The sequence below is a fragment of the Malus sylvestris genome, chromosome 11 (assembly GCF_916048215.2).
Source record: "Malus sylvestris chromosome 11, drMalSylv7.2, whole genome shotgun sequence".
Taxonomy (NCBI): Eukaryota; Viridiplantae; Streptophyta; class Magnoliopsida; order Rosales; family Rosaceae; genus Malus; species Malus sylvestris.
In genome coordinates, this window is record NC_062270.1 from 16,259,830 (window position 1) to 16,548,187 (window position 288,358).

The 288,358-nt window shown below is 37.5% G+C and overlaps 3 long non-coding RNA genes and 2 pseudogenes across 8 annotated transcripts; 3 read left to right on the forward strand and 2 right to left on the reverse strand.

Annotated features, from left to right (window-relative positions):
- Positions 1-14,961: 14,961 nt before the first annotated feature.
- Positions 14,962-16,718, forward strand: LOC126588284 (uncharacterized; annotated as a pseudogene).
- Positions 16,719-42,794: 26,076 nt separating this feature from the next.
- Positions 42,795-131,944, forward strand: LOC126588289 (uncharacterized). 6 transcript variants are annotated; one of them, XR_007611397.1, is made up of 6 exons: positions 42,795-43,490; positions 44,489-44,568; positions 49,620-49,738; positions 49,832-50,452; positions 50,715-50,941; positions 131,560-131,944. It is a non-coding gene; the product is annotated as an uncharacterized LOC126588289 (long non-coding RNA). The 6 variants fall into 6 exon arrangements; XR_007611395.1 differs by lacking the exon at positions 50,715-50,941 and having other exon boundaries at positions 42,795-43,243; positions 43,386-43,490; positions 131,333-131,944; XR_007611393.1 differs by lacking the exon at positions 50,715-50,941 and having other exon boundaries at positions 131,173-131,944.
- On the reverse strand, positions 50,012-219,843 carry LOC126588291 (uncharacterized). The gene is made up of 3 exons (XR_007611399.1): positions 219,675-219,843; positions 130,781-130,918; positions 50,012-50,154 (listed from the first exon to the last, which is right to left on the reverse strand). It is a non-coding gene; the product is annotated as an uncharacterized LOC126588291 (long non-coding RNA).
- A 3-nt stretch (positions 219,844-219,846) lies between these two features.
- LOC126588295 (uncharacterized) lies at positions 219,847-220,828 on the forward strand. Its single transcript, XR_007611402.1, has 2 exons — positions 219,847-219,926; positions 220,217-220,828. It is a non-coding gene; the product is annotated as an uncharacterized LOC126588295 (long non-coding RNA).
- A 59,210-nt stretch (positions 220,829-280,038) lies between these two features.
- LOC126588288 (zinc finger protein GAI-ASSOCIATED FACTOR 1-like) lies at positions 280,039-280,535 on the reverse strand (annotated as a pseudogene).
- Positions 280,536-288,358: the final 7,823 nt, after the last annotated feature.

A 288,358-nucleotide genomic window follows, 5' to 3' on the forward strand; every position in this document is an offset into this window, starting at 1 on the left:
TTTGCACCATGATAGAGATTTTTACCACCTGCAAAAGTAGGGATAAAAACACTTAAAAATACTTGCAAGAGTACAAGGTTATCGTAGTATAGCAGCTCAAGCAAGGTTGTTTTCCGCATGTATTGAATGAATAATTTATTTTAAAACCAAATCTTAATTAATTATTTGAAAACAAAGTTTAGAAAAAAATGATTTTATGACCTAAAATATTAAAAACGAATTTAATTAAAAAAAATTAAATAAATTGGCAAAGTAATAAAAAACAAAAGAAAATAGTTTTGAAAATAAATTTGAGCACTAGAGTTCCGCTGTCACCTTAACAATCCTACGTAATTCTTCTAATTACTTATGAATTACACATGCATATTTTGAAGGTTAGGTTTTCCTAATGTATGCCCTATTTGGAACCTCCAACATAGAACGTATATGTAAAATGCAACCCGTCCGTGGTGTCCAAATCGAATGTGAACATGCAAGACTCAATAAGTTTTGTGAAATCCTTTTGAAAAACCATATAACCCTTAAAATGTGTTGTCCATCCTAAGAAGTTACACATATTAACCACAAGAAGCCTTAGTCAATTCCAAGGACAGCGCTCCGCCAAAATTACATCAAATTACTTTTCTACATACCCTAATGGTGGCCAATCATCAAGACAATTAGATAGTTTAAAGCACAGTGATTAATAATTCAAAACTTGCATGCATAATATCATAAGCAAATTGAAAAGAAACTACATATTCTTGCTAAGGCTCGTGGCCTTACCCTAACAAACGAAACTAGTTACGAATAATCATAAAACAAAATATTATTAAAAACATGGATAGAAATCATCTTGAAAAATAAACTTGAATCGTCAAAAGCTCTTTAAAAACAAAATGCTTGCGTTCTTCCCCCCTCTTTCCCTAATGGCTAAAAAGCCTTATTTATACTACTACAAAATAAAATCCTTACTAGAAAAGGTCTTAGAATAATACTAGGAAACATAAAAAAATAATAAAACAAAAAATAAAAGGTTTCCTATTTAAACTAAAATTCGGACTTCTCAGAAAATTAGTCTTTTGACTGACCAAATCAACTCAGATTTGGTCCCAAAAGGTCTCTTTTGAAATCTGGAGACGTCCCCTACAAATCATCAGAAGGAATGTTCCTCAAAATATGCCATCTTGGCCTTCAAAATATACAAAACGTCCAAAAACATCAATTTGGGAAAGCTGCGGGCCGGACCTTTATTTCTTCACCACGGTCAAACGACTAAGTAGAAAAATCTGAAACTTTGATACAATCATCTTGAAAAACTCATGAACATCCTCCAATTAGAATTACTCCCACTAGTACAAAAACATGTTTGCGCCATGGAAACTTGCGCGACGCAACAAATTTCGTCGCGTAAAATATGTTTGCACGACACTAACACACAAGACGTCGCGCAAGTGGCCTTTGCGCGATGAAGGAGTATGTCATGCAAAACTGTTTTGCATGATGTAGTTGTACCTTCGTCGTGCAAAACTGTTTTGCGCGACGCACTCCTTCGTCGCGCAAAGTACCGTCACGCAAAGACCACTTGCGTGACGTCCTATGCATCGCGCAAGAGTTTGGCGCCAAACCAAGCTTGTTTTATTGCTTTTTTTTTCATCTTTACGCGATGCAGGTTCATTACGTCGCGCAAAACTGTTTTGCACGACGCCTAGCTTCGTCGCACAAAGTCAACACGAAAATATACTTTTTAGTCTTTCTTTTCAGTTTTCAGTGTTCTAACACAAGTCAAAAACTCCATAGCTGCCTTCCCCAATTCCTCACCTACAAACCTCCATAGTCGCCTGATCACACTCAGGTGATTTAAAAACCTCTATGTTATTCATCCATTTTTTTTTATATATATGATTGTATTGAAATTTTGGTTAATATTACCCAATATATTGAAAAATTTGATCTTTTTTGTTCTTATCATGCATATATGATTGAGGGTAAATACTCAGTTTGGTAAATACCAAATATATTGAAAATTTTGATCTCCTATTGATGATGGCAGTGTAGCACAAAGGGACTCCTTCTCTAATGTAAGGGTAAATACTCAGTTTAGTAATCCCCCTGTTGTTGCACATGCACTAGAAACTCTAACGTATTATCTGAAGGCCAAATTAATGACTCTATCCTGAGAATTGAAAGGAAGCACAAGGTATACTTGTTCAGTTAACTTTAGTATTATAGTATATTTTCTCAACCAATGACTTAACCAGTTGCACCTTGTAGAGTGAAGAAGCGAGAATCGTTAAAGAAGTTGAAGTTCATGAGTTGCGGATCCACAAGAAGCTGGAGAAACAAGAAATTCTGAGGAGAAAGGTTCTATTTTTAAGTCCTAAAACAATTGTTTCTGAAGCATAGCAATTAATATGCTGATATTTTGATTTTTCTGTTTATAGAATGAGGAAGGAAATGAAAAAACAAGAGTGAGAGACGAAAAGAAAAGAGAGGTTGATGCGTGAGAGGCAACGCAAGGAAGAGAGATTAAAACGTGAGCAAAAACATGAAATTGAACGAAGGGACAACTTTTCATTTTATAGCCTAATACAATCATACATGTCTTTTGCGAATCTACCAACAATGGAAATTAAAATGACGTTTACTTCAAATCATCATAAATTAAATTGACTTGAAAAAGTCTTGAAAATTAACGTGATTGCAAATAATGGACTCTTTTGAGTTTGCGTAACTCAATTAAACAAAAAACAATAGCATGACATACTTAAGGCCCTACAACACATAATGCACGGAAACAAATAAAACTAAGCAGCCACTAAACAGCTAAAAGCTTATTCACAAAAGGCACAAATAATAATGGATATAAATCTACCCAGTCATAGCCTATGCGGGATTTAAGGGTATCAAAGTTTCTCGTCCTTTAGGCCTTCACATTTTCACCAACAAGAAAATCACACATATGACACATATTAGGGTCCCTCAAGAAAATCTACCTGTCGAATACCATTACATGAACAAACAATCTGAATCAAATGAAATGATCACTGGACTACTGAAAAATCAAAACTGACATTATAAAATAGCTGTCTAGTTCGATATATGAAACAAGAAGGGTCGACAAATAGGACACTCTTTGGAAATTTATGAACAATCCTTTTATCTTTACAATTTATAACATATCATATCATACCCTCTATGAAGATTTACTGAATCTATTAATGGTGCAAAGGAGCTTTTAATCCTCATGGATAGGAAATTTTTAAAATTACCATAAAAAAATAAAAGCAAAAGCAATATTTTAAGGAAGATTGTAAAGATCTAAAATTTCGGTCAAGAGTTTGGTTTTCATTTTAACCTATTTTCTATAGCTATATTATTTCCCCTGATCACATATGAACACTAATTTTTGAGCAACTTCAGATTCCTTATACTTGTTATTGTGTACCTTTGCCTGCATGCTATGCCATTTTTTGGTCATGTTGGAGTTTTTTGGGATTGAATTTGTAATTGATCTTTATTAATTTTATCTATTTTATTTAGCTTTAGTAATTATTGTGATTTAATTTATTTGTATGCACAAATTTTTGTACATCACGTACAAAATTGTTTTGTGTTGTACGAAATTAATACTACTTAACTTTGTACACTCTTTTCAAGAAAAACTTAGTTTCCTGTTTGAGAATTAGTTGGATTTCGTGTATGGATGCGAAAGCATGACTGCGGTCAAATTAATTCTTGAATTGTCCCATTTTATGGACAGTTTGGGAATGCATAGTTATGTGTTGTAGTTTGCAGTTCACAGATTAGGTTTCGATAGTGGAAATTTTGGTAACATTTCCTATCTTCAAGTACACGGTGGATATTATGTATCTACAGCGTGCACTTGAAGAATTGTAAGGAGATGCTGCCGAAATTAGCCCATGTCGAAATTTAATCCATTGGAATCGTAAATTATGACACATAACTGTGCATTCCTGAATGGGATAGGGCCCTTACAGGAGGAATAAGGTGACAATACAGTAGTTGAAGTTGTTGTAACTCTTGTACTTTTATTGGGATTGCAGACAAAATGGACAGACAGTGGATACATAATCATAATAGATGTGATGTTGAGTCCTTGGATGGAATAGATAAGTTCACTGAATTCGCAACTAGACACAACCCATGTTCAACTCATATCCGATGTCGATGTAGAAGGTGTAACAACTCAATGTGGGAGACATTCGAAAATGTTCGATTTCATTTAGTGAGAAATGGGATGATGGAGACCTATACTACTTGGTATCATCATGGAGAACGATTAGACCAAACTTCGTCTTCATACGTGACACAAGTGGAGACTATTGAATCTAATGTGGATCCTAGTGAACAAGTTATGAATATCGTAAATGACGTTTATCCATACGCCTCGAGCAACACCAATCAGGAAGGGGGAGATGACGGTCATCTAACCATAGATAGTGAGGAATTTAAAAACTATGAAAAACTATTGAAAAATGCCAAGCAAGAATTATATCCGGGTTGCGAGAACTTTTCGGTGCTCTCAGCAATTGTGGAGTTTATGCATGGCAAGATCAAGTTTCGTTTGTCAAACAAGTGTTTTGATTACTTTTTGGGAGTTATCAAGAGGATGCTTCCAAAGGAGAATTGTTTACCTGAAGATCAAAAAGGTGCCCAAAAAGTGTTGAAGGGTCTCAGATTGGGATATGAAAAAATTCATGCATGTGTAAATAATTGTATATCAAACAGTTGGATAAATGCTCTATCTGCAATGAGCTGAGGTTTAAAATGACATCACAGAATAAAAAGACTTCCACAAAAAGTAATGCGTTATCTTCCATTGAAACCTAGGTTGCAATGATTGTACATGTCGATGCATACGGCAACCGACATGAGATGGCATAAAGAAGGACGGGTAAATGACGATGTTATGAGGCATCCTGCAGATGGAGAGGCATGGAAAGAATTTGATCAGATGTACCCTGATTTTGCAGCTGACCCACGCAACGTCAGATTGAGACTTGCCACCGACTGATTTAATCCGTTTGGGGTTTTAAACCAAAACCATAGCACTTGGCCGGTCGTCGTGTTTCCTTATAATATGCCGCCTTGGAAGTGCATGAAAAAAGAATACATGATGTTGACTCTATTAATGAGCGAAGATCTAGGAAAGTCCATTGATGTTTATTTGCGGCCGTTGGTTGATGAGCTAAAAGATTTATGGGAAAAAGATGTTCGTACATACGATAAGTATACTGGGTAGATGTTTACCATGCGAGCGACAGTGATGTGGATAGTAAACGATTTTCCCGTGTATGCAATGGTTTTTGGGTGGATGACTAAGGGTTATTTGGCATGTCCAATATGCAAGGAGAACGTAACATCATCTTGGCATGCGAGAAAAGTTTGTTATCTTGGTCATCGTAGATGGTTTCCTTGGGACAACGAGTGGCGTCAGAATGATAAAGCCTTCCACAGAACAAAAGAGACTCGACTAAGACCAAGAGAATGGTCCGGAGATGAGATTTTGGATCAGTTAAATCGTTTGGAATTTGGTCATTTCGGCAAAGGGGTTAGTATGCCCAGACCAACTACACATCTGAACTGGACGCACAAGAGTATGTTATTTGAGCTCCCGTACTGGTCAAAGTTAAAATTGAGGCATAACCTAGATGTTATGCATATTGAGAAAAATGTGTTTGATACTTTGGTCAGGACAATTCTAGACATTGAAGGAAAAACGAAGGACACGATTGAAGCTTGCCTCAATTTGGAACGAATGGGCATTAGGTCATCCTTGTGGATGCAAAGAGTCGGTGGTACATTGAAGAAAGGCCATCATTTTTCTACAGTTAAGCTGAATGGAAAGAAAGAGTTTTTCAACTTTATTTCTTCTGTAAAGTTTCCAGATGGGTATGCTTCCAATATCTAATGTTGCGTGAACGTGAAGGGGTGTAAATTTTCAAACATGAAGAGTCATGATTGTCATGTCATACTTCAACGCCTTCTTTCGGTTGGTATTCGACACTTATTGCCACTTGATATGGTGAAACCAATCGTGTTGTTGTCGATATTTTTTTGCAGTTGATTGCAAGGTGTTTGCGAAAGTCGGATGTTAAACAATTGCAAGACAACATTGTGAACGTCTTATGCAAATTCGAACAGATATTTCCCCTAGCTTTCTTTACAAGTATGATTCACGTGATGATTCACTTGCCAGATGAGGCATTGCTTGTCGGACCAATGAACTGTTGATGGATGTATCCAATATAAAGGTACTTAATTAAGCGTGTGTATATATATATATATATATATATAAAATAGATTCATGATCAATGAACGCTTTGAATAATTTGTAGCATACCTTTTATTTGTGCAAATATCGTGGTGAGTTGAAAAAATGTGTTCGAAACAGGGCAAAGCCTGAAGGATCACTGGTGGAGGCATGGGTCACATATGAGTCACTAACTTTTTGTGCAATGTATCTTGAAGATGTTGAGATAGCTTTCAATCATCCTCAACGCAATAATGACGGTGGTGTCAGAAAAGAGAAACTGTTTGTTTTTGCCCAAATTGCGCGACCATTTGGCGATCCTGTAAAAGGCGAATCGTTTACCAAAAATGACATGGATGTAGCGCATTGTTTCATACTCAACAATTGTGAGGAGGCTTTGCCATACCTTGAAGAGCATGAACAGTTGATAAAGCGGGAACATCCTTCACATTTATATGCCAAGAAGCATCGTGACTTGTTTCCTTCGTGGTTTCACGCACATGTAAGTTGTATGTGGTTTGAATTGAGCATATTTTCCAACTTGTTCATGCCTTTCTTTAAACTTCGTTACACTAACATGTTAACTTTTTGTATATGTCATATTAGATGAACAAATTGAAGGAATTGAATTCACCCTCTTACGATGAAGAATTATATAACTTGGCGAGAGGACCGCTTCACATTGAATTGTTCTCGGGTTGTCATGTAAATGGGATCAAGTTCTTAGGGGCAACAAGTGATGATAAGTTGTCTACTCAAAATAGTGGTGTTCATGTCCCAGGTGCAGGCAACAGTGAAGACATAATTTTTATGGCAAACTAACTAGTGTAGTACAATTGCTTTACAAAGATAGGTGTCAAGTGATACTATTTAAGTGCCTTTGGTTTGATACAAATCCACATAACCGAACGAGTGTTAAGCAAGATCATGGTTTACTATCAGTAAACAGTTCGAGACATTGGTACGATGAAGACCCATACATTTTGGCAACTATGGCGAAACAAATATTCTATCTAGATGACCCTAAAGCCGGCAATGGTTGGAAAGTTGTTCAGAAGATTGAGCGAAGATGGCTATATGATATTCCGGAACTAGATCATGATGACAACGACGACGTCGCTGACCAACAGTTATCATCTTCGATAGAAATTGGTGAAGAAACACTCCGAGATACTAATATTGTGCAAAAACCATTTGACATAGCTGGAGTACCCGAATTCGAAATATCAATTGACCTTGGTGATTTGCCTCAATACAATGCACCAAAAGAGGCAAACGAAGATGAGGACGAATGGGAATTCGGAAATGATAGTAGTGAGGATAGCAAGAGTTATTATTGTAGTTCGGATGAGGATTAATATAAACTTGTAAAGGCAAAAGCAGGAGGCTGAGGGTTTAACACCGCTTCTCATCTACCCACACTAATATTCCCAACAAATCGTCTGATCGTCTCCATTCTATAAAGATAAAGATATCATGTAAGTTTTATGTTTTATGTTATTCTCATGGAAGGTTATGATGTCTTTTCATTTGAATTGTTTTTATTATATCTTTGATTACCTACTACCAAAGGTCCGTTTACCTTTCTGTTGGAATTATTGAAATTTATGGATGACCTCTTTGCAGGTTGTGGCCCAAACTATCCGGTCATGCTTTGAAGGTATGTGTTTTCTGTTGTCATTGTTAAGTGTTAACATAATTTGTTATTTTCTTTTTTTTTTGTCCGACTACCAACATTTGTGCTGAGATCCTGTGAGTTTTATGTGCATTCGTCTTTGACTCAGCCTCAAATGATGGTGGTCTCAGATCTGGATGATGTATTTGTTCCATTGCCAGATGATTTTCTTGTTAATCTATCTGAATCAAGAAGCGTAGTGGAGTCTATTTTTCAAGACAACGTGAATGTGGAGTCTGCTTTTGGTCCAGCTTTTAAAGCCTCGCTTATGCTTATGGAGTGTGAGCTTCTTCACAAATAGCAATTTTAATTTTACCTTTGGATAAAATTTATCACCAATTATAAAAGCAGTGTGTTAAGTTATGTATTCCTTGAGTAATTGACTATTAAGTACTTCATTATGCAGTTCCAAGAGTCTGGTTGTGCATTTACTTTGCATTAACTTATGTCTACGTGTGTGCTTTTGCAGACCAACCTTGGGGGAAAATTGTTAATTTTTCAAAATACACTGCCATCTCTTGGTGTTGGTCGCTTAAAGTTGCGTGGAGATGATCTTCGTGTCTATGGCTCTGATAAAGAGCATCTACTAAGACTACCAGGGGATCCTTTCTACAAGCAGATAGCTGCGGAATTTACCAAGGTCCAGATAGGGGTGGATGTGTATGCATTCAGTGACAAGTACACGGATATAGCTTCATTAGGTACATGTTTAAAGTTTAATCATATTCTGTTTCACTTTCATAGAACCAAATATCAAGATGATGTTGACAGATAGTAGGATCTTCTGATGATACTTCTCTACATTAATATGTTGAGAACTCTTATATTATCCACCAATTTTGTAGTTGTTGCCCTTCTGGGGAAATATGCTTTAACCATGGTTTTCTCCAATTTATTGCATTAACTGTTCTCCTAGAATATTGTAGTGTTTCTTCCTTGTAGTGAACATTTTTGAAGAAAGAATCTGAATTTACATATTTGAAACTTTTACGGTCTTGTTTGTAGTACTTGTTTGAATTTACATATGTTTGTCAACTGATATATGGTGATGATCGATTGCTTGTTGTGCAGTCTGAAGATACTGATGAAGAATATTTTCCCTTTCTTTTTCCTTTAAATAACTAGATTGAAACGACGCCGTAGTGACGGAATTTAAAACAGTGAGTCGAAGATTTAACATTTCTGGAACTCGCAGAGGTGTGTGACGCTGTCTTCTGTCGGATAATCAGTTGTTGAGAGAAGCCATGACTGTAGGTTGCAGCATCAGAGCCATTTGGATCCTCAACAGTCTCGACGCCGTCGTTTTCTCCAGGTCATCTCCGAACACATTCTCACGCTACCCTCTCTCCATATCTATAATGGTCTGATGGAAAAATTGGGGGAACATGTTACATAATTTGTAAAATTTGGGAATTATTATTTTTCTATTGTGATTGAAGGTTTCACTTATTGGTTTGTGTGAAATTGGTTTTCTGTTTCCAATTTGAAAGTGGGGGTTCTTCAATTTATGTTTTTTTCCTTGTTGTTTATCTTCCTTACTGTGTCTTTGAGATTTTTGGATGATTGATGTATCGAAATCAGGGATGGGAGGCTTTTCAAGATAGCTAGCTTATTGCTCTTGTGATATTTGCTGGAGTAATGTCAAAATTTAAACTTTTATGTTGATTATGTGTTTGTGAAATTTCTGCTCCAATTAAAGTTGCCTACTTTTGTCATTGCTTTCACTATACGAGAACGTTTTGGTGTGAATTTCATCTGTACTTGCAAACTTATTGATAAGATGTTTGTTATGAAGCATGTGCAATAAAGAGTGCGGTGCCTTGCTTTTCCAAATCTTGTGGGGTTTAAGTAATTCGTTATGTGCACTTGAAGAATAAAAAACTGGTAGCTAGAGTAGAGAGCCGGAGTAGAAAGAGAGAAGGGTGTGAGATATGGAACCAGTGTGGATTATTTTTTTAGTTGTTTTATTATGTACTGTTGGATATCATCTTGGTCAAAGCTCGCTAATTTATCGAAAACCATTGCTGGCTAAACCAATGGTGATGGATGTCTATCAAGAATATATACTTGTCACATATCGCCCATTTGATGTACACATATTCCATGTCAAGTTATTTGGTGAATTCACTACTCCAAATTTACAGGTAATGGAATGTTTGCTAGATTTTTTTGTAATGATTCTAATTTTATAGAATATGGTACTATTTAGAGATAGTTGAGCACTTGTGATTTCATTTGCACGCTAAATGAGAATAATTTAGTGAAATTTATTCTTCATACGTTTTAAGTGATAAAATGACAAACAACTTTCTACAGTTCGAGAACTCTCAATTATGACTGCAAAGAGCCATCCTGCAGCAATGCGTTTTGTAACTGATCAGCTTCCAAGAGAAGGCATTTCAAACAATCACATTTCTTATTTGTTAGTGTGTAATGAATTTACATATTTTTTAATTATATGAGTCGAGCTTGAGCGAGCTTAAAATGTACAAGCTTGGTACATAACTTGAGTTGTTTTGAGTATACAATAAATAGCTTAAGTTAACTTGGTAGATAACTTGAGCTATTTTGCATTACACCCGTGTACCTACGTCGCACAAGTTTTTTTTTTTTCTTTCATTACCTTTTTATTTTTTAAGTAAGATGTGTTAGGCTCGACTCTTGTAGATGACCAATTGGAACTTTTTCACGTCATCGAAATGTTACTCTTTCAAGTAGCATCATCTCAAATCTTAGCCTCTCCTCTATTTCCTCCCTCAAGAGGTTCTTATTCCATACCTTTGTTTGACCGGCCTTCACAAACCTCCTGATATTCCACTCCAATCACCAAGCAGTATTACTATAATAACGAAAACTTGAATCGGATACACTACTAATTAAGGCAATCTCCAACGATGGAGGGCTACATAGGTCTCAAAAATATAATTTTTTAAGGAATAATAACAAACTATTTTTTTAAATTTTCAAACACAAACTATATTCAACATAAAGTATATAACACAAAATCTTCAAAAACAAAATAAAGAATTGATTTTGTACTCATTAAAAAAAAAAAAAAACTTGCACGAAGTCTATACCTACGTCGCGCAAGTTGTTTTTTTTATGAGTACAAAATAAATACTTTATTTTGTTTTTGAAATTTTTTGTTATATAATTTATGTTGAATATATTATGGTATATGAAATCTGCTTGCAAAGATTTGTTTTAAGTAAGATGTGTTAAGCTCGACTCTTGTAGATGACCAATTGGAATTTTTTCACGTCATCAAAATGTTACTCTTTGAATTAGCATCATCTCAAATCTCTTAGCCTCTCCTCTATTTCCTCCTTCAAGAGGTTCTTATTCCATGCCTTTGTTTGACTGGCCTTCACAAACCTCCTGACATTCCACTCCAAGCACTCCAAGCACTAAACAGTATTACTAATAACGAAAACTTGAATTGGATACACTACTAATTAAAGCAATCTCCAACGATGGAGGGCTACATAGGCCTCAAAAATATAATTTTTTAAGGAATAATAACAAACTATTTTTTTAAATTTTCAAACACAAAATATATTCAACATAAAGTACATAACACAAAATCTTTAAATTTTCCGTCTTCAATCTTATTGGCTAAATCTTACTCTCTCTATATTTTTATTACGTACTTTTTAGTATGCCCAAGTACCTTTTCACCATGTCAATAACTAACAAGCTAAAAAAGAAATGCCTAACTGCTTGGGGTTGGCACTTTTTAGGCCTTCTAGGGGCTGATTCGAGCCCCGAATACGCCCATTTGTAAATGCTCTTTGGTTGGAGATTATCTTGTTCAATTTCAAGGTTAATATTGACCAAACTCCCTTTGATCGGAGATGGTCTAATTAACATCCCAAACACACAATATCACTACAAGTATAGCACAGACGTCTTTGGTATCCACTTGTGTAAATTTTTTAAATTGACGATCGAATTAATTCATTGTATTCATATAGGGTTAAAAAGTGTAGTTGTAAAAAAAACATCAAAATCGGAGTTACAATAACCGTTAAATTGTGATTTTTTCGATTATTGCCATCGAAAAGGTTTGTCCCGTTACTTGATATCTGAATGTTTATTTTTGTGATTTTTGGCGTACACGATCTCGAAGCATATACAAACAACTTTGACGGTTGGATCGTTGAAACTAGTTTTGTACAATGCATATCACATCAAAACATTAGATTAACTAACATTTGGAGTTTATTTATACTTTCATTAAGTATAAAATAAGATTTTGTGGTATCCACTTGTGTAAATATTTTAAATTGACGATCGAATTAGTTTATTGTATTCATATAGAATAAAGGAGTATAGCTGTAAAAAATCATCAAAATCGGAGTTAAAATAACCGTTAAATCGTGCTTTTTCGTTTATAATCGTCGAAATGTTTTGTTTCGTTACTTGATCTCTGCATATTTGTTTTTACGATTTTTTCCTGATGCAATCTCGAAGCATATACAAACAAGTTTGACGGTTTGATCTTTGAAACTAGTTAATTTCATACGATGCTTTTCCCATGAAGTTCAACGGTATATATATTTACTAAGTAGATTTTAATTTATTTATTTCGTACTTATAATACTTAAGAAATTGACTGATATATATGAAAAAAAAAATTATTATGGGTTTTTGTTAGAAAAATATATTATTGTGGGGGATCTTAAAAAAATTTGAATTTGAAAGGAGGAAAGTCACATTTTCGGTAATTTTTATAATAATTTTTTTTCCAAATAAATACTTAGCGTGACGCCTTAGTATGATCGTCGTGCAAAAACCACTTTGCGCGACGTCGAATTATACACCTACGTCGCGCAAGGTGTGATAATTTTGGCGGTATAATAGTGAAAAATAGGCATTTTTTTTCAATTTTTCCAATTTTTTTCACTTTGCCCTCTTTATACCCAAACGACAGCCCTCTCTTGAACACAGAACCCTCCTCCTTCTATTCGAACCTAACTCAACCGTCCCTCTTTATCTCCCTCTCTCCTCTTCACAAATCTTGAACCCCTAATCTTTCCTCTTCACAATCTCGAACCCAGACCTATCTTTCCTCTTAACAAATCTTGAATCCAAACGACAGACCTTCACGCAAATCTCGAAGCCGACGCTAATCAAGTCCCAAAATCAAGGTAAGGGTTTCTAATTTTCGATGGGATTTTGTTATTTAGGGTTTAGGCTTAAATTGCATGTTGATTTCTGAGAATTTTGTTGATGTATGTGTGTTTTGTGTATGAACATGAATTTGGTTTAGTTTGGTTTTTATTAATTTGATTTTAATTAAGGATGCATATGCCTTGTTAATTAAGGACCTTTTTAACAGTCCGGCGGCGCAGAGTTGGAATTCAACTATTGCAGACCAAGCTTCGGATTGTTTTTGTGCCACATTATGAATTGTTTGTAAATTGCAGCATAGTAGGAACTACAGAGGTAATACATCCAACTTGAGCCAGATTCTCATAGCTTTCAAAGTTTTTGCACTTAACTACCACAACTTTTGCATGCTGCTTACTTCACTATGATTTTTTGACTTTGTGGTTGGTTGTCCCAAAAAAATATGATGCTATCGAACTTGAGTACTGTGTATATTTGCTCCTCAGCCCCCTTCACTTCACTGGTCGGACACAAACAGTTCTCACACGGAATCTATATTGAGGTTGAGAGTCTTCATCATCATCGTCATCATCATCCTCTTTACTAGAGTCATCTTCCACTCTATCCCACCATGCATAGTCCAGAGAAGAGTGTCCCTTTGGTTTTGGAATTGCTTGCCATCTGTTTTCTTTTTCTTTTTCAGACGATACCTTGACTGCACAAGCGGTAACAACTTCACTGGTATTTTTCCTTGATGGTTTTTACCTTATTAAGTGTTTTGTGTCTGTGGTATAGAACTCTCACTGTTTTCGATCTGGGTTTTGCTTACTTTCTTGCTTTTTATCTTCATGATTTCAGAAAAAAAGACTAATTATTTGGAAAAATTAGAGGCAGTCACCTCATATAGAATTTTGATTCCTTTAATGATTTATTTGGAAAATTTTCAGAACTAAAATGTATAAACTTTTGGTTCAGGGTTGAAAAGTTTCCAACAATGTTCTAAAATCCAACTAAGTCCAGCCATGTGATACCCTGGCTTTTCCTATATAAATGGAGTATCCACCTAGATGCACATGGTGACCTAATTTATTAAGTTTTGGTCAGTTATATAAAGTCAATAACATTTATAAGGAAATATGGCTAATAACGTAGCGATATCATAATAAGCCTCATGGTCAAAATTTTCTCCAGTGTTTTGTAATGATATATATATATATATATATATATCTAGTTGTTTTGTATTTATGTAGTTGTGACAAGATTGTGGTTTGTTGATAGTGTTATGTGTTATGTAAGTTGGTTAACCCATGTTGCGTAGAAGTAAAAGCTTGAAACTTTTAAAATGTCGAACTGTCATGTGTACTGTTTTATCTTCATAACCGTTTGTACATTTAAACTGAAATCATTGATGTGCATAGTTGTATATTGTGTTCATCGAAACTAAAGGTGCTTTCTACCTTCATTTGGGGAAATAAGGCTAGTTTAGTTGATTAAACGCCATTGAGATTGAAAGTAATGGTGGTTTCTACTTTCATTTGGGGAAAATAAGGTAATTTATATTAATTTGAACATTATTGAGAATAAATTGTTTGAAAAAGTTTAGTGGAATTAGGATGGGTTTTTTTTTCTTTTGGAGGGGGGGGGGGGAACACATGTTTTTCCATTCCCTATCTAGTGGGGAGGTGTAAGGAGGGCATGATTAAGTATGAAGAGAGTTGAATAATTTCATTCATAAGTTCTAGATTAAACACCATTTAGATGACCTCATGTAGCTCTCGTACTTGAACTTCAAAGTGATGAAGTCCAACATGTGTTTCTATACATTTGGTTTTCCTGTGTCTTTACTTCATGGCACAAGAATATATTCACTTTTATTAGTCCAAGTGGTGATTAGTTTCAAATGCAAGAAAGGATTATTTTCTAATGTTATATTTTTATGGTTCAAAAAGTGTATAGATGTCGCAGTTGATCACTCGTTGTTGGAGTGTGACCAATGTATCTCCCGCATTATCAACATCTACTGCTCCACCCGTGAGTGCTCCATTGATTCAAGAGCCTACACCCCTTGCTGAGGCTACTTCTACGGCGTCTCAGGTGCCCGTCTCATCGACATCATCAGTGTCGGTTCAGCCGCTCAGTGCACGGCGGCCTCACTGGCGCCGCCGCGAGCCGGAGCTTTCTGATCACACTTCCTTGGCATCCAGATTCGAGGGTGAGGCCTCCTAGCCAGGTACATTTCTTTTCTAATTCTCACTACATTGTATTTTTTTTTCATTTTAAAACTATTATTTTTATGATGGTAAAAATATGCTGGATTGTGAAAATGTGTTGCAAGTTGTGAATTACTGTTATTTTATTGTTTTAAGGTTTTGGGAAATGCTATACTATTATGGGAGGTTGTGTTGAATTTTTGTACAAATTTAAGCTTAGGGTTTTCACCATTTAAGTATTTTTGGCCAGCTAAAAAAAACACCAGGGGCCTAGTCGAATGCTGAAGCAGAAACATAACGAACGTCAGATAGGCTCCAAGATCAAGATTGTGTATGACCCGCGACATCGTGGAGCGTTTACCTCACAGCAGCACGTTAGTAGCTGTGGTGTTGTTATTCGAGACAATTGTCCTTTTTAGTGGCAGTCTTGGGCAGAAATTCTTGAGGACAAGAAGGAACTGGTGCGACATGAGTTGTCGGTTAGTATATTAATTTTTAGCCTTTATCATTTTTTTAATTTTGTTTACAAATATTAAAAACCAAAATATATTATCTTTAATATTATTAAATTTCTTACTATTATTTTATTATTTTTCATATTCGTAGTTCATTTATGATCTTGATGATGCATCCCCCGAGGTCATGGCCTACTTAGAGGGGATCTTAGCAATCCGGTACAAACATTGGAAGAACAATTTTCACAATCATTTTAAGAAATGTGATAATCTAGAGATTGCTCACTTACAAGTTCCAAGCGAGTTGAATGACCGGCCAGAGGATTGGGAGTGGATCTGCAAGCATTTTACGGACCCAAACTTTGTGGTATGTACATAATATCTTAATAATAATTTATTATTGTTTTAGTTATTTTTAAAGCTTTTTTTATTAATTTATTTCAAATAGTCACACTAACATGTATATTGTGTGTTTAACAGAAGAAATCTGTTGCTGGCCAGATAGCTCGGGAGTCAAAGACACTTCTCCACCATTCTAGTTCGAAGCCCTTTTCGTATAGGCTTGAGGAACGACGTCAGGTAAAACTATATTAACTTTGAAATTTTATACAATTTATTTATTATTATTAATAAAATTTTCTTAATGTTTTTTTTTTCTTCAGGAGGGTTCTAAGTTCCCAGAGATCGACATGTTCAAGGACGTTTACGTTCGACCTAGTAATGAAATCTCTGAGCAGTTTTATGTAAGTATATGTAATTATTATTATTCTTATATGTATGAATCGTTCAAATATTGTTTATATTTTGTTATTAAACATTATATGTTTTTTCTTTATTATTACAAGATACTATGGTGGAAAAGAGCACTGCTATTCTCCAAGAAGCAGCCTTGCAGCTTCCCCTGGAGACTTCGATTGAGGACGTCATGGTACCAGAGGATGTAGGTTTCAGATCATGATGGAAGTCCTGGATCAGAACCTTGGTCGTTGTCATGGCCAGGTTGTTTGGGGTATGGGGAAATCACGGGTGCCTCTTCTTCCAGATCGAACACATCATTGATGGATGAAGTGACAACCTTAAGGGGTAAGCTTCCGATCCAGGAAGAGCAGATGAGGGTCCAGGGCGAGCAGATGAAAGAGCAGATGAGGGCCCAGGGCGGCAGATGAAGGAGCAGATGAGGGAGCAGACCAATCAGATGAAAGCGCAGCTGAGGACTCAAAGCAAGGAGGTGAGGACCTATGCTGAGATGGTGAAAGACCTTGTACGAGCTATACAGATGGCCGGCCTACAAGTCTCGCTACCAACACCTCATCTTGATCCACCTTCGACCTTAGAGCCACCTCACCCTCCCGATACTCAGTAGCTTGATGTTTTAAACCTAGTTCACTTGTAGGTCGCGTCACGCAAGGCAACTTTGCACGACGTATGCCCTGAGTTGCGCAAAGACCCTTTGCTCGAAGTAGGTCGCGTCGCGCAAGGCCACTTACACGACGTAGGTCCTACGTCGAGCAAAGTGGCCTTGCGTCACTGCTTTGGCGTGACGGGTTTTGTGCGACGAAGGTTACTCGCGCAAACCCTTGGGCAACGATTTTGGACTTTGCACGACGAAGGTACCTACGTCGCGCAAAGTGTTTTTTCTACTAGTGTCCAAAATTCATTCGTTTGATGACTTTTTGCTCCAGAGCAAGTCGAATGTCCTACATTGAAAATATATAACAAAGTATCAAAAATCTACCAAAATAACCAATAAATTAATACTAAGATTAGGGTAAAATATATGGTATAATGTGTACTCATCAAATACCCCCAAACTTAGTTTTTTGCTTGTCCTCAAGCAAAACAAAAATAAACAACAAAGATAAAAACTAGCAAACTTAAAAACTTTATTAAAATTCAACTGACACACCTCGACCCGGAACGTCCACACTAGGACTCCGAATCGAGCTGTGCTGGCCGACGCCTGGAAGGTGACGAAGCCATAAAGTGTGATGATGTGGCAAAATATGAACAAATTTAAACCTAAGAGTGCCTAAATACCAGAGTGCACTAGTGAGCGGGAATGAACCCACTTCACACGTGACGTTAGAGCATAAGTAAGTACAATAGAGTGGATAAGGATTGTACCCTCAGAAGTAGCTGATGCGAAAATTAACTTAACACACAAATTTAACCCTCTTTTGACAATTGTAGTATAAGTATAAGTAGGGATCGTTCTGGACCGGGGATTAGGAGGGCTTGCTAATAACCTCTAAACTGAGTTAAAAACATAAAACTAAATTTAAAAGCACTTAACAAGACTCAAAGCAAACTTAAAATACTCAAAACAGTTTAAAACAACCAAATAAACTTAAACTAGACACTAGGAATGACTTTGGACGAAAATTGACTTTTACTTGAATCAAAACATTTTAAAACACAAATTAAAACAGATTCTAACTAATTAGACACACTAAAGTAAAGGGGGAGTGAGTTTTGGACGAAGTTGAAACAAACAAACAAGTATGAAAAACTAGACAGATTATAAAATAAAATTTGAGAAATAAGATGATGGATGGGATAGCTAGAGGCTTTTTCTCCACACATGATATGTATGCAAACAACTCGATTTCCAGTTACTACTTCATTGAATTATGAATGACAATGCGCCAAATTAATCGTGACATCACTAGTTAACTCTCAGATTTTCCTTATTTTATTGGATTGGATGACATCATTCGACAACCCAAAACATTCTTCAAAAGTTCCCTACATGACATCATAATAGAGATACTATCAAAAATCATTACGTTTAATGAAAATCATAAGCATTAACAAAGCACTTGCAACTATGACATCATGTCACTCATGCTAGGAATTGAACTTAACGCGATCGTCTATAAGCGACCTTCACTACATGTGAATATAAGTTTGTAACGATTATGTGAAACTTCCTTATATTCTAGCAACAGATTTATGCATGCCAATTAAGTGTCGACCCTTAATTAACAAATACAAATAAGTTATCAATCAAATAGTTAAGCCAATTGCATTCACGATTCAAGAGTTCATAACTGGAATTTATCAAATTATATTACACACGTAATCATGGCTTTGAAATCACCCCTAGCCAAGAGGGGTTTAGCCACTCATATTTACAACAAAACGATAGGAAATGAATTTAAACATTAGAAACAAAAGAAAGAAAACACCTAAACGCTCCAACGATCCAAGTTGGACAGCAAGCACGTCCAAGCACTTTCCTTCCCTTCCTTTGCTACGGCACAAGGTGTTGGTGAGTGTTTGAAGGTTTGTTTGTATGGAGGAATAGATGTGAAGATGAATGGATGTGTTTGGATGAAGGTTGTGTTGAAGATGTGAGTGAATGATCTAACAAAGTATGAACTCCATTTATGTTACACACACTTCCTTTTATAGAGGAAGTGCAAGGTAAAGCATGGGTAAAATGGAGTGGTGTTGAAATGATTCAAAGGTGAAAGTGGAGTGAAAGTGAAGTAATGATGCAAAGCATGGGTAAAATGGAGTGGTGTTGAAATGATTCAAAGGTGAAAGTGAAGTAATGATGCAAAGCATGGGTAAAATGGAGTGGTGTTGAAATGATTCAAAGGTGAAAGTGAAGTAATGATGCAACGCATGGGTAAAATGAAGTGGTGTTGAAATGATTCAAAGGTGAAAGTGAAGTAATGATGCAAAGCATGGGTAAAATGGAGTGGTGTTGAAATGATTCAAAGGTGAAAGTGAATTGATGATTGATGCAAGAATTAAACATGGATGGAGTGTATGGCAAAGGTTTGTTATGGTACAAGGAACCCTTAATTTGTGTCCTAAAATGCATGTGAAACCTTCAATGTTGCTGGAACTTAGGGACATTTAGGAAAGATCAAACCAAAATAGGAAACCTTGGCTTAACTTTCCTACTTCAAGTAGGAATCCTCATCTTTAGGTCTTCAATTTCGTCCATTCCTTTAGTTCCAAGCATGTGATATTTATTCCAAGCCCAAAATTGCTCCAAAAGGCTCCAAAATGCATATTTTTGCATACTTTGTCCTTAAAACCTGAAATTGCACAAAAATGACTTTAAGCACTAAAACAACTAAGGAATAACAACATAAATGCATGAGAACAAGCTACCTCAGTCGCATAAATATGCTCCTATCAAATTCCCCCACAATTAGCTTTTGCTAGTCCTCGAGCAAAACAAAAGAAACAAACATAACAAAACAAACAGAACACAACTTAACCTTCCAACATTTGCCTCAGGGATTTCCAATGCACATGACATGTTAAAAATCATCATTCCCACAGCTTTTAGTCATCTTCACCCTTAAGCACATACTTAATTACAGTCACCACTTACTATTTCGCAATTAACCAATTAAAACGATATTTTGAATGTAGTAACATGCCTTAGAGAAATTGGTCAATTCCTTACAAGATACTCTTTATTTCACACACATTTTCTGACTACACACCCTACACTAGTTGAATGTGAGCAGAATGATGTAAACATGGAAGACTAGTACTCACATATGTTATAACAAAGAAAGCAATTTCTGGAGTTAATAAGCATGTTTAGATATGATCTCATGAATGGAATGCTACTACTTAGATGCGAGAACCAGTGACACCATATGCTCATTCCAATTTCAAACTCCACGAATTGAAACACACAACACTCAAGATTGAAGTCAAGGGTTGTAACGGGGCTTGGGGGTAATGGCTAATAAAGAAAGGATAGCAATAACAAACGTTCTTAAAGCGATTGCAAGCAAAGCAATGAAATAGACACTTGGAATTCACTTTAGAATGCAGAATCAACTTTTAAATACAAAGGGAAGATTCATGCAACACTTAGGGCCGAATTCAATGTTTTGGACCCTTTTTTAACAAACTTTTTTCTTTTCACTCTTTTTTTTTCTTTTCTACCCGTGCCTTTTTAAGGACTTTGGTACACACACACACACACACAAGAATCACTTCCCCCACACTTTCTTTCTGCAATACATTGATAAAAAAAAAAGAGTTCATTTTAAGATATGCTTTACTATGCTTCAAGAACAAGGGTATGGATGGTCTTAAAACTAGGCTACGTAAGGATAGTGTGGATTAACAAAGCACATAGGTTTAACAGGGCTTAACGGGGTTAAACTTAAACACATAATGAAATAGGGGCACGACAATTTGGCTTTGGTGGTCACTACACAACTTCATCTTGAATATGTGTTATGCAAATCAATAGCATGCTTTGAATGAAATAGGCATGAGTTCTAGCATTTGGAACTAAATGATGAAACGCCTTCTAAGTAACAACCAAGCAAAGAATAATGAGATCATGCAACGACTTAGGAAAACAATGATGCACAGATTATTAACTCTCCAAATAAACGTTTAGGCTCAAGTCTCACAAGGTTGTAGCATTCATTTGAGTTCCTTCCTTCAAGCATGTTACAAAACTGATTTTTCCTTTATGATTGCATGCGAATTCATAAATTATAACCACAACCAAGCATACACCAAAGAGTAAATCAAATTTTCATCCATGTTTATAACTCTCTTTAACGGTCATATAATTAAGAACCAAATCCTCATCATTGTGTTGGAAGGTACCCTAAGACACAAATAAACACACAAAAATAACTCTTTCTGGGTTTTTCAAAACAATTTTTCAAATTTTTATGAGATTTTTGGATTTTTATGTCAAAACACACTAAAACACTCCAAAACAGCTTAAAAACACTTAAAAACAGCAAGAAACAACACTAGAAGTAATGGGTGATAAACTCCTACGAATTTCATGCAAATCAATTTGGTTAACCCCCCACACTTAAATCAAACATTGTCCTCAATGTTTCAAGCATAAACTCACAAAAAAACAAGCAAACAAACAAACAACGAATAAACATGACAAGTATAGCAAAGTAAAAACCAGACAGAGTAGAGTTTAAGAACGCAAATCTGGTTTTGGAGATAGGTGATCTTGTTGACTTTCCACAGCTTTGATCTTGAACTAGTTTGGAATTCTGAGTGAGGAATTTAGAGTTCCTTGGTTGTGTAGTCTGCATTCTTCTCTGCTTGTTTCTTCTGCACGGCAGGCAGGCACGAGGTAGAGGTGATGGTCTGTTTCTTTCTTCAATCTTTCCAAGTGCCCACCATTTGCTTTCTTTCTCCTTGTCCCTAGCTAAGGATCAATTAGCACATTGTCTCCACATGCTTCGAGGTATCATTTTCACTTCCCTTATCTGTTCCCCAGGCAGATGTGGTAGACGAAGAGGAAGCATAAGATGTTGAAGATGAGTACTCGATAGCAAGGCTATGTAAGCAATCAGGAAATGGTTCCAGGCAGTCGGTTCCAGATCGGAAGATTGATACCAAGTGCTGGCTGATGGCTCTCTTTCTCCTTGTCCCGCAGATAAAAACAACGACAAAGAGAAGGATAGGGAGAAAGCATGATATGGGATACTCTTGCTTTCAACCTTCATGATATGAAATACTTTTTCTTTGGATGAGTTGTTTGCAGAGGTACCCCGGGGAATAAGGAACACTGAGTGACTCGAGAGGCTTTGTTGGGAAGGCATTCTCGAAGATGAAGAAGGGTTATGTATATCTGCCTTGCAATGGTGGATGAAGGTCGACATTTATATGAATTAATAACCGGTACTATTCTTTCACTTTCTCGGTAACCGTTGGATGATTGAATAGTAATCTTCACGTGCTTTCTACGTCACTAGAAATCTTCAACAGATTGCCCGTAATTTCTGCAAGGCTGAGTGTGCATGTGATAGATGCTGACACGTCTGGAAAAGCAAATGCCTCTTCGATTTCTGAATTGGCCTCTTCGATTTCTGAGCTCGCCTCTTCGATTTCTAAGCTCGCCTCTTTGATCTCTGAAATCCCATCAAGTGCTGATTTTTATAGAGGTGTGTAATTCGTTTCAAGGCACACTTGAATTTTCGCCTGTAGAAACTCCCTTCATTGCACTTCTAAGATCTCGATTTGTCCGACCTCTTCTTTCTTCAACACCTTTGAAAATGTCTGGCCCCTTTGACCGTAGTTTTGACTTGAACCTTGGTGAAGAGGCATACATGCCTTCTCTAGACAACATATGGCGCCCATCCTTCATATCCCCTACTGGTCCTCTTACCGTTGGGGATTCGGTGATGAAAAATGATATGACCGCTGCGGTGGTGGCTCGGAACCTTGTCACTCCCAAAGATAATAGACTACTTTCCAAATGGTCTGATGAGTTAGCTGTTAAGGATTCTCTGGCTCTCATTGTGTAGTGTGCGGGTTCTGTGTCTAATATGGCCCAACGTCTATTTGCTCGAACCCGTCAAGTTGAATCATTGACGGCTGAATTGATGAGTCTCAAACAGGAGATTAGGGGGCTCAAGCATGAGAATAAACAGTTGCACAAGCTTGCACATAACTATGCTACAAACATGAAGAGGAAGATTGACCAGATGCAGGAATCTAATGGTCAAATTTTACTTGATCATCAGAGGTTTGTGGGTTTGTTCCAACAGCATTTGCCTTCGTCTTCTAGGGCTGTACCGCGTAGTGAAGCTCCAAATGATCAACCTCCGATACCTCTTCCTTCTGTGGCTCCGCTGACTACTAATGTTCCGCTGACTACTGAGACTTCTCCTAAGCAGCCTTTGTGAAGGCTCCCTCTTGTATTTTTCTGCCTCCTGTTCATTTTCAACGAATTTTAATTAAAATACCTTGCATATCTGTCAAAGTTTCAAAAATAAACCCACAACAAAAACAATTAAACAAGCAATAAATAAAATGACAATCATGGCAAAATAAAATTGCAGAAAAGGGAAGGTTTTAGGAACGCAAAACATGGGTTGCCTCCCAAGAAGCGCTTGCTTTAACGTCTTGCAGCCGGACGAAACTTCCTTTTAAGCTTGGATAGGGCCCACAACACTGAGTGGGATTTCTTCCACAATCTGCCCCACATCGCTCTCATAGTATAGCTTCAGGCGATGCCCGTTCACTTTGAATTCGTTGTCATTCCTTAAGCTTTTAACTTGGACTGCACCATGGGGAAAAACATTAGTGACAACAAATAGCCCAATCCACTTAGACCGTAACTTACCAGGGAACAATCGTAGACGAGAATTGAATAGTAGCACTTTTTGTCCAATTGAGAATGTTTTTCCCCGAATCATTTTGTCATGAAACGCCTTTGTTTTCTCTTTATAAATTCGTGCATTCTTATAGGCTTCATTCCGTATCTCCTCAAGTTCATTCAGTTGGAGCTTCCTATTCATTCCAGCAGCATCTAAGTCCAAATTGAATGTTTTCACAGCCCAGTGCGCTTTGTGCTCCAGTTCCACAGGTAGGTGACACGGTTTGCCGTAGATTAGTCGAAATGGAGACATCCCTAGAGGTGTTTTGTAGGCAGTGCGATATGCCCACAGTGCATCATCTAAACACAAGCTCCAATCCTTCCGGTTTGGCCCAACAATCTTCTCAAAGATTTGCTTGATTTCTCTATTCAAGACTTCGGCTTGGCCACTTGTTTGAGGGTGGTACGGCGTGGAAACCCGATGCTTCACATTGTACTTTTTAAACAGCGCCTCAATGGTGCGATTGCAAAAGTGGGAGCCTCCATCGCTTATGAACACCCTCGGCATGCCAAATCTGGAAAAGATGTTAGCCTTGATAAAATCTGCCACCACTCTAGAATCGTTAATATGGGTGGCTTTGGCTTCCACCCATTTCGACACATAATCAACGGCTAGCAAAATATAAGTAAAACCATATGAGGGCGGAAAGGGTCCCATGAAATCCATACCCCATACATCAAAGATCTCCACATTGAAGATGGGCGTTTGTGGCATTTGGTCTTTGGCACCGATTGTACCTGTTCTTTGGCATCTATCACAAGTTATACAAAATGTTCTAGCATCCTTAAACAACGTAGGCCAATAGAAACCACTCTCTAAAACCTTAAGGGCTGTCCTTTGGGTGCCAAAATGACCCCCACATGCATAACTATGGCAATATGCAAGAATTGAATTAAACTCAGAATTGTGCACACATCTACGAATAATCTAGTCAAGACAATACTTCCACAAATATGGATCATCCCACACATAAAATCGTGCATTATTTCTAAGTTTATCACACTTGTATTTATCTAGAGTGCTAGGAACTTGTATTGTGACCAAATAATTGACCAAATCAGCATACCAGGGCTCACTTACCTCTAGGGACAGCAATTGCTCATCAGGGAAGGTCTCTAGAATGGGTAAAGAGTCATCCTCGTGCACCAAACGGCTGAGGTGGTTAGCCACCACATTTTCACTCCTCTTTTTGTCTCTTATTTCAATGTTGAACTTTTAAAGTAGGAGCATCCAACGAATCAGCCTTGGTTTGGCCTCCTTCTTGGTGAGGAGGTACTTCAATGCTGCATGGTCAGAATATACAATCACTTTAATGCCAAGTAAGTATGAACGAAATTTATCTAAAGCAAATACAACTGCAAGAAGTTCTTTCTTAGTGGTAGAATAATTCAATTGAGCATCATTTAGTGTCCAGGAAGCGTAATGGATGACGTGGGGCTGTTTGTTCCTCCTTTGGCCTAAAATAGCACCAATGGCATAATTAGATGCATCACACATTAGCTCAAATGGAAGGCTCCAATCTGGTGGCATGATGATGGGGGCCGACATCAACATGTCCTTGAGGGTTTTGAAAGCGGTCTCACACTCCTTGTTGAACTCGAAGGCTACTTCCTTTTAGAGTACACGGCAAAGGGGTCGGGCAATTTTTGAGAAATTCTTTATGAATCTCCTATAAAATCCTGCATGGCCAAGAAAAGAACGAACCTCCCTCACCGAAGTGGGAGAGGGTAAGTGACGTATAAGATCTATTTTAGATTTATTAACCTCAATCCCTTTTTCTGATATGATATGCCCCAAAACTATACCTTGTTTTACCATAAAATGACACTTTTCCCAATTCAAGACAAGATTAGTTTCGATGCATCGTTGTAAGATCAGAGTAAGATTATTCAAGCGTGCATCAAATGAGTCACCAAAGACACTAAAGTCATCCATAAACACTTCAATGATCTTTTCCATAAATTCTGAGAAAATACTTACCATACACCTTTGGAATGTGGCTGGTGTGTTGCATAACCCAAATGGCATGCGTTGATAAGCAAAGGTACCAAAAGGACATGTGAAGGTAGTCTTTTCTTGGTCATCGGGAGCTATCACAATCTGATTATAACCCGAATAGCCATCAAGAAAACAATAAAATGAATGATCGGCTAACCTTTCCAGCATTTGATCAATAAAGGGCAGCGAGAAATGATCTTTTCTTGTCGTAGCGTTGAGCTTCCGATAGTCAATACAAACTCTCCATCCGGTTTGGATTCGAGTGGGCACAAGCTCATTATCTTCATTTTTTACCACAGTGACTCCGGACTTCTTAGGAACAACTTGGACCGGCAAGACCCAATGGCTATCAGAAATTGGGTAAATCAATCCACAATCTAGTAGCTTGATGATTCCTTCTTCACAACGTCCATCATGGGTGGATTGAGCCGGCGTTGTGTTTCTCTAGATGGTTTGGCTCATTCTTCCAAGAGTATTCGATGCATACAAGTGGTAGGGCTAATTCTCTTGATATCGGCCAATGTCCACCCAATGGCAGTTCTGTATTCCCGAAGCACCCTCACCAACTTGTCCTCCTCTTATGCAGTGAGTGAAGAAGAGATGATGACGGGCAGCGTCTTTTGCTCTCCCAAAAACACATATTTCAAATGGCTAGGCAATGGTTTAAGCTCTAGGGAAGGGGGCTGGATTACAGAAGGAAGCAACTTGTTAGTCGAAATGGGAATTGAAATTAGGTTAGGAAGCTTACCAATATGCCTTGGATTTGACTCTAGGGCAGCAACCATCTCCACCAATTCTTCTTGAATAGGCACGGCAAGATGTTCGTTGTTGTTGCCGTGTGTATGCCTAAGTGCTAACCCTTCGTTTTTAAGTCCAATGCTTTGCGTGAGAGTCTTTTCAAGTGCATCCTCATTCAAATCATCAAGGAATTCCTGCGCCCAAGAGTCAATAACATCAATAGAGAGACAAGAGTGACCATCATGAGGATATCTCATAGCATCAGAAATATTGAAATCAATAACTTCCCCCATCAAATTCCATGGTCAATGTTTCCTTGAATACATCTATCTTTGTACGGGAAGTCTGCATGAATGGTCGACCAAGTAATATTGGCAATTGAGAGGAATGGTTCGAGTCTTCCATTTCAAGCACGTAGAAGTCCGCCGGAAAGACTAGGTGATTCACCTGCACTAAAACATCCTCCAAAACACCTTTTGGATACGCATTAGATCTATCGGCTAGTTGAATGATCACTCCATCATTTTTTAATTCTCCCAAGTTCATAGATGCATATATTGAATAAGGCATGACATTTATTGATGCACCTAGATCTAACATGGCAAATTCAAAGCGAGTATTTCCTATAACACAAGGAATTGTAAAACTGCTTGGATCTTTGCACTTAGGAGGTAGTTTTCGTTGCAACACAGCTGAGACATTCTCACTTACCCTTACCACCTCTTTGTTTGAAGCTCTCTTCCTTGTAGTGTACAGCTCATTCAGGAACTTAGCCTACTTGGGGACTTGTTTAATTGCATCTAGAAGTGGAATGTTGACTTGCACCTTTCTAAATGTGTCAAGGATGTCTTTGTCACTCTCATCCCTCTTTGATTGCATAAACCTGCGAGGAAAAGGTGCATTGGTTGGAATGGAATTAGAAGTCATGGAATTTGAACCCAACTTACCTTTGGTGGTCGAATTAGGGTGTGTAGGTGGCTGCGGCAACGATTGCTCAATCCTTGCCGAAGGCAGACCTTGTTCTTTCTCCTCATATTGCATCTTTTCATCCTCCTTTTGATTGGATTTAGATGGGTTGGGATCATATCCAACTTCTTGTCCACTTCGCAATGTGATGGCTTTGGCAGATTCGAAGCCTCCCTTTGGATTCACATTCGTCGAACTAGGTAACTTACCTGGCTCTCTACTAAATTGCCCCATGAACTCAGCCATTTGTCCCATTTGTCTTTTCAATTCAGTCACCTCTCGAGCTTGATTTTGCATTTCCTTGGCGTAATTGTGCATATCTTTGGCTTGATTTTCCTGACCCTTCGCCAACGTAGTTAGTAACTGAATAACTTGAGCATTATCAAAAGACGAACCTGAGTTATTTTGGGCAGGTTGTGTTTGGGGTTGTGAGGGTGCATACGGCATTTGATAGAATCCCGGAGGTTGTTGTCTGAATGCATTTTGTTGTTGGGTTTGTTGGGGCTCCCTCCATTTGAAATTTGGATGATCTCTCCAACCTGGATTGTATGTATTCGAGAACGGATCATTCCTTGGTTGGTTTTGACTCCCAAAACCCACGGCGTTGGCAGATTCCCACCCTCCGTTCTCGATCAATTGAGGGCACTTATCAGTGAGATGTCTATTCATTGAGCACACGCCATAAGTAGCTATACTTTGTTCTTTTGGTTTTTCAACCACCTGTGAAAGAAGAGTAGTAAGATTAGCGATTTGATTTTGAAGTTCGGAAATAGCACTTACCTCATTAACTTGTTGCTGCCGTGGGTTGTCTTTTTGACCAACGCCTTCATATTGTTGAGCATTCAATGCTCGATTAGCAATTAAGGTCTGGGCAGCCATGGGTGTTTTGTCCACCAAAGCTCCTCCCGCTGAGGCGTCTAACATTTGGCATTCAATTGGTAGAAGCCCTTCGTAGAAATATTGAAGAAGAAGCTCCTCCTTCATCTGGTGCTGTGGACATGAAGCAACAAGGGTTTTAAAACGCTCATAGTAAGTGGGAAATGATTCACCTTGGTTTTGCTGAATGCCACTAATCCTTTTGCGTAGTAGAATGACTCGAGAAGTTGGGAAAAACTTCTCCAAAAATGCCCGTTTCATACTTTCCCATGATGTGACAGTTCCGAGGGCTAGCTCATACAACCAATCTTTAGCCTTTTCCAAGAGAGAAAAGGGAAAAGCCTTCATTTTCAAAATGCTCCCATCAACATTCACAGGGGTCATGCTCGAACAAACAACCTCGAACTCCTTCAAATGTTTATTAGGATCTTCCATGGACAATGCATGGAACTTAGGAATATGATGCAATAAACTGGACTTTAATTCGAACTCGTCGGTCTTGTTTTGGGCCGCCCTTGGATATTGAATGCATAAAGGCAGAGCATTGTCCAATCTCGAAGTGGAAAGCTCCTTGATTGTTCGATTGTCTACTGCCATATCTTGGACTTCTTCAAAAGTCCTTGTCATGGCCCCCTCTTGCTTTTCTACTTTGTCTTCTTCAAGATCTGGTGTAGGTTGAGATGGTGGGGGATCTTGTTGATTCCTTGCTCATCTCAAAGTTCGTTCAAAATCGTCGTTAAATTCAAAGATGTGCTTATGAACAGGTTGAGAACTTCGAGTCATTGATGCGAAATATATAAGCACACAAATTAAACCCTCTTTTTATCAATTGTAGTAAAGTATGTAAGTAGGGATCGTTCTAGGCCGGGGATTAGGAGGGATTGCTAAATCACTTGGAAACTGACTTGAAAACGTAAAAACAAAGTTTAAAACACTAACTAGACTCAAAGAATGCAAAACTATACTTTAAAACACTAAAACAAACCAAAAGACTCAAAACAACCCCTAAACACTCAAAACTACCTTAAACACACAATCTGGGCAGTTTTGGGACTCTAACACAAACTTGGACGAATTTTGGTTTTCTAATGAACTAAAACACTTAAAAACATAATCTAAGACAAGTTCTAATTATATGACTCAAAGAAATAAGATGGGGTTGATTTTGGACGAAAATAATTAAATTAAGACAAGAACAAAGTAAACAAATTCTTAGACAAATTTAAGTGAATCAAAACAGATTGTAAAATGAATTTGAATGAAACTTATGGATGGAAGGCTAGCTAGGAGGTTCTTCTCCACACATGTCACACTTGCATACAAAACGATTTCCAGTTGCTTTTCGATAAGCTATGAATACTCAACGCCCCAAATTAACCGTGAATTGCACTAATTAACCCTAAGTTTTTCCACAAGTTATTGGGTTGGATGATTGCATGCGACAACCCAAAACATTCCCTACAAGTTCCCTACATGAATTGCATAATAGAGATACAAGCAAGAATCATTAAGTTCTATGAAAAACATAAGCATTGACGAGGCACTCGTTACTATGATTTGCATGAAACTTATGCCAAGAATTTACTTAACGTGATTGTGACTAGCAACCTTCACTACTTGTGAATATAAGTTCATAACGATTAGGTGAAACTCCCTTATATTCTAGCGTTAAATTCATGCATGAAAATTAAGCGTGCACTCTCAACCAACATACACAAATCATTTCTTATACGATCGGATAAGTAAATTGAATTCACAACTTATGAATCACAACTGGATGTAATCAAATCATATTGCAAGTATGAACATGGTTTCGAATCACCCCCTAACTAAGAGGGATTTAGTTCCTCATACTCACAAAGCAAAGATACATAAAATTAGACATTAAAATCAAAGGAAAGAAACACCTAAAATGCTCCAACTTGGGTAGCAAGTGCATCCAAGAATTCTCCTTTGCTTGCTTGCGGCAGATTGCTTTGTGGACGGATTTTTGGGTAGTTTTATGATGTAGAATGGATGGGGAATGGTATGGAAAGGTTTAGGGTAAGTGTGGAGGAGTGTTTGAGGGTTGGAGGGTGGTGGAGAACTAGGCAAAGAGGGTGGAAGAAGGTGGAGTGGCTGTTATGTTTTCTAGGCACTAGAATGGTGTTTTTGGGGTGTTTTGCTACCTAGAGGTTGTATGGACGAATTTTCTGTGATGAATGATGAATATGAGAGTGTGAACCCTTTGCCAAGGGGTGTAAACATGTATATATAGGCCCCAAAAACCTTAGAGAATCAGGTTAGGCTAGGGAGAATGCACGGCAAAGAGTGTATGTGGTGTGCAATGGTCCAAGGGTGAAAATGAAGTGATGATGCAAAGTGTGAAGGGTAAAATGGAGTGGTCTTGTAGCTAGGGGGCATGAATGATTGTGTACATTGCATAGAGATGGAAAGGGAGGTGAAAATGTGTCAATAAATGGGTCAAAGGTGCAGTAACATGTGGTACACAAGGCATGGGATTCCAAATGTGAATGATGGAGCATCAATTGGTGCATGTTATGGTTGTGAAAGTTGTATAAAATTTTGTGGGTGAAGGGAACAAGAGGTATCAAGCAATTAAGTGTAATAATTAAATGAATTGAAGCATGAAATCAGAAATTATGTAGGGGACAAGAGTGATCAAGCATGGCATGGGAATCCAAAGGGAATTCTATGTTGTTTTGCATGGCAATGAAGGCAAGTTGGGGTGACAAATTTTTGGGCTGAGTTCTTCATCTTTTGGACCATAATTCTTCACATTCTTGGCCTCTTTAGTTCTCAAATTCGTCCATCCACTTTGGCCCAAATATGTGACATGCATTCCAAGCTCCATTTTGCTCCAAAATGCATCTTCTTGCCTACTTTGTCCATAAAATCTGAAAACACACGAAAATGACTTTAAACATTAAAATAACTAAGGAAACACGACATAAATGCACAAGAACAAGCCAACTAAGTCGCATAAATATGCTCCTATCAGTCATAAACCACCTAAAACAAGAAAACAAGTAAAATCAACAACTAGGAACAAAAATACATGAAAATAAACAAAAAGAAATAATAAGGGATTAGCAAAGTTGCTAATCCCCGGCAACGGCGCCAAAAACTTGATGCGAAAATTAACTTAACACACAAATTTAACCCTCTTTTGACAATTGTAGTATAAGTATAAGTAGGGATCGTTCTGGACCAGGGATTAGGAGGGCTTGCTAATAACCTCTAAACTGAGTTAAAAACATAAAACTAAATTTAAAAGCACTTAACAAGACTCACAAGACTCAAAGCAAACTTAAAATACTCAAAACAGCTTAAAACAACCAAATAAACTTAAACTAGACACTAGGAATGACTTTGGACGAAAATTGACTTTTACTTGAATCAAAAAATTTTAAAACACAAATTAAAACAGATTCTAACTAATTAGACACACTAAAGTAAAGGGGGATTGAGTTTTGGACGAAGTTGAAACAAACAAACAAGTATGAAAAACTAGACAGATTGTAAAATAAAATTTGAGAAATAAGATGATGGATGGGATAGCTAGAGGCTTTTTCTCCACACATGATATGTATGCAAACAACTCGATTTCCAGTTACTACTTCATTGAATTATGAATGACAATGCCCCAAATTAATCGTGACATCACTAGTTAACTCTCAGATTTTCCTTATTTTATTGGATTGGATGACATCATTCGACAACCCAAAACATTCTTCAAAAGTTCCCTACATGACATCATAATAGAGATACTATCAAAAATCATTACGTTTAATGAAAATCATAAGCATGGACAAAGCACTTGCAACTATGACATCATGTCACTCATGCTAGGAATTGAACTTAACGCGATCATTTATAAGCGACCTTCACTACATGTGAATATAAGTTTGTAACGATTATGTGAAACTTCCTTATATTCTAGCAACAGATTTATGCATGCCAATTAAGTGTCGACCCTTAATTAACAAATACAAATAAGTTATCAATCAAATAGTTAAACCAATTGCATTCACGATTCAAGAGTTCATAACTGGAATTTATCAAATTATATTGCACACATAATCATGGCTTTGAAATCACCCCTAGCCAAGAGGGGTTTAGTCACTCATATTTACAACAAAACAAAAGGAAATGAATTTAAACATTAGAAACAAAAGAAAGCAAACACCTAAACGTTCCAACGATCCAAGTTGGACAGCAAGCACGTCCAAGCACTTTCCTTCCCTTCCTTTGCTACGGCACAAGGTGTTGGTGAGTGTTTGAAGGTTTGTTTGTATGGACGAATAGATGTGAAGATGAATGGATGTGTTTGGATGAAGGTTGTGTTGAATGTGGGAGTGAATGATCTAACAAAGTATGAACTCCATTTATGTTACACACACTTCCTTTTATAGAGGAAGTGCAAGGCAAAGCATGGGTAAAATGGAGTGGTGTTGAAATGATTGAAAGGTGAAACTGAAGTAATGATGCAAAGCATGGGTAAAATGGAGTGGTGTTGAAATGATTCAAAGGTGAAAGTGGAGTGAAAGTGAAGTAATGATGCAAAGCATGGGTAAAATGGAGTGGTGTTGAAATGATTCAAAGGTGAAAGTGAAGTAATGATGAAAAGCATGGGTAAAATGAAGTGGTGTTGAAATGATTCAAAGGTAAAAGTGAAGTAATGATGCAAAGCATGGGTAAAATGGAGTGGTGTTGAAATGATTCAAAGGTGAAAGTGAATTGATGATTGAAAAGCATGGGTAAAATGGAGTGGTGTTGAAATGATTCAAAGGTGAAAGTGAATTGATGATTGATGCAAGAATTAAACATGGATGGAGTGCATGGTAAAGGTTTGTTATGGTACAAGGAACCCTTAATTTATGTCCTAAAATGCATGTGAAACCTTCAATGTTGCTGGAACTTAAGAACATTTAGGATTTAGGAAAGATCAAACCAAAATAGGAAACCTTGGCTTAACTTTCCTACTTCAAGTAGGAATCCTCATCTTTAGGTCTTCAATTTCGTCCATTCCTTTAATTCCAAGCATGTGATATGTATTCCAAGCCCAAAATTGCTCCAAAAGGCTCCAAAATGCATATTTTTGCATACTTTGTCCTTAAAACCTTAAATTGCACAAAAATGACTTTAAACACTAAAACAACTAAGGAATAACAACATAAATGCATGAGAAAAAGCTAACTCAGTCGCATAAATATGCTCCTATCAGTAGCCACCTATCCTAAGATTTGCCAAGAATCCTCATCTATAAGAACTTTCAGCAATTAAAACCTGGAGGGGCGCAAAACAGAAAGTGAGAGTGGGCAAAAACAAAGCTTTTCAAAAACCATTTCAATTATCAAAGGTAGTAACCCCTCACCGTAAAACCTGTATAATTTCCCAGAAAATAGAATATATACATAAATCGAAACCATACTTGAAATAACAAAATCCACATATATGCCATGTCAAATATCTCAACATCAATAATGAGCAAACCAGGTGAAGTAAATCAATGAAAGTAATATGTCAGTCGGATCCACCTATTGTGGCCTGTACGGCTGAACCTCTATCTCATCAAGTATGCCTGCACATGAGTCAGAACCACTTATAATGGTTTGTACGACAGGATTGGGTGTAAATAAGTACGCTCAAGTGCTACGATCACGTGAAGACTGTGCGAATAATCGCAGGTCACCTACGAGTCAGAACCACCTATAGTGGTATGTATGATCGGACTGTGCACCAAACTTGGATCAAAGGTGAGCGTGCGGTGCGGGTGGTGAACATCACGTGAAGGACTGTGCCCTGGCTATGGGCGGGAGCACTAACACCGGGGTGCAGGTTTATGAGCTCTAAATGCTTCTAAGTATAACCATCATAGTGCAACTCATAATCATAAATACCTATACTCACCTAGAACTTACCTGTGCGTCCGCAGTGTCGACAATATCATACACAACTACTAGAAGCATATTTTAAGATATAAAGCATTTGACATGGCATTTAAATCATAAAATCATTTAAATCAACCTTTCTGGGAAAAACGTAAAGAATATATATATATTGAAAACCAAAAACCCACTCACCTGGAGTTCATGCTACAACTCCCTAGCACACACATAGAGGTGTCACGAACGATCGGTGCCTAGAACAATTATCAAATCACATCTCAGAATTCTTATTGATAGAATATGTAACTTACATAAAACACATCCCTACGTAGTTTGATCCGGAAGATCCGCATCATGGATTTCGTATCCCTTACTTCCAAAGAACCGCATTATACTTCTAGAACAACATCCTAAAGTGCCATTACAATCCAACAGTTAGATCTCCGTCAATTGTCAAAACCAAGTGGCGGTTAACATTTTATTTTTTGAACTTACAAGTCCAATTCAGGAAGATCCGTACATCGGATTCCCGATCTGTAAGTTCCTATGATCCTCAGATATTATGTACTATAACGTATTAAAGTTTGGTGACGATCCAACGGTCGGATCGTCGATTCATATAATGACCTATTAACGTATCATAGAGAATTTAGGTTCCAACAATCAACCTATGTCATACAATTACCCAAAATGGAACTCAAGGCATCTAATTTAGCCTAAGAATAACATCGACGACCCCTTGGCCACATGCCGCCGTGGGTGGCGGTCGCCTGCCCCGACTCACCGGAAAATCCAATTATTTCCAAAAATTACCAAAATTTATAGGAATGAAGATCTCAATGAGTAGAGTAACTTTCATACCTGTGACCAAGGCCAATTCGGCCAGTAAGAGCTTCAATTTCATTAAAACCCGTCGGAAACCTTATACTTGGGCTTTGTTCCTGGGTTCTAGGGAAGTGTTCTAGTGGTGGTAATTGGAGAAAAGCATTTCACAAATAGTAGATCACGAGTAAAGGGTTCCCACAACACCCACGGTGCGGGTTTCCCAATTTCAAGGCCAAATTCTCTCCAATTTGAGGTGGAATAGGTCGAGGGAAGAATTCTAGGATGATTCCAAGTGATGAGAGGTCCTAATTTGCTGGAGAATTGCCGGAAAATGCAACGAAATCAATGGTGTCGTCGGGTCGGCCCGAAATGGAAAACCAGGTAGAGGGATCCGGTGTATCCCTCTGCCTCCTTTCCCCTCCTGTTTCCCTCTTCTGGTTGGTTACTCACCTTCCTCTCTCCACTCCCCATTTGGCCACTTTCTCTTTCCCGATTCCTGGGAGTACTCTCTTCCTCTCCCCTCCTTCGCTGCTATCAGGTAGCCTTCCTTTTTTTCTTTTCTTCTCCAACTTTAAAATAACTAAAAGAAATATATATATATATATATATATATATATATATATATATATATATAGTAACCAATACAAAAGTACTTCTTAGGTTTACAGTTCCGTACAACTATAACTGTAACTCCAAATCTTCTTCTGCTTGCGCCTATAAGTCCGTATTGTCGAGTACTTCAAGAATACGCTAAATGAATACTTCATATATCTCACTATACGTTGATCAACGAAAGTCAATATCCTCGCCTCTAAGGGCATTTTCGTAAAATCACGCTTTTAACGTTTGTAAAAACATAAAATTAGGGACGGGTCGTCACATCAACTAAGATAAAATTTCACCTTCAAAATGCCATCCATAGAAAACGTTAAAAATTAGAACATCTTTCCAAAAGTTTCAACTAATCCCACCACAGAGTCTAAGCCATTTAGGATCAATTAGAAAAGAATTCATGAACTACCTTTAGTGTAAAGGTGAACCAACATAGTGAAGGAGACTCGACTAAAACTCTTACCTTTCGCCCTTTTATTTCACACATGCTAACTTCACATATAACTATTTTTTTTTTCATTTTCCTTTCTTCTTTTCAATTTTTTTCTCAATTTTTTTTTTAGTAACAGTAGTGATCATGCAATGCCAGTTCCCTTAAGCTTTCGATCCAACCCATATAGCGAGTTTTAGGTCAATGACTCCCAAACCACAAAGGCTTTAGGGCACTAGGTGTAAAACACTCCTAAGGACTTATTAACTCGAGCTGAAAAGGCTACGAAACCAACTAACCACCCTGCCCCATGCCAAGACTCTATTGTTTGATGCGAGAATCACTGCTGATCAAGCAAGATTGGCCCAGTTACTAGGCAAAGCCTTGGGTGGAACAATTATTACTTTATTCATAACAATAACTAACTTTACTTAAAACAAAAATTAAAATCAAACTTAGACTAAAAGTAAGTGTTTCAATCTCACTCCCCACAAACCATGTTGATGTGAATGTGCAAATTTTCAAGGTAAGTGTAATTGAAATAAAAGCAAGAAACTTAAATAAACGAAAATAAAAAGAAAAGAGGTAGAAAATTGGGTTGCCTCCTAATTAGCGTTTTAGTTAATGTCTACAGCTAGACGGATTGGAATGAAATTGGTGATCACGTGATTTGTTCTTTTATAGTCAACCACTCTTTGACAGCATCAAGGGCTAACAGTAGGTACTGAGTGACTAGATGGTGAACAACTGTGCATCTGAATTCACTGGTTGAGGCCTTGATGTCCACCCTTCTGTGTGAATGAATTTTTGTAAGCAAATAAGGTTCCTTCATGCTATGTTTTGGTCTCCGTTGAATTGACTTTAATTTTGTATTTAATACCCATAATATTTGCATTGGCTAAATTTATCTATGAGGAATTTGGCTGCCACAAAACGTCTTCTTCTCCTTGTATGTCTTAGCCTTCTCAATGGGCCTGCCCTCAATTTTTGCAATTATGATTGGCCTGTTACAACAGCAAAAATTGTTTTATCTTGAGTTGTTTGCCCTGTATCTAAATCCGACAGATGTGTCAAGTGCTGATCGTTTGTTGGATCAGCTTCTAAATTTATATGAATAACCCCTTCGAACATGTCGGTTCTAATGCATTCATGCATCTTTGTTGGTTGCCTTGCAGCCTTGGGATATTGTATGTGTGGCATATAGGTCTGGGTATGACTGAGTTATGGGGATATATTAGGATCAGCAGGTTCTTGTGGAATTACAAGATTAGCAGTTTCCTCCATTAGGCTATAGTCCTCGCTTGGGGGCTTTTCAATTCTGGTGTCTTCCAGCATGTAGTCATTACTCTCTACACATTGGGGTGTTTGAATTACACACCATTCCTCTGAATCTTAAGGGACATCAATTTGTTGACAAGGAATTAATCCCATTGATGCATAAGCTACCCAAATTGTTGCACCAGATTATCTAATGAAGTCTGGGTATCTTGAATCATACTATGGGTATCCTGAATCTCACGGAGGTTGCTTTCAGAGGATTTAGCCATGTTTTCGACTGCAATCTCCCAATCAGCTTTTGTTGGCACAATAAGTTGTCCACAAAGCTGAAGACTAGGTTCCCACATAGGATTTTGATGCTCCTGTCATGATGGATTATAAAAATTTGAGTAGGGATTGCACCTAGGCCTTTGAAGATTGTTCCTCATATTAATATGGTGTTGCACAAACTCTGGAAAATACTGCCTTTGAGGACAATACATAATATCATGGGTATTCAAATTGCAAAGAGCACAAACTGTAGGTGCACCTTGTGAGGAACAAAACCAATCCATTGTTGCAATGCTCTTAAAATCAACAAATTGTTACCTGAAAAAGAAAATTAAAATCAAGTAAATAAAAAAAATATATACGAAAATAAATAACTAAGAGTTGATAATCACAAATTATTTGAAACAATGCCCGGCAAAGGCGCCAATTTCTTGATAGAGATTTTTAGCACTTGCAAAAGTAGGGATAAAAACACTTAAAAATACTTGCAAGAGTACAAGGTTATCGTAGTATAGCAGCTCAAGTAAGGTCGTTTTCTGCAGGGATTGAACGGAAAATTTATGTTAAAACCAAATCTTAATTAATTATTTGAAGAAAAAGATGATTTTATGACCTAAAATATTAAAAACGAATTTAATTGAAAACAATTAAATAAATTGGCAAAGTAATAAAAAACAAAAGAAAGTAGTTTTGAAAATAAATTTGAGCACTAGGGTTCCGTTGTCACCTTAACAATCCTACGTAATTCTTCCAATTACTTATGAATTACACATGCATATTTTGAAGGTTAGGTTTTCCTAAAGTATGCCGTACTTGGAACCTCCAACATAGAACGTATATCTAACATGCAACCCGTCCGTTGTGTTCAGATCGAATGTGAACATGTAAGACTCATTAAGTTTTATGAAATCCTTTTTAAAAACCATATAACCCTTAAGACGTGTCATCCATCCTAATAAGCTACACATATTAACCATAAGAAGCCTTAGTCAATTCCAGGGATAGCCCTCCGCCAAAATTGCATCAAATTACTTTTCTAAATACCCTAATGGTGGCAAATCATAAAGACAATTAGATAGTTTAAAGCACAATGATTAATAATTCAAAACTTGCATGCATAATATCATAAGCAAATTGAAAAGAAACTACATATTCTTTCTAAGGCTCGTGGCCTTGCCCTAGCAAACGAAACTAGTTACGAATAATCATAAAAGTTACGAATAATCATAAAACAAAATATTATTAAAAACATTGATAGAAAACACCTTGAAAAATAAACTTGAATCGTCAAAAGCTCTCTAAAGCCAAAATGCTTGTGTTATCCACTCCCTCTTTCCCTAATGGCTAAAAAGCCTTATTTATACTACTACAAAATAAAATCCTTACTAGAAAAGGTCTTAGAATAATACTAGGAAACATAATAAAGTAAGAAAACAGAAAATAAAAGGTTTCCTATTTAAACTAAAATTCGGACTTTTCAGAAAATTAGTCTTTTGACCGACCAAATCAATTCAGATTTGGTTCCAAAAGGTCTCTTTGGAAAGCTGGGGACGTCCCCTACAAATCCTCAGAAGGAATCTTCCTCAAAATATGCCATCTTGACCTTCAAAATACCCAAAACGTCCAGAAACATCAATCTAGAAAAGCTGCGCGCTGGGCCTTTATTTCTTCACCACGATCAAACGGCTAAGTAGAAAAATCCGAAACTTTGATAAAATCATCTTGAAAAACTCACAAACATCCACCAATTGGAATTACTCCAAAATTCATCATTTTGATCACTTTTTGCTCCAGAGAAAGTCGAATGTCCTACATTGAAAATATATAACAAAGTATAAAAAATCTACCAAAATAACCAATAAATTTATACTAAAATTAGGGTAAAATATATGGTATAATATGGCCTCATCACACCACTCGACGTTTTTTCTATTCTTATTGGTTGAAGAAGTTTTCTTCTCGTACGATTCGTAAAAATTCTAAATTATGTGGGAATTGAGTTGCTTTGTGTGTGCTTGATTTCGACTAATGACCGAAATTATGGCAATTTGGAAGATGAGACTTCTCGGGATCCATGAGTTTGGTTCCGATCATAGGAGCTGATGGTGCAAAATGGGTTAGAGTTGTGTTTGTGGTGGTCTTTTTGGTTTTTTTGGGTGGCTGTTTTCTTCACCATATTTGGGTATGAACAAATCCTTGACTAGTTGGGTTGTAACGTCTCATTTGTACTTTCCTCATTTTTGAAGTGGCTGTATGATGCATGATGTATGAGGAGCTTTCCAAAGGTGACGCCAAATGTACACTTCAATGGGTTCATCATAAGGTTGTAGTGCCGTAGTTTGTCGAACATTAGTTGTAATCTTTCAAGCGATCAGATCTTCTTGGTCTTGACAACTACGTCGTCTACATAACATTCTACGTTTTTATGTAGCATGTCGTTAAAGATCTTTTGCATTACACGTTGATATGTAGCCCTAACGTTCTTCAAGCCAAATGGCATTACCTTGTAGCAGTAGATACATTTTAGAATACGGAATGATGTTAATATCTTATCTTTGGGAGCTATGCAGACTTGATTGTACCCAGAAGGAGCAGTCCATGAATGATAGCACCTCGTGACCAGTGGTCGCGTCCACCATGATTTCGATGATTGGCAAAGGAAGGTTATCCTTTAGGCAAGCATCATTGAGGTCTTAGAAGTCTACGCAAACATGTATATTTCCAGATTTCTTAAGGACAATGACGATGTTAGAGATCGACTTAGGATATTGCACATTTCGAATGAAGCCTGCTTCGATTAGCTTTCAATCTTGCCCTCAATTTATGGGATAAGCTCAAATCGATAGTGTCTTTGAGTTTGCTTAATTGGTCGTGTTCTAGGCTTGAGTAGAAGACTATGCACGATAATGGTAGGGTCAAGGCCGGGCATTTCGTTATAAGTCCAAACAAAGACGTCTTTGTACTCCAATAGTAGTTGGTAGTACTCCTTGATTTTGTCTGCACTTAGCAGTGCACTTACGAAGATAGGCTTCGACCTCTCATTTGTACCTAAGTTAAGCTCATTGAGATCATCAATTGTGGCTTGCCCTCCATCCTCAAGCTATGGTGGCACAACAGTGACGTCTTCCTCAGGGATTTCGTCTTTTTTATCTTCTTGGATCGTGATGTGGAAGACGTCTTGGACCTCTTCTTCAGTGTCATCCTTTTGGGCTTGTTGGCGTGAAGATTGGCCAGTGTGGACAATGGTGCGCCTTCTTACCTTCAGTGGTCCTTTTGTGTCAACCTCCAAGGTTGTTTGGCGCTTCATCCTTAAAGGAATCGATCTTCGAAAGTCGTATTTTTGTGTTAAACCGTCAAGCTTTTCTTCTTTTGGCGTTGTTTTCCTTTTTCTAGAAGGCTTCTTGGTTTCTTCAAGTCTTTCCAAAGCCAACCGTCGTGGATGAGAGCTAGCTGTATTACGTTGTTTCTTAGTTTTTGACAACCTTTCGAAAACAGAGCTTTGGGGTGTTGGCATGTTAAGCCGTTTAAAGACAGAAGTTCGATCTTGTTGATGCGAAAATTAACTTAACACATAAATTTAACCCTCTTTTGACAACTGTAGTATAAGTATAAGTAGGGATCGTTTTGGACCGGGGATTAGGAGGGCTTGCTAATAACCTCTAAACTGACTCAAAAACATAAAACTAAACTTAAAAATACTTAACAAGACTCACAAGACTCAAAGCAAACTTAAAATACTCAAAACAACTTAAAACAACTAAATAAACTTAAACTAGACACTAGGAATGACTTTGGACGAAAATTGACTTTTACTTGAATCAAAATATTTAAAAACACAAATTATAATAGATTCTAACTAATTAGACACACTAAAGTAAAGAGGGATTGAGTTTTGGACGAAGTTGAAACAAACAAACAAGTATGAAAAACTAGACAGATTGTAAAACAAATTTGAGAAATAAGATGATGGATGGGATAGCTAGAGACTTTTTCTCCACACATGATATGTATGCAAACAACTCGATTTCCAGTTACTACTTCATTAAATTATGAACGACAATGCCCCAAATTAACCATGACATCACTAGTTAACCCTTAGATTTTCCTTGTTTTATTGGAATGGATGACATCATTCGACAACCCAAAACATTCTTCTAAAGTTCCCTACATGACATCATAATAGAGATACAATCAAATATCATTACGTTTAATGAAAATCACAAGCATTGACAAAGCACTTGCAACTATGACATCATGTTACTCATGCTAGGAATTGAACTTAACGTGATCGTTTATAAGCGACCTCCACTACTTATGAATATAAGTTTGTAACAATTATGTGAAACTTTCTTATATTCTAGCGTCGGATTTATGCATGCCAATTAAGTGTCGACCCTTAATTAACAAATACAAATAAGTTATCAATCAAATAGTTAAGCCAATTGCATTCACGATTCAAGAGTTCATAACTGGAATTTACCAAATTATATTGCACACATAATCATGCCTTTAAAATCACCCCTAGCCAAGAGGGGTTTAGCCACTCATATTTACAACAAAACGAAAGGAAATGAATTTAAACATTAGAAAGAAAAGAAAGAAAACACCTAAACGTTCCAATGATCCAAGTTGGACAGCAAGCACGTCCAAGCACTTTCTTTCCCTTCCTTTGCTACGACACAAGGTGTTGGTGAGTGTTTAAAGGTTTGTTTGTATGGAGGAATGGAATGGATGTGTTTGGATGAAGGTTGTATTGAAATGCGGATGAATGATCAAGCAAGTATCAACTCAATTTATGTTACACACACTTCCTTTTATAGAGGAAGTGCATGGCAATGGAGGGGAACATGGAGTGGTGTAGCAATTGAATGCAATGATGCATGAAATCTGAAATAATGGAGGGAACAAGGAATGGTGTAGCAATTGAGTGCAATGATTCGATGTAATGATGCATGAATCTGAAATGATGGAGGGAACAAGGAATGGTGTAGCAATTGAGTGCAATGAGTGGTGTTTGAAATGATTCAAAGGTGAAAGTGAAGTGATGATGCAAAGCATGGGGTTAATACGCAAAACAAATTATGAAAAGCAAAGTAACCAAACAGGCAAAAAATAAAAATAAAATTCTAAAATGTTCTCAAATTTGATTTTAAAGCCAGCGTCTCCTCCATATGCAGCTAACCCATTTAGGAAAAACAATAAAGAAGGCCATTGGGACTCAAAAGTTGTTTTCAGTTTAGCATGATTATCACTTATATAAACATATAAGGAAAGCAAATCTCAAAGAGTCAGGTTTTTGCTCCAATGTTAACAATGTTTGTTTCATTTGTAGTTTTTTGTAGTCTTTATAAGCATTTTTTAGTTTTGATGTAAAAATAATATTTTTTACTCTCTCCTCTCTCTCTTTCTCTTTCATGTTTTTGTGGACTTTGGGTTTTGAGTGTTTTGAATTTTTCTTCTGACAAAGTATTGGTTTTGCAGTAAAAGCGGCAATCCTCTTCTCCCAGCTTCACTTCCATGTTCTCACTATTCATACCCATCTTGCCCATTTCTTTCTAAATTTCTCCTTGCACCCACTGGAAAAAAACAGAGTTTTGTTTCCTCAAAATATAGATTAGACAACAATATTCTGAATGCTTTGCTTATCTATGTTCTTTGCAGGAAGCTCAAAGGATGATAAACAAGAAACGGAAATCACAAATTGCAAATTAGATGGACAAAAAAGGCAATAGAAATTCATAGGGTCCCAAATCCGTGACATAAAAGGTATGAAATTGTTAATTGATAAAAGGTCGTACCCAGTGCACAAGGCTCCTACTTTACGTAGGGTCTAGAAGAGGTGAATGTCGGCTAGCCTTACCCCTATTTATGGTTACTTTTGTATCACATTCTTAATTAAGATGGTTATGCAGTCTTTTTGTAATTTTGTGTATCTATTAGCTCTGTAATGACTTACAAGTTACACACACCTCAAAATTTTCATTTTCTTTCAAACAATCTTGATCCGCAATATCTGCAGGATTGCAATGAAATAATTGTGAGCAACATGTATAATGGGAAGGATTTACAGAGGTTTCAACTATTGAACTTGCTTATGCTCTTATTTGAGCGACTGTAAAAAAGATTTAGTAGGACAAACTGGAATTGGCTTCAATCAATTTATCATTGATAATTTGATTCTGTTATTCGTAGACCATTCTTCCGAATCTCTAAGTTCGAAGCAGATCAATTTTTTCATTTTTATGTTTAATTTTAGGAAGAAATGAAAATGAGTTTTGCTTTTTTTGAGTGTTTTGTTAGTACTAGCTTGCTGCATATGCTATTCTCTGGGTGTAAATATAATTATCTAAGTAAGCGCACTTATTTTTGAACTCTTTAACTGATTAGTGGTTGCAATAGGATTTTTTTTCGGATTTTTCCCAGTCTTTTTAACAGTATTAGGTTTCTGTCCTGCATGTCACCAGGCTTATTCTTTTTTCAATTCACATTAATCACGGTTGGTTCAATTTCATTTTGGCTGCTGTAAATGGGTTTTCATCAGCATGTCTGACATGATAAAATCATGTCTTTTGGATTAATTCAAACAATGTAAACATTTCATTTGTATTCTTGATCTTTGTTAATATTATAGTTACATGTCTAACGAAAAAGGATTTCTTTTAATGAATAATGTGTCATTACCTAAAATGAGTTATCTTTGCTCAGAGTTTGCTGTTTAACATGTTATGTTCCTAGATAACATGCATCTAAAACTCTTTGTGCAGAAGAAGATATCTCATTACAACCACCTCAATCTAACAAAACTTTTAGCACTCTTAAAACATGATCTGAATTCTCAGCTCAAGTAAGTCCTCAGTTTCCATATACTTTTTATTTCTTAACATCTACGTGGTTTTCTTAGTTTTTAACCATTAAATCACGTAACTTTATATTTACAATTATATTCTTTGTAATTGTTTGTATAGATTTCTTTTTTGCTCCCTACAAGATAATGTCATGGCGTGATTTAGTGGTGTTGAATATAATTGAAGAAACTGATTCTTTAATCTACTCATGCTGTAGGATTTCAAAGTTGAAGCCCATTTACTTACAATCTTTTCGAACAAATTCACTTTGTAAATTAACAAAACAATGATATTCCTAAAGGAAATAAAATTGTTTGCTTTGCTGAGGTGCTTCTGTTTAGATTAATCAATGCCATAGTGCATTTTGAAACCTAAGTTATGGATCTATTAGTTTCAATTTAAACACATCTAGAAGCTTAGATATACATTTATTAGCTCACATTTATATACTTTGGTAGTTTTTCAAACATAATTACCCATACAATTTCTAATCCCACAGCAACGCGCGGGCTTCACTTTCTAGTGCTTATCTAACACTGCTTTTGCTGCACAAGAATAGGTTCACATGGTGTTTCCGCGTTTCTTTGTATAAAGGCCCAGATGCCCATAAAGCCAAATGATTGAAAATAGCTTTTTCATCATGTCGGAGTATGTATCTTATTTTTCACCGACCAAAGAAATCCTAGCACGATTTTACTTTCTTTGTTAAGTTATCACGCAGATACGCATATTTTTAATTATTTAGCTATTTATACAAACAAAACTGAAACCATATGTTACAAATTGTCTAATATACACTAGCCTCATAGTTTCCAATTTTCTTGCCCCCAAGCGAATTTCTTTATGAGGTTTTTATTTTTATTTTCTTTTAATTTTTCAATTGATATTAGATTGGGAGTTAATGAGGAGCTTTTTTTAGCATGGGAAATATCAAAGCATTAGTTTTGATAATTAGATTGTTACAAACACTTCTATGTGAAAAAAGTTGAAAACTTTTCCTTTAAAATTTCAAAACATAAACTAGAAGGAAGAGAAACATCCATGCTTGTATCTCATTTCTCACACAATAATCTAAGAACTCACAGAAGCTGATAGAACAAAATACCTTAGCTCAGACCCCCTTGGAAGACTAGAAAACTAGAGACATGGAGGGCAACCCAGTTTTTCATTGTGATTTGGGGAAAAAAGTGTTATATGACATGAAGAGGAAAGGTGGGAAAAGGTGAATTTGATAGTTTGAGATGATGGATTAAGAGCCGTAGAGTGGACTCCATATAGCACTTTACGATTGCGCTCTCATCTAACTATACTCTAATGCACATTTATCTTTGTACATATATGAAATTTTTATACTTTCATGATTTTCAGGATTGAAGGTGCTCAAGTTCAAGATTACTTAAGTACAAGTTTCAAGTTAGTATGTTGTCTTTAATGCTTGCAATTTACAATGACATATTATTAATGCTCCCTGTAGCCAAATAATCATTGCATTTGAATAGTAATGATGAATATGAAGTATTATGCATGTATATGCTGAAAGCATGGTGGTTTCTAAGTTAGATTCGCTATTTTCTAGTACGTTTGTTTTAGCATCTAGTCGTTGTTGAGTTGGGATATGTGAATTTTTTAATTGAGCTTTTTGACGTTTTTGGTTGTTATATTATGTCTATCATGACAATTTTACATATATATTCATATATATATATATATATATATATATATATATATTTTCTATTATGGTAACCTACTGAAATATGTCAGGGTGTGCAGCTCAATACTAGGATTCAAGTGATTTGATTTCACAAATCGACAATGTATTCGTAGTCGGGATCGCCTTAGTTCCAAATATAGAAAAGGGATCAAGTCATTTATTGACATTGCTTGTCACCATATGAACGAGAATAATCAAATACCATATCCTTGTAGAGTTTTCCATAACACATTTTTTCACTTAGTTGAAGATGTTCATCTCCATTTGTTGAATTCCTGTATGGATATGAATTATGATAGATGGATATATCATGAAGAGCATATCCAACAAGTGCAAGGAGAATCTTCGGTATCTACGAACAATGAGCCAATCAGTAACTTTAATGTCAACATGTTTAATATGATTGAGGATGTCTTTGAAGGAATAGATGATGATGATGATCAAGATACAATGGGGAACCAAGATACCATGTGGGGTGGTGATATGACCAATGCGTGGACAGATGTTGATACTTATGAGATGCTGCTTGGTGAAGCTCAAAATGAACTATACCTTGGATGTAAGCAATATAAAGTTTTGACATACATCATGGAGTTGATTCACACCAAAGTTGACAACCACACGACAAACAAGGCAATTGATAAGATGTTAGCAATGATAAAGAAGATGTGTCCCCAACCTAACAATGTTCTAGACTCATTTTGTGAGTGCAAGAAGATTTGAAAAGTCTTGGATTGGGGTGTGAAAATGTACATGCTTGCTACTATGATTGTGCACTATTTTATAAAGAACACGAAAAGAAAGATAGAAGTCCAATATGTAATGAGCCAAGGTATAAGGATGGTCATTATGAGTAGAGGAAGAAAATTCCAAGAAAAGTGTTGCGATACTTTCCATTTAAGCCAAGGCTACATAGGTTGTTCATATTGAGACATACGAGCGAAAACATGAGGTGAGACAAGGATAAAAGAATCAATGATGAGAACACAAGGAGGCATCCAGCAGACTCGAGTTCTTGGACAGAATTTGACCAAATGTACCATAATTTTGCTCGAGACCCACGAAATGTCCGATTAGGCCTTATGAGTGGCAGGTTTACTCCTTATTCAGATATAAGTAAGCCGTATAGTATATGGTCAGTTGTTGTATTTCCATATAATTTGCCCCTCATGGAGATGCATGAAAAAACCTTTTTCTTTTCTAACCTTATTAATTCTTGGACCAAAAGCACCTGGAAATAAGATTGACGTTTATTTGCGTCCATTGGTTGATGAGCTTAAGGAACTGTGGGAAAATGGTGTTCAAACCCATGATATGATTACTGAGAGTACATTTAATTTGAGTGCAACTGTTATATGGACCATTAACAACTTCCCTGCTTAAGGAAATTTATTAGGTTGGAGCACTCATGACAAGTTGACATGTCCAGTGTGCAATGAGGATGGATCTTAAATTAAGTTAAGAGACAAGTATTGTCATATTGGGCACCGTCGTTACTTACCTATGAATCAATCATGGCGCAAAAATACTGAACTCTTTAATGGTCACCGAGATATGAGACATCGTCCCAAAAAATTCTCAGGTGATGACATACTTGATCAACTTGATTCCCGTTTACCTCGTACACTTGGTAAGCATCGTACTAATAAAGATAAGAAGAGGAAGCAGAATGTCGAAAAATTAAATTGAACAAGGAAGAGTATTTTTTTCGAGTTGGAATACTGGTCCAAATTGAAGATTCAGCATAATCTTGATGTTATGCATATTAAGAATATATTTGACTGTTTAATTGGGACATTGCTGAATACTGGAAAGTCGAAGGATACCTTTAAGGCACAGATGAATTTACAAGACATGAATATTAGAGAGAGTTTGCATTTGAAACTAAATGCACGTAACATATTGGATAAGCCATTGGCTCAATATGTATTTAAGCCATATGAGTGTAAAGATTTCTTGCATTGGTTGAAATCAATTAAATTTCTAGATGGTTATGTAGCAAATGTATCACATAAAGTGAATATGGATGAAGAAAGTATTGTTGGTTTGAAAAGCCATGATTGTCATGTGTTGATGCAATATGTGCGTCCTGTGGGCATTTGACAATATTTGAAAAAGCATATATATGGTCCAATTGTTGAGTTTTCTAGTTTTTTTTAACAAATATGTGCAAAGACTCTGACTGTTACTGATCTTGATAAGTTGGAAGAAGACATTGCCCTCATATTGTGCAAACTAAGAAAAGTTTTCCCACCTGCATTCTTCATTCCCATGGTTCACTTAGCAGTGCACTTATCACGCGAAGCAAAATTGGCAGGACCAGTCGGATATCAATGGATGTATTCTCTAAAGAGGTAAATGGCCATAATGTTTCTGTTAGTTGCATAATTTTTTTATTTCTACGTACTAACAATTGTTCATTTATCTAGATTGTTAGGTTTGTACACAAAATATGTTCGTAACAAAGCTCATCATGAAGGCTCTATTGTGGAAGCACACTTGGCATACAAGTCTTCAACTTTTTGCTCAATGTATTTATGTGACGTTGAGATGGAATTCACTCGACCAAAAAGAAACTATGATGGTATTAATCTCAATGCGTTCATTTTAGTGTTTGCTCAAAAAGCACATCGATTTGGTGCTCATGTAATGGTTCAACTTTCAAGGGAAAATATAGATGTGGCTTATTGGTATATCTTAGATAATTGCGACGAAATAGAAAACTTCAGAAAGTATGTGATAGTAATATTTGAACATTTATTTAAATAATGATAATTCCACAACTTTCACTTATATTTTATTTATTTATGCAGTGAGCATATCGAGATTTTAGAAAAAGATAGTCATACTAATGTACAACAAAGGCATAAATAGTTATTTTCGAAATGGTTTAGGCAGCGGGTCATCTCATTGTATTATTAAGAGCCTAGATTGGTAAGTGAACATATTTTTTTCATTAGCCCAAGGTCCAGATCAACGTATTGTCCAATACACAGGTTGTATTGTGAACGACATTCGATATTTGGTCAGACATGTTGATCAAAACCGTACAACACAAAATAGTGGGGTTATGACGCCGAGGTCGCACAATGGTGAAACATGTAACTTTTATGGCATCTTAGTTAATGTTATTAAAATACAATTTACTAGAGGTTTTAAGGTGATTCTTTTCAAATGTCATTGGTACAATACAAATAGAAGAGGTAAAAGAGTTATACGGGATTATCATCTTACATCATTTAATGTAAATAATCGTTGGTACAATGGTGATCCGTATGTGTTAGCTAAACAAGCACATCAATTATTTTATATTGATAACTTAAAATTGGGTCATCCAAGATACAACATAGACACATTTTGGATGTTCCTGAGAAAGATGATGATGATGAGGAGGAGGAGGACAATGCCACTGATGAAGACGATGATGAGTATGTAGATGAAACTAAAAATTCTACAAGGTGGGTCCATAATGACAATGAAGTTGATATATCATTATGTAGAGATGATGTTGATCCTAAATCTTTTGATATTAATAATGAGAAGGTTCGAAGAATGCTAGGGCTACAGAGGGATGAGGAGGAGGAGGAAGAAAAAGATGAGGAAGAGGAGGAGGAAGAGGATGATGAGGAGGAGAATGTTGCAACCAGCGATACTAATGATGATTACAATTGATGACTATGATGAGATCTATGCATTATAAATTATGTTTATTATCCTACAATAGTAAATATATTTGCTTGTCATTTTACATTATGCTTATAATGGTTTGTGTTTGTATATATTAACATTTTGGTTGTGTTATTTACTTTTATGTTTCATATTTAGATGACAACTTCTACACAACGAGGAAAGTGGGTAAAGGATCCCTTACCTCCTCCAAATGATACATTTGCACCGCCACCACCACCTTCTCCGCCACCTCCTCCACCACTAACTCCACCTCCGCGAGGAAAGAGGGTGAAATGGGTGAGGGATCCCTTACCTCATCCTCCAAATGATGTACTTGCACCTCATCCGCCACCTCTTCCACCAACACCTCTTGCATCACCGTCCGCCACCTCCTCCACCAACTAAAAAAAGTGAAGGCAAACTCAATCAATCGGTTGAAGAAGAAACTTCTTCACTGCTCCGGCTTACTACGCTTCTTTTATAGGTTGGAGGAACGACGTAAGGTAACCATATATTTATTTTAAGTTTTCATTATTTTTACTCTATATTACACAATTGGTTATCTATGTGATAATATATATATATATATATTTTTTTTTTTTCAAGGGGGGTCAATGTTTCCTAAGATTAACATGTTCAAGGAGGTGTACGTTCGGCCCAAGGATGAGCTGACGGAGCAAGTTATTCCAATTTTTTTATTTTCAATTAGTATTAATATTAATCACATGTATATTAAAACTAATTTTTTTTATTTCATTTTTCTAGTCCACCATAGTGGAGAAAGGCCAGATCGTTCTCGAGGAGGTGGCTTCCCAGCTTCCCCTAGAGACACCGATCGAGGAGGTGTCTCCCCTTGAGGATGCCGGTTTTCATATCATGACGGACACACTCGATCAGACCCTCAGTCGTAGGCATGAGAATGTTCATTGGGGCTTGGGAAAGCCCGTCTTGGGGACCCATCTGCCTCATCCTCAAGGCAGATAACAGAAGACGTCGAATCGTTGACATCTGAAGTGGCTGACGTAAAGGAGCAGATTACCGCCCAGCAATCTTAGCTTACAGTCTAAAGCATTTTGATGAACCAAATTCGTCTCGCTCTTCAAATCTTTGGCATTCGGTTCCCCGACGTTGAACCACCTCCAACAACGACCTCACAACCCTTCATCACAATAGCTATGACCTCCCAGGCCCTCGTCGCAGCAACTACAACCTCCCAGCCCCCCAACATAATAGCAACGCCACCACCAGGCGATTGTGACGTAGACGACTACATGTTCTAGTTTTTTTTTAAATTGTTTTCAAATTTTTACATATTTATTTCCATTGTATGTACATTTTCAATAATTTTTTAATTCAATATTCTTTTTTTGTTTTAATTTCATTAAATTAATTTATACATAAAACAAATATTATCAACATTTAAAAGAAAAAATTATTTAAAAAAATAATTTTAAAATCTGCCTGTGACGGCCTCATGCCCGTCGCGCAAGGGTCTAGGGGTCAAACCCAAGTTTTGTTGTTCGGAGCATCACACACAACGAAAAATCATTCGTCACTTTTAGTTTTGTGCAACAACCACCTAATCCGTGACAAAATCATTCGTTGCTCTTAGTTTTGTGCAACAACCACTTGATCCGTTGCGCAACATTCATTTTGCACGACGACAAACTTTCCTCCATCACGCAATGTCTGATGTCACGAGCTTTGTGTGACAGAATTAGCACGACGTTTTCTTTGCCACCCAATGTTTCCGGTGATCATATTCGCCTTTGCGCAATGGATGTCCCTTTGTCACCAAAGCAGTTATGCTTAGTAGTGTTGTGTAATGTTTAGAAAGCAGTAATGTAATTCCTGAATGTCTTAATATCAAAACGTGTTGACCATATATATATATATATATATATATATATATAGGGAATTGTTATTCGCACTCCAAAATCTCATTCTACACTCGAAACTTTCTATATTTGGAAAGAAAAATACACTTGTGAGTAGTGTAGAAAGAGATTTTTGAATTGCCAATAACACTTCCCTATATATATATATGTGTGTGTGTGTGTGTACAAAACATGGTTGTACTAGCCGTCCGTTTTCATTTCCCACTGTTGCAGCTTGGAAACTATTGGATTTCGTGTGCCATTAACATGCATGCATGGCTCCTTCGGTAAAAATTCTTTAGTTTATATCTGATTGTTTCTGCTTCACTCGGCACCACCTCCCTTTCGATCACGAACACATATTTCTGATTTTGTTAATGGTCCGTCGGTCTTACTTACCAATCAATCCCTTCTTTGTGTTTCAGAGAAAATATGAGAAATTGTGCAGCAATAAAGGCCTTTGACGATTTCTTTCTTTCTTTCTTAGAAAAGAAACTGATACGGATGAATACACACACATATGCATGCATGGAGAGCCTGTAGTTAAGATTTGAGCCCTTCATTCATTGGCATAAAGAGGGACACGTAGGGCTTCGTACGCGGATTATCCCATGTAATTTGGAGGAAATGGTTAAATTATTTGTTACATATAATGTTTTTTTTTAATTTTCTTGTCAATTAGAGATTTAACCTGAAAGTCCAAACAAGCATATACAGGCTGACAAGGGTACAAATGAGATGTCACAAAGGATTTGCTCGTACTCGAAACAATATATTAGATCAAGTGGACATCAACTCAAATGATATAGAGGCCCACAAATAAAAGCCCAAGATTGGCCACAACCAAAGACCTAAGAGAAGTACTAGAAAGGTCACCCACCGCCACTACCACAAATGGTGAAGAAGACTAGCCACCGGAAAAACAAAAAAGACCACTACAAGCACAACCATAGGCATAGTACTATGACTATCTTGTGCACTTGCAAGTTTACACCAAATTTTTGGCATTGTTGATAAATAATTTGCCCTTTCTTTTACATAGTTGATATTTCCTTGTGGAATAGTCGAGGCTCAAAACTAAAATGTGGTATAAACATTATCAAAGAGAATACACATGAATTACTAGATTTTAAATATAATCAATTTAGAAACAACCAAATGTGGAACAAAATGAAAGAATACATTAATTTATTTATTTTGTTACATCCTAGTGGGATTTGTTCTTAGCCAAACTCACCCATTTTCACAATAAAATAATGCTAGCTGAACTTAAGAAATAATGTGCTTATATTTATCTTGAAGTAATTTTTGTAGCCATTACCTGGTGCAAAGATCTTTCAAGTTTGTAAATATATATAAATATGCAACTGTGCCCATTTATCTACTAATGTATTATGTATACGTACCCCATAGTTGCCCAACAAATTAATCAATAATTTGATAAGAGTATTATACAACCCACAACAGCAGCCATGCATATATGATTTTTCGCTAGTTTTTCCCAGATTTCTTCTTGTCCTTTCCTATAGTACTCTGAACATTTGGCGGATTCGGGCCTCCACCACTCTGAGAATGGGAGGATGAACCGCGTCTCGTGCCAGGATAAATGACTGTTGCTGCATCGAATTTCTTACCAGAAGACATAGTTGCTAATGATCAACTTAATTAAACTTGTACACAGAAGGTATAAAAATGTACACAATTGTGGCTTGTGCATTAAATGTTGGAAATATTTATAGACATACGGTTCGTATCTAGCAGTTTGGTTTCCACAGAACTACCAAGAAATTAGAGTAACCTAACTGCATAAGTAAACACAATTTATTTGTTTAATTTAAACCCCTTATTTTTTTCATATATATCCCGAATGCCGATCGAGTTGTCTGATGAGCAGAGAAGCGCTGGGGGTTTTAAAAAAAAAAAAATCTTTGACGGTTGATCGCATTCATACCTGTGATTGCTTGGAGCATTTGTCTTCGTGAAAAACATACACACATTCCTCGAAAAGGAAAACAAATTTCTGACGAGGCCGACTTTGTTACAATAAGATAATATATATGTGGAGGTTTAAATTGTATGGGGAATATCTGTTAATATTTTCCCTCCGTTCTTATCTTCTGATGTTTATCTGTGATATATTGAAATTTCCGTTTCGGTAACATATATTGACTTTCGAGCCATCTGAGAAAATGAACAGAAAAGCTTGCACATGTGCAAAATTAATAGCATTAATAGATCGAATGAATTATAATAGTGTAATAATTATGTGTGCATTATATATGTCTGAGATTCCATATAATATTACACAACAGATGTTCAAGGCCATCCATGCAGAAAACACAACGCGGTTTAACGAATGCTTGAAGTGGCGTGTAGTCTAATCTTTATATGTTGAATGTAAAATAACAAAGACTTTGGAATGTGAAAATAAGTGTGGTGAAATAACAGAATTACCACAAGGTGGAAAAAAATCATGAAGATAGTTGATGCGTGAAGTTTCGCCAGGCTTGCATTTGGAACTGTTGGGACCCATATATAACCAAGTTTTCAAATTATTAAAAAAAATAAAATACAAACTGCTTGAATTCAAATAGTGTATGGTAAAGAGTCATCTGCAGCAATCATGTTTTAAAATTTGAATAAAAATGAGTAGAAAGCAATCAATTTTAGTAGCTTCCTAAAACATTTCTACTCCAACCATACCATCTAATTTAGGGAGTCAAAGAAACTATGAACCAATAGAAATAGAGTTTTTATTAAAAAATTTACTAAAAATATGGCTTTAACCCTTCAAATTCAATATTTTTTCCATATAAAACCCAAAAAGTTTTTTACTCAAAAAAAACCCATTGACTAGGATCCACCTAAGTGAATTCATTAATTACATATTACTTTACACATTTTACATTTTTAGATGCCTAAAATACCCCTATTGCATATTTGATGTGCATAATTAATTCATTGCAGATTGTAAAGAGAGAGTTAATGATTTTGCAAAAAGAAAAATAAGACATTAATGTTAAAAAATTCATTGCATATTAATATCAAATATGAGAATTGTTGGCTTAATTCTATGTATCTAGCATTATGAGTTCATATATATATTTTTACAACCAAAACAAAAACCTAATATATGTAATAATACATAAAAAACAAATAATTTACCTACCATGTACAAAAATGTTATTTGATTCAAAATGTCTATATATATATGTAAATATGTGTGTGTGTGTGTGTGTGTTTATATAATTAGACCATATTAATTTACCTACCTACTATTTGAAATGTTCATTTCCAATGATGCAAAATATTGTATACCAACAACAAAATATTGCATAAACTTAGGAATTGGATCATGCTTTTGATTTTATCTTTTACCTACAAACAATCATATACATATTACTTTAGATATTTTTACCAAAAAATGACACGCCCTAACCTAGATCGTGGCACGTTGGCCGTCACGTGGGGGTGACGTAGTCATGTGTGTAGTGCTAAAGTGACAAGGATATATAAAAAAAATGTGAGCAAATAAAAAACCAAGCTAACTAATTTACACTAAGGAAATAAAAGTGCAAGCATGGTGTTTAGGTGTAGCTACACATAATCAGAGCATAAGTAGTCTAAGTGTAATCCAGTAGAATGAATACTAATTATATAATACCAAAGGTCATCCTACATTAGTGATAATCTGTCAGAACCGCCGTTAAATCCTCGCAAGCCACCAACAAGCACTCTTACCTAAAACCTAGCGGGGCACAAAACAGAAACTGTGAGTGGACAAAAACAAAGCTTTTCAAAAACCGTTCATTATTAAAAGTAATAACCCTTCGCTGTAAGGCCTGTATAGTTCCCAGAAAATAGTATGCATGTTTATATCTCAAAACCATATTCGAAATAACAATTCCACAAATATACCATGTCAAATCTCAGTAAGAAATAAGTAAGTCAGGTGAAATAAACCAATATGAATTAGTGCGCCAGCCGAAGTCACCTAAAGTGACTTGTACGGCTGGGTCTACCACTCATTTGCTAGTTCTCTACACACAAGTCGGAATCACCTAAAGTGGTCTGTACGGCAGGCTGGGTGTCAATAAATACGCTCAAGTGCTACGATCACGTGAAGGCTGTGCAAAGTATCACAAGTCATCTGTAAGTCGAAACCACCTAATGTGGTCTGTACGACAGGTTGGTACCTACCTTGGATTCAAGGTGAGTGTGTGGTGTGGGAGGTAAACGATCACATGAAGGCTAGGCTCTGTCTTCGGGTAGAGCACTAACACTGGGGTTCAGGATAACAATCTCTCAATGCATCTCAACACAATTACTCACTACCATCACTACCATTAATATACTCACCTAAAGCTTACCTGAGCGCCAACAGCGCCAAGCAACAATATATATAACCATACTAATGCATAATCAAACATAGAGAGCATTTGCCATGGCATTTCAACATATAAAACCATTTAATTAAAGTTTCTGGGAAAAATACCAAGTGTGTGTGTGTATATATATATATACTGAAAACCAAAAGCCCACTCACTGATATGTGGAAGGGTCGTAGCCCCCGAGTCTCGCTTGACTGCGCTTTTCCTCTGGATATGTCTCACCTATATGCGAAACAACTATTTAAACATTATTTTAAGCACATAACCAAAACTAGGTAATAACTTCTCATACGTTGCTCAATTGGGGTATTTGAATATACCATTGTGACTGACTCAATCCCATAAACATCCCCATATTTTTATAAAAAATTCCTAGGTCCCCACGCGCCCTCACACGCCGGCAATGACAGGGCCAGACGCGTCCCCACACGCAGTTCAGTGCCGTCAGCTAGCCTGACGCCATCATGAATATTCCATTAAATACTAACAAAAGCTTACGGCGTTATCTTACGCCGTCAGGAACATTACTTTAATTTTGACAAAATATTTCGTCACCTTCTCCGGCGAGCCTGGCCGTCGCCACTGTCTATAACTCATTTTCAGCCGAATTTCTGGATAATTTTCAAACTTCAATATCTCACTCATTTCTACACCAAATTTCACAAATTTTATATCAAAATGAAGCCCTTAACAAGTAGAACATGATCGGACCTTTCAAAGGTCCTAAAATCAACGGAAACTTACTGAAAAAATTTCGTAAAAATCGACCAAACCTGCAACTCGATAAACCTGAGTGTTCTAACGTGAAAATTACTCTAAAAATGGTTCCCATGTACAAGAGAAGTTAGAAAAATACCCTTTCAGGTCCCTAAACTGGTTAAAATCTTTGTGATCATGTTGGAGCTACAGGGCACTTTGCCGGAGCTCACGAGTTTCTAGGGTTTTCGAGGTCCAACCTCTGAACTAAGGGTCTAGCTCTGCTCCTAAGTTTGCAAGGGACTTGAAAATGGCTTCCATGATGTCGATCTATGCAAGATGAGGCTAGATGTGGAGATGTCCGTACAGATTGTACGGACGAGGGAAAGATCGAGAGGGAGAAAGAGAAAAGGGTTGCACGTGTGGGTGTGTGTGTGTGTGTCCGAATTGGGCACCCATATAAAGCCTTAAGTCCTAATTGGGTCCAAATAGTTAGGATGAAGATTAATTGGCCCAATTCCTTAGCCCACTAACACCAATCACAACCTAACGCTTAAGGGCAAAATCATCATTCCACGCAATCGAAGACAAAATAGATTATTTTTTGGGATGGGCTATCACAACCTACCACTCTTAAGAAAATTTCGTCCCCGAAATTTCATACAATAATACAAACCACTAATAATCATAAAATAAGCGTGGATACATTTCCTTCATGCGATCCTCCGTCTCCCAGGTGGCTTCCTCCACTAAGTGATTCCTTCACAAAACTTTCACTAAGCGCACGATCTTATTCCTCATAACCTTATCTTTACAATCCAAAATCGTCACTGGCTTCTCATTATAAGTCAAACCTGGATTAATTTCCAATGGTTGATGAGGTATCACATGTGATGGATCTGAAACATAATGACGAAGCCAGGGAAACATAAAAAACGTCGTGCACTTTAGATAACTCAGAAGGCAACTCAAGCTTGTTAGCAACTTCACCGACTCGCTCGGTGATCTGATACAGTCCGATGTACCTAGGACTTAGCTTACCCTTCTTTCCAAACCGTACCACACCTCTCCATGGTGATAACTTCAAAAATACCCAATCACCAACTTTATACACTCAGTAAGTGGCATGTTTGTCTGCTAGACTCTTTTGTTGATCCTGAGCCGTTTTCAGGTTATATTTAATTACCTGAATATTCTAAATAGTCTCATTTACAATCTTAGGACCCACTAAAATTCTTTCACCAACCTCTGACCAACATAATGGCGTACGACAAGACTTTCCATAAAGTGCCTCGAAAGGTGCCATACCAATACTCGAACGATAGTTGTTGTTGTAGGCGAACTCCATCAAATCTAAACGATTATGCCAAGCATCGCCAAACTGCAATACCGAAGATCTTAGCATGTCCTCCAACGTCTGAATAGTCCTCTCAGATTGTCCATCTATATGGGGATGATATTCCATACTATAGAGTAATCTCGAACCCGGAGCCTTCTGAAACGCCATCTAGAACTTAGAAGTGAACCTAGGATCCCGATCCGAGATAATACTAACTGGAACCCCATGATACTTAACAATCTTTTATATGAATAATTCAGCTAATCGGTTTAAAGAATATTTCTCCCTCATTGGAATAAACTGTGCAGATTTAGTAAGCCGATCAACTATCACCCAAATGCCATTATAACCATTTCGTGTACGAGGAAGTTTATACACGAAATCCATGGTAATATTTTCCCATTTCCACTGTGGAACGGGAAGTGGTTGCATCAATTCAAATGGTTTTTTCCTTTCAACTTTGACCTGCTGACAAATGGCACACCTACTCACATACTCGACAATTTCTCTCTTCATACCCGGCCAATAATAAAATGGTCGAATGGTATGATACATTTTAGTACCCTCAAGACGCATTGCATAAGCTGATACATGAGCTTCATCAAGAATTTCTTTCTTCAATTCTGCATTATTCGGCACATACATTCTTCCCTCCTGCATAAGCATGCCATCGGATTCTCTAATCCTTAGATCTTTCTTTTTCCCCTCGTTTCTTGCTTGAATTATCTCTTCAGTTTCCTCATCATTCATCTGAGCCTGTAGCACTCGATCAATTAAAATTGGTCTGACCTGAAAATTAGCAAGTAAAGCTTCCTCTCGTTCTTCCACCCCTAACTTCACTCCAGTGGATCTCAGGTCTGCAAGAAGAGGAATACGACTAGCATATAAAGCATTAATTCTACCTTGAGACTTCTTACTAAGTGTATCTGCTACCACATTTGCACGACCATGGTGATACTCAATCGTGCAATCATAGTCACTAAGCAATTCAATCCATCTTCGTTGTCAAAGATTAAGATCCTTCTAAGTGAAAAGATATTGAAGACTTTTGTCATCCGTAAAAATCTTACATTTTTCACCATAAAGATAATGTCTCCAAATCTTTAAAGCAAAAATGATGGCTGCTAATTCAAGATCATGAGTAGGATAATTCATTTCATGAGGCTTCAACTGTTACGAAGCATAAGCAATCACCCTACCATGCTACATTAACACACAACCTAGACCATTTAAGGAAGCATCATTGTATATCTCAAAATTACCACTATCATCTGGAAGTGCCAAAACAGGTGCATGAGTGAGACAATACTTCAACTGCTGGAAACTCTGCTCATAATTATCATCCCACTAAAACTTAACATTCTTCCTGGTCAATCTCGTCAGTGGTAATGCAATAACTGAAAAATCTTTAAAAAACCGTCTATAATAACTAGCTAGGCCAAGAAAATCTATACCTCAGTGACAGTTCGTGGTTGCTCCTAATTCTCAAGAGCTACTACCTCCTGAGGATCCACCAGAATACCTTGAGCTGATATAACACATCCTAAAAATGCCACTTGATCAAGCCAAAATTAGCATTTGTGAAACTTAGCATACAATTGGTGTTCCCTCAATTTCTTTAACACCAAAGTAAGATGTCGAACATGCCCTGATTTAGACTTAGAGTACACAAAAATATCGTCAATAAAGACAATGATAAACCTGTCTAAATATTGCTGGAACACTCGATTCATCAAATCCATAAAATCTGCTGGTGCATTAGTTAACCCGAATGATATCACAAGAAACTCATAATGACCATAACGAGTCCTAAAAGCTATCTTAGGGACATCCTCACTTCTGATGTTCAATTGATAATAACTAGACCTCAAATCAATCTTAAAAAACACACAGGCACCCTGAAGCTGATCAAATAAATCATTTATACGCGGCAACGGATAACGGTTTTTAATTGTTACCCGATTCAATTGCCTAAAATCAATACATAGCATCAAAGTCCCGTCTTTCTTCCGTACAAATCAAACTGGAGCTCCCCAGGGTGAAATACTAGGCTGAATAAAACCTTTATCAACTAATTCCTGTAACTAGATTTTCAATTCTCCTAATTCGGCAGGAGCCATTCAATAAGGAGTTAAAGATATAGCATCTGTACCTGGAAGTAAATCAATGGTGAACTCCACGTGTCGGTCTAGCGGTAATCCAGGCAAATCATCAGGGAATACATCAGGAAAATGCCTGACTACTCGTACATCCTCCACACTGTTAGGAACATTATCATTCAACACCACATAAGCCAAATATCCTTGACAACCTTTCATTAACAACCTTTTAGCCCTTATGGCAGAAATAGCACCATGCCTCACCCCCACTACACTCGCCTACAAATGTAACCTCAGGTAATCCAGGACGATGAAAAGCGACTGACTTCCCATATCAATCGATATTGGCACGATTGTAATGTAACCAATTTGTGCCCAAAATCACATCAAAATCAACAATATATAATGGAATAAAGTTAGCTGGCATAACAACATCCTCTACTAACACGGGACATCCTGGATATACACAACTAACATAACATCTCTCCCCTCTAAGCATCACAAACTCTAAATCATGCCCAAGAGGTGTAGGATGAGGTTGTGTCATCTGAGCGAACGTATGAGAAATAACAGAATGTGTAGCACCATAATCAATTAATACTATAGCAAAATGACCAAGAATATTCAACATACCCATGATCAAATTAGGATTATTCTGAGCATCCTGCAACGTCATGTGATGAATACATCCTTGAGCCTAATGTCGTCCTTCACGACCTTTGCTAGCTTGATTACCTCTTCCCTGCACACTACGCCCCTAACTTGGCTGGCTAGGCTGCCTTGATGATCCTACACTGCTAGAAGCAACCTCCACGTGCTGAGACTATCCTCCAGTATACCATTGAGATCCACCTGCTGAATTGGGAAGATACGACGTATAACCTCCAAGATACTGAGGATAACAACTTTGATAATATGGATCCTGTGGATACACATACTGCCCTGCAGAATAAGGAGTTACATCACCTTGGTAATGATAAGAACCTCCACAACCCGTCTGGGCATAAGCATTAAGTCCTAGAACTTGCTGGATCGACAATGGTGGTGGCAAAGAAGGCTGCTGAGGCTTATGCTGATTATAAGGACAATGCATAGCCCGATGCCCCAATTAACCATAGGTAAAACATCCTCTACTACCCTACCTGCACTCCCCAAAATATTGGCTATTACATCTAGGACAAAACGGACGACCAGAATCACCAGAGTCTCTCTGCCTCTTAAAACGAAGGCCTCTAGAAAATCTACCACCTTTCCTCTGCCTAGTGGAACTCATACCCCTACTAGAAGAACTGGAACTGGCATCACTTCTCTTAAAGTGTTGAGTCTTACAAGGTCCCTGAGACGATTGACTCTTATCTTTATTATCTCTCTTTTGGTAACTATCTTTTTCTCCTTCTTCCTCTTGACTATCACTGTGCATGTTCTCTGAATCCTCAATTCGTAACAAAATCTCATAAAACTCCTGGTAAGTAGCACAGGGAGTCGTGGTCACCATAGAACACCACTTCTTTCGAGTACCCAACCTAAAATGACGAAGCATCTCAACCGGATTAGCAACAACCTCCTGGTAATAGCGAGATAAATTAGTAAACCTCCTATAGTACTCATTAGCTGTCATCTTTCCTTGTTTTAGGTGCGTAAATTCTTGCTTCTTGCGATCTATATACTCTGGAAGAATGAATCTCTTCTGAAATAACCGCTAAAAAACTTCCCAATCAGCGGCTTCCTCTGGTGATAACTGATAAGACTCCTGTCTTCACCAGGATGCAGGCTACTCACCTAAAAACCAGGTAGTCGTCTCAACCCGCATATCCTTCAGAAGATTCTCCTGTCTATGCATCAAACGGAAAGTCTTCTCAAGATGATTAAGCCATTTCCCTGCTCCCTCATGTCCTTCATTACCCATGAAATTACTCAACTTCAAATTATGCACAGTCTCTAGGGGAGTCCTTTGAGAAGGACGAAATGAAGATTGAATAGCATTAGCTTTAGCTTCCCCTAACTGAGCAATATCAGGAAAATTAGGCTCAGCTGACGAACGTGGCTCTTTACGAGGCAGCATAGTTCTGACAGAAGACACCAAAATCATTAGAATATTCATCAGATATGTAGGATTGCCAAACCTAGGCTCTGATACCAAACTGACACACCCCGACCTAGATCAAGGCATGTTGGCCGTCATGTGGGGGTGACGTAGCCATGTGCGCAGTGCGGATAAGGGTATATAAAAAAAATGTGAGCAAATAAAAAACCAAGCTAACTAATTTACACTAAGGAAATAAAAGTGCAAGCATGGTGTTTAAGTGTAGCTAAATATGCTAAATGTAGTCCAGCAGGACGAATACTAATTATATAATACCAAAGGTTGTCCTACATTAGTGATAATCTGTCAGAACCGCCGTGAAATCCTCCCAAGCCACCAACATGCATTCCTACCTAAAACCTGGAGGGGCGTAAAACAGAAAGTGTGAGTGGGCAAAAACAAAGCTTTTCAAAAACCGTTCATTATTAAAAGTAATAACCCCTCGCCGTAAAGCCTATATAGTTCCCAAAAAATAGCATGCATGTTTATGTCTCAAAACCATATTCGAAATAACAATTCCACAAATATACCATGTTAAATCTACGTAAGAAATAAGTAAGACAGGTGAAATAAACCAATATGAATTAGTTCGCTAGCCGGAGTCACCTAAAGTGACCTGTACGGCTGGGTCTACCACTTATCTGCTAGTTCTCTACACACAAGTCGAAACCACCTAAAGTGGTATGTACGACATGCTAGGTGTAAATAAATACACTCAAGTGCTACGATCACATGAAGGCTGTGCGAAGTATCGCAAGTCACCTATAAGTCGGAACCACATAATGTGGTTTGTACGACAGGCTGGCACCTGCCTTAGATCCAAGGTGAGTGTGTGGTGCAGGAGGTGAACAATCACATGAAGGCTAGGATGTGTTCTTGATATGTGGAAGGGTCGTAGCCCCCGAGTCTCGCTTGACTGCGCTCTTCCTCTGGATATGTCTTACCTATATGCGAAACAACTATTTAAACATTATTTTAAGCACATAACCAAAACTAGGTAATAACTTCTCATACGTTGCTCAATTGGGGTATTTGAATATACCATCATGACCTACTCAATGCCACGAACATCCCCATATTTTATAAAAAATATTCTAGGTCCCCACGCGCCCTCACTTGCCGGCAATGGCACGGCTAAACGCGTCCCCACGCACAAACCAGTGTCAGGAATATTCCGTTAATTTTGACGGAATATTCTGTCACCTTCTCCGGGGAGCCTCGCCATCGCCACAGTCTGCAACTTGATTTCTGCTGGATTTCTGGATAATTTTCAAACTTCAATATCTCACTCATTTCTACACCAAATTTCACAAATTTTATACCAAAATGAAGCCCTCAACAAGTAAAACATGATCGTACCTTTCAAAGGTCCTAAAATCAATGGAAACTCATTGGAAAAATTCCGTGAAAATCGGCTAAACCTGCAACTCGATAAACCCGAGTGTTCTAACGTTAAAATTACTCCAAAATGGTTCCCAGGTACAAGAGAAGTTAGAAAAATACCTTTTCAGGTCCCGAAACTGGTTAAAATCTTCGTGATCACGTCGGAGCTGCAAGGCACTTCGCTGGAGCTCACTAGTTTCTAGGGTTTTCGAGGTCCAACCTCCAAACTAAGGGTATGGCTCTACTCCTAAGTTTGCAAGGGACTTGAAAATGGCCTCCATTATGTCGATCTGTGCAAGATGAGGCTAGATGTAGAGATGTCCGTACGGATTGTACGAATGAGGGAAAGATCGAGAGAGAGAGAGAGAGAAAGGGGTTGCACATGTGGGTGTGTGTGTGTGTGTAGATTGGGCACCCATTTAAAGCCTTAAGTCCTAATTGGGTCCAAATAGTTAGGAAGGAGATTAATTGGTCCAATTCCTTAGCCCACTAACACCAATCACAACCCAACGCTCGAGGGCAAAATCGTCATTCCACGCAATCAAAGACAAAATAGATTATTTTTCGGGACGGGCTGTCACAAAAATTGTCCCTAATAGTCTAATATATGTAATAATACATGAAAAATAATTTACCTACCATGTATACAAAAATGTTATTTGATTCAAATCTAGGTGTAGTATATATATTTTTTATATAATTAGAACAAATTAATTTACCTACCTACAAATTAATTTCCAATAATATAACTACAAAAAATTATACCCCGTGTGTAATATAATATCTTTTTTTTCACTAATACATGGAGAATAATTTACCCATAACAAGAAGAAATGTCATTTGATGAATTATATTGAAAAATATTGTGTCATACCTATATTTATATAACAGTAAAACATGCCTAATATATGTAACAATACATGAAAAATAATTTACCTACAAATTAGAGAAGTGTTATTTGATTCAAAATATATAACAAGGATTTAGTATAATGTTTTTTTGATAATTGGAACAAATTAATGCAAAATATATATATCACAAAAAGGTAAATTTTTGGTATGATATGGATACAATTAATGCAATACAATAGTTCATATATTTTATTTCACTTTTTCTACAGCTTTAATTTGGAATAAATTTAGGGATTTGGGAAAGTGGTATGGGTGTAAATAAATTGTATCAGTAGGTCAATAATGTTCCGATGTGACTGCATATTTTAATTTGGTCTTTTATTGGATGTTTATATGTAGATGGGTTTTTATCTAGGAATCATGAATTGTAAGGGCCAAAATCTAAAGCACCCAAAATTTATTTAGGAAATAGTAATTAAAACTAAGAGCCTTTAAGAGCTCATCTCTTCTCCTTATGAAAAATTATTGTGTGAATTCGATACATAATGTTGACCATGTCACATTCCACTCAAAATTCCCCACATAACTTTTAAAAAATACGAAAACAATACAACTGAATTAAACTCCATTCACATCCTAAAAACATAAGGATTAAATGTCAAAATGGTTCAGATGTTATAGTCATTTGGTCAATTAGTCCCCTCTTGTTTTCAATTTAGTCAATTTAATCCTTATGTTTAATCCAACTTTGTTAAAAAATTCATAAAGTTATGATACCCTTCTATAGAAAAATATTTGGGTGACTTTGAATGCGGTCCCTATTTATCAACGTTCTTGGATTGAAATCTTGTTGGTTTTCGATTTTTTATTGAAGTCCTTGAATTAATGCAATAATGCATTTCTATGTAGGTTATTATAATTTCTAAATTAAAATTTGATATTTATAGTTATTTATATTAATGAGATTTTAAATAAAATCCATAATTTGTTGAAAATATTAAAAAAAATTATACTTAAATAAAACCCATGATTTGTCATTACATGTATTAATGACATTTTACATACAAAAAGTTGGTACATTTTATACAAAATAAAGGTGATACGTTTTATATAATGGGTACATTTCATATAAAAAAATAATAATGGGTACATTTTACACAAAAGAGATGGTACTTACAAAAAAAAATGGTTACATTTTACATATAACAAAGTGGTACATTTTTAAAGACAAATGGGTACATTATTAATAAATTATGGGTACAAAAAAAGGTTAAAAAAAATATGAGTACAAATAAAATTTTGAAAAATATGGACATAAAAAGAAATTAATGTATGGGTACAAACTAAAATTGAATAGAAAATTGAGGGTTGCAAATTAAAATGGGTACAAACTAAAAATAAAAATATATGATACAAAATTTAGTCATAAATATAAATATATGAAATGTAATGTTTCTAACACTAAATTAATTTAAATAAAATTTAATTATCTTGATATGTAAAATATTTTATTATTGAAATAATTAATGATGTTTATTAAAACCTAGGGACCTTGATTAAAAATTGAATATGAATAAGGCTTCAATCAATGGAGTTGAAAAAAGAGGGATGAGAACCTAATTTCTCCAAAATATTTTTTAAATTAAAATACAACCACTCATCTGCCTTGTTCTTGACCCAAATGACAACCTTAGCCACACAAGCAAGCAACTCGACGAACGCATCTCTTGATCCACCTCAACCCCACTTGTCACCGCACGAGTTCCATCATCGTAGTCCCAAGAAAATAAACCTCAACCAGCTCGCATTTGATTATGTTATTGAAAATCTGACCGCAATTAAGAGAGCCATATACTACCCTTTCTCTTCAATTTATTATTTACATCATAGAAAATATATGTGCTATGTTTGGATGAGGGTTTTCCAAGTTCTAAGGGATTAAAGTCAAACTATGAAGGAATGAACAACAAAATATAACATACAGGCAATTAGAAAGTCCTCCATGAGCATTATAAAGACATGTCAGAGGGATTTTTAAAACCCTACTTGGGGGGTGTCATCTACAAAATATTCTCACATATTTGTGAGTTGGGATAAGCCCATCAGCTCAAGGCTGTTGGAATTGGGCCAAAAACAAGCGTAGGGAAGCAAGCCTAGCTTACGCTGGCTTAGGTTAGGGCGCAACGAAGCCCAACCAAAGGTTGGCTTCGGTTTTGGGCCATGACATGGCGAGCCCAACAACAAAAGGAGCTGCCACAGGTGGGTTGAGGCGCAAGGGCAAGCCCAGTAAGCATCAAACTTGCTAGTTGGGTTAGGGGCGCGAGGACAGAACCTAGCATGCGACTGCAGGCCATGTTGGAGGTAGGCTGGGGCTACAGGCTTAACTACAAAACCTACCCAGGCCTAAAGCCTGGTCATTCTCTCATGCAACAAACCAAAAAGGCTGTTGCTTTGGTCCGAAAGTCAAACGACGTCGTCTTAGAGCAAGTCCACCGGAGTGGACTTTGCCCAGGACCCAGCACAAAAACAAGGCCAGCACCCTGTCAACCAAGTCCACCCCCTCAACTTGACTGGTACCCAGCCCGAGCTGGGCTCTGGACCAACCCAAAAGAGACTAAGCAAGAAGCCGGGCTGTTGGCCTGGTGCGTGCACGACAAGCGCGCCTGGGCGCAAGTAGCCAACAGGGCTGTCAGCCCACTTGTGCTCTGGATCCGATCAGCGACGTGGCATGCTTATATCCGTTGGATTTCCAACGACTAGTTTTTCTAGACCGTTGGATTTACAACGGTTAAAAAAATTTAAATTTTACTTTTAAAACAGACCGTCCGATCACAGATCAACGGTCCACGTTAATTAACTAAATTAAAATTTATTAAAAAATACAGAAAAAATATTAAAAAATATAGAAAATTTAAAAAAAAATTATTTATTTTTTCTATAAATACCTAACTCTCATCTTCCACCTTACACCACATTTCAATATTTTCTACACTTTCTACCAAAGCTTTCATATACTTTTTGTGTGAAAAAAAAATACCAAAAAGCTTGTGGTTGAAGAATAAAGTGTATTTGATGAGTTTATGTAATTTCATTTTAGTGTGTTTTTTTTTATAGTTTATTTGATGAGTATGTAATTTTATTTTAGTGTGTATTTTTTTTAAAGTTTTTTGAAATTTTATCTGAAATTGGTTAAAAATCTTATCCGAAATAAACTTAAAAAAAAAACACACCAAATAAATGCGCTGGGTGCCAGCGCATTTTTTTAGGGGTGGAGATGCCTTAGCCTATTACTGTTCACTCCAGTCTATTACTGTTCACTTGAGTGGATAAATGTGTTGGGTGCTGGTGCAAAGTCCTTCGGGGTGGACTTGCTCTTAGTGGTTGCTCAACATGACTGGGCTTTAGGCTAGCCAACGTGTCTTGGCTAGGCATAGGGTCGCGACTCATGTCACAAAAAAAAAATCCCAATTTTTTATTTCTTTCGACACTAAGGTTTGAAAAGCCCTAATTGCTTCTAATTTATTTCGATGTTTTGACTCACAAATTTCACATAGCAAAAATTACGTAATGCATGAAACATATATATATTGACAAATATATAAAACATATACAATATATATATCGGAAGGTAAATGTAAATGTAAGGGGTTCATGCATCATGGGGAATGTTTTCATGTTTCATGGTCGTTTCAAATATCTTACTTTATTTTAAAAGAACCTGATTGGCAGAAAACAATTGAGCTTTTGAATTTGTAGAAGATCCTTCTCGGAAAGTAGGAATTGCATCTCCAATGCGTTGAATCAAGTTCAACAACAAAAAAATTGAATCAGTAGCATGTAGATTAATTCAATAAAATAATAAATTAATCATAAAAGGATTACAACTCTAATAGGATAATATCTAGTCTAAGAGATATGGTAGAATCCCATAAGGATATCCTAGATATATTAGGATTTATACAATCACATTCCTAATCTAATAGGACTGCAATAGAAGGAAATTAGTTTTTTAGTTTTTTTTTTTTGTCAAGAAATAGATTTGTTAGATTCAATGTTAGATTAGAGAGCTGACGGGGTTCGAACACACGCCATGGTGCAAAGGCAACACTCATCTCCACCAATGTGGTAGAGAACTGAAACACCAATTTAATTTTTATAAAATTATGATATTTCAAGCGGCTTTAATTTTTATTTCACACAAAACTGACACACTGGTTTAATTGGTCTAATCTTCCACTTTTATATATATACAAAACACTAACTTGGTAGAGAATAAATTGGTTGTCAACTCGTTATTTCCAAGATTCAAATCCAAAACATCTCATCTACGATTAAAGAGGAATCCCACTATACTATAATGCTACGTAATTTCAAAACTCAAAGTAGCTGCCTAATTTAAATTCCAAAACTGCTACTTTGAATTCTAGATCCTTGGCCCTTTTTCATTTTGAATAAGGCCCTGCATTTTCACTCGCTTCATGCAAAAACTAGAAGTTCGTCTAATGTTTAGAAAGCAAATCTAGTAGAGAGGAGACGGGCAGGGGTTTCTAGGTGTAACGGTCTTTTTTTCTTTGGGAGAGGGTTGGTACCTCGCACACGACTGTTGACGAAGAGTTAATCTCGCCTAATCTGTCTCTACAAAATTTAAAAAATAACAAATAAAATAAAAATAATGTTTAGAAAGCAGTAATGTAATTGCTGAATGTCTTGATGTCAAAACGTGTTGACCATATATATAAATATATAAACAAAAATGTGGTTGTACTAGCCGTACGTTTTCATTTGCCACTGTTGCATCTAGGAGACTATTGGATTTCGTGTGCCATTAACAAAAATCCTTCAGTTTATATCTTATTTCTTCTTCTTCTTCTTCTTCACTCGGCTGGAACCTTCCTTCCGATCATGAACACGTATTTCTGATTTTGTTAATGGTCCGTCGGTCTTACCTACCGATCAATCCCTTTGTGTTTCTGGGAAAAATATGAGCGATTGCGCAACAACTTACTGTATGCAAGGCTTTGACGATTTCTTTCTTTCTTAAAAAAAGGAAACTGATACGGATGGATATACACACATATTTCGACAAAAAAAAGATACACACACGTATGCATGCATGGAGATCAGTTGATTAAGATCTAAGCCCTTCACCCATTGGTATACAAAGGGACACATAGGGCTTCATACGCGGGTTATCACATGTAATTTGGATCGGAAAGGGTTAAATTATTTGTTGACCTATGCTATAAAAGTCCTAAATTGTTTTGCTTCATTGTTAAGCTCTGTGGCATTGAAATGGACCAATCGAAGATTAAGGCCATTCAAAGCATACATGAGCCAAGGAATCTACACGAGCTAAAAAGTCTACAAGGACGACTGTCCTTCATTAGGTGCTACAGCTCTAACCTTGCTGGACACTGTCAACCCTTTAGTCGACTCATGAAAAATGAAGATATGCCTTACCTTAGTCTTTGCCGTCCCAAAGCTTAGACACTACATGCATGCTTACATTATCCACTTGGTTGCTAAAGCCGACCTGGTCAAGTACATTATGTCCAAGCTGGTTCTGACAGGGCGACTAGCTAAATGGGCATTGCTTCTTAACCAACAATAGATCATCTACATCTCGGCTAAAGTCATCAAGGGACAAGCGCTAGCAGACATCCTTGCCGATCATCCAATCTCAACCGATTGGAAAATCTCAAACGACTTGGCTGACGATAAGGTGTTCTACGTTGACATCTTCCCGACATGGACAACGTTCTTTGATGGATCTACACGAGCAGACGGAGAAGGGGCAGGAGTAATGTCCATGTTGCCATAAAGAAAAGTACTACCCTATTATTTCCGACTAAGCGAGCTATGCTCCAACAATGTCACTAAGTACCAACTGATTATTGGACTCAAAATGGCAGTCAACATGGAAATCACAATGCTAGAACTGTATAGCGACTCCAAGCTTATAATCAATTAACTCTTGATTGAATATGAAGTGAGGAAAGATGATCTTGTCCCATACTTCCAGCTAGCAACTCAACTGCTACAAAAGATCGAGGCTGTGACGCTAGAACATATGCTAGAAAAGAAAATCAAATGGCAGACACTCTCGTTAACTTAGCCTCAAGTATGGCACTAAGAGAAGCCGAAGCTGCGGACGTGCCAGTTTGCCAAAGATGGGTGATCCCGCTCTTCACTGAAATACTACTGGATGATACAAACATCATCTCAATACTTTCAGTCGACACTGAAGAGTGGTGATAGCCACTGATCGACTACTTGAATCATGGAAAACTTCCAGACGATCCTAAACACAGCTCTAAAATACGTCGACGAGCACCTCGCTTCCTCTACTACAAAGAAACACTCTACCAATGCTCTTTTCAAGGAGTACTTCTAAGATGTTTTGGTGAAGAAGAAGCCAATCAAGCCATGGAAGAAGCACACTTAGGCGTATGTGGAGCGCATCAGTCTGGATCAAAGCTACACTTCCAGCTCAAAAGAATGGGCTACTACTGGCCAAGCATGATGAAGGATTGCCTGGAATGCGCCACAAAGTGCCAAGCTTGTCAATTCCACGCCAACTTCATACATTAACTGCCTGAACCATTACACCTTATAGTTGCTGCATGGTCGTTTGATGCATGGAGATTGGACGTCGTGGGACCAATCACACTAAAATCATATGTAGGATAAGCCTACATCCAAGTTACAATGGACTACTTCTCCAAGTGGGCTGAAGTCATACCCCTAAGGGAAGTCAAAAGGAAACTGTTGTCCTTTTCATCAAAGAGCATATCATCCCTCGATATGGTGTGCCTCACTACATCATCATTGACAATAGAAATCATTTCTCCAATCGACTCATGGACGAACTCTGCGAGAAGTACAAGTTCAAGCAGCACAAGTCTGCCATGTACCATGCTCTAGCTAACGGTCTTGTGGAAACATTCAACAAAATGCTATGCAACCTCTTGAAGAAGGTAATCAGCCGAACAAAAAGAGACTGGCACGAAAGAATAAGTGAAGAACTTTGGGTATATAGGACGACGCATAAGACTCTTACCCAAGCTACGCCTTATTCTCTAGTATATGGCGTGGAAACTGTTCTGCCACTTGAAAGTCAAATCCCCTCACTAAGGATAGCAATACAAGAAGGCTTGACTAAAGAGGAAAATGCAAAGCTATGACTTCAAGAGTTGGAAGCACTCGACGGAAGAAGGCTCGAAGCTCAACAACACTTGGAATGCTACTAAGAACGGCTATCCAAGGCATTCAATAAGAAGGTCCGCCCAAGGTCTTTCCAAACTGGAGATCTTGTCTTGGCATTACGAAGTCCTATCATCATAACTCACAAGACAAAAAGAAAGTTCACATCAAAGTGGGATGGACCTTACGTAATACAAAAGGTCCACACCATCGATGCCTACTGATAGAAGCATATTTATGCGACTTCGTTAGCTTGTTTTCTTGCATTTACATAGCTAGTTTCTACTTCTTAGAGTGTTTTAAGCTATTTTTGTGTATTTTCAAGTTCAAATGACAAAGTTGGCAAGAAAGTGCAATATGGAACAGTTTTGGGCCAAGAATGGATAGTTATTAATATGTGATTTCTTGTTTTCTAAAGTCATTGCATGATCACATTATTTCTTTGCTTGGTTGCTACTTAGAATGCGTTTTCATCATTATAGTTCCAAATACTAGAACTCATGCCCGTTTCATTCAAAGCTTAAAATTGAGTGCATAACATATAACAAGATGAAGTTGTTTAGTAGTTCCCACCAGAGCCAAAAAGCCTTAATCCCTTGCATATGGTTTTTAGGTTTAACCCCTTTGATCCTTATTTAGCCTATTTTCTTTGTTAGCCACATTATCCCTACCTAGCCTAGTATAGTGGAGTGTGACTTAGAGGGAATTCCTTTTGAGTGACATTATTGCATAAAAACAAGTGTGGGGGAGGACCCGGAAAGGAAGGACCCAGAAAGAAAGAAAAAGAATTGAGAAATAAGTGAGAATGAACTCACAAGTATTGGTTGTCGAAGAAAGGGTCCAAAAGTTTGAATCTAGCCCTAAGTGTTTTGTGAATCTCCCATGGGTGTTTAAAGTTGGTTGCTGCATTCAAAAGTGAATTCTAAGTGTTGATTTCATTATTTTTGCTTACTATTGCTTTAAGAACCTTTGCTTATCCTTACCATTCTTTGTCAACCGATACTTTAGCCAAATTACAACCCTTTGGCCTGTATCTTGGTTGTTATGTGTTTCAATATGTGGAGTTTGAAATTGGTATGAGCATATGAAATTTTGGTTCTTGCTTATAAGTAGTGGCATTTCGTTCATGAGATCATATACATGTTATATTGATAATTCCAGAAAGGGCCTACTTTGATTATAACATATGTGAGTGCTAGTCTATATGTTTATATCAATCTTCTCACATATACCTAGTATAGGGAGTGTAGTCAGAAAATCTGTTTGAAAATAGAGAGTATATCCGGTGAGGAATTGAGGGAATTCTCTAAGGCATGTTACTACATTCAAAACATTTTTTTTATTTATTAAATGCGAGCTAGTGAGTGGTGACTACGATTAAGTATGGGCTCGAGGATAAGGATAGCTAAAATCTATGTGAGTAGTGATTTTTAATGTGTCATGTTTCATTGGAAATCCCTGAGGCAAACATTGGAAGGTCTAGGTTATGTTTTGTTTGTTTTGTTTTGCTCGAGGACTAGCAAAAGCTAAGTGTGGGGGAATTTGATAGGAGTGTATTTATGCAACTTAGTTAGCTTTTTTCTTGCATTTACATAGCTAGTTTCTACTTATTAGAGTGTTTTAAGCTATTTTCGTGTGTTTTCAGGTTCAAATGACAAAGTTGGCAAGAAAGTGCAATTTGGAGCATTTTGGAGTAGTTTTGGGCCAAGAATGGATAGCACATGCATGGAGCAAGGTGGATGGACGTTTTTGAAGTTCAAAAGGCTAGGAATATGCTAAGGAGATGAAGAAAATAAAGTCAAGACAAAGAAGATAAAGAATCAGCTAAAAGGAAGGGACATTATCCAAAACATTATCCAACCTTATCTTATCCAAACTAACCTTATCTTATCTTATCCTATCCTAATCATATCCTACCTTAATTCTAGCTGAAAAGGAGACTCATTATCACATTAGAATACCTAATATTTGATTGTAGAAGCCCTGAAACAATGCAAATAACCTGATCTCTTTCTCCCTTAGAAATCTGACGAATTTAATCCCTTCTTTTCTAGAAGCTTTGTGCCAAATTCCCTAGTCCTTTTCATCCTAGGATTGTGCAATCCTTTTCCCTTCAGAAATTGTGCAAACCCGAGGCCTATAAATACATATTTATCACCACAATATCGTGCACCACACGTACAAGAGCCAAAACATCAGAAAAATACAATTGTGTCGCAACTTTGCAAGGAAGGAATGAGAGGAGACCCTTGGAGCTGTGCCTGCCATTCAAGGCTTTGGATTGCTGGAACATTCCTAGGTGTATTCTATCCTTAGTTTTAGTTCAATGTTTAAATTAAATTGTTTTTGTTTAATTGCAACCATGTGGAACTAAATTCAGTTTAGTTAGAGGTGAATTCGAAGCCATGAACATATGTGTGATATGAATTGATTATATCCTGTTATGATTTCATGAATCATGAATGCAATTCACTTATCTGTTTGATTGATAACTTGTTCTTGTGTGTTGATTAAGGATGCATACTTAGTTTACATGCATGAATTTGATGCTAAAATATAAGGGAATTTCACCTAATCGTTATGAACTTATATTCACAAGTAGTAAAAGTTACTAGTCATGATTGTGTTAAGTGAATTCTTGGCAGGAGTATCATGCAGTTCATAGTTACGAATGCCTTGTCAATGCTTATGATTTTCATAGAACTTAATGATCTTTGATATGCATCTCTATTATGCTGTTCGTGTAGGGAACTTGACAAGAATAATTTGGTTGCGACACTGAGTTCAATTCAATGAATTTAGGAAAATCTGAAAGTTAATTTGTGCTTCTCATGATTAATTTGGGGCATTGTCATTCATGGTTTATCGAAAGAATAACTGGAAATCGATTTGTATGCATGTGTGCCATGTGTGGAGAATGACCATCCAGCTAGCCATTCACCCTTTTAAATCATCAATTTTGGAGTCTTTAAATTTGTTTAGTTCTAGTCTTAAATTCGTCAAAAACAAACCCCTTTTTCTATTTAGTGTTTTTAGGTCAGAATCTGTCCAAACTAGGTTCTCTTGAGTGTTTTGAGTCAATATAAGTTAGAATTAGTCCATAAACATTGTCTTGAGTCAAGTTAAGTTCAATTTTCGTCCAAATTACACTATAGTTCTTGTTTTGAGTTAATTTAACTTAGTTTGTGTGTTTTAAGTCAGTATAGCATTGTTTTGAGTTGTTTGAGTTTAGTTTTTTGTTTTAGAGTCTAGTTTTCAGTTTTTAGGTTTAATTTGTGTTGATTAGCATCCCTAACTAATCCCCGACCTAGAACCATCCCTACTTACGCGGACTGCAACTATCTTAATAAGGTTTAATTTATGTGTGAGTTTTTACCACATCACCTACTTAATCATGGCTAAAGATGGCTTAAAGATCGGCCAAATCAATGGTAGATTCTTGAAACGTTACTACCCCTAAACCAAACACCCAATGCTCCTCGCCTGCATGAGCCTAAACTACACACGACATAAAGCTCCTAGCATGTGCGAGCCTAAACTGCACATGACAACAATGCACCTGGTTCTCATGAGCTTAAAATGTGACACCCAATACCCCTCGCTTGCATGAGCCTAAACTGCACACAGCACAAAGCTCCTCGCCTGCATGAGCCTAAACTACATACAGCATAATGCTCTTTGTTCGCATGAGCTTAAAAGGCAACATTCGAGACTCCTTGTTGGCATGAGTTTAAAAGGCGACACCCAATGCTCCTTGCCTACATGAGCTTAAACTGCACACAACACACAGTTTCTCCCCTACATGAGCCTAAACTACATACGGCATAATGCTCTTTGTTCGCATGAGCTTAAAAGGTAACATGCAATGCTCCTTGTTCGCATGAGACTAAAAGGTGACACCTAATGCTTCTTGTTCGCACGAGCTTAAAAAACGACACTCAAATGCTCCTGGCCCACAAGAGCATAAACTGTGTACGGAAAAAATCAAAATCACCATCAAAACCATAAAAAAAGCAATCCATCATTCCTTTGAACTACATCATAACTTGATCCCTTCCTAACTGAGGGTACGTAGGCAACTTGAAACTTCAAAACTTCAGGTACAATCACATCATCAACAAAAACACAAACACTTTGAAGAATAAAGAGCAAATTCAAGAATGTGAATACTTTATTTCTTTAAAGAAAGAATTCAGCTACAAAGCTGTATTACAAAATGATCAAAAAACAAAGATGGCTTCTCCAGCTTTCGACAAGGTGTTCTTCCAAGTCATAACTCTGCTACGGAAGCGATCACCAATAAGCTCAAATGAAGCCGGCAAATTGTCACGAACATGGTGCAAAGGATTCAAGATAAGAATCCTCGACGTACACACCTTCTTCTTTGTATTTGGTTGACCAAAATTTGTCTCCTCCTAAGATACTTTAGAAGAAAAACGACTTGATATGCATCCAGTTGTCTTTTGCAAGAAGAATAAACACCTTAGGGCTAGTCAATGACACAAAGACATAAGCATAAAGTGGGACGACAAAGAAAAAAAAATTGCTTCACTAAAGCAAGAGACATGCGAGACAAACCTCGTAAGCGTTGAAGGATGACGATGACAAAGTCACAACGATGAAAAGAAATTAGCCACAAAGCTTGGGCAACACAGCAAAGAAGGTAACTACAAAATGATCCTTCAAAGCACGCTACAATAGCAAAGAAAACCAAAATGCTACGCAATCGCACTACGCAACCCCACATCGATTAGGCAAGCAGTTTCTTGCACTGCAACAAGCACCAAATAGCAAAAGGCACGGCAGAAACAGCTGCAGGGCACGACACAAGCAACAAGCACATAAACAGTGCACGGCAAGGGTGTTTTGTGACAAAAACACACACCCAATTGTCCTATAAATAGGGGTCAATTGCTTCCTAATGCTATAGGGAGAATACATACCAAATATCAAAAGGAAAATTAAAAAAAAAGGAAGTACATTCCAACCGCTAGAAGGAAGCAAATTCCAAGCAAAAAAGGGCAAGGTAAAATCGGCAACAAGGAGAGAAACATGCTGTTTTTTTGCAACATTTGCAACAAAAATCAGCAACGAAAAAAAAAGGAAACAAAGAAATAAGGAACGGGCTTAAAAAATTCCAAAACATCAAAGGAAATTGCCCCCTTGCCGAACCAAGAGAGAACACACCCCCTTGGCCGAAAAAAGAAAAAAGGAAAGAAAAAAAAATGCAAATCCTACTTACCCAAGGACAAGCATTAAATCTTTCCAAAACCTTGAAGGAAATCACTAAAACTTTCCAACACTTTTAAGGAATTCACTCTCATTACGAAAATTGAAGGAGACTCCTACCTAAGGAAGGAAAAGCTTTTTTTTTTCTTTTTTTTCTTTTACCACAACCACAAGGAAAAAAAATCAAGCCTCAAAATAAATCAAATTTTTTTTTCCAAAACTTATGGAAAATCAATATACACAATAAGTATGTGCCGATTTATCAATTTCCAAAATTTCTTGTAGTGAGGGTTTTCGAATTGAGATGATATTTGGACCTTCCTTTCTCTTGGAAATGGAATGGAACTCTTGCTCTCGATAGGGTGAGCATTCACATTATGAGAACCTTGTAACTTACCTGAGAAAAGGGATCAAAACCGGACTTATTTCTTCACTCATGGACATTACTGGTTTTAGTACATGATAAGCTCATATTTATACATATTCTACATCAAATTCACTTGTCTTTTCTTAGTTAGTTCCTTATATTTTTGAGCTATTTACTTTGTTTTTGTGTTTTGCAAGATTTGTCAAGCAAAGAAAAGAAAAATAGCACAAGTGGGATTTTAAGTAACAAATTTGTCAAAACTACATGTGCAGATCATGTGACTTTGGAAGCAAGTTCAAACAGCTCAAAATGAATTAGAGAATGAGCCTTATATACTGGGAAGCTACAGATGTCTATTTTCTGGAGCATTTCGCGAATTGTTAATATCATTTTTCTAGAAGTTATGGCCATTTTAACACTGAAAGGTTCACAAGAGACTGAGCAGTTTGTAATTGCAATGAAAGCAATAAACCCAATAAATCTGGCAGCCAAAACTGATGCAGCCAAGAACAAGTTAGCTGACACCTATTCAAATATCAGAGGAAATGGAATTAAAGATGAGGACTAAGTGAGAGTAATTGGCATAAAGGCACCCAAAGACTTACAATTGTTTTACCATTTTCTCTCACTTATTGTCATCACTAAATTGCTATTAGTGGGGGGAGTTATGGAGAAGAAAATGATGCAGCAAGAATTGGTTTAAAGGAACGTTGGGGGGAGGGAATAAAGGGGAGTTTTACATAAACAATTTTGGAAAAACAAAAAAACAAGAAGGCTACAGGTTGTAGCAGAAGGGAAGAAAAAAGTCAGCAACACCATTGGGAAGGAAGGAAGGGAGAAGAGACCTCACTCGATTCTTTTGGTTCTATCTTCTTAAACCCATATTTATCTTTTGGTTTAATTTACAAAATTATGTAAAACTAAATTTTTAGTAGTGATGGGCTGTTTTTAAGCCCCAAATATGATTGCAAGTTTGTTATGACATTTCGTTTCAATTTCTTTTATGAATGGATGAAAATTGGTTCACTACTTATGTCAGTGATGAATTCTTTATATGTTTTCTACGGATGCATACTTAGTAAACATTTCTAGGATTATAATGCTATGAATATGTGTGTGCTTGCCCTTGTCGAATGAGGACCTACATATGTTATAGAGTAGTACTTATTAATTGTGATTAACATGTTAACCAATTTCTAGGATAAGTAAGACAACGCTAGTACTTACGATACCTTATGATAGCTCAAACTCTTTTCATTCTTAATGATTTCTACTTGTTAAATCTATGAACACACCATTTTAGATTGCATGCTAGGAACTAAGTTAAGTTGAAAATGTCATTCTCTTAACATACTACATAAGAAAGAGTAATAGGTTGAGTTCTAACATTGAGCTAACTTGAGTATCTTCATCCGGAAATAAAAGAAATTTTAATGAAACATAACATGTTTGCATGATTATTTGGTGGTGGATAGAAATTCCCCTAACTCGTTTTTCTTAATTTGTGAACTACTTAAAATTTGTTTGTCTTGTTTTTGTTCGATTTAATTTAAATAGAAAATCAACTCCAAAAATCCCAAAAATTTGTGTGAGTGTAGCTCTGTGTGTCTAGTATCTACGTATAAAATTTCGTAGGCTTTAGATAAGTGTAAGTCGGTCTAATTTTTCGATGGCTAATCAGTAGGGACAGTAACCTAGTTATTGTGACATTTTAAGTAATTAGATAAAACAATCTTCTGTGGGAAAGACCCATATTTTCATATGCTACAATTGACAAATCTTAGTGTTAATAAGAAAAATCAATAGGACATTTATGTGTTACTTTGTGGTGTGCTTTTAATCCTATTAGTACGAAGGTTAAAACCTGACTTATTTCTTCACTCATGGAGAACACAGCAACATTTCCCTAGCCGTTTCGATTCAAGTATCGAAGTCATATATCATTCAATTTTTTGTTAATTTGGTGAGATATATCATTCAAACTTTTAAATGGCATTCATGTCATTCCCCTTATTTAGAATAAATAGAGAGTAATCGAAGTATCATTATGAATTAAAATTTATCAATTTCCGCTCTTAATATAGACATCAGTATGGTCAGTTATCTGCTATTTTAGATGGTAGTGTCCTCTCAAACAAATGACTTGGTATAATTTACATCATAAAATGGCAGGACATAAAGGCTAGTATATAATTTTAGATAGAGATTTGTTTGGCTTCCAAAATTGTTTAGTCTCTACTTATTTCCGGAGTTGCGTTTGTGAGGTTTCAAACGTGTCACAAGTGTCCAAACTCTGTAATCTAGTAAACTTAACAAAGTGAATTATAAGGATACAAAATTGGCCCAATAGGTTCCTGTTAAAAGCTATTTCACGATGAAAAAGTTGAGAATACGTTAGTGCAGTAAAGAAAAATGCATAATAGTCACCGTGGAAAGTTAGAGGTTCATCTTAAAACTTGCCTCCTCTGATAGGTTTCAGCTAGTTCTACGAACTCTGAATCTTTTTGGTTTCCTTGTGATAATTTGATGACCTCGTAAGTTCAGGTAAAAAGATAATTGCAGTGTTCTTAAAACAGTACTAGGCCGAGCTTTCAGCTCCCATCTGTTCGATTCTAAGCAGTGTCTTGTTAATTTGGTTGAACTTAAACTTACCTCTCCCATTGGTGGTGCTAATTTTGGCTTGTACAGGAACCTATGAACCAACTTACTCTATGGTTCTAAAGAGATTCAAGTGGTAATAAGAAACAAAACAAATAAATGTTATAACACTACTGGAAAATGTGTTTTAGCAAACGTGTGAATCATTTGTGGTTCGTTTTTTTCCCAGGATCTCGGAGATCATACACAGTAAGGGGAGATATATCTCAGCAATATTTCCCTACCCCTTTCCCAGTGTCTTGTTAATTTGGTGAGATACCATTCAAGTTTTTGTTGTCTTGGAAATGTAAGATCAATGGATGCACCTATATCACACATTCTAGCCTCCTTCACATTTGCATTACACATGTTAGAAATGCAACTGCTCCACCTATCATGGTACCAGTTGTTGTCAGTTTGTTCAAGTTTTGTAACTGTCTCCCTTTCATAATTTGTACAAGTTTTGTAACTTAGGAATGTACTTGGAACTTTGTTTACGATTGTATTTAATTATTTTCTATTTGATCGTTAAGAACTTCTAAGGTTTGATTTTGTATTATGTACATATAAATACACTTCCGTGGTGTTGGAATTGTTACCTTTGGATTTTTTATTTATTTTTCATTACAAACGTGAGTTTTCTCTCAATTATTTTTAGTGGATTCTAGGGTTTGCTAATGGATTCTACCTTGAGGTTATCATTCGATTTCCCCTCAATATATTTGTTGCATCATATATGTCATTGTAGATGGGTCAATTTGTTTGTTTGTTTTTATGAATAAACTTGTTCCTTGCAATACTCTTTTTTATTCCTATCTCATGTTTTCATTCACCTTATATATGTGAAATGAAATACATATAATAAGATGATATCTAAACAAATTCATGATTATTTTTTTCTTTTTCGAACTTTGTCTACAACTACTGAACAAAACTTTATTCATATGTGGAGATGTGGGATGTCCGCCTCTCCCTTTTTCCAAGTCATGAATATGATACATAAGTACACACACACACACACACACACACACACACACACACACACACACACACATATTCATCCTTACCTTCAGCCAGAATAAGCACATGCTTGCCCTCTTCCATCATTCATCGATTCCTTGCAAGTTGCATTGTTTTGCAAACTGTTTTGCCCTTTCAACTTTTCTTTTTCATGTTTATCATATAGGTTTGCATAAGGCATGTAAATAGGTTATACATATAGGCATGTGGGATACTATAGATGTTCCTATTGTGCATGAATATATATTTTGCGCTCGTATGGGTAATTTGAGAATTCAATTACTTCTTTAATGGTATTAATGAAATTAAAGATATATATTATTTTGCTTCAAGGTTAGGATATTTTTTAGTATATCCAAACCAGATTAAAGTAATGGAATGTAACTTTTTTATTTATTGTTTTTGTAGATGCTGAACTTAATTTCAAACCGCCAAGCAGGTACTAGTAAGGTCAGTCAGTCAAACACCTTTTCCAGCAGGTAGTGTTGCTGCCACCTCCCCACCTGATATGGGCATGACTAGTGTCTCTCTGGTCACGCCTTTGGGGTCAACGGTGTTTACAGCTCACGCGTCATCAACTTTTTTGGTGATGCATCTTGTACTAAGTGCCAGGCGGACTCATCGACGGTCCTGGAGTTCTGAGGAGGCTAAGCAGTTTGCTGAGGCTTCCTCTGTCCATAGAGAGGGGTCTCAAACAAGTAATGCATATTTCTCATAGTATAATCGAAATTTTGAACTTTTTTGGGTTGTTGTGAAAATTGAACTTTTAGATTATTTGGTTTTTTGGGTAGGTTCATAAAAAGTCATTAGTTACAACATACTGTCAGGGAGGATACTGAAATATATTGATGGATGAAAAAAGGAGATCCCCAATCTTCTTTAGGAATAGTTGGTTGATAAATTCTTTGGTTACACTCTTAAAAAGCTATCTTTCTTAGTCTTTTATTTTCTCATTAGTGAAAATCTTTAGTACATTTTTCAAGTTACAAATATGGTGTGTTAAAATTTCAAAGAAACGAGACTACTCACATCAATATTGTTCTCAACTTATATAATTACATGTGTAATCCAAATGTGTGTAGTTTCTTCATGGATTCACAGCCAATGATGCTATTCGAAGTGAAATCACTTGATACAAGTTGTAAATTTTTTCTTAGAGTCCCCAATTGGTATAAGTTGTTTGAATTGTTGGGTGGATGTGTTGTTTTTGTTGTTATATTGTTTGCTGGTTTTAGGAAATGTTATAGTTTTAGGGGAGGTTCTACCGAAGTTTCGATAGAAAATAGAATTTTTATAATCTTTACTTTGTTTATTTGGTAGTTCAACAAAAAAAACCAGGGGCCCATGCAAACTTATTAAGACGTCACAAACCACTCACACCACGACCGAGAAGATCACCATTATGTGGGATCCTCCACATCGTGCGGTTGCAACAAATGAGCAACACAGTGCGTTGGCCAGCGACATTGGCTAAGTTATCAGGAATCATTGCCCCTTCCTGTGGGAGTCCTGGAAAGCTGTCCCACGTGAAGTCAAGGAAGCTGTTCTTCATGAATTATCGTTAAGTATTTTCAACCTCAAATACTAAATTTTTATTAAAGTATACAAATTATAATAAATTTTAACTACTATTTATTTGTTGAGTATTGCAACATCACTATGAGCTCACGAACCTCGATGCCAATCAAAACCAGTATGTCAAAGACCTTTGTGCCGGTAGGTTCACTCAATGGAAGAACGACCTTCACAAGAATTACGAGAAGTATGACGGTCCGGAGGTCGCTCTAGCAGTTGGGTGCGCTATAGAGTTGGTGGACCACCGGGATGAATGGGAGTGGCTCTGCGGCCATTTTCAAGATGAAAAATACCTCGTAAGTACAATATATATTTCAATAATATTTAATCCAAATTTTTATACTTTTAAATAATATGTTAATTTTTTCATTAATTTGTTATAAATAAGGTTGAACCTCAAACCAGCAGCTTCATTACCTTCATTCCTTACCCTTGTCCTATTACTACCAATCTGCACTGATACCTTAGTCTCTTCAGCAGTTTCAAGAAAAAACCTCATCCTCCACATCAACAGTCTCAATCACCTTTTTTTTCCTTTGTCCTTAATAGTTGTAGGACTTCCTTGGTTAGTAGTAGTCATGACCTCAACATCTTTGTCACCAGCAGGCCTCCATCTAGGTACAAGGTCAGCCTTAGACACCCAAGTCTTGTTTTCTTTCACAACATTATCATAAGTCCTTCCATCTCTCCTAACGCCACCTATGTTCCTGCTAGCACTCATGTTCTTTCTAAAGACAATTGTAGATCAACCCTCAATTTCATCCATATCATGATCTTGAGAATGATCCCTGTTTGTACCATACTTGACCAATCCCGAAACTACTGAGCACTGGTCAATGTTATATCGTCAAGGACCCCGAAGAGTTTCCCTCCAACCAAGAGGCCAATCACAGCGCGACATGTGTCGACATCAGAAGCCAATCATAGCACGACATGTGTCAACATCAGAAGCCAATCACAACACGACACATGTCAATATTAGAATGAAACTAGAAACTCTCTTCTATAAATAGAGATCATTCTCTCATAATATTTCCTAATGTCATTTGTACTAAATCATTCACTAGTACACACTAAAGGAGGGTTTGAACCTATGTACTTGTGTAAACCCTTCACAATTAATGAGAACTCCTCTACTCCGTGGACGTAGCCAATCTGGGTGAACCACGTACATCTTGTGTTTGCTTCCCTGTCCCTATCCATTTACATACTTATCCACACTAGTGACCGGAGCAATCTAGCGAAGGTTACAAACTTAACACTTTCTGTTGTACCAAAGTCCTCACTAATTCTGTGCATCTTCGTCGGTGTGCATCCGATATGCCATGGTGGATTCAAAGAGGTTAAGGTGTTTAATTGGGTCCTCCCTGCCAGTGTATAGTTGTAAACTAAGCTTTTGTTTTGTCTTCGCTTGAAGGGGGTGTCGAGGATCCTCCTTGTGAGAAGGCTAGGCCTGGGTTGGTTCTAGTCAGGTATCTCGGCCTGACGTTCAGCCTTCAACTTGTTTACTTTCTCAAGGAGTTGTAGGACAATGGAGTCTTGAGTGAAGTCATATACCACTGGGATTTTCTTTCGTAAGTCTCCATCGCCTCTTGGAAGTAGGAAAGTTTGAGCAAGGGCATGTGATTTTTCCTTGGATTCGCCGTACTGACTTCTAGGGCGAGTCTGTCGGAATACCTCAGAGTCTCATGTACCTTCATGTTCCTCTAAGACATGTCGTTCCTTCCCTAGATTGGCAGCTGGCTTGGGTCATGGAAGGGGTCCGAGTCTTTTAGAAACCCTTGGGTCATTGATCTTCAAGCATATATGGAGGGGATTCTCTCGACGTTGCTTTAGGAAGTCTCGACAATCACGATAAACGACTTTCGATCCTTCCAACCCTTTTGCAAGGAAGTGTCATCCTCCACTTCTCCTACTTCGGGTCGAAGCAGCTGGGTTGAGAGAAGTCTCATGTTGATCAATGTTTTGATGATTAGCTCGCTTCTCATCAGGGATACCCATGTCGAAGGAATGTGACCCTCTGTGTTGGGGGGCACCTAGATGATGGTTGATGTCCACAGGGGCAACAAGCTCGCGTGTTTGAGTACGCATAGTTTCATGGAGCGTCTCAAAGAGCTTATTATACTGCTGCTAGAGGACCTCATTTTTCATTGCTATCTTGTTGTTTTGAGCTTCTAGCTCATCGACTTTAGCTTGAAGAGCAATCCTCTTTCCTTCATTCTTTCGTTGCTTCGCACTAGGTGCAAGAGGGGTGTCATTCTGTGTGATGTGGCTTCCTTCGCTCCCCATGTTAGAGAGGGATGCCTGGTCAAAAGAGAGTGTATGAACAGTGGAAACTAGCTTGACAAAGCTGAAGAGAGTGGGAATAAGTGTCGTTCCCATAGACGACGCCAAATGTTGGTACACAAAATCAGTGAGAACTTTGGTATAACAGAAAGTGTTAAGTTTGTAACCTTTACTAGATTGCTCCGGTCACTAGTGTGAATAAGTATGTAAATGGATAGGGACAGGGAAGCAAGCACAAGATGTACGTGGTTCACCCAGATTGGCTACGTCCACGGAGTAGAGGAGTTATCATTAATTGTGAAGGGTTTACACAAGGTTCAAGCTCTCCTTTAGTGAGTACTAGTGAATGATTTAGTACATATGACATTAGGAAATATTGTGAGAGAATGATCTCTATTTATAGAAGAAAGTTTCTAGTTTCATTCTGACATTGACAAGTATCATTTACCCTCACAACGACCCACGGATCGTGGAAGCTCACATAGCCAACTTTGAAGTACAACGAACCTTGGTAGACACGGGGGCTTTGATCAATATCATGTTTGCTGAAGCTTTCAGGGCACTTAATGTAGCTGAACACTTGCTCGACCACTCGATTTCCCCTCTGATAAGCTTCTCCGGTGATATCGTGCAACCTTTGGGGAGCATGCACTTACCTTTCACCATTGGTATTGGCCCTTACACAGCTACCATTACTACTAACTTCCTGGTGGTTGATTCCCACAGACGGCGCCAAATGTTGATGCATAAAATCAGTGAGGATTTTGGTACAACAAAAAGTGTTAAATTTGTAACCTTCGGTAGATTGCTCCGATCACTATTGTGGATAAGTATGTAAATGGATAGAGACAGGGAAGCAAACATAAGATAAAGCTTGTCTGCAATTTTCACACGCAACATCAGCTTTCCAGATACCACAGACCACTTTTTCAAAGCGCTCTGACAAAGTTAAAACATGTGAAGCATACAGCTCCCACAACATTGCTATAACCAAGAAGGATAAAGGAATAGCATTATTACTAGCTCAAAAATCGAAGAGGCACCGCCCTCCGAATCTCGAGAGCCAGACTCCTAACAGGATTACTTTCTCAAAAATCAAAGAGGAATTGCTCTATGAATCTCAAGAGTCAGACTCCCAACAGGATTGCTTTCTCAAAAATTGAAGAGGCACCGTTCTCTGAATCTCGAGAGCCAGATCCCCGACAGGATTGCTTGTTTGAAAATCGAAGAGGCACCGCTCTCAGAACTTCGATAGTAAGATTTCCTTGGATAAAGCTTGTCTGCAATCTTCACACTCAACATCAGTTTTCCAGATACCACATAGCACTTTTTCAAAGTGCTCTAACAAAGTTAAAACATGTGAAGCTTCCAACTCCCACCACATTGCTATGACCAAGAAGGGTAAAGGAATAGCATTATTACTTGCTCAAAAATCGAAGAGGCACCGCCCTCCGAATCTCGAGAGCCAAACTCCCAACAGGATTACTTTCTCAAAAAATCGAAGAGACACCTCTCTCCGAATCTCAAAAGCCAGACTCCCAACAGGATTGCTTTCTCAAAAATCGAAGAGGCACCGTTCTCTGAATCTCGAGAGCCAGATCCCCGACAAGATTGCTTGTTCGAAAATCGAAGAGGCATCGCTCTCTGAACTTCGAGAGCCAGATTTCCTTGGATAAAGCTTGTCTGCAATCTTCACACGCAACATCAGCTTTCCAGATACCACATACCACTTTTTCAAAGTGCTCTTACAAAGTTAAAACATGTGAAGCTTGCAGCTCCCACTACATTGCTACCACCAAGAAGGGTAAAGGAATAACATTACTACTTGTTGTTAGGGAGACTCTTATATATGTCGACCTCCATCCTCAACGGACAGGCAGACCTGCAAAAATGCTCAATCCTTCCTCATATCTGAGAGGGCACTCCCAACGAAGCCACTTGAAATACTCAGCTTTCTTCCCCCCCCAATACTACCTATGCAAACCAGCCACACCAGAGTAAGAGTATCTCATATCATAAGGGTCAAAAGCAAGAGTATCCTATATCATACTTTTTCCCTGTATTTTCCTTTGCCCTTGTTCTTACCTGCAAGACAAGGAGAAATAGCGCAATCAATCAGCACTTGGAATCAAGCTTCCAGTCAGAAACTGACTGCCTAGAACCCCTTGCCTGATTACTTACCTGACATTGCTCTCGAGTACTCATCTTCAACATCTTATGCTTCCAGAAAAGATACCACATCTGTCTGAGGAACAGATAGGGCAAGTGAGAAGGATACAAGGAAGCATGTGGAGATAAGCGCAACAGAACATATGCTGATTCATCTATTACTTTGTCAACAACAAAAGTATCCTATATCATCAAGGTCGAACGCACTCTTGATTTAATGGACTTGTTTTTTACCTTCAAATTCTTGAGTCGGCCTTATACTCTGGAGGAAACCAGAAAACCACCCAGCCCAGTTCAAGAATAAGCCTGTGGAAAGTTACTTCTTCAAAAGCAAAAGTATCTCATATCATCTATTTTCCATTTGATTCTCCTTATCCTTGTTGCTGTTTACGACACAAGGAGAAGGAGAACAATCAATCGGAAGCCGAAGTCGAACCTCCGATCCAGGTTGCTTGCTTGGAAGTCTGATTGCTTACCTTGTCTGTTACCTCTTTCGGCAAATCTCCTAGCTCGGGGACTTGGGGGACTCCTACTATAAGGTTTTGTATTGTACTTGACCAAGCCCGAAACTACAAGTAAGCTTCAAGTGAAATTGATACATTACCTTGTGCATCTTCATTAGTTAAAGATACCACCCTTGGATGGAGGAAAAGTACTTCCAGAGAAGATGCCACATCTACGTATGAGACAAATAAGGCAAGTGAAAATGATACCACACTTCGCTACTTAAAAGTTTCGTGATTACTCAATGGCTTGGATCTTGCAAATCCCCAACAGAGGAGATTCCCTCACTCGGGAAGTTAGGGGAACACTGTTTGTACCATACTTAACCAATCCCGAAACTACTAAGCACCGATCAATGTTATACCGTCAAGGACCCAAAAGAGTTTCCTTCCAACTAAGAGGCCAATCACAACGTGACACGTGTCGACATCAGAAGCCAATCATAGCACGACACGTGTCAACATCAGAAGCCAATCACAACACGACACGTGTCAATGTCAGAATGAAACTAGAAACTCTCTTCTATAAAGAGAGATCATTCTCTCATAATATTTCCTAATGTCATTTGTACTAAATCATTCACTAGTACTTACTAAAGGAGAGCTTGAACCTATGCACTTGTGTAAACCCTTCACAATTAATGAGAACTTCTCTAATCCGTGGACGTAGCCAATCTAGGTGAACCACGTACATCTTGTGTTTGCTTCCCTGTCCCTATCAATTTACATACTTATACACACTAGTAACTGAAGCAATCTAGTGAAGGTTACAAACTTAAAACTTTCTGTTGTACCAAAGTCCTCACTGATTTTGTGCATCAACAATCCCTAAGTTCCGGGTTGTCACCCTCCCCAAATACAACCCCATCAACTAAAACCGGCTACGGAAAGAACCATCATCACACCCTTGTGCAACTCATTCCTAGTTTCTAAACTAATAGGGACTTCAGTAGGGCAAATGGAGGCTCATCTTAAAAAAATCTATCAAATGGCAGGCAACCGTCGTTTTCCTCATCTGCCGGGTAAAAGTGATCATTAACTCTTCTCCTTTCACAGTAAAAACAAACTTCAATAAGCTTCTCGTAGCTAAGAAGCACCAGGGAATTATCATCATCATTAATTACCATGATATGCTTATGGGGAAGCCTAAGATCCACTTCTAGAAGCAAACGGACAAAGAGCTTGTTAAGGCCGGTGAAGGTGGTAGGGTCAACCCTAATGAACTTCTTAACAGGTTGAGTAATCACTTGTAGAATTTCCTGATCTCTATATTGGACTGGCAGCCTAGGAATTCTAACCCACACTTGTAGATTGGACATCCACATCCCTATGAAGGCTCTAACTCTCTAAATGGAAGATTTGGCCCCTAATGTACCAAGGCCTATTGTCTAAAACAAACTTGAGCTCTTATTGATCAGTAAACTCTACAGCATACCACCAATGCCCAAAGTGATCTAGGTAGAAGGGGTTCTTAACTCTAAACCCTAGGTTAAGCCTAATGTCCACTTAATGGTTCTAGCATCAAGTTGTTTCCCAACCAGCTTGCCCATAAGCACCTGTTTTCCATGTATTGGACATTAAGATTAGAGTACAGGTTAGTGGTGACCCTGGTAACCCCATTTTTTAGAATGTAGGTACCCCTACCATCCTCCACAACAACAGGAGGCTGACCAGGTTGGGGGGAAGTAAAGCAGGTAACATAGGAGGGGAGCCTAGGGCTAGAGGGGATTCTAGGCTGCCTAGAAGAGGAAACATTAAGTTGGGAAAGCACAATCATGATAGGAAGGCATACAAATACAAGAGGATAAAGGACTAGAAGGCTGAATGTGGAAAGCAAAGTAACAGGGTATCTATTAATAATAAACTAAAAAGGTAGGAAGAAACCTGGGAGAAACAAAAAAGGAAAAATGAGCAGTTGAAACGAAGAGCAACAACACATAAAGAAACTAGGAAAGAGCGAGCAGTTATCAGTAGATAGCTTAAACAAGTAACACAGGCCACACATGGTATTAGGAATAACAAAAAACTGAGTGATTAAAACCCACCAATTAAAATTAGCCGCTAAAAGATAATGATTACAGATCCAATTGCATTGAGAGATGTAAGCATACCGAAAGTTGCATTTATCGGGGAAAAGATTCATACCTTGCAAATTAGCATGCCTAATTCTTGCACTAGCCTGATGTAATATCCACCACTGGGTGGTTAGCCATCGCCGATTAACAATTGTGGAGGACTTACCCCAGACGCAATCATTCATCTAGAAGAAGAGGATGTGGAAATCCTCCATCATTACAAAAAGGGTCGATTGCAATTCCCAGTGAAGCGTGAACAAAAACCCAAATTTGCTAGGGCAATTTACTCTGAAACCAAAAATTTGCGATAAACCAATTAGCCAACTAGTTAACTAACTAACTATCACAGAGATTTTGTAAAGAATTTGATTCACAATGTCATGGAGGAACCCTAACCATAACCCCTAGAATTGGCCCTCTTTTCCCTCTGTCGACCCTCTTCGTCCTTGCTTTTTCTTCGGCTGTTTATTGTAAAGCATATATTAATAAAAAAAAAATTAACTAATTTAAGGCTTATTATATGAAACAAAAAAATAATAATTAATTTAATTATTACTTATAATAGAGTCAAAATGTACCTACAAGTAATAAAAAAAGTTATAACATCCTAATCACTGGCAGATCCATTAAGAGGAAAAGGGGGGTCAGTTGAACCATCGAACTCCCGTGCATCTCCATAGATGAGTTAGGTGTTGCCCCTTTGAAGGTTGGAGTTGTCTTTTGTACATGTCCTCCAGCTGCTTGATAAAATGTCTGAAAGAGGAGTTGTCGTTCTTATTATTTAAAAAAAAAACAACAACTTGGAACTTATATTTTTGATATGCGATCAATTAGTTAATTTTCTCAATTGAAGGAATTGGTAGTCTTGCAAAACAAATGGTGGAGATGGGGAGTAATAGAGTAATGTTTTTTCCGTCACTGATAATGAAGTTATAATACATCGTTTTCAAAATATGAAAATGTGTCGTGGACAATTGTAATATGTCTTGTTATTTGTTGTATAAATCAAAGTATACATGTCGATTCAAGTTAAAGAAGAAATAGGACTCTTGTTCAAAAGGGTTTGAAATAGGGATTGGTCTGTCTCACAGATGAATAAAATGTCCTAAGTGTTGAATGATGGAATTATGGTTTAATTTTCTAGGCCCATGATACGTGAAAAGAAAGACCGAAATGCCGAAAGCCCAAGGAGCGTAGTCAGGTAGGATAGGCATAGGCCTATTAAAGATATTACTTGTCTCCCAAGTAAAGGAAACTAGTTAAAGTCAAATTATAATATCTTAAGGATTAGGCAATATAATCAAGATTCTAAGAAGATTCAGTATCTTATCCTAGATTTTATTCTAGATAGTCTCCATATTTCATTAAGATTACTTTCCTTACAAGAACTCTTAGGATCCTTACAAATACACAAGCCTGGGTATTTATCAGGGAGGATATCTATGTCTCTCTTGATCTCTTAACATATATACATATATTCTCTCTATGCCTAACATAGGCCCTTATACCGCCTTCCATGCGTGGGCACGTCCATGGAGAACTCATCTCCCAACGCTCCGCCATAGGCTATTTGTCAAGGATGGTTCACACCATTTTTCCTTAGAACTACACTCGTGGTTTTGATTCTCCTTTAGGTCCTCAACTTTTGCAATCAATGTGGCGACTTGTTCAAGCTCCCTCTAGTAGAAGATAAGGCTCTAGTATTATGGTGTCGCGCTCTCTGTCCCTCAAAAAACCCATACTAGGCCTATGAATGAGAGTTTGTACAAGGTCTCAGTCATGATCTGAAGACCTGCATCCTCGGTCGGAGTCACGTTCTCAATTTTGGTGTCAGGGAGGACTTGCAGTGCCACCTCTTAAAGAAGAGCATTGCTTATCTTCACCATAGTAGCCTATCAAAAGAAAATACCTATTAATATTTAATTAATATTTACAACATTTCTAAATGAAAGAAAAGTAACATGTAGATAAACTTACATTGAGCTACTGTGATATCCCGTCCCCAAAATTAGTATTTTATTTCATTTTTGACGTATTACGAAGATTTATTTGAAGTTAGTTCGTTAATTCTCCGATTTTGAAAAAAGTGAAGTGAGGGGTACTTTAGTCATTTTCCATTTTCTTGACCTTTTCGGTCAATTCTTGAGTTGTTTAGGTAGTGCTTAATTCGACGACCGTGTAGGAGCAAATATATCTTAATTCCAAGTTAGAACGGAGAAGTTACGAGTCTCAGAAGTAGTGAGACCTTTTAAACATGTGGACTTACTAGTAGTAAGTTTCCAAAGCCTAATCTACCTAAATTAGCAGGTTTCCATTTCGAGAAACTTGATCCATAACCCAGAAAGCCCACCCAATTGACCCCTGTGACCCATGAACTTCTGACGCCGATTTCGATCACCTCCGGTGGTATTTGTCGGCGCCACCACCATTATCTTGAAGCTCTCACTTCCCTTTACAAAACCCACCCAATAGTGCTTCAGCCACCCTTTTCATTTTTCCAGTGAATCGGCAAAGCAATGGCTGATTCCACCATTTGGAACTTGTAGCCCATCATCCCAGGAGTAAATCTCGACAAAACTTAACCCCGTTGGACCACTGTAGGTGGCGAATCGACGCCGGAAAGCTTTAGGCACCGGCCGGCTTTATTGGCAAAATTGACCTCTTTCGTTCACTTTTGGACTTTGTTGGTAGGTATAAAACATGTTCCTCTTATTGAGATCTATCTTCCTATAAATTTTGGTAGAATTTGGAGTTAGTAAAAAATGTGGGTTTCCGATCGCCGGAAACCACCACGTGCAGTGGTGCGTGGGAAATAGTCAAAATTTATGTGTGTTGGACAGTGAGATGTTCTCGATGTCCTGAGCCTATATCCAAAGTTTGTTCATTGAAATTCGATATGATGGTTCAATTATTCAATTTTTCAGATAATTGTACTACCATATGATTTTTGTAATTGATGACAATCCGACTGTTGGATCATCGTGCAACTTTGTGAGCACCCTAGATAATAGTTGTTGGACCTTTGAGAACTTATGGATCTAGAATCCAATGAGAAGATCTTCCGAATTGAATAACCTAGGTTTGTTGACCTTAGGGGACCTTTGATCGACGTTTTGCTTTTTAGTCAATGTACCCTATTTTAGTGTGTCGTTATTTTTAGAATGTTGTTAAGGCTTGATTGACTTGCGTCTCGATTTACATGAAAGTGGCACTTGGCCTTGTTTTACATGTCAGTTTTATTAAGTTTCCTAAGTGGGGTTTTGAATGTTGTATTAGGTTTCTGGAGGCGGAGTTGGTGAATCTAGAAGTGCAAATAACCCAGGTGAGTGACAGTAATATTATGTGATATGGTTATTACCCATGAAATTCCTTGTTATATACTTTGTGGAAATAACATGGATTTACATATGAGTTTATGGAAATGTGTGCTACTATGCTATCAAAAAAATACGCTATGGGGGTCACTACCTACATGATGTTCTCAGGATTTGTTCTGCTTGGTTAATTCGTAATAGGGGACCACATCCTAATCGGTTGCCTAATGTAGGCTTCGGTCGAACTGTATCCCTCTATAGCCTAGACTATTATTTGTTACATATATGAAAGTTGAGATTGAAGGCTTATGTGGGTCAATCTAGAAAGTGAAGATTGAACCAATTAGTTTACATGATGGTGTTGCTTAAAAGATAACGAATTCAGATGTGACTCATTCCTACTGGTAACGAAAAGATGCAATGAGGAAAAAATACCACTCTCATTCCTACACGTAAATGTATTTATGATGGTGTGTCATTCCTACACAACTTCGGGATGTGTAATGACTGAATGTTATCTCGATAGACGTGTGGTGAGATTCAGAATTGAATAACCATTCCTGTATGTAATAATGAGGGGTATGGTGATTAAATTATAAAATATGTGGCAATTGGACCGTTGTGATTATTCGAAAAAATGATGAAATGCGAGTGGTGAGTCACAATATGAAGAGAAAGACAGAATAATATTGACGGTGATGATATTGACGATTGATACGGTATACAAAAGAAATGTCCTGTGTGCACGTAGCACTACCTTGACATTTAATCATTTGATACTATTGATTTTCACATATGTTGTATTATTGGCACTCACACGAGCTTTGTAACTTATTCGGGTTTTGCTTTGCCCAGTGTGTCATTCCTACGGCGTAGGATTATTTTGTATAGTAACTAGTAGCGGTTAGAAAAGAAAATTTCAAGTGGTGTAGCTATGAGGGCAGTGCACTTGAGAGTAGGTATTGCCATCCCTTGTTGTAAGTTATTCCGTTGATGCTCTGATGTATATTATATGTATGAGTCTTAGCGACTTTATGTGTTTTATATTGTACCACTACTATCCTTACATCACGTGTCGATTTCGGGCGTATCTTGGGATCGAGGGCGTGATAGCTATTCAGCCCTGTCCTCGTCGGGTTGAACAAAAAACTCCTGGACCATGTTGATTTCCAAAAACTTAGAATCCTCTGGAAAAAAATTGTTAAGAAATTCATTATTAATCTTAATTAAAAATAATATATATATATATATATATATTAAAATTTAAAAGTAATATACTTTTACATGTCATCGCTTCTCCAACATATAGGAGAAAGGCCTCGAACCAAATTGGTGGAGAGGTTTCTTTTTTCGACCTATTGATCATTTGTCGTAGATACCTTCTGTTAAACCAAAAATGTACGTATTGGTGTGTATATAAAGAACTAATTAATGAAAAATTATTATACTTTGGAGAAATTAGGTTCTCATCCTTCCTTTTGCTACTCCATTGATTAAAATCCTTTTTTTTTTTCAATTTTTGATCAAAGTCCTTGGTTATTAATAACATCATTAATTATTTCAATAATAAAATATTTTTTTTTCTAAATATATTCATTTAATGTTAAAAATGTTACAATTAGTATATTTATATTTATGACTAAATTTTTTATCATTTATTTTTAGTTTTAGTTTGTACCCATTTTTAATTTGTAATTCTTTTTTAATTTGTACCAATTTTCTTTTCAGTTTTAATTTGTACCCATATATTAATTTCTTTTTGTGCCCATATTTTTTAAAGTTTATTTGTATTTGTACCCATATATTTTTTTATTTGTACTTTTTGTTTTGCTAAATGTACCCATGCTAACTATATGTACCCTTTCATGTAAAACCTTTTAATCTTAAAATGTACTCATTCTTAAATATACCAATTTGTTATATGTAAAATGTAACATTTTTTTTTATATAAAATCTATTCAATTTTTTTCTAATCTATTTTTAAACTTATATGGGTACATTCTTTTTTCTTTGATTTAAAAATGTATCCATATCAAGTTTAATCGAAGAAATTTACTAATGTTATTAAGCCTAATATCTTCTTTTTGTTGTTGTTATTTTGAAGAATGTACCCATGTTTTGATACAATAAAGTTTTTGGTTAATTTTGATGAATGTACCCATGTTTATATATACACACACACGCAATAATATATTTATATTTTAATATTTTATAATCCCACAAATTATGGTTTTTTTATTTAAAATCTCATTTATATAAACAACTAAAATTTCTAATTTTTAATTTAAAAAATATAGTAACATACATAGAAATAAATTATCATGTTAATTTCAGGGACCTCGATCAAAAATTAAAAACTAATAAGGTTTCAGTCAAAGAATATTCATAACTAAGGACCGCATCCATGTGTATTCTCTTTGATAATGTTTATACCGCATTTTAATTTTGAGGATCAAGTGAAGCTAGGAATGTGCACAAATTGCTACCGGATTTGCAAGATTAACCGAAAGCTATAGCTCTCAGGAGGAAGAAGCGGCCCAAATGCGTTTGGCCATTACGCACGAAGGAGATAGGGAGCAAGAAAGGTTCGAATGTAATTTCATGATAGAGGACCTCAACAAATACACTCCAGTGAGAAAGAAGTGCTTACGTGATAAGTAAAAGGACATTTTGCAAAGGCATTGCCATAAGGAGTATATTTCAAGATGATGATTCATCTCAAGGCTATATATCCCAAGTCCACCACCATGTCAAGATGGTGGATATCATTATTAAGTTTATGTAGTTTATGAATGATCAATTGTATTAAGTTTATGCAGTTTATTAATTGTTGTTTGTATTAAGTTTCATGTATCGATTTAGTGATTTTTCAATATTTATCGGAATTTAAATATTTTTAGGTTAAAATGTTCATAAAATTAATTTAGGATTGTATATATATATATATATATATATATATATATATATATATTATTTTTTAAGTTAATTTTTTTTTAAAAAAAAATAGCTTAAATTCATTCTTTAATAATATGGGGCTAAATTTTAGGCTATAAGAGTTAGAGCAGAAAAACTGTTTCTGGGTTAAAACCCAAATTTTCTGGACTAAAAATTTTAGGTTTTAGACCAAGGGTTGGAGATAGTCTAAGGTAATTTATTAGGGTTTTCAATTTGATTGTAATATGTCCTTTTGAGAAATGCCTTGCGATTTGTTTCTGTTATTTTGGGTTTTGTGTAATCTTGGAATCTTACTTTTGCATCAGTGAGATTTGGGTTTTTCGGTTTTGTTTACGGTTTTTGAATGTCCATGAATTTTGAATGGTGGGTTTCTATGGATTTTGTTATTTGAAGAGGAAAATATGGATTGGTTTGTTACTTGGTATATACGTTTATAAGCATCAAATTATATACATTCGCTCATACTCAAATGTTCAAATGTATTCATTTATGTATGTTTGCGCATTCACTTTTGTATACATGTGTTAATTGCCTTTTAGATTTGGTCAAGTGAATATTGTAGGTATATGAACCGGCCATTTCACACATATACAGCTTGATAGTTAAAGTGATAGTTAGATTGAATCGAAATTTCTTGAATCGGTCATACACATTACGTGATTTCTATGCAGGAATGCTAGTGAATGATTTATTTAATTTCCAAGAAATTGAAGATGAGAATACGGTATATTCCCTTTGCTATGGAAATACAATTGTGGATTCTGTGATGCAGTAAATAAGAGGCCTAATAAAAGTTTATTTTTCCTTGTTTCTTATATTCATCTGTTTTCAATATCGGATTGGATTTGCATTTTAGGGTTTAATTTTAGGTGTTTGTTCTGCTTTAGTTCACTTAATATTCATACCTGTTAATGTTTTTACTTTTTAATCGTATGTTTTTAAGTTTTTTTTTTTTTTTTTTGTCTGTGTAAGAATGTGTCCAACATAGAGGTCGCACTTGGTGCGATGGCAAGTGCCTTCGCTCATGAGCGGTACGTCTCGGGTTCGAGACCTCTCCATAAATGGGGGTAAGGCTAGCCGACATTCACCTCTCCCAGACCCTGCGTAAAGCGGGAGCCTTGTGCACTGGGTACGACCTTTTAAGAATGTGTCCAACATGGTTTCTTTTTCGCACATCATTTCAATAATTTAGATTTACTTCACCCCAAATCCATTGACAGTTACTTTGTATACGTTAGGGATGGGTCTTCTTCTTCAGTTTAGTGGGCACCGTGCCTTTAGCAGAGCGTCTAGGTAATGCAACTGAGTAAGTGCTAGTTTTTTTTATTTTTAGCATTAAGTTCTCTTAACTTTACCTAAGGCTAATTCTTAAGTTTTTCATTGTTGTTGTGCAGGAAACTTGCTTTCTACACAGAACCAACAGGTATAATTTTTACCCTGCCAAGTGATGGAGGCCTGAATTTATGTATCCTATCCATAAGTTTTGGTAGAGATATTCATATACGAAATTTTATTTCAACCCATCTACAATGCATGGACACTGACATGAAAATACGACATGATACGATATGGGGATACGTCAAATTTCTAAAAACGAAGACACGATACGGCAATTTATATAATAAATATATATTTTAAATAACTATAAAAAAATTAATTTCTCAAATTTAATTTAAAAATATATATTTTAATAACAATAAAAAATTAATTACTGAAATTTAATTTCTATTATTCAAACTCTTAAAAAGAAAGGATGTTAATGGTGAAAATTTGGTGAGCTATGTAGTTTTGGACTTTAGTCTCATTTAAACCCTAAAAATTAAAAAAATGGAATGTGGTGTCATTTTTCTCTACAGAAACAAAGAAATTGCGTGTCGACCTATAGCAGTCATCTACTTCGTGAAGCCTCCTCCACCAGATCGGGTCGTCTCCATGCGAGGCCTTCCTTCACCAAATCGCATCATCTTCTTCGTGAGGCTTCCTTCCACCAGATTGCGTCATCTCCGTCATGAGGTTTTCTTCCACCAAATCGTGTCAAAGGCCATGGTGCAGATATCCGCATCCAGATAGTCGGATACCCATATCTAAACCGTTGAATACCCGTATCCATCTGTCAAACGCCGTATTCGTTTATCCAGATACATATCTAATGCGTCTTCAACTGTATCAAAGGCATGGTGTCCATCTGCGTATCCAACATGCGATACGTGATCGATGTGCCATATATGTGCATCGTTGGAATCCATATAACCTATTTCTATACCTAGCTCACTCTCGTCACTCAACTTACTATTCACACTCGTTTTATTTTCAATTAAACTGTCAATGTGTTTTTAAACCAAAATTTATTACCTAAACTATTCTCACAAACCCAATCTATATGTAAATTTATCTTTACACTCATTTAGAAAATAAAAAAAGCCAATTGCGCGAACAGACTTGAGAATCGATGGCTTGGTGAGCCTCCACTCCCACCCCAGGCATTCGAATAGTTCTTTTTGAGCAAAGGAATTGTGCTTGCTGGGTTTATTGACACCCAAAACCAGCCATTCCAAAAGGTTCTTACAGCAGGAGATGTGTTTGTTTTCCCAAAGGGTTGGCTTCATTGTTATCAGAATGCTGGGTACGATTTCATCACTGTTTTCTCATATTTCAATATCTAGAATCCAGATTTGTGGTGCCATGTTTCAGTCTGCTTTGGATATGGTTGACAGGCTGACAAGGGGGTTTCTCACTCATGACATTGGAAATCTCACTCTTAACAAGAAGCAATTCAGAAAGTTAGATCCTATTATTTGAAGATACTTAAATGGCCTGAGTGTATGATCTAGTAGTTAAATGCATTGGAGTGTCTGAAGTGTGGCATTAATCTCATGAGTTTGTGGTTTGAGATTAAAAATTATCATATTCTAAGCTATTCTAATTATGGGGAGGGGTTCGAACTTGAGTACAAGGAGACGGACACTGTCTTGACCAACATTCCTAATTCCTCTCCTCCTCCATAAAGCCTATTAAAGAACATAGGATATATAACAATTGTGTGATCAGGGTTTGGTGGTAGGATAAAGATTGCGTGATGGTAAGGTTTGATTATTGGGTGTGGATTTATTGATAAATTTTAGTTTTATTGTATGAGTTCAAAAAAAATTTCCCTATTCATATTGCTAACTGGATTAGGATTGAAGCTGTTTTTGTAGTAATATTCATATTGTGGTGCAGGCAACTTGGGCTAAAGCTGTTTTTAATTTGGTTTCACAATCTTAACAGGATTTGAATGAATGTTGTTCTGTGCTATCATTCCTGATGAGTTGTATGCTTCTGGGAGCTCTATATTTAGGGCAAATCCTTAAGTTTTTCATTGTTCTCTTCACTTTATATTTTTTATTTTTGTAAATATCATTTAGTAATTACTATAATTTGATTGCTTTATCATTTGATACTCAATAATTTCTCCGGGGCATCGGATGTTCAACTTGACATCACAAGTAAATTTCGTTGGTTCTTTCCATTGAATTTGAACTTTAGCCTTGCTCAACTGAAGTCCTTCCCTATAGACTTGGATAGGTCTGGTAAACGGGTCGTGTCTGTCGTGTTCGTGTCGTTTTCGTGTAACACCTGTTGTCTTAACGGATTATGTCGTGTCACACCCGTTATCTTAACGGGTCCTTAACAGGTCGGATCACTTTAAGTGACCCGACCCGTTATGACCTGTTAAGAAAAATATATTTTTTTCCTTAAATTTGCACATACCAGACATTGCCACATAAATATTACTTCAAAACATTAAAACACATTTGTCGTTTAAGTACTACATCTACACTCGAAAATAAGAGCCTGATAAAGAAACATCCATACACTACAAAATATTAAATGTGCAAGGATATGCAAAATGAAAGAGTTTTTGTTTTCAAGGTTGTGAAGCCTTTCTCAAAAGTTTAAACATTGCCGATGGAACTCAAGGCTTGCATGTTATTCCTTTTACAAAATCCTTAATTTTCATCGATCATCATGACATAAAATTCACTAGTGTAAATATTTTAAATTGAAGATGGAATTCATTAATTGTATTTATATAGGGTCAAGGAGTGTAGCTGTAAAAAATCATCAAAATCGGAGTTAAAATAACCGTTAAATTGTGATTTTTCGTTGATAACCGTCGAAAAGTTTTGTCTCGTTACTTGACCTCTGAATGTTTGTTTTTCTGCGATTTTTTGTGTATGCGATCTTGAAGCATATACAAACAAGTTTGACGGTTTGATCGTTGAAATTAGTTTCGTAGAATTCATATCCCATCAAAACGATAGATTCACCAACACTTAGAGTTTATTCATACTTTCATTAAGTATAACATAAGATTTTGCACTAGTGTAAATATTTTAAATTGAAGATCAAATTCATTCATTGTATTCATATAGGGTCAATCAGTGTAGCTGTAAAAAAATCATCAAAATCGGAGTTAAAATAACCATTAAATCGTGATTTTTTGTTGATAACCTTCAAAAAATTTTGTCCCGTTACTTGATCTTTGATGGCTTTTTTTTCAATTTTTGGCATATGCGATCTCGAAATATATACAAAGATGTTTGACGGTTGGATAATTAAAACTAGTTTCGTAGAATGTGTATTCCAACAAAACAACAAATTCACTAACACTTAAAGAGTTTATTCATACTTTCATTAAGTATAACATAAGATTTTGTGGTATCCACTAGTGTAAATATTTTAAATTGAAGATTGAGTTCATTCAATGTATTCATATAGGGTTAAGGAGTGTACTTGTAAAAAAATCATCAAAATTTGAGTTAAAATAACCATTACATCACGATTTTTCGTTGATAACCATCGAAATTTTTTATCCCGTTACTTGATATCTGAATGTTTGTTTTTTGCGATTTTTAGCGTATAGGATCTCGAAGCATATACAAACAAGTTTGACGGTTAGATCGTTGAAATTAGTTTCGTAGAATGCGTATCCCATCAAAGGGATAGATTCACTAACACTTAAGAGTTTATTCATACTTTCATTAAGTAGAACATAATATTTTGTGGTATACACTAGTGTAAATATTTTAAATTGAAGATTGAGTTCATTCATTGTATTCATATAGGGTCAAGGAGTGTAGCTGTAAAAAATCATCAAAATCGGAGTTAAAATAACCGTTAAATCGTGATTTTTCATTGATAACCGTCGAAAAGTTTTGTCCCATTATTGATCTCTGAATGTTTGTTTGTTGTAATTTTTGGCTTATGCGATCTTTAAGTATATACAAACTGTTTGATGGTTGGATTGTTAAAACTAGTTTCGTAGAATACGTATCCTATCAAAACGGTAGATTCACTAAGTTTATTCATACTTTCATTAAGTATAACATAAGATTTTGTGGTATCCACTAGTGTAAATATTTTAAATTGAAGATCAATTTCATTAAGTATAACATAAGATTTTGTGGTACCGACTACTGAGACTTCTCCTAAGCAGCCTTTGTGAAGGCTCCCTCTTGTATTTTTCTGCCTCCTGTTCATTTTCAACGAATTTTAATGTAAAATACCTTGCATATCTGTCAAAGTTTCAAAAATAAACCCAAAACAAAAACAATTAAACAAGCAATAAATAAAAATGACAATCATGGCAAAATAAAATTGCAGAAAATGGAAGGTTTTTAGGAACGCAAAATATGGGTTGCCTCCCAAGAAGCGCTTGCTTTAATGTCTTGCAGCCGGACGAAACTTCCTTCTAAGCTTGGATAGGGCCCACAACAATGAGTGGGATTTCTTCCACAATCTGCCCCACATCGCCCTCATAGTATAGCTTCAGGCAATGCCCGTTCACTTTGAATTCGTCGTCATTCCTTAAGCTTTTAACTTGGACTGCACCATGGGGAAAAACATTAGTGACAACAAATGGCCCAATCCACTTAGACCGTAACTTACCAGGGAACAATCGTAGACGGGAATTGAATAGTAGCACTTTCTGTCCAATTGAGAATGTTTTTTCCCGAATCATTTTGTCATGAAACGCCTTTGTTTTCTCCTTGTAATTTCGTGCATTCTCATAGGCTTCGTTCCTTATCTTCTCAAGTTCATTCAGTTGGAGCTTCCTATTCATTCCAGCAGCATCTAAGTCCAAATTGAATGTTTTCACAGCCCAGTGCGCTTTGTGCTCCAGTTCGCTCACAGTGCATCATCTAAACACAAGCTCCAATCCTTCCGGTTTGGCCCAACAGTCTTCTCCAAGATTTGCATGATTCCTCTATTCGAGACTTCGGCTTGGCCACTTGTTTGAGGGTGGTATGGCGTGGAAACCCGATGCTTCACATTGTACTTTTTAAATAGCGCCTCAATGGTGCGATTGCAAAAGTGGGAGCCTTCATCGCTTATGAACATCCTCGGCATGCCAAATCTGGAAAAAATGTTAGCCTTGATAAAATCTGCCACCACTCTAGAATCGTTAGTATGGGTGGCTTTGGCTTCCACCCATTTCGACACATAATCAACGGCTAGCAAAATATAAGTAAAACTATATGTGGGCGGAAAGGGTCCCATGAAATCCATACCCCATACATCAAAGATCTCCACATTGAAGATAGGTTTGTGGCATTTGGTCTTTGGCACCGATTGTACCTGTTCTTTGGCATCTATCACAAGTTATACAAAATGTTCTAGCATCCTTAAACAATGTAGGCCAATAGAAACCACTCTCTAAAACCTTAAGGGATGTCCTTTGGGTGCCAAAATGACCTTCACATGCATAACTATGGCAAAATGCAAGAATTGAATTAAACTCATAATTGTGCATACATCTACGAATAATCTGGTCAGGACAATACTTCCACAAATACGGATCATCCCACACATAAAATCGTGCATCATTTCTAAGTTTATCACGCTTGTATTTATCTAAAGTGTTAGGAACTTGTTTTGTGACCAAATAATTGACCAAATCAGCATACCAGGGCTCACTTACCTCTAGGGACAACAATTGCTCGTCAGGGAAGGTCTCTAGAATGGGTAAAGAGTCATCCTCGTGCACCAAATGGCTGAGGTGGTCAGCCACCATATATTCACTCCCCTTTTTGTCTCTTATTTCAATGTTGAACTCTTGAAGTAGGAGCATCCAACGAATCAGCCTTGGTTTGGCCTCCTTCTTGGTGAGGAGGTACTTCAACACTGCATGGTCAGAATATACAATCACTTTAGTGCCAAGTAAGTATGAACGAAATTTATCTAAAGCAAATACAACTGCAAGAAGTTCTTTCTCAGTGGTAGAATAATTCAATTGAGCATCATTTAGTGTTCGGGAAGCGTAGTGGATGACGTATGGCTGTTTGTTCCTCATTTGGCCTAAAACAGCACCAATGGCATAATCAGATGCATCACACATTAGCTCAAATGGAATGCTCCAATCTGGTGGCATGATGATGGGGGCCGACGTCAACATGTCCTTGAGGGTTTTGAAAGCGGTCTCACACTCGTTGTTAAACTCGAAGGCTACTTCCTTTTGCAGTAAACGGCAAAGGGGTTGGGCAAGTTTTGAGAAATCCTTTATGAATCTCCTATAAAATCCTGCATGGCCAAGAAAAGAACGAACCTCCCTCACCGAAGTAGGAGAGGGTAAGTGACGTACAAGATCTATTTTAGATTTATTAACCTCAATCCCTTTTTCTGATATGATATGCCCCAAAACTATACCTTGTTTTACCATAAAATGGCACTTTTCCCAATTCAAGACAAGATTAGTTTCGATGCATCGTTGTAAGATCAGAGTAAGATTATTCAAGCGTGCATCAAATGAGTCACCAAAGACACTAAAGTCATCCATAAACACTTCAATGATCTTTTCCACAAATTCTGAGAAAATACTTACCATACACCTTTGGAATGTGGCTGGTGCGTTGCATAACCCAAATGGCATGCGTCGATAAGCAAAGGTACCAAAAGGACATGTGAAGGTAGTCTTTTCTTGGTCATCGGGAGCTATCACAATCTAATTATAACCCGAATAGCCATCAAGAAAACAATAAAATGAATGACCGGCTAACCTTTCCAGCATTTGATTAATAAAGGGCAACGAGAAATGATCTTTTCTTGTCGTAGCGTTGAGATTCCGATAGTCAATACAAACTTTCCATCCGGCTTGGATTTGGGTGGGCACAAGCTCATTATCTTCATTTTTTACCACAGTGACTCCTGACTTCTTAAGAACAACTTGGACCGGCGAGACCCAATGGCTATCAGAAATTGGGTAAATCACTCCACAATCTAGTAGCTTGATGATTTCCTTCTTCACAACGTCCATCATGGGTGGATTGAGCCGGCGTTGTGCTTCTCTAGATGGTTTGGCTCCTTCTTCCAAGAGTATTCGATGCATACAAGTGGTAGGGTTAATTCCCTTGATATCGGCCAATGTCCACCCAATGGCAGTTCTGTATTCCCGAAGCACCCTCACCAACTTGTCCTCCTCTTGTGCAGTGAGTGAAGAAGAGATGATGACGGGCAGCGTCTTTTGCTCTCCCAAAAACACATATTTCAAATGGCTAGGCAATGGTTTAAGCTCTAGGGAAGGGGGTTGGATTACAGAAGGAAGCAACTTGTTAGTCGAAATGGGAATTGAAATTAGGTTAGGAGACTTACCAGTATGCCTTGGATTTGACTCTAGGGCAGCAACCATCTCCACCAATTCTTCTTGAATAGGCACGGCAAGATGTTCCTTGTTGTTGCCGTGTGTATGCCTCAGTGCTAACCCTTCGTTTTTTAGTCCAATGCTTTGCGTGAGAGTCTTTTCAAGTGCATCCTCATTCAAATCATCAAGGAATTCATGCGCCCAAGAGTCAATCACATCAATAGAGAAACAAGAGTGACCATCATGAGGATATCTCATAGCATCAGAAATATTGAAATCAATAACTTCCCCATCAAATTCCATGGTCAATGTTCCCTTGAATACATCTATCTTTGTACGGGCAGTCTTCATGAATGGTCGACCAAGTAATATTGGTAATTGAGAGGAATGGTTTGAGTCTTCCATTTCAAGCATGTAGAAGTCCGCCGAAAAAACTAGGTGATTCACCTGCACTAAAACATCCTCCAAAACACCTTTTGGATACGCATTAGATCTATTGGCCAGTTGAATGATCACTCCATCATTTTTTAATTCTCCCAAGTTCATAGATGCATATATTGAATAAGGCATGACATTTATTGATGCACCTAGATCTAACATGGCAAATTCAAAGCGAGTATTTCCTATAACACAAGGAGTTATAAAACTGCTTGGATCTTTGCACTTAGGAGGTAGTTTTCGTTGCAACACAGCTGAGCCATTCTTACTTACCCTTACCACCTCTTTGTTTGAAGCTCTCTTCCTTGTAGTGCACAACTTATTCAGGAACTTAGCCTACTTGGGGACTTGTTTAATTGCATCTAGAAGTGGAATGTTAATTTGCACCTTTCTAAATGTGTCAAGGATGTCTTTGTCACTCTCATCCCTCTTTGATTGCATAAACCTGCGAGGAAATGGTGCATTGGTTGGAATGGAATTAGAAGTCATGGAATTTAAACCCAACTTACCTTTGGTGGTCGAATTAGGGTGTGTAGGTGGCTGCGGTAACGATTGCTCAATCTTTGCCGAGGGTAGGCCTTGTTCTTTCTCCTTAGATTGCATCTTTTTGTCCTCCTTTTGATTGGATTTAGATGGGCTGGGATCAGATCCAACTTCTTGTCCACTTCGCAATGTAATGGCTTTGGCAGATTCGAAGCCTCCCTTTGGATTCACATCCGTCGAACTAGGTAACTTACCTGGCTCTTTACTAAATTGCCCCATGAACTCAGCCATTTGTCCCATTTGTCTTTTCAATTTAGTCACCTCTCGAGCTTGATTTTGCACTTCCTTGGCGTAATTATGCATATCTTTGGCTTGATTTTCCTGACCCTTCACCAACGTAGTTAGTAACTGAATAACTTGAGCATTATCAAAAGACGAACCTGAGTTATTTTGGGCAGGTTGTGTTTGGGGTTGTGAGGGTGCATACGGCCTTTGATAGAATCCCGGAGGTTGTTGTCTGAATGCATTTTGTTGTTGGGTTTGTTGGGGCTCCCTCCATTTGAAATTTGGATGATCTCTCCAATCTGGATTGTATGTATTCGAGAACGGATCATTCCTTGGTTAGTTTTGACTCCCAAAACCCACGGCGTTGGCAGATTCCCACCCTCCGTTCTCGATCAATTGAGGGCACTTATCAGTGAGATGTCCATTCATTGAGCACACGCCACAAGCAGCTATACTTTGTTCTTTTGGTTTTTCAACCACCTGTGAAAGAAGAGTAGTAAGATTAGCCATTTGATTTTGAAGTTTGGAAATAGCACTTACCTCATTAACTTGTTGCTGCCGTGGGTTGTCTCTTTGACCAACACCTTCATATTGTTGAGCATTCAATGCTCGATTAGCAATTAAGGCCTTGCCAGCCATGGGTGTTTTGTCCACCAAAGCTCCTCCCGCTGAGGTGTCTAACATTTGGCGTTCAATTGGTAAAAGCCCTTTGTAGAAATATTGAAGAAGAAGCTCCTTCTTCATCTGGTGATGTGGACATGAAGCAACAAGGGTTTTAAAACGCTCATAGTAAGTGGGAAAGGATTCACCTTGGTTTTGCTGAATGCCACTAATCCTTTTGCGTAGTAGAATGACTCGAGAAGTTGGGAAAAACTTCTCCAAAAATGTCTGTTTCATACTCTCCCATGATGTGACAGTTCCGGGGGCTAGCTCATACAACCAATCTTTAGCCTTTTCCAAGAGAGAAAAGGGAAAAGCCTTCATTTTCAGAATGCTCCCATCAACATTCACAGGGGTCATGCTCGAACAAACAACCTCGAACTCCTTCAAATTTTTATTAGGATCTTTCATGGACAACGCATGGAACTTAGGAATATGATGCAATAAACTGGACTTTAATTCGAACTTGTCGGTCTTGTTTTGGGCCGCCCTTGGATATTGTATGCATAAAGGCAGAGCATTGTCCAATCTCGAAGCGGAAAGCTCTTTGATTGTTCGATTGTCTACTGCCATATCTTGGACTTCTTCAGAAGTCCTTGTCGTGGCCCCCTCTTGCTTTTCTACTTTGTCTTCTTCAAGATCTAGTGTAGGTTGAGATGGTGGGGGATCTTGTTGATTCCTTGCTCGTCTCAAAGTTCGTTCAAAATCGTCTTCAAATTCAAAGATGTGCTTATGAACAGGTTGAGAACTTCAAGTCATAAACCACCTAAAACAAGAAAACAAGTAAAATCAGCAACTAGGAACAAAAATACATGAAAATAAACAAAAAGAAATAATAAGGGATTAGCAAAGTTGATAATCCCCGGCAACGGAGCCAAAAACTTGATGCGAAAATTAACTTAACACATAAATTGAACCCTCTTTTGACAATTGTAGTATAAGTATAAGTGGGGATCGTTCTGGACCAGGGATTAGGAGGGCTTGCTAATAACCTCTAAACTGAGTTAAAAACATAAAACTAAATTTAAAAGCACTTAACAAGACTCACAAAACTCAAAACAAACTTAAAATACTCAAAACAGCTTAAAACAACCAAATAAACTTAAACTAGACACTAGGAATGACTTTGGACGAAAATTGACTTTTACTTGAATCAAAACATTTAAAAACACAAATTAAAACAGATTCTAACTAATTAGACACACTAAAGTAAAGGGGGAGTGAGTTTTGGACGAAGTTGAAACAAACAAACAAGTATGAAAAACTAGACAGATTGTAAAATAAAATTTGAGAAATAAGATGATGGATGGGATAGCTAGAGGCTTTTTCTCCACAGATGATATGTATGCAAACAACTCGATTTCCAGTTGCTACTTCATTGAATTATGAATGACAATGCCCCAAATTAATCGTGACATCACTAGTTAACTCTCAGATTTTCCTTATTTTATTGGATTGGATGACATCATTCGACAACCCAAAACATTCTTCAAAAGTTCCCTACATGACATCATAATAGAGATACAATCAAAGATCATTACGTTTAATGAAAATCATAAGCATTGACAAAGCACTTGCAACTATGACATCATGTCACTCATAATAGGAATTGAACTTAACGTGATCGTTTATAAGCGACCTTCACTACATGTGAATATAAGTTTGTAACGATTATGTGAAACTTCCTTATATTCTAGCAACAGATTTATGCATGCCAATTAAGTGTCGACCTTAATTAACAAATACAAATAAGTTATCAATCAAATAGTTAAGCAAATTGCATTCACGATTCAAGAGTTCATAACTGGAATTTATCAAATTATATTGCACACATAATCATGGCTTTGAAATCACCCCTAGCCAAGAAGGGTTTAGTCACTCATATTTACAACAAAACAAAAGGAAATGAATTTAAACATTAGAAACAAAAGAAAGAAAACACCTAAACGTTCCAACGATCCAAGTTGGACAACAAGCACGTCCAAGCACTTTCCTTCCCTTCCTTTGCTACGACACAAGGTGTTGGTGAGTGTTTGAAGGTTTGTTTGTATGGAGGAATAGATGTGAAGATGAATGGGTGTGTTTAGATGAAGGTTGTGTTGAAGATGGGAGTGAATGATCTAACAAAGTATGAACTCCATTTATGTTACACACACTTCCTTTTATAGAGGAAGTGCAAGGCAAAGCATGGGTAAAATGGAGTGGTGTTGAAATGATTGAAAGGTGAAACTGAAGTAATGATGCAAAACATGGGTAAAATGGAGTGGTGTTGAAATGATTCAATGGTGAAAGTGGAGTGAAAGTGAAGTAATGATGCAAAGCATGGGTAAAATGGAGTGGTGTTGAAATGATTCAAAGGTGAAGGTGAAGTAATGATGCAAAGCATGGGTAAAATGAAGTGGTGTTGAAATGATTCAAAGGTGAAAGTGAAGTAATGATGCAAAGCATGGGTAAAATGGAGTGGTGTTGAAATGATTCAAAGGTGAAAGTGAATTGATGATTGAAAAGCATGGGTAAAATGGAGTGGTGTTGAAATGATTCAAAGGTGAAAGTGAATTGATGATTGATGCAAGAATTAAACATGGATGGAGTGCATGGTAAAGGTTTGTTATGGTACAAGGAACCCTTAATTTGTGTCCTAAAATGCATCTGAAACCTTCAATGTTGCTGGAACTTAGGGACATTTAGGATTTAGGAAAGATCAAACCAAAATAGGAAATCTTGGCTTAACTTTCCTACTTCAAGTAGGAATCCTCATCTTTAGGTCTTCAATTTCATCCATTCCTTTAGTTCCAAGCATGTGATATTTATTCTAAGCCCAAAATTGCTTCAAAAGGCTCAAAAATGCATATTTTTGCATACTTTGTCCTTAAAACCTGAAATTGCACAAAAATGAATTTAAACACTAAAACAACTAAGGAATAACAACATAAATGCATGAGAACAAGCTAACTCAGTCGCATAAATATGCTCCTATTAGTAGCCACCTATCCTGAGATTTGCCAAGAATCCTCATCGATATGAATTTTCAACAATTAAAACCTGGAGGGGCGCAAAATAGAAAGTGTGAGTGGGCAAAAACAAAGCTTTTCAAAAACCATTTCAATTATCAAAGGTAGTAACCCCTCACCGTAAAACCTGTATAATTTCCCAGAAAATAGAATATATACATAAATCGAAACCATACTTGAAATAGCAAAATCCACATATATGCCATGTCAAATATCTCAACATCAATAACGAGCAAACCAGGTGAAGTAAATCAATGAAAGTAATATGTCAGTCGGATCCACCTATTGTGGCCTGTACGACTGAACCTCTAGCTCATCAAGTATGTTTGCACACGAGTCAAAACCACCTATAATGGTTTGTACGACAAGATTGGGTGTAAATAAGTACGCTCAAGTGCTACGATCACGTGAAGACTGTGCGAATAATCGCAGGTCACCTACGAGTCAGAACCACCTATAGTGGTATGTATGATAGGACTATGCACCAAACTTGGATCAAAGGTGAGCGTGCGGTGCGGGAGGTGAACATCACGTGAAGGACTGTGCCCTGGCCATGGGCGGGAGCACTAACACCGGGGTGCAGGTTTATGAGCTCTAAATGCTTCTAAGTATAACCATCGTAGTGCAACTCATAATCATAAATACCTATACTCACCTAGAACTTACATGTACGTTCGCAGTGTCGACAATATCATACACAACTACTAGAAGCATATTTTAAGATATAAAGCATTTGACATGGCATTTAAATCATAAAATCATTTAAATCAACCTTTTTGGGAAAAACGTAAAGAATATATATATATTGAAAACCAAAAACTCACTCACCTAGAGTTCATGCTACAACTCCCTAGCACACACATAGAGGCGTCACGAACGATCGGTCCCTAGAACAATTATCAAATCACATCTCAGAATTCTTATTGATAGAATATGTAACTTACATAAAACACATCCCTACATAGTTCGATCAGGAAGATCCGCATCATGGATTTCGGATCCCTTACTTCCAAAGAACCACATTATACTTCTAGAACAACATCCTAAAGTGCCATTACAATCCAACAGTCAGATCTCCGTCAATTGTCAAAACCAAGTGGCGGTTAACATTTTATTTTATGAACTTACAAATCCAATTCAGGAATATCCGTACATTGGATTCCCGATCCGTAAGTTCCTATGATCCTCAGATATTATGTACTATAACGTATTAAAGTTTGGTGACGATCCAACGGTCGGATCGTCAATTCATATAATGACCTATTAACGTATCGTAGAGAATTTAGGTTCCAACAATCAACCTATGTCATACAATTACCCAAAATGGAACTCAAGGCATCTAATTTAGCCTAAGAATAACATCGACGACCCCTTGGCCACGTGCCGCTGTGGGTGGCGGTCGGCTGCCCCGACTCACCGGAAAATCCAATTATTTCCAAAAATTACCAAAATTTATAGGAATGAGGATCTCAATGAGTAGAGTAACTTTCATACCTATGACCAAGGCCAATTCGGCCAGTAAGAGCTTCAATTTCATTAAAACCCGTCGGAAACCCTATACTTGGGCTTTATTCCTGGGTTCTAGGGAAGTGTTCTAGTGGTGGTAATTGGAGAAAAACATTTCACAAATAGTAGATCACGAGCAAAGGGTTCCCACAACACCCACGGTGCGGGTTTCCCAATTTCAAGGCCAAATTCTCTCTAATTTAAGGTGGAATAGGTCGAGGGAAGAATTCTAGGATGATTCCAAGTGATGAGAGGTCCTAATTTGCTGGAAAACTGCCGAAAAATGCATCAAAATCAATGGTGTCGTCGAGTCGGCCCGAAATGGAAAACCGGGTAGAAGGATCCAGTGTATCCCTCTGCCTCCTTTCCCCTCCTATTTCCCTCTTCTGGTTGGTTACTCACCTTCCTCTCTCCACTCCCCATTCGGCCACTTTCTCTTTCCCGGTTCCTGGGAGTACTCTTTTCCTCTCCCCTCCTTCGCTGCTATCAGGTAGCCTTCCTTTTTTTCTTTTCTTCTCCAACTTTAAAATAACTAAAAGAAATATATATATATATATATATATATATATATATATATATATATATATATATATAGTAACCAATACAAAAGTAGTTCTCAGGTTTACAGTTCCGTACAACTTTAACTGTAACTCCAAATCTTCTTCTGCTTGCGCCTATAAGCCCGTATTGTCGAGTACTTCAAGAATACGCTAAATGAATACTTCATATATCTCACTATACGTTGATCAACGAAAGTCAATATCCTCGCCTCTAAGGGCATTTTCGTAAAATGACGCTTTTAACATTTGTAAAAACATAAAATTAGGGACAGGTCATCATATCAACTAAGATAAAATTTCACCTTCAAATTGCAATCCATAGAAAATGTTAAAAATTAGAACATCTTTCCAAAAGTTTCAACTAATCCCACCACAGAGTCTAAGCCATTTAGAATCAATTAGAAAAGAATTCATGAACTACCTTTGGTGTAAAGGTGAACCAACATAGTTAAGGAGACTCGACTAAAACTCTTACCTTTCGTCCTTTTATTTCACACATACTAACTTCACATATAACTATTTTTTTTTCATTTTCCTTTCTTCTTTTCGATTTTTTTCTCAATTTGTTTTTTCTTAGTAACAGTAGTGATCGTGCAATGCCAGTTCCCTTAAGCTTTCGATCCAACCCATATAGCGAGTTTTAGGTCAATGACTCCCAAACCACAAAGGCTTTAGGGCACTAGGTGTAAAACACTCCTAAGGACTTATTAACTCGAGCTAAAAAGGCTACGAAACCAACTAACCACCCTACCCCATGCCAAGACTCTATTGTTTGATGCGAGAATCACTGCTGATCAGGCAAGATTGACCCAATTACTAGGCAAAGCCTTGGGTGGATCAATTATTACTTTATTCATAACAATAACTAACTTTACTTAAAACAAAAATTAAAATCAAACTTAGACTAAAAGTAAGTGTTTCAATCTCACTCCCCACAAACCATGTTGATGTGAATGTGCAAATTTTCAAAGTAAGCGCAATTGAAATAAAAGCAAGAAAGTTAAATAAACGAAAATAAAAAGAAAAGAGGTAGAAAATTGGGTTGCCTCCTAATTAGCGTTTTAGTTAATGTCTACAGCTAGACGGATTGGAATGAAATTGGTGATCACGTGATTTGTTCTTTTATAGTCAACCACTCTTTGACAGCATCAAGGGCTAACAGTAGGTACTGAGTGACTAGATGGTGAACAACTGTGCATCTGAATTCACTGGTTGAGGCCTTGATGTCCACCCTTCTGTGTGAATGAATTTTTGTAAGCAAATAAGGTTCCTTCCTGCTATGTATTGGTCTCCGTTGAATTGACTTTAATTTTGTATTTAATACCCATAATATTTGCATTGGCTAAATTTATCTATGAGGAATTTGGCTGCCACAAAACGTCTTTTTCTCCTTGTATGTCTTAGCCTTCTCGATGGGCCTGCCCTCAATTTCTGCAATTATTATTGGCATGTTACAGCAGCAAAAATTGTTTTATCTTGAGCTGTTTGCCCTGTATCTAAATCTGACAGATGTGTCAAGTGTTGGTCGTTTGTTGGATCAGCTTCTAAATTTATATGAATAACCCCTTTGAACATGTCAGTTCCAATGCATTCATGCATCTTTGTTGGTTGCCTTGCAGCCTTGGGATATTGTATGTGTGGCATATAGGTCTGGGTATGAATGAGTTATGGGGATATATTAGGATCAGCAGGTTCTTGTGGAATTACAAGATTAGCAGTTTCCTCCATTAGGCTATAGTCCTCGCTTGGGGCCTTTTCAATTCTGGTGTCTTCCAGCATGTAGTCATAACTCTCTACACATTGGGGTGTTTGAATTACACACCATTCCTCTGAATCTTATGGGCCATCAATTTGTTGACAAGGAAACTCGTCTTCCTCGTGTTCATCCCATTGATGCATGAGCTACCCAAATTGTTGCACCAGATTATCTAATGAAGTCTGGGTATCTTGAATCATACTATGGGTATCCTGAATCTCACGGAGGTTGCTTTCAGAGGATTTAGCCATGTTTTCGATTGCAATCTCCCAAGCAGCTTTTGTTGGCACAATAAGTTGTCCACAAAGCTGATGACTAGGTTCCCACATAGGATTTTGATGCTCCGGTTATGATGGATTATAAAAATTTGAGTAGGGATTGCACCTAGGCCTTTGAAGATTGTTCCTCATATTAATATGGTGTTGCACACACAAACTCTAGAAAATACTGCCTTTGAGGACAATACATAATATCATGGGTATTCAAATTGCAAAGAGCACAAACTGTAGGTGCACCTTGTGAGGAACAAAACCAATCCATTGTTGCAATGCTCTTAAAATCAACAAATTGTTACCTGAAAAAGAAAATTAAAATCAAGTAAATAAAAAAAATATATACAAAAATAATTAACTAAGAGTTGATAATCACAAATTATTTGAAACAATGCCCGGCAAAGGCGCCAATTTCTTGATAGAGATTTTTAGCACTTGCAAAAGTAGGGATAAAAACACTTAAAAATACTTGCAAGAGTACAAGGTTATCGTAGTATAGCAACTCAAGTAAGGTCGTTTTCTGCAGGGATTGAATGAAAAATTTATGTTAAAACCAAATCTTAATTAATTATTTGAAGAAAAAGATGATTTTATGAGCTAAAATATTAAAAACGAATTTAATTAAAAACAATTAAATAAATTGGCAAAGTAATAAAAAACAAAAGAAAGTAGTCTTGAAAATAAATTTGAGCACTAGGGTTCCGTTGTCACCTTAACAATCCTACGTAATTCTTCCAATTACTTATGAATTACACATGCATATATTGAAGGTTAGGTTTTCCTAAAGTATGCCGTACTTGGAACCTCCAACATAGAACGTATATCTAACATGCAACCCGTCCGTGGTGTTCATATCTAATGTGAACATGCAAGACTCATTAAGTTTTATGAAATCCTTTTTAAAAACCATATAACCCTTATGACGTGTCATCCATCCTAAGAAGCTACACATATTAACCATAAGAAGCCTTAGTCAATTCCAGGGATAGCCCTCCGCCAAAATTGCATCAAATTACTTTTCTAAATACCCTAATGGTGGCCAATCATAAAGACAATTAGATAGTTTAAAGCACAATGATTAATAATTCAAAACTTGCATGCATAATATCATAAGCAAATTGAAAAGAAACTACATATTCTTTCCAAGGCTCGTGGCCTTGCCCTAGCAAACGAAACTAGTTACGAATAATCATAAAAGTTACGAATAATCATAAAACAAAATATTATTAAAAACATGGATAGAAAACACCTTGAAAAATAAACTTGAATCGTCAAAAGCTCTCTAAAGCCAAAATGCTTGCGTTCTCCACCCCCTCTTTCCCTAATGGCTAAAAAGCCTTATTTATACTACTACAAAATAAAATCCTTACTAGAAAAGGTCTTAGAATAATACTAGGAAACCTAATAAAATAAGAAAACAGAAAATAAAAGGTTTCCTATTTAAACTAAAATTCGGACTTTTCAGAAAATTAGTCTTTTGACCAACCAAATCAATTCAGATTTGGTCCCAAAATGTCTCTTTTGAAAGCTGGGGACGTCCCCTACAAATCCTCAGAAGGAATCTTCCTCAAAATATGCCATATTGACCTTCAAAATACCTAAAACGTCCAGAAACGTCAATCTAGAAAAGCTGCGCGCTGGGCCTTTATTTCTTCACCACGCTCAAACGGCCAAGTAGAAAAATCCGAAACTTTGATACAATCATCTTGAAAAACTCACAAACATCCACCAATTGGAATTACTCCAAAATTCATCATTTTGATCACTTTTTGCTCCAGAGCAAGTCGAATGTCCTACATTGAAAATATATAACAAAGTATCAAAAATCTACCAAAATAACCAATAAATTTATACTAAAATTAGGGTAAAATATATGATATAATATGGACTCATCACACCACTCGACGTTTTTTCTGTTCTTATTGGTTGAAGAAGTTTTCTTCTCGTACGATTCGTAAAAATTCTAAATTATGTGGGAATTGAGTTGCTTTGTGTGTGCTTGATTTCGACTAATGACCGAAATTATGGCAATTTGGAAGATGAGACTTCTCGAGATCCATGAGTTTGGTTCCGATCATAGGAGCTGATGGTGCAAAATGGGTTAGAGTTGTGTTTGTGGTGGTCTTTTTGGTTTTTTTGGGTGGCTGTTTTCTTCACCATATTTGGGTATGAACAAATCCTTGACTAGTTGGGTTGTAACGTCTCATTTGTACTTTCCTCATTTTTGAAATGGTTGTATGATGCATGATGTACGAGGAGCTTTCCACAGGTGACGCCAAATGTACACTTCAATGGGTTCATCATAAGGTTGTAGTGCCGTAGTTTGTCAAACATCAGTTGTAATCTTTCAAGCGATCAGATCTTCTTGGTCTTGACAACTACGTCGTCTACATAACATTCTACGTTTTTATGTAGCATGTCGTTAAAGATCTTTTGCATTACACGTTGATATGTAGCCCTAACGTTCTTCAAGCCAAAGGGCAGTAGATACATTTTAAAATACATAATGATGTTAATATCTTATCTTTGGGAGCTATGCAGACTTGATTGTACCCAGAAGGAGCAGTCCATGAATGATAGCACCTCGTGACCAGTGGTCGCGTCCACCATGATTTCGATGATTGGCAAAGGAAGGTTATCCTTTAGGCAAGCATCATTGAGGTCTCAGAAGTCTACGTAAACATGTATATTTCCAAATTTCTTAAGGACAATGACGATGTTAGAGATCCACTTAGGATATTGCACATTTCGAATGAAGCCTGCTTCGATTAGCTTTCAATCTTGCCCTCAATTTATGGGATAAGCTTGAATCGATAGTGTCTTTGAGTTTGCTTAATTGGTCGTGTTCTAGGCTTGAGTACAAGACTATGCACGATAATGGTAGGGTCAAGGCCGGGCATTTCCTTATAGGTCCAAACAAAGACGTCTTTGTACTCCAATAGTAGTTGGTAGTACTCCTTGATTTTGTCTGCACTTAGCAGTGCACTTACGAAGATAGGCTTCGACCCCTCATTTGTACCTAAGTTAAGCTCCTTGAGATCATCAATTGTGGCTTGCCCTCCATCCTCAAGCTTTGGTGGCGCAACAGTGACGTCTTCCTCAGGGATTTCGTCTTTTTTATCTTCTTGGATCGTGATGTGGAAGACGTCTTGGACCTCTTCTTCAGTGTCATCCTTTTGGGCTTGTTGGCGTGAAGATTGACCAGTGTGGACAATGGTGCGCCTTCTTACCTTCAGTGGTCCTTTTGTGTCAACCTCCAAGGTTGTTTGGCGCTTCATCCTTAAAGGAATCGAGTTTCGAAAGTCGTATTTTTGTGTTAAACCGTCAAGCTTTTCTTCTTTTGGCGTTGTCTTCCTTTTTCTAGAAGGCTTCTAGGTTTCTTCAAGTCTTTCCAAAGCCAACCGTCGTGGATGAGAGCTAGCCGTATTACGTTGTTTCTTAGTTTTTTGATAACCTTTCGAAAACAGAGCTTTGGGGTGTTAGCATGTTAAGTCGTTTAAAGATAGAAGTTCGAACTTGTTGATGCGAAAATTAACTTAACACACAATTTAACCCTCTTTTGACAACTGTAGTATAAGTATAAGTAGGGATCGTTCTGGACCGGGGATTAGGAGGGCTTGCTAATAACCTCTAAACTGACTCAAAAACATATAACTAAACTTAAAAATACTTAACAAGATTCACAAGACTCAATGCAAACTTAAAATACTCAAAACAACTTAAAAAAACTAAATAAACTTAAACTAGACACTAGGAATGACTTTGGACGAAAATTGACTTTTACTTGAATCAAAATATTTAAAAACACAAATTAAAATAGATTCTAACTAATTAGACACACTAAAGTAAAGAGGGATTGAGTTTTGGACGAAGTTGAAACAAACAAAGAAATATGAAAAACTAGACAGATTGTAAAACAAATTTGAGAAATAAGATGATGGATGGGATAGCTAGAGGCTTTTTCTCCACACATGATATGTATGCAAATAACTCGATTTCCAGTTACTACTTCATTAAATTATGAACGACAATGCCCCAAATTAACCGTGACATCACTAGTTAACCCTCAGATTTTCCTTGTTTTATTGGAATGGATGACATCATTCGACAACCCAAAACATTCTTCTAAAGTTCCCTACATGACATCATAATAGAGATACAATCAAAGATCATTACGTTTAATGAAAATCATAAGCATTGACAAAGCACTTGCAACTATGACATCATGTCACTCATGCTAGGAATTGAACTTAACGCGATCGTTTATAAGCGACCTCCACTACTTATGAATTTAAGTTTGTAATGATTATGTGAAACTTTCTTATATTCTAGCATCGGATTTATGCATGCCAATTAAGTGTCGACCCTTAAATAACAAATACAAATAAGTTATCAATCAAATAGTTAAGCCAATTGCATTCACGATTCAAGAGTTCATAACTGGAATTTACCAAATTATATTGCACACATAATCATGGCTTTAAAATCACCCCTAGCCAAGAGGGGTTTAGCCATTCATATTTACAACAAAACGAAAGGAAATGAATTTAAACATTAGAAACAAAAGAAAGAAAACACCTAAACGTTCCAACGATCCAAGTTGGACAACAAGAACGTCCAAGCACTTTCCTTCCCTTCCTTTGCTATGGCACAAGGTGTTGGTGAGTGTTTGAAGGTTTGTTTGTATGGAGGAATGGAATGGATGTGTTTGGATGAAGGTTGTATTGAAATACGGATGAATGATCAAGCAAGTATCAACTCAATTTATGTTACACACACTTCCTTTTATAGAGGAAATGCATGGCAATGGAGGGGAACATGGAGTGGTGTAGCAATTGAATGCAATGATGCATGAAATCTGACATGATGGAGGGAACAAGGAATGGTGTAGCAATTGAGTGCAATGATTCGATGTAATGATGCATGAATCTGAAATGATGGAGGGAACAAGGAATGGTGTAGCAATTGAGTGCAATGAGTGGTGTTTGAAATGATTCAAAGGTGAAAGTGAAGTGATGATGCAACGCATGGGGGTAAAATGTAGTGGTGTTGCAGCTAGGGAACATGAATGATTGTGAACATGATAGAGAAAGGAAAGGGACGTGGAATGATGCAACAAATGAGTCAATGGAGGGAACATGAATGATGATGCACGGCATAGGAATCCAAGGGGAGTGCAATGGTGGTGCACGACAATGATGGAAAGGTGAATGGTGGAGTGACACCCCTTTGTGGCTGAGCTCTTTGTCCTTTTTACATTAATTCTTCTTTCTCTTTAACATATTCCTACCCTCTTTAGTCTTCAATTTCATCCATCCACCTTGCTCCATGCATGTGCTATTCATTCCAAGCCCAAAATTGCTCTAAAATGCACCAAAATGCATTTATTGCTTCATAAGGCCTATGGACCTACAAACACACAAAAATAGCTTAAAATACATAATTAACTAAGAAATAACAACATAAATGCATGAGAACAAGCTAACTCAGTCGCATAAATATGCTCCTATCACTTGTCCACCAATGCAATCAAGTGCCGAAATTCTAGGTTTTGAATGATTCAGCATATCGAAGATTGACGTTCGAGGGGTGGGTTTTGGCTCCTCTTGATCTTGTTCAATGCTCACGCTAATGTGCTGAGAGCTAGTGTTTTTCGCATTGCTTGAAATCTTAACAGGTGTATTTAGTGTGAAGCCAAGTCAAGCTTTATTGTTGTTAACTCCGTAACCATGCTCCTTCAACTTCTTTTGAGTTTCGGTGAGGTCATGTTCTTTGTTGTTGATGGTGTTTGCATTCTTCTTTCCAAGATTTGAAGTGGAGGCGAAATCTTACCCAACCTTAGACATGAGTTTGTAGGTGTTTGGGTCGAAAACTTCTTCGGTCCTCTTCGTTAAAAGAGAGTATGGTTCTGCCCCCTTTGGTAGGGGTTTTACAAAACCTTGAGGTGGTTTTGAATCTTTAGCATTGCCTAGTTGTGTCAGAGGTAAAATTGCATTTGTCTTAAGTAGTTTTACATCATCCTTGTGCAACTGGGTGTCGGCTTTGCTTGTTTCAGTTTCGAATGGGGATTGCCCATTCTTTATTCTTGACATTGGGATGTATCCGAAGACAGGTGTGTTTGGTCCTTTTGAGGGCGTCACACTTCCTTTGGATATTGTGGGCTCACCAGGCTCATCGTCGTCTTTGCTTGAGGATGGCACGAATTCTCCTTCTTGTTTCTTGGGCATAGCTTGCCACTTCTGCTTTTTGGGTACGGCTTTGCCTATGGATTTGATCTCTTTTGGAAGAGCTTCAAGCACCATGTTTTCATCCATGTAGAACTTGGCATCTACGAAGTGTGATTCGGCTTCAGTGAATGGTTTAGTGTCGCCTTGTATCACCTTTACTCCTTCTCGGTAGAACTTCAAGCATTGATCAAAGCCTTCCTAAGAGCAAGTTGTAGGAAGTTCTTGCATCAATCATGTGGAATAGAGTGCTTGACTTAAGTTTGCCAATGGTCATCTCCACTCGGATCATGCCCATCGCTCTTTGTCCTCCTTGGTTAAAACCTTGGATTAGGAGGCGGCTTCGGGATAGTTCATCCACCTTGATGCTGATTGTGGTCATTGTTCACATTGGCATCACGTTTATGGTCGACCCACCATCCACAAACAAGCGGTTCATTTTGTTATCTCTCATGTACCCAGAGACGAAGAGATGATGGTTGTGAGGCTTGGACCTTAGCAGCAAGTCTTTGTCAGCGAAGTTGATTGTGTCATGGGTGGCACAACATGTGGTATATTCATGTGGCCGAATTTTCAAGCCTTCATCCTTACTTTGTTGTACCTCGTGGTCATCAGGACTCGCCAAGACCTATACTAGTGCTTTTAGCATCTCCTTGGGCAATCGTAGTGCTTCCTCGATGCTAAAGTGTGATGGCAGGCTTTCTTTAGGTGTGAAGGTCTTCTCTTCCTCGATGGCGAAAACTTTGCCTTTTGAGGGCTCTTTTATCTCTACTTCAACCATGTGACAGGCAACAATAATGCACTTTTGGAAGAAGTCTTTTGGGAAGTATGATGTGAAATATATAAGCACACAAATTAAACCCTCTTTTTATCAATTGTAGCAAAGTATGTAAGTAGGGATCGTTCTAGGCCAGGGATTAGGAGGGATTGCTAAATCACTTGAAAACTAACTCAAAACGTAAAAACAAAGTTTAAAACACTAAACTAGACTCAAAGAATGCAAAACTAAACTCTAAAACACTAAAACAAACCAAAAGACTCAAAACAGCCCAGAAACACTCAAAACTGCCTTAAAAACACTTTCTGGGCAGTTTTGAACACAAAACACAATTTGGACGAAAATAGGTTGTAACTTGACTCAAGACACTTAAAAACACAAACTAAATTGATTTCTAACTAATCTAACACTTCAAAATAAATGGGGATTGAGTTTTGACGAATTTAAAAACAAAACAGAAACTTTGTAACTTGAACAGATTTGAAAACGAATTTGGCTAAAGTTAATGGATGGAAAGCTAGCTAAGGGGTTCTTCTCCACACATGTCACACTTGCGTACGAAACGATTTCCAATTGCTTTTCAATAGATTATGAATTCCCAACGCCCTAGATTAACCGTGAATTGCACTAATTTACCCTCAAATTTTCCTAAAGTTATCGAATTGGATGAATTGCATACGACAACCCATGGCATTCCTCACAAGTTCCCTGCATGAATTGCATAAAAAAGATACAAGCAAAGATCATTAAGTTCTATGAAAACCATAAGCATTGGCGAGGCACTTGTTACTATGAATTGCGTGAAACTTACGCCAAGAATTTACTTAACACGATTGTGATCAACAACCTTTACTACTTTCGAATATAAGTTCATAACGATTAGGTGAAAGTCCCTTATATTCTAGCATCAAACTTATGCATGAAAATTAAGCGTGCACTCTCAACCAACACACACAAATCAGTTTTAATTCATATAGATAAGTAAATTCAATTCACAACTTATGAAACGCAATTAGAAGTAATCAAATCATATAGCAAGCATAAACACGGTTTCGAATCCCCCCTAGCCAAGGGGGGGTTTAGTTCCTCATATGCACAAAGCAAAGATAAATAAGTTTAAACATTGAAATCCAAAGAAAGAGAACACCTAAAACACTCCAACTTCGCAGTAGGTGCATCCACGATTCCTCATTCCTCCTTGCTACGGCACAGAGACTTTGGATAGGTTTTTGGGTTATTAAATGGTGTAGAATGGATGGGGGATGTATGGTGGTGTTTAGGATGGATGGGTGGTGCGGCAATGGGTGGTTTTTGGTAGAAATTTGGGAGAATGGTGGTGGAAGGCTGCGGCAAAGGGCAAGGCAAATTTCTGGCGTGAATTGTGAATTATGAGAGGTGGTAAATTCGGCCAAGGGGGTTTATAAGTATATATAGGCATTTAAAACCCTACGTAAATCAGATATGGACTTGAATAACCCAAATCCACAAGGAAAAAGGCCTAGAAATCAGAATTAAAAGGGGAAAAAGTCAACAAGGTGCGGCAGGTATGGATAATGCAAGGCAAGGAAAACAGATTCTAACAAGGGCTAGGTGCGGCAAGTTTTGGGAAATAAGGATAGGGCTTCTAGAAAGCCGAAAACCAAGAGGAAATAGGCCCTAACCCACGGCAAGGATGAGGAAATATTCTAAAACCCTTCTTTGTGTCTTCCAACGCTTAGGAACCTTCTAATGTTGCTGAAACATAAGGCCAACTAGGTTTAGGAAAGATCAACCCAAAGTAGAAACTTTTAGGCCTAACTTTCCTACTTCAAGTAGGAAACCTTGTTTGAGTAGGAATCTTCATTCTTCTAGGAATCCATCTTCAACTAGGAATCCCTCGTTGATTAGGAATCCTTCTTCAATTAGTACTCCTCTGTGGACTAGGAATCCTCAAAACTTCAAATCTTCAATCTCGTCCATTCCTTTTGTTCCAAGCATGTGCTATTCAATCCAAGCTCACTTTTGCTCCAAAAGCTCCAATTTGCATCATTTTGTATAATATGCCCTTAAAACCTGAAAACACATAAAACTAGCTTAAAAGACTACTTAAACTAAGAAAACATAACGAAGATGCATAAGAACTAGCTAACTAAGGCGCATAAATATGCTCCTATCAAATTCCCCCACACTTAGCTTTTGCTAGTCCTCGAGCAAAACAAAGAAACAAAAGAAAAACAAAACGAAACAAAACAAGCAAAACACAACCTAAACCCTCCAACATTTACCTCAGGGATTTCCCATGCACATGACATATTAAAAATCATCATTCCCACAGATTTTAGTCATCTTCACACTTAAGCACATACTTAATCATAGTCACCACGTACTAGTTCACATTTAACCAATTAAAACGATGTTTTGAATGTAGTAACATGCCTTAGAGAATTTGCTCAATTCCTTACAAGATATGCACTCAATTTTCACACAGATTTTCTGACTACACACCTTATACTAGTTATATGTGAGAAGATTGATGTAGACATAAAAACGAACGCTCACATATATATATAACAAAGAAAGCATGTTCTGGAGTTAATAAGCATTTAGATATGATCTCATGAATGGAATGCTACTACTTAGACGCGAGAACCAGTGACACCATATGCTCATACTAATTTTAAACTCCACAAATTGAAACACACAACACTCAAGATTAAAGTCAAGGGTTGTAACAGGGCTTTGGGGTATTGGCTAACAAAGACAGATATGGATGACAAACGTTCTTAAAGCAATAGCAAGCAAATGAATGAAATCGAAACTTAGAATTCACTTTAGAGCTCAGAAATCAATTTCTAAACACAAGGGGAAGATTCATGCAACACTTAGGGTCAAATTCAACTTTTTGGACCCTTTCTTCAACAATCAACACTTTAGAACACTTTTTCACATCTTTTTCAACTCTTTTTCAAACTTTTCACAACTTTTTTTTTTCCTTCTATTTTTCCACGAATTTTTTCTTTCTTTTCTTTTCTCTTTTCTACCCGTGCCACATTAAAGACTTTGGCACACACATACATCAAATTCCCCCACACTTGTTTTCTGCAATACCATGATCAAAAGGAATTCATCTTGAGTCATGCTTAACTATGCTTTAAGAACAAGGGTATGGATGGTCCTAATCTAGGCTAGGTGAGGATAATGTGGGTTAACAAAGAATATAGGCTAAACAAGGCTTAGCGAGGTTAAAACCTACAAAACAAATGAACATGGGGGACACGGCAATTTGGCTTAAATGGTGGTCACTACACAACTTCATCTTGAATATGTGTTATGCAAATCAATAGCATGCTTTGAATGAAATAGGCATGAGTTCTAGTGTTTGGAACTAAATGATGAAACACCTTCTAAGTAGTAACCAAGCAAAGAATAATGAAATCATGCAACGACTTTAGAAAACAATAATGCACAGATTATTAACTCTCCAAATAAACGTTTAGGCTCAAGTCTCACAAGGTTGTAGGGTTAGTTTGAGTTCCTTCCTTCAAGCATGTTACAAAAACTAATTTTTTTTCCTTTATGATTACATGTGAATTCATAAGTTATAACCACAACCAAGCATAAACCAAAGAGTAATTCAAACTTCCATCCATGTTTATAACTCTCTTTAACAGTCATGCAATTAAAAATCGAATCCTCATCATTGTGTTGGAAGGTACCCTAAGACACAAACAAACACGCAAAACAACTTTAAAACGACTCTTTTTGGTTTTTTCAAAACATTTTTTCAAATTTTTTCTGGGATTTTCGGAATTTTATATAAAACACACTAAAATGCATCAAAACAGCCTAAAAACACCTAAAAACAGCAAGAAACAACATTGGAAATTATGGGTGATACAACCCTACGAATTTGCATCAAAACACTTTGGTTACCCCCCCCCCCCCAACACTAAATCAAACATTGTCCTCAATGTTTTAAGCATAAACTAACACAAAGAACAAGTAAACAAACACAAACAACAACTAACATAATAAACATGGCAGAAACGAAATAAACAACAAAGAGAAGGGTTTAGGAACGCAAATCTGGAATTAGGGTGATTCCTTGGTCTTCCTTTGTTGCATGCATGGGTTGCCTCCCAAGTAGCGCTTGCTTTAACGTCTTGCAGCCAGATGAAGAACTCATTCACTCCTCATTGGAGCCCACGGCATGCAGGGAGATGTCCTCCACGGCATGCTCCTCAAAGTGCTCATAATAGGGCTTCAATCGGTGCCCATTCACCTTGAATTCGTGTCCCATTTTCAAGCTTTGGATTTGGACTGCACCATGAACAAAAACATTAGTAACAACAAACGGTCCGATCCACTTAGAACGTAACTTACCGGGAAACAACCGTAAACGGGAGTTGAACAAGAGCACTTTCTGGCCGATGGAGAATGTTTTGCCTCGAATCATCTTATCATGGAAAGCTTTGGTCTTCTCCTTGTAAATGCTAGCATTCTCGTACGCCTCATGCCTTATCTCATCAAGTTCATTTAGTTGAAACTTCCTATGACTTCCTGCGGCATTTAGGTCTATATTGAACTTCTTGACGGCCCAATGAGCTTTGTGTTCCAATCCAACGGGGAGATGCACGGCTTGCCATAGATGAGCCTAAATGGGGACATTCCAATGGGTGTCTTGTACGCCGTACGATATGCACATAGTGCATCATCTAACCGTAAGCTCAAATCCTTCCTTGTAGGCCCAACGGTCTTCTCTAGAATTTGTTTGATCTCACGGTTGGAAACCTCGGCTTGGCCATTCGTTTAAGGATGGTAAGGTGTAGAAACCCTATGGTTGACATTGTATTTCCTCAATAACGCCTCTATGGTCCGGTTGCAAAAGTGCGATCCTCCATCACTTATGATGACAACTGGCATGCCAAACCTTGCAAAAATGTTAGTTCTAATAAAATCTGCAACCACTTTAAAGTCATTAGTCAGGGTGGCTTTAGCTTCCACCTACTTCGACACATAATCAACTGCAAGCAAAATATACATAAAACCATACGAGGAAGGAAAGGGACCCATAAAATCAATTCCCCAAACATAAAAAATTTCAATATTAAGGATAGAAACTTGCGGCATTTGATCCCTAGCACCTATGTTACCCATTCTTTGTCATTTATCACATGTTAAGCAAAAAGTTCTAGCATCCTTAAATATACTAGGCCAATAGAATCCACATTGTAATACCTTGAGGGCTGTTCTTTGTGTGCCAAAGTGCCCACCACATGCATATGTATGACAAAAGCTTAGAATAGAATGAAATTTAGAATTATGCACACATCAACGTACAATCTGATCCGGGCAAAATTTCCATAAATATGGATCATCCCACACATAAAACGTGCATCATGCTTTAACTTATCACGTGGTGCCTAGTGAAAGTGCTAGGAATTCGTTTTGACACCAAAAAATTAACCAAATCGGCATACCAAGGCTCACTTACCTTTATGGACAGCAATTATTCATTGGGGAATGTCTCGGCAATGGGTAGGAACTCCTCATTATGCACCATGCGGCTTAGGTGGTCAGCCACCACGTTCTCACTTCCCTTCTTGTCACGAATCTCAATATCGAACTCTTGAAGTAGCAACATCCAACGAATTAGCCGCGGCTTGGCATCCTTTTTAGTGAGCAAGTACTTCAAAGCTGCATGGTCAGTGAAAACAATTACTTTAGTACCAATTAAATATGATCTAAACTTATCTAAAGCAAAAACAACGGCAAGAAGTTTTATTTCCGTAGTGGAATAGTTCAACTGCGCATCATTCAACGTCCGTGAGGCATAGTAGATGACATGTGGCCTCTTATCCTTCCTTTGTCCCAAAACAGCTCCTAAAGCATAATCGGACGCATCACACATAAGCTCGAAAGGTAGGCTCCAATCCGGTGGGACAATGATTGGTGTCATGGTCAACAACTCCTTGAGTTGGTTGAATGATGTCGTGCATGCCTCATTAAACTCAAATGTCACATCTTTTTGTAGGAGTCAGCAAAGAGGTTGTGCCACCTTTGAGAAGTCTTTGATGAACCTACGATAAAAACCTGCATGGCCAAGAAAAGAACGAACCTCTCTAACCGAAGTAGGAGAGGGTAAGTGATGCACAAGATCTATCTTTGACTTATCAACCTCAATACCATTTTCAGAGATGATATGACCCAAAACTATGCCTTGTTTAACCATAAAATGACATTTTTCCCAATTACGCACAAGGTTAGTTTCAACGCAATGTTTTAAGATCAAGCTAAGATTATGCAAACAACCATTAAAAGAATCACCAAAGACGCTAAAATCATCCATAAAAACCTCAATTATTTTCTCAACATAATAAAAAAATATACTCATCATGCATCTTTGAAATGTGGTAGGTGCATTACATAAACCAAAAGGCATGCGACGATAAGCAAATGTACCAAAAGGACATGTAAAAGTGGTTTTTTCTTGGTCCTCGGGTGCTATGACAATTTGATTATAACTAGAATAACCATCAAGAAAACAATAAAAAGCATAACCGGCTAACCTCTCAAGCATTTGATCAATGAATGGCAAGGGAAAGTGATCATTCCTTGTAGTGGCGTTTAGCTTTCTATAGTCGATACACACTCTCCAACTGGTTTGAATGCGAGTTGGCACAAGTTCATTCTCTGCATTTGCTACCACCGTCACTCCGGATTTCTTTGGGACGCATTGAACGAGCGAAACCCACTTACTATTCGAGATTGGATAGATAACTCCACAATCTAAAAGCTTGATGACTTCTTTCTTCACAACTTCCATCATAGGAGGGTTAAGTCGACGTTGAGCCTCTCGAGATGTTTTAGACCCCTCCTCCAAAAGTATGCGATGCATGCAAGTTGTGGGGCTAATTCCTTTGATGTCAGCCAACGTCCACCCAATTGCTGTTTTGTACTCCTTTAACACCTCACTAACTTACCTTCTTCTTGTACCGTGAGTGAAATGGAGATGATAACGGGCAACGTCTCATCCTCTCCCAAGTAAACGTACTTCAAGTGACTAGGCAACGTCTCACCCTCCATTCTCTATCAATTGTGGGCACTTGTCCGTAAGGTGTCATTGCATGGAGCACACGCCACAAGCACCCACATTTTGCACTTTTGGTCCTTCCACAACCTGAGAAAGAAGAGTAGTAAGGTTAGCCATTTGATTTTGAAGTTCGGAGATAGCACTTACCTCATTTACTTGGTGTTGCCGTGGGGTGCTTCTTTGTCCAACACCTTCGTATTGTTGATCGTTCAACGCTCGATTAGCTATCAAGGTCTTTGCTGCTATGGGAGTCTTGTCCACCAAAGCTCCTCCCGCCGAGGCATCTAGCATTTGACGTTCGATTGGTAGAAGCCCTTCGTAAAAGTATTGTAGAAGAAGCTCCTCCTTCATTTGATGTTGTAGACAAGAAGCAACAAAAGATTTAAAACGTTCATAATACGTAGGGAAAGACTCACCTTCATCTTGTTGAATTCCACTTATCCTTTTTCGTAGGAGAATGACTCGAGAAGTTGGGAAAAACTTCTCTAAGAAAGCCCGTTTCATGCTCTCCCAAGATGTGACCGTTCCGAGAGCTAATTCATACAACCAATCTTTTGCCTTTTCCAAGAGAGAAAAGAGAAAGGCCTTCATCTTCAATATGCTCCCGTCAACATTGATTGGAGTCATGCTTGAACACACCACCTCGAATTCTTTCAAGTGCTTGTTAGGAACCTCCATGGACAACCCATGGTACTTCGGAATGTGGTGTAGCAAACTTGACTTCAATTCGAATTCCTCAGTCTTTCCTTGGGCAGCCGTGGGGTATTGGATACATAGGGTTGCGGCATTGTCCAATCCCGAAGCCGAAAGCTCCTTGATTGTACGATTGTCTTGTGCCATAACTTCCTCTTCTTCACCCACACTTGCTATGGGTTGCTCTTCCTCAAAATCAACTTCGGCTTTTGAGTTTGAACTTGATTCACTAGGTTCTGGATTCTTCCTTTTTCGTCTCAATTCTCTCTCGAAATCGTCGTCAAAGTCCAAGATGTGTTCACGAATCGGATGAGAACTCCGAGTCATAAACTAGTACCTAAAACAGAAAACAAAACAAACTCAGAATTTGGAATGAATTAAAATAAACAGAAATAAAACAATCCAAGGGATTAGCAAAGTTGCTAATCCCCAGCAATGGCGCCAAAAATTTGATGCGAAATATATAAGCACACAAATTAAACCCTCTTTTTATCAATTGTAGCAAAGTATGTAGATAGGGATCGTTCTAGGCCAGGGATTAGGAGGGATTGCTAAATCACTTGAAAACTGACTCAAAACGTAAAAACAAAGTTTAAAACACTAAACTAGACTCAAAGAATGCAAAACTAAACTCTAAAACACTAAAACAAACCAAAAGACTCAAAACAGCCCAGAAACACTCAAAACTGCCTTAAAAACACTTTCTGGGCAGTTTTGAACACAAAACACAATTTGGACGAAAATAGGTTGTAACTTGACTCAAGACACTTAAAAACACAAACTAAATTGATTTCTAACTAATCTAACACTTCAAAATAAATGGGGATTGAGTTTTGACGAATTTAAAAACAAAACAGAAACTTTGTAACTTGAACAAATTTGAAAACGAATTTGGCTAAAGTTAATGGATGGAAAGCTAGCTAAGGGGTTCTTCTCCACACATGTCACACTTGCATACGAAATGATTTCCAATTGCTTTTCAATAGATTATGAATTCCCAACGCCCCAGATTAACCGTGAATTGCACTAATTAACCCTCAAATTTTCCTAAAGTTATCGAATTGGATGAATTGCATACGACAACCCAAGGCATTCCTCACAAGTTCCCTGCATGAATTGCATAACAAAGATACAAGCAAAGATCATTAAGTTCTATGAAAACCATAAGCATTGGCGAGACACTTGTTACTATGAATTGCATGAAACTTACGCCAAGAATTTACTTAACACGATTGTGATAAACAACCTTTACTACTTTCGAATACAAGTTGATAACGATTAGGTGAAAGTCCCTTATATTCTAGCATCAAACTTATGCATGAAAATTAAGCGTGCACTCTCAACCAACACACACAAATCAGTTTTAATTCATATAGATAAGTAAATTCAATTCACAACTTATGAAACGCAATTAGAAGTAATCAAATCATATAGCAAGCATAAACACAGTTTCGAATCCCCCCTAGCCAAGGGGGGTTTAGTTCCTCATATGTACAAAGCAAAGATAAATAAGTTTAAACATTGAAATCCAAAGAAAGAGAACACCTAAAACGCTCCAACTTCGCAGTAGGTGCATCCACGATTCCTCCTTCCTCCTTGCTGCGGCACAAAGACTTTGGATAGGCGCGGAGGTCGCACAATGGTGAAACATGTAACTTTTATGGCATCTTAGTTAATGTTATTAAAGTACAATTTACTAGAGGTTTTAAGGTGATTATTTTCAAATGTCATTGGTACAATACAAATAGAAGAGGTAAAAGAGTTATACGGGATTATCATCTTACATCATTTAATGTAAATAATCGTTGGTACAATGGTGATCCGTATGTGTTAGTTAAACAAGCACATCAATTATTTTATATTGATAACTTAAAATTGGGTCATCCAAGATACAACATAGACACATTTTGGATGTTCCTGAGAAAGATGATGATGATGAGGAGGAGGAGGACAATGCCACTGATGAAGACGATGATGAGTATGTAGATGAAACTAAAAATTCTACAAGGTGGGTCCATAATGACAATGAAGTTGATATATCATTATGTAGAGATGATGTTGATCCTAAATCTTTTGATATTAACAATGAGGAGGTTCGAAGAATGCTAGGGCTACAGAGGGATGAGGAGGAGGAGGAAGAAAAAGATGAGGAAGAGGAGGAGGAAGAGGATGATGAGGAGGAGAATGTTGCAACCAGCGATACTAATGATGATTACAATTGATGACTATGATGAGATCTATGCATTATAAATTATGTTTATTATCCTACAATAGTAAATATATTTGCTTGTCATTTTACATTATGCTTATAATGGTTTGTGTTTGTATATATTAACACTTTGGTTGTGTTATTTACTTTTATGTTTCATATTTAGATGACAACTTCTACGCAACGAGGAAAGCGGGTAAAGGATCCCTTACCTCCTCCAAATGATGCATTTGCACCGCCACCACCACCTTCTCCGCCACCTCCTCCACCACTAACTCCACCTCCGCGAGGAAAGAGGGTGAAATGGGTGAGGGATCCCTTACCTCATCCTCCAAATGATGTACTTGCACCTCATCCGCCACCTCTTCCACCAACACCTCTTGCATCACCGTCCGCCACCTCCTCCACCAATCAATCGGTTGAAGAAGAAACTTTTTCACTGCTCCGGCTTACTACGCTTCTTTTATAGGTTGGAGGAACGACGTAAGGTAACCATATATTTATTTTAAGTTTTCATTATTTTTACTCTATATTACACAATTGGTTATCTATGTGATAATATATATATATATATATATATTTTTATTTTTTTTTTTTTCTTCAGGGGGGGTCAAAGTTTCCTCAGATTGACATGTTCAAGGAGGTGTACGTTCGGCCCAAGGATGAGCTGACGGAGCAAGTTATTCCAATTTTTTTATTTTCAATTAGTATTAATATTAATCACATGTATATTAAAACTAATTTTTTTTATTTCATTTTTCTAGTCCACCATGGTGGAGAAGGGCCAGATCGTTCTCGAGGAGGTGGCTTCCCAGCTTCCCCTAGAGACACCGATCGAGGAGGTGTCTTCCCTTGAGGATGCCGGTTATCATATCATGACGGACACACTCGATCAGACCCTCAGACGTAGGCATGGGAATGTTCATTGGGGCTTGGGAAAGCCCGTCTTGGGGACCCATCTGCCTCATCCTCAAGGCAGATAACAGAAGAGGTCGAATCGTTGACATCTGAAGTGGCTGACGTAAAGGAGCAGATTACCGCCCAGCAATCTTAGCTTACAGCCTAAAGCATTTTGATGAACCAAATTCGTCTCGCTCTTCAAATCTTTGGCATTCGGTTCCCCGACGTTGAACCACCTCCAACAACGGCCTCACAGCCCTTCATCACAATAGCTATGACCTCCCAGGCCCTCGTCGCAGCAACTACAACCTCCCAACCACCCAACATAATAGCAACGCCACCACCAGGCGATTGTGACATAGACGACTACATGTTCTAGTTTTTTTTTTAAATTGTTTTCAAATTTTTACATATTTATTTCCATTGTATGTACATTTTCAATAATTTTTTAATTCAATATTCTTTTTTTGTTTTAATTTCACTAAATTAATTTATACATAAAACAATATTATCAACATTTAAAAGAAAAAATTATTTAAAAAAATAATTTTAAAATCTGCCTGTGACGGCCTCATGTCCGTCGCGCAAGGGTCTAGGGGTCAAACCCAAGTTTTGTTGTTCGGAGCATCACACACAACGAAAAATCATTCGTCACTTTTAGTTTTGTGCAACAACCACCTAATCCGTGACAAAATCATTCGTTGCTCTTAGTTTTGTGCAACAACCACTTGATCCGTCGCGCAACATTCATTTTGCTCGACGACAAACTTTCCTCCGTCACGCAATGTCTGACATCACGAGCTTTGTGTGACAGAATTAGCACGACGTTTTCTTCGCCACCCAATGTTTCCGGTGACCATATTCGCCTTTGCGCAATGGATGTCCCTTTGTCGCCAAAGCAGTTATGCTTAGTAGTGTTGTGTAATGTTTAGAAAGCAGTAATGTAATTGCTGAATGTCTTAATGTCAAAACGTGTTGACCATATATATATATAGGGAATTGTTATTCGCACTCCAAAATCTCATTCTACACTCGAAACTTTCTATATTTGGAAAGAAAAATACACTTGTGAGTAGTGTAGAAAGAGATTTTTGAAGTACCAATAACACTTCCCTATATATATATATATGTGTGTGTGTGTGTGTACAAAACGTGGTTGTACTAGCCGTCCGTTTTCATTTCCCACTGTTGCAGCTTGGAAACTATTGGATTTCGTGTGCCATTAACATGCATGCATGGCTCCTTGGGTAAAAATTCTTTAGTTTATATCTTATTGTTTCTGCTTCACTCGGCACCACCTCCCTTCCGATCACGAACACGTATTTCTGATTTTGTTAATGGTCCGTCGGTCTTACTTACCAATCAATCCCTTCTTTGTGTTTCAGAGAAAATATGAGAAATTGTGCAGCAATAAAGGCCTTTGACGATTTCTTTCTTTCTTTCTTAGAAAAGAAACTGATACGGATGAATACACACACATATGCATGCATGGAGAGCCTGTAGTTAAGATTTGAGCCCTTCATTCATTGGCATAAAGAGGGACACGTAGGGCTTCGTACGCGGATTATCCCATGTAATTTGGAGGAAATGGTTAAATTATTTGTTGACCGTTACTAAAAAAGTTCTAAATTATTTGTTACATATAATGTTTTTTTTTTAATTTTCTTGTCAATTAGAGATTTAACCTGAAAGTCCAAACAAGCATATACAGGCTGACAAGGGTACAAATGAGATGTCACAAAGGATTTGCTTGTACTCGAAACAATATATTAGATCAAGTGGACATCAACTCGAATGATATAGAGGCCCACAAATAAAAGCCCAAGATTGGCCACAACCAAAGACCTAAGAGAAGTACTAGAAAGGTCACCCACCGCCACTACCACAAATGGTGAAGAAGACTAGCCACCGGAAAAACAAAAAAGACCACTACAAGCACAACCATAGGCATAGTACTATGACTATCTTGTGCACTTGCAAGTTTACACCAAATTTTTGGCATTGTTGATAAATAATTTGCCCTTTCTTTTACATAGTTGATATTTCCTTGTGGAATAGTCGAGGCTCAAAACTAAAATGTGGTATAAACATTATCAAAGAGAATACACATGAATTACTAGATTTTAAATATAATCAATTTAGAAACAACCAAATGTGGAACAAAATGAAAGAATACATTAATTTATTTATTTTGTTACATCCTAGTGGGATTTGTTCTTAGCCGAACTCACCCATTTTCACAATAAAATAATGCTAGCTGAACTTAAGAAATAATGTGCTTATATTTATCTTGAAGTAATTTTTGTAGCCATTACCTGGTGCAAAGATCTTTTAAGTTTGTAAATATATATAAATATGCAACTGTGCCCATTTATCTACTAATGTATTATGTATACGTACCCCATAGTTGCCCAACAAATTAATCAATAATTTGATAAGAGTATTATACAACCCACAACAGCAGCCATGCATATATGATTTTTCGCTAGTTTTTCCCAGATTTCTTCTTGTCCTTTCCTATAGTACTCTGAACATTTGGCGGATTCGGGCCTCCACCACTCTGAGAATGGGAGGATGAACCGCGTCTCGTGCCAGGATAAAGGACTGTTGCTGCATCGAATTTCTTACCAGAAGACATAGTTGCTAATGATCAACTTAATTAAACTTGTACACAGAAGGTATAAAAATGTACACAATTGTGGCTTGTGCATTAAATGTTGGAAATATTTATAGACATACGGTTCGTATCTAGCAGTTTGGTTTCCACAGAACTACCAAGAAATTAGAGTAACCTAACTGCATAAGTAAACACAATTTATTTGTTTAATTTAAACCCCTTATTTTTTTCATATATATCCCGAGTTGTCTGATAAGCAGAGAAGCGCTGGGGGTTTTAAAAAAAAAAAAATCTTTCACGGTTGATCGCATTCATACCTGTGATTGCTTGGAGCATTTGTCTTCGTGAAAAACATACACACATTCCTCGAAAAGGAAAACAAATTTCTGACGAGGCCGACTTTGTTACAATAAGATAATATATATGTGGAGGTTTAAATTGTATGGGGAATATCTGTTAATATTTTCCCTCCGTTCTTATCTTCTGATGTTTATCTGTGATATATTGAAATTTCCGTTTCGGTAACATATTGACTTTCGAGCCATCTGAGGAAATGAACAGAAAAGCTTGCACATGTGCAAAATTAAGCATTAATAGATCGAATGAATTATAATAGTGTAATAATTATGTGTGCATTATATATGTCTGAGATTCCATATAATATTACACAACAGATGTTCAAGGCCATCCATGCAGAAAACACACGCGGTTTAACGAATGCTTGAAGTGGCGTGTAGTCTAATCTTTATATGTTGAATGTAAAATAACAAAGACTTTGGAATGTGAAAATAAGTGTGGTGAAATAACAGAATTACCACAAGGTGGAAAAAAATCATGAAGAGAGTTGATGCGTGAAGTTTCGCCAGGCTCGCATTTGGAACTGTTGGGACCCATATATAACCAAGTTTTCAAATTATTAAAAAAAACAAATACAAACTGCTTGAAATCAAATAGTGTATGGTAAAGAGTCATCTGCAGCAATCATGTTTTAAAATTTGAATAAAAATGAGTAGAAAGCTATCAATTTTAGTAGCTTCCTAAAACATTTCTACTCCAACCATACCATCTAATTTAGGGAGTCATAGAAACTATGAACCAATAGAAATAGAGTTTTTATTAAAAAATTTACTAAAAATATGGCTTTAACCCTTCAAATTCAATTTTTTTTTCCATATAAAACCCAAAATTTTTTTTACTCAAAACAAAACCCATTGACTAGGATCCACCTAAGTGAATTCATTAATTACATATTACTTTACACATTTTACATTTTTAGATGCCTAAAATACCCCTATTGCATATTTGATGTGTATAATTAATTCATTGCAGATCGTAAAGAGAGAGTTAATGATTTTGCAAAAAGAAAAATAAGACATTAATGTTAAAAAATTCATTGCATATTAATATCAAATATGAGAATTGTTGGCTTAATTCTATGTATCTAGCATTATGAGTTCATATATATATTTTTACAACCAAAACAAAAACCTAATATATGTAATAATACATAAAAAACAAATAATTTACCTACCATGTACAAAAATGTTATTTGATTCAAAATGTCTATATATATATGTAAATATATGTGTGTGTGTGTGTGTGTGTGTGTGTGTGTGTGTGTTTATATAATTAGACCATATTAATTTACCTACCTACTATTTGAAATGTTCATTTCCAATGATGCAAAATATTGTATACCAACAACAAAATATTGCATAAACTTAGGAATTGGATCATGCTTTTGATTTTATCTTTTACCTACAAACAATCATATACATATTACTTTAGATAATTTTACCAAAAAATGACACACCCTGACCTAGATCGTGGCATGCTGGCTGTCACGTGGGGGTGACGTAGCCATGTGCGTAGTGCTAAAGTGACAAGGATATATAAAAAAAATGTGAGCAAATAAAAAACCAAGTTAACTAATTTACACTAAGGAAATAAAAGTGCAAGCATGGTGTTTAGGTGTAGCTACACATAATCAGAGCATAAGTAGTCTAAGTGCAATCCAGTAGAATGAATACTAATTATATAATACCAAAGGTCATCCTACATTAGTGATAATCTGTCAGAAGTAAAGCCTGTATAGTTCCCAGAAAATAGTATGCATGTTTATATCTCAAAACCATATTCGAAATAACAATTCCACAAATATACCATGTCAAATCTCAGTAAGAAATAAGTAAGTCAGGTGAAATAAACCAATATGAATTAGTGCGCCAGCTGAAGTCACCTAAAGTGACTTGTACGGCTGGGTCTACCACTCATTTGCTAGTTCTCTACACACAAGTCGGAATCACCTAAAGTGGTCTATACGACAGGCTGGGTGTCAATAAATACGCTCAAGTGCTACGATCACGTGAAGGCTGTGCAAAGTATCACAAGTCATCTGTAAGTCAAAACCACATAATGTGGTCTGTACGACAGGTTGGTACCTACCTTGGATTCAAGGTGAGCGTGTGGTGTGGGAGGTGAACGATCACATGAAGGCTAGGCCCTGTCTTCGGGTAGAGCACTAACACTGGGGTTCAGGATAACAATCTTTCAATGCATCTCAACACAATTACTCACTACCATCACTACCATTAATATACTCACCTAAAACTTACCTGAGCGCCAACAGCGCCAACAGCACCAGGCAACAATATATATAACCATACTAATGCATAATCAAACATGGAGAGCATTTGACATGGCATTTCAACATATAAAACCATTTAATTAATGTTTCTGGGAAAAATACCAAGTGTGTGTGTATATATATATATATACTGAAAACCAAAAGCCCACTCACTGATATGTGGAAGGGTCATAGCCCCCGAGTCTCGCTTGAGTGCGCTTTTCCTCTGGATATGTCTCACCTATATGCGAAACAACTATTTAAACATTATTTTAAGCACATAACCAAAACTAGGTAATAACTTCTCATACGTTGCTCAATTGGGGTATTTGAATATACCATTGTGACTGACTCAATCCCATGAACATCCCCATATTTTTATAAAAAATTCCTAGGTCCCCACACGCCCCCACACGCAGGCCAGTGCCGTCAGCTAGCCTGACGCCGTCAGGAACATTCCTTTAATTTTGACAAAATATTTCGTCACCTTCTCCGGCGAGCCTCGCCGTCGCCGCTGTCTACAACTCTTTTTCAGCCGAATTTTTGGATAATTTTCAAACTTCAATATCTCACTCATTTCTACACCAAATTTCACAAATTTTATACCAAAATGAAGCCCTTAACAAGTAGAACATGATCGGACCTTTCAAAGGTCCTAAAATCAAAGGAAACTTACTGAAAAAATTTCGTGAAAATCGACCAAACCTGCAACTCGATAAACCTGAGTGTTCTAACGTGAAAATTACTCTAAAATGGTTCCTAGGTACAAGAGAAGTTAGAAAAATACCCTTTCAGGTCCCTAAACTGGTTAAAATCTTTGTGATCATGTTGGAGCTACAGGGCACTTTGCCGAAGCTCACGAGTTTCTAGGGTTTTCGAGGTCCAACCTCCAAACTAAGGGTCTATCTCTGCTCCTAAGTTTGCAAGGGACTTGAAAATGGCTTCCATGATGTCGATCTATGCAAGATGAGGCTAGATGTGGAGATGTCCGTACAGATTATACGGACGAGGGAAAGATCGAGAGGGAGAGAGAGAGAGAGAAAAAAGGGTTGCACATGTGGGTGTGTGTGTGTGTGTCCGAATTGGGCACCCATATAAAGCCTTAAGTCCTAATTGGGTCCAAATAGTTAGGATGGAGATTAATTGGCCCAATTCCTTAGCCCACTAACACCAATCACAACCCAACGCTTAAGGGCAAAATCATCATTCTACGCAATCGAAGACAAAATAGATTATTTTTTGGGATGGGCTGTCACAACCTACCCCTCTTAAGAAAATTTCATCCCCGAAATTTCATACAATAATACAAACCACTAATAATCATAAAATAAGCGTGGATACATTTCCTTCATGCGATCCTCCGTCTCCCAGGTGGCTTCCTCCATTAAGTGATTCTGTCACAAAACTTTCACTAAGCGCACGATCTTATTCCTCATAACCATATCTTTGCAATCCAAAATCGTCACTGGCTCCTCATTATAAGTCAAACCTGGATTAATATCCAATGGTTGATGAGGTATCACATGTGATGGATTTGAAACATAATGACGAAGCCAGGGAAACATAAAAAACGTTGTGCACTTTAGATAACTCAGAAGGCAACTCAAGCTTGTTAGCAACTTCATCGACTCGCTCGGTGATCTGATACAGTCCGATGTACCTAGAACTTAGCTTACCCTTCTTTCCAAACCGTACCACACCTCTCCATGGTGATAACTTCAAAAATACCCAATCACCAACTTTATACACTTAGTCAGTGGCATGTTTGGCTGCTAGATTCTTTTGTTGATCCTGAGCCGTTTTCAGGTTATATTTAATTACCTGAATATTCTGAGTGGTCTTATTTACAAGCTTAGGACCCACTAAAATTCTTTCACCAACCTCTGACCAACATAATGGCGTATGACAAGACTTTCCATAAAGTGCCTCGAAAGGTGCCATACCAATACTCGAACGATAGTTGTTGTTGTAGGCGAACTCCATCAAATCTAAACGATTATGCCAAGCATCGCCAAACTGCAATACCGAAGATCTTAGCATGTCCTCCAACGTCTGAATAGTCCTCTCAGATTGTCCATCTATCTGGGGATGATATTCCATACTATAGAGTAATCTCGAACCCGGAGCCTTCTGAAACGCCATCCAGAACTTAGAAGTGAACCTAGGATCTCGATCCGAGATAATACTAATTGGAACCCCATGATACTTAACAATCTTTTATATGAATAATTCAGCTAATCGGTTTAAAGAATATTTCTCCCTCACTGGAATAAACTGTGCAGATTTAGTAAGCCGATCAACTATCACCCAAATGCCATTATAACCATTTCGTGTACGAGGAAGTTTATAAACGAAATCCATGGAAATATTTTACCATTTCCACTGTGGAACGGGAAGTGGTTGCATCAATTCAAATGGCTTTTTCCTTTCAACTTTAACCTGCTGACAAATGGCACACCTACTCACATACTCGACAATTTCTCTCTTCATACCCGGCCAATAATAAAATGGTCGAATGGTATGATACATTTTAGTACCCCCAAGACGCATTGCATAAGCTGATACATGAGCTTCATCAAGAATTTCTTTCTTCAATTCTGCATTATTTGGCACATACATTCTTCCCTCCTGCATAAGCATGCCATCGGATTCTCTAATCCTTAGATCTTTCTTTTTCCCCTCGTTTCTTGCTTGAATTATCTCTTTAGTTTCCTCATCATTCATCTGAACCTGTAGCACTCGATCAATTAAAATTGGTCTGACCTGAAAATTAGCAAGTAAAGCTTCCTCTCGTTCTTCCACCCCTAACTTCACTCCAGTGGATCTCAGGTCTGCAAGAAGAGGAATACGACTAGCATATAAAGCATTAATTCTACCTTGAGACTTCTTACTAAGTGTATCTGCTACCACATTTGCATGACCATGGTGATACTCAATCGTGCAATCATAGTCACTAAGCAATTCAATCCATCTTCGTTGTCAAAGATTAAGATCCTTCTAAGTGAAAAGATATTGAAGACTTTTGTCATCCGTAAAAATCTTACATTTTTCACCATAAAGATAATGTCTCCAAATCTTCAAAGCAAAAATGATGGTTGCTAATTCAAGATCATGAGTAGGATAATTCATTTCATGAGGCTTCAACTGTCATGAAGCATAATCAATCACCCTACCATGCTACATTAACACACAACCTAGACCATTTAAGGAAGCATCATTGTATATCTCAAAATTACCACTATCATCTGGACGTGCCAAAACAGGTGCATGAGTGAGACAATACTTCAACTGCTCAAAACTCTGCTCACAATTATCATCCCACTCAAACTTAACATTCTTCCTGGTCAATCTCGTCAGTGGTAATGCAATAACTGAAAAATATTTAAAAAACCGTCTATAATAACTAGCTAGGCCAAGAAAATCTGTACCTCAGTGACAGTTCGTGGTTGCTCCTAATTCTCAACAGCTACTACCTCCTGAGGATCCACCAGAATACCTTGAGCTGATATAACATGTCCTAAAAATGCTACTTGATCAAGCCAAAATTAGCATTTGTGAAACTTAGCATACAATTGGTGTTCCCTCAATTTCTTTAACACCAAAGTAAGATGTCGAACATGCCCTGATTTAGACTTAAAGTACACCAAAATATCGTCAATATAGACAATGATAAACCTGTCTAAATATTGCTGGAACACTCAATTCATCAAATCCATAAAAGCTGCTGGTGCATTAGTTAACCCGAATGACATCACAAGAAACTCGTAATGACCATAACGAGTCCTAAAAGCTATCTTAGGGACATCCTCACTTCTGATGTTCAATTGATAATAACTAGACCTCAAATCAATCTTAAAAAACACACAGGCACCCTGAAGCTGATCAAATAAATCATTTATACGCGGCAACGGATAACGGTTTTTAATTGTTACCCGATTCAATTGCCTATTATCAATACATAGCCTCAAATTCCCGTCTTTCTTCCGTACAAATAAAACTGGAGCTCCCCAGGGTGAAATACTAGGCTGAATAAAACCTTTATCAACTAATTCCTGTAACTGGATTTTCAATTCTCCTAATTCGGCAGGAGCCATTCAATAAGGAGTTAAACATATAGCATCTGTACCTAGAAGTAAATCAATGGTGAACTCCACGTGTTGGTCTGGCGGTAATCCAGGTAACTCATCTGGGAATACATCAGGAAAATGCCTGACTACTCGTACATCCTCCACACTATTAGGAACATTATCATTCAACACCACATAAGCCAAATATCCTTGACAACCTTTCATTAACAACCTTTTAGCCCTTATGGCAGAAATAGCACCATGCCTCACACCCACTACACTCGCCTACAAATGTAACCTCAAGTAATCCAGGACGATGAAAAGCGACCGACTTCCCATATCAATCGATATTGGCACGATTGTAATGTAACCAATTTGTGCCCAAAATCACATCAAAATCAACAATATATAATGGAATAAAGTTAGCTGGCATAACAACATCCTCTACTAACACGGGACATCCTGGATATACACAACTAACATAACATATCTCCCCTCTAGGCATCACAAACTCTAAATCATGCCCAAGATGTGTAGGATGAGGTTGTGTCATCTGAGCGAACGTATGAGAAATAACAGAATGTGTAGCACCATAATCAATTAATACTATAGCAAAATGAACAAGAATATTCAACATACCCATGATCAAATCCGGATTATTCTGAGCATCCTGCAACGTCATGTGATGAATACATCCTTGAGCCTAATGTCGTCCTCCACGACCTTTGCTAGCTTGATTACCTCTTCCCTGCACACTACGCCTCTAACTTGGCTAGCTAGGCTGCCTCGATGATCCTACACAGCTAGAAGCAACCTCCATGTGCTGAGACTATCCTCCAGTATACCATTGAGATTCACCTGCTGAATTGGGAAGATACGACGTATAACCTCCAAGATACTGAGGATAACAACTTTGATAATATGGATCCTGTGGATACACATACTGCCCTGCAGAATAAGGAGTTACATCACCCTGGTAATGATAAGAACCTCCACAACCCGTATGGGCATAAGCACTAGGTCCTAGAACTTGCTGGATCGACACTGGTGGTGGCAAAGAAGGTTGCTGAGGCTTCTGCTGATTATAAGGACAATGCATAGCCCGATGCCCCAATTAACCATAGGTAAAACATCCTCTACTACCCTGCCTGCACTCCCCAAAATATTGGCTATTACTTCTAGGACAAAACGGACGACCAGAATCACCAGAGTCTCTCTGCCTCTTAAAACGAGGGCCTCTAGAAAATCTACCACCTTTCCTCTGCCCAGTGGAACTCATACCCATACTAGAAGAACTGGAACTGGCATCACTTTTCTTAAAGCTTTGAGTCTTACAAGGTCCCTGAGACGATTGACTCTTATCTTTATTATCTCTCTTCTTGTGACCATCTTTTTCTCCTTCTTCCTCTTGACTATCACTGGGCATGTTCTATGAATCCTCAATTCGTAACAAAATCTCATAAAACTCCTGGTAAGTAGCACAGGGAGTCGTGGTCACCATAGAACACCACTTCTTTCAAGTACCCAACCTAAAATGACGAAGCATCTCAACCGGATTAGCAACAACCTCTTGGTAATAGCGAGATAAATTAGTAAACCTCCTATAGTACTCATTAGCTGTCATCTTTCCCTGTTTTAGGTGCGTAAATTCTTGCTTCTTGCGATCTATATACTCTGGAAGAATGAATCTCTTCTGAAATAACCGCTTAAAAACTTCCCAATCAGCGGTTTCCTCTGGTGATAACTGATAAGACTCCTGTCTTCACCAGGATGCAGGCTACTCACCTAAAAACCAGGTAGTCGTCTCAACCTGCATATCTTTCAGAAGATTCTCCTGTTTATGCATCAAACGGAAAGTCTTCTCAAGATGATTAAGCCATTTCCCTGCTCCCTCATGTCCTTCATTACCCATGAAATTACTCAACTTCAAATTATGCACAGTCTCTAGAGGAGTCCTTTGAGAAGGACGAAATGAAGATTGAATAGCATTAGCTTTAGCTTCCCCTAACTGAGCAATATCAGGAAAACTAGGCTCAGCTGACGAACGTGGCTCTCTATGAGGCAACATAGTTCTGATAGAAGACACCAAAATCATTAGAATATTCATAAGATATGCAGGATTGCCAAACCTAGGCTCTGATACCAAACTGACACACCCCGACCTAGATCAAGGCATGTTGGCCGTCATGTGAGGGTGACGTAGCCATGTGCGCAGTGTGGAAGTGACAAGGATATATAAAAAAAAATGTGAGCAAATAAAAAACCAAGCTAACTAATTTACACTAAGGAAATAAAAGTGCAAGCATGGTGTTTAAGTGTAGCTAAGTATGCTAAATGCAGTCCAGCAGGACGAATACTAATTATATAATACCAAAGGTTGTCCTACATTAGTGATAATCTGTCAGAACCGCCGTGAAATCCTCCCAAGCCACCGACATGCACTCCTACCTAAAACCTGGAGGGGCGTAAAACAGAAAGTGTGAGTGGGCAAAAACAAAGCTTTTAAAAAACCGTTCAATATTAAAAGTAATAACCTCTCGTCGTAAAGCCTATATAGTTCCCAAAAAATAGCATGCATGTTTATGTCTCAAAACCATATTCGAAATAACAATTCCACAAATATACCATGTCAAATCTACCTAAAAAATAAGTAAGACAGGTGAAATAAACCAATATGAATTAGTTCACCAGCCGGAGTCACCTAAAGTGACCTGTACGGCTGAGTCTACCACTTATCTGCTAGTTCTCTACACACAAGTCAAAATCACCTAAAGTGGTATGTACGACATGCTAGGTGTAAATAAATACACTCAAGTGCTACGATCACGTGAAGGCTGTGCGAAGTATCGCAAGTCACCTATAAGTCGGAACCACATAATGTGGTTTGTACGACAGGCTGGCACTTGCCTTAGATCCAAGGTGAGCGTGTGGTGCAGGAGGTGAACAATCACGTGAAGGCTAGGCTGCGCTCTTGATATGTGGAAGGGTCGTAGCCCCCGAGTCTCGCTTGACTGCGCTCTTCCTCTGGATATGTCTTACCTATATGCAAAACAACTATTTAAACATTATTTTAAGCACATAACCAAAACTAGGTAATAACTTCTCATACGTTGCTCAATTGGGGTATTTGAATATACCATCATGACCTACTCAATGCCACGAACATCCCCATATTTTATAAAAAAAATTCTAGGTCCCCACGCGCCCTCACTTGCCGGCAATGGCACGGCTAAACGCGTCCCCACGCACAAACCAGTGTCAGGAATATTCCGTTAATTTTGACGGAATATTCTGTCACCTTCTCCGGGGAGCCTTGCCGTCGCCACAGTCTGCAACTTGATTTCTGCCGGATTTCTGGATAATTTTCAAACTTCAATATCTCACTGATTTCTACACCAAATTTCACAAATTTTATACCAAAATGAAGCCCTCAAAAAGTAAAACATGATCGTACCTTTCAAAGGTCCTAAAATCAATGGGAACTCATTGGAAAAACTCCGTGAAAATCGGCTAAACCTGCAACTCGATAAACCCGAGTGTTCTAACGTTAAAATTTCTCCAAAATGGTTCCCAGGTACAAGAGAAGTTACAAAAATACCTTTTCAGGTCCCGAAACTGGTTAAAATCTTCGTGATCACGTCGGAGCTGCAGGGCACTTCGCCGGAGCTCACTAGTTTCTAGGGTTTTCGAGGTCCAACCTCCAAACTAAGGGTATGGCTTTGCTCCTAAGTTTGCAAGGGACTTGAAAATGGCCTCCATTATGTCGATCTGTGCAAGATGAGGCTAGATGTAGAGATGTCCGTACGGATTGTACGAATGAGGGAAAGATCGAGAGGGTGAGAGAGAGAGAAAGGGGTTGCACATGTGGGTGTGTGTGTGTGTGTGTCTAGATTGGGCACCCATTTAAAGCCTTAAGTCCTAATTGGGTCCAAATAGTTAGGAAGGAGATTAATTGGTCCAATTCCTTAGCCCACTAACACCAATCACAACCCAACGCTCGAGGGCAAAATCGTCATTCCACGCAATCAAAGACAAAATAGATTATTTTTCGGGACGGGCTGTCACAAAAATTGTCCCTAATAGTCTAATATATGTAATAATACATGAAAAATAATTTACCTACCATGTATACAAAAATGTTATTTGATTCAAATCTAGGTGTAGTATATATATTTTTTATATAATTACAACAAATTAATTTACCTACCTACAAATTAATTTCCAATAATATACCTACAAAAGATTATACCCCGTGTGTAATATAATATCTTTTTTTCACTAATACATGGAGAATAATTTACCCATAACAAGAAGAAATGTCATTTGATGAATTATATTGAAAAATATTGTGTCATACCTATATTTATATAACAGTAAAACATGCCTAATATATGTAACAATACGTGAAAAATAATTTACCTACAAATTAGAGAAGTGTTATTTGATTCAAAATATATAATATGGATTTAGTATAATGTTTTTTTGATAATTGGAACAAATTAATGCAAAATATAAATATCACAAAAAGGTAAATTTTTGGTATGATATGGATACAATTAATGCAATACAATAGTTCATATATTTTATTTCACTTTTTCTACAGCTTTAATTTGGAATAAATTTAGGGATTTGGGAAAGTGGTATGGGTGTAAATAAATTGTATCAGTAGGTCAATAATGTTTCGATGTGACTGCATATTTTAATTTGGTCTTTTATTGGATGTTTATATGTAGATGGGTTTTTATCTAGGAATCACGAATTGTAAGGGCCAAAATCTAAAGCACTCAAAATTTATTTAGGAAATAGTAATTAAAATTAAGAGCCTTTAAGAGCTCATGTATTCTCCTTATGAAAAATTATTGTGTGAATTCGATACATAATGTTGACCATGTCACATTCCACTCAAAATTCCCCACATAACTTTTAAAAAATACAAAAAAAATACAACTGAATTAAACTCCATTCACATCCTAAAAAAATAAGGATTAAATGTCAAAATGGTTCAGATGTTATAGTCATTTGGTCAATTAGTCCCCTCTTGTTTTCAATTTAGTCAATTTAACCCTTATGTTTATCTCCGTTAACAAATTATGGACATTACATCCAACTTTGTTAAAAAATTCATAAACTTATGATACCCTTCTATAGAAAAATATTTGGGTGACTTTGAATGCGGTCCCTATTTATCAACGTTCTTGGATTGAAATCTTGTTGGTTTTCGATTTTTTATTGAAGTCCTTGAATTAATGCAATAATGCATTTCTATGTAGGTTATTATAATTTCTAAATTAAAATTTGATATTTATAGTTATTTATATTAATGAGATTTTAAATAAAATCCATAATTTGTTGAAAATATTAAAAAAAATTATACTTAAATAAAACCCATGATTTGTCATTACATATATTAATGACATTTTACATACAAAAAGTTGGTACATTTTATACAAAATAAAGGTGATACGTTTTATATAATGGGTACATTTCATATAAAAAAATAATAATGGGTACATTTTACACAAAAGAGATGGTACTTACAAAAAAAAAATGGTTACATTTTACATATAACAAAGTGGTAGATTTTTAAAGACAAATGGGTACATTATTAATAAATTATGGGTACAAAAAAAAAGGTTAAAAAAATATGAGTACAAATAAAATTTTGAAAAATATGGACACAAAAAGAAATTAATGTATGGGTACAAACTAAAATTGAATAGAAAATTGGCACAATTTAAAATAAGGGTTGCAAATTAAAATGGGTACAAACTAAAAATAAAAATATATGATACAAAATGTAGTCATAAATATAAATATATGAAATGTAACGTTTCTAACACTAAATTAATTTAAATAAAATTTAATTATCTTGATATGTAAAATATTTTATTATTGAAATAATTAATGATGTTTATTAAAACCAAGGGACCTTGATTAAAAATTGAATATTAATAAGGTTTCCATCAATGGAGTTGAAAAAAGAGGGATGAGAACCTAATTTGTCCAAAATATTTTTTAAATTAAAATACAACCACTCATCTGCCTTGTTCTTGACCCAAACGACAACCTTAGCCACACAAGCAAGCAACTCGACGAACGCATCTCTTGATCCACCTCAACCCCACTTGTCACCGCACGAGTTCCATCATCGTAGTCCCAAGAAAATAAACCTCAACCAGCTCGCATTTGATTATGTTATTGAAAATCTGACCGCAATTAAGAGAGCCATATACTACCCTTTCTCTTCAATTTATTATTTACATCATAGAAAATATATGTGCTATGTTTGGATGAGGGTTTTCCAAGTTCTAAGGGATTAAAGTCAAACTATGAAGGAATGAACAACAAAATATAACATACAGGCAATTAGAATGTCCTCCATGAGCATTATAAAGACATGTTAGAGGGATTTTTAAAACCCTACTTGGGGGGTGTCATCTACAAAATCTTCTCACATATTTGTGAGTTGGGATAAGCCCATCAGCTCAAGGCTGTTGGAATTGGGCCAAAAACAAGCGTAGGGAAGCAAGCCTAGCTTACGCTGGCTTAGGTTAGGGCACAATGAAGCCCAACCAATGGTTGGCTTCGGTTTTGGGCCATGACATGGCGAGCCCAACAGCAAAAGGAGCTGCCACAGGTGGGTTGAGGCGCAAGGGCAAGCCCAGTAAGCATCAAACTTGCTAGTTGGGTTAGGAGCGCGAGGACAGAACCTAGCATGCGACTGCAGGCCGTGTTGGAGGTAGGCTGGGGCTACAGGCTTAACTACAAAACCTTCCCAGGCCTAAAGCCTGGTCATTCTCTCATGCAGCAAACCAAAAAGGCTGTTACCTTGGTCCGAAAGTCAAACGACGTCGTCTTAGAGCAAGTCCACCGGAGTGGACTTTGCCCAGGACCAAGCACAAAAACAAGGCCAGCACCCTATCAACCAAGTCTACCCCCTCAACTTGACTGGTACCCAGCCTGAGCTGGGCTCTGGACCAGCCCAAAAGAGACGGAGCAAGAAGCCGGGCTGTTGGCCTGGTGCGTGCACGACAAGCACGCCTGGGCGCGATTAGCCGACAGGGCTGTCAGCCCACTTGTGCTCCGGATCCGATCAGCGATGTGGCATGCTTATATCCGTTGGATTTCCAACGGCTAGTTTTTCTAGACCGTTGGATTTACAACGGTTAAAAAAATTTAAATTTTACTTTTAAAACAAACCGTTCGATCACAGATCAACGGTCCACGTTAATTAACTAAATTAAATTTTATTAAAAAATACAGAAAAATATTAAAAAATACAGAAAATTTAAAAAAAATTATTTATTTTTTCTATAAATACCTAACTCTCATCTTCCACCTTACACCACATTTCAATATTTTCTACACTTTCTACCAAAGCTTTCATATACTTTTTGTGTGAAAAAAAATACCAAAAAGCTTGTGGTTGAAGAATAAAGTGTATTTGATGAGTTTATGTAATTTCATTTTAGTGTGTTTTTTTTTATAGTTTATTTGATGAGTATGTAATTTTATTTTAGTGTGTATTTTTTTTAAAGTTTATTTGAAATTTTATCTGAAATTGGTTAAAAATCTTATCCGAAATAAACTTAAAAAAAAAACACACCAAATAAATGCGCTGGGTGCCAGCGCATTTTTTTAGGGGTGGAGATGCTTTAGCCTATTACTGTTCACTCCAATCTCTTACTGTTCACTTGAGTGGATAAATGCGTTGGGTGCTGGCGCAAAGTCCTTAGGGGTGGACTTGCTCTTAGTGGTTGCTCAACACGACTGGGCTTTAGGCTAGCCAACGTGTCTTGGCTAGGCATAGGGTCGCGATTCATGTCACAAAAAAAAAATCCCAATTTTTTATTTCTTTCGACACTAAGGTTTGAAAAGCCTTAATTGCTTCTAATTTATTTCGATGTTTTGACTCACAAATTCCACATAGCAAAAATTACGTAATGCATGAAACATATATATATTGACCAATATATAAAACATATACAATATATATATCGGAAGGTAAATGTAAATGTAAGGGGTTCATGCATCATGGGGAATGTTTTCATGTTTCATGGTCGTTTCAAATATCTTACTTTATTTTAAAAGAACCTGATTGGCACAAAACAATTGAGCTTTTGAATTTGTAGAAGATCCTTCTCGGAAAGTACGAATTGCATCTCCAATGCGTTGAATCACGTTCAACAACAAAAAAATTGAATCAGTAGCATGTAGATTAATTCAATAAAATAATAAATTAATCATAAAAGGATTACAACTCTAATAGGATAATATCTAGTCTAAGAGATATGGTAGAATCCCATAAGGATATCCTAGATATATTAGAATTTATACAATCACATTCCTAATCTAATAGGACTGCAATAGAAGGAAATTAGTTTTTTAGTTTTTTTTTTTTTTTTTTTTTTGTCAAGAAATAGATTTGTTAGATTCAATGTTAGATTAGAGAGCTGACGGGGTTCGAACACACGCCATGGTGCAAAGGCAACACTCATCTCCACCAATGTGGTAGAGAACTGAAACACCAATTTAATTTTTATAAAATTATGATATTTCAAGCGGCTTTAATTTTTATTTCACACAAAACTGACACACTGGTTTAATTGGTCTAATCTTCTACTTTTATATATATACAAAACACTAACTTGGTAGAGAATAAATTGGTTGTCAACTCGTTATTTCCAAGATTCAAATCCAAAACATCTCATCTACGATTAAAGAGGAATCCCACTATACTATAATGCTACGTAATTTCAAAACTCAAAGTAGCTGCCTAATTTAAATTCCAAAACTGCTACTTCGAATTCTAGATCCTTGGTCCTTTTTCATTTTGAATAAGGCCCTGCATTTTCACTTGCTTCATGCAAAAACTAGAAGTTCGTCTAATGTTTAGAAAGCAAATCTAGTAGAGAGGAGACGGGCGGGGGTTTCTAGGTGTAGCGGTCTTTTTTTCTTTGGGAGAGGGTTGGTACCTCGCACACGACTGTTGACGAAGAGTTAATCTCGCCTAATCTGTCTCTACAAAATTTAAAAAATAAATAAAATAAAAATAATGTTTAGAAAGCAGTAATGTAATTGCTGAATGTCTTGATGTCAAAACGTGTTGACCATATATATAAATATATAAACAAAAATGTGGTTGTACTAACCGTATGTTTTCATTTGCCACTGTTGCATCTAGGAGACTATTGGATTTCGTGTGCCATTAACATGCATGCATGGCTCCTTGGGTCAAAAATCCTTCAGTTTATATCTTATTTCTTCTTCTTCTTCTTCTTCACTCTGCTGGAACCTTCCTTCCGATCATGAACACGTATTTCTGATTTTGTTAATGGTCCGTCGGTCTTACCTACCGATCAATCCCTTTGTGTTTCTGGGAAAAATATGAGCGATTGCGCAACAACTTACTATATGCAAGGCTTTGACGATTTCTTTCTTTCTTAAAAAAAAGGAAACTGATACGGATGGATATACACACATATTTCGACAAAAAAAAGATACACACACGTATGCATGCATGGAGATCAGTTGATTAAGATCTAAGCCCTTCACCCATTGGCATACAAAGGGACACATAGGGCTTCATACGCGGGTTATCCCATGTAATTTGGATCGGAAAGGGTTAAATTATTTGTTGACCTATGCTATAAAAGTCCTAAATTGTTTTGCTTCATTGTCAAGCTCCGTGGCATTGAAATGCACCAATCGAAGATTAAGGCCATTCAAAGCATACATGAGCCAAGGAATCTACACGAGCTAAAAAGTCCACAAGGACGACTGTCCTTCATTAGGTGCTACAGCTCTAACCTTGCTGGACACTGTCAACCCTTTAGTCGACTCATGAAAAATGAAGATATGCCTTACCTTAGTCTTTGCCGTCCCAAAGCTTAGACACTACATGCATGCTTACATTATCTACTTGGTTGCTAAAGCCGACCTGGTCAAGTACATTATGTCCAAGCTGGTTCTGACAGGGCGACTAGCTAAATGGGCATTGCTTCTTAACCAACACTAGATCATCTACATCTCAGCTAAAGTCATCAAGGGACAAGCGCTAGCAGACATCCTTGCCGATCATCCAATCTCAACCGATTGGAAAATCTCAAACGACTTGGCTGACGATGAGGTGTTCTACGTTGACATCTTCCCGACATGGACAACGTTCTTTGATGGATCTACACGACCAGATGGAGAAGGGGCAAAAGTAATGTCCATGTCGCCATAAAGAAAAGTACTACCCTATTCTTTCCGACTAAGCGAGCTATGCTCCAACAATGTCACTAAGTACCAACTGATTATTGGACTCAAAATGGCAATCAACATGGAAATCACAATGCTAGAAGTGTATAGCGACTCCAAGCTTATAATCAATTAACTCTTGATTGAATATGAAGTGAGGAAAGATGATCTTGTCCCATACTTCCAGCTAGCAACTCAACTGCTACAAAAGATCGAGGCTGTGACGCTAGAACATATGCTAGAAAAGAAAATCAAATGGCAGACACTCTCGTTAACTTAGCCTCAAGTATGGCACTAAGAGAAGCCGAAGCTGCGGACGTGCCAGTTTGCCAAAGATGGGTGATCCCGCTCTTCACTGAAATACTACTAGATGATACAAACATCATCTCAATACTTTCAGTCGACACTGAAGAGTGGTGATAGCCACTGATCGACTACTTGAAGCATGGAAAACTTCCAGATGATCCTAAACATAGCTCTAAAATACGTCGACGAGCACCTCGCTTCCTCTACTACAAAGAAACACTCTACCAATGTTCTTTTCAAGGAGTACTTCTAAGATGTTTTGGTGAAGAAGAAGCCAATCAAGCCATGGAAGAAGCACACTTAGGCGTATGCGGAGCGCATCAGTCTGGATCAAAGCTACACTTCCAGCTCAAAAGAATAGGCTACTACTGGCCAAGCATGATGAAGGATTGCCTGGAATGCGCCAAAAAGTGCCAAGCTTGTCAATTCCACGCCAACTTCATACATTAACTGCCTGAACCATTACACCTTACAGTTGATGCATGGTCGTTTGATGCATGGAGATTGGACGTCGTAGGACCAATCACACCAAAATCATCTGCAGGATAAGCCTACATCCAAGTTACAATGGACTACTTCTCCAAGTAGGCTGAAGTTATACCCCTAAGGGAAGTCAAAAGGAAACTGTTGTCCTTTTCATCAAAGAGCATATCATCCCTCGATATAGTGTGCCTCACTACATCATCATTGACAACATAAATCATTTCTCCAATCGACTCATGGACGAACTCTGCGAGAAGTACAAGTTCAAGCAGCACAAGTCTGCCATGTACCATGCTCTAGCTAACGGTCTTGTGGAAACATTCAACAAAATGCTATGCAACCTCCTGAAGAAGGTAATCGGCCGAACAAAAAGAGACTGGCACGAAAGAATAAGTGAAGAACTTTGGGTATATAGGACGACACATATGACTCTTACCCAAGCTACGCCTTATTCTCTAGTATATGGCGTGGAAACTAATCTGCCACTTGAAAGTCAAATCCCCTCACTAAGGATAGCAATACAAGAAGGCTTGACTAAAGAGGAAAATGCAAAGCTATAACTTCAAGAGTTGGAAGCACTCGACGGAAGAAGGCTCGAAGCTCAACAACACTTGGAATGCTACTAAGAACGGCTATCCAAGGCATTCAATAAGAAGGTCTGCCTAAGGTCTTTCCAAACTGGAGATCTTGTATTGGCATTACGAAGTCCTATCATCATAACTCACAAGACAAAAAAAAGTTCACATCAAAGTGGGATGGACCTTACGTAATACAAAAGGTCCACACCATCGATGCCTACTGATAAAAGCATATTTATGCGACTTCGTTAGCTTGTTTTCTTGCATTTACATAGCTAGTTTCTACTTCTTAGAGTGTTTTAGGCTATTTTTGTGTGTTTTCAGGTTCAAATGACAAAGTTGGCAAGAAAGTGCAATTTGGAACAGTTTTGGGCCAAGAATGGATAGTACATGCATGGAGCAAGGTGGATGGACGTTTTTTTAAGTTCAAGAGGCTAGGAATATGCTAAGGAGATGAAGAACATAAAGTTAAGGCAAAGAAGATAAGGAATCAGCTAAAAGGAAGGGACATTATCCAAAAGATTATCCAACCTTATCTTATCCAAACTAAACTTATCTTATCTTATCGTATCCTAACCCTATCCTACCTTAATTCCAGTTGCAAGGGGGACTCTTTATCACATTAGAATACCTAATATCTGATTCTAGAAGCCCTGAAACAATGCAAATAACATGATCCCTTTTTCCCTAGAAATCTAACGAATTTAATCCCTTATTTTCTAGAAGCTTTGTGCCGAATTCCCTAGTCCTTTTCATGCTAGGATTGTGCAATCCTTTTTCCTTCATAAATTGTGCAAACCCTAGGCCTATAAATACATATTTATCACCACAATTTCGTGCACCACACATACAAGAGCCAAAACATCAGAAAAATACAATTGTGCCGCAGCTTTGCAAGGAAGGAAGGAGAGGAGACCCTTGGAGCCGTGCCTGCCATTCAAGGATTTGGATTGGTAGAATGTTCCTAGGTGTATTCTATCCTTAGTTTTAGTTCAATGTTTAAATTAGATTGTTTTTGTTTAATTGCAACCATGTGGAACTAAATTCGTTTTAGTTAGAGGTAAATTCGAAGCCATGAACATATGTGTGATATGAATTGATTACATCCTGATATGATTTCATGAATCATGAATGCAATTCACTTATTTGTTTGATTGATAACTTGTTCTTGTGTGTTGATTAAGGATGCATACTTAGTTTACATGTATGAATTTGATGTTCAAAGTATTTAGAGTCTTTAAATCACCAATTTCGTCCAAAGTATTTAGAGTCTTTAAATTTGTTTAGTTCTAGTCTTAAATTCGTCAAAAATAAAGCCCCTTTTTCTATTTAGTGTTTTTAAGTCAGAATCTGTCAAAACTAGGTTCTTTTGAGTGTTTTGAGTCAATATTAGTTGGAATTAGTCCATAAACATTGTCTTGAGTCAAGTTAAGTTCAATTTTCATCCAAATTACACTCTAGTTCTTGTTTTGAGTCAATTTAACTTAGTTTGTGTGTTTTAAGTCAGTTTAGCATTGTTTTGAGTTGTTTGGGTTTAGTTTTCTGTTTTAGAGTCTAGTTTTCAGTTTTTAGGTTTAATTTGTATTGATTAACATCCCTAACTAATCCCCGACCTAGAACCATCCCTACTTACCCATACTACAACTATCTTAGTAGGGTTTAATTTGTGTGTTAGTTTTTACCACATCAAATTTTGGCGCCGTTGCCGGGGATTAGCAAAAGTGCTAATGTTCCCTTTGTTTTTGTTTTTGTTTTTGTTTGGGTTGTGTTTCTGATTTGGTTTCGCTTTGTTTTCTTTGTTATAGGTACTAGTTTATGACTCGAAGTTCTCAACCTATTAGTGCACATATATTGGAGTTTAATGACTATTTTGAACAAACTTTGGGAAGAAAAAGGAAGCAGCCAAAGCCCAATCCACCTAGTTCTAGTCTGAATCCGAGTTTGAAGAAAAAGGAAGAGGAAGAACAAGCCATAGCTGTGGATAATCGAACAATCAAGGAACTCTTCGCCTCGAGATTGGACAATGTCTTGCCTCTTTGCATTCAATACCTTACAGCAGCCCAAGACAAGATCGATGAGTTCGAATTGAAGTCTAGTTTGTTGCATCACATTCCCAAATACCATGGGCTGTCTATGGAAGGCCCGAACAAGCATTTGCAGGAATTTGAAGTGGTGTGCTCGAGCATGACACCAATCAACGTGGATGGCAATATTCTGAAGATGAAAGCCTTTCCATTTTCTCTTATAGACAAGGCTAAAGATTGGCTTTATGAACTAGCACCTGGAACCATCACATCTTGGGAAAGCATGAAGTGAGCATTCTTAGAGAAATTCTTCCGAACTACAAGAGCCATTCTTTTGAGGAAGAAAATTAGTGGAATTCAACAAAGCCAAGGAGAATCATTTCCAGCGTACTATGAGCATTTTAAGACATTAGTTGCATCCTGCCCACAACATCAAATGAAGGAAGAGCTTTTAATATAATACTTCTACGAATGACTACTTCCAATTGAGAGATAAATGCTAGATACCTCGGCAGGTGGTGCTTTGGTTGACAAAACTCCAGTTGCAGCCAAGATCTTAATAACGAATCGAGCCTTGAATGCCCAACAATACGAATGAACTGGACAGAGAGATCCCCCACGGGAACACCAAGTGAATGAGGTAAGTTCAATGGCTGAAATTCAATCTTATTTGGCTAATCTCACTTTTCTTGTGTCACAGGTTGCGAAAAGATCAAAAGTGCAAAGAACAATCACTTGTGGCGTGTGCTCTATGCAAGGACATCACAATGATCAATGCCATCTGTTGATAGAAAATGGGGGATGGGAAAACGTCAATGCCATAGGTTATCAAAGCCAAAATTAACCAAGGAATGATCCTTACTCCAACGCTACAATCCGGGTTGGAAAGATCACCCAAATATGAAGTGGAGCGAGCCTCAACAAGCTCCACAACAAGGGGGATATAGACAGCCACCTTTGGGACTCTATCAAAGGCCATTCGCACCAATTCAACCTTAACCACAATTTGCCCAATCAAACTTAGGTTTGTCATTGGATAATGATAAACTTCTTCAATTACTAACTTCATTAACGCAGGGCCAAAAAAATCAAGCCAAGGAGATGAGGGAAGTGAAGAAGCAACTTGGCTAGATGGTGGAGTTCATGGGGCAGTTTAGAGAAGAAGGCAAACTACCTAGTTCAACCATTATCAATCCGAATAGAGGATTTGAAACTGCTAACGCTATCACCTTGAGAAGTGATAAAGAGGTTGGAACCAACCCTAAAATGTCCAAGCAAAGTAAAAAAGAGGACGAAAAGCTGCTGTTCGAAGAAGAAGAATTGGGTAAAGCCACGACAAGGGAAGAACAACCCTTGCCGCAGTCCTCTAAACTTTCCAAACCGTCCAATACAGGAAAGGTTGGTTCAAATTCGAGTCTTTCTAACCCTATTCAACCAAATGTGCCTTTTCCTAGCAGGTTTATGCAATCTAGGAACGAAGAGAATGAAAAAGACATTCTAGAGACCTTCAGGAAGGTGCAAGTCAATATCCCGCTCCTTGATGCGATAAAGCAAATTCCAAAGTATGCAAAGTTTTTGAAGAAGCTTTGTACAACAAAGAAACGAATTTGGGAGAAAGAGGTGGTACATGCAAGTGAAAATGTCTCTGCAACGTTGCAAAGGAAGCTGCCACCTAAATGCAAAAATCCAGGTAGTTTCACTATCCCTTGTGTTATTGGTAATACAAGGTTTGAACATGTTATGCTAGATTTTGGTGTTTCCATTAATGTTATACCATATTCTGTTTATGCATCTATGAATCTAGGAGAGCTTAAAAATGATGGAGTTATCATCCAATTAGCCGATCGTTCTAATGCATATCCGAAAGGAGTTTTGGAAGAAGTTTTGGTGCAGGTTAACCATTTGATCTTTCCAACCAATTTCTAAGTGCTTGAGATGGAAGATTCAACCTACTCTCCACCATTGCCAATCTTACTTGAACGACCTTTCATGAAAACAGCCTAAACCAAGATTGATGTGGCCAAATGAGCGTTAACGATGGAGTTTAGTGGCAATATGATTAAATTCAATGTTTCTGACTCTATTAAGAATTCTAATGATGTTCATTCTTGTTTTGCCGTAGATGTGATTAAACATTTAGGGCAAGAACGTTCAGCAATACCAATTAAGAAGGACGTATCTAGAACCACCATTGAAGAGGGAATTGGAGTGAAGCACAAGGAACACGCCACTACCTTAAAATTACCCAATCTGGCTGAGAGCACCCTTAGTGAATTTGTTGACAGTGCTACTATTTTTGAGCCTTCGTCGCAGTACATTGATAAGCCACCCATTCCAATTCTAATTCTTATTTCAACTAATAGGTTGTTACCTTCTTTGGTTCAGGTGCCCAATCGAATCCAAGATGGTGGGAGAGTTTACATTGGCTCTAGGAAGCTCAACGCCACAATTAGGAAGAATCACTATCCCCTTCCGTTCATAGATCCAATGCATGGCAATTTCTAGGAGCTTGTCGTGGAGGGAATACCCCTCCATGCCGTGGACCCTAATGGAGCTTAAATGGAGGTGTCGTCTAGCTGGAAAACGTTAAAGCAAGCGCTTCTTGGGAGGCAACCCATGCATTCAAAGAAAGAAGGCCGAGGAATCTCCAGCTCCATAACTAGATTTGCGTTCCTCAACTCTACTCTTTATTACGTTTACTTTGCCATGCTTGTCGTGATTGTTAGTCGTGTTGTTTGCTTGCTTACATGTGAGTCTATGTTTGAAACATTGAGGACAATGTTTGGTTTAAATGTGGGGGGTAAACAAAGTGTTTTGCATTGATTTTCGTGGGATTTTACCACCTAGCACCACTAGAGTTGCTTTTCACTGTTTTTAAGTGTTTTTAGTGTGTTTTGAAGTGTTTTAATGTGTTTTGAAAGAAAAATACGAAATTTTGAAAAAAAAATTAGAAAAAGTTTTGAAAAACCCAAAAAGAGTTGTTTTAAAGTCGTTTTTGTATGTTTGTTTGTGTTTTAGGGTACCTTCGTACACAATGATGAGGATTTGGTTTTTAATTGCATGACTGTTAAAGAAAGCTACAAACATGGGTGGAAGTTTGATATGCTCTTTGGTTTATGCTTGGTTGTAGTTGCCATTAATGAATTCACATGTAATCACGAAGAAAAAAAAATTTAGTTTTTGTAACATGCTTGAAGGAAGGAACTCAAACTAACACTACAACACTGAGAGACTTGAGCCTAAACTTTGTTCGGAGAGTTATTAATATGTGATTTCTTGTTTTCTAAAGTCATTGCATGATCTCATTATTTCTTTGCTTGGTTGCTACTTAGAATGCGTTTTCATCATTATAGTTCCAAATACTAGAACTCATGCCCGTTTCATTCAAAGCTTAAAATTGAGTGCATAACATATAACAAGATGAAGTTGTTTAGTAGTTACCACCAGAGCCAAAAAGCCTTAATCCCTTGCATATGGTTTTTAGGTTTAACCCCTTTGATCCTTATTTAGCCTATTTTCTTTGTTAGCCACATTATCCCTACCTAGCCTAGTATAGTGGAGTGTGACTTAGAGGCAATTCCTTTTGAGTGACATTATTGCATAAAAACAAGTGTGGGGGAGGACCCGGAAAGGAAGGACCCGGAAAGAAAGAAAAAGAGTTGAGAAATAAGTGAGAATGAACTCACAAGTATTGGTTGTTGAAGAAAGGGTCCAAAAGTTTGAATCCAGCCCTAAGTGTTTTGTGAATTTCCCATGGGTGTTTAAAGTTGGTTGTTGCATTCAAAAGTGAATTCTAAGTGTTGATTTCATTATTTTTGCTTACTATTGCTTTAAGAACCTTTGCTTATCCTTACCATTCTTTGTCAACCGATACCTTAGCCAAATTACAACCCTTTGGCCTGTATCTTGGTTGTTATGTGTTTCAATATGTGGAGTTTGAAATTGGTATGAGCATATGGAATTTTGGTTCTTGCTTATAAGTAGTGGCATTTCGTTCGTGAGATCATATACATGTTATATTGATAATTCCAGAAAGGGCCTACTTTGATTATAACATATGTGAGTGCTAGTCTACATGTTTACATCAATCTTCTCACATATACCTAGTATAGGGAGTGTAGTCAGAAAATCTATTTGAAAATAGAGAGTATATCCGGTGAGGAATTGAGGGAATTCTCTAAGGCATGTTACTACATTCAAAACATTTTTTTTTATTTATTAAATGCGAGCTAGTGAGTGGTGACTACGATTAAGTATGGGCTCGAGGATAAGGATAGCTAAAATCTATGCGAGTAGTGATTTTTAATGTATCATGTTTCATTGGAAATCCCTGAGGCAAACGTTGGAAGGTCTAGGTTATGTTTTGTTTGTTTTGTTTTGCTCGAGGACTAGCGAAAGCTAAGTGTAGGGGAATTTGATAGGAGTATATTTATGCAACTTAGTTAGCTTTTTTCTTGCATTTACATAGCTAGTTTCTGCTTATTAGAGTGTTTTAAGCTATTTTCGTGTGTTTTCAGGTTCAAATGACAAAGTTGGCAAGAAAGTGCAATTTGAAGCATTTTGGAGCAGTTTTGGGCCAAGAATGGATAGCACATGCATGGAGCAAGGTGGATGGACGTTTTTGAAGTTCAAAAGGCTAGGAATATGCTAAGGAGATGAAGAAAATAAAGTCAAGACAAAGAAGATAAAGAATCAGCTAAAAGGAAGGGACATTATCCAAAACATTATCCAACCTTATCTTATCCAAACTAACCTTATCTTATCTTATCCTATCCTAATCATATCCTACCTTAATTCTAGCTGAAAAGGAGACTCCTTATCACATTAGAATACCTAATATTTGATTATAAAAGCCCTGAAACAATGCAAATAACCTGATCTCTTTCTCCCTTAGAAATCTGACGAATTTAATCCTTTCTTTTCTAGAAGCTTTGTGCCAAAGTCCCTAGTCCTTTTCATCCAAGGATTGTGCAATCCTTTTCCCTTCAGAAATTGTGCAAACCCGAGGCCTATAAATACATATTTATCACCACAATATCGTGCACCACACGTACAAGAGCCAAAACATCAGAAAAATACAATTGTGTCGCAACTTTGCAAGGAAGGAAGGAGAGGAGACCCTTGGAGTTGTGCCTGCCATTCAAGGCTTTGGATTGCTGGAACATTCCTAGGTGTATTCTATCCTTAGTTTTAGTTCAATGTTTAAATTAAATTGTTTTTGTTTAATTGCAACCATGTGGAACTAAATTCAGTTTAGTTAGAGGTGAATTCGAAGCCATGAACATATGTGTGATATGAATTGATTATATCCTGTTATAATTTCATGAATAATGAATGCAATTCACTTATCTGTTTGATTGATAACTTGTTCTTGTGTGTTGATTAAGGATGCATACTTAGTTTACATGCATGAATTTGATGCTAAAATATAAGGGAATTTCACCTAATCGTTATGAACTTATATTCACAAGTAGTAAAAGTTACTAGTCATGATTGTGTTAAGTGAATTCTTGGCAGGAGTATCATGCAGTTCATAGTTACGAATGCCTTGTCAATGCTTATGATTTTCATAGAACTTAATGATCTTTGATATGCATCTCTATTATGTTGTTCGTGTAGGGAACTTGACAAGAATAATTTGGTTGCGACACTGAGTTCAATTCAATGAATTTAGGAAAATCTGAAAGTTAATTTGTGCTTCTCGTGATTAATTTGGGGCATTGTCATTCATGGTTTATCGAAAGAATAACTAGAAATCGATTTGTATGCATGTGTGCCATGTGTGGAGAATGACCATCCAGCTAGCCATTCACCCATTTAAATCATCAATTTTGGAGTCTTTAAATTTGTTTAGTTCTAGTCTTAAATTCATCAAAAACAAACCCCTTTTTCTATTTAGTGTTTTTAGGTCAGAATCTGTCCAAACTAGGTTCTCTTGAGTGTTTTGAGTCAATATAAGTTAGAATTAGTCCATAAACATTGTCTTGAGTCAAGTTAAGTTCAATTTTCGTCCAAATTACACTATAGTTCTTGTTTTGAGTTAATTTAACTTAGTTTGTGTGTTTTAAGTCAGTATAGCATTGTTTTGAGTTGTTTGAGTTTAGTTTTTTGTTTTAGAGTCTAGTTTTCAGTTTTTAGGTTTAATTTGTGTTGATTAGCATCCCTAACTAATCCCCGACCTAGAACCATCCCTACTTACGTGTACTGCAACTATCTTAATAAGGTTTAATTTATGTGTGAGTTTTTACCACATCACCTACTTAATCATGGCTAAAGACTGCTTAAAGATCGGCCAAATCAATGGTAGATTCTTGAAACGTTACTACCCCTAAACCAAACACCCAATGCTCCTCGCCTGCATGAGCCTAAACTCACAGAAAGCTACTAGCCTGTGCGAGCTTAAACTGCACATGGCAACAATGCACCTGGTTCGCATGAGCTTAAAATGCGACACCCAATACCCCTTGCTTGCATGAGCCTAAACTGCACACAGCACAAAGCTCTTCGCCTGCATAAGCCTAAACTACATACGACATAATGCTCTCTGTTCACATGAGCTTAAAAGGCAACATTCGAGACTCCTTGTTGGCATGAGTTTAAAAGGCGACACCCAATGCTCCTCGCCTACATGAGCTTAAACTGCACACAACTCACAGCTTCTCACCTGCATGAGCCTAAACTACATACGGCATAATGCTCTTTGTTGGCATGAGCTTAAAAGGTAACATGCAATGCTCCTTGTTCGCATGAGACTAAAAGGTGACACCTAATGCTTCTTGTTCGCACGAGCTTAAAAAACGACACTCAAATGCTCCTGGCCCACAAGAGCATAAACTGTGTACGGAAAAAATCAAAATCACCATCAAAACCATCAAAAAAGCAATCCATCATTCCTTTGAACTACATCATAACTTGATCCCTCCCTAACTGAAGGTACGTAGGCAACTTGAAACTTCAAAACTTCAAGTACAGTCACATCATCAACAAAAACACAAACACTTTGAAGAATAAAGAGCAAATTCAAGAATGTGAATACTTTATTTCCTTAAAGAAAGAATTCAGCTACAAAGTTGTATTACAAAATGATCAAAAAACAAAGATGGCTTCTCCAGCTTTCGACAAGGTGTTCTTCCAATGAAGCCGGCATATTGTCACGAACATGGTGCAAAGGATTCAAGATAAGAATCCTCGACGTACACACCTTCTTCTTTGTATTTGGTTGACCAAAATTTGTCTCCTCTCAAGATACTTTAGAAGACAAACGACTTGATATGCATCGAGTTGTCTTTTGCAAGAAGAATAAACGCCTTAGGGCCAGTCAATGACACAAAGACATAAGCATAAAGTGGGATGACAAAGAAAAAAAAATTGCTTCACTAAAGCAAGAGACATGCGAGACAAACCTCATAAGCGTTGAAGGATGACGATGACAAAGTCACAACGATGAAAAGAAATTAGCCACAAAGCTTGAGCAACACAGCAAAGAAGGTAGCTACAAAATGATCCTTCAAAGCACGCTACAATAGCAAAGAAAACCAAAATGCTACGCAATCGCACTACGCAACCCCACATCGATTAGGCAAGCAGTTTCTTGCACTGCAACAAGCACCAAGTAGCAAAAGGCACGGCAAAAACAGTTATAGGGCACGGCATAAGCAACAAGCACATAAACAGTGCACGGCAAGGGTGTTTTGTGACAAAAACACACACCCAATTGTCCTATAAATAGGGGTCAATTGCTTCCTAATGCTATAGGGAGAATACATACCAAATATCAAAAGGAAAATTTAAAAAAAAAAGGAAGTACATTCCAACCGCTAGAAGGAAGCAAATTCCAAGCAAAAAAGGGCAAGGTAAAATCGGCAACAAGGAGAGAAACATGCTGTTTTTTTGCAACATTTGCAACAAAAATCAGCAATGAAAAAAAAAGGAAACAAAGAAATAAGGAACGGGCTTAAAAAATTCCAAAACATCAAAGGAAATTGCCCCCTTGCCAAACCAAGAGAGAACACACCCCCTTGGCCGAAAAAAAGAAAAAAGGAAAGAAAAAAAAATGCAAATCCTACTTACCCAAGGACAAGCATTAAATCTTTCCAAAACCTTGAAGGAAATCACTAAAACTTTCCAACACTTTTAAGGAATTCACTCTCATTACGAAAATTGAAGGAGACTCCTACCTAAGGAAAGAAAAGCTTTTTTTTTTCTTTTTTTTCATTTACCACAACCACAAGGAAAAAAAATCAAGCCTCAAAATAAATCAAATGTTTCTTTCCAAAACTTATGGAAAATCAATATACACAATAAGTATGTGCCGATTTATCAATTTCCAAAATTTCTTTCAAGATCAAGCGTCTATGGCCCTTGAAAAAAAAAAGTTTCATTTCTTTCAAGATCAGGCCTCTACGGCCCTTGAAGAAAAATTTCACTTCTTTCAAAATCAAGCCTCTACAACTCTTGAAGAAGATTTTCATTTCTTTCAAGATCAAGCCTTTACGGTTGTTGAAGAAAATTTTCATTTCATTCACCTTAACGGCAATTGAGGAAATGTTTCATTCAAGAAATATACCTAAACGGCCCTTGACGAAATTCATCATGTCAATTTAACAAATACACCTCTATGGCCCTTGAACAGGCAAGCTAATTCAAGATTAAGTCTCAATGACCCTTGAGTTAGGACATTCACATTGCAGCACTTCAAAACACATTTCCTACACGTGACAAGCACATGCCTACATCGCGCCTTGAAGTGTGGACATTTCTAGACATGTAAATTTCGTTGCATACAAATGATGCATCACAATGCTCCATGTCGCATATGACGCGTCACAAATGGACAAGTCATCAATGATATATGGCACAAATCAAGCAAAGGAAGCTCAAAAGCATTCCTAAAATGCGGCAGAGGGGAATGAATCTCCTTCAAATCAGCAAGGGGCCCAAATTGCTCCTAAAACTGGAAAGAAAGCTAAAGCATCTTCACAAAACAAGTAAGAATTGAAGATTGCTCGCAAAATAGGCAAGAAAGCTCTATCTATTTCGGCCAAGCAAGGGAAAGTGGCTGAAATTAAGGCACAAAGCATGCCTAAATTCTCCCATGGATGAATCAAGACACAAATCAAATCCAAATCCATCCAAAGGCAAGCTTTGAGAAGTCTATAAATACAAGGTTGATAATTTTCTACATTCAAGGTCGACAATTTTTACATTTAAGGCCGAAATTCTCACAAAATGAGAACCTCTACCAAATTTGTGAAGACTAATACGCTGCCAAAGCTCTCTCTTCAAAGAATGTACAACCAAAGCTGAAACTTTCTTTCGACCAAAGCTGAAGCATTCCTTTGAAGAATCAACAAGCACTTATGCCGATTCCTTCAAGACTTTGTTGCAAGCTTAAAACTTGTAACGACGTTCGATTCAAGATCAAGTCACCAAGACCCTTGAATCAACAAAATCCTACATCAACACTAGCTTTGCTGTAGCTTTGAGGTGAAAACCATCCAAGCCTCGTTTCAAACTTAAAACTTGAAGCAATCGTTCAATTGTTCATCCGAGATCAGGTCATCGCGACCCTTGGATCAACAACCTACTAATCTACATCAAATTTGAAGACTGAATCAGAGGAAAATTATAAACAGAGATTGTAACCTACAAATTGAAATCAATACAAATCTACTTTGTACACGTGTTCTCGTTTCATTCGATACATAATTTTCATGTTTATTTGGGGGTTTTGATAATTGCATCTATATTTTTAATTTCTAATTTTTAATTTAATATTATATGTGTGGAATGGCCAAGTGGCCTTCCCTCTTCTTATGTGATTAATTTAACATTGCGTCACATATTAAAATTTCGTTTGGCAGTAAACTTTAGCGTCCACTTTTTTGTGGCGAATCCAAAAGTGTAAGTGACGCAAAATATTTTGGTGTCCTGCAAAAATCTTAAGGTGACGATTTTTAAAAAAGAGTTACTTGTTTTACCTATATGTGATGAATTTTCATGCGCCACAAAATATTCGGTCACTTAATCCATGTTTTCTTGTAGTGAGGGTTTTCGAATTGAGATGAGATTTGGACCTTCCTTTCTCTTGGAAATGGAATGGAACTCTTGCTCTCGATAGGGTGAGCATTCACATTATGAGAACCTTGTAACTTACCTGAGAAAGGGGATCAAAACCGGACTTATTTCTTCACTCATGGACATTACTGGTTTTAGTACATGATAAGCTCATATTTATACATATTCTACATCAAATTCACTAGTCTTTTCTTAGTTAGTTCCTTATATTTTTGAGCTATTTACTTTATTTTTGTGTTTTGCAAGATTTGTCAAGCAAAGAAAAGAAAAATAGCACAAGTGGGATTTTAAGTAACAAATTTGTCAAAACTGCATGTGCAGATCATGTGACTTTGGAAGCAAGTTCAAACAGCTCAAAATGAATTAGAGAATGAGCCTTATATACTGGGAAGCTACAGATGTCTATTTTCTGGAGCATTTCGCGAATTGTTAATATCATTTTTCTAGAAGTTATGGCCATTTTAACACTGAAAGGTTCACAAGAGACTGAGCAGTTTGTAATTGCAATGAAAGCAATAAACCCAATAAATCTGGTAGCCAAAACTGATGCAGCCAAGAACAAGTTAGTTGACACCTATTCAAATATCAGAGGAAATGGAATTAAAGATGAGGACTAAGTGGAAGTAATTGGCATAAAGGCACCCAAAGACTTACAATTGTTTTACCATTTTCTCTCACTTATAGTCATCACTAAATTGCTATTGGTGGGGGGAGTTATGGAGAAGAAAATGATGCAGCAAGAATTGGTTTAAAGGAACGTTGGGGGAGGGAATAAAGGGGAGTTTTACATAAACAATTTTGGAAAAAGAAAAAAAAAGAAGGCTACAGGTTGTAGCAAAAGGGAAGAAAAAAGTCAGCAACACCATTGGGAAGGAAGGAAGGGAGAAGAGACTTCACTCGATTCTTTTGGTTCTATCTTCTTAAACCCATATTTATCTTTTGGTTTAATTTACAAAATTATGTAAAACTAAATTTTTAGTAGTTATGGGCTGTTTTTAAGCCCCGAATATGATTGCAAGTTTGTTATGATATTTCGTTTCAATTTCTTTTATGAATGGATGAAAATTGGTTCACTACTTATGTTAGTGATGAATTCTTTATATGTTTTCTACGGATGCATACTTAGTAAACATTTCTAGGATTATAATGCTATGAATAAGTGTGTGCTTGCCCTTGTCGAATGAGGACCTACATATGTTCTAGAGTAGTACTTATTAATTGTGATTAACATGTTAACCAATTTCTAAGATAAGTAAGACAACACTAGTACTTACGATACCTTATGATAACTCAAACTCTTTTCATTCTTAATGATTTCTACTTGTTAAATCTATGAACACACCATTCTAGATTGCATGCTAGGAACTAAGTTAAGTTGAAAATGTCATTCTCTTAACATACTACATAAGAAAGAGTAATAGGTTGAGTTCTAACATTGAGCCAACTTGAGTATCTTCATCCGGAAATAAAAGAAATTTTAATGAAACATAACATGTTTGCATGATTATTTGGTGGTGGATAGAAATTCCCCTAACTCGTTTTTCTTAATTTGTGAACTACTTAAAATTTGTTTGTCTTGTTTTTGTTCGATTTAATTTAAATAGAAAATCAACTCCAAAAATCCCAAAAATTTGTGTGAGTGTAGCTCTGTGTGTCTAGTATCAACATATACAATTTCGTAGGCTTTAGATAAGTGTAAGTCGGTCTAATTTTTCGATGGCTAGTCAGTAGGGACAGTAACCTAGTTATTGTGACATTTTAAGTAATTAGATAAAACAATCTTCTGTGGGAAAGACCCATATTTTCATATGCTATAATTGACAAATCTTAGTGTTAATAAGAAAAATCAATAGGACATTTATGTGTTACTTTGTGGTGTGCTTTTAATCCTATTAGTACGAAGGTTAAAACCTGACTTATTTCTTCACTCATGGAGAACACAGCAACATTTCCCTAGCCGTTTCGATTCAAGTATCGAAGTCATATATCATTCAATTTTTTGTTAATTTGGTGAGATATATCATTCAAACTTTTAAATGGCATTCATGTCATTCCCCTTATTTAGAATAAATAGAGAGTAATCGAAGTATCATTATGAATTAAAATTTATCAATTTCCGCTCTTAATATAGGCATCAGTATGGTCAGTTATCTGCTATTTTAGATGGTAGTGTCCTCTCAAACAAATGACTTGGTATAATTTACATCATAAAATGGCAGGACATAAAGGCTAGTATATAATTTTAGATAGAGATTTGTTTGGCTTCCAAAATTGTTTAGTCTCTACTTATTTCCGGAGTTGCGTTTGTGAGGTTTCAAACGTGTAACAAGTGTCCAAACTCTGTAATCTAGTAAACTTAACAAAGTGAATTATAAGGATACAAAATTGGCCCAATAGGTTCCTGTTAAAAGCTATTTCACGATGAAAAAGTTGAGAATACGTTAGTGCACTAAAGAAAAATGCATAATAGTCACCGTGGAAAGTTAGAGGTTCATCTTAAAACTTGCCTCCTCTGATAGGTTTCAGCTAGTTCTACGAACTCTGAATCTTTTTGGTTTCCTTGTGATAATTTGATGACCTCGTAAGTTCAGGTAAAAAGATAATTGCAGTGTTCTTAAAACAGTACTAGGCCGAGCTTTCAGCTCCCATCTGTTCGATTCTAAGCAGTGTCTTGTTAATTTGGTTGAACTTAAACTCACCTCTCCCATTGGTGGTGCTAATTTTGGCTTGTACAGGAACCTATGAACCAACTTACTCTATGGTTCTAAAAAGATTCAAGTGGTAATAAGAAACAAAACAAATAAATGTTATAACACTACTGGAAAATGTGTTTTGGCGAACGTGTGAATCATTTGTGTTTCGTTTTTTCCCAGGATCTCGGAGATCATACACAGTAAGGGGAGATATATCTCAGCAATATTTCCCTACCCCTTTCCCAGTGTCTTGTTAATTTGGTGAGATACCATTCAAGTTTTTGTTGTGTTGGAAATGTAAAATCAATGGATGCACCTATATCACACATTCTAGCCTCCTTCACATTTGCATTACACATGTTAGAAATGCAACTGCTCCACCTATCATGGTACCAGTTGTTGTCAGTTTGTTCAAGTTTTGTAACTGTCTCCCTTTCATAATTTGTACAAGTTTTGTAACTTAGGAATGTACTTGGAACTTTGTTTACGATTTTATTTAATTATTTTCTATTTGATCGTTAAGAACTTCTAAGGTTTGATTTTGTATTATGCACGTATAAATACACTTCCGTGGTGTTGGAATTGTTACCTTTGGATTTTTTATTTATTTTTCATTACAAACGTGAGTTTTCTCTCAATTATTTTTAGTGGATTCTAGGGTTTGCTAATGGATTCTACCTTGAGGTTATCATTCGATTTCCCCTCAATATATTTGTTGCATCATATATGTCATTGTAGATGGGTCAATTTGTTTGTTTGTTTTTATGAATAAACTTGTTCCTTGCAATACTCTTTTTTATTCCTATCTCATGTTTTCATTCACCTTATTTATGTGAAATGAAATACATATAATAAGATGATATCTAAACAAATTCATGATTATTTTTTTCTTTTTCGAACTTTGTCTACAACTACTGAACAAAACTTTATTCATATGTGGAGATGTGGGATGTCCGCCTCTCCCTTTGTCCAAGTCATGAATATGATACATAAATACACACACACACACACACACACACACACACATATTCATCCTTACCTTCAGCCAGAATAAGCACATGCTTGCCCTCTTCCATCATTCATCGATTGCTTGCAAGTTGCATTGTCTTGCAAACTGTTTTGCCCTTTCAACTTTTCTTTTTCATGTTTATCATATAGGTTTGCATAAGGCATGTAAATAGGTTATACATATAGGCATGTGGGATACTATAGATGTTCCTATTGTGCATGAATATATATTTTGCGCTCGTATGGGTAATTTGAGAATTCAATTACTTCTTTAATGGTATTAATGAAATTAAAGATATATATTGTTTTTGTATATCCAAACTAGATTAAAGTAATGGAATGTAACCTTTTTATTTATTGTTTTTGTAGATGCCGAACTTAATTTCAAACCGCCAGGCAGCTACTAGTAAGGTCAGTCAGTCAAACACCTTTTCCAGCAGGTAGTGTTGCTGCCACCTCCCCACCTGATATGGGCATGACTAGTGTCTCTCCGGTCACGCCTTTGGGGTCAACGGTGTTTACAGCTCACGCGTCATCAACTTTTTTGGTGACGCATCTTGTACTAAGTGCCAGGCGGACTCATCGACGGTCCTGGAGTTCTGAGGAGGCTAAGCAGTCTACTGAGGCTTCCTCTGTCCATAGAGAGGGGTCTCAAACAAGTCATGCATATTTCTCATAGTATAATCAAAATTTTGAACTTTTTTGGGTTGTTGTGAAAATTGAACTTTTAGATTATTTGGTTTTTTGGGTAGGTTCATAAAAAGTCATTGGTTACAACATACTGTCAGGGAGGATACTGAAATATATTGATGGATGAAAAAAGGAGATCCCCAATCTTCTTTAGGAATAGTTGGTTGATAAATTCTTTGGTTACACTCTTAAAAAGCTATCTTTCTTAGTCTTTTATTTTCACATTAGTGAAAATCTTTAGTACATTTTTCAGGTTACGAATATGGTGTGTTAAAATTTCAAAGAAACGAGACTACTCACATCAATATTGTTCTCAACTTATATAATTACATGTGTAATCCAAATGTGTGTAGTTTCTTCATAGATTCACGGCCAATGATGCTATTCGAAGTGAAATCACTTGATACAAGTTGTAAATTTTTCTTAGAGTCCCCAATTGGTATAAGTTGTTTGAATTGTTGGGTGGATGTGTTGTTTTTGTTGTTATATTGTTTGCTGGTTTTAGGAAATGTTATAGTTTTAGGGGAGGTTCTACCAAAGTTTCGATAGAAAATAGAATTTTTCTAATCTTTACTTTGTTTATTTGGTAGTTCAACAAAAAAAACCAGGGGCCCATGCAAACTTATTAAGACGTCACAAACCACTCACACCACGACCGAGAAGATCACCATTATGTGGGATCCTCCACATCGTGCGGCTGCAACAAATGAGCAACACAGTGCGTTGGCCAGCGACATTGGCTAAGTTATCAGGAATCATTGCCCTTTCCTATGGGAGTCCTGGAAAGCTGTCCCACGTGAAGTCAAGGAAGCTGTTCTTCATGAATTATCGATAAGTATTTTCAACCTCAAATACTAAATTTTTATTAAAGTATACAAATTATAATAAATTTTAACTACTATTTATTTGCTGAGTATTGCAACATCACTATGAGCTCACGAACCTCGATGCCAATCAAAACCAGTACGTCAAAGACCTTTGTGCCGGTAGGTTCACTCAATGGAAGAATGACCTCCATAAGAATTACGAGAAGTATGACGGTCCGGAGGTCGCTCTAGCAGTTGGGTGCGCTATAGAGTTGGTAGACCACCGGGATGAATAGGAGTGGCTCTGCGGCCATTTTCAAGATGAAAAATACCTCGTAAGTACAATATATATTTCAATAATATTTAATCCAAATTTTTATACTTTTAAATAATATGTTAATTTTTTCATTAATTTGTTATAAATAAGGTTGAACCTCGAACCAGCAGCTTCATTACCTTCATTCCTTACCCTTGTCCTATTACTACCAATCTGCACTGATACCTTAGTCTCTTCAGCAATTTCAAGAAAAAACCTCATGCTCCACATCAACAGTCTCAATCACCTTTTTTTGCTTTGTCCTTAATTGTTGTAGGACTTCCTTGGTTAGTAGTAGTCATGACCTCAACATCTTTGTCACCAGCAGGCCTCCATCTAGGTACAAGGTCAGCCTTAGACACCCAAGTCTTGTTTTCTTTCACAACATTATCATAAGTCCTTCCATCTCTCCTAACGCAACCTATGTTCCTGCTAGCACTCATCTTCTTTCTAAAGACAATCGTAGATCAGCCCTCAATTTCATCCATATCATGATCTTGAGAATGATCCCTGTTTGTACCATACTTGACCAATCCTAAAACTACTGAGCACCGGTCAATGTTATACCGTCAAGGACCCTGAAGAGTTTCCCTCCAACCAAGAGGCCAATCACACACGTGTCGACATCATAAGCCAATCATAGCACGACACGTGTCAACATAATAAGCCAATCACAACACGACACATGTCAATATTAGAATGAAACTAGAAACTCTCTTTTATAAGTAGAGATCATTCTCTCATAATATTTCCTAATGTCATTTGTACTAAATCATTCACTAGTACACACTAAAGGAGAGCTTGAACCTATGTACTTGTGTAAACCCTTCACAATTAATGAGAACTCCTCTACTCCATGGACGTAGCCAATCTGGGTGAACCACGTACATCTTGTGTTTGCTTCCCTGTCCCTATCCATTTACATACTTATCCACACTAGTGACCGGAGCAATCTAGCGAAGGTTACAAACTTAACACTTTCTGTTGTACCAAAGTCCTCACTGATTTTGTGCATCAACATTTGGCGCCGTCTATGGGAATCAACCACCAGGAAGTTAGTGGTAATGGTAGTTGTGTAAGGGCATGTACTAATGGTGAAAGGTAAGTGTATGCTCCCCAAAGGTTGCACGATATCATCGGAGAAGCTTATCAGAGGGGAAATCAAGTGATCGAGCAAATGTTCAGCTACATTAAGTGCTCTGAAAGCTTCAGCAAACATGATATTGACCGAAGCCCCCGTGTCTACTAGGATTCGTCGTACTTCAAAGTTGGCTATGTGAGCTTCCACGATCAGTGGGTCGTTGTGAGGGTAGATGATACATCTTTCTTCCTCAAGGTAGAAACATATTCGATCCCAGTTAGGCTTTTGATACTTACCTCCCCTTATGTCTTCCACGTGAAACACTTGGTGGCCAGACCTTAAAGCTCGTTCACTATTTTTCATGGCCCTGTTAGAAGATTTAGATATGGGTGTGCCACCACTGATGGAATATATCACATTTACCTGGCGTTGGTTATGGTTACCCCTTGAAGGATGAATGAGGAATTGATCAATTTTTCCTTCATGTGCCAAAGCATCAATATGATCACGAATGGTGATACACTTTTTGCCATCATTGCTGTTATGCTCGTGGTAGCAGCAAAATGTGCCCCTGTTCTTCGTGGGCTTGTAATCCGGGTGCCTCGAATTTGGCTTCGGTATCAAGTGTGCTATGCTGGGGTAAATGGCCACGCATGTGGCGTTCAAAGGTGTGTATGCCTCATACCTCAGGGTAGGGGTTGTCCTGACCCGTGCTTAATCCACTGTGTTAACTGCCTGGGGTCAGGGATTATCATGGCGATACCCTTGGTTATCGCGGTAGTGTCCCTTACTGATTTTACTGAAATGAGACTGGTGAGGATGGAAATCTTTCCTTTTGCCATAAGATTGATATGTCTGTTGACTTGGCAAAGTATTAAGTAAGGCAGGGGGAGGCACAACTGCAATTTAGAAGGTCGAGGTCTTCTTATTTGGTTGGATCTGGTTTCCACTCCCTACTTGCTGATAAGGGGTGGTTGTGGGGGGTTTCCCTTGATATGTCCTTGCCTCGACGAAGGCATCGTTGTAAGCCTCTGCCATTACCTTAGAGTAAGTCTTCCAAATGTTGGCATTGATCATGTACTTGAAGAAACAATCACGTAGGCCTACCGTGAAGGCCTTGAGGGCAATCTTGTCATCTGCCTCAGTGCAGCGGGAATACTCATGGCTGAAATGAGCAGCATACTCTCGTAGTGACTCTTCCGGCTTCTGGCGAATAGTGTACAAGTCATCTGCAGAATGCAAGCGATCGGTCTGGAAAATGTGTTGAGAGACAAACAGTTTCCTCAGTTCCTCAAATGAGTCTACTGTCATAGGTGAGAGATGGCAATACCAGTTTAGAGCTCCACCAGAGAGGGTGGAGGGGAAGAGAAGACGTCGCTTTTCGTCGGTGTGCATCCGATATGCCATGATGGATTCAAAGAGGTTAAGGTGTTTAATTGGGTCCTCCCTTTTAGTGTATAGTTGTAAACTAAGCTTTTGTTTTGTCTTCGCTTGAAGGGGGTGTCGAGGATCCTCCTTGTGAGAAGGCCAGGCCTGGGTTGGTTCTAGTCAGGTATCTCGGCCTGACGTTCGGCCTTCAACTTGTTTACTTTCTCAAGGAGTTGTAGGACAATGGAGTCTTGAGTGAAGTCATATACCACTGGGATTTTCTTTCGTAAGTCTCTATCGCCTCTTGGAAGTAGGAAAGTTTGAGCAAGGGCGTGTGATTTTTCCTTGGATTCGCCGTACTGACTTCTAGGGCGAGTCTGTCGGAATACCTCAGAGTCCCATGTACCTTCATGTTCCTCTAAGACATGTCGTTTCTTCCCTAGATTGGCAGCTGGCCTGGGTTATGGAAGGGGACCGAGTCTTTCAGAAACCCTTGGGTCATTGATCTTCGAGCATATATGGAGGGGATTCTCTCGACGTTGCTTTAGGAAGTCTCGACAATCACGATAAACGACTTTCGATCCTTCCAACCCTTCTGCAAGGAGGTGTCTTCCTCCACTTCTCCTACTTCGGGTCGAAGCAGCTGGGTTGAGAGAAGTCTCATGTTGATCAATGTTTTGATGATTAGCTCGCTTCTCATCAGGGATACCCATGTCGAAGGAAGGTGACCCTCCGTGTTGGGGGGTACCCAGATGATGGTTGATGTCCACAGAGGCAACAAGCTCGCGTGTTTGAGTACGCATAGTTTCATGGAGTGTCTCAAAGAGCTTATCATACTGCTACTGGAGGACCTCATTTTTCATTGCTATCTTGTTGTTTTGAGCTTCTAGCTCATCGACTTTAGCTTGAAGAGCAACCCTCTTTCCTTCATTCTTTCGTTGCTTCGCACTAGGTGCAAGAGGGGTGTCATTCTGTGTGTTGTGGCTTCCTTCGCTCCCCATGTTAGAGAGGGATGCCTGGTCAAAAGAGAGTGTATGAACAGTGGAAACTAGCTTGACAAAGCTGAAGAGAGTGGGAATAAGTGTCATTCCCACAGACGACGCCAAATGTTGGTACACAAAATCAGTGAGAACTTTGGTATAACAGAAAGTGTTAAGTTTGTAACCTTCACTAGATTGCTCCGGTCACTAGTGTGAATAAGTATGTAAATGGATAGGGATAGGGAAGCAAGCACAAGATGTACGTGGTTCACCCAGACTGGCTACGTCCACGGAGTAAAGGAGTTCTCATTAATTGTGAAGGGTTTACACAAGGTTCAAGCTCTCCTTTAGTGAGTACTAGTGAATGATTTAGTACAAATGACATTAGGAAATATTGTGAGAGAATGATCTCTATTTATAGAAGAAAGTTTCTAGTTTCATTCTAACATTGACAAGTATCATCTACCCTCACAACGACCCACGGATCGTGGAAGCTCACATAGCTAACTTTGAAGTACGACGAATCTTGGTAGACACGGGGGCTTCGGTCAAAATCATGTTTGCTGAAGCTTTCAGGGCATTTAATGTAGCTGAACACTTGCTCGACCGCTCGATTTCCCCTCTGATAAGCTTCTCCGGTGATATCGTGCAACCTTTGGGGAGCATGCACTTACCTTTCACCATTGGTACTGGCCCTTACACAGCTACCATTACTACTAACTTCCTGGTGGTTGATTCCCACAGACAGCACCAAATGTTGATGCACAAAATCAGTGAGGATTTTGGTACAACAGAAAGTGTTAAATTTGTAACCTTCGTTAGACTGCTCCGGTCACGATTGTGGATAAGTATGTAAATGGATAGAGACAGGGAAGCAAACATAAGATAAAGCTTGTCTGCAATCTTCACACGCAACATCAGCTTTCCAGATACCACAGACCACTTTTTCAAAGCGCTCTGACAAAGTTAAAACATGTGAAGCTTACAGCTCCCACAACATTGCTATGACCAAGAAGGATAAAGGAATAGCAATATTACTAGCTCAAAAATCGAAGAGGCACCGCTCTCCGAATCTCAAGAGCCAGACTCCCAACAGGATTACTTTCTAAAAAATCAAAGAGGAACTGCTCTCTGAATCTCAAGAGCCAGACTCCCAGCAGGATTACTTTCTAAAAAATCAAAGAGGAACTGCTCTCTGAATCTCAAGAGTCAGACTCCCAACAGGATTGCTTTCTCAAAAATTGAAGAGGCACCGCTATCTGAATCTCGAGAGCCAGATCCCCGACAGGATTGCTTGTTTGAAAACTGAAGAGGCACCGCTCTCAGAACTTCGATAGCCAGATTTCCTTGGATAAAGCTTGTCTGCAATCTTCACACACAACATCAGCTTTCCAGATACCACATACCACTTTTTCAAAGTGCTCTAACAAAGTTAAAACATGTGAAGCTTGCAAGTCCCACCACATTGCTATGACCAAGAAGGGTAAAGGAATAGCATTATTACTTGCTCAAAAATCGAAGAGGCACCGCCCTCCGAATCTCGAGAGCCAGACTCCCAACAAGATTACTTTCTCAAAAATCGAAGAGGCACCTCTCTCCGAATCTCAAGAGCCAGACTCCCAACATGATTGCTTTCTCAAAAATCGAAGAGGCACCGTTCTCTGAATCTCGAGAGCCAAATCCCCGACAAGATTGCTTGTTCGAAAATCAAAGAGGCATCGCTCTCTAAACTTCGAGAGCCAGATTTCCTTGGATAAAGCTTGTCTGCAATCTTCACATGCAACATCAGCTTTCCAGATACCACATACCACTTTTTTCAAAGTGCTCTGACAAAGTTAAAACATGTGAAGCTTGCAGCTCCCACTACATTGCTACGACCAAGAAGGGTAAAGGAATAACATTACTACTTGTTGTTAGGGAGACTCATATATTTGTCGACCTCCATCCTCCACGGACAGGCAGACCTGCAAAAATGATCAACCCTTCCTCATATTTGAGAGGGCACTCCCAACGAAGCCTCTTGAAATACTCAGCTTTCTTCCCCCCCCCAATACCACCTATGCAAACCAGCCACACCAGAGTAAGAGTATCTCATATCATAAGGGTCAAAAGCAAGAGTATCCTATATCATACTTTTTCCCTGTATTTTCTTTTGCCCTTGTTCTTACCTGCAAGACAAGGAGAAAAAGCGCAATCAATCAACACTTGGAATCAAGCTTCCAGTCAGGAACTGACTGCCTGGAACCCCTTGCCTGATTACTTACCTGACATTACTCTCGAGTACTCATCTTCAACATCTTATGCTTCCAGAAAAGATACCACATCTGCCTGAGGAACAGATAGGGCAAGTGAAAATGATACCACAATTCGCTACTTAAAAGTACTTCCAGAGAAGATGCCACATCTACGTATGAGACAAATAAGGCAAGTGAAAATGATACCACAATTCGCTACTTAAAAGTTTCGTGATTACTCAATGGCTTGGATCTTGCAAATCCCCAACCGAGGAGATTCCCTCACTCGGGAAGTTAGGGGAGCACTGTTTGTACCATACTTAACCAATCCCAAAACTACTAAGCACCGATCAACGTTATACCGTCAAGGACCCAGAAGAGTTTCCTTCCAACTAAGAGGCCAATCACAACGCGACATGTGTCGACATCATAAGCCAATCATAGCGTGACACGTGTCAACATCAGAAGCCAATCACAACATGACATGTGTTAATGTCAGAATGAAACTAGAAACTCTCTTCTATAAAGAGAGATCATTCTCTCATAATATTTTCTAATGTCATTTGTACTAAATCATTCACTAGTACTTACTAAAGGAGAGCTTGAACCTATGCACTTGTGTAAACCCTTCACAATTAATGAGAACTCCTCTAATCCGTGGACGTAGCCAATCTAGGTGAACCATGTACATCTTGTGTTTGCTTCCCTGTCCCTATCAATTTACATACTTATACACACTAGTGACTGAAGCAATCTAGTGAAGGTTACAAACTTAAAACTTTCTGTTGTACCAAAGTCCTCACTAATTTTGTGCATCAACAATCCCTAAGTTTCGAGTTGTCACCCTCCCCAAATACAACCCCATCAACTAAGACCGGCTACGGAAAGAACCATCATCACACCCTTATGCAACTCATTCCTAGTTTCAAAACTAATAGGGACTTCAGTAGGGCAAATGGAGGCTCATCTTCAAAAAATCTATCAAATAGCAGGCAACCGTCGTTTTCCTCATCTGCCGGGTAAAAGTGACCATTAACTCTTCTCCTTCCACAGTAAAAACAAACTTTAATAAGCTTCTCGTAGCTAAGAAGCACCAGGCAATCATCATCATCATTAATTACCATGATACGCTTATGGGGAAGCCTAAGATCCACTTCTAGAAGCAAACGGACAAAGAGCTTGTTAAGGCCGGTGAGGGTGGTAGGGTCAACCCTAACGAACTTCCTAACAGGTTGAGTAATCACTTGTAGAATTTCCTGATCTTTATATTGGACTGGCAGCCTAGGAATTCTAACCCACACTTTTAGATTGGACATCCACATCCCTATGAAGGCTCTAACTCTCTAAATGGAAGATTTGGCCCCTAATGTACCAAGGCCTATTGTCTAAAACAAACTTGAGCTCCTATTGATCAGTAAACTCTACAGCATACCACCAGTGCCCAAAGTGATCTAGGTAGAAGGGGTTCTTAACTCTAAACCCTAGGTTAAGCCTAATGTCCACTTAATGGTTCTAGCATCAAGTTGTTTCCCAACCAGCTTGCCCATAAGCACCTGTTTTCCATGTATTGGACATTAAGATTAGAGTACAGGTTAGTGGTGACCCTGGTAACCCCATTTTTTAGAATGTAGGTACCCCTACCATCCTCCACAACAACAGGAGGCTGACCAAGTTGGGGGGAAGTAAAGCGGGTAACATAGGAGGGGAACCTAGGGCTAGTGGGGATTCTAGGCTGCCTAGAAGAGGAAACATCAAGTTGGGAAAGCACAGTCATGATAGGAAAGCATACAAATACAAGAGGATAAAGGACTAGAAGGCTGAATGTGGAAAGCAAAGTAACAGGGTATCTATTAATAATAAACCAAAAAGGTAGGAAGAAACCTGGGAGAAACAAAAAAGGAAAAATGAGCAGTTGAAACGAAGTGCCACAACACATAAAGAAACTAGGAAAGAGCGAGCAGTTATCAGTAGATAGCTTAAACAAGTAACACAGGCCACACATGGTATTAGGAATAACAAAAAACTGAGTGATTAAAACCCACCGATTAAAATTAGCCGCTAAAAGATAATGATTACAGATCCAATTGCATTGAGAGATGTAAGCATACCGAAAGTTGCATTTATCGGGGAAAAGATTCATACCTTGCAAATTAGCATGCCTAATTCTTGCACTAGCCTGATGTAATATCCACCACTGGGTGGTTAACCATCGCCGATTAACAATTGTGGAGGAGTTACCCCAGACGCAATCATTCATCGAGAAGAAGAGGATGTGGAAATCCTCCATCATTACAGAAAGGGTCGATTGCAATTCCCAGTGAAGCGTGAACAAAAACCCAAATTTGCTAGGGCAATTTACTCTGAAACCAAAAATTTGCGATAAACCAATTAGCCAACTAGTTAACTGACTAACTATCACAGAGATTTTGTAAAGAATTTGGTTCACAATGTCATGGAGGAACCCTAACCATAACCCCTAGAATTGGCCCTCTTTTCCCTCTCTCGACCCTCTTCGTCCTTGCCTTTTCTTCGACTGTTTATTGTGAAGCATATATTAATAAAAAAAAATTTAACTAATTTAAGGATTATTATATGAAACAAAAAATAATAATTAATTTAATTATTACTTATAATAGAGTCAAAATGTACCTACAAGTAATAAAAAAAGTTATAACATCCTAATCACTGGCAGATCCATTAAGAGGAAAAGGGGGGTCAGTTGAACCATCGAACTCCCGTGCATCTCCATAGATGAGTTAGGTGTTGCCCCTTTGAAGGTTGGAGTTGTATTTTGTACATGTCATCCAGCTGCTTGATAAAATGTCTGAAAGAGGAGTTGTCGTTCTTATTATTTAAAAAAAAAACAACAACTTGGAACTTATATTTTTGATATGCGATCAATTAGTTAATTTTCTCAATTGAAGGAATTGGTAGTCTTGCAAAACAAATGGTGGAGATGGGGAGTAATAAAGTAATGTTTTTTCCGTCACTGATAATGAAGTTATAATACATCGTTTTCAAAATATGAAAATGTGTCGTGGACAATTGTAACATGTATTGTTATTTGTTGTATAAATCAAATTATACATGTCGATTCAAGTTAAAGAAGAAAGAGGACTTTTGTTCAAAAGGGTTTGAAATAGGGATTGGTCTGTCTCACAGATGAATAAAATGTCCTAAGTGTTGAATGATGGAATTATGGTTTAATTTTCTGGGCCCATGATACGTGAAAAGAAAGTCCAAAATGCCGAAAGCCCAAGGAGCGTAGTCAGGTAGGATAGGCATAGGCCTATTAAAGATATTACTTGTCTCCCAAGTAAAGGAAACTAGTTAAAGTCAAATTATAATATCTTAAGGATTAGGCAATATAATCAAGATTCCAAGAAGATTCAGTATCTTATCCTAGATTTTATTCTAGATAGTCTCCATATTTCATTAAGATTACTTTCCTTACAAGAACTCTTAGGATCCTTACAAATACACAAGCCTGGGTATTTATCAGGGAGGATATCTATGTCTCTCTTGATCTCTTAACATATATACATATATTCTTTCTATGCCTAACATAGGCCCTTATACCTCCTTCCATGCGTGGGCACGTCCATGGAGAACTCATCTCCCAACGCTCCGCCATAGGCTATTTGTCAAGGATGGTTCACACCATTTTTCCTTAGAACTACACTCGTGGTTTGATTCTCCTTTAGGTCCTCAACTTTTGCAATCAATGTGGCGACTTGTTCAAGCTCCCTCTAGTAGAAGATAAGGCTCTAGTATTATGGTGTCGCGCTCTCTATCCCTCAAAAAATCCATACCAGGCCTATGAATGAGAGTTTGATACAAGGTCTCAGTCATGATCTGAAGACCTGCATCCTCGGTCAGAGTCACGTTCTCAATTTTGGTGTCAGGGAGGAATTGCAGTGCCACCTCTTAAAGAAGGGCATTGCTTATCTTCACCATAGTAGCCTATCAAAAGAAAATACCTATTAATATTTAATTAATATTTACAACATTTCTAAATGAAAGAAAAGTAACATTTAGATAAACTTACATTGAGCTGCTGTGATATCCCGTCCCCAAAATTTGTATTTTATTTCATTTTTGACGTATTACGAAGATTTATTTGAAGTTAGTTCTTTAATTCTCCGATTTTGAGAAAAGTGAAGTGAGGGGTACTTTAGTCATTTTCCATTTTCTTGACCTTTTCGGTCAATTCTTGAGTTGTTTAGGTAGTACTTAATTCCACGACCGTGTAGGAGCAAATATATCTTAATTCCAAGTTAGAACGGAGAAGTTACGAGTCTCAGAAGTAGTGAGACCTTTTAAACATGTGGACTTACTAGTAGTAAGTTTCCAAAGCCTAATCTACCTAAATTAGCAAGTTTCCATTTCGAGAAACTTGATCCATAACCCAGAAAGCCCACCCAATTGACCCCTGTGACCCATGAACTTCCGACGCCGATTTCGATCACCTCCGGTGGTATTTGTCGGCGCCACCACCACCATCTTGAAGCTCTCACTTCCCTTTACAAAACCCACCCAATAGTGCTTCAGCCACCCTTTTCATTTTTCCAGTGAATCGGCAAAGCAATGGCTGATTCCACCATTTGGAACTTGTAGCCCATCATCCCAGGAGTAAATCCCGACAAAACTTAACCCCGTTGGACCACTGTAGGTGGTGAATCAACTCTGGAAAGCTTTAGGCACCGGCCGACTTTATTGGCAAAATTGACCTCTTTCGTTCACTTTTGGACTTTGTTGGTAGGTATAGAACTTGTTCCTCTTATTGAGATCTATCTTCCTATAAATTTTGGTAGAATTTGGAGTTAGTAAAAAATGTGGGTTTCCGGTCGCCGAAAACCACCACGCGCAGTGGTGCGTGGGAAATAGTCAAAATTTATGTGTGTTGGACAGTGAGATGTTCTCGATGTCCTGAGCCTATATCTAAAGTCTGTTCATTGAAATTCGATATGATGGTTCAATTATTCAAATTTTCAGATAATTGTACTACCATATGATTTTTGTAATTGACGACAATCCGACCGTTGGATCATCGTTCAATTTTGTGAGCACCCTAGATAATAGTTGTTGGACCTTTGAGAACTTATGGATCTAGAATCCAATGAGAAGATCTTCCGAATTGAATAACCTAGGTTTGTTGACCTTAGGGGACCTTTGATCGACGTGTGGCTTTTTAGTCAATGTACCCTATTTTAGTGTGTCGTTATTTATAGAATGTTGTTAAGGCTTGATGGAGCTTAGTTGGCTCATCACAATGAAATTTCATTCCCGATTGACTTGCGTCTCGATTTACATGAAAGTGGCACTTGGCCTTGTTTGACATGTCGGTTTTATTAAGTTTCCTAAGTGGGGTTTTGAATGTTGTATTAGGTTTCTGGAGGCGGAGTTGGTGAATCTAGAAGTGCAAATAACCCAGGTGAGTGACAGTAATATTATGTGATATGGTTATTACCCATGAAATTCCTTGTTATATACTTTGTGGAAATAACATGGATTTACATATGAGTTTATGGAAATGTGTGCTACTATGCTATCAAAAAAATACGCTATGGGGGTCACTACCTACATGATGTTCTCAGGATTTGTTCTGCTTGGTTAATTCGTAATAGGGGACCACATCCTAATCGGTTGCCTAATGTAGGCTTCGGTCGAACTGTATCCCTCTATAGCCTAGACTATTATTTGTTACATATATGAAAGTTGAGATTGAAGGCTTGTGTGGGTCAATCTAGAAAGTGAAGATTGAACCAATTAGTTTACATGATGGTGTTGCTTAAAAGATAACGAATTCAGATGTGACTCATTCCTACTGGTAACGAAGAGATGCAATGAGGAAAAAATACCACTCTCATTCCTACACGTAAATGTATTTATGATGGTGTGTCATTCCTACACAACTTCGGGATGTGTAATGACTGAATGTTATCTCGATAGACGTGTGGTGAGATTCAGAATTGAATAACCAGTCCTGTATGTAATAATGAGGGGTATGGTGATTAAATTATAAAATATGTGGCAATTGGACCCTTGTGATTATTCGAAAAAATGATGAAATGCGAGTGGTGAGTCACAATCTGAAGAGAAAGACAGAATAATATTGACGGTGATGATATTGACGATTGATACGGTATACAAAAGAAATGTCCTGTGTGGACGTAGCACTACCTTGACATTTAATCATTTGATACTATTGATTTTCACATATGTTGTATTATTGGCACTCACACGAGCTTTGTAACTTATTTGGGTTTTGCTTTGCCCAGTGTGTCATTCCTACGGCGTAGGATTATTTTGTATAGTAACTAGTAGCGGTTAGAAAAGAAAATTTCAAGTGGTGTAGCTATGAGGGCAGTGCACTTGAGAGTAGGTATTGCCATCCCTTGTTGTAAGTTATTCCGTTGATGCTCTGATGTATATTATATGTATGAGTCTTAGCGACTTTATGTGTTTTATATTGTACCACTACTATCCTTACATCACGTGTCGATTTCGGGCGTATCTTGGGATCGAGGGCGTGATAGCTATTCAGCCCTGTCCTCGTCGGGTTGAACAAAAAACTCCTAGACCATGTTGATTTCCAAAAACTTAGAATCCTCTGGAAAAAAATTGTTAAGAAATTCATTATTAATCTTAATTAAAAATAGTATATATATATATATATATTAAAATTTAAAAGTAATATACTTTTACATGTCGTCGCTTCTCCAACATATAGGAGAAAGGCCTCGAACCAAATTGGTGGAGAGGTTTCTTTTTTCGACATATTGATCATTTGCCGTAGATACCTTCTGTTAAACCCAAAATGTACGTATTGGTGTGTATATAAAGAAATAATTAATGAAAAATTATTATACTTTGGAGAAATTAGGTTCTCATCCTTCCTTTTGCTACTCCATTGATTAAAATCCTTTTTTTTTTTCAATTTTTGATCAAAGTCCTTGGGTATTAATAACATCATTAATTATTTCAATAATAAAATATTTTTTTATTTCTAAATATATTCATTTAATGTTAAAAATGTTACAATTAGTATATTTATATTTATGACTAAATTTTTTATCATTTATTTTTAGTTTTAGTTTGTACCCATTTTTAATTTGTAATTCTTTTTTAATTTGTACCAATTTTCTTTTCAGTTTTAATTTGTACCCATATATTAATTTATTTTTGTACCCATATTTTTTAAAGTTTATTTGTATTTGTACCCATATATTTTTTTTATTTGTACTTTTCGTTTTGCTAAATGTACCCATGCTAATTATATGTACCCTTTCATGTAAAACTTTTTAATCTTAAAATGTACTCATTCTTAAATATACCAATTTGTTATATGTAAAATGTACCATTTTTTTTATATAAAATCTTTTCAATTTTTTTCTAATCTATTTTTAAACTTATATGGGTACATTCTTTTTTCTTTGATTTTAAAATGTATCCATTTCAAGTTTAATCGAAGAAATTTACTAATGTTATTAAGCCTAATATCTTCTTTTTTTTTTGTTGTTATTTTGAAGAATGTACCCATGTTTTGATACAATAAAGTTTTTGGTTAATTTTGATGAATGTACCCATGTTTATATATATATACACACACGCAATAATATATTTATATTTTAATATTTTATAATCCCACAAATTATGGTTTTTTTATTTAAAATCTCATTTATATAAACAACTAAAATTTCTAATTTTTAATTTAAAAAATATAGTGACATACATAGAAATAAATTATCATATTAATTTCAGGGACCTCGATCAAAATTTAAAAACTAATAAGGTTTCAGTCAAAGAATATTCATAACTAAGGACCGCATCCATGTGTATTCTCTTTGATAATGTTTATACCGCATTTTAATTTTGAGCCTCGACTATTCCACATGGAAATATCAAATATGTAAAAGGAAGGGTAAATAATATCAAATACGTGAAAGGAAGGGCAAATAATTCCGAGAGATGTTATTCTCACCCCCAATGTCTTATCTTCCCACCCACCTTTTTATGAATTTTTTAATTACAAATTTGTCCATTTGTAAAATGACTTAGTTACCCACCTTAAACCCTAACTCATCATTCCACCAACGGTGTCACAATCTTGCTGGCGCTGCTGCAGTGCAGCGATGACCGCGATTTGTCTCTCTGCTGCTACTATTCCTTTTTGCTGACAGCTTGCTGTTTCTCGGCGGGGTGGTTCTGTTGCTGTTGTATCCGAGCTGTGGCGCATAGGTTAGCAAGCTTCAATGCAGCTATTCTTTCATTGACAGCATCCATGTCCACATCCATTAGAAGCATACAACATCCACATGGTTAAAGTTGAAAATAGCAGACAGATAAATTAATTGATGCTGAGTAGCTAGACAATACTATACGCCAATGACAATGCGAATTGCTATGCATCTCAAAAAGGACACTCAAATTGGAATTTGGAAAGGAAACATGGTTTTTTTATTCTTTTTTTTTCCGGTTTTTAGAAGGTTTGGTTATATTCTTTTTTTAAGAGAAATTTATCTCTAATTATATACAGGGTTATTTTAGGAATAATAGTGGGTGGAAAAAATAACATTTTAAATTTTTAACTTTTTATATTGGGTGTAAATATAACGTGGGTGGGGAAATAAGACAATGGCGTGAGTTTAGCAGCTCTCATAATTACTAAGTCTGCACTATTCATGTTTATTGTGAAATGAGCCCTTAATTTTGCGTTACTCACGTTTGTGCCATCCCTCCAATTCAAAAACCCCATGCCTAAAAAATTTGATTGAAAAGGTGGGATTTATGTGATGTTCGGTTCGTCTCTGACGCTCTCTGAGGCAAAAGCACTTTCTTCTCCTCTCTCCAATTTGAATTCTACTTTCTCTCTCTAGAACTTCAATCTCTTTGTATTTCTTGAAAACCGTCTTTATTTCGTAGATTAAACTAAGAAATTTGAAAAACCCTGTTCGAAATTTTGCTTGAAATTGTGGTTTGGGATTAAATAGCAGAGTCAGATTCATTACTCCGACAAGTATTTCGATGATATCTATATGAGCACATGTACTCTTCTTTCAGCTTCGTTTTCATTCAATTTTTCTTCATTTTTCAATATTTTTTTGACATTTTTTTGGTACAGGCATGCGGTTGTTCCTCAGTATGTGGCTAAACTACTCCTAAAAAATGGGCTTCTCCTTGAGGTAATTTATTTTCTAAGGCCAACTCCAACTCATGGCCTAAAACCTGTAATTTCCTTTCTATCCCCCCCCCCAATCCATTCCAACCCAAGTTCTAATTTGGACCTAAAACTTAAAACCTAAAAAAAAAGCCAGAAATCGGCCAAGATTTAGCCCAAAACATGGTGTGGGCTCCACCAGTGAGATTGAAAGGAGGCGCTTGAACACCAGACACCCCCAAGAGAAAAGCGCATGCGAGCAAAGCACCAAGGCAAAGATTGGCACGTGGGCATGTCGGTCACTTACGCCCGAAAGCCAACGACTAGATTTGCAACTGAAGGCCGAGATCAATTGGCCGTTGGTTGATCCAACGGCCTGCATTCAAAATATTTTTTTTTTAGTTTTGTATTATATATTTATTGAATCCAACAGCTAAGATCAAATATAATCAAATCTAATGGTAAAAAAAAAAGATCTAACGGCCCAAATTTAAATCTAACAACTAAAAGAATTTAAAAAAAATTATTTAACTCAAAATTCACCCAAAAACTCTATAAATACATATGTATTTGTTTAAACATCCACACAAAACTCCATTTTCTCCTACAATTCTTCCCATTTTCTTTCTACCATTTCTTCCAATTTCCAAATTTTTCAAGATGGCAAAAGAGCATATTAGAGGTCGTAATGGGACATTTGAGGAAAATGTTGCTTTATGCTTGCCATGGGTTTCTATTAGTGAAGATGGTGTCGTTGGCATGAATCAAATTAAAAAGGTTTTGTCGGTAAAATCATTGATAAGTTCAATGAAAACTCCAACGCCGGCTGAAGGGAAGGTGGCGGTGTTTACGATCGGTGGAAGGTTATCAACAAAGCATGCACTTTATGGAAGGGAAGCTTGGAGAGAGCAGTGGTTGACATGGCTAGTGGAAGGAGCGTTGCAAAAGTTGTGAGTTTCTTTGTTGATATTTTATTTGTCATGTACATAATATTATTTTGCAACTAATTGTTTTTATGCATTTCTTGCATAGGGTGACAAAGCAATGGCAATTTACAAGACAAACTACACCAAAAAATAAACTTTTTTAAGGCTAGCCGACATTCACCTCTCCCAGACCCTGCGTAAAGCGGGAGCCTTGTGCACTGGGTACGACCTTTTAAGAATGTGTCCAACATAGTTTCTTTTTCGCACATCCTTTCAATAATTTAGATTGACTTTTACCCCAAATGCATTGACAGTTACTTTGTATACGTTAGGGATGGGTCTTCTTCTTCAGTTTAGTGGGCACCGTGCCTTTAGCAGAGCGTCTAGGTAATGCAACTGAGTAAGTGCTAGTTTTTTTTATTTTTAGCATTAAGTTCTCTTAACTTTACCTAAGGCTAATTCTTAAGTTTTTCATTGTTGTTGTGCAGGAAACTTGCTTTCTACACAGAACCAACAGGTATAATTTTTACCCTGCCAAGTGATGGAGGCCTGAATTTATGTATCCTATCCATAAGTTTTGGTAGAGATATTCATATACGAAATTTTATTTCAACCCATCTACAATGCATGGACACGGACATGAAAATACGACATGATACGATATGGGGATACGTCAAATTTCTGAAAACGAAGACACGATACGGCAATTTATATAATAAATATATATTTTAAATAACTATAAAAAAATTAATTTCTCAAATTTAATTTAAAAATATATATTTTAATAACAATAAAAAAATTAATTACTGAAATTTAATTTCTATTATTCAAACTCTTAAAAAGAAAGGATGTTAATGGCGAAAATTTGGTGAGCTATGTAGTTTTGGACTTTAGTCTCATTTAAACCCTAAAAATTAAAAAAATGGAATGTGGTGTCATTTTTCTCTACAGAAACAAAGAAATTGCATGTCAACCTATAGCATGTCGACCTATAGCAGTCATCTACTTCGTGAAGCCTCCTCCACTAGATCGGGTCGTCTCCATGCGAGGCCTTCCTTCACCAAATCGCATCATCTTCTTCGTGAGGCTTCCTTCCACCAGATTGCGTCATCTCCGTCATGAGGTTTTCTTCCACCAAATCGCGTCAAAGGCCATGGTGCAGATATCCGCATCCAGACAGTCGGATACCCATATCTAAACCGTTGAATACCCGTATCCATCTGTCAAACGCCGTATTCATTTATCCAGATACGTATCTAATGCGTCTTCAACTGTATCAAAGGCATGTTGTGTCCATCTGCGTATCCAACATGCGATACGTGATCGATGTGCCATATATGTGCATCGTTGGAATCCATATAACCTATTTCTATACCCAGCTCACTCTCGTCACTCAACTTACTATTCACACTCGTTTTATTTTCAATTAAACTGTCAATATATTTTTAAACCAAAATTTATTACCTAAACTATTCTCACAAACCCAATCTATGTGTAAATTTATCTTTACACTCATTTAGAAAATAAAAAAAGCCAATTGCGCGAACAGACTTGAGAATCGATGGCTTGGTGAGCCTCCACTCCCACCCCAGGCATTCGAATAGTTCTTTTTGAGCAAAGGAATTGTGCTTGCTGGGTTTATTGACACCCAAAACCAGCCATTCCAAAAGGTTCTTACAGCAGGAGATGTGTTTGTTTTCCCAAAGGGTTGGCTTCATTGTTATCAGAATGCTGGGTACGATTTCATCACTGTTTTCTCATATTTCAATATCTAGAATCCAGATTTGTGGTGCCATGTTTCAGTCTGCTTTGGATATGGTTGACAGGATGACAAGGGGGTTTCTCACTCATGACATTGGAAATCTCACTCTTAACAAGAAGCAATTCAGAAAGTTAGATCCTATTATTTGAAGATAATTAAATGGCCTGAGTGTATGATCTAGTAGTTAAATGCATTGGAGTGTCTGAAGTGTGGCATTAATCTCATGAGTTTGTGGTTTGAGATTAAAAATTATCATATTCTAAGCTATTCTAATTATGGGGAGGGGTTCGAACTTGAGTACAAGGAGACGGACACTGTCTTGACCAACATTCCTAATTCCTCTCCTCCTCCATAAAGCCTATTAAAGAACATAGGATATATAACAATTGTGTGATCAGGGTTTGGTGGTAGGATAAAGATTGCGTGATGGTAAGGTTTGATTATTGAGTGTGGATTTATTGATAAATTTTAGTTTTATTGTATGAGTTCAAAAAAAAATTCCCTATTCATATTGCTAACTGGATTAGGATTGAAGCTGTTTTTGTAGTAATATTCATATTGTGGTGCAGGCAACTTGGGCTAAAGCTGTTTTTAATTTGGTTTCACAATCTTAACAGGATTTGAATGAATGTTGTTCTGTGCTATCATTCCTGATGAGTTGTATGCTTCTGGGAGCTCTATATTTAAGGCAAATCCTTAAGTTTTTCATTGTTCTCTTCACTTTATATTTTTTATTTTTGTAAATATCATTTAGTAATTACTATAATTTGATTGCTTTATCATTTGATACTCAATAATTTCTCCGGGGCATCGGATTTTCAACTTGACATCACAAGTAAATTTCGTTGGTTCTTTCCATTGAATTTGAACTTTAGCCTTGCTCAACTGAAGTCCTTCCCTATAGACTTGGATAGGTCTGGTAAACAGGTCGTGTCTGTCGTGTTCATGTCGTTTTCGTGTAACACCTGTTGTCTTAACGGATTGTGTCGTGTCACACCCGTTATCTTAACGGGTCCTTAACAGGTCGGATCACTTTAAGTGACCCGACCCGTTATGACCTGTTAAGAAAAATATATTTTTTTCCTTAAATTTGCACATACCAGACATTGCCACATAAATATTACTTCAAAACATTAAAACACATTTGTCGTTTAAGTACTACATCTACACTCGAAAATAAGAGCCTGATAAAGAAACATCCATACACTACAAAATATTAAATGTGCAAGGATATGCAAAATGAAAGAGTTTTTGTTTTCAAGGTTGTGAAGCCTTTCTCAAAAGTTTAAACATTGCCGATGGAACTCAAGGCTTGCATGTTATTCCTTTTACAAAATCCTTAATTTTCATCGATCATCATGACATAAAATCCACTAGTGTAAATATTTTAAATTGAAGATGGAATTCATTAATTGTATTCATATAGGGTCAGGGAGTGTAGCTGTAAAAAATCATCAAAATCGGAGTTAAAATAACCGTTAAATTGTGATTTTTCGTTGATAACCGTCGAAAAGTTTTGTCTCGTTACTTGACCTCTGAATGTTTGTTTTTCTGCGATTTTTGGCGTATGCGATCTTGAAGCATATACAAACAAGTTTGACGGTTTGATCGTTGAAATTAGTTTCGTAGAATTCATATCCCATCAAAACGATAGATTCACCAACACTTAGAGTTTATTCATACTTTCATTAAGTATAACATAAGATTTTGCACTAGTGTAAATATTTTAAATTGAAGATCAAATTCATTCATTGTATTCATATAGGGTCAATCAGTGTAGCTGTAAAAAAATCATCAAAATCGGAGTTAAAATAACCATTAAATCGTGATTTTTTGTTGATAACCTTCAAAAAATTTTGTCCCGTTACTTGATCTTTGATGGCTTTTTTTTCAATTTTTGGCATATGCGATCTCGAAATATATACAAAGATGTTTGACGGTTGGATAATTAAAACTAGTTTCGTAGAATGTGTATTCCAACAAAACAACAAATTCACTAACACTTAAAGAGTTTATTCATACTTTCATTAAGTATAACATAAGATTTTGTGGTATCCACTAGTGTAAATATTTTAAATTGAAGATTGAGTTCATTCAATGTATTCATATAGGGTTAAGGAGTGTACTTGTAAAAAAATCATCAAAATTTGAGTTAAAATAACCATTACATCACGATTTTTCGTTGATAACCATCGAAATTTTTTATCCCGTTACTTGATATCTGAATGTTTGTTTTTTGCGATTTTTAGCGTATAGGATCTCGAAGCATATACAAACAAGTTTGACGGTTAGATCGTTGAAATTAGTTTCGTAGAATGCGTATCCCATCAAAGGGATAGATTCACTAACACTTAAGAGTTTATTCATACTTTCATTAAGTAGAACATAATATTTTGTGGTATACACTAGTGTAAATATTTTAAATTGAAGATTGAGTTCATTCATTGTATTCATATAGGGTCAAGGAGTGTAGCTGTAAAAAATCATCAAAATCGGAGTTAAAATAACCGTTAAATCGTGATTTTTCATTGATAACCGTCGAAAAGTTTTGTCCCATTATTGATCTCTGAATGTTTGTTTGTTGTAATTTTTGGCTTATGCGATCTTTAAGTATATACAAACTGTTTGATGGTTGGATTGTTAAAACTAGTTTCGTAGAATACGTATCCTATCAAAACGGTAGATTCACTAAGTTTATTCATACTTTCATTAAGTATAACATAAGATTTTGTGGTATCCACTAGTGTAAATATTTTAAATTGAAGATCAATTTCATTAAGTATAACATAAGATTTTGTGGTACCGACTACTGAGACTTCTCCTAAGCAGCCTTTGTGAAGGCTCCCTCTTGTATTTTTCTGCCTCCTGTTCATTTTCAACGAATTTTAATGTAAAATACCTTGCATATCTGTCAAAGTTTCAAAAATAAACCCAAAACAAAAACAATTAAACAAGCAATAAATAAAAATGACAATCATGGCAAAATAAAATTGCAGAAAATGGAAGGTTTTTAGGAACGCAAAATATGGGTTGCCTCCCAAGAAGCGCTTGCTTTAATGTCTTGCAGCCGGACGAAACTTCCTTCTAAGCTTGGATAGGGCCCACAACAATGAGTGGGATTTCTTCCACAATCTGCCCCACATCGCCCTCATAGTATAGCTTCAGGCAATGCCCGTTCACTTTGAATTCGTCGTCATTCCTTAAGCTTTTAACTTGGACTGCACCATGGGGAAAAACATTAGTGACAACAAATGGCCCAATCCACTTAGACCGTAACTTACCAGGGAACAATCGTAGACGGGAATTGAATAGTAGCACTTTCTGTCCAATTGAGAATGTTTTTCCCCGAATCATTTTGTCATGAAACGCCTTTGTTTTCTCCTTGTAATTTCGTGCATTCTCATAGGCTTCGTTCCTTATCTTCTCAAGTTCATTCAGTTGGAGCTTCCTATTCATTCCAGCAGCATCTAAGTCCAAATTGAATGTTTTCACAGCCCAGTGCGCTTTGTGCTCCAGTTCGCTCACAGTGCATCATCTAAACACAAGCTCCAATCCTTCCGGTTTGGCCCAACAGTCTTCTCCAAGATTTGCATGATTCCTCTATTCGAGACTTCGGCTTGGCCACTTGTTTGAGGGTGGTATGGCGTGGAAACCCGATGCTTCACATTGTACTTTTTAAATAGCGCCTCAATGGTGCGATTGCAAAAGTGGGAGCCTTCATCGCTTATGAACATCCTCGGCATGCCAAATCTGGAAAAAATGTTAGCCTTGATAAAATCTGCCACCACTCTAGAATCGTTAGTATGGGTGGCTTTGGCTTCCACCCATTTCGACACATAATCAACGGCTAGCAAAATATAAGTAAAACTATATGTGGGCGGAAAGGGTCCCATGAAATCCATACCCCATACATCAAAGATCTCCACATTGAAGATAGGTTTGTGGCATTTGGTCTTTGGCACCGATTGTACCTGTTCTTTGGCATCTATCACAAGTTATACAAAATGTTCTAGCATCCTTAAACAATGTAGGCCAATAGAAACCACTCTCTAAAACCTTAAGGGATGTCCTTTGGGTGCCAAAATGACCTTCACATGCATAACTATGGCAAAATGCAAGAATTGAATTAAACTCATAATTGTGCATACATCTACGAATAATCTGGTCAGGACAATACTTCCACAAATACGGATCATCCCACACATAAAATCGTGCATCATTTCTAAGTTTATCACGCTTGTATTTATCTAAAGTGTTAGGAACTTGTTTTGTGACCAAATAATTAACCAAATCAGCATACCAGGGCTCACTTACCGCTAGGGACAACAATTGCTCGTCAGGGAAGGTCTCTAGAATGGGTAAAGAGTCATCCTCGTGCACCAAATGGCTGAGGTGGTCAGCCACCATATATTCACTCCCCTTTTTGTCTCTTATTTCAATGTTGAACTCTTGAAGTAGGAGCATCCAACGAATCAGCCTTGGTTTGGCCTCCTTCTTGGTGAGGAGGTACTTCAACACTGCATGGTCAGAATATACAATCACTTTAGTGCCAAGTAAGTATGAACGAAATTTATCTAAAGCAAATACAACTGCAAGAAGTTCTTTCTCAGTGGTAGAATAATTCAATTGAGCATCATTTAGTGTTCGGGAAGCGTAGTGGATGACGTATGGCTGTTTGTTCCTCATTTGGCCTAAAACAGCACCAATGGCATAATCAGATGCATCACACATTAGCTCAAATGGAATGCTCCAATCTGGTGGCATGATGATGGGGGCCGACGTCAACATGTCCTTGAGGGTTTTGAAAGCGGTCTCACACTCGTTGTTAAACTCGAAGGCTACTTCCTTTTGCAGTAAACGGCAAAGGGGTTGGGCAAGTTTTGAGAAATCCTTTATGAATCTCCTATAAAATCCTGCATGGCCAAGAAAAGAACGAACCTCCCTCACCGAAGTAGGAGAGGGTAAGTGACGTACAAGATCTATTTTAGATTTATTAATCTCAATCCCTTTTTCTGATATGATATGCCCCAAAACTATACCTTGTTTTACCATAAAATGGCACTTTTCCCAATTCAAGACAAGATTAGTTTCGATGCATCGTTGTAAGATCAGAGTAAGATTATTCAAGCGTGCATCAAATGAGTCACCAAAGACACTAAAGTCATCCATAAACACTTCAATGATCTTTTCCACAAATTCTGAGAAAATACTTACCATACACCTTTGGAATGTGGCTGGTGCGTTGCATAACCCAAATGGCATGCGTCGATAAGCAAAGGTACCAAAAGGACATGTGAAGGTAGTCTTTTCTTGGTCATCGGGAGCTATCACAATCTAATTATAACCCGAATAGCCATCAAGAAAACAATAAAATGAATGACCGGCTAACCTTTCCAGCATTTGATTAATAAAGGGCAACGAGAAATGATCTTTTCTTGTCGTAGCGTTGAGATTCCGATAGTCAATACAAACTTTCCATCCGGCTTGGATTTGGGTGGGCACAAGCTCATTATCTTCATTTTTTACCACAGTGACTCCTGACTTCTTAAGAACAACTTGGACCGGCGAGACCCAATGGCTATCAGAAATTGGGTAAATCACTCCACAATCTAGTAGCTTGATGATTTCCTTCTTCACAACGTCCATCATGGGTGGATTGAGCCGGCGTTGTGCTTCTCTAGATGGTTTGGCTCCTTCTTCCAAGAGTATTCGATGCATACAAGTGGTAGGGTTAATTCCCTTGATATCGGCCAATGTCCACCCAATGGCAGTTCTGTATTCCCGAAGCACCCTCACCAACTTGTCCTCCTCTTGTGCAGTGAGTGAAGAAGAGATGATGACGGGCAGCGTCTTTTGCTCTCCCAAAAACACATATTTCAAATGGCTAGGCAATGGTTTAAGCTCTAGGGAAGGGGGTTGGATTACAGAAGGAAGCAACTTGTTAGTCGAAATGGGAATTGAAATTAGGTTAGGAGACTTACCAGTATGCCTTGGATTTGACTCTAGGGCAGCAACCATCTCCACCAATTCTTCTTGAATAGGCACGGCAAGATGTTCCTTGTTGTTGCCGTGTGTATGCCTCAGTGCTAACCCTTCGTTTTTTAGTCCAATGCTTTGCGTGAGAGTCTTTTCAAGTGCATCCTCATTCAAATCATCAAGGAATTCATGCGCCCAAGAGTCAATCACATCAATAGAGAAACAAGAGTGACCATCATGAGGATATCTCATAGCATCAGAAATATTGAAATCAATAACTTCCCCATCAAATTCCATGGTCAATGTTCCCTTGAATACATCTATCTTTGTACGGGCAGTCTTCATGAATGGTCGACCAAGTAATATTGGTAATTGAGAGGAATGGTTTGAGTCTTCCATTTCAAGCATGTAGAAGTCCGCCGAAAAAACTAGGTGATTCACCTGCACTAAAACATCCTCCAAAACACCTTTTGGATACGCATTAGATCTATTGGCCAGTTGAATGATCACTCCATCATTTTTTAATTCTCCCAAGTTCATAGATGCATATATTGAATAAGGCATGACATTTATTGATGCACCTAGATCTAACATGGCAAATTCAAAGCGAGTATTTCCTATAACACAAGGAGTTATAAAACTGCTTGGATCTTTGCACTTAGGAGGTAGTTTTCGTTGCAACACAGCTGAGCCATTCTTACTTACCCTTACCACCTCTTTGTTTGAAGCTCTCTTCCTTGTAGTGCACAACTTATTCAGGAACTTAGCCTACTTGGGGACTTGTTTAATTGCATCTAGAAGTGGAATGTTAATTTGCACCTTTCTAAATGTGTCAAGGATGTCTTTGTCACTCTCATCCCTCTTTGATTGCATAAACCTGCGAGGAAATGGTGCATTGGTTGGAATGGAATTAGAAGTCATGGAATTTAAACCCAACTTACCTTTGGTGGTCGAATTAGGGTGTGTAGGTGGCTGCGGTAACGATTGCTCAATCTTTGCCGAGGGTAGGCCTTGTTCTTTCTCCTTAGATTGCATCTTTTTGTCCTCTTTTTGATTGGATTTAGATGGGCTGGGATCAGATCCAACTTCTTGTCCACTTCGCAATGTAATGGCTTTGGCAGATTCGAAGCCTCCCTTTGGATTCACATCCGTCGAACTAGGTAACTTACCTGGCTCTTTACTAAATTGCCCCATGAACTCAGCCATTTGTCCCATTTGTCTTTTCAATTTAGTCACCTCTCGAGCTTGATTTTGCACTTCCTTGGCGTAATTATGCATATCTTTGGCTTGATTTTCCTGACCCTTCGCCAACGTAGTTAGTAACTGAATAACTTGAGCATTATCAAAAGACGAACCTGAGTTATTTTGGGCAGGTTGTGTTTGGGGTTGTGAGGGTGCATACGGCCTTTGATAGAATCCCGGAGGTTGTTGTCTGAATGCATTTTGTTGTTGGGTTTGTTGGGGCTCCCTCCATTTGAAATTTGGATGATCTCTCCAATCTGGATTGTATGTATTCGAGAACGGATCATTCCTTGGTTAGTTTTGACTCCCAAAACCCACGGCGTTGGCAGATTCCCACCCTCCGTTCTCGATCAATTGAGGGCACTTATCAGTGAGATGTCCATTCATTGAGCACACGCCACAAGCAGCTATACTTTGTTCTTTTGGTTTTTCAACCACCTGTGAAAGAAGAGTAGTAAGATTAGCCATTTGATTTTGAAGTTTGGAAATAGCACTTACCTCATTAACTTGTTGCTGCCGTGGGTTGTCTCTTTGACCAACACCTTCATATTGTTGAGCATTCAATGCTCGATTAGCAATTAAGGCCTTGCCAGCCATGGGTGTTTTGTCCACCAAAGCTCCTCCCGCTGAGGTGTCTAACATTTGGCGTTCAATTGGTAAAAGCCCTTTGTAGAAATATTGAAGAAGAAGCTCCTTCTTCATCTGGTGATGTGGACATGAAGCAACAAGGGTTTTAAAACGCTCATAGTAAGTGGGAAATGATTCACCTTGGTTTTGCTGAATGCCACTAATCCTTTTGCGTAGTAGAATGACTCGAGAAGTTGGGAAAAACTTCTCCAAAAATGTCTGTTTCATACTCTCCCATGATGTGACAGTTCCGGGGGCTAGCTCATACAACCAATCTTTAGCCTTTTCCAAGAGAGAAAAGGGAAAAGCCTTCATTTTCAGAATGCTCCCATCAACATTCACAGGGGTCATGCTCGAACAAACAACCTCGAACTCCTTCAAATTTTTATTAGGATCTTTCATGGACAACGCATGGAACTTAGGAATATGATGCAATAAACTGGACTTTAATTCGAACTTGTCGGTCTTGTTTTGGGCCGCCCTTGGATATTGTATGCATAAAGGCAGAGCATTGTCCAATCTCGAAGCGGAAAGCTCTTTGATTGTTCGATTGTCTACTGCCATATCTTGGACTTCTTCAGAAGTCCTTGTCGTGGCCCCCTCTTGCTTTTCTACTTTGTCTTCTTCAAGATCTAGTGTAGGTTGAGATGGTGGGGGATCTTGTTGATTCCTTGCTCGTCTCAAAGTTCGTTCAAAATCGTCTTCAAATTCAAAGATGTGCTTATGAACAGGTTGAGAACTTCAAGTCATAAACCACCTAAAACAAGAAAACAAGTAAAATCAGCAACTAGGAACAAAAATACATGAAAATAAACAAAAAGAAATAATAAGGGATTAGCAAAGTTGATAATCCCCGGCAACGGAGCCAAAAACTTGATGCGAAAATTAACTTAACACATAAATTGAACCCTCTTTTGACAATTGTAGTATAAGTATAAGTGGGGATCGTTCTGGACCAGGGATTAGGAGGGCTTGCTAATAACCTCTAAACTGAGTTAAAAACATAAAACTAAATTTAAAAGCACTTAACAAGACTCACAAAACTCAAAACAAACTTAAAATACTCAAAACAGCTTAAAACAACCAAATAAACTTAAACTAGACACTAGGAATGACTTTGGACGAAAATTGACTTTTACTTGAATCAAAACATTTAAAAACACAAATTAAAACAGATTCTAACTAATTAGACACACTAAAGTAAAGGGGGAGTGAGTTTTGGACGAAGTTGAAACAAACAAACAAGTATGAAAAACTAGACAGATTGTAAAATAAAATTTGAGAAATAAGATGATGGATGGGATAGCTAGAGGCTTTTTCTCCACAGATGATATGTATGCAAACAACTCGATTTCCAGTTGCTACTTCATTGAATTATGAATGACAATGCCCCAAATTAATCGTGACATCACTAGTTAACTCTCAGATTTTCCTTATTTTATTGGATTGGATGACATCATTCGACAACCCAAAACATTCTTCAAAAGTTCCCTACATGACATCATAATAGAGATACAATCAAAGATCATTACGTTTAATGAAAATCATAAGCATTGACAAAGCACTTGCAACTATGACATCATGTCACTCATAATAGGAATTGAACTTAACGTGATCGTTTATAAGCGACCTTCACTACATGTGAATATAAGTTTGTAACGATTATGTGAAACTTCCTTATATTCTAGCAACAGATTTATGCATGCCAATTAAGTGTCGACCTTAATTAACAAATACAAATAAGTTATCAATCAAATAGTTAAGCAAATTGCATTCACGATTCAAGAGTTCATAACTGGAATTTATCAAATTATATTGCACACATAATCATGGCTTTGAAATCACCCCTAGCCAAGAAGGGTTTAGTCACTCATATTTACAACAAAACAAAAGGAAATGAATTTAAACATTAGAAACAAAAGAAAGAAAACACCTAAACGTTCCAACGATCCAAGTTGGACAACAAGCACGTCCAAGCACTTTCCTTCCCTTCCTTTGCTACGACACAAGGTGTTGGTGAGTGTTTGAAGGTTTGTTTGTATGGAGGAATAGATGTGAAGATGAATGGGTGTGTTTAGATGAAGGTTGTGTTGAAGATGGGAGTGAATGATCTAACAAAGTATGAACTCCATTTATGTTACACACACTTCCTTTTATAGAGGAAGTGCAAGGCAAAGCATGGGTAAAATGGAGTGGTGTTGAAATGATTGAAAGGTGAAACTGAAGTAATGATGCAAAACATGGGTAAAATGGAGTGGTGTTGAAATGATTCAATGGTGAAAGTGGAGTGAAAGTGAAGTAATGATGCAAAGCATGGGTAAAATGGAGTGGTGTTGAAATGATTCAAAGGTGAAGGTGAAGTAATGATGCAAAGCATGGGTAAAATGAAGTGGTGTTGAAATGATTCAAAGGTGAAAGTGAAGTAATGATGCAAAGCATGGGTAAAATGGAGTGGTGTTGAAATGATTCAAAGGTGAAAGTGAATTGATGATTGAAAAGCATGGGTAAAATGGAGTGGTGTTGAAATGATTCAAAGGTGAAAGTGAATTGATGATTGATGCAAGAATTAAACATGGATGGAGTGCATGGTAAAGGTTTGTTATGGTACAAGGAACCCTTAATTTGTGTCCTAAAATGCATCTGAAACCTTCAATGTTGCTGGAACTTAGGGACATTTAGGATTTAGGAAAGATCAAACCAAAATAGGAAATCTTGGCTTAACTTTCCTACTTCAAGTAGGAATCCTCATCTTTAGGTCTTCAATTTCATCCATTCCTTTAGTTCCAAGCATGTGATATTTATTCTAAGTCCAAAATTGCTTCAAAAGGCTCAAAAATGCATATTTTTGCATACTTTGTCCTTAAAACCTGAAATTGCACAAAAATGAATTTAAACACTAAAACAACTAAGGAATAACAACATAAATGCATGAGAACAAGCTAACTCAGTCGCATAAATATGCTCCTATTAGTAGCCACCTATCCTGAGATTTGCCAAGAATCCTCATCGATATGAATTTTCAACAATTAAAACCTGGAGGGGCGCAAAATAGAAAGTGTGAGTGGGCAAAAACAAAGCTTTTCAAAAACCATTTCAATTATCAAAGGTAGTAACCCCTCACCGTAAAACCTGTATAATTTCCCAGAAAATAGAATATATACATAAATCGAAACCATACTTGAAATAGCAAAATCCACATATATGCCATGTCAAATATCTCAACATCAATAACGAGCAAACCAGGTGAAGTAAATCAATGAAAGTAATATGTCAGTCGGATCCACCTATTGTGGCCTGTACGACTGAACCTCTAGCTCATCAAGTATGCTTGCACACGAGTCAAAACCACCTATAATGGTTTGTACGACAAGATTGGGTGTAAATAAGTACGCTCAAGTGCTACGATCACGTGAAGACTGTGCGAATAATCGCAGGTCACCTACGAGTCAGAACCACCTATAGTGGTATGTATGATAGGACTATGCACCAAACTTGGATCAAAGGTGAGCGTGCGGTGCGGGAGGTGAACATCACGTGAAGGACTGTGCCCTGGCCATGGGCGGGAGCACTAACACCGGGGTGCAGGTTTATGAGCTCTAAATGCTTCTAAGTATAACCATTGTAGTGCAACTCATAATCATAAATACCTATACTCACCTAGAACTTACATGTACGTTCGCAGTGTCGACAATATCATACACAACTACTAGAAGCATATTTTAAGATATAAAGCATTTGACATGGCATTTAAATCATAAAATCATTTAAATCAACCTTTCTGGGAAAAACGTAAAGAATATATATATATTGAAAACCAAAAACTCACTCACCTAGAGTTCATGCTACAACTCCCTAGCACACACATAGAGGCGTCACGAACGATCGGTCCCTAGAACAATTATCAAATCACATCTCAGAATTCTTATTGATAGAATATGTAACTTACATAAAACACATCCCTACATAGTTCGATCAGGAAGATCCGCATCATGGATTTCGGATCCCTTACTTCCAAAGAACCACATTATACTTCTAGAACAACATCCTAAAGTGCCATTACAATCCAACAGTCAGATCTCCGTCAATTGTCAAAACCAAGTGGCGGTTAACATTTTATTTTATGAACTTACAAATCCAATTCAGGAAGATCCGTACATTGGATTCCCGATCCGTAAGTTCCTATGATCCTCAGATATTATGTACTATAACGTATTAAAGTTTGGTGACGATCCAACGGTCGGATCGTCAATTCATATAATGACCTATTAACGTATCGTAGAGAATTTAGGTTCCAACAATCAACCTATGTCATACAATTACCCAAAATGCAACTCAAGGCATCTAATTTAGCCTAAGAATAACATCGACGACCCCTTGGCCACGTGCCGCTGTGGGTGGCGGTCGGCTGCCCCGACTCACCGGAAAATCCAATTATTTCCAAAAATTACCAAAATTTATAGGAATGAGGATCTCAATGAGTAGAGTAACTTTCATACCTATGACCAAGGCCAATTCGGCCAGTAAGAGCTTCAATTTCATTAAAACCCGTCGGAAACCCTATACTTGGGCTTTATTCCTGGGTTCTAGGGAAGTGTTCTAGTGGTGGTAATTGGAGAAAAACATTTCACAAATAGTAGATCACGAGCAAAGGGTTCCCACAACACCCACGGTGCGGGTTTCCCAATTTCAAGGCCAAATTCTCTCTAATTTAAGGTGGAATAGGTCGAGGGAAGAATTCTAGGATGATTCCAAGTGATGAGAGGTCCTAATTTGCTGGAAAACTGCCGAAAAATGCATCAAAATCAATGGTGTCGTCGAGTCGGCCCGAAATGGAAAACCGGGTAGAAGGATCCAGTGTATCCCTCTGCCTCCTTTCCCCTCCTATTTCCCTCTTCTGGTTGGTTACTCACCTTCCTCTCTCCACTCCCCATTCGGCCACTTTCTCTTTCCCGGTTCCTGGGAGTACTCTTTTCCTCTCCCCTCCTTCGCTGCTATCAGGTAGCCTTCCTTTTTTTCTTTTCTTCTCCAACTTTAAAATAACTAAAAGAAATATATATATATATATATATATATATATATATATATATATATATATATATATATATATAGTAACCAATACAAAAGTAGTTCTCAGGTTTACAGTTCCGTACAACTTTAACTGTAACTCCAAATCTTCTTCTGCTTGCGCCTATAAGCCCGTATTGTCGAGTACTTCAAGAATACGCTAAATGAATACTTCATATATCTCACTATACGTTGATCAACGAAAGTCAATATCCTCGCCTCTAAGGGCATTTTCGTAAAATGACGCTTTTAACATTTGTAAAAACATAAAATTAGGGACAGGTCATCATATCAACTGAGATAAAATTTCACCTTCAAATTGCAATCCATAGAAAACGTTAAAAATTAGAACATCTTTCCAAAAGTTTCAACTAATCCCACCACAGAGTCTAAGCCATTTAGAATCAATTAGAAAAGAATTCATGAACTACCTTTGGTGTAAAGGTGAACCAACATAGTTAAGGAGACTCGACTAAAACTCTTACCTTTCGTCCTTTTATTTCACACATACTAACTTCACATATAACTATTTTTTTTTCATTTTCCTTTCTTCTTTTCGATTTTTTTCTCAATTTGTTTTTTCTTAGTAACAGTAGTGATCGTGCAATGCCAGTTCCCTTAAGCTTTCGATCCAACCCATATAGCGAGTTTTAGGTCAATGACTCCCAAACCACAAAGGCTTTAGGGCACTAGGTGTAAAACACTCCTAAGGACTTATTAACTCGAGCTAAAAAGGCTACGAAACCAACTAACCACCCTACCCCATGCCAAGACTCTATTGTTTGATGCGAGAATCACTGCTGATCAGGCAAGATTGACCCAATTACTAGGCAAAGCCTTGGGTGGATCAATTATTACTTTATTCATAACAATAACTAACTTTACTTAAAACAAAAATTAAAATCAAACTTAGACTAAAAGTAAGTGTTTCAATCTCACTCCCCACAAACCATGTTGATGTGAATGTGCAAATTTTCAAAGTAAGCGTAATTGAAATAAAAGCAAGAAAGTTAAATAAACGAAAATAAAAAGAAAAGAGGTAGAAAATTGGGTTGCCTCCTAATTAGCGTTTTAGTTAATGTCTACAGCTAGACGGATTGGAATGAAATTGGTGATCACGTGATTTGTTCTTTTATAGTCAACCACTCTTTGACAGCATCAAGGGCTAACAGTAGGTACTGAGTGACTAGATGGTGAACAACTGTGCATCTGAATTCACTGGTTGAGGCCTTGATGTCCACCCTTCTGTGTGAATGAATTTTTGTAAGCAAATAAGGTTCCTTCCTGCTATGTATTGGTCTCCGTTGAATTGACTTTAATTTTGTATTTAATACCCATAATATTTGCATTGGCTAAATTTATCTATGAGGAATTTGGCTGCCACAAAACGTCTTCTTCTCCTTGTATGTCTTAGCCTTCTCGATGGGCCTGCCCTCAATTTCTGCAATTATTATTGGCATGTTACAGCAGCAAAAATTGTTTTATCTTGAGCTGTTTGCCCTGTATCTAAATCTGACAGATGTGTCAAGTGTTGGTCGTTTGTTGGATCAGCTTCTAAATTTATATGAATAACCCCTTTGAACATGTCAGTTCCAATGCATTCATGCATCTTTGTTGGTTGCCTTGCAGCCTTGGGATATTGTATGTGTGGCATATAGGTCTGGGTATGAATGAGTTATGGGGATATATTAGGATCAGCAGGTTCTTGTGGAATTACAAGATTAGCAGTTTCCTCCATTAGGCTATAGTCCTCGCTTGGGGCCTTTTCAATTCTGGTGTCTTCCAGCATGTAGTCATAACTCTCTACACATTGGGGTGTTTGAATTACACACCATTCCTCTGAATCTTATGGGCCATCAATTTGTTGACAAGGAAACTCGTCTTCCTCGTGTTCATCCCATTGATGCATGAGCTACCCAAATTGTTGCACCAGATTATCTAATGAAGTCTGGGTATCTTGAATCATACTATGGGTATCCTGAATCTCACGGAGGTTGCTTTCAGAGGATTTAGCCATGTTTTCGATTGCAATCTCCCAAGCAGCTTTTGTTGGCACAATAAGTTGTCCACAAAGCTGATGACTAGGTTCCCACATAGGATTTTGATGCTCCGGTTATGATGGATTATAAAAATTTGAGTAGGGATTGCACCTAGGCCTTTGAAGATTGTTCCTCATATTAATATGGTGTTGCACACACAAACTCTAGAAAATACTGCCTTTGAGGACAATACATAATATCATGGGTATTCAAATTGCAAAGAGCACAAACTGTAGGTGCACCTTGTGAGGAACAAAACCAATCCATTGTTGCAATGCTCTTAAAATCAACAAATTGTTACCTGAAAAAGAAAATTAAAATCAAGTAAATAAAAAAAATATATACAAAAATAATTAACTAAGAGTTGATAATCACAAATTATTTGAAACAATGCCCGGCAAAGGCGCCAATTTCTTGATAGAGATTTTTAGCACTTGCAAAAGTAGGGATAAAAACACTTAAAAATACTTGCAAGAGTACAAGGTTATCGTAGTATAGCAACTCAAGTAAGGTCGTTTTCTGCAGGGATTGAATGAAAAATTTATGTTAAAACCAAATCTTAATTAATTATTTGAAGAAAAAGATGATTTTATGAGCTAAAATATTAAAAACGAATTTAATTAAAAACAATTAAATAAATTGGCAAAGTAATAAAAAACAAAAGAAAGTAGTCTTGAAAATAAATTTGAGCACTAGGGTTCCGTTGTCACCTTAACAATCCTACGTAATTCTTCCAATTACTTATGAATTACACATGCATATATTGAAGGTTAGGTTTTCCTAAAGTATGCCGTACTTGGAACCTCCAACATAGAACGTATATCTAACATGCAACCCGTCCGTGGTGTTCATATCTAATGTGAACATGCAAGACTCATTAAGTTTTATGAAATCCTTTTTAAAAACCATATAACCCTTATGACGTGTCATCCATCCTAAGAAGCTACACATATTAACCATAAGAAGCCTTAGTCAATTCCAGGGATAGCCCTCCGCCAAAATTGCATCAAATTACTTTTCTAAATACCCTAATGGTGGCCAATCATAAAGACAATTAGATAGTTTAAAGCACAATGATTAATAATTCAAAACTTGCATGCATAATATCATAAGCAAATTGAAAAGAAACTACATATTCTTTCCAAGGCTCGTGGCCTTGCCCTAGCAAACGAAACTAGTTACGAATAATCATAAAAGTTACGAATAATCATAAAACAAAATATTATTAAAAACATGGATAGAAAACACCTTGAAAAATAAACTTGAATCGTCAAAAGCTCTCTAAAGCCAAAATGCTTGCGTTCTCCACCCCCTCTTTCCCTAATGGCTAAAAAGCCTTATTTATACTACTACAAAATAAAATCCTTACTAGAAAAGGTCTTAGAATAATACTAGGAAACCTAATAAAATAAGAAAACAGAAAATAAAAGGTTTCCTATTTAAACTAAAATTCGGACTTTTCAGAAAATTAGTCTTTTGACCAACCAAATCAATTCAGATTTGGTCCCAAAATGTCTCTTTTGAAAGCTGGGGACGTCCCCTACAAATCCTCAGAAGGAATCTTCCTCAAAATATGCCATATTGACCTTCAAAATACCTAAAACGTCCAGAAACGTCAATCTAGAAAAGCTGCGCGCTGGGCCTTTATTTCTTCACCACGCTCAAACGGCCAAGTAGAAAAATCCGAAACTTTGATACAATCATCTTGAAAAACTCACAAACATCCACCAATTGGAATTACTCCAAAATTCATCATTTTGATCACTTTTTGCTCCAGAGCAAGTCGAATGTCCTACATTGAAAATATATAACAAAGTATCAAAAATCTACCAAAATAACCAATAAATTTATACTAAAATTAGGGTAAAATATATGATATAATATGGACTCATCACACCACTCGACGTTTTTTCTGTTCTTATTGGTTGAAGAAGTTTTCTTCTCGTACGATTCGTAAAAATTCTAAATTATGTGGGAATTGAGTTGCTTTGTGTGTGCTTGATTTCGACTAATGACCGAAATTATGGCAATTTGGAAGATGAGACTTCTCGAGATCCATGAGTTTGGTTCCGATCATAGGAGCTGATGGTGCAAAATGGGTTAGAGTTGTGTTTGTGGTGGTCTTTTTGGTTTTTTTGGGTGGCTGTTTTCTTCACCATATTTGGGTATGAACAAATCCTTGACTAGTTGGGTTGTAACGTCTCATTTGTACTTTCCTCATTTTTGAAATGGTTGTATGATGCATGATGTACGAGGAGCTTTCCACAGGTGACGCCAAATGTACACTTCAATGGGTTCATCATAAGGTTGTAGTGCCGTAGTTTGTCAAACATCAGTTGTAATCTTTCAAGCGATCAGATCTTCTTGGTCTTGACAACTACGTCGTCTACATAACATTCTACGTTTTTATGTAGCATGTCGTTAAAGATCTTTTGCATTACACGTTGATATGTAGCCCTAACGTTCTTCAAGCCAAAGGGCAGTAGATACATTTTAAAATACATAATGATGTTAATATCTTATCTTTGGGAGCTATGCAGACTTGATTGTACCCAGAAGGAGCAGTCCATGAATGATAGCACCTCGTGACCAGTGGTCGCGTCCACCATGATTTCGATGATTGGCAAAGGAAGGTTATCCTTTAGGCAAGCATCATTGAGGTCTCAGAAGTCTACGTAAACATGTATATTTCCAAATTTCTTAAGGACAATGACGATGTTAGAGATCCACTTAGGATATTGCACATTTCGAATGAAGCCTGCTTCGATTAGCTTTCAATCTTGCCCTCAATTTATGGGATAAGCTTGAATCGATAGTGTCTTTGAGTTTGCTTAATTGGTCGTGTTCTAGGCTTGAGTACAAGACTATGCACGATAATGGTAGGGTCAAGGCCGGGCATTTCCTTATAGGTCCAAACAAAGACGTCTTTGTACTCCAATAGTAGTTGGTAGTACTCCTTGATTTTGTCTGCACTTAGCAGTGCACTTACGAAGATAGGCTTCGACCCCTCATTTGTACCTAAGTTAAGCTCCTTGAGATCATCAATTGTGGCTTGCCCTCCATCCTCAAGCTTTGGTGGCGCAACAGTGACGTCTTCCTCAGGGATTTCGTCTTTTTTATCTTCTTGGATCGTGATGTGGAAGACGTCTTGGACCTCTTCTTCAGTGTCATCCTTTTGGGCTTGTTGGCATGAAGATTGACCAGTGTGGACAATGGTGCGCCTTCTTACCTTCAGTGGTCCTTTTGTGTCAACCTCCAAGGTTGTTTGGCGCTTCATCCTTAAAGGAATCGAGCTTCGAAAGTCGTATTTTTGTGTTAAACCGTCAAGCTTTTCTTCTTTTGGCGTTGTCTTCCTTTTTCTTGAAGGCTTCTAGGTTTCTTCAAGTCTTTCCAAAGCCAACCGTCGTGGATGAGAGCTAGCCATATTACGTTGTTTCTTAGTTTTTTGATAACCTTTCGAAAACAGAGCTTTGGGGTGTTAGCATGTTAAGTCGTTTAAAGATAGAAGTTCGAACTTGTTGATGCAAAAATTAACTTAACACACAATTTAACCCTCTTTTGACAACTGTAGTATAAGTATAAGTAGGGATCGTTCTGGACCGGGGATTAGGAGGGCTTGCTAATAACCTCTAAACTGACTCAAAAACATATAACTAAACTTAAAAATACTTAACAAGATTCACAAGACTCAATGCAAACTTAAAATACTCAAAACAACTTAAAAAAACTAAATAAACTTAAACTAGACACTAGGAATGACTTTGGACGAAAATTGACTTTTACTTGAATCAAAATATTTAAAAACACAAATTAAAATAGATTCTAACTAATTAGACACACTAAAGTAAAGAGGGATTGAGTTTTGGACGAAGTTGAAACAAACAAAGAAATATGAAAAACTAGACAGATTGTAAAACAAATTTGAGAAATAAGATGATGGATGGGATAGCTAGAGGCTTTTTCTCCACACATGATATGTATGCAAATAACTCGATTTCCAGTTACTACTTCATTAAATTATGAACGACAATGCCCCAAATTAACCGTGACATCACTAGTTAACCCTCAGATTTTCCTTGTTTTATTGGAATGGATGACATCATTCGACAACCCAAAACATTCTTCTAAAGTTCCCTACATGACATCATAATAGAGATACAATCAAAGATCATTACGTTTAATGAAAATCATAAGCATTGACAAAGCACTTGCAACTATGACATCATGTCACTCATGCTAGGAATTGAACTTAACGCGATCGTTTATAAGCGACCTCCACTACTTATGAATTTAAGTTTGTAATGATTATGTGAAACTTTCTTATATTCTAGCATCGGATTTATGCATGCCAATTAAGTGTCGACCCTTAAATAACAAATACAAATAAGTTATCAATCAAATAGTTAAGCCAATTGCATTCACGATTCAAGAGTTCATAACTGGAATTTACCAAATTATATTGCACACATAATCATGGCTTTAAAATCACCCCTAGCCAAGAGGGGTTTAGCCATTCATATTTACAACAAAACGAAAGGAAATGAATTTAAACATTAGAAACAAAAGAAAGAAAACACCTAAACGTTCCAACGATCCAAGTTGGACAACAAGAACGTCCAAGCACTTTCCTTCCCTTCCTTTGCTATGGCACAAGGTGTTGGTGAGTGTTTGAAGGTTTGTTTGTATGGAGGAATGGAATGGATATGTTTGGATGAAGGTTGTATTGAAATACGGATGAATGATCAAGCAAGTATCAACTCAATTTATGTTACACACACTTCCTTTTATAGAGGAAATGCATGGCAATGGAGGGGAACATGGAGTGGTGTAGCAATTGAATGCAATGATGCATGAAATCTGACATGATGGAGGGAACAAGGAATGGTGTAGCAATTGAGTGCAATGATTCGATGTAATGATGCATGAATCTGAAATGATGGAGGGAACAAGGAATGGTGTAGCAATTGAGTGCAATGAGTGGTGTTTGAAATGATTCAAAGGTGAAAGTGAAGTGATGATGCAACGCATGGGGGTAAAATGTAGTGGTGTTGCAGCTAGGGAACATGAATGATTGTGAACATGATAGAGAAAGGAAAGGGACGTGGAATGATGCAACAAATGAGTCAATGGAGGGAACATGAATGATGATGCACGGCATAGGAATCCAAGGGGAGTGCAATGGTGGTGCACGACAATGATGGAAAGGTGAATGGTGGAGTGACACCCCTTTGTGGCTGAGCTCTTTGTCCTTTTTACATTAATTCTTCTTTCTCTTTAACATATTCCTACCCTCTTTAGTCTTCAATTTCATCCATCCACCTTGCTCCATGCATGTGCTATTCATTCCAAGCCCAAAATTGCTCTAAAATGCACCAAAATGCATTTATTGCTTCATAAGGCCTATGGACCTACAAACACACAAAAATAGCTTAAAATACATAATTAACTAAGAAATAACAACATAAATGCATGAGAACAAGCTAACTCAGTCGCATAAATATGCTCCTATCACTTGTCCACCAATGCAATCAAGTGCCGAAATTCTAGGTTTTGAATGATTCAGCATATCGAAGATTGACGTTCGAGGGGTGGGTTTTGGCTCCTCTTGATCTTGTTCAATGCTCACGCTAATGTGCTGAGAGCTAGTGTTTTTCGCATTGCTTGAAATCTTAACAGGTGTATTTAGTGTGAAGCCAAGTCAAGCTTTATTGTTGTTAACTCCGTAACCATGCTCCTTCAACTTCTTTTGAGTTTCGGTGAGGTCATGTTCTTTGTTGTTGATGGTGTTTGCATTCTTCTTTCCAAGATTTGAAGTGGAGGCGAAATCTTACCCAACCTTAGACATGAGTTTGTAGGTGTTTGGGTCGAAAACTTCTTCGGTCCTCTTCGTTAAAAGAGAGTATGGTTCTGCCCCCTTTGGTAGGGGTTTTACAAAACCTTGAGGTGGTTTTGAATCTTTAGCATTGCCTAGTTGTGTCAGAGGTAAAATTGCATTTGTCTTAAGTAGTTTTACATCATCCTTGTGCAACTGGGTGTCGGCTTTGCTTGTTTCAGTTTCGAATGGGGATTGCCCATTCTTTATTCTTGACATTGGGATGTATCCGAAGACAGGTGTGTTTGGTCCTTTTGAGGGCGTCACACTTCCTTTGGATATTGTGGGCTCACCAGGCTCATCGTCGTCTTTGCTTGAGGATGGCACGAATTCTCCTTCTTGTTTCTTGGGCATAGCTTGCCACTTCTGCTTTTTGGGTACGGCTTTGCCTATGGATTTGATCTCTTTTGGAAGAGCTTCAAGCACCATGTTTTCATCCATGTAGAACTTGGCATCTACGAAGTGTGATTCGGCTTCAGTGAATGGTTTAGTGTCGCCTTGTATCACCTTTACTCCTTCTCGGTAGAACTTCAAGCATTGATCAAAGCCTTCCTAAGAGCAAGTTGTAGGAAGTTCTTGCATCAATCATGTGGAATAGAGTGCTTGACTTAAGTTTGCCAATGGTCATCTCCACTCGGATCATGCCCATCGCTCTTTGTCCTCCTTGGTTAAAACCTTGGATTAGGAGGCGGCTTCGGGATAGTTCATCCACCTTGATGCTGATTGTGGTCATTGTTCACATTGGCATCACGTTTATGGTCGACCCACCATCCACAAACAAGCGGTTCATTTTGTTATCTCTCATGTACCCAGAGACGAAGAGATGATGGTTGTGAGGCTTGGACCTTAGCAGCAAGTCTTTGTCAGCGAAGTTGATTGTGTCATGGGTGGCACAACATGTGGTATATTCATGTGGCCGAATTTTCAAGCCTTCATCCTTACTTTGTTGTACCTCGTGGTCATCAGGACTCGCCAAGACCTATACTAGTGCTTTTAGCATCTCCTTGGGCAATCGTAGTGCTTCCTCGATGCTAAAGTGTGATGGCAGGCTTTCTTTAGGTGTGAAGGTCTTCTCTTCCTCGATGGCGAAAACTTTGCCTTTTGAGGGCTCTTTTATCTCTACTTCAACCATGTGACAGGCAACAATAATGCACTTTTGGAAGAAGTCTTTTGGGAAGTATGATGTGAAATATATAAGCACACAAATTAAACCCTCTTTTTATCAATTGTAGCAAAGTATGTAAGTAGGGATCGTTCTAGGCCAGGGATTAGGAGGGATTGCTAAATCACTTGAAAACTAACTCAAAATGTAAAAACAAAGTTTAAAACACTAAACTAGACTCAAAGAATGCAAAACTAAACTCTAAAACACTAAAACAAACCAAAAGACTCAAAACAGCCCAGAAACACTCAAAACTGCCTTAAAAACACTTTCTGGGCAGTTTTGAACACAAAACACAATTTGGACGAAAATAAGTTGTAACTTGACTCAAGACACTTAAAAACACAAACTAAATTGATTTCTAACTAATCTAACACTTCAAAATAAATGGGGATTGAGTTTTGACGAATTTAAAAACAAAACAGAAACTTTGTAACTTGAACAGATTTGAAAACGAATTTGGCTAAAGTTAATGGATGGAAAGCTAGCTAAGGGGTTCTTCTCCACACATGTCACACTTGCGTACGAAACGATTTCCAATTGCTTTTCAATAGATTATGAATTCCCAACGCCCTAGATTAACCGTGAATTGCACTAATTTACCCTCAAATTTTCCTAAAGTTATCGAATTGGATGAATTGCATACGACAACCCATGGCATTCCTCACAAGTTCCCTGCATGAATTGCATAAAAAAGATACAAGCAAAGATCATTAAGTTCTATGAAAACCATAAGCATTGGCGAGGCACTTGTTACTATGAATTGCGTGAAACTTACGCCAAGAATTTACTTAACACGATTGTGATCAACAACCTTTACTACTTTCGAATATAAGTTCATAACGATTAGGTGAAAGTCCCTTATATTCTAGCATCAAACTTATGCATGAAAATTAAGCGTGCACTCTCAACCAACACACACAAATCAGTTTTAATTCATATAGATAAGTAAATTCAATTCACAACTTATGAAACGCAATTAGAAGTAATCAAATCATATAGCAAGCATAAACACGGTTTCGAATCCCCCCTAGCCAAGGGGGGGTTTAGTTCCTCATATGCACAAAGCAAAGATAAATAAGTTTAAACATTGAAATCCAAAGAAAGAGAACACCTAAAACACTCCAACTTCGCAGTAGGTGCATCCACGATTCCTCATTCCTCCTTGCTACGGCACAGAGACTTTGGATAGGTTTTTGGGTTATTAAATGGTGTAGAATGGATGGGGGATGTATGGTGGTGTTTAGGATGGATGGGTGGTGCGGCAATGGGTGGTTTTTGGCAGAAATTTGGGAGAATGGTGGTGGAAGGCTGCGGCAAAGGGCAAGGCAAATTTCTGGCGTGAATTGTGAATTATGAGAGGTGGTAAATTCGGCCAAGGGGGTTTATAAGTATATATAGGCATTTAAAACCCTACGTAAATCAGATATGGACTTGAATAACCCAAATCCACAAGGAAAAAGGCCTAGAAATCAGAATTAAAAGGGGAAAAAGTCAACAAGGTGCGGCAGGTATGGATAATGCAAGGCAAGGAAAACAGATTCTAACAAGGGCTAGGTGCGGCAAGTTTTGGGAAATAAGGATAGGGCTTCTAGAAAGCCGAAAACCAAGAGGAAATAGGCCCTAACCCACGGCAAGGATGAGGAAATATTCTAAAACCCTTCTTTGTGTCTTCCAACGCTTAGGAACCTTCTAATGTTGCTGAAACATAAGGCCAACTAGGTTTAGGAAGGATCAACCCAAAGTAGAAACTTTTAGGCCTAACTTTCCTACTTCAAGTAGGAAACCTTGTTTGAGTAGGAATCTTCATTCTTCTAGGAATCCATCTTCAACTAGGAATCCCTCGTTGATTAGGAATCCTTCTTCAATTAGTACTCCTCTGTGGACTAGGAATCCTCAAAACTTCAAATCTTCAATCTCGTCCATTCCTTTTGTTCCAAGCATGTGCTATTCAATCCAAGCTCACTTTTGCTCCAAAAGCTCCAATTTGCATCATTTTGTATAATATGCCCTTAAAACCTGAAAACACATAAAACTAGCTTAAAAGACTACTTAAACTAAGAAAACATAACGAGGATGCATAAGAACTAGCTAACTAAGGCGCATAAATATGCTCCTATCAAATTCCCCCACACTTAGCTTTTGCTAGTCCTCGAGCAAAACAAAGAAACAAAAGAAAAACAAAACGAAACAAAACAAGCAAAACACAACCTAAACCCTCCAACATTTACCTCAGGGATTTCCCATGCACATGACATATTAAAAATCATCATTCCCACAGATTTTAGTCATCTTCACACTTAAGCACATACTTAATCATAGTCACCACGTACTAGTTCACATTTAACCAATTAAAACGATGTTTTGAATGTAGTAACATGCCTTAGAGAATTTGCTCAATTCCTTACAAGATATGCACTCAATTTTCACACAGATTTTCTGACTACACACCTTATACTAGTTATATGTGAGAAGATTGATGTAGACATAAAAACGAACGCTCACATATATATATAACAAAGAAAGCATGTTCTGGAGTTAATAAGCATTTAGATATGATCTCATGAATGGAATGCTACTACTTAGACGCGAGAACCAGTGACACCATATGCTCATACTAATTTTAAACTCCACAAATTGAAACACACAACACTCAAGATTAAAGTCAAGGGTTGTAACAGGGCTTTGGGGTATTGGCTAACAAAGACAGATATGGATGACAAACGTTCTTAAAGCAATAGCAAGCAAAGGAATGAAATCGAAACTTAGAATTCACTTTAGAGCTCAGAAATCAATTTCTAAACACAAGGGGAAGATTCATGCAACACTTAGGGTCAAATTCAACTTTTTGGACCCTTTCTTCAACAATCAACACTTTAGAACACTTTTTCACATCTTTTTCAACTCTTTTTCAAACTTTTCACAACTTTTTTTTTTCCTTCTATTTTTCCACGAATTTTTTCTTTCTTTTCTTTTCTCTTTTCTACCCGTGCCACATTAAAGACTTTGGCACACACATACATCAAATTCCCCCACACTTGTTTTCTGCAATACCATGATCAAAAGGAATTCATCTTGAGTCATGCTTAACTATGCTTTAAGAACAAGGGTATGGATGGTCCTAATCTAGGCTAGGTGAGGATAATGTGGGTTAACAAAGAATATAGGCTAAACAAGGCTTAGCGAGGTTAAAACCTACAAAACAAATGAACATGGGGGACACGGCAATTTGGCTTAAATGGTGGTCACTACACAACTTCATCTTGAATATGTGTTATGCAAATCAATAGCATGCTTTGAATGAAATAGGCATGAGTTCTAGTGTTTGGAACTAAATGATGAAACACCTTCTAAGTAGTAACCAAGCAAAGAATAATGAAATCATGCAACGACTTTAGAAAACAATAATGCACAGATTATTAACTCTCCAAATAAACGTTTAGGCTCAAGTCTCACAAGGTTGTAGGGTTAGTTTGAGTTCCTTCCTTCAAGCATGTTACAAAAACTAATTTTTTTTCCTTTATGATTACATGTGAATTCATAAGTTATAACCACAACCAAGCATAAACCAAAGAGTAATTCAAACTTCCATCCATGTTTATAACTCTCTTTAACAGTCATGCAATTAAAAATCGAATCCTCATCATTGTGTTGGAAGGTACCCTAAGACACAAACAAACACGCAAAACAACTTTAAAACGACTCTTTTTGGTTTTTTCAAAACATTTTTTCAAATTTTTTCTGGGATTTTCGGAATTTTATATAAAACACACTAAAATGCATCAAAACAGCCTAAAAACACCTAAAAACAGCAAGAAACAACATTGGAAATTATGGGTGATACAACCCTACGAATTTGCATCAAAACACTTTGGTTACCCCCCCCCCCCCCCCAACACTAAATCAAACATTGTCCTCAATGTTTTAAGCATAAACTAACACAAAGAACAAGTAAACAAACACAAACAGCAACTAACATAATAAACATGGCAGAAACGAAATAAACAACAAAGAGAAGGGTTTAGGAACGCAAATCTGGAATTAGGGTGATTCCTTGGTCTTCCTTTGTTGCATGCATGGGTTGCCTCCCAAGTAGCGCTTGCTTTAACGTCTTGCAGCCAGATGAAGAACTCATTCACTCCTCATTGGAGCCCACGGCATGCAGGGAGATGTCCTCCACGGCATGCTCCTCAAAGTGCTCATAATAGGGCTTCAATCGGTGCCCATTCACCTTGAATTCGTGTCCCATTTTCAAGCTTTGGATTTGGACTGCACCATGAACAAAAACATTAGTAACAACAAACGGTCCGATCCACTTAGAACGTAACTTACCGGGAAACAACCGTAAACGGGAGTTGAACAAGAGCACTTTCTGGCCGATGGAGAATGTTTTGCCTCGAATCATCTTATCATGGAAAGCTTTGGTCTTCTCCTTGTAAATGCTAGCATTCTCGTACGCCTCATGCCTTATCTCATCAAGTTCATTTAGTTGAAACTTCCTATGACTTCCTGCGGCATTTAGGTCTATATTGAACTTCTTGACGGCCCAATGAGCTTTGTGTTCCAATCCAACGGGGAGATGCACGGCTTGCCATAGATGAGCCTAAATGGGGACATTCCAATGGGTGTCTTGTACGCCGTACGATATGCACATAGTGCATCATCTAACCGTAAGCTCAAATCCTTCCTTGTAGGCCCAACGGTCTTCTCTAGAATTTGTTTGATCTCACGGTTGGAAACCTCGGCTTGGCCATTCGTTTAAGGATGGTAAGGTGTAGAAACCCTATGGTTGACATTGTATTTCCTCAATAACGCCTCTATGGTCCGGTTGCAAAAGTGCGATCCTCCATCACTTATGATGACAACTGGCATGCCAAACCTTGCAAAAATGTTAGTTCTAATAAAATCTGCAACCACTTTAAAGTCATTAGTCAGGGTGGCTTTAGCTTCCACCTACTTCGACACATAATCAACTGCAAGCAAAATATACATAAAACCATACGAGGAAGGAAAGGGACCCATAAAATCAATTCCCCAAACATAAAAAATTTCAATATTAAGGATAGAAACTTGCGGCATTTGATCCCTAGCACCTATGTTACCCATTCTTTGTCATTTATCACATGTTAAGCAAAAAGTTCTAGCATCCTTAAATATACTAGGCCAATAGAATCCACATTGTAATACCTTGAGGGCTGTTCTTTGTGTGCCAAAGTGCCCACCACATGCATATGTATGACAAAAGCTTAGAATAGAATGAAATTTAGAATTATGCACACATCAACGTACAATCTGATCCGGGCAAAATTTCCATAAATATGGATCATCCCACACATAAAACGTGCATCATGCTTTAACTTATCACGTGGTGCCTAGTGAAAGTGCTAGGAATTCGTTTTGACACCAAAAAATTAACCAAATCGGCATACCAAGGCTCACTTACCTTTATGGACAGCAATTATTCATTGGGGAATGTCTCGGCAATGGGTAGGAACTCCTCATTATGCACCATGCGGCTTAGGTGGTCAGCCACCACGTTCTCACTTCCCTTCTTGTCACGAATCTCAATATCGAACTCTTGAAGTAGCAACATCCAACGAATTAGCCGCGGCTTGGCATCCTTTTTAGTGAGCAAGTACTTCAAAGCTGCATGGTCAGTGAAAACAATTACTTTAGTACCAATTAAATATGATCTAAACTTATCTAAAGCAAAAACAACGGCAAGAAGTTTTATTTCCGTAGTGGAATAGTTCAACTGCGCATCATTCAACGTCCGTGAGGCATAGTAGATGACATGTGGCCTCTTATCCTTCCTTTGTCCCAAAACAGCTCCTAAAGCATAATCGGACGCATCACACATAAGCTCGAAAGGTAGGCTCCAATCCGGTGGGACAATGATTGGTGTCATGGTCAACAACTCCTTGAGTTGGTTGAATGATGTCGTGCATGCCTCATTAAACTCAAATGTCACATCTTTTTGTAGGAGTCAGCAAAGAGGTTGTGCCACCTTTGAGAAGTCTTTGATGAACCTACGATAAAAACCTGCATGGCCAAGAAAAGAACGAACCTCTCTAACCGAAGTAGGAGAGGGTAAGTGATGCACAAGATCTATCTTTGACTTATCAACCTCAATACCATTTTCAGAGATGATATGACCCAAAACTATGCCTTGTTTAACCATAAAATGACATTTTTCCCAATTAAGCACAAGGTTAGTTTCAACGCAATGTTTTAAGATCAAGCTAAGATTATGCAAACAACCATTAAAAGAATCACCAAAGACGCTAAAATCATCCATAAAAACCTCAATTATTTTCTCAACATAATAAAAAAATATACTCATCATGCATCTTTGAAATGTGGTAGGTGCATTACATAAACCAAAAGGCATGCGACGATAAGCAAATGTACCAAAAGGACATGTAAAAGTGGTTTTTTCTTGGTCCTCGGGTGCTATGACAATTTGATTATAACCAGAATAACCATCAAGAAAACAATAAAAAGCATAACCGGCTAACCTCTCAAGCATTTGATCAATGAATGGCAAGGGAAAGTGATCATTCCTTGTAGTGGCGTTTAGCTTTCTATAGTCGATACACACTCTCCAACTGGTTTGAATGCGAGTTGGCACAAGTTCATTCTCTGCATTTGCTACCACCGTCACTCCGGATTTCTTTGGGACGCATTGAACGAGCGAAACCCACTTACTATTCGAGATTGGATAGATAACTCCACAATCTAAAAGCTTGATGACTTCTTTCTTCACAACTTCCATCATAGGAGGGTTAAGTCGACGTTGAGCCTCTCGAGATGTTTTAGACCCCTCCTCCAAAAGTATGCGATGCATGCAAGTTGTGGGGCTAATTCCTTTGATGTCAGCCAACGTCCACCCAATTGCTGTTTTGTACTCCTTTAACACCTCACTAACTTACCTTCTTCTTGTACCGTGAGTGAAATGGAGATGATAACGGGCAACGTCTCATCCTCTCCCAAGTAAACGTACTTCAAGTGACTAGGCAACGTCTCACCCTCCATTCTCTATCAATTGTGGGCACTTGTCCGTAAGGTGTCATTGCATGGAGCACACGCCACAAGCACCCACATTTTGCACTTTTGGTCCTTCCACAACCTGAGAAAGAAGAGTAGTAAGGTTAGCCATTTGATTTTGAAGTTCGGAGATAGCACTTACCTCATTTACTTGGTGTTGCCGTGGGGTGCTTCTTTGTCCAACACCTTCGTATTGTTGATCGTTCAACGCTCGATTAGCTATCAAGGTCTTTGCTGCTATGGGAGTCTTGTCCACCAAAGCTCCTCCCGCCGAGGCATCTAGCATTTGACGTTCGATTGGTAGAAGCCCTTCGTAAAAGTATTGTAGAAGAAGCTCCTCCTTCATTTGATGCTGTAGACAAGAAGCAACAAAAGATTTAAAACGTTCATAATACGTAGGGAAAGACTCACCTTCATCTTGTTGAATTCCACTTATCCTTTTTCGTAGGAGAATGACTCGAGAAGTTGGGAAAAACTTCTCTAAGAAAGCCCGTTTCATGCTCTCCCAAGATGTGACCGTTCCGAGAGCTAATTCATACAACCAATCTTTTGCCTTTTCCAAGAGAGAAAAGAGAAAGGCCTTCATCTTCAATATGCTCCCGTCAACATTGATTGGAGTCATGCTTGAACACACCACCTCGAATTCTTTCAAGTGCTTGTTAGGAACCTCCATGGACAACCCATGGTACTTCGGAATGTGGTGTAGCAAACTTGACTTCAATTCGAATTCCTCAGTCTTTCCTTGGGCAGCCGTGGGGTATTGGATACATAGGGTTGCGGCATTGTCCAATCCCGAAGCCGAAAGCTCCTTGATTGTACGATTGTCTTGTGCCATAACTTCCTCTTCTTCACCCACACTTGCTATGGGTTGCTCTTCCTCAAAATCAACTTCGGCTTTTGAGTTTGAACTTGATTCACTAGGTTCTGGATTCTTCCTTTTTCGTCTCAATTCTCTCTCGAAATCGTCGTCAAAGTCCAAGATGTGTTCACGAATCGGATGAGAACTCCGAGTCATAAACTAGTACCTAAAACAGAAAACAAAACAAACTCAGAATTTGGAATGAATTAAAATAAACAGAAATAAAACAATCCAAGGGATTAGCAAAGTTGCTAATCCCCAGCAATGGCGCCAAAAATTTGATGCGAAATATATAAGCACACAAATTAAACCCTCTTTTTATCAATTGTAGCAAAGTATGTAGATAGGGATCGTTCTAGGCCAGGGATTAGGAGGGATTGCTAAATCACTTGAAAACTGACTCAAAACGTAAAAACAAAGTTTAAAACACTAAACTAGACTCAAAGAATGCAAAACTAAACTCTAAAACACTAAAACAAACCAAAAGACTCAAAACAGCCCAGAAACACTCAAAACTGCCTTAAAAACACTTTCTGGGCAGTTTTGAACACAAAACACAATTTGGACGAAAATAGGTTGTAACTTGACTCAAGACACTTAAAAACACAAACTAAATTGATTTCTAACTAATCTAACACTTCAAAATAAATGGGGATTGAGTTTTGACGAATTTAAAAACAAAACAGAAACTTTGTAACTTGAACAAATTTGAAAACGAATTTGGCTAAAGTTAATGGATGGAAAGCTAGCTAAGGGGTTCTTCTCCACACATGTCACACTTGCATACGAAATGATTTCCAATTGCTTTTCAATAGATTATGAATTCCCAACGCCCCAGATTAACCGTGAATTGCACTAATTAACCCTCAAATTTTCCTAAAGTTATCGAATTGGATGAATTGCATACGACAACCCAAGGCATTCCTCACAAGTTCCCTGCATGAATTGCATAACAAAGATACAAGCAAAGATCATTAAGTTCTATGAAAACCATAAGCATTGGCGAGACACTTGTTACTATGAATTGCATGAAACTTACGCCAAGAATTTACTTAACACGATTGTGATCAACAACCTTTACTACTTTCGAATACAAGTTGATAACGATTAGGTGAAAGTCCCTTATATTCTAGCATCAAACTTATGCATGAAAATTAAGCGTGCACTCTCAACCAACACACACAAATCAGTTTTAATTCATATAGATAAGTAAATTCAATTCACAACTTATGAAACGCAATTAGAAGTAATCAAATCATATAGCAAGCATAAACACAGTTTCGAATCCCCCCTAGCCAAGGGGGGTTTAGTTCCTCATATGTACAAAGCAAAGATAAATAAGTTTAAACATTGAAATCCAAAGAAAGAGAACACCTAAAACGCTCCAACTTCGCAGTAGGTGCATCCACGATTCCTCCTTCCTCCTTGCTGCGGCACAAAGACTTTGGATAGACGCGGAGGTCGCACAATGGTGAAACATGTAACTTTTATGGCATCTTAGTTAATGTTATTAAAGTACAATTTACTAGAGGTTTTAAGGTGATTATTTTCAAATGTCATTGGTACAATACAAATAGAAGAGGTAAAAGAGTTATACGGGATTATCATCTTACATCATTTAATGTAAATAATCGTTGGTACAATGGTGATCCGTATGTGTTAGCTAAACAAGCACATCAATTATTTTATATTGATAACTTAAAATTGGGTCATCCAAGATACAACATAGACACATTTTGGATGTTCCTGAGAAAGATGATGATGATGAGGAGGAGGAGGACAATGCCACTGATGAAGACGATGATGAGTATGTAGATGAAACTAAAAATTCTACAAGGTGGGTCCATAATGACAATGAAGTTGATATATCATTATGTAGAGATGATGTTGATCCTAAATCTTTTGATATTAACAATGAGGAGGTTCGAAGAATGCTAGGGCTACAGAGGGATGAGGAGGAGGAGGAAGAAAAAGATGAGGAAGAGGAGGAGGAAGAGGATGATGAGGAGGAGAATGTTGCAACCAGCGATACTAATGATGATTACAATTGATGACTATGATGAGATCTATGCATTATAAATTATGTTTATTATCCTACAATAGTAAATATATTTGCTTGTCATTTTACATTATGCTTATAATGGTTTGTGTTTGTATATATTAACACTTTGGTTGTGTTATTTACTTTTATGTTTCATATTTAGATGACAACTTCTACGCAACGAGGAAAGCGGGTAAAGGATCCCTTACCTCCTCCAAATGATGCATTTGCACCGCCACCACCACCTTCTCCGCCACCTCCTCCACCACTAACTCCACCTCCGCGGGGAAAGAGGGTGAAATGGGTGAGGGATCCCTTACCTCATCCTCCAAATGATGTACTTGCACCTCATCCGCCACCTCTTCCACCAACACCTCTTGCATCACCGTCCGCCACCTCCTCCACCAATCAATCGGTTGAAGAAGAAACTTTTTCACTGCTCCGGCTTACTACGCTTCTTTTATAGGTTGGAGGAACGACGTAAGGTAACCATATATTTATTTTAAGTTTTCATTATTTTTACTCTATATTACACAATTGGTTATCTATGTGATAATATATATATATATATATATATATACATATATATATATATATTTTTTTTTTTTCTTCAGGGGGGGGTCAAAGTTTCCTCAGATTGACATGTTCAAGGAGGTGTACGTTCGGCCCAAGGATGAGCTGACGGAGCAAGTTATTCCAATTTTTTTATTTTCAATTAGTATTAATATTAATCACATGTATATTAAAACTAATTTTTTTTATTTCATTTTTCTAGTCCACCATGGTGGAGAAGGGCCAGATCGTTCTCGAGGAGGTGGCTTCCCAGCTTCCCCTAGAGACACCGATCGAGGAGGTGTCTTCCCTTGAGGATGCCGGTTATCATATCATGACGGACACACTCGATCAGACCCTCAGACGTAGGCATGGGAATGTTCATTGGGGCTTGGGAAAGCCCGTCTTGGGGACCCATCTGCCTCATCCTCAAGGCAGATAACAGAAGAGGTCGAATCGTTGACATCTGAAGTGGCTGACGTAAAGGAGCAGATTACCGCCCAGCAATCTTAGCTTACAGCCTAAAGCATTTTGATGAACCAAATTCGTCTCGCTCTTCAAATCTTTGGCATTCGGTTCCCCGACGTTGAACCACCTCCAACAACGGCCTCACAGCCCTTCATCACAATAGCTATGACCTCCCAGGCCCTCGTCGCAGCAACTACAACCTCCCAACCACCCAACATAATAGCAACGCCACCACCAGGCGATTGTGACATAGACGACTACATGTTCTAGTTTTTTTTTTAAATTGTTTTCAAATTTTTACATATTTATTTCCATTGTATGTACATTTTCAATAATTTTTTAATTCAATATTCTTTTTTTGTTTTAATTTCACTAAATTAATTTATACATAAAACAATATTATCAACATTTAAAAGAAAAAATTATTTAAAAAAATAATTTTAAAATCTGCCTGTGACGGCCTCATGTCCGTCGCGCAAGGGTCTAGGGGTCAAACCCAAGTTTTGTTGTTCGGAGCATCACACACAACGAAAAATCATTCGTCACTTTTAGTTTTGTGCAACAACCACCTAATCCGTGACAAAATCATTCGTTGCTCTTAGTTTTGTGCAACAACCACTTGATCCGTCGCGCAACATTCATTTTGCTCGACGACAAACTTTCCTCCATCACGCAATGTCTGACATCACGAGCTTTGTGTGACAGAATTAGCACGACGTTTTCTTCGCCACCCAATGTTTCCGGTGACCATATTCGCCTTTGCGCAATGGATGTCCCTTTGTCGCCAAAGCAGTTATGCTTAGTAGTGTTGTGTAATGTTTAGAAAGCAGTAATGTAATTGCTGAATGTCTTAATGTCAAAACGTGTTGACCATATATATATATAGGGAATTGTTATTCGCACTCCAAAATCTCATTCTACACTCGAAACTTTCTATATTTGGAAAGAAAAATACACTTGTGAGTAGTGTAGAAAGAGATTTTTGAAGTACCAATAACACTTCCCTATATATATATATATGTGTGTGTGTGTGTGTACAAAACGTGGTTGTACTAGCCGTCCGTTTTCATTTCCCACTGTTGCAGCTTGGAAACTATTGGATTTCGTGTGCCATTAACATGCATGCATGGCTCCTTGGGTAAAAATTCTTTAGTTTATATCTTATTGTTTCTGCTTCACTCGGCACCACCTCCCTTCCGATCACGAACACGTATTTCTGATTTTGTTAATGGTCCGTCGGTCTTACTTACCAATCAATCCCTTCTTTGTGTTTCAGAGAAAATATGAGAAATTGTGCAGCAATAAAGGCCTTTGACGATTTCTTTCTTTCTTTCTTAGAAAAGTAACTGATACGGATGAATACACACACATATGCATGCATGGAGAGCCTGTAGTTAAGATTTGAGCCCTTCATTCATTGGCATAAAGAGGGACACGTAGGGCTTCGTACGCGGATTATCCCATGTAATTTGGAGGAAATGGTTAAATTATTTGTTGACCGTTACTAAAAAAGTTCTAAATTATTTGTTACAAATAATGTTTTTTTTTTAATTTTCTTGTCAATTAGAGATTTAACCTGAAAGTCCAAACAAGCATATACAGGCTGACAAGGGTACAAATGAGATGTCACAAAGGATTTGCTTGTACTCGAAACAATATATTAGATCAAGTGGACATCAACTCGAATGATATAGAGGCCCACAAATAAAAGCCCAAGATTGGCCACAACCAAAGACCTAAGAGAAGTACTAGAAAGGTCACCCGCCGCCACTACCACAAATGGTGAAGAAGACTAGCCACCGGAAAAACAAAAAAGACCACTACAAGCACAACCATAGGCATAGTACTATGACTATCTTGTGCACTTGCAAGTTTACACCAAATTTTTGGCATTGTTGATAAATAATTTGCCCTTTCTTTTACATAGTTGATATTTCCTTGTGGAATAGTCGAGGCTCAAAACTAAAATGTGGTATAAACATTATCAAAGAGAATACACATGAATTACTAGATTTTAAATATAATCAATTTAGAAACAACCAAATGTGGAACAAAATGAAAGAATACATTAATTTATTTATTTTGTTACATCCTAGTGGGATTTGTTCTTAGCCGAACTCACCCATTTTCACAATAAAATAATGCTAGCTGAACTTAAGAAATAATGTGCTTATATTTATCTTGAAGTAATTTTTGTAGCCATTACCTGGTGCAAAGATCTTTTAAGTTTGTAAATATATATAAATATGCAACTGTGCCCATTTATCTACTAATGTATTATGTATACGTACCCCATAGTTGCCCAACAAATTAATCAATAATTTGATAAGAGTATTATACAACCCACAACAGCAGCCATGCATATATGATTTTTCGCTAGTTTTTCCCAGATTTCTTCTTGTCCTTTCCTATAGTACTCTGAACATTTGGCGGATTCGGGCCTCCACCACTCTGAGAATGGGAGGATGAACCGCGTCTCGTGCCAGGATAAAGGACTGTTGCTGCATCGAATTTCTTACCAGAAGACATAGTTGCTAATGATCAACTTAATTAAACTTGTACACAGAAGGTATAAAAATGTACACAATTGTGGCTTGTGCATTAAATGTTGGAAATATTTATAGACATACGGTTCGTATCTAGCAGTTTGGTTTCCACAGAACTACCAAGAAATTAGAGTAACCTAACTGCATAAGTAAACACAATTTATTTGTTTAATTTAAACCCCTTATTTTTTTCATATATATCCCGAGTTGTCTGATAAGCAGAGAAGCGCTGGGGGTTTTAAAAAAAATAAAATCTTTCACGGTTGATCGCATTCATACCTGTGATTGCTTGGAGCATTTGTCTTCGTGAAAAACATACACACATTCCTCGAAAAGGAAAACAAATTTCTGACGAGGCCGACTTTGTTACAATAAGATAATATATATGTGGAGGTTTAAATTGTATGGGGAATATCTGTTAATATTTTCCCTCCGTTCTTATCTTCTGATGTTTATCTGTGATATATTGAAATTTCCGTTTCGGTAACATATTGACTTTCGAGCCATCTGAGGAAATGAACAGAAAAGCTTGCACATGTGCAAAATTAAGCATTAATAGATCGAATGAATTATAATAGTGTAATAATTATGTGTGCATTATATATGTCTGAGATTCCATATAATATTACACAACAGATGTTCAAGGCCATCCATGCAGAAAACACACGCGGTTTAACGAATGCTTGAAGTGGCGTGTAGTCTAATCTTTATATGTTGAATGTAAAATAACAAAGACTTTGGAATGTGAAAATAAGTGTGGTGAAATAACAGAATTACCACAAGGTGGAAAAAAATCATGAAGAGAGTTGATGCGTGAAGTTTCGCCAGGCTCGCATTTGGAACTGTTGGGACCCATATATAACCAAGTTTTCAAATTATTAAAAAAAACAAATACAAACTGCTTGAAATCAAATAGTGTATGGTAAAGAGTCATCTGCAGCAATCATGTTTTAAAATTTGAATAAAAATGAGTAGAAAGCTATCAATTTTAGTAGCTTCCTAAAACATTTCTACTCCAACCATACCATCTAATTTAGGGAGTCATAGAAACTATGAACCAATAGAAATAGAGTTTTTATTAAAAAATTTACTAAAAATATGGCTTTAACCCTTCAAATTCAATTTTTTTTTCCATATAAAACCCAAAATTTTTTTTACTCAAAACAAAACCCATTGACTAGGATCCACCTAAGTGAATTCATTAATTACATATTACTTTACACATTTTACATTTTTTAGATGCCTAAAATACCCCTATTGCATATTTGATGTGTATAATTAATTCATTGCAGATCGTAAAGAGAGAGTTAATGATTTTGCAAAAAGAAAAATAAGACATTAATGTTAAAAAATTCATTGCATATTAATATCAAATATGAGAATTGTTGGCTTAATTCTATGTATCTAGCATTATGAGTTCATATATATATTTTTACAACCAAAACAAAAACCTAATATATGTAATAATACATAAAAAACAAATAATTTACCTACCATGTACAAAAATGTTATTTGATTCAAAATGTCTATATATATATGTAAATATATGTGTGTGTGTGTGTGTGTGTGTGTGTGTGTGTGTGTGTGTGTTTATATAATTAGACCATATTAATTTACCTACCTACTATTTGAAATGTTCATTTCCAATGATGCAAAATATTGTATACCAACAACAAAATATTGCATAAACTTAGGAATTGGATCATGCTTTTGATTTTATCTTTTACCTACAAACAATCATATACATATTACTTTAGATAATTTTACCAAAAAATGACACACCCTGACCTAGATCGTGGCATGCTGGCTGTCACGTGGGGGTGACGTAGCCATGTGCGTAGTGCTAAAGTGACAAGGATATATAAAAAAAATGTGAGCAAATAAAAAACCAAGTTAACTAATTTACACTAAGGAAATAAAAGTGCAAGCATGGTGTTTAGGTGTAGCTACACATAATCAGAGCATAAGTAGTCTAAGTGCAATCCAGTAGAATGAATACTAATTATATAATACCAAAGGTCATCCTACATTAGTGATAATCTGTCAGAAGTAAAGCCTGTATAGTTCCCAGAAAATAGTATGCATGTTTATATCTCAAAACCATATTCGAAATAACAATTCCACAAATATACCATGTCAAATCTCAGTAAGAAATAAGTAAGTCAGGTGAAATAAACCAATATGAATTAGTGCGCCAGCTGAAGTCACCTAAAGTGACTTGTACGGCTGGGTCTACCACTCATTTGCTAGTTCTCTACACACAAGTCGGAATCACCTAAAGTGGTCTATACGACAGGCTGGGTGTCAATAAATACGCTCAAGTGCTACGATCACGTGAAGGCTGTGCAAAGTATCACAAGTCATCTGTAAGTCAAAACCACATAATGTGGTCTGTACGACAGGTTGGTACCTACCTTGGATTCAAGGTGAGCGTGTGGTGTGGGAGGTGAACGATCACATGAAGGCTAGGCCCTGTCTTCGGGTAGAGCACTAACACTGGGGTTCAGGATAACAATCTTTCAATGCATCTCAACACAATTACTCACTACCATCACTACCATTAATATACTCACCTAAAACTTACCTGAGCGCCAACAGCGCCAACAGCACCAGTCAACAATATATATAACCATACTAATGCATAATCAAACATGGAGAGCATTTGACATGGCATTTCAACATATAAAACCATTTAATTAATGTTTCTGGGAAAAATACCAAGTGTGTGTGTATATATATATATATACTGAAAACCAAAAGCCCACTCACTGATATGTGGAAGGGTCATAGCCCCCGAGTCTCGCTTGAGTGCGCTTTTCCTCTGGATATGTCTCACCTATATGCGAAACAACTATTTAAACATTATTTTAAGCACATAACCAAAACTAGGTAATAACTTCTCATACGTTGCTCAATTGGGGTATTTGAATATACCATTGTGACTGACTCAATCCCATGAACATCCCCATATTTTTATAAAAAATTCCTAGGTCCCCACACGCCCCCACACGCAGGCCAGTGCCGTCAGCTAGCCTGACGCCGTCAGGAACATTCCTTTAATTTTGACAAAATATTTCGTCACCTTCTCCGGCGAGCCTCGCCGTCGCCGCTGTCTACAACTCTTTTTCAGCCGAATTTTTGGATAATTTTCAAACTTCAATATCTCACTCATTTCTACACCAAATTTCACAAATTTTATACCAAAATGAAGCCCTTAACAAGTAGAACATGATCGGACCTTTCAAAGGTCCTAAAATCAAAGGAAACTTACTGAAAAAATTTCGTGAAAATCGACCAAACCTGCAACTCGATAAACCTGAGTGTTCTAACGTGAAAATTACTCTAAAATGGTTCCTAGGTACAAGAGAAGTTAGAAAAATACCCTTTCAGGTCCCTAAACTGGTTAAAATCTTTGTGATCATGTTGGAGCTACAGGGCACTTTGCCGAAGCTCACGAGTTTCTAGGGTTTTCGAGGTCCAACCTCCAAACTAAGGGTCTATCTCTGCTCCTAAGTTTGCAAGGGACTTGAAAATGGCTTCCATGATGTCGATCTATGCAAGATGAGGCTAGATGTGGAGATGTCCGTACAGATTATACGGACGAGGGAAAGATCGAGAGGGAGAGAGAGAGAGAGAAAAAAGGGTTGCACATGTGGGTGTGTGTGTGTGTGTCCGAATTGGGCACCCATATAAAGCCTTAAGTCCTAATTGGGTCCAAATAGTTAGGATGGAGATTAATTGGCCCAATTCCTTAGCCCACTAACACCAATCACAACCCAACGCTTAAGGGCAAAATCATCATTCTACGCAATCGAAGACAAAATAGATTATTTTTTGGGATGGGCTGTCACAACCTACCCCTCTTAAGAAAATTTCATCCCCGAAATTTCATACAATAATACAAACCACTAATAATCATAAAATAAGCGTGGATACATTTCCTTCATGCGATCCTCCGTCTCCCAGGTGGCTTCCTCCATTAAGTGATTCTGTCACAAAACTTTCACTAAGCGCACGATCTTATTCCTCATAACCATATCTTTGCAATCCAAAATCGTCACTGGCTCCTCATTATAAGTCAAACCTGGATTAATATCCAATGGTTGATGAGGTATCACATGTGATGGATTTGAAACATAATGACGAAGCCAGGGAAACATAAAAAACGTTGTGCACTTTAGATAACTCAGAAGGCAACTCAAGCTTGTTAGCAACTTCATCGACTCGCTCAGTGATCTGATACAGTCCGATGTACCTAGAACTTAGCTTACCCTTCTTTCCAAACCGTACCACACCTCTCCATGGTGATAACTTCAAAAATACCCAATCACCAACTTTATACACTTAGTCAGTGGCATGTTTGGCTGCTAGATTCTTTTGTTGATCCTGAGCCGTTTTCAGGTTATATTTAATTACCTGAATATTCTGAGTGGTCTTATTTACAAGCTTAGGACCCACTAAAATTCTTTCACCAACCTCTGACCAACATAATGGCGTATGACAAGACTTTCCATAAAGTGCCTCGAAAGGTGCCATACCAATACTCGAACGATAGTTGTTGTTGTAGGCGAACTCCATCAAATCTAAACGATTATGCCAAGCATCGCCAAACTGCAATACCGAAGATCTTAGCATGTCCTCCAACGTCTGAATAGTCCTCTCAGATTGTCCATCTATCTGGGGATGATATTCCATACTATAGAGTAATCTCGAACCCGGAGCCTTCTGAAACGCCATCCAGAACTTAGAAGTGAACCTAGGATCTCGATCCGAGATAATACTAATTGGAACCCCATGATACTTAACAATCTTTTATATGAATAATTCAGCTAATCGGTTTAAAGAATATTTCTCCCTCACTGGAATAAACTGTGCAGATTTAGTAAGCCGATCAACTATCACCCAAATGCCATTATAACCATTTCGTGTACGAGGAAGTTTATAAACGAAATCCATGGAAATATTTTACCATTTCCACTGTGGAACGGGAAGTGGTTGCATCAATTCAAATGGCTTTTTCCTTTCAACTTTAACCTGCTGACAAATGGCACACCTACTCACATACTCGACAATTTCTCTCTTCATACCCGGCCAATAATAAAATGGTCGAATGGTATGATACATTTTAGTACCCCCAAGACGCATTGCATAAGCTGATACATGAGCTTCATCAAGAATTTCTTTCTTCAATTCTGCATTATTTGGCACATACATTCTTCCCTCCTGCATAAGCATGCCATCGGATTCTCTAATCCTTAGATCTTTCTTTTTCCCCTCGTTTCTTGCTTGAATTATCTCTTTAGTTTCCTCATCATTCATCTGAACCTGTAGCACTCGATCAATTAAAATTGGTCTGACCTGAAAATTAGCAAGTAAAGCTTCCTCTCGTTCTTCCACCCCTAACTTCACTCCAGTGGATCTCAGGTCTGCAAGAAGAGGAATACGACTAGCATATAAAGCATTAATTCTACCTTGAGACTTCTTACTAAGTGTATCTGCTACCACATTTGCATGACCATGGTGATACTCAATCGTGCAATCATAGTCACTAAGCAATTCAATCCATCTTCGTTGTCAAAGATTAAGATCCTTCTAAGTGAAAAGATATTGAAGACTTTTGTCATCCGTAAAAATCTTACATTTTTCACCATAAAGATAATGTCTCCAAATCTTCAAAGCAAAAATGATGGTTGCTAATTCAAGATCATGAGTAGGATAATTCATTTCATGAGGCTTCAACTGTCATGAAGCATAATCAATCACCCTACCATGCTACATTAACACACAACCTAGACCATTTAAGGAAGCATCATTGTATATCTCAAAATTACCACTATCATCTGGACGTGCCAAAACAGGTGCATGAGTGAGACAATACTTCAACTGCTCAAAACTCTGCTCACAATTATCATCCCACTCAAACTTAACATTCTTCCTGGTCAATCTCGTCAGTGGTAATGCAATAACTGAAAAATATTTAAAAAACCGTCTATAATAACTAGCTAGGCCAAGAAAATCTGTACCTCAGTGACAGTTCGTGGTTGCTCCTAATTCTCAACAGCTACTACCTCCTGAGGATCCACCAGAATACCTTGAGCTGATATAACATGTCCTAAAAATGCTACTTGATCAAGCCAAAATTAGCATTTGTGAAACTTAGCATACAATTGGTGTTCCCTCAATTTCTTTAACACCAAAGTAAGATGTCGAACATGCCCTGATTTAGACTTAAAGTACACCAAAATATCGTCAATATAGACAATGATAAACCTGTCTAAATATTGCTGGAACACTCAATTCATCAAATCCATAAAAGCTGCTGGTGCATTAGTTAACCCGAATGACATCACAAGAAACTCGTAATGACCATAACGAGTCCTAAAAGCTATCTTAGGGACATCCTCACTTCTGATGTTCAATTGATAATAACTAGACCTCAAATCAATCTTAAAAAACACACAGGCACCCTGAAGCTGATCAAATAAATCATTTATACGCGGCAACGGATAACGGTTTTTAATTGTTACCCGATTCAATTGCCTATTATCAATACATAGCCTCAAATTCCCGTCTTTCTTCCGTACAAATAAAACTGGAGCTCCCCAGGGTGAAATACTAGGCTGAATAAAACCTTTATCAACTAATTCCTGTAACTGGATTTTCAATTCTCCTAATTCGGCAGGAGCCATTCAATAAGGAGTTAAACATATAGCATCTGTACCTAGAAGTAAATCAATGGTGAACTCCACGTGTTGGTCTGGCGGTAATCCAGGTAACTCATCTGGGAATACATCAGGAAAATGCCTGACTACTCGTACATCCTCCACACTATTAGGAACATTATCATTCAACACCACATAAGCCAAATATCCTTGACAACCTTTCATTAACAACCTTTTAGCCCTTATGGCAGAAATAGCACCATGCCTCACACCCACTACACTCGCCTACAAATGTAACCTCAAGTAATCCAGGACGATGAAAAGCGACCGACTTCCCATATCAATCGATATTGGCACGATTGTAATGTAACCAATTTGTGCCCAAAATCACATCAAAATCAACAATATATAATGGAATAAAGTTAGCTGGCATAACAACATCCTCTACTAACACGGGACATCCTGGATATACACAACTAACATAACATATCTCCCCTCTAGGCATCACAAACTCTAAATCATGCCCAAGATGTGTAGGATGAGGTTGTGTCATCTGAGCGAACGTATGAGAAATAACAGAATGTGTAGCACCATAATCAATTAATACTATAGCAAAATGAACAAGAATATTCAACATACCCATGATCAAATCCGGATTATTCTGAGCATCCTGCAACGTCATGTGATGAATACATCCTTGAGCCTAATGTCGTCCTCCACGACCTTTGCTAGCTTGATTACCTCTTCCCTGCACACTACGCCTCTAACTTGGCTAGCTAGGCTGCCTCGATGATCCTACACAGCTAGAAGCAACCTCCATGTGCTGAGACTATCCTCCAGTATACCATTGAGATTCACCTGCTGAATTGGGAAGATACGACGTATAACCTCCAAGATACTGAGGATAACAACTTTGATAATATGGATCCTGTGGATACACATACTGCCCTGCAGAATAAGGAGTTACATCACCCTGGTAATGATAAGAACCTCCACAACCCGTATGGGCATAAGCACTAGGTCCTAGAACTTGCTGGATCGACACTGGTGGTGGCAAAGAAGGTTGCTGAGGCTTCTGCTGATTATAAGGACAATGCATAGCCCGATGCCCCAATTAACCATAGGTAAAACATCCTCTACTACCCTGCCTGCACTCCCCAAAATATTGGCTATTACTTCTAGGACAAAACGGACGACCAGAATCACCAGAGTCTCTCTGCCTCTTAAAACGAGGGCCTCTAGAAAATCTACCACCTTTCCTCTGCCCAGTGGAACTCATACCCATACTAGAAGAACTGGAACTGGCATCACTTTTCTTAAAGCTTTGAGTCTTACAAGGTCCCTGAGACGATTGACTCTTATCTTTATTATCTCTCTTCTTGTGACCATCTTTTTCTCCTTCTTCCTCTTGACTATCACTGGGCATGTTCTATGAATCCTCAATTCGTAACAAAATCTCATAAAACTCCTGGTAAGTAGCACAGGGAGTCGTGGTCACCATAGAACACCACTTCTTTCAAGTACCCAACCTAAAATGACGAAGCATCTCAACCGGATTAGCAACAACCTCTTGGTAATAGCGAGATAAATTAGTAAACCTCCTATAGTACTCATTAGCTGTCATCTTTCCCTGTTTTAGGTGCGTAAATTCTTGCTTCTTGCGATCTATATACTCTGGAAGAATGAATCTCTTCTGAAATAACCGCTTAAAAACTTCCCAATCAGCGGTTTCCTCTGGTGATAACTGATAAGACTCCTGTCTTCACCAGGATGCAGGCTACTCACCTAAAAACCAGGTAGTCGTCTCAACCTGCATATCTTTCAGAAGATTCTCCTGTTTATGCATCAAACGGAAAGTCTTCTCAAGATGATTAAGCCATTTCCCTGCTCCCTCATGTCCTTCATTACCCATGAAATTACTCAACTTCAAATTATGCACAGTCTCTAGAGGAGTCCTTTGAGAAGGACAAAATGAAGATTGAATAGCATTAGCTTTAGCTTCCCCTAACTGAGCAATATCAGGAAAACTAGGCTCAGCTGACGAACGTGGCTCTCTATGAGGCAACATAGTTCTGATAGAAGACACCAAAATCATTAGAATATTCATAAGATATGCAGGATTGCCAAACCTAGGCTCTGATACCAAACTGACACACCCCGACCTAGATCAAGGCATGTTGGCCGTCATGTGAGGGTGACGTAGCCATGTGCGCAGTGTGGAAGTGACAAGGATATATAAAAAAAAATGTGAGCAAATAAAAAACCAAGCTAACTAATTTACACTAAGGAAATAAAAGTGCAAGCATGGTGTTTAAGTGTAGCTAAGTATGCTAAATGCAGTCCAGCAGGACGAATACTAATTATATAATACCAAAGGTTGTCCTACATTAGTGATAATCTGTCAGAACCGCCGTGAAATCCTCCCAAGCCACCGACATGCACTCCTACCTAAAACCTGGAGGGGCGTAAAACAGAAAGTGTGAGTGGGCAAAAACAAAGCTTTTAAAAAACCGTTCAATATTAAAAGTAATAACCTCTCGTCGTAAAGCCTATATAGTTCCCAAAAAATAGCATGCATGTTTATGTCTCAAAACCATATTCGAAATAACAATTCCACAAATATACCATGTCAAATCTACCTAAAAAATAAGTAAGACAGGTGAAATAAACCAATATGAATTAGTTCACCAGCCGGAGTCACCTAAAGTGACCTGTACGGCTGAGTCTACCACTTATCTGCTAGTTCTCTACACACAAGTCAAAATCACCTAAAGTGGTATGTACGACATGCTAGGTGTAAATAAATACACTCAAGTGCTACGATCACGTGAAGGCTGTGCGAAGTATCGCAAGTCACCTATAAGTCGGAACCACATAATGTGGTTTGTACGACAGGCTGGCACTTGCCTTAGATCCAAGGTGAGCGTGTGGTGCAGGAGGTGAACAATCACGTGAAGGCTAGGCTGCGCTCTTGATATGTGGAAGGGTCGTAGCCCCCGAGTCTCGCTTGACTGCGCTCTTCCTCTGGATATGTCTTACCTATATGCAAAACAACTATTTAAACATTATTTTAAGCACATAACCAAAACTAGGTAATAACTTCTCATACGTTGCTCAATTGGGGTATTTGAATATACCATCATGACCTACTCAATGCCACGAACATCCCCATATTTTATAAAAAAAATTCTAGGTCCCCACGCGCCCTCACTTGCCGGCAATGGCACGGCTAAACGCGTCCCCACGCACAAACCAGTGTCAGGAATATTCCGTTAATTTTGACGGAATATTCTGTCACCTTCTCCGGGGAGCCTTGCCGTCGCCACAGTCTGCAACTTGATTTCTGCCGGATTTCTGGATAATTTTCAAACTTCAATATCTCACTGATTTCTACACCAAATTTCACAAATTTTATACCAAAATGAAGCCCTCAAAAAGTAAAACATGATCGTACCTTTCAAAGGTCCTAAAATCAATGGGAACTCATTGGAAAAACTCCGTGAAAATCGGCTAAACCTGCAACTCGATAAACCCGAGTGTTCTAACGTTAAAATTTTTCCAAAATGGTTCCCAGGTACAAGAGAAGTTACAAAAATACCTTTTCAGGTCCCGAAACTGGTTAAAATCTTCGTGATCACGTCGGAGCTGCAGGGCACTTCGCCGGAGCTCACTAGTTTCTAGGGTTTTCGAGGTCCAACCTCCAAACTAAGGGTATGGCTTTGCTCCTAAGTTTGCAAGGGACTTGAAAATGGCCTCCATTATGTCGATCTGTGCAAGATGAGGCTAGATGTAGAGATGTCCGTACGGATTGTACGAATGAGGGAAAGATCGAGAGGGTGAGAGAGAGAGAAAGGGGTTGCACATGTGGGTGTGTGTGTGTGTGTGTCTAGATTGGGCACCCATTTAAAGCCTTAAGTCCTAATTGGGTCCAAATAGTTAGGAAGGAGATTAATTGGTCCAATTCCTTAGCCCACTAACACCAATCACAACCCAACGCTCGAGGGCAAAATCGTCATTCCACGCAATCAAAGACAAAATAGATTATTTTTCGGGACGGGCTGTCACAAAAATTGTCCCTAATAGTCTAATATATGTAATAATACATGAAAAATAATTTACCTACCATGTATACAAAAATGTTATTTGATTCAAATCTAGGTGTAGTATATATATTTTTTATATAATTACAACAAATTAATTTACCTACCTACAAATTAATTTCCAATAATATACCTACAAAAGATTATACCCCGTGTGTAATATAATATCTTTTTTTCACTAATACATGGAGAATAATTTACCCATAACAAGAAGAAATGTCATTTGATGAATTATATTGAAAAATATTGTGTCATACCTATATTTATATAACAGTAAAACATGCCTAATATATGTAACAATACGTGAAAAATAATTTACCTACAAATTAGAGAAGTGTTATTTGATTCAAAATATATAATATGGATTTAGTATAATGTTTTTTTGATAATTGGAACAAATTAATGCAAAATATAAATATCACAAAAAGGTAAATTTTTGGTATGATATGGATACAATTAATGCAATACAATAGTTCATATATTTTATTTCACTTTTTCTACAGCTTTAATTTGGAATAAATTTAGGGATTTGGGAAAGTGGTATGGGTGTAAATAAATTGTATCAGTAGGTCAATAATGTTTCGATGTGACTGCATATTTTAATTTGGTCTTTTATTGGATGTTTATATGTAGATGGGTTTTTATCTAGGAATCACGAATTGTAAGGGCCAAAATCTAAAGCACTCAAAATTTATTTAGGAAATAGTAATTAAAATTAAGAGCCTTTAAGAGCTCATGTATTCTCCTTATGAAAAATTATTGTGTGAATTCGATACATAATGTTGACCATGTCACATTCCACTCAAAATTCCCCACATAACTTTTAAAAAATACAAAAAAAATACAACTGAATTAAACTCCATTCACATCCTAAAAAAATAAGGATTAAATGTCAAAATGGTTCAGATGTTATAGTCATTTGGTCAATTAGTCCCCTCTTGTTTTCAATTTAGTCAATTTAACCCTTATGTTTATCTCCGTTAACAAATTATGGACATTACATCCAACTTTGTTAAAAAATTCATAAACTTATGATACCCTTCTATAGAAAAATATTTGGGTGACTTTGAATGCGGTCCCTATTTATCAACGTTCTTGGATTGAAATCTTGTTGGTTTTCGATTTTTTATTGAAGTCCTTGAATTAATGCAATAATGCATTTCTATGTAGGTTATTATAATTTCTAAATTAAAATTTGATATTTATAGTTATTTATATTAATGAGATTTTAAATAAAATCCATAATTTGTTGAAAATATTAAAAAAAATTATACTTAAATAAAACCCATGATTTGTCATTACATGTATTAATGACATTTTACATACAAAAAGTTGGTACATTTTATACAAAATAAAGGTGATACGTTTTATATAATGGGTACATTTCATATAAAAAAATAATAATGGGTACATTTTACACAAAAGAGATGGTACTTACAAAAAAAAAATGGTTACATTTTACATATAACAAAGTGGTAGATTTTTAAAGACAAATGGGTACATTATTAATAAATTATGGGTACAAAAAAAAAGGTTAAAAAAATATGAGTACAAATAAAATTTTGAAAAATATGGACACAAAAAGAAATTAATGTATGGGTACAAACTAAAATTGAATAGAAAATTGGCACAATTTAAAATAAGGGTTGCAAATTAAAATGGGTACAAACTAAAAATAAAAATATATGATACAAAATTTAGTCATAAATATAAATATATGAAATGTAACGTTTCTAACACTAAATTAATTTAAATAAAATTTAATTATCTTGATATGTAAAATATTTTATTATTGAAATAATTAATGATGTTTATTAAAACCAAGGGACCTTGATTAAAAATTGAATATTAATAAGGTTTCCATCAATGGAGTTGAAAAAAGAGGGATGAGAACCTAATTTGTCCAAAATATTTTTTAAATTAAAATACAACCACTCATCTGCCTTGTTCTTGACCCAAACGACAACCTTAGCCACACAAGCAAGCAACTCGACGAACGCATCTCTTGATCCACCTCAACCCCACTTGTCACCGCACGAGTTCCATCATCGTAGTCCCAAGAAAATAAACCTCAACCAACTCGCATTTGATTATGTTATTGAAAATCTGACCGCAATTAAGAGAGCCATATACTACCCTTTCTCTTCAATTTATTATTTACATCATAGAAAATATATGTGCTATGTTTGGATGAGGGTTTTCCAAGTTCTAAGGGATTAAAGTCAAACTATGAAGGAATGAACAACAAAATATAACATACAGGCAATTAGAATGTCCTCCATGAGCATTATAAAGACATGTTAGAGGGATTTTTAAAACCCTACTTGGGGGGTGTCATCTACAAAATCTTCTCACATATTTGTGAGTTGGGATAAGCCCATCAGCTCAAGGCTGTTGGAATTGGGCCAAAAACAAGCGTAGGGAAGCAAGCCTAGCTTACGCTGGCTTAGGTTAGGGCACAATGAAGCCCAACCAATGGTTGGCTTCGGTTTTGGGCCATGACATGGCGAGCCCAACAGCAAAAGGAGCTGCCACAGGTGGGTTGAGGCGCAAGGGCAAGCCCAGTAAGCATCAAACTTGCTAGTTGGGTTAGGAGCGCGAGGACAGAACCTAGCATGCGACTGCAGGCCGTGTTGGAGGTAGGCTGGGGCTACAGGCTTAACTACAAAACCTTCCCAGGCCTAAAGCCTGGTCATTCTCTCATGCAGCAAACCAAAAAGGCTGTTACCTTGGTCCGAAAGTCAAACGACGTCGTCTTAGAGCAAGTCCACCGGAGTGGACTTTGCCCAGGACCAAGCACAAAAACAAGGCCAGCACCCTATCAACCAAGTCTACCCCCTCAACTTGACTGGTACCCAGCCTGAGCTGGGCTCTGGACCAGCCCAAAAGAGACGGAGCAAGAAGCCGGGCTGTTGGCCTGGTGCGTGCACGACAAGCACGCCTGGGCGCGATTAGCCGACAGGGCTGTCAGCCCACTTGTGCTCCGGATCCGATCAGCGATGTGGCATGCTTATATCCGTTGGATTTCCAACGGCTAGTTTTTCTAGACCGTTGGATTTACAACGGTTAAAAAAATTTAAATTTTACTTTTAAAACAAACCGTTCGATCACAGATCAACGGTCCACGTTAATTAACTAAATTAAATTTTATTAAAAAATACAGAAAAATATTAAAAAATACAGAAAATTTAAAAAAAATTATTTATTTTTTCTATAAATACCTAACTCTCATCTTCCACCTTACACCACATTTCAATATTTTCTACACTTTCTACCAAAGCTTTCATATACTTTTTGTGTGAAAAAAAATACCAAAAAGCTTGTGGTTGAAGAATAAAGTGTATTTGATGAGTTTATGTAATTTCATTTTAGTGTGTTTTTTTTTATAGTTTATTTGATGAGTATGTAATTTTATTTTAGTGTGTATTTTTTTTAAAGTTTATTTGAAATTTTATCTGAAATTGGTTAAAAATCTTATCCGAAATAAACTTAAAAAAAAAACACACCAAATAAATGCGCTGGGTGCCAGCGCATTTTTTTAGGGGTGGAGATGCTTTAGCCTATTACTGTTCACTCCAATCTCTTACTGTTCACTTGAGTGGATAAATGCGTTGGGTGCTGGCGCAAAGTCCTTAGGGGTGGACTTGCTCTTAGTGGTTGCTCAACACGACTGGGCTTTAGGCTAGCCAACGTGTCTTGGCTAGGCATAGGGTCGCGATTCATGTCACAAAAAAAAAATCCCAATTTTTTATTTCTTTCGACACTAAGGTTTGAAAAGCCTTAATTGCTTCTAATTTATTTCGATGTTTTGACTCACAAATTCCACATAGCAAAAATTACGTAATGCATGAAACATATATATATTGACCAATATATAAAACATATACAATATATATATCGGAAGGTAAATGTAAATGTAAGGGGTTCATGCATCATGGGGAATGTTTTCATGTTTCATGGTCGTTTCAAATATCTTACTTTATTTTAAAAGAACCTGATTGGCACAAAACAATTGAGCTTTTGAATTTGTAGAAGATCCTTCTCGGAAAGTACGAATTGCATCTCCAATGCGTTGAATCACGTTCAACAACAAAAAAATTGAATCAGTAGCATGTAGATTAATTCAATAAAATAATAAATTAATCATAAAAGGATTACAACTCTAATAGGATAATATCTAGTCTAAGAGATATGGTAGAATCCCATAAGGATATCCTAGATATATTAGAATTTATACAATCACATTCCTAATCTAATAGGACTGCAATAGAAGGAAATTAGTTTTTTAGTTTTTTTTTTTTTTTTTTTTTTGTCAAGAAATAGATTTGTTAGATTCAATGTTAGATTAGAGAGCTGACGGGGTTCGAACACACGCCATGGTGCAAAGGCAACACTCATCTCCACCAATGTGGTAGAGAACTGAAACACCAATTTAATTTTTATAAAATTATGATATTTCAAGCGGCTTTAATTTTTATTTCACACAAAACTGACACACTGGTTTAATTGGTCTAATCTTCTACTTTTATATATATACAAAACACTAACTTGGTAGAGAATAAATTGGTTGTCAACTCGTTATTTCCAAGATTCAAATCCAAAACATCTCATCTACGATTAAAGAGGAATCCCACTATACTATAATGCTACGTAATTTCAAAACTCAAAGTAGCTGCCTAATTTAAATTCCAAAACTGCTACTTCGAATTCTAGATCCTTGGTCCTTTTTCATTTTGAATAAGGCCCTGCATTTTCACTTGCTTCATGCAAAAACTAGAAGTTCGTCTAATGTTTAGAAAGCAAATCTAGTAGAGAGGAGACGGGCGGGGGTTTCTAGGTGTAGCGGTCTTTTTTTCTTTGGGAGAGGGTTGGTACCTCGCACACGACTGTTGACGAAGAGTTAATCTCGCCTAATCTGTCTCTACAAAATTTAAAAAATAAATAAAATAAAAATAATGTTTAGAAAGCAGTAATGTAATTGCTGAATGTCTTGATGTCAAAACGTGTTGACCATATATATAAATATATAAACAAAAATGTGGTTGTACTAACCGTATGTTTTCATTTGCCACTGTTGCATCTAGGAGACTATTGGATTTCGTGTGCCATTAACATGCATGCATGGCTCCTTGGGTCAAAAATCCTTCAGTTTATATCTTATTTCTTCTTCTTCTTCTTCTTCACTCTGCTGGAACCTTCCTTCCGATCATGAACACGTATTTCTGATTTTGTTAATGGTCCGTCGGTCTTACCTACCGATCAATCCCTTTGTGTTTCTGGGAAAAATATGAGCGATTGCGCAACAACTTACTATATGCAAGGCTTTGACGATTTCTTTCTTTCTTAAAAAAAAGGAAACTGATACGGATGGATATACACACATATTTCGACAAAAAAAAGATACACACACGTATGCATGCATGGAGATCAGTTGATTAAGATCTAAGCCCTTCACCCATTGGCATACAAAGGGACACATAGGGCTTCATACGCGGGTTATCCCATGTAATTTGGATCGGAAAGGGTTAAATTATTTGTTGACCTATGCTATAAAAGTCCTAAATTGTTTTGCTTCATTGTCAAGCTCCGTGGCATTGAAATGCACCAATCGAAGATTAAGGCCATTCAAAGCATACATGAGCCAAGGAATCTACACGAGCTAAAAAGTCCACAAGGACGACTGTCCTTCATTAGGTGCTACAGCTCTAACCTTGCTGGACACTGTCAACCCTTTAGTCGACTCATGAAAAATGAAGATATGCCTTACCTTAGTCTTTGCCGTCCCAAAGCTTAGACACTACATGCATGCTTACATTATCTACTTGGTTGCTAAAGCCGACCTGGTCAAGTACATTATGTCCAAGCTGGTTCTGACAGGGCGACTAGCTAAATGGGCATTGCTTCTTAACCAACACTAGATCATCTACATCTCAGCTAAAGTCATCAAGGGACAAGCGCTAGCAGACATCCTTGCCGATCATCCAATCTCAACCGATTGGAAAATCTCAAACGACTTGGCTGACGATGTGTTCTACGTTGACATCTTCCCGACATGGACAACGTTCTTTGATGGATCTACACGACCAGATGGAGAAGGGGCAAAAGTAATGTCCATGTCGCCATAAAGAAAAGTACTACCCTATTCTTTCCGACTAAGCGAGCTATGCTCCAACAATGTCACTAAGTACCAACTGATTATTGGACTCAAAATGGCAATCAACATGGAAATCACAATGCTAGAAGTGTATAGCGACTCCAAGCTTATAATCAATTAACTCTTGATTGAATATGAAGTGAGGAAAGATGATCTTGTCCCATACTTCCAGCTAGCAACTCAACTGCTACAAAAGATCGAGGCTGTGACGCTAGAACATATGCTAGAAAAGAAAATCAAATGGCAGACACTCTCGTTAACTTAGCCTCAAGTATGGCACTAAGAGAAGCCGAAGCTGCGGACGTGCCAGTTTGCCAAAGATGGGTGATCCCGCTCTTCACTGAAATACTACTAGATGATACAAACATCATCTCAATACTTTCAGTCGACACTGAAGAGTGGTGATAGCCACTGATCGACTACTTGAAGCATGGAAAACTTCCAGATGATCCTAAACATAGCTCTAAAATACGTCGACGAGCACCTCGCTTCCTCTACTACAAAGAAACACTCTACCAATGTTCTTTTCAAGGAGTACTTCTAAGATGTTTTGGTGAAGAAGAAGCCAATCAAGCCATGGAAGAAGCACACTTAGGCGTATGCGGAGCGCATCAGTCTGGATCAAAGCTACACTTCCAGCTCAAAAGAATAGGCTACTACTGGCCAAGCATGATGAAGGATTGCCTGGAATGCGCCAAAAAGTGCCAAGCTTGTCAATTCCACGCCAACTTCATACATTAACTGCCTGAACCATTACACCTTACAGTTGATGCATGGTCGTTTGATGCATGGAGATTGGACATCGTAGGACCAATCACACCAAAATCATCTGCAGGATAAGCCTACATCCAAGTTACAATGGACTACTTCTCCAAGTGGGCTGAAGTTATACCCCTAAGGGAAGTCAAAAGGAAACTGTTGTCCTTTTCATCAAAGAGCATATCATCCCTCGATATAGTGTGCCTCACTACATCATCATTGACAACATAAATCATTTCTCCAATCGACTCATGGACGAACTCTGCGAGAAGTACAAGTTCAAGCAGCACAAGTCTGCCATGTACCATGCTCTAGCTAACGGTCTTGTGGAAACATTCAACAAAATGCTATGCAACCTCCTGAAGAAGGTAATCGGCCGAACAAAAAGAGACTGGCACGAAAGAATAAGTGAAGAACTTTGGGTATATAGGACGACACATAGGACTCTTACCCAAGCTACGCCTTATTCTCTAGTATATGGCGTGGAAACTAATCTGCCACTTGAAAGTCAAATCCCCTCACTAAGGATAGCAATACAAGAAGGCTTGACTAAAGAGGAAAATGCAAAGCTATAACTTCAAGAGTTGGAAGCACTCGACGGAAGAAGGCTCGAAGCTCAACAACACTTGGAATGCTACTAAGAACGGCTATCCAAGGCATTCAATAAGAAGGTCTGCCTAAGGTCTTTCCAAACTGGAGATCTTGTATTGGCATTACGAAGTCCTATCATCATAACTCACAAGACAAAAAAAAGTTCACATCAAAGTGGGATGGACCTTACGTAATACAAAAGGTCCACACCATCGATGCCTACTGATAAAAGCATATTTATGCGACTTCGTTAGCTTGTTTTCTTGCATTTACATAGCTAGTTTCTACTTCTTAGAGTGTTTTAGGCTATTTTTGTGTGTTTTCAGGTTCAAATGACAAAGTTGGCAAGAAAGTGCAATTTGGAACAGTTTTGGGCCAAGAATGGATAGTACATGCATGGAGCAAGGTGGATGGACGTTTTTTTAAGTTCAAGAGGCTAGGAATATGCTAAGGAGATGAAGAACATAAAGTTAAGGCAAAGAAGATAAGGAATCAGCTAAAAGGAAGGGACATTATCCAAAAGATTATCCAACCTTATCTTATCCAAACTAAACTTATCTTATCTTATCGTATCCTAACCCTATCCTACCTTAATTCCAGTTGCAAGGGGGACTCTTTATCACATTAGAATACCTAATATCTGATTCTAGAAGCCCTGAAACAATGCAAATAACATGATCCCTTTTTCCCTAGAAATCTAACGAATTTAATCCCTTATTTTCTAGAAGCTTTGTGCCGAATTCCCTAGTCCTTTTCATGCTAGGATTGTGCAATCCTTTTTCCTTCATAAATTGTGCAAACCCTAGGCCTATAAATACATATTTATCACCACAATTTCGTGCACCACACATACAAGAGCCAAAACATCAGAAAAATACAATTGTGCCGCAGCTTTGCAAGGAAGGAAGGAGAGGAGACCCTTGGAGCCGTGCCTGCCATTCAAGGATTTGGATTGGTAGAATGTTCCTAGGTGTATTCTATCCTTAGTTTTAGTTCAATGTTTAAATTAGATTGTTTTTGTTTAATTGCAACCATGTGGAACTAAATTCGTTTTAGTTAGAGGTAAATTCGAAGCCATGAACATATGTGTGATATGAATTGATTACATCCTGATATGATTTCATGAATCATGAATGCAATTCACTTATTTGTTTGATTGATAACTTGTTCTTGTGTGTTGATTAAGGATGCATACTTAGTTTACATGTATGAATTTGATGTTCAAAGTATTTAGAGTCTTTAAATCACCAATTTCGTCCAAAGTATTTAGAGTCTTTAAATTTGTTTAGTTCTAGTCTTAAATTCGTCAAAAATAAAGCCCCTTTTTCTATTTAGTGTTTTTAAGTCAGAATCTGTCAAAACTAGGTTCTTTTGAGTGTTTTGAGTCAATATTAGTTGGAATTAGTCCATAAACATTGTCTTGAGTCAAGTTAAGTTCAATTTTCATCCAAATTACACTCTAGTTCTTGTTTTGAGTCAATTTAACTTAGTTTGTGTGTTTTAAGTCAGTTTAGCATTGTTTTGAGTTGTTTGGGTTTAGTTTTCTGTTTTAGAGTCTAGTTTTCAGTTTTTAGGTTTAATTTGTATTGATTAACATCCCTAACTAATCCCCGACCTAGAACCATCCCTACTTACCCATACTACAACTATCTTAGTAGGGTTTAATTTGTGTGTTAGTTTTTACCACATCAAATTTTGGCGCCGTTGCCGGGGATTAGCAAAAGTGCTAATGTTCCCTTTGTTTTTGTTTTTGTTTTTGTTTGGGTTGTGTTTCTGATTTGGTTTCGCTTTGTTTTCTTTGTTATAGGTACTAGTTTATGACTCGAAGTTCTCAACCTATTAGTGCACATATATTGGAGTTTAATGACTATTTTGAACAAACTTTGGGAAGAAAAAGGAAGCAGCCAAAGCCCAATCCACCTAGTTCTAGTCTGAATCCGAGTTTGAAGAAAAAGGAAGAGGAAGAACAAGCCATAGCTGTGGATAATCGAACAATCAAGGAACTCTTCGCCTCGAGATTGGACAATGTCTTGCCTCTTTGCATTCAATACCTTACAGCAGCCCAAGACAAGATCGATGAGTTCGAATTGAAGTCTAGTTTGTTGCATCACATTCCCAAATACCATGGGCTGTCTATGGAAGGCCCGAACAAGCATTTGCAGGAATTTGAAGTGGTGTGCTCGAGCATGACACCAATCAACGTGGATGGCAATATTCTGAAGATGAAAGCCTTTCCATTTTCTCTTATAGACAAGGCTAAAGATTGGCTTTATGAACTAGCACCTGGAACCATCACATCTTGGGAAAGCATGAAGTGAGCATTCTTAGAGAAATTCTTCCGAACTACAAGAGCCATTCTTTTGAGGAAGAAAATTAGTGGAATTCAACAAAGCCAAGGAAAATCATTTCCAGCGTACTATGAGCATTTTAAGACATTAGTTGCATCCTGCCCACAACATCAAATGAAGGAAGAGCTTTTAATATAATACTTCTACGAATGACTACTTCCAATTGAGAGATAAATGCTAGATACCTCGGCAGGTGGTGCTTTGGTTGACAAAACTCCAGTTGCAGCCAAGATCTTAATAGCGAATCGAGCCTTGAATGCCCAACAATACGAATGAATTGGACAGAGAGATCCCCCACGGGAACACCAAGTGAATGAGGTAAGTTCAATGGCTGAAATTCAATCTTATTTGGCTAATCTCACTTTTCTTGTGTCACAGGTTGCGAAAAGATCAAAAGTGCAAAGAACAATCACTTGTGGCGTGTGCTCTATGCAAGGACATCACAATGATCAATGCCATCTGTTGATAGAAAATGGGGGATGGGAAAACGTCAATGCCATAGGTTATCAAAGCCAAAATTAACCAAGGAATGATCCTTACTCCAACGCTACAATCCGGGTTGGAGAGATCACCCAAATATGAAGTGGAGCGAGCCTCAACAAGCTCCACAACAAGGGGGATATAGACAGCCACCTTTGGGACTCTATCAAAGGCCATTCGCACCAATTCAACCTTAACCACAATTTGCCCAATCAAACTTAGGTTTGTCATTGGATAATGATAAACTTCTTCAATTACTAACTTCATTAACGCAGGGCCAAAAAAATCAAGCCAAGGAGATGAGGGAAGTGAAGAAGCAACTTGGCTAGATGGTGGAGTTCATGGGGCAGTTTAGAGAAGAAGGCAAACTACCTAGTTCAACCATTATCAATCCGAATAGAGGATTTGAAACTGCTAACGCTATCACCTTGAGAAGTGATAAAGAGGTTGGAACCAACCCTAAAATGTCCAAGCAAAGTAAAAAAGAGGACGAAAAGCTGCTGTTCGAAGAAGAAGAATTGGGTAAAGCCACGGCAAGGGAAGAACAACCCTTGCCGCAGTCCTCTAAACTTTCCAAACCGTCCAATACAGGAAAGGTTGGTTCAAATTCGAGTCTTTCTAACCCTATTCAACCAAATGTGCCTTTTCCTAGCAGGTTTATGCAATCTAGGAACGAAGAGAATGAAAAAGACATTCTAGAGACCTTCAGGAAGGTGCAAGTCAATATCCCGCTCCTTGATGCGATAAAGCAAATTCCAAAGTATGCAAAGTTTTTGAAGAAGCTTTGTACAACAAAGAAACGAATTTGGGAGAAAGAGGTGGTACATGCAAGTGAAAATGTCTCTGCAACGTTGCAAAGGAAGCTGCCACCTAAATGCAAAAATCCAGGTAGTTTCACTATCCCTTGTGTTATTGGTAATACAAGGTTTGAACATGTTATGCTAGATTTTGGTGTTTCCATTAATGTTATACCATATTCTGTTTATGCATCTATGAATCTAGGAGAGCTTAAAAATGATGGAGTTATCATCCAATTAGCCGATCGTTCTAATGCATATCCGAAAGGAGTTTTGGAAGAAGTTTTGGTGCAGGTTAACCATTTGATCTTTCCAACCAATTTCTAAGTGCTTGAGATGGAAGATTCAACCTACTCTCCACCATTGCCAATCTTACTTGAACGACCTTTCATGAAAACAGCCTAAACCAAGATTGATGTGGCCAAATGAGCGTTAACGATGGAGTTTAGTGGCAATATGATTAAATTCAATGTTTCTGACTCTATTAAGAATTCTAATGATGTTCATTCTTGTTTTGCCGTAGATGTGATTAAACATTTAGGGCAAGAACGTTCAGCAATACCAATTAAGAAGGACGTATCTAGAACCACCATTGAAGAGGGAATTGGAGTGAAGCACAAGGAACACGCCACTACCTTAAAATTACCCAATCTGGCTGAGAGCACCCTTAGTGAATTTGTTGACAGTGCTACTATTTTTTAGCCTTCGTCGCAGTACATTGATAAGCCACCCATTCCAATTCTAATTCTTATTTCAACTAATAGGTTGTTACCTTCTTTGGTTCAGGTGCCCAATCGAATCCAAGATGGTGGGAGAGTTTACATTGGCTCTAGGAAGCTCAACGCCACAATTAGGAAGAATCACTATCCCCTTCCGTTCATAGATCCAATGCATGGCAATTTCTAGGAGCTTGTCGTGGAGGGAATACCCCTCCATGCCGTGGACCCTAATGGAGCTTAAATGGAGGTGTCGTCTAGCTGGAAAACGTTAAAGCAAGCGCTTCTTGGGAGGCAACCCATGCATTCAAAGAAAGAAGGCCAAGGAATCTCCAGCTCCATAACTAGATTTGCGTTCCTCAACTCTACTCTTTATTACGTTTACTTTGCCATGCTTGTCGTGATTGTTAGTCGTGTTGTTTGCTTGCTTACATGTGAGTCTATGTTTGAAACATTGAGGACAATGTTTGGTTTAAATGTGGGGGGTAAACAAAGTGTTTTGCATTGATTTTCGTGGGATTTTACCACCTAGCACCACTAGAGTTGCTTTTCACTGTTTTTAAGTGTTTTTAGTGTGTTTTGAAGTGTTTTAATGTGTTTTGAAAGAAAAATACGAAATTTTGAAAAAAAAATTAGAAAAAGTTTTGAAAAACCCAAAAAGAGTTGTTTTAAAGTCGTTTTTGTATGTTTGTTTGTGTTTTAGGGTACCTTCGTACACAATGATGAGGATTTGGTTTTTAATTGCATGACTGTTAAAGAAAGCTACAAACATGGGTGGAAGTTTGATATGCTCTTTGGTTTATGCTTGGTTGTAGTTGCCATTAATGAATTCACATGTAATCACGAAGAAAAAAAAATTTAGTTTTTGTAACATGCTTGAAGGAAGGAACTCAAACTAACACTACAACACTGAGAGACTTGAGCCTAAACTTTGTTCGGAGAGTTATTAATATGTGATTTCTTGTTTTCTAAAGTCATTGCATGATCTCATTATTTCTTTGCTTGGTTGCTACTTAGAATGCGTTTTCATCATTATAGTTCCAAATACTAGAACTCATGCCCGTTTCATTCAAAGCTTAAAATTGAGTGCATAACATATAACAAGATGAAGTTGTTTAGTAGTTACCACCAGAGCCAAAAAGCCTTAATCCCTTGCATATGGTTTTTAGGTTTAACCCCTTTGATCCTTATTTAGCCTATTTTCTTTGTTAGCCACATTATCCCTACCTAGCCTAGTATAGTGGAGTGTGACTTAGAGGCAATTCCTTTTGAGTGACATTATTGCATAAAAACAAGTGTGGGGGAGGACCCGGAAAGGAAGGACCCGGAAAGAAAGAAAAAGAGTTGAGAAATAAGTGAGAATGAACTCACAAGTATTGGTTGTTGAAGAAAGGGTCCAAAAGTTTGAATCCAGCCCTAAGTGTTTTGTGAATTTCCCATGGGTGTTTAAAGTTGGTTGTTGCATTCAAAAGTGAATTCTAAGTGTTGATTTCATTATTTTTGCTTACTATTGCTTTAAGAACCTTTGCTTATCCTTACCATTCTTTGTCAACCGATACCTTAGCCAAATTACAACCCTTTGGCCTGTATCTTGGTTGTTATGTGTTTCAATATGTGGAGTTTGAAATTGGTATGAGCATATGGAATTTTGGTTCTTGCTTATAAGTAGTGGCATTTCGTTCGTGAGATCATATACATGTTATATTGATAATTCCAGAAAGGGCCTACTTTGATTATAACATATGTGAGTGCTAGTCTACATGTTTACATCAATCTTCTCACATATACCTAGTATAGGGAGTGTAGTCAGAAAATCTATTTGAAAATAGAGAGTATATCCGGTGAGGAATTGAGGGAATTCTCTAAGGCATGTTACTACATTCAAAACATTTTTTTTTATTTATTAAATGCGAGCTAGTGAGTGGTGACTACGATTAAGTATGGGCTCGAGGATAAGGATAGCTAAAATCTATGCGAGTAGTGATTTTTAATGTATCATGTTTCATTGGAAATCCCTGAGGCAAACGTTGGAAGGTCTAGGTTATGTTTTGTTTGTTTTGTTTTGCTCGAGGACTAGCGAAAGCTAAGTGTAGGGGAATTTGATAGGAGTATATTTATGCAACTTAGTTAGCTTTTTTCTTGCATTTACATAGCTAGTTTCTGCTTATTAGAGTGTTTTAAGCTATTTTCGTGTGTTTTCAGGTTCAAATGACAAAGTTGGCAAGAAAGTGCAATTTGAAGCATTTTGGAGCAGTTTTGGGCCAAGAATGGATAGCACATGCATGGAGCAAGGTGGATGGACGTTTTTGAAGTTCAAAAGGCTAGGAATATGCTAAGGAGATGAAGAAAATAAAGTCAAGACAAAGAAGATAAAGAATCAGCTAAAAGGAAGGGACATTATCCAAAACATTATCCAACCTTATCTTATCCAAACTAACCTTATCTTATCTTATCCTATCCTAATCATATCCTACCTTAATTCTAGCTGAAAAGGAGACTCCTTATCACATTAGAATACCTAATATTTGATTATAAAAGCCCTGAAACAATGCAAATAACCTGATCTCTTTCTCCCTTAGAAATCTGACGAATTTAATCCTTTCTTTTCTAGAAGCTTTGTGCCAAAGTCCCTAGTCCTTTTCATCCAAGGATTGTGCAATCCTTTTCCCTTCAGAAATTGTGCAAACCCGAGGCCTATAAATACATATTTATCACCACAATATCGTGCACCACACGTACAAGAGCCAAAACATCAGAAAAATACAATTGTGTCGCAACTTTGCAAGGAAGGAAGGAGAGGAGACCCTTGGAGTTGTGCCTGCCATTCAAGGCTTTGGATTGCTGGAACATTCCTAGGTGTATTCTATCCTTAGTTTTAGTTCAATGTTTAAATTAAATTGTTTTTGTTTAATTGCAACCATGTGGAACTAAATTCAGTTTAGTTAGAGGTGAATTCGAAGCCATGAACATATGTGTGATATGAATTGATTATATCCTGTTATAATTTCATGAATAATGAATGCAATTCACTTATCTGTTTGATTGATAACTTGTTCTTGTGTGTTGATTAAGGATGCATACTTAGTTTACATGCATGAATTTGATGCTAAAATATAAGGGAATTTCACCTAATCGTTATGAACTTATATTCACAAGTAGTAAAAGTTACTAGTCATGATTGTGTTAAGTGAATTCTTGGCAGGAGTATCATGCAGTTCATAGTTACGAATGCCTTGTCAATGCTTATGATTTTCATAGAACTTAATGATCTTTGATATGCATCTCTATTATGTTGTTCGTGTAGGGAACTTGACAAGAATAATTTGGTTGCGACACTGAGTTCAATTCAATGAATTTAGGAAAATCTGAAAGTTAATTTGTGCTTCTCGTGATTAATTTGGGGCATTGTCATTCATGGTTTATCGAAAGAATAACTAGAAATCGATTTGTATGCATGTGTGCCATGTGTGGAGAATGACCATCCAGCTAGCCATTCACCCATTTAAATCATCAATTTTGGAGTCTTTAAATTTGTTTAGTTCTAGTCTTAAATTCATCAAAAACAAACCCCTTTTTCTATTTAGTGTTTTTAGGTCAGAATCTGTCCAAACTAGGTTCTCTTGAGTGTTTTGAGTCAATATAAGTTAGAATTAGTCCATAAACATTGTCTTGAGTCAAGTTAAGTTCAATTTTCGTCCAAATTACACTATAGTTCTTGTTTTGAGTTAATTTAACTTAGTTTGTGTGTTTTAAGTCAGTATAGCATTGTTTTGAGTTGTTTGAGTTTAGTTTTTTGTTTTAGAGTCTAGTTTTCAGTTTTTAGGTTTAATTTGTGTTGATTAGCATCCCTAACTAATCCCCGACCTAGAACCATCCCTACTTACGTGTACTGCAACTATCTTAATAAGGTTTAATTTATGTGTGAGTTTTTACCACATCACCTACTTAATCATGGCTAAAGACTGCTTAAAGATCGGCCAAATCAATGGTAGATTCTTGAAACGTTACTACCCCTAAACCAAACACCCAATGCTCCTCGCCTGCATGAGCCTAAACTCACAGAAAGCTACTAGCCTGTGCGAGCTTAAACTGCACATGGCAACAATGCACCTGGTTCGCATGAGCTTAAAATGCGACACCCAATACCCCTTGCTTGCATGAGCCTAAACTGCACACAGCACAAAGCTCTTCGCCTGCATAAGCCTAAACTACATACGACATAATGCTCTCTGTTCACATGAGCTTAAAAGGCAACATTCGAGACTCCTTGTTGGCATGAGTTTAAAAGGCGACACCCAATGCTCCTCGCCTACATGAGCTTAAACTGCACACAACTCACAGCTTCTCACCTGCATGAGCCTAAACTACATACGGCATAATGCTCTTTGTTGGCATGAGCTTAAAAGGTAACATGCAATGCTCCTTGTTCGCATGAGACTAAAAGGTGACACCTAATGCTTCTTGTTCGCACGAGCTTAAAAAACGACACTCAAATGCTCCTGGCCCACAAGAGCATAAACTGTGTACGGAAAAAATCAAAATCACCATCAAAACCATCAAAAAAGCAATCCATCATTCCTTTGAACTACATCATAACTTGATCCCTCCCTAACTGAAGGTACGTAGGCAACTTGAAACTTCAAAACTTCAAGTACAGTCACATCATCAACAAAAACACAAACACTTTGAAGAATAAAGAGCAAATTCAAGAATGTGAATACTTTATTTCCTTAAAGAAAGAATTCAGCTACAAAGTTGTATTACAAAATGATCAAAAAACAAAGATGGCTTCTCCAGCTTTCGACAAGGTGTTCTTCCAATGAAGCCGGCATATTGTCACGAACATGGTGCAAAGGATTCAAGATAAGAATCCTCGACGTACACACCTTCTTCTTTGTATTTGGTTGACCAAAATTTGTCTCCTCTCAAGATACTTTAGAAGACAAACGACTTGATATGCATCGAGTTGTCTTTTGCAAGAAGAATAAACGCCTTAGGGCCAGTCAATGACACAAAGACATAAGCATAAAGTGGGATGACAAAGAAAAAAAAATTGCTTCACTAAAGCAAGAGACATGCGAGACAAACCTCATAAGCGTTGAAGGATGACGATGACAAAGTCACAACGATGAAAAGAAATTAGCCACAAAGCTTGAGCAACACAGCAAAGAAGGTAGCTACAAAATGATCCTTCAAAGCACGCTACAATAGCAAAGAAAACCAAAATGCTACGCAATCGCACTACGCAACCCCACATCGATTAGGCAAGCAGTTTCTTGCACTGCAACAAGCACCAAGTAGCAAAAGGCACGGCAAAAACAGTTATAGGGCACGGCATAAGCAACAAGCACATAAACAGTGCACGGCAAGGGTGTTTTGTGACAAAAACACACACCCAATTGTCCTATAAATAGGGGTCAATTGCTTCCTAATGCTATAGGGAGAATACATACCAAATATCAAAAGGAAAATTTAAAAAAAAAAGGAAGTACATTCCAACCGCTAGAAGGAAGCAAATTCCAAGCAAAAAAGGGCAAGGTAAAATCGGCAACAAGGAGAGAAACATGCTGTTTTTTTGCAACATTTGCAACAAAAATCAGCAATGAAAAAAAAAGGAAACAAAGAAATAAGGAACGGGCTTAAAAAATTCCAAAACATCAAAGGAAATTGCCCCCTTGCCAAACCAAGAGAGAACACACCCCCTTGGCCGAAAAAAAGAAAAAAGGAAAGAAAAAAAAATGCAAATCCTACTTACCCAAGGACAAGCATTAAATCTTTCCAAAACCTTGAAGGAAATCACTAAAACTTTCCAACACTTTTAAGGAATTCACTCTCATTACGAAAATTGAAGGAGACTCCTACCTAAGGAAAGAAAAGCTTTTTTTTTTCTTTTTTTTCATTTACCACAACCACAAGGAAAAAAAATCAAGCCTCAAAATAAATCAAATGTTTCTTTCCAAAACTTATGGAAAATCAATATACACAATAAGTATGTGCCGATTTATCAATTTCCAAAATTTCTTTCAAGATCAAGCGTCTATGGCCCTTGAAAAAAAAAAGTTTCATTTCTTTCAAGATCAGGCCTCTACGGCCCTTGAAGAAAAATTTCACTTCTTTCAAAATCAAGCCTCTACAACTCTTGAAGAAGATTTTCATTTCTTTCAAGATCAAGCCTTTACGGTTGTTGAAGAAAATTTTCATTTCATTCACCTTAACGGCAATTGAGGAAATGTTTCATTCAAGAAATATACCTAAACGGCCCTTGACGAAATTCATCATGTCAATTTAACAAATACACCTCTATGGCCCTTGAACAGGCAAGCTAATTCAAGATTAAGTCTCAATGACCCTTGAGTTAGGACATTCACATTGCAGCACTTCAAAACACATTTCCTACACGTGACAAGCACATGCCTACATCGCGCCTTGAAGTGTGGACATTTCTAGACATGTAAATTTCGTTGCATACAAATGATGCATCACAATGCTCCATGTCGCATATGACGCGTCACAAATGGACAAGTCATCAATGATATATGGCACAAATCAAGCAAAGGAAGCTCAAAAGCATTCCTAAAATGCGGCAGAGGGGAATGAATCTCCTTCAAATCAGCAAGGGGCCCAAATTGCTCCTAAAACTGGAAAGAAAGCTAAAGCATCTTCACAAAACAAGTAAGAATTGAAGATTGCTCGCAAAATAGGCAAGAAAGCTCTATCTATTTCGGCCAAGCAAGGGAAAGTGGCTGAAATTAAGGCACAAAGCATGCCTAAATTCTCCCATGGATGAATCAAGACACAAATCAAATCCAAATCCATCCAAAGGCAAGCTTTGAGAAGTCTATAAATACAAGGTTGATAATTTTCTACATTCAAGGTCGACAATTTTTACATTTAAGGCCGAAATTCTCACAAAATGAGAACCTCTACCAAATTTGTGAAGACTAATACGCTGCCAAAGCTCTCTCTTCAAAGAATGTACAACCAAAGCTGAAACTTTCTTTCGACCAAAGCTGAAGCATTCCTTTGAAGAATCAACAAGCACTTATGCCGATTCCTTCAAGACTTTGTTGCAAGCTTAAAACTTGTAACGACGTTCGATTCAAGATCAAGTCACCAAGACCCTTGAATCAACAAAATCCTACATCAACACTAGCTTTGCTGTAGCTTTGAGGTGAAAACCATCCAAGCCTCGTTTCAAACTTAAAACTTGAAGCAATCGTTCAATTGTTCATCCGAGATCAGGTCATCGCGACCCTTGGATCAACAACCTACTAATCTACATCAAATTTGAAGACTGAATCAGAGGAAAATTATAAACAGAGATTGTAACCTACAAATTGAAATCAATACAAATCTACTTTGTACACGTGTTCTCGTTTCATTCGATACATAATTTTCATGTTTATTTGGGGGTTTTGATAATTGCATCTATATTTTTAATTTCTAATTTTTAATTTAATATTATATGTGTGGAATGGCCAAGTGGCCTTCCCTCTTCTTATGTGATTAATTTAACATTGCGTCACATATTAAAATTTCGTTTGGCAGTAAACTTTAGCGTCCACTTTTTTGTGGCGAATCCAAAAGTGTAAGTGACGCAAAATATTTTGGTGTCCTGCAAAAATCTTAAGGTGACGATTTTTAAAAAAGAGTTACTTGTTTTACCTATATGTGATGAATTTTCATGCGCCACAAAATATTCGGTCACTTAATCCATGTTTTCTTGTAGTGAGGGTTTTCGAATTGAGATGAGATTTGGACCTTCCTTTCTCTTGGAAATGGAATGGAACTCTTGCTCTCGATAGGGTGAGCATTCACATTATGAGAACCTTGTAACTTACCTGAGAAAGGGGATCAAAACCGGACTTATTTCTTCACTCATGGACATTACTGGTTTTAGTACATGATAAGCTCATATTTATACATATTCTACATCAAATTCACTAGTCTTTTCTTAGTTAGTTCCTTATATTTTTGAGCTATTTACTTTATTTTTGTGTTTTGCAAGATTTGTCAAGCAAAGAAAAGAAAAATAGCACAAGTGGGATTTTAAGTAACAAATTTGTCAAAACTGCATGTGCAGATCATGTGACTTTGGAAGCAAGTTCAAACAGCTCAAAATGAATTAGAGAATGAGCCTTATATACTGGGAAGCTACAGATGTCTATTTTCTGGAGCATTTCGCGAATTGTTAATATCATTTTTCTAGAAGTTATGGCCATTTTAACACTGAAAGGTTCACAAGAGACTGAGCAGTTTGTAATTGCAATGAAAGCAATAAACCCAATAAATCTGGTAGCCAAAACTGATGCAGCCAAGAACAAGTTAGTTGACACCTATTCAAATATCAGAGGAAATGGAATTAAAGATGAGGACTAAGTGGAAGTAATTGGCATAAAGGCACCCAAAGACTTACAATTGTTTTACCATTTTCTCTCACTTATAGTCATCACTAAATTGCTATTGGTGGGGGGAGTTATGGAGAAGAAAATGATGCAGCAAGAATTGGTTTAAAGGAACGTTGGGGGAGGGAATAAAGGGGAGTTTTACATAAACAATTTTGGAAAAAGAAAAAAAAAGAAGGCTACAGGTTGTAGCAAAAGGGAAGAAAAAAGTCAGCAACACCATTGGGAAGGAAGGAAGGGAGAAGAGACTTCACTCGATTCTTTTGGTTCTATCTTCTTAAACCCATATTTATCTTTTGGTTTAATTTACAAAATTATGTAAAACTAAATTTTTAGTAGTTATGGGCTGTTTTTAAGCCCCGAATATGATTGCAAGTTTGTTATGATATTTCGTTTCAATTTCTTTTATGAATGGATGAAAATTGGTTCACTACTTATGTTAGTGATGAATTCTTTATATGTTTTCTACGGATGCATACTTAGTAAACATTTCTAGGATTATAATGCTATGAATAAGTGTGTGCTTGCCCTTGTCGAATGAGGACCTACATATGTTCTAGAGTAGTACTTATTAATTGTGATTAACATGTTAACCAATTTCTAAGATAAGTAAGACAACACTAGTACTTACGATACCTTATGATAACTCAAACTCTTTTCATTCTTAATGATTTCTACTTGTTAAATCTATGAACACACCATTCTAGATTGCATGCTAGGAACTAAGTTAAGTTGAAAATGTCATTCTCTTAACATACTACATAAGAAAGAGTAATAGGTTGAGTTCTAACATTGAGCCAACTTGAGTATCTTCATCCGGAAATAAAAGAAATTTTAATGAAACATAACATGTTTGCATGATTATTTGGTGGTGGATAGAAATTCCCCTAACTCGTTTTTCTTAATTTGTGAACTACTTAAAATTTGTTTGTCTTGTTTTTGTTCGATTTAATTTAAATAGAAAATCAACTCCAAAAATCCCAAAAATTTGTGTGAGTGTAGCTCTGTGTGTCTAGTATCAACATATACAATTTCGTAGGCTTTAGATAAGTGTAAGTCGGTCTAATTTTTCGATGGCTAGTCAGTAGGGACAGTAACCTAGTTATTGTGACATTTTAAGTAATTAGATAAAACAATCTTCTGTGGGAAAGACCCATATTTTCATATGCTATAATTGACAAATCTTAGTGTTAATAAGAAAAATCAATAGGACATTTATGTGTTACTTTGTGGTGTGCTTTTAATCCTATTAGTACGAAGGTTAAAACCTGACTTATTTCTTCACTCATGGAGAACACAGCAACATTTCCCTAGCCGTTTCGATTCAAGTATCGAAGTCATATATCATTCAATTTTTTGTTAATTTGGTGAGATATATCATTCAAACTTTTAAATGGCATTCATGTCATTCCCCTTATTTAGAATAAATAGAGAGTAATCGAAGTATCATTATGAATTAAAATTTATCAATTTCCGCTCTTAATATAGGCATCAGTATGGTCAGTTATCTGCTATTTTAGATGGTAGTGTCCTCTCAAACAAATGACTTGGTATAATTTACATCATAAAATGGCAGGACATAAAGGCTAGTATATAATTTTAGATAGAGATTTGTTTGGCTTCCAAAATTGTTTAGTCTCTACTTATTTCCGGAGTTGCGTTTGTGAGGTTTCAAACGTGTAACAAGTGTCCAAACTCTGTAATCTAGTAAACTTAACAAAGTGAATTATAAGGATACAAAATTGGCCCAATAGGTTCCTGTTAAAAGCTATTTCACGATGAAAAAGTTGAGAATACGTTAGTGCACTAAAGAAAAATGCATAATAGTCACCGTGGAAAGTTAGAGGTTCATCTTAAAACTTGCCTCCTCTGATAGGTTTCAGCTAGTTCTACGAACTCTGAATCTTTTTGGTTTCCTTGTGATAATTTGATGACCTCGTAAGTTCAGGTAAAAAGATAATTGCAGTGTTCTTAAAACAGTACTAGGCCGAGCTTTCAGCTCCCATCTGTTCGATTCTAAGCAGTGTCTTGTTAATTTGGTTGAACTTAAACTCACCTCTCCCATTGGTGGTGCTAATTTTGGCTTGTACAGGAACCTATGAACCAACTTACTCTATGGTTCTAAAAAGATTCAAGTGGTAATAAGAAACAAAACAAATAAATGTTATAACACTACTGGAAAATGTGTTTTGGCGAACGTGTGAATCATTTGTGTTTCGTTTTTTCCCAGGATCTCGGAGATCATACACAGTAAGGGGAGATATATCTCAGCAATATTTCCCTACCCCTTTCCCAGTGTCTTGTTAATTTGGTGAGATACCATTCAAGTTTTTGTTGTGTTGGAAATGTAAAATCAATGGATGCACCTATATCACACATTCTAGCCTCCTTCACATTTGCATTACACATGTTAGAAATGCAACTGCTCCACCTATCATGGTACCAGTTGTTGTCAGTTTGTTCAAGTTTTGTAACTGTCTCCCTTTCATAATTTGTACAAGTTTTGTAACTTAGGAATGTACTTGGAACTTTGTTTACGATTTTATTTAATTATTTTCTATTTGATCGTTAAGAACTTCTAAGGTTTGATTTTGTATTATGCACGTATAAATACACTTCCGTGGTGTTGGAATTGTTACCTTTGGATTTTTTATTTATTTTTCATTACAAACGTGAGTTTTCTCTCAATTATTTTTAGTGGATTCTAGGGTTTGCTAATGGATTCTACCTTGAGGTTATCATTCGATTTCCCCTCAATATATTTGTTGCATCATATATGTCATTGTAGATGGGTCAATTTGTTTGTTTGTTTTTATGAATAAACTTGTTCCTTGCAATACTCTTTTTTATTCCTATCTCATGTTTTCATTCACCTTATTTATGTGAAATGAAATACATATAATAAGATGATATCTAAACAAATTCATGATTATTTTTTTCTTTTTCGAACTTTGTCTACAACTACTGAACAAAACTTTATTCATATGTGGAGATGTGGGATGTCCGCCTCTCCCTTTGTCCAAGTCATGAATATGATACATAAATACACACACACACACACACACACACACACATATTCATCCTTACCTTCAGCCAGAATAAGCACATGCTTGCCCTCTTCCATCATTCATCGATTGCTTGCAAGTTGCATTGTCTTGCAAACTGTTTTGCCCTTTCAACTTTTCTTTTTCATGTTTATCATATAGGTTTGCATAAGGCATGTAAATAGGTTATACATATAGGCATGTGGGATACTATAGATGTTCCTATTGTGCATGAATATATATTTTGCGCTCGTATGGGTAATTTGAGAATTCAATTACTTCTTTAATGGTATTAATGAAATTAAAGATATATATTGTTTTTGTATATCCAAACTAGATTAAAGTAATGGAATGTAACCTTTTTATTTATTGTTTTTGTAGATGCCGAACTTAATTTCAAACCGCCAGGCAGCTACTAGTAAGGTCAGTCAGTCAAACACCTTTTCCAGCAGGTAGTGTTGCTGCCACCTCCCCACCTGATATGGGCATGACTAGTGTCTCTCCGGTCACGCCTTTGGGGTCAACGGTGTTTACAGCTCACGCGTCATCAACTTTTTTGGTGACGCATCTTGTACTAAGTGCCAGGCGGACTCATCGACGGTCCTGGAGTTCTGAGGAGGCTAAGCAGTCTACTGAGGCTTCCTCTGTCCATAGAGAGGGGTCTCAAACAAGTCATGCATATTTCTCATAGTATAATCAAAATTTTGAACTTTTTTGGGTTGTTGTGAAAATTGAACTTTTAGATTATTTGGTTTTTTGGGTAGGTTCATAAAAAGTCATTGGTTACAACATACTGTCAGGGAGGATACTGAAATATATTGATGGATGAAAAAAGGAGATCCCCAATCTTCTTTAGGAATAGTTGGTTGATAAATTCTTTGGTTACACTCTTAAAAAGCTATCTTTCTTAGTCTTTTATTTTCACATTAGTGAAAATCTTTAGTACATTTTTCAGGTTACGAATATGGTGTGTTAAAATTTCAAAGAAACGAGACTACTCACATCAATATTGTTCTCAACTTATATAATTACATGTGTAATCCAAATGTGTGTAGTTTCTTCATAGATTCACGGCCAATGATGCTATTCGAAGTGAAATCACTTGATACAAGTTGTAAATTTTTCTTAGAGTCCCCAATTGGTATAAGTTGTTTGAATTGTTGGGTGGATGTGTTGTTTTTGTTGTTATATTGTTTGCTGGTTTTAGGAAATGTTATAGTTTTAGGGGAGGTTCTACCAAAGTTTCGATAGAAAATAGAATTTTTCTAATCTTTACTTTGTTTATTTGGTAGTTCAACAAAAAAAACCAGGGGCCCATGCAAACTTATTAAGACGTCACAAACCACTCACACCACGACCGAGAAGATCACCATTATGTGGGATCCTCCACATCGTGCGGCTGCAACAAATGAGCAACACAGTGCGTTGGCCAGCGACATTGGCTAAGTTATCAGGAATCATTGCCCTTTCCTATGGGAGTCCTGGAAAGCTGTCCCACGTGAAGTCAAGGAAGCTGTTCTTCATGAATTATCGATAAGTATTTTCAACCTCAAATACTAAATTTTTATTAAAGTATACAAATTATAATAAATTTTAACTACTATTTATTTGCTGAGTATTGCAACATCACTATGAGCTCACGAACCTCGATGCCAATCAAAACCAGTACGTCAAAGACCTTTGTGCCGGTAGGTTCACTCAATGGAAGAATGACCTCCATAAGAATTACGAGAAGTATGACGGTCCGGAGGTCGCTCTAGCAGTTGGGTGCGCTATAGAGTTGGTAGACCACCGGGATGAATAGGAGTGGCTCTGCGGCCATTTTCAAGATGAAAAATACCTCGTAAGTACAATATATATTTCAATAATATTTAATCCAAATTTTTATACTTTTAAATAATATGTTAATTTTTTCATTAATTTGTTATAAATAAGGTTGAACCTCGAACCAGCAGCTTCATTACCTTCATTCCTTACCCTTGTCCTATTACTACCAATCTGCACTGATACCTTAGTCTCTTCAGCAATTTCAAGAAAAAACCTCATGCTCCACATCAACAGTCTCAATCACCTTTTTTTGCTTTGTCCTTAATTGTTGTAGGACTTCCTTGGTTAGTAGTAGTCATGACCTCAACATCTTTGTCACCAGCAGGCCTCCATCTAGGTACAAGGTCAGCCTTAGACACCCAAGTCTTGTTTTCTTTCACAACATTATCATAAGTCCTTCCATCTCTCCTAACGCAACCTATGTTCCTGCTAGCACTCATCTTCTTTCTAAAGACAATCGTAGATCAGCCCTCAATTTCATCCATATCATGATCTTGAGAATGATCCCTGTTTGTACCATACTTGACCAATCCCAAAACTACTGAGCACCGGTCAATGTTATACCGTCAAGGACCCTGAAGAGTTTCCCTCCAACCAAGAGGCCAATCACACACGTGTCGACATCATAAGCCAATCATAGCACGACACGTGTCAACATAATAAGCCAATCACAACACGACACATGTCAATATTAGAATGAAACTAGAAACTCTCTTTTATAAGTAGAGATCATTCTCTCATAATATTTCCTAATGTCATTTGTACTAAATCATTCACTAGTACACACTAAAGGAGAGCTTGAACCTATGTACTTGTGTAAACCCTTCACAATTAATGAGAACTCCTCTACTCCATGGACGTAGCCAATCTGGGTGAACCACGTACATCTTGTGTTTGCTTCCCTGTCCCTATCCATTTACATACTTATCCACACTAGTGACCGGAGCAATCTAGCGAAGGTTACAAACTTAACACTTTCTGTTGTACCAAAGTCCTCACTGATTTTGTGCATCAACATTTGGCGCCGTCTATGGGAATCAACCACCAGGAAGTTAGTGGTAATGGTAGTTGTGTAAGGGCATGTACTAATGGTGAAAGGTAAGTGTATGCTCCCCAAAGGTTGCACGATATCATCGGAGAAGCTTATCAGAGGGGAAATCAAGTGATCGAGCAAATGTTCAGCTACATTAAGTGCTCTGAAAGCTTCAGCAAACATGATATTGACCGAAGCCCCCGTGTCTACTAGGATTCGTCGTACTTCAAAGTTGGCTATGTGAGCTTCCACGATCAGTGGGTCGTTGTGAGGGTAGATGATACATCTTTCTTCCTCAAGGTAGAAACATATTCGATCCCAGTTAGGCTTTTGATACTTACCTCCCCTTATGTCTTCCACGTGAAACACTTGGTGGCCAGACCTTAAAGCTCGTTCACTATTTTTCATGGCCCTGTTAGAAGATTTAGATATGGGTGTGCCACCACTGATGGAATATATCACATTTACCTGGCGTTGGTTATGGTTACCCCTTGAAGGATGAATGAGGAATTGATCAATTTTTCCTTCATGTGCCAAAGCATCAATATGATCACGAATGGTGATACACTTTTTGCCATCATTGCTGTTATGCTCGTGGTAGCAGCAAAATGTGCCCCTGTTCTTCGTGGGCTTTTAATCCGGGTGCCTCGAATTTGGCTTCGGTATCAAGTGTGCTATGCTGGGGTAAATGGCCACGCATGTGGCGTTCAAAGGTGTGTATGCCTCATACCTCAGGGTAGGGGTTGTCCTGACCCGTGCTTAATCCACTGTGTTAACTGCCTGGGGTCAGGGATTATCATGGCGATACCCTTGGTTATCGCGGTAGTGTCCCTTACTGATTTTACTGAAATGAGACTGGTGAGGATGGAAATCTTTCCTTTTGCCATAAGATTGATATGTCTGTTGACTTGGCAAAGTATTAAGTAAGGCAGGGGGAGGCACAACTGCAATTTAGAAGGTCGAGGTCTTCTTATTTGGTTGGATCTGGTTTCCACTCCCTACTTGCTGATAAGGGGTGGTTGTGGGGGGTTTCCCTTGATATGTCCTTGCCTCGACGAAGGCATCGTTGTAAGCCTCTGCCATTACCTTAGAGTAAGTCTTCCAAATGTTGGCATTGATCATGTACTTGAAGAAACAATCACGTAGGCCTACCGTGAAGGCCTTGAGGGCAATCTTGTCATCTGCCTCAGTGCAGCGGGAATACTCATGGCTGAAATGAGCAGCATACTCTCGTAGTGACTCTTCCGGCTTCTGGCGAATAGTGTACAAGTCATCTGCAGAATGCAAGCGATCGGTCTGGAAAATGTGTTGAGAGACAAACAGTTTCCTCAGTTCCTCAAATGAGTCTACTGTCATAGGTGAGAGATGGCAATACCAGTTTAGAGCTCCACCAGAGAGGGTGGAGGGGAAGAGAATACGTCGCTCTTCGTCGGTGTGCATCCGATATGCCATGATGGATTCAAAGAGGTTAAGGTGTTTAATTGGGTCCTCCCTTTTAGTGTATAGTTGTAAACTAAGCTTTTGTTTTGTCTTCGCTTGAAGGGGGTGTCGAGGATCCTCCTTGTGAGAAGGCCAGGCCTGGGTTGGTTCTAGTCAGGTATCTCGGCCTGACGTTCGGCCTTCAACTTGTTTACTTTCTCAAGGAGTTGTAGGACAATGGAGTCTTGAGTGAAGTCATATACCACTGGGATTTTCTTTCGTAAGTCTCTATCGCCTCTTGGAAGTAGGAAAGTTTGAGCAAGGGCGTGTGATTTTTCCTTGGATTCGCCGTACTGACTTCTAGGGCGAGTCTGTCGGAATACCTCAGAGTCCCATGTACCTTCATGTTCCTCTAAGACATGTCGTTTCTTCCCTAGATTGGCAGCTGGCCTGGGTTATGGAAGGGGACCGAGTCTTTCAGAAACCCTTGGGTCATTGATCTTCGAGCATATATGGAGGGGATTCTCTCGACGTTGCTTTAGGAAGTCTCGACAATCACGATAAACGACTTTCGATCCTTCCAACCCTTCTGCAAGGATGTGTCTTCCTCCACTTCTCCTACTTCGGGTCGAAGCAGCTGGGTTGAGAGAAGTCTCATGTTGATCAATGTTTTGATGATTAGCTCGCTTCTCATCAGGGATACCCATGTCGAAGGAAGGTGACCCTCCGTGTTGGGGGGTACCCAGATGATGGTTGATGTCCACAGAGGCAACAAGCTCGCGTGTTTGAGTACGCATAGTTTCATGGAGTGTCTCAAAGAGCTTATCATACTGCTATTGGAGGACCTCATTTTTCATTGCTATCTTGTTGTTTTGAGCTTCTAGCTCATCGACTTTAGCTTGAAGAGCAACCCTCTTTCCTTCATTCTTTCGTTGCTTCACACTAGGTGCAAGAGGGGTGTCATTCTGTGTGTTGTGGCTTCCTTCGCTCCCCATGTTAGAGAGGGATGCCTGGTCAAAAGAGAGTGTATGAACAGTGGAAACTAGCTTGACAAAGCTGAAGAGAGTGGGAATAAGTGTCATTCCCACAGACGACGCCAAATGTTGGTACACAAAATCAGTGAGAACTTTGGTATAACAGAAAGTGTTAAGTTTGTAACCTTCACTAGATTGCTCCGGTCACTAGTGTGAATAAGTATGTAAATGGATAGGGATAGGGAAGCAAGCACAAGATGTACGTGGTTCACCCAGACTGGCTACGTCCACGGAGTAAAGGAGTTCTCATTAATTGTGAAGGGTTTACACAAGGTTCAAGCTCTCCTTTAGTGAGTACTAGTGAATGATTTAGTACAAATGACATTAGGAAATATTGTGAGAGAATGATCTCTATTTATAGAAGAAAGTTTCTAGTTTCATTCTAACATTGACAAGTATCATCTACCCTCACAACGACCCACGGATCGTGGAAGCTCACATAGCTAACTTTGAAGTACGACGAATCTTGGTAGACACGGGGGCTTCGGTCAAAATCATGTTTGCTGAAGCTTTCAGGGCATTTAATGTAGCTGAACACTTGCTCGACCGCTCGATTTCCCCTCTGATAAGCTTCTCCGGTGATATCGTGCAACCTTTGGGGAGCATGCACTTACCTTTCACCATTGGTACTGGCCCTTACACAGCTACCATTACTACTAACTTCCTGGTGGTTGATTCCCACAGACAGCACCAAATGTTGATGCACAAAATCAGTGAGGATTTTGGTACAACAGAAAGTGTTAAATTTGTAACCTTCGTTAGACTGCTCCGGTCACGATTGTGGATAAGTATGTAAATGGATAGAGACAGGGAAGCAAACATAAGATAAAGCTTGTCTGCAATCTTCACACGCAACATCAGCTTTCCAGATACCACAGACCACTTTTTCAAAGCGCTCTGACAAAGTTAAAACATGTGAAGCTTACAGCTCCCACAACATTGCTATGACCAAGAAGGATAAAGGAATAGCAATATTACTAGCTCAAAAATCGAAGAGGCACCGCTCTCCGAATCTCAAGAGCCAGACTCCCAACAGGATTACTTTCTAAAAAATCAAAGAGGAACTGCTCTCTGAATCTCAAGAGCCAGACTCCCAGCAGGATTACTTTCTAAAAAATCAAAGAGGAACTGCTCTCTGAATCTCAAGAGTCAGACTCCCAACAGGATTGCTTTCTCAAAAATTGAAGAGGCACCGCTATCTGAATCTCGAGAGCCAGATCCCCGACAGGATTGCTTGTTTGAAAACTGAAGAGGCACCGCTCTCAGAACTTCGATAGCCAGATTTCCTTGGATAAAGCTTGTCTGCAATCTTCACACACAACATCAGCTTTCCAGATACCACATACCACTTTTTCAAAGTGCTCTAACAAAGTTAAAACATGTGAAGCTTGCAAGTCCCACCACATTGCTATGACCAAGAAGGGTAAAGGAATAGCATTATTACTTGCTCAAAAATCGAAGGGGCACCGCCCTCCGAATCTCGAGAGCCAGACTCCCAACAAGATTACTTTCTCAAAAATCGAAGAGGCACCTCTCTCCGAATCTCAAGAGCCAGACTCCCAACATGATTGCTTTCTCAAAAATCGAAGAGGCACCGTTCTCTGAATCTCGAGAGCCAAATCCCCGACAAGATTGCTTGTTCGAAAATCAAAGAGGCATCGCTCTCTAAACTTCGAGAGCCAGATTTCCTTGGATAAAGCTTGTCTGCAATCTTCACATGCAACATCAGCTTTCCAGATACCACATACCACTTTTTTCAAAGTGCTCTGACAAAGTTAAAACATGTGAAGCTTGCAGCTCCCACTACATTGCTACGACCAAGAAGGGTAAAGGAATAACATTACTACTTGTTGTTAGGGAGACTCATATATTTGTCGACCTCCATCCTCCACGGACAGGCAGACCTGCAAAAATGATCAACCCTTCCTCATATTTGAGAGGGCACTCCCAACGAAGCCTCTTGAAATACTCAGCTTTCTTCCCCCCCCCAATACCACCTATGCAAACCAGCCACACCAGAGTAAGAGTATCTCATATCATAAGGGTCAAAAGCAAGAGTATCCTATATCATACTTTTTCCCTGTATTTTCTTTTGCCCTTGTTCTTACCTGCAAGACAAGGAGAAAAAGCGCAATCAATCAACACTTGGAATCAAGCTTCCAGTCAGGAACTGACTGCCTGGAACCCCTTGCCTGATTACTTACCTGACATTACTCTCGAGTACTCATCTTCAACATCTTATGCTTCCAGAAAAGATACCACATCTGCCTGAGGAACAGATAGGGCAAGTGAAAATGATACCACAATTCGCTACTTAAAAGTACTTCCAGAGAAGATGCCACATCTACGTATGAGACAAATAAGGCAAGTGAAAATGATACCACAATTCGCTACTTAAAAGTTTCGTGATTACTCAATGGCTTGGATCTTGCAAATCCCCAACCGAGGAGATTCCCTCACTCGGGAAGTTAGGGGAGCACTGTTTGTACCATACTTAACCAATCCCAAAACTACTAAGCACCGATCAACGTTATACCGTCAAGGACCCAGAAGAGTTTCCTTCCAACTAAGAGGCCAATCACAACGCGACATGTGTCGACATCATAAGTCAATCATAGCGTGACACGTGTCAACATCAGAAGCCAATCACAACATGACATGTGTTAATGTCAGAATGAAACTAGAAACTCTCTTCTATAAAGAGAGATCATTCTCTCATAATATTTTCTAATGTCATTTGTACTAAATCATTCACTAGTACTTACTAAAGGAGAGCTTGAACCTATGCACTTGTGTAAACCCTTCACAATTAATGAGAACTCCTCTAATCCGTGGACGTAGCCAATCTAGGTGAACCATGTACATCTTGTGTTTGCTTCCCTGTCCCTATCAATTTACATACTTATACACACTAGTGACTGAAGCAATCTAGTGAAGGTTACAAACTTAAAACTTTCTGTTGTACCAAAGTCCTCACTAATTTTGTGCATCAACAATCCCTAAGTTTCGAGTTGTCACCCTCCCCAAATACAACCCCATCAACTAAGACCGGCTACGGAAAGAACCATCATCACACCCTTATGCAACTCATTCCTAGTTTCAAAACTAATAGGGACTTCAGTAGGGCAAATGGAGGCTCATCTTCAAAAAATCTATCAAATAGCAGGCAACCGTCGTTTTCCTCATCTGCCGGGTAAAAGTGACCATTAACTCTTCTCCTTCCACAGTAAAAACAAACTTTAATAAGCTTCTCGTAGCTAAGAAGCACCAGGCAATCATCATCATCATTAATTACCATGATACGCTTATGGGGAAGCCTAAGATCCACTTCTAGAAGCAAACGGACAAAGAGCTTGTTAAGGCCGGTGAGGGTGGTAGGGTCAACCCTAACGAACTTCCTAACAGGTTGAGTAATCACTTGTAGAATTTCCTGATCTTTATATTGGACTGGCAGCCTAGGAATTCTAACCCACACTTTTAGATTGGACATCCACATCCCTATGAAGGCTCTAACTCTCTAAATGGAAGATTTGGCCCCTAATGTACCAAGGCCTATTGTCTAAAACAAACTTGAGCTCCTATTGATCAGTAAACTCTACAGCATACCACCAGTGCCCAAAGTGATCTAGGTAGAAGGGGTTCTTAACTCTAAACCCTAGGTTAAGCCTAATGTCCACTTAATGGTTCTAGCATCAAGTTGTTTCCCAACCAGCTTGCCCATAAGCACCTGTTTTCCATGTATTGGACATTAAGATTAGAGTACAGGTTAGTGGTGACCCTGGTAACCCCATTTTTTAGAATGTAGGTACCCCTACCATCCTCCACAACAACAGGAGGCTGACCAAGTTGGGGGGAAGTAAAGCGGGTAACATAGGAGGGGAACCTAGGGCTAGTGGGGATTCTAGGCTGCCTAGAAGAGGAAACATCAAGTTGGGAAAGCACAGTCATGATAGGAAAGCATACAAATACAAGAGGATAAAGGACTAGAAGGCTGAATGTGGAAAGCAAAGTAACAGGGTATCTATTAATAATAAACCAAAAAGGTAGGAAGAAACCTGGGAGAAACAAAAAAGGAAAAATGAGCAGTTGAAACGAAGTGCCACAACACATAAAGAAACTAGGAAAGAGCGAGCAGTTATCAGTAGATAGCTTAAACAAGTAACACAGGCCACACATGGTATTAGGAATAACAAAAAACTGAGTGATTAAAACCCACCGATTAAAATTAGCCGCTAAAAGATAATGATTACAGATCCAATTGCATTGAGAGATGTAAGCATACCGAAAGTTGCATTTATCGGGGAAAAGATTCATACCTTGCAAATTAGCATGCCTAATTCTTGCACTAGCCTGATGTAATATCCACCACTGGGTGGTTAACCATCGCCGATTAACAATTGTGGAGGAGTTACCCCAGACGCAATCATTCATCGAGAAGAAGAGGATGTGGAAATCCTCCATCATTACAGAAAGGGTCGATTGCAATTCCCAGTGAAGCGTGAACAAAAACCCAAATTTGCTAGGGCAATTTACTCTGAAACCAAAAATTTGCGATAAACCAATTAGCCAACTAGTTAACTGACTAACTATCACAGAGATTTTGTAAAGAATTTGGTTCACAATGTCATGGAGGAACCCTAACCATAACCCCTAGAATTGGCCCTCTTTTCCCTCTCTCGACCCTCTTCGTCCTTGCCTTTTCTTCGACTGTTTATTGTGAAGCATATATTAATAAAAAAAAATTTAACTAATTTAAGGATTATTATATGAAACAAAAAATAATAATTAATTTAATTATTACTTATAATAGAGTCAAAATGTACCTACAAGTAATAAAAAAAGTTATAACATCCTAATCACTGGCAGATCCATTAAGAGGAAAAGGGGGGTCAGTTGAACCATCGAACTCCCGTGCATCTCCATAGATGAGTTAGGTGTTGCCCCTTTGAAGGTTGGAGTTGTATTTTGTACATGTCCTCCAGCTGCTTGATAAAATGTCTGAAAGAGGAGTTGTCGTTCTTATTATTTAAAAAAAAAACAACAACTTGGAACTTATATTTTTGATATGCGATCAATTAGTTAATTTTCTCAATTGAAGGAATTGGTAGTCTTGCAAAACAAATGGTGGAGATGGGGAGTAATAAAGTAATGTTTTTTCCGTCACTGATAATGAAGTTATAATACATCGTTTTCAAAATATGAAAATGTGTCGTGGACAATTGTAACATGTATTGTTATTTGTCGTATAAATCAAATTATACATGTCGATTCAAGTTAAAGAAGAAAGAGGACTTTTGTTCAAAAGGGTTTGAAATAGGGATTGGTCTGTCTCACAGATGAATAAAATGTCCTAAGTGTTGAATGATGGAATTATGGTTTAATTTTCTGGGCCCATGATACGTGAAAAGAAAGTCCAAAATGCCGAAAGCCCAAGGAGCGTAGTCAGGTAGGATAGGCATAGGCCTATTAAAGATATTACTTGTCTCCCAAGTAAAGGAAACTAGTTAAAGTCAAATTATAATATCTTAAGGATTAGGCAATATAATCAAGATTCCAAGAAGATTCAGTATCTTATCCTAGATTTTATTCTAGATAGTCTCCATATTTCATTAAGATTACTTTCCTTACAAGAACTCTTAGGATCCTTACAAATACACAAGCCTGGGTATTTATCAGGGAGGATATCTATGTCTCTCTTGATCTCTTAACATATATACATATATTCTTTCTATGCCTAACATAGGCCCTTATACCTCCTTCCATGCGTGGGCACGTCCATGGAGAACTCATCTCCCAACGCTCCGCCATAGGCTATTTGTCAAGGATGGTTCACACCATTTTTCCTTAGAACTACACTCGTGGTTTGATTCTCCTTTAGGTCCTCAACTTTTGCAATCAATGTGGCGACTTGTTCAAGCTCCCTCTAGTAGAAGATAAGGCTCTAGTATTATGGTGTCGCGCTCTCTATCCCTCAAAAAATCCATACCAGGCCTATGAATGAGAGTTTGATACAAGGTCTCAGTCATGATCTGAAGACCTGCATCCTCGGTCAGAGTCACGTTCTCAATTTTGGTGTCAGGGAGGAATTGCAGTGCCACCTCTTAAAGAAGGGCATTGCTTATCTTCACCATAGTAGCCTATCAAAAGAAAATACCTATTAATATTTAATTAATATTTACAACATTTCTAAATGAAAGAAAAGTAACATTTAGATAAACTTACATTGAGCTGCTGTGATATCCCGTCCCCAAAATTTGTATTTTATTTCATTTTTGACGTATTACGAAGATTTATTTGAAGTTAGTTCTTTAATTCTCCGATTTTGAGAAAAGTGAAGTGAGGGGTACTTTAGTCATTTTCCATTTTCTTGACCTTTTCGGTCAATTCTTGAGTTGTTTAGGTAGTACTTAATTCCACGACCGTGTAGGAGCAAATATATCTTAATTCCAAGTTAGAACGGAGAAGTTACGAGTCTCAGAAGTAGTGAGACCTTTTAAACATGTGGACTTACTAGTAGTAAGTTTCCAAAGCCTAATCTACCTAAATTAGCAAGTTTCCATTTCGAGAAACTTGATCCATAACCCAGAAAGCCCACCCAATTGACCCCTGTGACCCATGAACTTCCGACGCCGATTTCGATCACCTCCGGTGGTATTTGTCGGCGCCACCACCACCATCTTGAAGCTCTCACTTCCCTTTACAAAACCCACCCAATAGTGCTTCAGCCACCCTTTTCATTTTTCCAGTGAATCGGCAAAGCAATGGCTGATTCCACCATTTGGAACTTGTAGCCCATCATCCCAGGAGTAAATCCCGACAAAACTTAACCCCGTTGGACCACTGTAGGTGGTGAATCAACTCTGGAAAGCTTTAGGCACCGACCGACTTTATTGGCAAAATTGACCTCTTTCGTTCACTTTTGGACTTTGTTGGTAGGTATAAAACTTGTTCCTCTTATTGAGATCTATCTTCCTATAAATTTTGGTAGAATTTGGAGTTAGTAAAAAATGTGGGTTTCCGGTCGCCGAAAACCACCACGCGCAGTGGTGCGTGGGAAATAGTCAAAATTTATGTGTGTTGGACAGTGAGATGTTCTCGATGTCCTGAGCCTATATCTAAAGTCTGTTCATTGAAATTCGATATGATGGTTCAATTATTCAAATTTTCAGATAATTGTACTACCATATGATTTTTGTAATTGACGACAATCTGACCGTTGGATCATCGTTCAATTTTGTGAGCACCCTAGATAATAGTTGTTGGACCTTTGAGAACTTATGGATCTAGAATCCAATGAGAAGATCTTCCGAATTGAATAACCTAGGTTTGTTGACCTTAGGGGACCTTTGATCGACGTGTGGCTTTTTAGTCAATGTACCCTATTTTAGTGTGTCGTTATTTATAGAATGTTGTTAAGGCTTGATGGAGCTTAGTTGGCTCATCACAATGAAATTTCATTCCCGATTGACTTGCGTCTCGATTTACATGAAAGTGGCACTTGGCCTTGTTTGACATGTCGGTTTTATTAAGTTTCCTAAGTGGGGTTTTGAATGTTGTATTAGGTTTCTGGAGGCGGAGTTGGTGAATCTAGAAGTGCAAATAACCCAGGTGAGTGACAGTAATATTATGTGATATGGTTATTACCCATGAAATTCCTTGTTATATACTTTGTGGAAATAACATGGATTTACATATGAGTTTATGGAAATGTGTGCTACTATGCTATCAAAAAAATACGCTATGGGGGTCACTACCTACATGATGTTCTCAGGATTTGTTCTGCTTGGTTAATTCGTAATAGGGGACCACATCCTAATCGGTTGCCTAATGTAGGCTTCGGTCGAACTGTATCCCTCTATAGCCTAGACTATTATTTGTTACATATATGAAAGTTGAGATTGAAGGCTTGTGTGGGTCAATCTAGAAAGTGAAGATTGAACCAATTAGTATACATGATGGTGTTGCTTAAAAGATAACGAATTCAGATGTGACTCATTCCTACTGGTAATGAAGAGATGCAATGAGGAAAAAATACCACTCTCATTCCTACACGTAAATGTATTTATGATGGTGTGTCATTCCTACACAACTTCGGGATGTGTAATGACTGAATGTTATCTCGATAGACGTGTGGTGAGATTCAGAATTGAATAACCAGTCCTGTATGTAATAATGAGGGGTATGGTGATTAAATTATAAAATATGTGGCAATTGGACCCTTGTGATTATTCGAAAAAATGATGAAATGCGAGTGGTGAGTCACAATCTGAAGAGAAAGACAGAATAATATTGACGGTGATGATATTGACGATTGATACGGTATACAAAAGAAATGTCCTGTGTGGACGTAGCACTACCTTGACATTTAATCATTTGATACTATTGATTTTCACATATGTTGTATTATTGGCACTCACACGAGCTTTGTAACTTATTTGGGTTTTGCTTTGCCCAGTGTGTCATTCCTACGGCGTAGGATTATTTTGTATAGTAACTAGTAGCGGTTAGAAAAGAAAATTTCAAGTGGTGTAGCTATGAGGGCAGTGCACTTGAGAGTAGGTATTGCCATCCCTTGTTGTAAGTTATTCCGTTGATGCTCTGATGTATATTATATGTATGAGTCTTAGCGACTTTATGTGTTTTATATTGTACCACTACTATCCTTACATCACGTGTCGATTTCGGGCGTATCTTGGGATCGAGGGCGTGATAGCTATTCAGCCCTGTCCTCGTCGGGTTGAACAAAAAACTCCTAGACCATGTTGATTTCCAAAAACTTAGAATCCTCTGGAAAAAAATTGTTAAGAAATTCATTATTAATCTTAATTAAAAATAGTATATATATATATATATATATTAAAATTTAAAAGTAATATACTTTTACATGTCGTCGCTTCTCCAACATATAGGAGAAAGGCCTCGAACCAAATTGGTGGAGAGGTTTCTTTTTTCGACATATTGATCATTTGCCGTAGATACCTTCTGTTAAACCCAAAATGTACGTATTGGTGTGTATATAAAGAAATAATTAATGAAAAATTATTATACTTTGGAGAAATTAGGTTCTCATCCTTCCTTTTGCTACTCCATTGATTAAAATCCTTTTTTTTTTTCAATTTTTGATCAAAGTCCTTGGGTATTAATAACATCATTAATTATTTCAATAATAAAATATTTTTTTATTTCTAAATATATTCATTTAATGTTAAAAATGTTACAATTAGTATATTTATATTTATGACTAAATTTTTTATCATTTATTTTTAGTTTTAGTTTGTACCCATTTTTAATTTGTAATTCTTTTTTAATTTGTACCAATTTTCTTTTCAGTTTTAATTTGTACCCATATATTAATTTATTTTTGTACCCATATTTTTTAAAGTTTATTTGTATTTGTACCCATATATTTTTTTTATTTGTACTTTTCGTTTTGCTAAATGTACCCATGCTAATTATATGTACCCTTTCATGTAAAACTTTTTAATCTTAAAATGTACTCATTCTTAAATATACCAATTTGTTATATGTAAAATGTACCATTTTTTTTATATAAAATCTTTTCAATTTTTTTCTAATCTTTTTTAAACTTATATGGGTACATTCTTTTTTCTTTGATTTTAAAATGTATCCATGTCAAGTTTAATCGAAGAAATTTACTAATGTTATTAAGCCTAATATCTTCTTTTTTTTTTGTTGTTATTTTGAAGAATGTACCCATGTTTTGATACAATAAAGTTTTTGGTTAATTTTGATGAATGTACCCATGTTTATATATATATACACACACGCAATAATATATTTATATTTTAATATTTTATAATCCCACAAATTATGGTTTTTTTATTTAAAATCTCATTTATATAAACAACTAAAATTTCTAATTTTTAATTTAAAAAATATAGTAACATACATAGAAATAAATTATCATATTAATTTCAGGGACCTCGATCAAAATTTAAAAACTAATAAGGTTTCAGTCAAAGAATATTCATAACTAAGGACCGCATCCATGTGTATTCTCTTTGATAATGTTTATACCGCATTTTAATTTTGAGCCTCGACTATTCCACATGGAAATATCAAATATGTAAAAGGAAGGGTAAATAATATCAAATACGTGAAAGGAAGGGCAAATAATTCCGAGAGATGTTATTCTCACCCCCAATGTCTTATCTTCCCACCCACCTTTTTATGAATTTTTTAATTACAAATTTGTCCATTTGTAAAATGACTTAGTTACCCACCTTAAACCCTAACTCATCATTCCACCAACGGTGTCACAATCTTGCTGGCGCTGCTGCAGTGCAGCGATGACCGCGATTTGTCTCTCTGCTGCTACTATTCCTTTTTGCTGACAGCTTGCTGTTTCTCGGCGGGGTGGTTCTGTTGCTGTTGTATCCGAGCTGTGGCGCATAGGTTAGCAAGCTTCAATGCAGCTATTCTTTCATTGACAGCATCCATGTCCACATCCATTAGAAGCATACAACATCCACATGGTTAAAGTTGAAAATAGCAGACAGATAAATTAATTGATGCTGAGTAGCTAGACAATACTATACGCCAATGACAATGCGAATTGCTATGCATCTCAAAAAGGACACTCAAATTGGAATTTGGAAAGGAAACATGGTTTTTTTATTCTTTTTTTTTCCGGTTTTTAGAAGGTTTGGTTATATTCTTTTTTTAAGACAAATTTATCTCTAATTATATACAGGGTTATTTTAGGAATAATAGTGGGTGGAAAAAATAACATTTTAAATTTTTAACTTTTTATATTGGGTGTAAATATAACGTGGGTGGGGAAATAAGACAATGGCGTGAGTTTAGCAGCTCTCATAATTACTAAGTCTGCACTATTCATGTTTATTGTGAAATGAGCCCTTAATTTTGCGTTACTCACGTTTGTGCCATCCCTCCAATTCAAAAACCCCATGCCTAAAAAATTTGATTGAAAAGGTGGGATTTATGTGATGTTCGGTTCGTCTCTGACGCTCTCTGAGGCAAAAGCACTTTCTTCTCCTCTCTCCAATTTGAATTCTACTTTCTCTCTCTAGAACTTCAATCTCTTTGTATTTCTTGAAAACCGTCTTTATTTCGTAGATTAAACTAAGAAATTTGAAAAACCCTGTTCGAAATTTTGCTTGAAATTGTGGTTTGGGATTAAATAGCAGAGTCAGATTCATTACTCCGACAAGTATTTCGATGATATCTATATGAGCACATGTACTCTTCTTTCAGCTTCGTTTTCATTCAATTTTTCTTCATTTTTCAATATTTTTTTGACATTTTTTTGGTACAGGCATGCGGTTGTTCCTCAGTATGTGGCTAAACTACTCCTAAAAAATGGGCTTCTCCTTGAGGTAATTTATTTTCTAAGGCCAACTCCAACTCATGGCCTAAAACCTGTAATTTCCTTTCTATCCCCCCCCCAATCCATTCCAACCCAAGTTCTAATTTGGACCTAAAACTTAAAACCTAAAAAAAAAGCCAGAAATCGGCCAAGATTTAGCCCAAAACATGGTGTGGGCTCCACCAGTGAGATTGAAAGGAGGCGCTTGAACACCAGACACCCCCAAGAGAAAAGCGCATGCGAGCAAAGCACCAAGGCAAAGATTGGCACGTGGGCATGTCGGTCACTTACGCCCGAAAGCCAACGACTAGATTTGCAACTGAAGGCCGAGATCAATTGGCCGTTGGTTGATCCAACGGCCTGCATTCAAAATATTTTTTTTTTAGTTTTGTATTATATATTTATTGAATCCAACAGCTAAGATCAAATATAATCAAATCTAATGGTAAAAAAAAAAGATCTAACGGCCCAAATTTAAATCTAACAACTAAAAGAATTTAAAAAAAATTATTTAACTCAAAATTCACCCAAAAACTCTATAAATACATATGTATTTGTTTAAACATCCACACAAAACTCCATTTTCTCCTACAATTCTTCCCATTTTCTTTCTACCATTTCTTCCAATTTCCAAATTTTTCAAGATGGCAAAAGAGCATATTAGAGGTCGTAATGGGACATTTGAGGAAAATGTTGCTTTATGCTTGCCATGGGTTTCTATTAGTGAAGATGGTGTCGTTGGCATGAATCAAATTAAAAAGGTTTTGTCGGTAAAATCATTGATAAGTTCAATGAAAACTCCAACGCCGGCTGAAGGGAAGGTGGCGGTGTTTACGATCGGTGGAAGGTTATCAACAAAGCATGCACTTTATGGAAGGGAAGCTTGGAGAGAGCAGTGGTTGACATGGCTAGTGGAAGGAGCGTTGCAAAAGTTGTGAGTTTCTTTGTTGATATTTTATTTGTCATGTACATAATATTATTTTGCAACTAATTGTTTTTATGTATTTCTTGCATAGGGTGACAAAGCAATGGCAATTTACAAGACAAACTACACCAAAAAATAAACTTTTTTAAGGCTAGCCGACATTCACCTCTCCCAGACCCTGCGTAAAGCGGGAGCCTTGTGCACTGGGTACGACCTTTTAAGAATGTGTCCAACATAGTTTCTTTTTCGCACATCCTTTCAATAATTTAGATTGACTTTTACCCCAAATGCATTGACAGTTACTTTGTATACGTTAGGGATGGGTCTTCTTCTTCAGTTTAGTGGGCACCGTGCCTTTAGCAGAGCGTCTAGGTAATGCAACTGAGTAAGTGCTAGTTTTTTTTATTTTTAGCATTAAGTTCTCTTAACTTTACCTAAGGCTAATTCTTAAGTTTTTCATTGTTGTTGTGCAGGAAACTTGCTTTCTACACAGAACCAACAGGTATAATTTTTACCCTGCCAAGTGATGGAGGCCTGAATTTATGTATCCTATCCATAAGTTTTGGTAAAGATATTCATATACGAAATTTTATTTCAACCCATCTACAATGCATGGACACGGACATGAAAATACGACATGATACGATATGGGGATACGTCAAATTTCTGAAAACGAAGACACGATACGGCAATTTATATAATAAATATATATTTTAAATAACTATAAAAAAATTAATTTCTCAAATTTAATTTAAAAATATATATTTTAATAACAATAAAAAAATTAATTACTGAAATTTAATTTCTATTATTCAAACTCTTAAAAAGAAAGGATGTTAATGGCGAAAATTTGGTGAGCTATGTAGTTTTGGACTTTAGTCTCATTTAAACCCTAAAAATTAAAAAAATGGAATGTGGTGTCATTTTTCTCTACAGAAACAAAGAAATTGCATGTCAACCTATAGCATGTCGACCTATAGCAGTCATCTACTTCGTGAAGCCTCCTCCACTAGATCGGGTCGTCTCCATGCGAGGCCTTCCTTCACCAAATCGCATCATCTTCTTCGTGAGGCTTCCTTCCACCAGATTGCGTCATCTCCGTCATGAGGTTTTCTTCCACCAAATCGCGTCAAAGGCCATGGTGCAGATATCCGCATCCAGACAGTCGGATACCCATATCTAAACCGTTGAATACCCGTATCCATCTGTCAAACGCCGTATTCATTTATCCAGATACGTATCTAATGCGTCTTCAACTGTATCAAAGGCATGTTGTGTCCATCTGCGTATCCAACATGCGATACGTGATCGATGTGCCATATATGTGCATCGTTGGAATCCATATAACCTATTTCTATACCCAGCTCACTCTCGTCACTCAACTTACTATTCACACTCGTTTTATTTTCAATTAAACTGTCAATATATTTTTAAACCAAAATTTATTACCTAAACTATTCTCACAAACCCAATCTATATGTAAATTTATCTTTACACTCATTTAGAAAATAAAAAAAGCCAATTGCGCGAACAGACTTGAGAATCGATGGCTTGGTGAGCCTCCACTCCCACCCCAGGCATTCGAATAGTTCTTTTTGAGCAAAGGAATTGTGCTTGCTGGGTTTATTGACACCCAAAACCAGCCATTCCAAAAGGTTCTTACAGCAGGAGATGTGTTTGTTTTCCCAAAGGGTTGGCTTCATTGTTATCAGAATGCTGGGTACGATTTCATCACTGTTTTCTCATATTTCAATATCTAGAATCCAGATTTGTGGTGCCATGTTTCAGTCTGCTTTGGATATGGTTGACAGGATGACAAGGGGGTTTCTCACTCATGACATTGGAAATCTCACTCTTAACAAGAAGCAATTCAGAAAGTTAGATCCTATTATTTGAAGATAATTAAATGGCCTGAGTGTATGATCTAGTAGTTAAATGCATTGGAGTGTCTGAAGTGTGGCATTAATCTCATGAGTTTGTGGTTTGAGATTAAAAATTATCATATTCTAAGCTATTCTAATTATGGGGAGGGGTTCGAACTTGAGTACAAGGAGACGGACACTGTCTTGACCAACATTCCTAATTCCTCTCCTCCTCCATAAAGCCTATTAAAGAACATAGGATATATAACAATTGTGTGATCAGGGTTTGGTGGTAGGATAAAGATTGCGTGATGGTAAGGTTTGATTATTGAGTGTGGATTTATTGATAAATTTTAGTTTTATTGTATGAGTTCAAAAAAAAATTCCCTATTCATATTGCTAACTGGATTAGGATTGAAGCTGTTTTTGTAGTAATATTCATATTGTGGTGCAGGCAACTTGGGCTAAAGCTGTTTTTAATTTGGTTTCACAATCTTAACAGGATTTAAATGAATGTTGTTCTGTGCTATCATTCCTGATGAGTTGTATGCTTCTGGGAGCTCTATATTTAAGGCAAATCCTTAAGTTTTTCATTGTTCTCTTCACTTTATATTTTTTATTTTTGTAAATATCATTTAGTAATTACTATAATTTGATTGCTTTATCATTTGATACTCAATAATTTCTCCGGGGCATCGGATTTTCAACTTGACATCACAAGTAAATTTCGTTGGTTCTTTCCATTGAATTTGAACTTTAGCCTTGCTCAACTGAAGTCCTTCCCTATAGACTTGGATAGGTCTGGTAAACAGGTCGTGTCTGTCGTGTTCATGTCGTTTTCGTGTAACACCTGTTGTCTTAACGGATTGTGTCGTGTCACACCCGTTATCTTAACGGGTCCTTAACAGGTCGGATCACTTTAAGTGACCCGACCCGTTATGACCTGTTAAGAAAAATATATTTTTTTCCTTAAATTTGCACATACCAGACATTGCCACATAAATATTACTTCAAAACATTAAAACACATTTGTCGTTTAAGTACTACATCTACACTCGAAAATAAGAGCCTGATAAAGAAACATCCATACACTACAAAATATTAAATGTGCAAGGATATGCAAAATGAAAGAGTTTTTGTTTTCAAGGTTGTGAAGCCTTTCTCAAAAGTTTAAACATTGCCGATGGAACTCAAGGCTTGCATGTTATTCCTTTTACAAAATCCTTAATTTTCATCGATCATCATGACATAAAATCCACTAGTGTAAATATTTTAAATTGAAGATGGAATTCATTAATTGTATTCATATAGGGTCAGGGAGTGTAGCTGTAAAAAATCATCAAAATCGGAGTTAAAATAACCGTTAAATTGTGATTTTTCGTTGATAACCGTCGAAAAGTTTTGTCTCGTTACTTGACCTCTGAATGTTTGTTTTTCTGCGTTTTTTGGCGTATGCGATCTTGAAGCATTTACAAACAAGTTTGACGATTTGATCGTTGAAATTAGTTTCGTAGAATTCATATCCCATCAAAACGATAGATTCACTAACACTTAGAGTTTATTCATGCTTTCATTAAGTATAACATAAGATTTTGCACTAGTATAAATATTTTAAATTGAAGATCAAATTCATTCATTGTATTCATATAGGGTCAATCAGTGTAGCTGTAAAAAAATCATCAAAATCGGAGTTAAAATAACCATTAAATCGTGATTTTTTGTTGATAACCTTCGAAAAGTTTTGTCCCGTTACTTGATCTTTGAATGGCTTTTTTTTCAATTTTTGGCGTATGCGATCTTGAAATATATACAAAGATGTTTGACGATTGGATAATTAAAACTAGTTTCGTAGAATGTGTATTCCAACAAAACAACAAATTCACTAACACTTAAAGAGTTTATTCATACTTTCATTAAGTATAACATAAGATTTTGTGGTATCCACTAGTGTAAATATTTTAAATTGAAGATTGAGTTCATTCAATGTATTCATATAGGGTTAAGGAGTGTAGTTGTAAAAAAATCATCAAAATTTGAGTTAAAATAACTATTACATCGCGATTTTTCGTTGATAACCATCGAAATTTTTTATCCCGTTACTTGATCTCTGAATGTTTGTTTTTTGCGATTTTTAGCGTATACGATCTCGAAGCATATACAAACAAGTTTGACGGTTAGATCGTTGAAATTAGTTTCGTAGAATGCGTATCCCATCAAAGGGATAGATTCACTAACACTTAAGAGTTTATTCATACTTTCATTAAGTATAACATAAGATTTTGTGGTATACACTAGTGTAAATATTTTAAATTGAAGATCGAGTTCATTCATTGTATTCATATAGGGTCAAGGAGTGTAGCTGTAAAAAAATCATCAAAATCGGAGTTAAATTAACCGTTAAATCGTGATTTTTCATTGATAACCGTCGAAAGGTTTTGTCCCATTATTGATCTCTGAATGTTTGTTTGTTGTAATTTTTGGCGTATGCGATCTTCAAGTATATACAAACTGTTTGATGGTTGGATTGTTAAAACTAGTTTCGTAGAATGTGTATCCCATCAAAACGGTAGATTCACTAAGTTTATTCATACTTTCATTAAGTATAACATAAGATTTTGTGGTATCCACTAGTGTAAATATTTTAAATTGAAGATCAAGTGCATTCATTGTATTCGTATAGGGTCAAGGAGTGTAGCTGTAAAAAATCATCAAAATCAGAGTTAAAATAACCATTAAATCGTGATTTTTCGTTGATAACCATTGAAAAGTTTTTTCCCGTTACTTGATATTTGAATGTTTGTTTTTTGCGATTTTTGGCGTATGCGATCTTGAAGCATATACAAACAAGTTTGACGGTTGGATCATTGAAATTAGTTTCGTAGAATGCGTATCCCATCAAAACGATAGATTCACAAACACTGAAAGAGTTTATTCATACCACTACTACAAAATGGACTATCACTGGCGGTCAAAAACCGACAAGAAACACCAATTACTGTCGGCTATATGGTAAAAATCCGACATTAAATAGTGCAATGTCGGATTGGGTTAGCGACACCAATGCTACTATCACGGAAAGGGTATTGACGTCGCTTAGACCACTTAATCCGCCACCACGAAGCAAAGTAATATAAAAAAAAGAACAACAACTTCGCTTAAAAGCGACATTAAATTTTGACATGATGGCGTTACTAACCGACATTAAGTAACAATTAAACAATAAAATATTACACTTACTGTCGGCCGTAACTGACATTACATAACACTAAACAAATAAAATAATCAATCTACTGTCGGTCCTAACCGACATTACCTACATTTCGATAAATATAATATTAATGATGATGTCGTCCATAAACGACACCAGATATATTAAAATAAAGCATAATACAAATTGTTTCTCCATTTTTCGTTAATAATAATTAAAATATAAATATATATATGATTGGAATTATTTATATATATATATATATAAATAATTCCAATCATATTTCATATATAGGCCAAAGGAAACATTAATAAAAACTAATAACAATAACAATTGTCCCAATTCATTCTCAATTCATTGTTCTCAGTCATCAGCATTGTTATAGAACTCCTGGATGATCTCCTGGAGGAATTAGAAGTAGAAGCTGAAGAAGATGCCTAAGACACCATATGAAGTTCCTCAGAAAAGTTGGTTCCACAGTCACATCTATACTCCCTTGTGCCGCATGTCCTCTGATGCGTCTTCTAATCTGACTACACTGTATATTTCTTGGAGCACTTGTCACATTTCCATTTTTTCGCCCCATGTTTCCAGCTAAAGCGCTTCTTAATGCCAGTGAGATCTCCTAGCACCCGAGCTGGGTTGTGGTGAACACATGTCGGCTCGGGACATATGTAGACCCTTTTCCTAACCCCAGTGGTGGTCTCTGCCGGAGCTTCCATGGAAGGTTATGGCCTCAACGATGTAGTTGAAGGTTTTGATCCCTTTGAAACCCTTTGTTGCAGATCTCACACACAAATCGGTTCGTTGCCATTAGGGTTTTTGGTGACAGTGCAATAACTTCTGCGCTAGGATCTGATCACACAAATACAAAACTTTTAAAGCATAATTAACTAAGTAGCATAAATATAAGTATAAATAGCAACAATGGTTAATTATGTTAGCATATATATACTTTTGGTCAACAAAAAAGTGAAATCAACCAAACAGTTGTATATTTTTGTCAACAATTCTTCATAAAGTTTATATTCTTTCGCAAGATAACTCAAATTAGAACTTTTTTTATTTATTTATTTTTTAGAAAAAGCAATATATATCGTTGAAATGAAATATTACAAGACTTAGGCATGACGCCAAATATTGGTCAATATTCTCAAGTGAATCAATCTCAACATAAGCTAACATGATCTGGAAAGAAGCCATTTTCTTTTGTTCTCCTGAAATGAATCAAATCCCTGCGCCTTGTGTTGTATGTTATATACATATAGTGAAACATGCCAATCAAATCAAGAAACTACTTGATATTAATTCAAGATTATTTGCCTGGAGTTCCTGGAAGATTTCTTTTCTTCTTAAGTGGCGGCTGCTGCGACTGCAGATGAGTGACAAAGCCATTAATGTTGCTTTGGGCACCGGAAGCACCGCCAGAGCTGGAAGTTTCCTTCTTCAACATCACCTGTAAACGAGAGAGAGAAATGGAAGCACGAGAGTAATGGGAAAGACAGGGTTTAAATATGGATAAAAACTTAGCGTCGGTTAATACCGACAGTAGCTATAACACCTTACGTCGGTCAAAACCGACACCATATCTGACAAACTGACAGTAGCTATAAGTTGCGTCGAAATATTAGGACTTTGCTTCGGTTCAAACAGACACTAGGTTTGACACGACCTAGATACACGCAGCCTGACACACTTTTGACTGAAAGGGTCAGCGTCAAAATAGGATTACATTGCATTGGATAAAACCGACGTTAGTCTAACAAATTTGTGTGGCGTCAAAATAAGGGCATTTTTGTGTTGACATAATCAGAGGTTGCGTCGGTTAAAAACGATGCCAACTCTGACACTGACCGAAAAAGCTTGTCCAATCCATTTCCCTGTGCAGATTACCAAAAAAAAAATCCATTTCCCCGTGCAAAAAAGGGGGGAAAATTCCCACCCAAAATATTTTAATTAAACCACAAAATCTTTACACTAGTGGATACCACAAAATCAACAAAAAATCACTACTTAATGGTTATTTTAACTTTGATTTTGATGACTGTTTACAGCTACACTCCTTGACCCTATATGAATACAATGAATGAATTTGATCTTCAATTTAAAATATTTACACGTACCACAAAATTTTATGTTATACTTTATGAAAGTATAAATAAACACTAAGTGTCACATCTCGGCCCAGGCCCCCACCACATCCCGGGCTCAACTCTATCGTAACACAATATTGTCCGCTTTGGGCCGCGACCATACCCTCACAGTTTTGTTTCTGGGAACTCACACGAGAACTTCCCAGTGGATCACCCATCTTGGGAATGCTCTCGCGTGAACTCGCTTAACTTCGGAGTTCCGATAGAACCCGCAGCCAGTGAGCTCCTAAAAAGCCTCGTGCTAGGTAGAGAGAGGAATATATATATAAGGCTTACAGGATCCACTCCTTTAGACGATTTGGGATTTTACAATCCACCCCCCCTTAGGGGCCTGATGTCCTCGTCGGCACACATCCGGCCAAGGATTGGCTCTGATACCAAATTGTCACATCCTGGCCCGGGCCTCTACCACATCCTAGGCTCAACTCCACCGTAGCACGATACTGTCCGCTTTGGGCCCCGACCACGCCCTCATGGTTTTGTTTCTGGGAACTCACACGAGAACTTCCCAGTGGGTCACCCATCTTGAAAATGCTCTTGTACGGACTCGCTTAACTTCGAAGTTCCGATAGAACCCACAGCTAGTGAGCTCCCAAAATGCCTCGTGCTAGGTAGAGATGGGAATATACATATAAGGCTTACAGGATCCACTCCCCTGGGCGATGTAGGATGTTATTTGTTTCTCCCCGAGTATGTGTATTGACAAGTTATGCTCTTATTGGCAAGTGACATGGGCGTATTCTTATTGCTTTCATTTTATTTCTCACTATCGCACTTAAATTGTACACGTTGTTACGAGTGTACGTAAATTTTATCAGTGTGAAAACACTGTTCCGGATAGGTTTTCGATACCTTTTATGTACAAAATCCAAAAATCCTATCCCTAGCTTTTTTTAGCCCATCCCGTGCACCCTCATTCATTATTTCACACTCTCACCAATCCTATCCATTCCCTCATTTCTGTCACCCAAACAGAAAAAGGAAAAAAAAAAAGGGACTCTCTCTCTCTTCTTTTTCTCTATCTCCTGTATACTCTATTCTTCTCTGCAAACCCTCAACGAGCTTCAAAAGCTCACAAATCAAACCCAAGAACCTCGTTTTCGTGTTCGTCTCATCCTCACGAACACAACCATGTTCTTGAAGCCTAGAATGGACGAGTTTTCAACGTGGAACTCGTGAGGTCCGAACTCGGGCAAACTGAGTACGACGTGTTTTTGAGTGAGTTAGGGTGTTTTGAAGCTTGGGGAAGCTTCTACAAAACTCTTCAAGGCTCCTATAACAATTTGGGATAAGTTTGGAAGTGAAACGATCAAGTTTCGAAGAGTTCACTTTTGGTCGGAACTTTCGAGGCTTTTTCCGGCTAACTCCGTCCACTTGTTGGACTCCAAACAGGTATAACGCGACTCTACTCTTCACTAGCTTCAAATCCATATAAAGTAGGTCGAAAATGGTTAAGAATTGAAGGAGAATAGTGCATTTAAAATTTTCCCAGAAATCTGATGAAAAACCCAATTGCAGACGGCAGGGCTCACCGGAGAAGGAGATGGAATATTCTATTAGAGTTAACAGAATATTCCTGACGACGTCAGGTAACGCCGTTAAACTCTAATAGCCTTTAACGGAATATTCTTGACGGCGTTAGGTCCACTGACGGCACTGGCTTGCACGTGGGGGTGCATCTGACCGTGCCCTGACAGAGCGTGGGGCACGTGAGCCGTCCAAAAATTATTCTGAAAATTTGGAGATGTTCGTGACGTCGAGTAGGTCACGATGGTATATTTAAACCCTAGGTTTAAACAAACATGGGGGTTTATTTAGGTTTCTGTATATGTGCTTTAATTAATTTTATTTTAGTTATTTCACATATATGGGAAACGTATCCCAAGGACATTTGAGGCAAAGTTAGGCTCGGGGGTTACAACCCAGCGACGTACTTGTGAGTGGGCAATTTATTTTTATATCTATACGTATTTATAGTTTCCAAATTTCATAAATACACCACTTTGCGTATATATTGCCAAGTAATTGATAACTGCGATATAACTGTGATAAATGCTGCTATATGGTTGAGATATTACTGTCATGGCATTCATACATATTTGTACATGCTCATCTTGCTGCACCCCAGTGTTAGTACTCGCCTTAGGGCCAGGGCTAGTCCTTCACGTGTATATTCACATCGCACCATTCGTTCGCCTTGGATCCAAGTTAGGTGCCAATCCTATCGGGTAGATTGCATTAGACAATCCGACTTGTTTGTGATGTGCTTCTGCACCAGTCTTCACGTGATCGGAGTACTAGAGCATATTAATTACACCCTGTTCTGTTCGTGTCAGAAATTATTTGTTTGAACTCGTGTGTCAGCTTAGATGGATAAGCACTTAGTTATACTTGATTATCACATGCTTATATTATTGTGGCATTCGATGCATCATGATTTGGCATACTTCTGGTTATAATACTGTTATATTATTGTTGTTTTATTGTTAACATACTTACGTAGTATGTTTTGAGAAACTATACTTGTTTTACGATGAGGGGTTAATATATTTGAAAATAAAAGATTTTCCTTTAAGCATTGTTTTGCTGACCCACTCAACTTTGTTTTTTTTCGCCCCTCTAAGACCTAGATATCTGTACTCTTTGCGGCACTCAAGGAATATCGGCAGTTCTGACATTCTCTTCTGATTAGACGTACGAACTTATCACTGTTGTGTAATAAGTGTACTTTAGTTACTTGACTACCTTCTGTAGTCTCACTGTCTATTATGCTCTAAATAATTGTAGTGGGTTCATCCCACGATTGCGCACTATTTCCCTTTTGTTATTTAGTATAGTTAGTTTTAATTTTATTCACTTTTTGCCTCACTTACCCTTATGGTTACGTCACCTCACGGTGATGGCCAACATGATTCGACCTTTCCAGGTTGAGGTGTGTCAGCTTGGTATCAGAGCATAGGTTTAGACAGTCCTACACTTCCTAGTGTGTTTTAACTCTTGTTTTCTTATGTCAGAACCATGCCACCTCGTAGAGAGCCACGTTCTTCAGCTAAGAATGATTTTCCAGACTTCGGACAGTTTGGTGAGGTTATTGCCAACACTATTCAGTCTTCACTTTGTCCTACTCCAAGGAATACTCTAGATATTGTATCTTGCCTGAAGATTAATGATTTCTTTGGTAATGAGGGTTCAGAGAAGTCAGAGATATGGTTTGATCATGTTAAGAAGACCTTTCGAGTTATGCATAGGCAGGGTAAGGATGCTATAAATTGGGATGTTTCAAGCAGATTTGTCAGACTATATTTGTTCTTCCAAAGTATTTGGATAGTAAGAAGTATGAGTTCACAGATCTGAGGCAGGGTAAGATGTCAGCCACTCAGTATCATCGGAGATTCACAGACTTATCTCGTTATTGCCCCGAGATTGCTGCTAATCACCATGAGATGCTTCATTTGTTTAAGAGGGGAACTTGCAAGAAATGGCATACTATAGCAACCTCTGCTACTTACCAGGAATTCTTCGAAGTCTTGCTTCAGATTGAAGATTCGGAGAATGCTCCTAATGATGAGGATGTTGGCAGGAATGCCTAGAGATACGATAACAGGGGGCAATCATCACTTGGCCCGAGAAGGGCTCATAATATTAAAATGAGTAGGAACAGCTCTGGATTATTGAACGGGGGTTCAAGTGTTCAGTTTTGTCGCAGGTGTAACAACCGTCACTATGGCGAGTGTAAGAGAGGAAACAGAGGATGTTTCACTTGCGGACAGAAAGGGCATATGACCTATAATTGTCTTTAGAATTAGAAGAATCAACCTGTTAATTTACCATCTGCAGCTCCCCTACAACAGTTTCCAGCACCTGGTAATCGTTTATAGATAGGCCATAGTGGAGTTTTCCATTACCAAGGGGATGTAGCCCAGAATCAGGGAGGACCATACCAATACACACTTGATGTTCCCTACTATCAGGGAGGCTATCAGCAGACTTAGGGAGGTTATCCATAGTTTCAGCTATACACCGTATCAGGGTGGCGGAGCACAAATGTATACTGGATGACAGTATCAGAACCTAGACGTAGCGTCTAGCAGTGGAGGTTCAAGCATACAGGCAAGTCTACCTTAGTAGGGTCAAGGTAACCAGACTTAAGCAAACAGGGGTCGTGGGGGCAGGCAGCAAGTTCAGGGAAAAGTCAATAACATCACCTTTCAAGATGCTCAGGCTAACCCGGACTTGATCTTAGGTACGTTGAATGTTCTAGGCCATTTTGCTAAAGTTTTAATTGCTTCTGGTGCTACACATTCAGTTATTTCCCATAAGTTTGCTCAAACAACTCAACCACATCCTACCTCACTTGATTACGAGTAGGAATTCTCGATGCCTAGGGGTGAAATCTGTTATGTTAGTTGGGAATGTCAAGGATGTTCTATCCTTGTTGAAGATGTAGTCATGTTGGCTAATCTTGTTCCTTTTGATATCGTTGATTTCGACGTTATTTTAAGCATGGATTGGTTACTCTACAATCATGCTAGGTTGGATTGTTATGAGAAGGTTGTTACTTTTCACCGACCGAGCATGCATACTGTCACTTTTGTTGGTGAACGTAGTGGTCTAAAGCACAGAGTTATCACTGCCATAAGGGCAAGACGACTGTTAAGTAAAGGTTGTCAAGGTTACTTAGCTCATGTTGTGTTATCGGAAGAGACTACTGCATCTGTGGAAGACATCGGAGTAGTTAGGCATTTCCCTGATCTTTTTTCCCGAGGAATTACCTAGCTTACCTCCAAATCGTGAAGTAGAGTTCACCATCGACCTACTTCTAGGTACTAATCCTATTTCCCTTACACCTTATCGTATGGCTCCTGTAGAGTTGAAGGAACTTAAAACTCAGTTGCAAGAGTTGGTTAATAAGGGTTTCATTCAGCCAAGCACTTACCCTTGGGGAGCTCCAGTTTTATTTGTAAGGAAGAAAGATGGAACTTTGAGGTTATGCATCGATTACAGAAAGTTGAATTGGGTGACAATTAAAAATAGTTATCCGTTACCTCATATTGATGATCTCTTTAGCCAGCTTAAAGGTGCTTGTGTGTTCTCGAAGATTGACCTAAGGTCTGGTTACTACCAATTGAAGATCAGAAGCAAAGACGTTCCAAAGACAACTTTCAAAACTCGATATGGTCATTACCAATTTCTATTGATGCCATTTGGATTGACTAATGCACCCGCAACTTTCATGAACCTGATGAATCGAGTATTTCATCCATACCTTAACAGGTTCATCATTGTTTTCATAGATGACATTTTGGTGTATTCGAAGAATGAAACTAATCATGCCAGGCATCTGCGTTTAGTTCTAAAGAAGCTAAGGGCAAATTAGTTGTATGCTAAGTTCAGCGAATGTCAGTTTTGGTTGGATCAAGTGTCATTCTTAGGGTACATGGTATCAGCTTAGGGTGTGCTTGTGGATCCTCAGAAAGTTGCAGCCGTGGAGAATTGGGAACAACCTTAGACAGTTACAGAAGTTCGAAGCCTTCTTGGTCTTGCAGGTTATTATCGACGCTTCGTGAATGACTTTTCAATCATAGCACTACCTCTGACAAAATTGAATAGAAAAGATGTTCCTTTTGTGTGGAGTAATGAGTGTGAGCACAGTTTCCAACAGTTAAAGTATATTCTCACTCATGCACTTGTCTTAGCACTTCCCAATGATGGTGGGAATTTCGAGATATTCAGTGATGCGTCTCTGAATAATCTGGATGTGTGTTAATGCAACATGATAAGGTGATTACTACACTCTTTGATCCTATATGAATACAATGAATGAATTCAATCTTCAATTTAAAATATTTACATCAATGGATACCTCAATATCTTATGTTATACTTAATGAAAGTACGAATAAACTCTTAAGTGTTAGTGAATCTATTGCTTTGATGGGATATGCATTGTACGAAACTGATTTCAACGATCCAACCGTCAAACTTGTTTATATATACTTCAAGATTGCATACACCAAAAATCGCAAAAAACAAACATTCAGAGATCAAGGAACGGGACAAAACGTTTTGACGGTTGCCAATGAAAAATCACAATTTAACAGTTATTTTAACTCCGATTTTGATGATCTTGTACAGCTACACTCCTTGATCCTATATGAATACAATGAATGAATTCAATCTTCAATTTAAAATATTTACATTAGTGGATACCACAAAATATTATGTTATACTTAATGAAAGTGTGAATAAACTCTTAAGTGTTAGTGAATCTATTGTTTTGATGGGATACGCATTCTACGAAACTAGTTTCAACGATGCAAACGTCAAACATGTTTGTATATACTTCGAGATCACATACACCGAAAATTGCAAAAAACAAACATTCAGAGATCAAGTAACTGGACAAAATGTTTCGACGGTTATGAATGAAAAATCACGATTTAACGGTTATTTTAACTCCGATTTTGATGATCTTGTACAGCTAC